This window comes from Zophobas morio, unplaced genomic scaffold, assembly GCF_036711695.1.
Source record: "Zophobas morio isolate AGI-343-1 ecotype UQ-CSIRO unplaced genomic scaffold, CSIRO_AGI_Zmor_V1 ptg000022l, whole genome shotgun sequence".
NCBI classification, from domain to species: Eukaryota; Metazoa; Arthropoda; class Insecta; order Coleoptera; family Tenebrionidae; genus Zophobas; species Zophobas morio.
The window spans coordinates 2,203,942-2,489,666 of record NW_026972127.1 but is presented as its reverse complement, the minus strand read 5'-3'; the positions used below and the strand labels follow the sequence as shown (position 1 = coordinate 2,489,666).

Sequence of the window (285,725 nt, the reverse complement as noted above, 5' to 3'; positions counted from 1 at the left end):
ACTAATTTTTTTTATCTATTTTCCTTTGTTAACCCTGTATATGTACGTTGTTTTAGATTCAAAGTGATAAAAAATATAACGTGACGCAACATGTCAGAACGACTCTTCATGTAGAAAGGAAGAAAATGTTTGAAGTTTCTAAAATTAAACAGCAGACCATACATAAATCTGTTGCATCTACTTCCACAAAAGATGAGCAGTTTCAGTTTAATTTCGATTTATGTAAAATGATGATCCAGTCCAATATACATTTAAAAAAATTGGAGAAAGGCCCTCTTCAAGAATTCCTTGAAAAACACTGCAATCGACATATTCCCGTTGAAAGTACTCTCCGAAAAAATTATGTAGGCCCGGTGTTTCAGCAAGTTTACAACGAAATTAAACATCGCATTGGAGATAATTATTTATGGTTCGCTGTCGATGAAACAACCGATAGTTGTGGAAGATACGTGGCAATTTAAATTGTTGGAATCTTAAATGAAAATTTCCCTGGTCGAGGGTATGTAGTAAGTTTGAAAATATTAGATAAAACAAATGGCAATACGATTACCAGATTTGTAAATGACAGTCTTACGTCACTATTTTTGCCAAATTCCGTACTGGCGAATAAAATTTTATTGATGATCTCGGATGCAGCTCGTTATATGTTGAAAGCAGGGAATAATCTAAAAATATTGTACCCCAATTTAATTCACTCTACTTGCATTGCTCACGGTTTAAACAGAGTGGCTGAAGGAATACGTTTGCAGTTTCCTACTGTTAATAAATTAGTGGCAAATGGTAAAAAGATTTTTGTTAAAGCCCCATTAAGAGTGCAACATTTTAAGGAAAAATTTCCAAACATACCATTGCCCCCAGAGCCGATTATAACGAGGTGGGGAACATGGTTACAAGCCACATTTTATTATGACACATATATCAAAGAATTTGAGGAAGTAGTTACGGAGTTTAGCGAAGATTCTTCTCAATCGATTAAAGATTGCATAAATATATTGGAAAACAAAGATTTGCGACAAGATCTAGCTTTTCTAAGAAGCAATTATCAATTCGTATGCGAGGTAATAGAAAAGTTAGAAAAACCCAACATGTTGTTCGTAGATGCCGTAAACTTAGTGAAAGAATTTAAACAACAAGCAAACGCAGTAAGGGGTGATATTGGTACTAGAGTATCTCAAAAACTTGACGAAGTGTTAAATAAAAATGCAGGTTTCGGTGTTCTTTCCGACGTTACTCGTGTTTTGCAAGGCCAGAAGGTGGAAAATTTGGAGTTAGATTCAACATTAGTTGCAAAATTCAAATTTGCGCCAACAACGAGTGTGGATGTTCAACGCACATTCTCCAATTTTAAACACATTTTAAATGATCGGCGAAAAAATTTTACAGTGGATAACTTGGAACATATTACAATCATAAATTGTTTTAAAGAAAACTGAAATACGTGTGTAAAATATAAAGTCTAGGATTATTGTAATAATATTTTATCCAAAGTTCTAAGAAGTGTTCTTTGATTTGTAATATGATTATGTTTTTAATGCCTTTTTGCTTAAAATAAAACTTTTTTAATGAAAGTGTTATGCTTATTTAATGATTTTTTGCTTAAAATAAAACTTTTTTATTGAAAATGTTGTGCTTATTTAAGCGCTTATTCTTAATTTTTTTGTGCTTATAAATCCGCTCTCTATAGATAAATAATTCAATTTAAGGCCGGAAAAATGTTTCAGAAGAGCTAAACCCATCAAAGCACTAGAGCAAGGTTGTTGTCCTTTACCAACTCTTTTAGTAATCTTAGAAAAGTGAAAAAAGAAGTTGGAAGATATGGAAATAAACTGTTTACAAAGGTCGAAATTTCCATTTCTAAGAAGAGTGGGCGAGCAGAACGAACTGTTGATTGAGAATTAAAGATGAGATGCTAAATGTGGCATGCGACAATAGTCGTATGTAGAACCCCATTCATATAAAAACAATGTTTAAGTGAAATTTTAGTGTTTGTTTCTTACATATGAAACAAACACCTACAAAAAGCCGAATAACTGTTTTCAATATTGTAAAGTTTTATGCTTTCTAAGAAATGGATACCGTTAACTTGGTCATTGGTACTGAAAACTGACAGTATCGGCAACAATGTTTATATTTCTGGCATATTTTTTAACCTTTAATTTAATAAAACATAACCTAACGAAAAAAGTTCAGGGAATTTTTATTCATCTGGATCGAATACCAACAAACTCGCTAGATTTTCATGGCCAACCGTACTATATAAAGATTGTGAACGGATAATACTGACCTGATGGTACGCACACAGGAGGTGACTGGTCCCAGGACCCATTGACACATACGTGAACCAATTCCCTATCCGAACCCACATTTTCGTAAAAGTTAACACACCGAAACCTGGCGACAGTACCTTCCACAGCTCCAGTACAATTTTTTCTTTCTTCGCCTTTATAGCTACATGTGACTTGCATGCTTTCTGTACCCACTATCACTGGACACATTTCTGCAAAATGAAAAAAAAAAGATAGTTTGTTTACTTAAAATGTCAAGAAGTTTGCCACCACAGTCATGATACATACTCAAACAGTTCCCTAAATGGTATGACCCGTTCTTATTGCAGCAAAATATTGTGTTTGGAGTATCCAGTGCAAAATTCTCGTTACACTGTATTGTCAAAACGGTTCCTGCTGCTACTGACATTCCAGGCTGAAAGGCCTTTCCTGGCCCAGAAACACTCCATTTACCAAATTCGGGGTGGTTCGGTAGGGTACAACGCTTGCTTAAATTAAATTGCGATCATTAAAGTATAAAATTCATAAATAAATAAAGTTTAAAGTTTTTACCTACTAGTTAGTAAATCGTTACTGTCACAGTCGGACTCGTTTGTACACCCAAAACGACTAAATTTGAAAATTAAAAACAAGCCAGTTTTATAACTCACGGTCTAAATCGTGCCTCTTTGTCCAGTACGAAGTTCTCCATATAGGCGGAAAATCTCGTATACAGGGTATATTGCTGACTGTCACATCCACCTACAGCATGGTGGGCCTTCGGCGAAATACTTACAATTCCAACGATATAAAAACGCCCTTTGTATTTAGACACGAGACCTCCGCCACTGTCTCCACTGCAAGCAGAAGCACCTAAAATTGACTTTATGGTAAGTCTGACCCCAAAAAGTTGCAAATTTTACTAGAATTTAAAAAACCAGCACACAATTTATCGTCGGTCATGTATTTCACGTCGTCGGGGTCCAAGCTTCCTAAGCACCTTTCGTTAGTGATAATGGGCACTTTTAAATGTTTGAGAACATCAGAAGGATTTTTTTGCTCGGAGGTGTAGCCCCAACCACTAACCTAGAAGCAATCACTCTACTAGAGTTCATTTCTGAATCAAAATGGATTATTACATAGGCACGCTTTGCTATGGTAGGATCTACCAACATTTGGTGGCGTCTTGGGTTCCACATGACACACACAGGTCCCACGCTATCAGACAGATCGAACTTTTTCTCTGTTATTATGACAGCGATGTCTGCGGAATAATGGCGCGCTTGTGCTTTGTACTGATACGGAACGAAGATTTCAAGTATCTAAAACCTAAATAAAAGTGACTGTTTTCTTATGTGGGGACATACAGAAGAAAACTGTGCCGTTTTTGCATCGCCAGAATGGTCGTACTGTCGAAAATATTTTCCAACTGCAACGACATAGTTGTCTTTTGGTTGTACTTGAGCTTCGGAATTTGTTACGCAATGTGCTGCTACAATACAATTAGTGTAATTTTTTCAGTTAGTGGGTAACAAACCTGTGACCACGACTCTTTGATTTAGTAGAGTTCCACCACAAAGTAGACTTTTATCCTGTGCTTTGTACAAAGCGGCTTGCCAAGGGTACTGTCCCCGCTCTGCTTTAGCTCCGCCCACAATTAATGTAGGGTTATTTTCGTGTGAAGATTCGCCGCATACTAAAATGTGGCATGTCAATAAACACAGTGCATAATCGAATTGTACAATAATTTACTTGGAATGCACTTCGGAATACTCCGATTCCAAATCCCGTCAATACACTGGATTGGTCCTCGTCCCGCAGGCTGCTCTTCGTAATAACTAGCACAGCTAACTCGAGCTACGGTTCCGACGAAAGGATTTTCACAAGAGTCCAACTGTTTTCCGTTGCGGCTGCAATTTACATTCATCACTGAAGTGCTGCTGATTTTAGGACACGTCCCTGTGAACCCTTTTGGAGAAAATAGTCACTGGTGGAATGAAATCTTACGTAAACATTCTCCAATTTCGGATTTCCACTTTCCACGAATGCAGGTAACGGTATCGTCGCCCACTATTTTGTAGTTTTTTTGGCAGCTTAGTTCTAAAGTAGTACGGGGCGGTACGTGGCTTCCAGGGGATAGCTGAGCGGTGGCTTCGTAAATGGTCCATCGGCCAAATTGTGGATGTGGTGGCAGAACACAGCTAATTATTTTTTTAAATATTATTTAGTTATGCTAAATCTGTGTAGATTAACCCACTTTTAAAAACGTTACCTATTGTTAGGGGAGAGTCGTGGTGTTCTGGTTTTGCTGTCGGTGCAATGAACTAGTAGGAAGAAAAATGTAGTTAATTTTGTCAACGGAAAACCATGAATTACCCAAAATGCATAAACCAATTATGGCAACCATCACACCGTTATCGATTTGGATACGCATAATGATATACGACAAAATTCGCACTAAATTGATAACTGAAGCAAAAAAGGTCGAGCTCGGTTGTCTGTTTATACTTATTACCAGATATCTAAAACGGGAATTCCGGTGGTTATAAATGACGAGATTAGCGAGTCAAATTTATCACGATTTCGTGGTCAAAACTGTCACTTAAGAGTTCAAATTTCCTTCTGGATCAGTGACGTAACTTGTTGCTAAACATTTTTAAATTATGAAAATTGTGTCCGGATTTTTATTAGACGGATAATCTACAAAACTAGGTCAATCGTTGTCAGATTTTAAATGTATATTAGGATTGTCGTCTAGGTGGTAAAACCCTAACCAAAATTTTGCATATCGTCCCCACCAAAGTCTTAATTGGTTTCTGTCTGCACAGCAGTGGCTACTTTCCAATAGAAAAACTTTCCGATAAACAAAAGTATGTTTAAAATTTGAAAAAAATAACTGCGTATCAAAAAATCCCGTACTAAAACGACATCTGTCATAAAAGCAAGAGAATTATGTTCAACGTGTCACTTTTCATGAAAATATTTCATCAAAGACGTTTCGTAATTAAAGAAAGAAAACATCAGACTAAAACCAACTTTCAGCAGAAACGTGCGTTTATTTCACTGTTAGCTTATTGAAACATACAGACTACGTTTCAGTTGTAGATAATTTTGGTAAAATAAAGGAACTCATATATTTCGAAATATTGGCATATTGTGGAAACGTGTCAAAATGCCCGACTATGGGAATATCCATAATCCCAGCTACGTAGTACTTGTCATTGAATTCGTACACAAGACCACTACCAAGGTAGTTTATCCCCATCTTGTCTATCAAAAAAAATAATAATTACCAACTTTTTAAAAATTTCATCTAAATATACCATCGAATAAGCAGATTGTGTCCCTTGAATGTCCTTCAAAATTTAATGCATTTTTAAAAGACACCTGAATTTTTCGTTCTTTTAAAACATCGTCATAACCCCAACTGCTGATCTGCAACAGATTTGATGTGGTTATATTCCGTCTACAACTGACAAACGGCCGAACTTACATAAAAAAATTGATTTTCTAAAAATTTGTAATTTTGGCCGACGTCTAAACATACCGGCACGACATTCCGAGACAACACAAACGTTTTTTTTGTAATTAAAACAGCAATATTTGCAGTCCCGACTTCATAGTCAAAGGGTATAAAGATTTCGTTCACCTAAAATTGTTTTGTCAACGTGCCAACAAAAACGACAATACAGGTGCTCTCTCTCTCTTTTTTCTGTTTTAGACTTCATTTTTTTAATGCTCCAATTTGGAAAACACCGTGAATATTGATTTTGGTATTTGATTCTTACTTGAGAAAATTGTGCCTCCGTGTCCCTGGCGTCGTCAAATTCACCATAATTCTTTCCTACAGCTACGCTGACATTTTCTTTGGGTATCAAATCGTCTGGATACCTCAGACAATCCACAGCTAAAATTTTTGAAGTCGTATAAATTTTCGACAAAGATTTCGAGTCTTGCCTGTGAGTATCACTCTTTGACTTAAAAGAATTCCATTGCATACAGAATATTGCTGATTGTACAAAGATATAGATACATGCCATGGATAATCTTCAGAGGTAACGTTAGACACACCAATAGTTGAATTTCTGGTTGGCCTTCTCCCACATACTGTAATGAATTTTGTTACGCTTTACTATACTGCACTACAGTGTATGCTAACCTGGTTCACACTGAGGATTTGGTTGATTCCACTCCCCATTGATGCAGAACTGAGGGGGTCTAATTTTCAACTGCACGTCTTCGTAAAAGTTGGCACACTGAAACTTGGCTTGAGTGCCTTCCACGGCTCTAATACAGTTTTTCCTTTCTTTGCCTTTGTAGGTACATGTGACTTGCATACGTGGTGTGCTAACTATTGCTGGACAGACTTCTGCGACTAAATACGGACAATTAATTTTAGCAATTTAGAGAGCATTTCTTATCAACGCTTTTCCCTCCAACAGTTTTGTAACGATACTCCGAAAATGTACAATGATCCTGAACACGGTTTCGACAACTTTTTTTTTTGATTTTGGAGAAATTAATTCATTGCCAAACCGGTTTGTCTCTCAGTGCATGAGACTGACGTTCATTGAGGTGAATATAATTTCTGTGGCTTTTAAAGTTTTTAAATATTCGTTAATTAAGGTCGCGTAACTGCAGAGAAAATTATTATCACTAAATACGAAAATTTGAAAACAATTTTCCTTTCATTATCAGAGGACCCTGTATAATGTAACATATTGGAATGAATTATTCAACTTTTTAAAAATATTAACATTGAAATAAAATAACAAAACAAACTCAAATTTGAACAAAGACATCATTTCATCATGTCTTCACCAAAGATACGGCCAAAATTTTTTAGTCTGGTTCCATAATCGACAAGATGACAATTATTTTGTTGTTCTTAACGTATTGTAGACAATTAATTTTAACTACACTATAATAACACCATAGGAAAAGTACATACCCAGACATCGTCCAACATCCCTCGACCACTTTCCGTCCTTACAAATTACTACCCGTCCACCATCTAATTTAAAATGCTCGTCGCATTGTACGTTTAGTCGGGTTTCTGTTGCTACTGACATTCCAGGTTGAAGTCTTTCTGATCCATTAACGAGCCATTTGCCAAATTCTGGATGATTCGGTAAAATGCAGCCATTACTTAAACAAAATTCCCAGAACTGTAAAATTGAACAGGAAGTATATTTTACCCGTTAGACGAATTTGTAACGATCACTCTTGTTGATGGCGACTCTGTACTCAGTACAATGTTGTTACAGTCAGAAATAACTCGACAATCAAAACGACTGCGTTTGTATTTGGAAAAACGAATTAAAAGCTTGACATTAAATTAAATTTTAGAACTCACGGCCTAAATTTGGCTTCATTCTCCATTACGAAGTCTTCAATGTAGGAGGAAAATTTAGTGTAAAGAGTGTACAGTTGGCTGTTGCAGCCACCATGTTGTGTGGCTCCTCGAGGTGAAATACTCACAATTCCAATGATGTAGTAACGTTTGTCGCGTTTTATTACCAGGCCTCCACCACTGTCGCCTTTACACACGGAAGTACCTAAAATTTTCGTGTCTGTGACGATTCCAGAAGATAAAAAGATTTACTAGAATTTAAAAAGCCAGCACAGAACTTATCGTCAGTCACATATTCAGTATCTTCATCGGGTAGTTCATCCATGCACATTTGATCGCTAATCAGGGGAACTTCCAAGTCGTTAAGAACATCAGGACGATCTGTGAACTCTCGAGTGAAACCCCAACCGCTGACCTACAAGAAATTGTAAGCTCAAAACGGACTTCTGACACAAACCACGTTTACATAAGCACGTTTCGTTCTAGTAGGATCTAATAGCTCTTTATAACGTGTCGTCTGCCATATAATACATATGGGTCTAACGTTGATAGTAAGATTAAAGATTTTACTCGTAACTACAAGGGCAATGTCTCCAGCATAATGTCGAGCGGGTCCTCTATACTGATACGGAATAAACATTTCAAATACCTAAAAATTATAAACAGAAGTGACAGTTTTGGACACATAACAACCTACAGAAGAAAACTGTGTGTGGTTGGCATCGTCGGGATGACTGTAAGATAGAAAATATTTTCCAGCTGCCACTATATATTTTTCTGTTGATTCTAGATGAGCTTCAGCGTTTGTAACGCAATGTGCCGCTGCAAATATTTTATTGAAGAGTTAAATCTATTTTCTTCTTTAGTACAATTTACCTGTTAAGACGACTCTTTGATTTAATAGAGTTCCTCCACAAAGTAAAGTTTTGCTCTGAGCGTCATATAAAGCGACCTGCCATGGGTATTTACCTCTTTCTGCTTTCTTTCCTCCAATAATTAATGTAGGATCTGCTATAGGCGATGATTGGCCGCAAACTAAAAATAAAGCAAACGACGTATCAATCCATTCTTTTGTGTCGAGAAAAGTCTGCTGGAACAAATAACACTAACACATGAAGAGTACCAGGTTACAGACAACTAGTGGAAGATCGAAGAGCAAATGTAGGAAGTGTGATGATCAAAAGTTAAATAACTAAAAAACAGAATCAAAGTTTTAAGTAATCTTCTTGCTAACTACGTAAATTCAACCAAAACAAATTTTGTAGCAACGGTATAACATTTCAAAACTTACTAGGTACGCACATGGGTAAACTCCCAACCCAGTTTCCGTTCGAGCACCATCGCGTCTGTTCTTCGTCCGAAGTCTGGAACTCGAAATAGTCAGCACATTGAAAGTACGCAACTGTGCTATCAAAAACGTTAGCACAAGAGTCTAGTGTTTGGTGGTTACGTCTGCAAGTCACTCTCATTGCCAAGGTGGTATTTATCGTGGGGCAGGTCCCTGCAAAATTTTTCCAACAAAAATTTTCAAATATAGGAAATTGTTACGTAAGCACTGTCCAATTTTGGGTTTCCATGTCCCCCGGATACAAGTGGTGAAGTCTTCACCGTCTATTCTGTAACTCTCCTGACAACTTATTTCTAGGACTGTTTGTTCTGGTACCGACGTACCAGGAGACAACTGCGAAGGGGAGTTGTAGATGGTCCAATTACCGAATTGTGGGTGTTGTGGAAGAGAACAGCTGCTCAAAAAAATGTTGGATTCCTCATGAAGATAATTTTATTATTACCTGATGCTGCGTGGTAGCCTAGTGTAGCTGCTATGATCATACGCGCCACAAGTAGAACTACTTACTAAAAGGTTAAATTTAGCATAAAAAAAAGAAGAAAAGCGAGAACAAACAAATTATAAAATTTCTATACAAATACACATACTTACTTAAAATACTCGTATGTATTGTTATAATTTTCGCTACATACTGTAGAACACTGCAGGTCGTCATTTTGTATGGTACTTCGTCCACCGATTATGAAGCATATTCAACGTATAACGAAAAATAAATATTGATATAAGACAAAAAAGTCTTTAAATCGAACTGATAACTTCTAGAGGAGGTCACGCTATTAGTATGAATATTATTTTTGCTATTAACACAGGCACTTAAAATTTTTTATATCTCTTAAGTACCCTACGACAGGAAGGGAAATTTGTATAAATTGACCATCTTCCGGTAGGATGAAAATCTAAACTAGAAGGGGAAATGTTAATTGAAACAAAAATTAGGTTTGAATGCGCATAGTGTTATATTAAACGAAAAAAATCGCGCTATCAAAATAATATTAAAACGCATTTCAAGATAAATTGATAAAGGAAACATAAGGTCGGATTCAATCATTTATTTATTTATATTTACTACAATATATATAAAGTGGGAATTTCAGTGCTGGTACAGAGTTTATGTAGATTAGCTTCTAAAAACTATCACGATTTCGTCATCGAAACTGTTGCCGATTTTGATTAAGTAGTTAATATTAAGTAAATATATTTATGTAATTAAAAAACATGAATGTTATCGAACCTCTTTGCTCTGTTTATCATCAACTATACATTAAAGAATTACGTGCATGTTGAACTTTTGGATAAAGTAGGAAAATCAAGTCTTATTACTAAGTACAGGACGTCCAAAATGTGGTACATAAAAGTCTTTTACGCACTCTGACAGGACGGACGTATTTATGCATATAATTGTTTCACTTATTAGAGATCCACTACAAATAACTTGATTGTTGCGTTCTTCTTTATTATAGACATATATAAATAAATGCAATGAGTAATATTTACTGCTATCGGAAGACTCTTTAACAACGAAATTTGTATTTGTATTGGGCAATATATGCTAACCTGGTACACACTGAGGATGAGGCTGATTCCACATCCCATCAACCCAGATATGATCGGATCTATGTGTGAACACCCACTATTCGTAAAAGTCGGCACAGTGAAACTTGGCTCTCGTGCCATCCACAGCTTCAGTACAATTTTCTCTTTCTTCGCTTCGCTTGACTTAGCTAACTGGTATGTTAACAATTCGTGGATAAAGTTTTGCGAGTAAATACAGACAATTAATTTTAGCGATTTAAAATGGTATAATAATATTAATAATAATGACATAATATTTGTGCTTTTACATAAAATCAATAAATGCTTCCACACGCCATACTATCGAGAGAACTTCCTATAAGCTAGTTTCCCTCCAAGATTTGCAAAAGTAGGAGAAAATTTTTGGCAAGCACGGACATATTTGACCAATTTTATTTAACTTTTACATTAAGATTATTCAAGCATCTCGATAGTAACATATTTCAAAGATCCTTCTGTAGTACGTGCACAATCCCAAGAAACTCCAGATTGCGTGCTTATCTCTTGGTCTCGGCCAATCGCAAATTGCCCTAATTTTCATTCCGGTAGTCCTGATCTTATTTGCCGAAACAGTATGCCGCAGAAATTCGACTCCTTTTTAGAAGAGGAGGCACTTCTTCAGATTCAACTTCAAATTTGCCTTCTTCATTCGGCTAAATGCTTCTTTAATGTTGGCCAAGTGCTCCTCAAATGTCTTTCCCATTCGGAATTTGTTACGCAATGTACTGCTGCAGTGTAATTAGTGTAATTTTTTCTGTTAGTAGGTAACAAACCTGTGACGACGACTCTTTGATTTAGTAAAGTTCCACCACAAAGTAAACTTTTATCCTGTCCCTGCGCTCCTTTAGCTCCGCGCACAATTAATGTTGGGTTATTTTCGTGTGAAGATTCGCCCCATACTAAAATGTGGCATATCAAGACGCACAGTGCATAATCGACTTGTACATTAAACAATAATTTACTTGGAATGCATTCGGAAGACTCCTATCCCAAATCCCATCAATACACTGGATTGGGCCTCGTCCTTTCCAATAGAAAAACTTTCCGATAAACAAAAGTATGTTTAAAATTTGGAAAATATAACTGTATATCAAAAAATCCCGTACTAAAACGACATCTGACGTAAAAGCCAATGTGCAAACACGTCGAAAGAGAGAATTATGTTCAACGTGTCACTTTTCATGAAAATATTTCATCAAAGACGTTTCGTAATTAAAGAAAGAAAACATCAGATTAAAACCAACTTTCCAGCAGAAATATGTCTTTATTTCACTGCTAGCTTATTGAAAAACACAGACTACATTTCAGCTATAAGTAGATAATTGTGGTAAAATAAGGGAATTCATATATTTCGAAATATTGGTATACTGGAGAAGCAAGCCAGTATGTCCGTGTATGGGAAATCCTATAACCCCAGCCAAGTAGTACTTGTCGTCGTATTCGTACACAAGACCACTACCAAGGTCGTTTATCCACATCATGTCTACAAAAAAAAAATCCTAACTGCGTAAAAATTTTATCTAAACATACCATCGAATAACCAGATTGTGTCCCTTGAACGTCCTTGAGAATTAAATGCATTCTTAAGAGAAACCCGAATTTTTCGTTCTTTTAAAACGTCGTCAGAACCCCATTTGCTGCTCTGCAACAGATTTGATGCGGTTATATTTCGTCTACAACGGACAAGCGGCCGAACTTACGTACACAAATTGATTATCTAAAAGTTTGTAATTTTGAGCAACGTCTAAACATACCGGCAGAACATTCCGTGATAACACAAACGTTTTTTCTGTAATTAAAATAGCAATACCTTCAGTTGCCATTACACTTTTATCCTCAATGGGACCAAATATTTTGTACACCTAAAATTGTTTTGTTAACGTGCCAATAAAAACGACAATACAGGCGCTCTCGAAGTTGAGGTATTCGTTTAATCCGTCATTTTATAAATTTTATAATAGTACATTTTTATAAATATTAGGGCGATTATTGTGGCACGAATAAGTTTTGACCACGACAAATGCAGCAAAGACTAGTGATCACTCACGGTATTTTGTGTTGATCATATTCCAAAATTTTTTAGGATCCTGTTTGACTGAATTTTCCGAATCATTAATAAAGTTTACATATTTTTTGCGAATTTGATACTTAACTCTACTTCTCAACTCCTTATATTTGTCTAAATGGTACAATAATTTTGATTTTTTGTAATGATTCCAATGTTTCCTTTTCATTTTTATAAGATCTATAACGTTTTTAGTAAACCAGTTTGAATAGGTACCTCTTGATACTGTTCTATACAATGGCACATGGTTTAGAAAGTTATCAATTGTCATTGGTAGAAATTATTACACCCGTCATCAATAACCACGTCACAATTTTGAACACATGATCAATCCATCGACGATAATTCATTATCATTATTATAGTGGTTAAGTAAATTCGTCGTAAGTTAATAAGTTAATACTGATATCAAAGCAAGGATGGTGATAATCGTCCAAAATTAGGGGGTCTTCATGTTTTTTTTTTATTTTACTTGCAATTCTGCCTTCTCTGTTTAGTACATTGTTATGCTGATTAAGATTATTAAGAGTCAAAAAAAAGTTAAAGAAGTACGTAAACCGTGCTTCTATTAAGCTGCTAAGTTCTGTTATATTAAAATCACCAGCCACTAGCACAAGGTTGGTAAGATCAAGATTGGTTTCCAGATACTCAAAAAGTTGCAAGTATACTGTACAAGAAGAACTTGGAAGGATATACACAACTACTACAGTCCATTGTATGTCTTCTACATATAAATAATTTGACTCCTATTAACTGTATATCCACAGAGCTGTGTAAGTTAAGATTTTTTTATTTAATTTTGTTATTGACTCCGATCAAGACACCTCCTTCTCTTTAGTTTTTTCTATCGCATCTGTGAACATTGAAATGACTTGGAAAAATTTCATTACAAAACACATCTATATGCATCCAAGTTTCTGTTAGTAAAATAATATTTAAATAAAAATCAAAAATTTTTGTATTTAATCCCCCGGTGTTCTGATATACTAACTATATTAAAGTGATAAAAATTATTGTCTGTTGGGAAACTAATTGTTTTTTACTGCGATAATTTTGGGCATTTCATTGCAGTATTTTGGTTTGAGATTTTTCAAATCTCCATTCAGGTATATACTACTAGTGAACTGATAATTTCGCAGGGGTTGGTAAAATGACTTTGATACAACGATTTTTTTAAGGCAATTGCTTCCCGATACGAAACGCTTACTATTCCAGTAGAAACTCTAGTAATTGTAATGATTTCTTTTACTGTGTTAAGATCATCGACAATTTTTGCTACAACATTTATGGATTGAGACACAGATATGTCGCTAATAACAATATTAGTAACCCGCCTTTCCCTTTCATCAATTTCATCTAATTGTTCGTCCGTTAAACCTGTCTGATTGAACATTCTCCGTTTTTTTTCCATGTTTTCAGTTCCTTCAATCCTTTTTTCAACAATGTTATTTCATTATTCAAATTACCAATTAACTTCATAATGTTACATTTATTACAGAAAAAGTTTAGTTTACATTTAGGATTCTTTAAGCAAATAATTTCTTGTTTGGTTAAATCTCCATGATAAGCAGTTTTACATATACCGCACATAACACGTTCCTCCGTTTTGGTAAGATTATTTTCACAAAGAGCATGTTGTCGTGGCATTGTTGAACCAACAGAACAAAAATTGTCACTGGTATTTACTATTATAACTTTCTCAGTGTATAGAGAAGAGCGTAACACCAACCACATCACATATTTAAGGGGGTGAACAATGGTGGCTATCTTTGTCTGGGAAAATAATGCTCTTCAACACAAATAGTGAAAGACGTATTTCAGATTTTTTCGAGATTCCACCCCTAAGAAGATCAAAGGAGGTGACAACGTTTGTATAAGGAAAAATATTTTTATGGTGACTTTTTCTTGAAATTTCGTTTTAATGCTCTTCAACATATTTTTAACCTGAGACTTGGTAATAACGCTCTTCAATACAACGAATCGTCTGCGTGAGCGAAAAGCTAGTTTACTCCAAAGTGCTCAGTTACAGTGAAATTAATTGAAGAAATTCATCAAATGTAACATTCTTAAGTTCCGCATTTTGGAAAACATTGTTCTTTTTTTGGTTTTTACACTTTATTTCTTAATACCCCAATTTGGAAAGCACCCTGTATATTGATGTTGGTAAATGATTTTTACTTGAGAAAATTGTGCCTCGGTGTCTCTGACATCGTCAAATTTCTTGTAATTCTTTCCAACAGCTACGGTGACATTTTTGTTGGGTATCAAACCTTCGAAATTAGCAATAACATAAAAAGCAGCTAAAATTTTTTAAGTCGGATTAATTTTCGACAAGGATTTCGAGTCTTGCCTGTGAGTATCACTCTTTGACTTAAAAGAATTCCATTGCCTCGAAACTGTTTATGGCCATACCAATATATAGATACATGCCATGGATATCTTCAGAGGTAACGTTAGAGCCGTTAGACACACCAACAGTTGAATTTTTCATTGGACTTCTCCCACATACTGTAATGAATTGTGTTAAGCTTTACTATACTGCACTACAATGTAGGTATGTTAACCTGGTTCGCACTGAGGATTTGGTTGATTCCACTCCCCATTGATACAGAACTGAGGGGGTCTAATTTTGAACTGTACGTCTTCCTAAAAGTTGGCACACTGAAACTTGGCGTGAGTGCCTTCCACAGCTCTAATACAGTTTTTTCTTTCTCTGCCTTTGTAGGTACATGTGACTTGCATACGTGGTGTGCTAACTATTTCTGGACAGACTTCTGCGAGTAAATACGGACAATTAATTTTAGCAATTTAGAGAGCATTTCTTATCAACGCTTTTCCCTCCAACATTTTTGTAACGATACTCCGAAAATGTACAATGATCCTGAAAACATTTTCGACAAGACTTTATTTAAGTTTTTTTTCTTGATGTTGGATAAACTAATTCATTGCCAAACCGGTTTGTCTCTCAGTACATGAGACTGACGTTTATTGAGGTTAATTTACCACGTTTATTGTTATTTACAAATCATATTATCAAGTTGCGACATTACTTCCGTGTGTCATTATAATTTAAAATGCCGAAAATTATTTTGTTAAAAAATTTCAATAAAAAGGTGGTATGTTCAAATAAAAAAAGTCCCAAACTCAATCATGAACAATTAATGACGACAATAGTGAACAGATTTTCTGTGGCTTTTAAAGTTTTTAACTATTTGTTAATTAAAAAATGTTTGTAGAGGTCGGTCGCGTAACTGCCGAGAAAATTATTATCACTAATAAATACGAAAATTTGAAAACTTCATCTTATTTTGGCAGACTGAAAAACATACAGGGTGACTGAGAAATATATGCAATAATTTTAACCACGGCATCCCCCAACCTAGTAGTGTCGAAATATATAAAAAATAAATTAAAAATCGAATGGGGCAAAACCCCCATGAACCACCCTCGATACGAAGGCACTGAGCCACCTTGTAAACAGAGTTGGAAAAACGTTCGAATAAAAAGGACGTAAACACTTTCAGATTCAATTAAAAATAAAACTGACTTTTTGCTGCTTATCATGGATTCATTTATCGGTAAAGGTCAGTGCGAAAGTTTTTTGGTAATGCTTCATGCTGATCGATTTTTGATTCTGACGGATGTTTGGGTCCTTGCCATAACGATTTTACATTCTTTAGTGGAACAAAAATAAGAGCAACTTTAGAACGCTACTACCTTTTTACAAGAAATGTTCAAAAAGGTTGTCCTTGACTAGAGACAAGATGTTTGTTAATAGTTAAAAATCACCGGAGTAGCGGCTGCCAATTTCACTTGTTGTTGAAGCTCTTCAATAATTTCTGGACACTGTAATTTCCATAAACTAACTGCTTCATCCAACCGATACACATTTATCGAAAACCGTCTCTTGAAATCGTACTTATTGACGAGCATATGGAGTTTCATCGGACAAAAAGTGAGTGATTCATCCGTAAACAGAATGGACTTGAAAAAGTCAGGGCGTTCACGACACTGCGGTAACAACCATTTGCAATAAATTACACGTGGACAATCAGCGGCCTTCAAACCTTGCATTTTGTCCTGTGAAACTCCAACTTCATCTTTCTGTCCTGTCACGGCCACGATAGTGAATTTGAGGTTGAAGGTACCATGACTTCGCAGATGCTGTACCACTGATGCAAATGTTCGCGCACACCCATTACCATAACGACACACTGTGCATTGGAAAACTGCACCATACACCGATTTCACTGACTGCTCTATGTTGACTGGCCCTTTTCGTGTTTTTCACGTTGCAATCAAAAAAGTGCCTGATAACGTCACTTTTTTGATTCTTAATCCGAGTCGCTCTGCCCTATTCATTGTAGTCATCATGTAGGCCACGAAACATTACCAGCGGTGCGTATAACAATTTATATTTAATTTCAAATAATTTTTTCTAGACACTACTACCACTTAGGCCCGTAAATTTTACGCAGTGACATAATCGTATTGTGAGCTCTTCCCCATTTTTTTTTGCATGGATTTCGCAGTCACCTTGTATATGGGAAATTTTTCGTATGAAGACATTGTTCCTTTAATTATCAGAGGACTCTGTATAATATAACATCTTAGAATGAATTGTTCAACTTTTTAAAAATATTAACACTGAAATAAAATAACAAAACAAATTCAAATTTGAAGAAAGACCCCAATTACTTAGGTTGACTTGATCAAGGAGACGTAACGTATTGTAAACAAATAATTTTAACTACACTATAATAACACCATAGGAAAAGTACATACTCAGACATTGTCCAACATCCCGCGATCACTTTCCGTCCTTACAAATTATTACCCGTCTACCATCAAATTTAAAATGTTTGTCGCATTGTACGTTTAGACGGGTTTCTGTTGCTACTGACATTCCAGGTTGAAGTCTTTCTGATCCATTAACGAGCAATTTGCCAAATTCTGGAGGATTCGGTAAAATACAGCCACCACTTAAACAAAATTCCTAGAACTGTCAAATTGAACAGGAAGTATATTTTACCCGTAAGACGAATTTGTAACTATCACTCTTGTTGTTGATGGCGACACTGTACTCAGTACAATGTTGTTACAGTCAGAAATAAGTTGACAGTCAAAACGACTACGTTTGTATTTGGAAAAACGAATTAAAAGCTTGAGGGTAACTAAAATTTTAGAACTTACGGCCTAAATTTTACTTCTTTTTCCATTACAAAGTCTTCAATGTACGAGGAAAATTTAGTGTAAAGAGTGTACAGTTGGCTGTTGCAGCCACCATGTTGTGTACCTCCTCGAGGTGAAACACTCACAATTCCGATGATGTAGTAACGTTTGTCTCGTTTTATTACCAGGCCCCCGCCACTGTCACCTTTGCATATAGAAGTACCTGAAATTTGGGTGTTTTGCAAAGATTTTAAAAAATAAAAAAATTACTAGAATTTAAAAAGCCAGCACAGAACTTATCGTCAGTCACATATTCAATATCTTCCTCGGGTAATTGCTCAATGCACATTTGATCGCTAATGAGGGGAACTTCTAAGTTCTTAAGAACAACAGAATTATTTGTGAACTCTCGAATGAAACCCCAACCGCTGACCTACAAGAAATTGAAATACCAAAACAGATTTTTGACTAAATCATGATTACATAAGCACGCGTCGTTTTAGTAGGATCTAATAGCTCTTTATAACGTGTCGTCTGCCATATAACACATATGGGTCTAACGTTGATAGTCAGATTAAAGATTTTACTCGTAACTACAAGAGCAATGTCTCCAGCATAATGTCGAGCGTGTCCTCTGTACTGATACCGAATAAACATTTCAAGTATCTAAAAATTAAAAACAGGAGTCACAGTTTTGGAATCATAGCAACCTACAGAAGAAAACTGTGTGCTGTCGGCATCACCGGAATGATTATACTGGCGAAAATATTTTCCAACTGCTATTATATATTTCTCTTTTGGTTGAAGGTGAGCTCTACCGTCTGTTATGCAATGTGCAGCTGCAAATGTTTTAATGAAGTGTTTAATCTAATTTCTTCTTTAGTACAGTTTACCTGTTAAGACGACCCTTTGATTTAATAGGGTTCCACCACAAAGTAAATTTTTGCTCTTAGCGTCATATAAAGCGACCTGCCATGGGTATTCACCTCTTTCTGCTTTCTCTCCTCCAATAATTGATGTAGGATCTGCTGTAGGCGATGGTTGGCCGCAAACTAAAAATAAAGCAAACAATGTACCAATCCATTCTTTTGTGTTGAAAAGCGTCTGCTGGAACAAATAACAACAACACATAAAGAGTACCAGGTTATAGAGATCTAGTGGAACACCGAAGAGCATAAGTCGGAAATGTGAAGATCAAAAGTTAAATAAAAAGTTCTAAGTAATCTTCTCATCAACTACGTAAATTCAACCAAACCAAAAATTATACCAACGGTATAACATTTCAAAACTTACTGGGTATGCACCTGGGTAAACTCCCAGCCCATTTTCCGTTAGAGCACCAAAGTGTTTGTTCTTCGTCCGAAGTCTGGAACTCGAAATAGTCAGCACATTGAAAGTAGGCAACTGTGCTATCAAAAACGTTAGCACAAGATTCTAGTGTTTGGTTGTTACGGCTGCAAGTCACTTTCATTGCCAAAGTGCTGTTTATCGTGGGGCAAGTCCCTGCAAAATTTTTTCAATAAAAATTTTCAAATGAAGAAAATTGTTACGTAAGCACTGTCCAATTTTGGGTGTCCATGTCCCCCGGATACAAGTAGCGATGCCTTCATTGTCTACCCTGAAATCCTTCTGGCACCTTATTTCTAAGACTGTTTGTATTGGTACCAACGTCCCAGGAGGGAACGGGACACGGGAATTGTAGATGGTCCAATTACCGAATTGTGGGTGTTGTGGAAGAGCGCAGCTGATCAAAAAAATGTTGGATTCCTCATGGAGATAATTTTATAACGTAATATTACCTGATACTGCGTGGTAGTCTAGTGTAGTTACTATGATCATACGCGCCCCAAGAAGAATGACTCACTAAAAGGTCAAATTTGACATGAAATAAAGAAGAAAAGCGAGAACAAACAGATTATAAAATCTCCATACACATTCACATACTTACTTAAAATATGTAATGTTATAAATTTCGCTACAAACTGTAGGAGTCTACAGGTCGTCATTTTATATGGTAGTTCGTCCACCAATTTTGAAGCATATTCAACGTATAAGGAAAAATAAATATTGATATAAGACAATAGAATTTTTAAATCGAACTGATGACTTCTAGAGGAGGTCACGCTCTTAGTATGAATATTATTTTTGCTATCTTCTTGGTCCGAATTTATTTTTAAATCTCCACATTTGAAAGCAAATGCGTAGAATATCAAAATATTTATTACATTGATCTTTCTACGGAGATTAGAAGTAATGCGTTACTATGTAGATATTGTGTGACAAGTTGTGGGGGAGCAAGTGGTGGTGTTCCGGTACGATGAAAATCTTTACTAGAAGGGGAAATGTTTATTGTAACAAAAATTAGGTTTGAATACGCATAAACGAAACAGTTCGCGCTATCAAAATAATAATAAAACGCATTTTATTATAAATTGATAAATGAAATGTAAGCTCATTTATTTATTTTGTTTTTACTACGAGATACCTAAAATGATTAGTTTCTAAAAACTGTCACGATTTCCTCATTTCCGATTTTGATTAACTAGTTATTAGATAAAGTATATATACTTAGAAAACATGAATGTTATCAAACCTCTTTGCTCCGTTTGTCATAAACTATACATTAAAGAATGAAGTGCATGTTGAACTTTTGGACAAAATAGGAAAATAAACCCTTATTACTAAGTACAGGACGTCCCAAATGTGGAATATAAAAGTCTTTCACCCACTCTGACAGGACGTGTTGAGGGCTCCATTTTATAGTTGTTGTTAAAATTTTACACTCAAATTGTATTTTATTAGATTAAGCTAAGAAAGTGTAGTAATCGAGTCCCTATATCAGCTTGCCAGTTTTACGTTGACCCCTAGATTCAGTGGTTGGAAATAATTCAATTACAAGTAATTCATTATCCCCACAAGTTGTCAAGAAGTAATTGTAACAAATTATTATTTTTTTGAGTAATTCAGTCACTTTTACAATGACTGCATGCAATTACTTTTAACCCAAATACTCAAAAATATTGTTTTGTTTTTCTCTACGAATCGAATAATGAATAATTGTTCCAGTCACTACGTAGATTACGAAAAAGTGGTCTCCCGTCGGTTCGTTTGTCTATCTGTTTGTATAATATAAACATAAACACACGAAGTTAAGCATGCGATTATTGCTGAGAGGCCATTTTTTCCAGTTTGTTTGGGGCTGGGGTGGTTGTTATTTTATAGAGGTTATCACAAAATAAACATAGCAAAATTAAATTTTATAATTTTTTAAAGAAACGGAATTTGTTGGATTTGTACTACTTCAGAAGCGAGGGAAGTTCTGTGGAAATAAATCTCAACTTTTTAAATGTTTATAAAAATAACAAAATGATATAAGATACAGGAGTTTTTGATTAATGATTTTGAGTGTTCTTGGAGTACGAAATAGGATTATCTAAGGACGATGAAATCACTTTCTGATAAGGAAATGTATTTATTTCATTGTTAGTTTCCTCCATAGTATGATTTACTTTTGGGAAACTTTGTTAAATTTCTCATATAATTCGAAACATCAAAGTAAAACGTGATAAACTCCGTTCTACACTTGTGTATTCCTGTAAGGTGTTTTCCAGCCAAACTATCAGCAACACCAGAAACATAGTACCTGTTTTTGTACTTGTACGCAAAACTGCTACCAATTTCGTAACGGCACTTGTCACCTGCAAAACAATTTTGTTCCTGCATTGCTAACACCTTAAAAATTCCTTCTTTAATTACCACTGTTTGAACACGACACGCAAGACCTGTGTTTTGTTAAAAACGGATGAAAAAGTATTTTGGTGCAACTTCGGCACGTAGAATGAGAAAGAAAACGGGTTGGTTGTTCGTTCGAAGTATCGATAGAATTGCGATTCTGAAAATTCCAACTGCTGATCTACAAAGTCGTTTAGTTCTTCCATAGCTGACAAATTGAAGTACTTACATAAAGAGTTTGATTCTCTATTGGGTTGTGATCTTGGTACTCGTCGAAACATATCGGCAGAACATTCCGCGACAGCACAAACGGCTTTTCTATTACCAAAAAAGCGGCACCACCAAGTCCAAGGGGACTAAAGTTCCTAAATAGATACATTTTAATCACCTGAAATTAAAAACTACATCCTCAATATTTAATTATAATAAAACCACGATATATTAATCTCAGCAAGGTTAAATTTACTTCAGAAAACTGGGCCTCAGTGTCTCTGACGTCGTTGAACACTTTGTAACTTTTTCCAGCAGCTACGGTGTAATTTTTCTGGAAGTGGAAGTCACTTTTGGGATCACGGAAACAAATTAGAGCTACAATTTTTCAAGTCATGAAAGTTTTCCACCAGGAATTCGAGTCTTGCCTGAAAGTATCATTGTTTCGCTTATTAGAGATCCACTACAAATAAGTTGATTGTTACGTTGTTCTTTGTTATAGGCATAGATAAACACATGCCAGGGGTAATATTTGTTGCTATCGGAAGACTGAGCGAAATTTCTGGTTGGCCATAGCCCGCATGCTGTAACAAATTGTAAGTTCTATGATATTGTACAATATATGCTAACCTGGCACACACTGAGGATGAGGCCGACTCCACGTCCCATCAAAGCAGATGTGATCGGGTTCATTTTCCAACTGCAAGTCTTCGTAAAAGTCGGCACACTGAATCTTGGCGCTGGTGCCATCCACAGCTTCAGTACAATTTTCTCTTTCTTTGCCGTTGTAGGTACATGTGACTCGCATAATTGGTGTGCTAATTATTGGTGGGCAAACTTCTGCGAGTAAATACAGATAGTTAATTTTAGCAATTTAAAATGGTAACATGTCTCAAAGATTTGAAACTTGTATTTATGACATAATATTATTTTAGAACTGACTACTCAACTTTTTAAAAATCTTAACATCGATACAAGCGCAAATGTGAACCAAGACTCCTTTCAAAAATTTTAAATCTGGATCTACAGAGGCTTGTTAAAGTTAAAGTTAGTAAAGTTTCTATCTGTCTGTCTGTCTAGTGTCTGTATCCATTTTTATTAGACAAGTAATCTCCGCACCTACTGGACCGATTGTTGTCATTTTTTGTATGTATATTAGGAATATCATGTAGACGGTTAAACACTAACCAAAATTTGGCTAATGATCCCCACGACCGACAAAATGACGTCATTTCCAAAATTTATAATAATTTTTTTTTTTTATTTTACAAAATAAGATACGCCTGCACTTATGATGTGTGAATCGTTCTCGAATTTTTACCCTAGACATCCAGAATTTTTGTAAAAAATTCAAAACTAAATAACAATATTGTGCAGTATAACTTTGAAACTGTAAAACCGATTGCTCTGAAATCTTGTAAATATCTTAACGTTATCGTAATCATGGTAAATCGTGAAGCAAAATTTATTCGTATACCCCTCCGAACAAATTGATGATCCTATCCAAATTTTTTAAGGAATATTGTGTAGATGGTAAAACTCTAACCAAAATTTGTCTGACAAAAATCGATGTCGTCATCTAAAAATATGCACAATGTTAATTCTAGAAATTACAGAAATTCTAAAATTCTGACCGAATTTGTGGAAAAATTCCAAATGTTGTGAAAGTCCCAAATATTCTAACCCTTTCAAAGGTTTTAAGGCTGTCAAAGATGCCAAAAACTCTAAGAAAGAACCATAAGAATTTCAGGAATTTCAAAAAATTAAAAAACGCTAGAGAAGACGGCAATTTAACAATTCTAAAAGGATTTCAGGGATTTCAAAAATCCCGAAGATTCCACAAATTCCAAATATTTAAAAATTGGAAAGATGATAAAAATACTAAAGATCTAAAAATATTTAAAATTCTAGAAATACTGAAGTATCTAGAAATAATGAAAATCTAAAAACTCTAAAGGTTATAGAAATTCTATTGGTTCTAAATTCTAGAGATTCTAAAAATTCCACAATTTCCAGTGGTTTGAAAGATTCAGAAAGTATAAAAGCTTTCACGGATTACATACCCTAGAAATTGCGAACACTTAAGATTCTAAAGAAACTAAAGTTCTAATGTTCTAAATATAAAAAAGATCCAACAAAATCTTAAAAATGTTTAAAAACTCGGGGGTACTAATGATCCCAGGCAGAAATTTTAGGTTTCATAAAACTCCTAGTAATTCTCAGTGTTCAAAATTTCCATAGATTGGAAAGACTCTAAAGAGTCTAAAAACTAGAAATTTTAAGGGCTCTGGGGGTCTAAAGACTCTAAGGACCCTAAGGAGTCAAAAGCTAAAATTATGTTTCGAATACTTGAAAGATTCTAAAGGTTCTAGAGAAATTCCCAAAGCCAAAGATTCTAAAACTTGTAAAAATCCCATGAACTCTTAAAATGCCAAAGATTTTAAAAATTCCAAAGACTTTAAAGAAAACAAAAATCTGAAGACCTAAAAATCGTAAAGATCAGAAAAATGCTTTCTTTAATTTTTATAAATCCTAAAAGCACTGAAGACCTTGAACACCCTAATTATCATCTCATAAATCTTGGAGAATGTAGAGATTCCAGAGATGCCAAAAATTCCAAAGACTCTTGAGATCTATAATTTTAGAAAATCTTAAAAAGTTTAGAAAGAGTGGGGAAAATGTGGTAGACCTAGAAATCTTGAAAATACTGGAAAAGATTGAATTTTCAAATTCTGGTATAACTGGAACCTGATAATTTTAGAAATTTTGGAAAATGTGGAAATTCATATCATTTTGTGTACTTTGGAAAATGAAAAAAATGTGGAAAGCCTCAACATGCTAGAAATTTTGAAAATTTTGCAAATACGAAGATTCCCAAAAATTAAAAGAAAACAAAAAATATTAAATCTCAAAATTTCAAAAGTTTACAAAATCTTAAAATTATAGGTATTCAAAAAATTCCAAATTTTCCAAATGTTTGAAATATTTGAAAGGTTTCAAACCTTTTAAAATTTCTAAAGACTCGACACATTCTAAAAATCTTGAAGTTTTCATACACTAGAATTTCCGAATTGTAAAGTCAACAAAGATGCTAAATAAACTAAAGTTTTAGGTCCTAAATAGAAGAAACATCCAACAAAATCTTAAAAATCGTAAAGATCTTGGAAGTATTAATGTTCCTAGAAATTATAAAAATTATAAACTTTATAAAATTTCTAGTAATTCTGAAGTATACCGATTTCCAAAAATTGTTAAAACTCTAAGGACTCTGAAAACTCTAAGATTCTAAATACTCTATATAAATTCTGTTACAAATATTTCAAAGATTCTATAATTTGTAAAAAACGCATGAACTTTTAACATGACAAAAATTTTAAAAATTCCAAAGACTCTAAACAAAACAAAAAACCTAAAAATCGTAAAAATCTTCCCTTAATTTTTATAAATCCTACAAGTATTAGGGGTCTTGAACACTCTAATTATTATCTTATACATCTCAGAGATACTAAAGATTCCAGAGATTCCAAACATTTCAAAAATTTAAAGATTCCCGGGGTCTATTGACTTTAGAAAACCTGGAAATATCTAGAAAGTGCGAAAACTGAGGAAAATGTTGAATTGTAAACATTTTATTGAATTTGTGAAAATATTCCAAATACTGTGAAAGATCAAAGTCTTCCCTAAATTTCAAAGATTTCGAGGATTCCACGGGTGTCAAAACTAAAAGGAGTCTATTAATACTAAATTGATATATGTGCCCTAGCTAAGATGTTAATGACGTTTTCAAAAATAAATATATATATGGAAAAACTGACTATAAAGTCAAAAAAATACGATGAAAAAAGAAAAATTTTTCAAAGTTGTATTTGTTCGACTATACTTTAGGCGCTAGGGAAGTTTTGTCGAAATAACTTTCAACCAATTTTTCGGATTTGGATAGATCCTTTTAGCAGTTAAAAAGTCGTAGTAAAAAGTCACTCTTTATATTCAGAATCTTCTGTTATTTTTAAAGATAAAAAAAACAAATTTTCAAAAATTTTCAATATTTCAGTGTTTAATTTATAAAATTCTGGGGATTATGACCTAACTATATATTTTTCATTCGAAAATTCTAATATTTTGAAAATAATGAATGCATTAATAAATAACTTGGCAAGTTTCTTTTTTTTTTGAAGAAACAAAACTCTGAGATTTATAAAGTAAAAAATTTTACAAGAAAAACGAAGCATCAACACGAAGGGAATTTGATCCTCTATTTTTTAAAAAATAAAAAGAAGACAAACTTTTGAATTAGTTGCCACACTATGTAAGTACCTAAGTCACTTGGAACTTTTATAGACACCAGAGGATATATATGCACATATTTTGAAAATATTCTTTTGAGCTTTCAAAAATGAATGATACACTTTTTTGAAGTGTTTTCAACTAATTACTTTTCAAATGACTTAAAAAAAAAATCTCCACAATTCTAACATGGAGTATAAAAGATTAAAACTCTCGTGAAATTAATGACAATATAAATAAATTGAGGAGATCTTTAAAGTCTTAACGGCTTTTTTGTTAATTATTTTTTTCAAAAATAAAATTTCGAGATCTCAAATTACATCCCATCGTATTCCCAAAATAATAAAAAAATATTGAATTTGCGTGAAAATTTTCTAAAAAATACAATACCGAATTTATTGAGTAAATAGTGGCCACACTGTAATCATTTAGAATTTTTTTTATACTCAAATCGTATTAATATCAGGAAAACAAAAAAAATTTAATGAAATAATAATAAAGAAGATGAAAAAATAAATTGAAAATTCTTTGAAATAATATTTAATGTTGTATGAACCGTAAACTGGCCCAAAACACAGTTTTTTTACTGACAGTTTTGTAACAAAAAACAAAAGAGTGAAATTTATAATTGCAAAAATTAAAAAAAAGACGAAATCTAAACACAAAAGGAATTTAATCTCCTCTTATTTTTAAAAATTAATAGAAAAACACAAAATTTTGAACATTTGAATGCTCAATTTATAATATCCTGAGGATTTTAAACTATTTTTTATTTGAAAGTACTACTAAGTATTTTAAAAATATTTTTGGAGTTTTCAAAAATGAATCAAACAAAAAAGTACGTACTCAGGCACCGCCCAGCCTCCTGCGACCATCTTCCGTTTCTGCAGATCATTGTCTGTGGACCTTCTAGTTTGAAATGCTCGTCACATTGTACGTGTATAATAGTTTTTGTTGCTACAAACATTCCAGGTTTAAGTATTTCCGCTCCAACAATTCGCCATTTACCAAATTGTGGAGGAATTGGTAAAATGCAGTTACTACTTAAATTAAAATTGTAAAAACTTTGATACCTCAACTGCAAGTATATTTTACCCGTTTGACAAATTTGTGACTGCTTGTCTTGTTGTAGGCAACGCATCTGTCGTCAGTCCAATGTCGCTACAATCAGAAATAACCCGACAATCAAAATGTCTAGATTTGTTGTTGGAAAAACGAATAAAAAGCTTGACAGTAAATAAAATTCTGAAACTCACGGCCTAAATTTGGCTTCTTTCTCTAGTACAAAGTTAATGTGGGAGGAAAAATTAGTATAAAGAGTGTATAGTTGACTGTTGCAGCCACCAGTTTGTGTGTTTCCTCGCGGTGAAAGACTGACAATTCCAATAATGTAATAGCGTTTGTCACGTTTGGCTACTAGACCTCCACCACTGTCACCTTTACACACAGAAGTACCTAAAATTTCAGCACTAGTTGTGATTATAAGACATTAAAATAAGTACTTGAATTTAAAAAACCAGCACAGAACTTATCGCCAGTCACATATTCGGTATCGTCTTCGGGTAGTCCCTCAATGCATTGCTGATCACTAATGAGAGGAACTTCTAACTCTTTAAGAACATCAGGACGACCTGTGAACTCACGAGTGTAACCCCAACCGCTGACCTACAAGAAATTGAAAGCCCAAAATCAAATTTCTAATACAAACCACGATTACATAAGCACGTGTTGTATTAGTAGGATCTAATAGCTCTATATATCTTGACGTCTCCCATATAACACATATAGGTCGAACGTTGATAGAAAGATCAAAGATTTGTGTCGTGATTATAATCGCAATATCATCAGCATACTGTCGAGCGTGTCCTCTATACTTCACCGGAATAAACATTTCGAGTACCTAAAAATAAAAACAGGGGTCACAGTTTTGCACGCGTAGTAACCTACAGAAGAAAACTGTGTGCTCTTTACATCGTCGGGATGATCGTACCGCAGAAAATATTTTCCAGCTGCCACTATATAATTTTCTTTTGGTGCTAGTTGAGCCTTACCATCTGTTATACAATGTGCCGCTACAACGTTATCACGACATGATAATCGTTCTGCGTCTTTGATGCATAACTTTACCTGTTAAGACGACCCTTTGATTCAATAGGGTTCCACCACAAAGTAAGATTTTGCTCTTAGCGTCATACAAAGCGATCTGCCATGGATATTTGCCTCTTTCGGCTTCAGTTCCTCCAACAATTAATGTAGGATCTACTACAGGAGACGGTTGGCCGCATACTAAAAATGATGCAAAGTCAAGATGCGTAACAATATTTACGTCAAAACTTACTGGGTACGCACGTGGGTAAACTCCCAACCCAGCTCCCGTTGGAGCACAGTCGAGCCGGCTCATCCTCCGGAGTCTGGAACTCGAAATAGCGGGCACAATGAAAGCGAGCCATTGTGTTGTCAAAAACATTGGCACAAGATTTCAGTGTTTGTAAGTTACGGCTGCAAGTTACCGTCATCGCCAAAGTGTTGCTTATCGTGGGGCACGTCTCTGAAAACGTTTTTCAAGAAAAATTTTTTTATATGGGAAAGTGTTACGTAAACACTGTGCAATTTGGTGTGTCCACGTCCCACGTTTACAAGTAGTGGAATCATCACCGTCTGGTATATAATTCTTGTTGCAACGTATTTCTAAGATTGTTCGTTCTGGTACTGACTTTCCAGGAGACAGTTGGGTAGAAGCGCCGTAGATGGTCCATCGACCAAATTGTGGGTGTTGTGGAAGAGTACAGCTGGTCAAAAAAGGGTGGATTCATCACGAAGGTTATCTTATAGTGTAATATTACCTGTTGCTGCGTCGTACTCTAATGTAGTTAGTGTAATCATACGCGCCATAAGTAAAACTATTTACTAAAAGGTTCAATTTGACGTGAGAAACAAGTAGAAAAGCGAAAACAAAATTATAAAATACATATCGAAGACAATAGTGTACTATGTACATACTTACTTAAAATGTATAATGTAACAATATACGCAAGAAACTGTGGGACACTCAACATCGTTATTTTGTATTGTACTTCGTCCACAAATTATGAAACTATTCGGCGTAGAACGAAGAATAGATACTGATATAAGGTAATAACATTTTTAAATCGAACTGATAACTTCTAGAGGAGGTCATGCTATTAGCATAAATATTTCGTTTGCTATCTTGATCCGAATTTATTTTTAAAAGTCCAGTTGCGTGGAATAGCGAGAGAAATAGTTTTGCAATGTACTATGACCACAATAGAGCTTACTCTCCGCCCTATCATACTTTAAAATATTAGACAGATACATAAATATCAAAAATATTTATTAATATTATATTTCTACGGAGATTAGAAATAATGGATTACTATAACTGAATTAACACTTTTACACGTAGAACCAGTTTATCTTTAGTTTTATATAAAAAATTTTGGAAAAAGTTTGATGCAACCAACAGTACTTTTCACAGCTATTATACAATTTGGAGTCATTTGACACATTTTTTTTATGCTTATTTGCTTTTTTTTTCAATTTTATGCATATTAAAACTTATATGCTTACTCAATGCTTTTTTCGACGAATATGAGTTTTAATGCATATTTTGTTCAAATGCCGGCTTTGTCGGGATGACAAATACTTGTTAGTTAGCCGTATCGTATCGTATGCATTTTACCTGGACTTGACCATTGAAGTACACTTACTCAAGACCCTTTCTGTGAATAGGTTCCGGTCGTTTGGGTAATAAAATTTTATTATAGGTTTGGAAAAATACTCCATAGATTTTATGACTTGAAATCCTTACTTCCGTTGATAATGAATTGAAGCTTTTAACCAGATGTTCTTTTTCGGCTTTTTGCGGCAAGACCGTTGAAGATTTTCTAGAAAAAAGGATTATTGTACCCAACTACCTACCTTAAAATTTTTCTAATAGAAACTTTTAAGTAAATGAACCGTTTATTTCACAACCATCAGTCTATCGCATCTGTCGTAGTACAGTGTTATGCGTGGTTTTCCCTTGTTACATGTTGAGTTCTTTTTGGTAATATTACTAATATTTTAAAAGAATGCCGAAAGTAAAATCGACGCCGGATGAGTGGATAAGGGATTTTCCAGAATTAAAATTAGAAAACAACAAAATATTCTGCAGAGCTTGTGTGAAAACCGTAAGCCCACTAATTTTTTTTTATCTATTTTCCTTTGTTAATCCTGTATATGTACGTTGTTTTAGATTCAAAGTGATAAAAAATATAACGTGACGCAACATGACAGAACGACTCTTCATGTAGAAAGGAAGAAAATGTTTGAAGTTTCTAAAATTAAACAGCAGACCATACATGAATGTGTTGCATCTACTTCCACAAAAGATGAGCAGTTTCAGTTTAATTTCGATTTATGTAAAATGATGATCCAGTCCAATATAACTTTAAAAAAATTGGAGAAAGGCCCTCTTCAAGAATTCTTTGAAAAACACTGCAATCGACATATTCCGGTTGAAAGTACTCTCCGAAAAAATTATGTAGACCCAGTGTTTCAGCAAGTTTACAACGAAATTAAACATCGCATTGGAGATGATTATTTATGGTTCGCTGTCGATGAAACAACCGATAGTTGTGGAAGATACGTGGCAAGTTTAATTGTTGGAATCTTAAATGAAAATTTCCCTAGTCGAGGGTATGTAGTAAATTTGAAAATGACAGTCTTACGTCACTATTTTTGCCAAATGCCGTACCGGCGAATAAAATTTATTGATGATCTCGGATGCAGCTCGTTATATGTTGAAAGCAGGGAATAATCTAAAAATATTGTACCCCAATTTAATTCACTCTACTTGCATTGCCCACGGTTTAAACAGAGTGGGCAATTGTAATGATTTTTTTTCTTAGAAACTTAAAACACATTTAAAATGGTAAATTTTTGTAAGGAAATATGGATTTTGCAGTTAAACTCCGCCCTCTTGGCTCACGACAAATAAAAAAATCATCAGAATTGAGATAGGGTGGGTGGGCGGGGCTTATATTTTGTTTTTTGTTTCTTGGCGTACATAGCCATCTTCTCACAACAAGAAACTTAAAAGATGGTTAAAATGGTAAATTCTTGAAGACAAATATGGATCTTGCAATTAAGCCCCGCCCTTCGATCTGACAACGAAAGAAACATTCATCACGGTTAAGAATTGAGATCGGGGCGGGGTCTAATTTTTGGCTTTAATTTTTTCTTATTGTACATAGTATTCTTTGGACAACACGATACTCAAAAACATATTTTTAATTTTTCATAGAGAAGTAAGGATTTTGCAGTTAAGCTCCGCCCTCTTGGCTCACGACGAATAAAAAAATCATCACAATTGAGACAGAGCGGGTGGGCGGGCCTACATTTTACCTTCGTTTCTTAAAATGTGTGCACTTATTTCGACAATAATAAACTTAAAACATGTCCAAAATGGTAATTTTTTGTAGTAATCTACTTAAATCCTCCACTTTTTTTCTACAAGTTCTTCAAATGCGGCCATCTACGTTTGCATTTAGGGATGCTTTCAGTTTTTTCGCTAGAATTTAAAAAACTCGAATTTGACAATTTGTAACTTTTAAACTAGACGAGCTATTTAGATGGGTCTTTTTTTTCTTAATCCTTGGAATGTCTTCTTTCCATCTCTACCGTGTTTGCAAGTAGGAGTGTTCCTAGGTTTTTCGACCGAAATTCTGCTCTTTCGCGTAACAAATAAAGCTTATTTTTTAATTTAAAGACAATGCAAAAAAATGAAATTTCGTAAATGTAAATGTTCAAGACAAAATCGCCAAAAAACGAAATTGTGATTTTGGAAAATCTCTTGCTATTGTGTATCCATTAGTGTTAAAGTGCGGTTTTTATTTTTTTAAATTTCGTTGTTAGTCTATTTTTTTGCCTCTACTTTCATATTTCTAAATTTCCTTTGTCTGATTTTTGTGGCCTGATATTTTAGAATCCACTTCAAATTTTGCCTTAGATTTTTAACGATAATAACATTACTGATTCTAGCAGTGTAACTGTGATTGTATTCGTGTCTTTACATTAATTTGTTTAAAAAATCGTTCGTTACGTACATGGAATGCATTTCGAAATTTTAATTAAACGGGTTTTTTTCATTACTAAAAATTTTGAAATAGTTATGCTGCAAAGTATTAGTTAATACACTAAAATTAAAAAGATCGCTGTCAAATACTTCTTGATTACAAAACTCTGTCGTTGATTGACTTTAAAATCTTCAGTAATAAAACGAAACGTCGCATGTTGTAAATTTCAATACACTTTTTGCGTAAATAGTAAAGACATTTTTTTTTATAGAAATTTAAAAATACTTACTAGTAGGTACAGTAAAAGTTACATTGTTAGAATCAGCATTGTTGGTTATGTAATAGTTAAAAAACTAAGACGAAATTTTGTATATTTTTTTAAATATGATGTGATAAAAAACCAAAAAACGCAATTTTGAAATTATGAATATTCAAGAAATAATTCGATTTACTATGAAATTTTAATACAAAAAAATTAAATTCTAGACAATCTTCTGTGAGTAAATACAAACAATTAGTTTTAGCAGGTTAAAATGGAATAGTCACCTTTGAACTTTTAAAAGCGATTATTTCATAGTTGTTAAGTAAATATAAGAGGGAAAACATTAAACTAAAATAAGCCACTTTGCAGAATAAAAATGTATTTATTTCACTACAAACTTGTTGAAAATAATACTTATTACGTTTCATATATAGATAATTTTGATAAAATAAAAGCACTCATATAATTCGAAATGTCTACGTAAGACATAAGAGCCTTAGAAGAGAAACCGTCACAGATCATGTGTTTAATTGCAACACCAGTTACGTAATATTTGTCGTCGTGCTTGTACACAATGCCCATTCCGGAGTAGCAAAGGGAAACGATTCCTACAAAATAATTTTTACTGTCATGTATTTCCAACATTTTAAAAATTCCATCCCAATATACCATTGTTAAAAATAGTCACACATTGGTGCTGCGGTGTAAAAGAATACTGAAAATCTTTATGCAGACAACTTTGACACTTCGAATGAGAAACATGATGAGCTGATTCTGTTAACAAAGAATTTTGCCAAAAGCAGCTGATCTACAAACAAAGATTACATTAATAATAATAATAATAATAATAATAGGACTTTATTAAATAATAATAGGCGAAGTCTAGCCATAGGCTATTCCACTTAACCTTAGATTTACAAGAAAATAAAACTAACCAAACAGTTTGTACAGAAAAACGGATTAAATATCTAGACAGGAGTCAGCTAGGTAATGATCAAATTAAACAATTTAAACTAATTAAATCTAAATTAAATTAAATTAAATTAAATAATCCATAATTAGAAACTAAATTTATACAAATAATAATAATAATAATAATAACAAAAAGTTAACAACAAGCAAGAGAACCACAATAATAAACTTAAACCTAAGTATTAATCAAGCATTTTTTAATTTTTTTCCTAAAACAATTGATGGAAGAACTTGAATTAAACTCTAATAAAAATTTATTGTAAACTTTGATAATATTGTACGTGAAAGATCTCTGAAAGATAGATGTATAATGCTTTGGCATTGACAGTTCTTTAAGATTCCTTAATGGGAGACTTGAGTTTAACATACTTTTTCTTGTATGAAATTTACAACGCAAGTAGGGCGGAGAGTTAGAGGAAAATAACTTGAAAGCAAAGATAGATAGGTGATACTGAAACAATTTGTCAATTTTCATCCAACCAAGCTCACAGATTTTCTGAGACACATGATCAAATTTCCTCAAACCAAAAATGAAACGACAACAATTATTTTGGATTTTTTGAAGACGGTATTTATCAATACTGTCAAGACATGGGTAATATATTACTAGGCAATAATTTATATATGACAAGACAAGAGACTCACATAATTTCTTCCTCAATTTAAAATTGAGTAAAAGGTAATTTGAATAAAGAAGTTTCAATGCTACATAAGATTTTTTAATAATGTTAGAAATATGGGTCTTAAAACGAAAATCGTCATCAATCACCAATCCCAAATTTCTTACAGTATGTAAAACTGGTAGTTTTATGTTATCAAATTTAACATTAATATTGTCAAAAACAACATTTTTAAATTTTCGGGGAGCGAAGCAAATAACTTTGCATTTATTTATATTCAGTTGGAGGTTAATATCAGATGAAACATTTGCTATATTTTGTAAGTCATTATTTATATGGTTAGATGCTATATCAACTTCGTTAGGTAGGAAATGATGCTGCATTTGGGTGTCATCTGCAAAGGCTCTCTTTTTAGATACTGAAGGTATCTCCAACAATTGGGAAGTATATATAGTAAAAAGAATTGGGCCTAAGACCGAGCCTTGCGGTACGCCTGATGTTATTAAGCCAATTTTAGATTTACCAGACTCGGTTACAACTTGTTGATGTCGATTTTGTAAATATGATTTGAAAAACGAAACAGAAATTTGATCGAACCCATAATATTCCAATTTTGTGCAGAGGAGTTGGTGGTCCAAAGTATCAAAAGCTTTTGAATAATCTAAAAGAGTTACAATACTTGCGTGGTTTTTGTCAAGTTCAATCAGGCAATCATCGATAACAGAAGCTAGAGCTGTTGTTGTGCTATATCCCTTGCGAAAACCAGATTGATCTTCAGATAATATCTCTTCTTTTACTATAAAATTAAAGATTTGATTATAGATACATTTTTCTAAGACTTTAGATAATGTTGGAAGAATACTTATTGGTCTTAGGTGTTGTGGAGAGTTTACCTCGTCGATTTTGGGAATAGGATGAATTAAAGCCACTTTCCATAATTCTGGAAAGTATCCAGTCTCCAGACAGCAATTAATAATGTGAGTAATTGGCTGAACTATATTAGGACAACATAATTTAATCATGTAAGCAGAGATACCATCAATACCCATAGCATTAGATTTCAGGCTATTTATGATTTGAAACACTTCCTCCTCAGTGGCCAATGAAAATTTAAAGTTACTATTTGGTTTATATTTGATACCTTTTATGTTATTAGCAGCTTCAACACAGTTTTGGGGAGGAGTGAATACTGACAAAAAATATTCATTTATTTCATCAGCACTGAATGTAGACAGATCACATCCTTTAACTTTTTTTTGAATATTTAACTTTTTTAGTGCAACCCATAGTCTTTTTTTGTTTGAAGTATTACTTTCATAATCTAAGTACGCTTTTTTTTCCCGTTTCAGTGCAGCAACCGTAGAATTTCTTAGCTGCTTATAAAATAGCCAGTGCTGAGCAGATTTAGTTTGCTTATATAAACTTAATGCTCGATTTCTTTGTTTCATCAATTCTTTAATAGAAGGGGTGAGCCAAGGTGCATAGGGCTTTGAGATGAACGAGGTTTTGAACGGAGCGTGATAGTCAAATAATTCTAACACAGTTGTGTTAAGGTACCTGATTTTATCTTCAATATTGAGGATGTAATAAATGTTATCCAAAGATTTTTTATTTAAGTCTAACATAAATTTATCATGCAAAAAGTCCTGCTAGGGTTGATAAAGGGCCAAAGTTACATCAACAGTTTGGTTTTCTGTAAGCTTGTGATTTTGACTTGTATCTAAGCATACCGGAAGAACACTCTCCGACAATACAAAAGTTTTCTCCGTAACTAAAATAGCGATGTCACCAGCAGTAGTTACAATATTAAATTCTCTAGGTATGAACATTTCGTGCACCTAAAATTAATAACAGCTTTTCTAACAAATTATTAATGAAGACAGTTTATTATTTTTGCTAGGTGGTTAAATTTACCTGAGAAAACTGAACTTTAGTGTCTGCGGAGACGTTGAAGTACTGGTGTTCATTTCCAACAGCTACGATGTAATGTTTTTTAGATTTCAAATTTTGTTTGTCATCAGTAACGCAATGTGCAGCTGAAATTGTTTGCATTGTGAAGATCTCCGACTAGGGTTTCGATCTCACCTGTAAGTATAATTCGTTCACTTAAAAGAGATCCAACGCAAGAGAATATATAATCCTTCATTCCAGTTTCCAAGTCCTCATGGTATATAGATACGTGCCATGGAGCATCTCTATTGTCACTGGAATACCCGTTAATAGTTAAATTTGTGGTTGGCTTTTGCCCGCATACTGTAACAAATTGTGTAAAGTTCTATAATATTGTACAATAACGCTAACCTGGTACACACTGAGGATTTGGTTGATCCCACATCCCATTAGTGCAGACGTGAACGCGTTTGCTTTTCAACTGCACGTCGTAAAAGTTGGCACACTGAAACCTGGCACGAGTGCCTTCCACAGCTTCAGTACAATTTTCTCTTTCTTTGCCTTTGTAGGTACATGTGACTCGCATACGTGGTGTGCTAACTATTGATGGACAAAGTTCTGCGAGTAAATACAGGTAATTAATTTTAGTCATTTAAAACTATATACATTTACTATCAAAGGTACTGCCTTTGTTCCCGTTTTTTCCAAATATTTGCAAATTTTACCAATTTCAAATAACTTTTGCTTTAAGATGATTCAGGCACCTCGATAGTACCACATATAAAAGATTCGAAAACTTGTGTGTATAACATAATTTTTCTGAACTTACTATCCAGATTTTAAAAATCGTAACATCGTTAAAAGTTCACAATACAAGGCAAAAATAATTAAATTTGCACTATAATAACACAATAGAAAAACACATACTCAGACATCGCCCAAGTTTGCGCGACCACTTGTTCTTTCCACAATTAATTACCCGTTGACTATCAAGTTTGAAATGCTCGTGGCATTGTACGTTTAGACGAGTTCCTCTTGCCACTGACATTCCAGGTTGAAGGCTTTTTGATCCAGTAACAAACCATTTGCCAAATTCTGGATGGTTTGGTAAAATGCAGCCACTATTTAAACAAAATTCCTAGAACTGTAAAATCTGTTCCTTGAAAAGGAAGTGTATTTTACCCATCAGACGTATTTGTAACTATCACTCTTGTTGATGGCGACTCTGTACTGAATACAATATTGTTACAGTCAGAAATGGCTCCACAGTCAAAACGTCTACGTTTGTATTAGGAAAAATGAATTAAAATCTTGACAGTCAGTAAAGTTTTAGAACTCACGGCCTAAATTTGGCTTCTTTCTCGAGCACAAAATCGTCAAGGTAGAAAGACAATTTAATGTAAAGAGTATAGAGCTGACTATTGCAACCACCATGTTTTGTGGCTCCCCGAGGTGAAAGACTAACAATTCCAATGATGTAGTAACGTTTATTGCGTTTAATTACCAAACCTCCACCACTGTCGCCTTTGCACACAGAAGTACCTATAATTTTAGGGTTTGTTACGATTCCAAAAAATAAAAACATTTACTAGAATTTAAAAAGCCAGCACAGAATTTATCGTCAGTCACATATTGTATGTCGTCTTCGGGTAGTTCCTCAATGCACTTCTGATCAGTAATGAGAGGAACTTCTAATTCGTTAAGAACATCAGGACGATCTGTGAACTCACGAGTAAAACCCCATCCGGTGACCTACAAGAAATTGAAAGCCCTAAATCAGATTTCTGATACAAACCATGATTACATAAGCACGCATCGTTTTAGTAGGATCTAATAGCTCTTTATAACGTGTCATCTGCCATATAATACATATGGGTCTAACGTTGATAGTAAGATTAAATATTTTACTCGTAACAATAAGGGCAATGTCTCCAGCATAATGTCGAGCGTGTCCTCTGTACTGATACGGAATAAACATTTCAATTACCTAAAAATTAAAAACAGGAGTGACAGTTTTGGACATCTAGCAACCTACAGAGGAAAACTGTGTGCTGTCAGCATCATCAGTATGATTATACTGGCGAAAATATTTTCCAGCTGCTACTATATATTTCTCTTTTGGTTGTAGGTGAGCTTCAACGTTTGTAATGCAGTGTGCCGCTGCAAATGTTTTATTGAAGCGTTTAATATAGTATATTATTAGCCAAGGTTGCAGAGCCAAGCATTCTAGACCGAGCGCAAATTAGAACCCGAGACGCGCAGCGTCGAGGGCTCTAAGTGCGAGGTCTAGAAGTGGCTTTGCAACCGTGGTTAATATACTATTTTTTTCACTAGTAGAAACCATAAGACAATAAACTGAAAAATAAACGTTCAATTTTTTGACGCAACATGATTTTGTTTTGATTTCTAATCAAACTTGATCTAAATCTTCAACACAAAGAAAACCGTTTATACTTGTCGCTGAGTTAATCATTTTATCTTCTACCATCTACCAACTACCATGCGTATACTCAAGTAATGTTTGTAGCACACATTTGTTCATTTTTTAAGAAATAATCACATCAAACATTGCGTACATAACCTCAATTTTTCTTTTTGAACCCGTGGTAGCAAAAGTTGAATTTGCTACCACTAAATGAGTCGACATTTGCATGCGTCCAGGCTGCTAGTGAAAAAAATATATTTTCTTTTTTAGTAAATCACTTTACCTGTTAAGACGACTCTTTGATTTAATAGGGTTCCACCACAAAGCAAAGTTTTGCTCTGAGCGTCATATAAAGCGACATGCCATGGGTATTTACCTCTTTTTGCTTTCTTTCCACCAACAATTAATGTAGGATCTGCTGTAGGCGATGACTGGCCGCAAACTAAAAATAAAGCAAACAACGTATCAATTCATTTCTTTGTGTCGAGAAAAGTCTGCTAGAACAAATAACACCTGAAGTGTACCAAGTTACAGAGAACGAATGGAAGACCGAATGTCTGAAATGTGAAGATCAAAAGTTAACTAACTAAAAAGCAAAGTCAAAGTTAAGTAATCTTCTTATCAACTACGTAAATTCAACCAAACCAAAAATTGTAGCAACGATATAACATTTCAAAACATACTGGGTACGCACGTGGGTAAACTCCCAACCCAGTTTCCGTTCGAGCACCATTGTGTCGCTTCTTGGTCCGGAGTCTGGAACTCGAAATAGTCGGCACAGTGAAAGGACGCAACTGTGCCATCAAAAACGTTAGCACAAGATTCTAGTGTTTGGTTGTTACGGCTGCAAGTCACTCTCATTGCCAAGCTGCTGTTTATGGTGGGGCAGGTCCCTGCAAAATCTTTTCAAGAAAAATTTTCAAATATAGGAAGTGGTTACGCAAGCACTGTCCAATTTTGGGTTTCCATGTCCCCCGGATACAAGCAGTGATGTCTTCACCGTCTAATTTGAAACCCTTCTGGCAACTTGTTTCTAAGACTGTTTGTTCTGGTACCAACGTCCCAGGGAGCAACTGGGAAAGGGAGTTGTAAATGGTCCAATTACCAAATTGTGGGTGTTGTGGAAGAACACAGCTGATCAAAAATTGTTGGATTCCTCATGAAGGCAATTTTATAACGTAATATTACCTGATGCTGCGTGGTAGTCTAGTGTAGCTACTATGACCATACGCGCCACAAGTAGAATTACTTACTAAAAGGTTAAATTTGATATAAAAAACAAGAAGAAAAGCGATAAGAAATAAGTTATAAAATTTCTATACACATACACAGACTTACTTAAAATATGTAATGTTATAATTTTAGCTACAAACTGTAGGAGACTACAGGTCGTCATTTTGTATGGTACTTCGTCCACCAATTATGAAGCATATTCAACGTATAAAGAAAAATAAATATTGATATAATTCAATCAAATTTCTAAATCGAACTGATAACTTCTAAAGAAGGTCACGCTCTTAGTATAAATATTATTTTTGATATCTGCTTTGTATAGATTGACTAACTAAAATCTAGACTAGAAGGGGAAATGTTTATTGGAACAAAAATTAGATTTGAATACGCATAGTGTTATATTAAACGAAAAAATTCACGCCATCAAAATAATATTAAAACACATTTTAATATAAATTGATAATTGAAACATTTGGTCGGATTCAATCACTTATTTCTTTATATTTACTACAAGATATCATAAAGGGGGAATTTTAGTGCTTGTACAGTGTATATGTAGATTAGCTTCTAAAAACTGTCACGATTTCGTGATCGAAACTGTTGCGGGTTTTGATTAAGTAGTTAATAGGTATAAAGTAAATATAAGTATTTAATTAAAAAACATGAATGTTATCAAACCTCTTTGCTTCGTTTATCATCAACTATACATTAAAAAATTAAGTGCATGTTAAACTTTTGGACAAAGTAGGAAAATGAAGTATTTACTAAGTACAGGACATGTTATAATTTCATGTTTTCATGATCCCTAGATTACGAAAAAAGTGGTCTCCCATTTCCGTCTGTCGTTTGGCCGTCTGTCTATCTGTCTGCATAATATAAATATATAAACACTCGAAGTTAGGCATGTTATTATGAGTAGAGAGCGGATTTCTAGGTTTAATGCTTTTTGTGAAAAATGTAAGCACTTCAAAACTTTTTCATATCTGTAACTATGATACAATTTGGAGTCATTTGACACATTTTTTATGCTTATTTGCTTTTTTTTCAATTTCATGCATATTAAAACTTATATGCTTATTTAATGCTTTTTTCGACGAATATAAGTTTTAATGCATATTTTGTTCAAATGCCGGCCTTGTCTGGATGACAAATACTTGTTAGTTAGCCGTATCGTATCGTATGCATTTTACCTGGACTTGACCATTGAAGTACACTTATTCAAGACCCTTTCTGTGAATAGGTTCCGGTCTTTCGGTAATAAAATTTTATTATATGTTTGGAAAAATTAAAGCTTTTAACCAGATGTTCTTTTTCGGTATTTTGCGGCAAGACCGTTGAAGATTTTCTAGAAAAAAGGATTATTGTACCCAACTACCTACCTTAAAATTTTTCTAATGGAAACTTTTAAGTAAATGAACCATTTATTTCACAACCATCAGTCTATCGCATCTGTCGTAGTACAGTCTTATACGTGGTTCTCCCTTGTTACATGTTGAGTTCTTTTTGGTAATATTACTAATATTTTAAAAAAATGCCGAAAGTAAAATCGACGCCGGATGAGTGGATAAGGGATTTTCCGGAATTAAAATTAGAAAACAACAAAATATTCTGCAGAGCTTGTGTGAAAACCGTAAGCCCACTATTTTTTTTTATCTATTTTCCTTTGTTAATCCTGTATATGTACGTTGTTTTAGATTCAAAGTGATAAAAAATATAACGTGACGCAACGTGTCAGAACGACTCTTCATGTAGAAAGGAAGAAAATGTTTGAAGTTTCTAAAATTAAACAGCAGACCATACATGAATCTGTTGCATCTACTTCCACAAAAGATGAGCAGTTTCAGTTTAATTTCGATTTATGTAAAATGATGATCCAGTCCAATATACCTTTAAAAAAATTGGCGAAAGACCCTCTTCAAGAATTCCTTGAAAAACACTGGAATCGACATATTCCGGTTGAAAGTACTCTCCGAAAAAATATGTAGGTCCAGTGTCTCAGCAAGTTTACAACGAAATTAAAAATCGCATTGGAGATGATTATTTATGGTTCGCTGTCGATGAAACAACCGATAGTTGTGGAAGATACGTGACAAGTTTAATGTTTGGAATCTTAAATGAAAATTTCCCTAGTCGAGTGTATGTAATAAGTTTGAAAATGTCAGATAAAACAAATGGCAATACGATTGCCAGATTTGTAAATGACAGTCTTACCTCACCATTTTTGCCAAATGCCGTACCGGCGAATAAAATTTTATTGATGATCTCGGATGCAGCTCGTTATATGTTGAAAGCAGGGAATAATCTAAAAATATTGTACCCCAATTTAATTCACTCTACTTGCATTGCCCACGGTAAACAGAGTGGCTGAAGGAATACGTTTGCAGTTTCCTACTGTTAATAAATTAGTAGCAAATGGTAAAAAGATTTTTGTTAAAGCCCCACTAAGAGTGCAACATTTTAAGGAAAAATTTCCAAACATACCATTACCCCCAGAGCCGATTATAACGAGGTGGGGAACATGGTTACAGGCCACATTTTATTATGACAAATATATCAAAGAATTCGAGGAAGTAGTTACAGAGTTTAGCGAAGATTCTTCTCAATCGATTAAAGATTGCATAAATATTTTGGAAAACAAAGATTTGCGACAAGATCTAGCTTTTCTAAGAAGCAATTATCAATTCGTATGTGAGGTAATAGAAAAGTTAGAAAAACCCAACATGTTGTTGGTAGATGCCATAAACTTAGTGAAAGAATTTAAACAACAAGCAAACGCAGTAAGGGGTGATATTGGTACTAGAGTATCTCAAAAACTTGACGAAGTGTTAAATAAAAATGCAGGTTTGGGTGTTCTTTCCGACGTTGCTCGTGTTTTAAAAGGCAGAAGGTGGAAAATTTGGAGTTAGATTCAACATTAGTTGCAAAATTCAAATTTGCGCCAACAACGAGTGTGGATGTTGAACGCACATTCTCCAATTTTAAACACATTTTAAATGATCGGCGAAAAAATTTTACAGTGGACAACTTGGAACATATTACATCATAAATTGTTTTAAAGAAAACTGAAATACGTGTGTAAAATATAAACTCTAGGCTTATTGTAATAATATTTTATCCAAAGTTCTAAGAAGTGTTCTTTGATTTGTAATATGATTATCTTTTTAATGCTTTTTTGCTTAAAATAAAACTTTTTTAATGAAAGTGTTATGCTTATTTAATGTTTTTTTGCTTCAAATAAAACTTTTTTATTGAAAATGTTGTGCTTATTTAAGCGCTTATTCTTAATTTTTTTGTGCTTATAAATCCGCTCTCTAATTATGAGAGGCCATTTTTTCCGTTTGTTAGGGGCTACGGTGCTGTTATTTATGCCGGTGGTTTTTACTTTATAGAGGTTATCACAAAACAAACATCGTAAAATTAAATTTTACAATTTTTCAAAGAAACGAGATTTGTTGGATTTGCACCTACTTCAGATGCGAAAGAAGTGCTGTGGAAATAAACTTCGATTTTTTTTTATTTTTATAAAAGTAACCAAATGCGTTTTTGATTATTGGTTTTGAGTATTTGAGTATGAGATATTATCTAAAGACAATTAAATAGCTTTCTCATAGAGAACTGTATTTATTTCATTGTTAGTTTTCTCCAGAGTATGATTTACTTTCGGAATACTTTGTTAAATTTCTCATATAATTCATAGCATCAAAGTAAAACGTAATAAACTCATTTTCACACTCGTGTATTCCAGTAAGGTGTTTTCCAGCCAAACTATCAGCAACACCAGACACATAGTATTTGTTTTTGAACTTGTACGCAAAACTGCTGCCAGTCTCGTAACGGCACTTGTCTATAAAATTAAATTTTTTATGTATGGCTAACACCTTAAAAATTCTTTCTTTAATTACCATTGTTTGAACAAGCCACACAAGATCTTTGTTCTGTTAAAAAAGGATGAAAAAGTAATTTGGTGCAACTTCGGCACGTAGAATGGGAAAGAAAACGAGCTGTTTGTTCGTTCAAAATGCACTGAGGATGAGGCTGATCCCACATCCCATTAACGCAGATATGATCGGATCTACGTGTGAACGGCTTGTATTCATAAAAATCGGCACACTGAAACTTGGCGATGGTACCATTCTCAGCTTCAATACAATTTTCTCTTTCTTCGCCTTTGTAAGTACATTTGACTTGCCTAATTGGTGTGCTAACTATTGGTGGACAAGGTTCTGCGAGTAAATACAGGCAATTAATTTTAGCAATTTAAAATGGTATAGAAACACTATCTAGAGGACTTCCTATAAATAAGTTTCCCTCCAAGATTTACAAAGGTATTTGACACCGAGATTGAACAACTTCTTTGGCAGATTGGCACAATTAATTTAAAGTAGCTTGATTTTAACATCAGACAACCGACTTTACAGCATCATATTATCTTGTTGTTTAAATTATAGCCAAGAATGAAATAATTCAGTTCCACATCTAGTAAAAATGCCACCAGTATTACAGACAGAGATATAATTTTTCTGTTCATAGGGCTATAAGTTTATTTAAGAAAATTTTATGCGTCCATTCTAAAGTTACGAAAAAAGTCTGATCGAACAAATAACACTAAAACCTAAGGAGTACCCGTGGAAGAACATTCCTGGGAAAACCCCATGGCAAAGCCTGGAAATGTGGAAGCCACACGGTTAAAAAGCTTCATGCTTGACAATAACGTGAACTAACCACACCACTCGTACGAAACGAAAAATTGTAATAACTTTTGGTTTAAAACTTACTGGGTACGCACGTGGGTAAACTCCCAACCCAATTCCCGTTGGAGCACGTCACTGAAAAATTGTTTGAAATATATATAGCTATTACTAATGCTTACGTAAGTGCTCTTTATTTGCTTTTACTAAGTACCTCCAAACGCTTATTAATAAGAACGTTACTATACGCCTTCTCAAAGTCCATGAAGAGTTACAAAAAAAAAAAATAAAAATGCTTAAAATTTGGTGCAAAGTAACAACGTGGATGATCTAACTAAAATTATACTTATTTTGTTGTACGTCAGGTAGTTTTTCACATACTACCTTGGTAAATTTAGAACGAAAGATGCGTAAAAATATCACCCCCTGACAAGCTACAATTCACTCCATTTCCATGATTTCGCTATGAAAATCTGTGTCATCACCGTCATTTTCAAATTCAGATTCTGAATCAGATTCGCCTAGCGAAATAATCAAAGGAGGTATGGATTCGTACAAAAGATTTCCCATATTTTTTCCCAATCTGCCAAAATCAGTTTTTCACAATGTTTACAAAAATTTTGCCACATGCTTGGAGTATATTTAGAAAACGCCTCAAGCCACAAATTCTCCACCCTATGTTTTAATGAAGGTTGAGAATTTATATGCTTGTTGTAATAGTTATTACAAAATCCCCACGCCATTTCAAGTGGATTATATTGACAATGGTACGGAGGTAATCTAAGAACTTCATGGCCACTTTCTCTTAATGTCTCGTCTACCAAATATCTTTTTTTTTCTATCGTTTCTGAAGGGTTTAATTAAATCCCACAACTGTTTCTTCGAAAATTTTTTGTCAAATTCAACCCTATGTTTAAAGAACCATTCCTGCATTTCACATTTTTTGCTAGAAAAAATGGGTGGTTTATCGAACTGAACCGAATGATGCGGTGCATTGTCTAAAACCACCACACATTTTTAGTTCAACTTTGCCAAAGCAGGAATGAGCTGATTAACCACCCAATTTTGAAAAATTGTCTCGTCCATCGTTTTATGATAGCCTCTATCGTTATTTTTTGGATTTAAAAAATTGTTACAACCGTCCAAGAACCCCGTTGAACAACCCACGTGGAGAATAGTAAACCTTGATCCTTCACTTTTATTTTGGTGGGATTGCTTTTTAGATCAGTCTCGTGCACCCAGCGACGAATGGACGAACCATTTTGACAGATCCATGTTTCATCCAAATACACGAAAGTCAAATTTTCACAAGAATTTAGAAACTGTAAATATGTTCCCAAAAAAGTAACGACATGTTTTTGTTCACAGAATTTTGCGACCATTTACTTCCCTGTGTTTATAACCCATTGACTTAAGAATTGTGTATAATGTGGTTCGACCTTCTTCAAATTCCAACTGTTCCCTAGAATATGCCAAAAGAGTACCTACAGTGAAATATTCGTTTTTTTCATTAAGTTGCCAAATTTGTCGTTGCAGGTCTTTCCGAAACATATAATTTGTAAATAAATCCGTTGGTTTTCGCTTACCAGATAGTGATGCTTTTAAATTTTAGTCCCATAAATGATAAAATTTTCGCCACAGTTGATGTTTCCACCTATGAAAAAAAAAATTAAAAAATATTTTACAGCGTATTTTTTTTTTAAATTAATTAATGTTCGTTATAAAAATATAGGTATATATTTGTTCCACTGCTAACTTAACTAAAGCTACATGTTATGTTTAATGTGTAGACAATTTTGTTAAAATAAAACTATTCATATAACGCGAAATATCTGTGTAAAGCATAAAATCCTCAATATCACACTGGTTTGAATCCAAGTTAACAAATTCGGAATTAACAACACCAGTCACGTAGTACTTGTCGTCGTGCTGGTACACCACAGCACTACCGGGGTTGTAAAAGCACCTGCCTTCTAAAAAATAATTTTTATTGTTATATTTCAACAAGAAAAATGTCATCTTAAAATACCATTGCTTAAACAAGGCACACATAGTTTGTCGGGTGTTAAAAAGAAATGAAAATCTTTATGCATACAATTTCTGCACTCGGAGTGAGAAAGAGAACGACTATTTTCTTCTTTCAGAAAACTGGTAGAATTGAGGTTCCGCCGATCCCAACTACTGATCTACAATGATGTTGTATTTCGACTACAGCTAATAAAGAGCCGAACTTACATAAACTGGTTGATTCTTTGGAGGTTTGTGGTTTTGGCCGACGTCTAAACAAACCGGTAGAACGTTCTTCCTCAATATAAAAGTTTTTTTTGTGACTAAAATAGCGATATCACTGTCTCCACTGTCACGGTTGTATTCACTGGAAATAAAAATGGCGTGCACCTAAAATTAATAATAATTCTTAGATGACAAACTGTTAACTGACAAATTTACTTGAGACGATTGAGCCCCAACATCTCTGTCGTCGTTGAATTGCTTGTAATCTTTCCCAACAGCTACCACGTAATGTTCCTTAGATCCTAAATTTCCTTTTGAATCAGTGACGCAACTTGCGGCTAAAATAATTAAAAGTGTGAACATTTTCGACTACAATTTCAACTCTTGCCTGTAAGAATGACTCTTTCACTTAAAAGAGATCCGCTACAAATTATTCGATTTTCGTTTTGTGTGTTGTATATGGTTACGTGCCAAGGGTAATCTACGCTGCTAGGGGCAGACGCATTAGTAGTTGAATTTGTGGCCAGTTTTTGCCCGCACACTGTAACAAATTGTCTTAAGTTTTATAATAATGTATCACAAAGTAGACTAACCTGGTACACATTGGGGATTTTGCTGACTCCACTCCCCGTTGACGCAGATCTGAGGGGGTCTACTTTTCAGCTGCACGTCTTCGTAAAAGTCAGCACAGCGAAATTTGGCGAGAGTACCTTCCACAGCTCCGGTACAATTTTCTCTTTCTTTGCTTTTGTAAGTGCATTTGACTTGCATAATTGGTGTACTAACTATTGCTGGACAAACTTCTGCGAGTAGATAGAGGTGATTAGGTTTAATAAATTAATGTTATAGAATCACTATCGAGAGTACTTCTTGTTTCTCTCCAGTGTGTAAATATCTTGAGAACAAATTGTACAAATCAAATGAAATTAGGTAATAATAATAGTAATAATTTATTGACGGGAAACCTTTTTTACAAAATATAATTTTGACAGTGTGTTGTGTATTTAACAGTTTAGATATTTTTTATATTATTTTTGCCTCCTTAATTTCATAGTTCAAATCAGTAAAATATTTAGATTACAAAATTAACCTCTGAACTGGTTTCTTAATTCTAGTAGTAGTAGTTCAAGTTGATCATCTTTTTGAACAATGACTGCCGGTACGATATGTTCTTTTGTTGACTTAATTTCTTTCTCTTGAATGAGCCCCTGATTTAATGTGTTTTCCGTTGATTGAATCAGAATGTTGGTGTTTGGAGAATTCTTATAATCAACTTCTGGATCCAAGGTAGTGCCAAAACCTGTTTCAGTGTTGATATGCATTTTCTTCTCCACATTACAGGAACGAAGTTGATTATAATGACGCTTAATTACATAACCATCATCTAGTTCTACTAAATAGTGTAGATTATCAATACATTTTGTAATTATTCCATACTTCCATAATCCATGTCTTGAATAATTTCTGGATTGAACTCTATCGCCCACTTGAAAATGTCAATTCAGTTGGTCTCATAAAATCTAACTTGGTTCGTACATTTCTTCCAAAAAAGAGTTCAGGAGGAACATACAAAGTTTCCCGGAGTGATCAGTTTTCTTAATAATATCTTGATTTTCTAACTCATCTAATTCCTGTTCAACTTTCGCTTGGAAAGCGTAAGGAACTCGGCGAAGCTTTATAAAAATTGGTTGTGCATTAGCTCGAAGAGATAAAGAGCATTGATAGTTTGGAATTTCGTCAACTTTTGGTTGAAAAACATCGCTGAATTGATTGAAAATTTCTGACATTGATGGTTGACAAGTAGAAATAGAATAAAAGTCACGAAGACTTATCTGTAGGTTTCGAATCCATCTTCTTCCCATAATAGCTGTTCCATAATCAGAAACGACAAGTAAATCTCACATGAACTTCTTTTTATATGTAACAGGTATTCGTATGTAACCCAGAAGTTTAAATATTTGTTTTGTACAGGAACGAAATTGAACGTTTGTATAGTGGTTCCGGTGAGAGAATGGGATTTTTTGACAATTGATATGTAAGTTGCCAGCAAACTAACAGTATAAAATACACTGAAATTCCTTGCCAAATAACCTACCCTCTAAGAAAATAAAAGACCAGGCGAGTATTTGCCAAAATAAGACTCATTTTGACAAATGACATACTCTTCTAAGAAAAAATACTAGCTCCGCCCACCCACCCTTTATTTTCTTAGAAGAGTAGGTCATCTGCCAAAATCAGTCTTATCTTGGCAAGTATCAGCCTGATCTTTGCAAATGACATTTCCTCTAAGAAAATAGGGGTGGGTGGGCGGGGCTAGTACTTGTCAAGAAGAGACTGATTTTGGCAAATGACTTGTTCCTCTAAGAAAATAAAGGCTGGGTAGGTGGGGCTAGTACTTGCTAAAAATAAAAAATTAAAAAATTAACAAATGACAAATTGAAAAATCGGATAAATGAGAAATTGTAAAATTGTAAAACTGTATAATCCGAAAATCAAATTCTAATTTTACAATTTTTGGATTTTTCGGTTTTTCAAAATTTTAATTAAAAAATCGAAAAATGACAAATCGTGAAATGGAAAAAGTTTAACTTGAGAACTTGAAAAATTAAAAAAAAAATCCGAAATTGTAAAGTTATAACTTGAAAAATCAAAAGATTGGAATTAAAAACTGCAAAACTGTCAATCAAATGAGATATTCAAAAGTTGAAAAATCTGAAAACTAAAAAAAAATGAAAACTGGAATTTCGAATTCGATTTTATAAGATGTTTTTTTTTCAATTTTTCGATATTTCAGTTTTTGATTTTCCGATTATACAGTTGTATAATTTTTCGATTTTTCAATTTGTCATTTTTTTATTTTTAGCAAGTACTAGCCCCACCCACCCAGCCTTTATTTTCTTAGAAGAATAAGTCATCTGCCAAAATTAGTCTTATCTTGGCAAGTACTAGCTCCCCGCCCACCCTCCCTTATTTTCTTAGAGGATATGTCATTTACCATAATCAGTTTCATCTTGACAAGTACTAGCCCCGCCCACCCACCCTTTATTTTCTTAGAAGAATGGGTTATCTGCCTAAATCAGTATTATCTTGACAAGTACTAACCCCACCCACCCACCCTTATTTTCGTAGAGAATATGTCATTTGCAAAAATCAGTTTCACAGTTGCCAAGATAAGACTGATTTTGGCAGATGGCATATCCTCTAAGAAAATAAGGGTGGGTGGGCGGGGCTAGTACTTGCCAAGATAAGACTGATTTTGGCAGATGACTTATTCTTCTAAGAAAATCAAGGGTGGGTGGACGGGGCTAGATCTCTTATTGGAAGAGTAGGTCATTGGCCAAAATGAGTTTTTTTTGGCAAAAACTAGCCTTTTATTTTCTTAGAGGGTAGGTTATTTGGCAAGTGCTAGCCCCACCCACCCGCCCTTTGTGTTCTTAGAGAATAGATCATTTGCGAAAATCACTCCTTTCGTAGCGAGTACGGCTAGATTTTTCTATATCTCGGCTTTTAAATTTTCAATTTTTTAATCTGTCTTTCGATTTTTGATTTCTCTGGGCAACTCAAAAAAACTTTCGATTTTTTAATTTTACAATTTTTCCAATTATTTGATTTTTAAAAATATCGAGAAAATAGATGTTTATGTTTCTAAATTTTCGATTTTTGAGTCACTTTAAGATTCAATGCATCCAAGATTTTCTTTGAAATACTGCTGACTGGACTGCCGGTATCACACTCAAATTTAACTGGTTTGCCAAAAATTTGTACCGTAATGAACATTCTTGGTTCATAAGCTGACGAAGAGGTATTGAAGATGTCGATAATATTATTTATTTGAAATTCTTCATCAACAGAGGAATTTGAACCGATGTCGATGTTTTTGACAGTTTGTCGATTTTTTTGAAGTACTGTAGAAATAATATCCGTTCGTAAAACTCCCGCACTGTCAGTGTCAGATTTGGAAAAAATGACCTGAGTGTCATGAGTGGTGAGATGCGAAAAACCTGTACAATATGTTGCAAAATTGCAATCTAGTGGCAAATTAGTAACTAAAAATAACTTCTCAAATAAAAATGTCAAAAGCACATTAACTGAAGATTTTTATCAATTCAAATAACGAAAGAGTATGACACACGAACGACAGCGAAGGCTTCTTTTGAATAATATATATTTTTGACCTTACTGTCCATTTCTACCCTTCTGGTGCTACAATTTGTTTGAATTACTGACAAGTCCTTTAAACAGATTCAACACTTCAGCAACTCAAAAATGTAAAATTGTTAATAAACATTTGATTTTTCAAATACTATATAGACATTAATTTTGAAAATTTGAAATTCAAGGCGGTAATCATTTAAACTTAAAAATCTTTTAGGGGATTATTTCTCATACCAACACAATGTCATTTTGACAGTGCGGGAGTTTTGCGAACGAATATTACATACTTTATTATCCACTCACGATCTTTATATGGTAAACTAGGCTTTGATATTTTTTCTTTAAGTTGGATAAACTGATTTCATGATTTAGTTTTTTGTCTGTCAGTAGTCTGATTGACATTTGCTTTAAGCTGGATTGCCACTTTTCCGGTACGAAATGCCTAATGAAGTGAGTTCTAGGGCTCGAAATCTACAAGAAAATGTACTCAGTTAGGTTTCGAAAATGTTAAAATTTCCGCGAAATTTGAAGAACCATTGGAAAATTTTCACTTTTCACACCTCGTCTAAAAATTCTGAAAAAATTCAGGGACGTAGATCTCGACGTGCTGATCCCAAAAAATATGGCCTGTTGATGGTCGCGGAGCGACATTTTCGAAGAAATCGCTACGAAATGCGTAATTTATCGAAATTTCAAAAATTTCGATATTTCAACCGTCGATCCTGGAAAAAGTGTTGCAGCTATTAAAGAATCGAGGCCGGAAGTGAGTTCTAGGGCTCGAAATCTACAAGAACATGTACTCAGTTAGGTTTCGAAAATGTCAAAATTTCCGCGAAATTTGAAGAAGGGGGGACCATTGGAAAATTTTCACTTTTAAACACCTCGTCTAAAAATTCTAAAAAAATTCAGGGACGTAGATCTCGACGTGTTGATCCCAAAAATATGGCCTGTTGATAGTCGCGAAGCGACATTTTCGAAGAAATCGGTACGAAATGCCTAATTTATCGAAATTAAAAAAATTTCGATATTTCAACCGTCGGTTCTGGAAAAACGGTTGCAGCTATCGAAGAACCGAGGCCGAAAGTGAGTTCTGCGGCTCGAAATCTACAAGAAAATGTACTCAGTTAGGTTTCGAAAATGTCAAAATTTCGGCGAAATTTGAAGAAGGGGGGACCATTGGAAAATTTTCAATTTTAAACATCTCGTCTAAAAATTATGAAAAAATTCAGGGACGTAGATCTCGACGTGCTGATCCCAAAAATATGGCCTGTTGATGGTCGCGGAGCGACATTTTCGAAGAAATCGGTACGAAATGCCTAATTTATCGAAATTTCAAAAATTTCGATATTTCAACCTTCGATTCTGGAAAAACGGTTGCAACAATCAAAGAATCGAGGCCGGAAGTGAGTTCTAGGGCTCCAAATGTACAAGAAAATGTACTCAGTTAGGTTTCGAAAATGTCAAAATTTCGGCGAAATTTGAAGAAGGGGGAACCATTGGAAAATTTTCACTTTTAAACATCTCGTCTAAAAATTCTGAAAAAATTCAGGGACGTAGATCTCGACGTGCTGATCCCAAAAATATGGCTTGTTGATGGTCGCGGAGCGACATTTTCGAAGAAATCGGTATGAAATGCCTAATTAATTGAAATTTCAAAAATTTCGATATTTCAACCTTCGATTCTGGAAAAACGGTTGCAGCTATCAAAGAATCGAGGCCGGAAGTGAGTTCTAGGGCTCGAAATCTACAAGAAAATGTACTCAGTTAGGTTTCGAAAATGTCAAAATTTCGGCGAAATTTGAAGAAGGGGGGACCATTGGAAAATTTTCACTTTTAAACATCTCGCCTAAAAATTCTGAAAAAAATCAGGGACGTAGATCTCGACGTGCTGATCCCAAAAACATGGCCTGTTGATGGTCGCGGATCGACATTTTCGAAGAAATCGGCACGAAATGCCTAATTTACCGAAATTTCAAAAATTTCGATATTTCAACCTTCGATTCTGGAAAAACGGTTTCAGCTATCAAAGAATCGAGGCCGGAAGTGAGTTCTAGGACTCGAAATTTACAAGAAAATGTACTCAGTTAGGTTTCGAAAATGTCAAAATTTCGGCGAAATTTGAAGAAGGGGGGACCATTGGAAAATTTTCACTTTTAAACATCTCGTCTAAAAATTCTGAAAAAATTCAGGGACTTCATTTATTAGATCAGAATTATTAGACGCAATTTTTTATTCAAGCAAACAAATATTTTAATTTTGTCAGCATAGATAATTTGTCATTGTGACATTATTTAAAAAGAAAATGTCTAAAATAGTTTTACTGCAACAAAAAATTGCAATAAAAAGATGTTTTTTGCAGTTTCGAAAAGACAGGCCCGATCTTTCTGTCGAAAAAGTAACTATTAGGGTCTCGAACATATTTTCTGTAATGTAAAAATACGCTGTATTTTTTTATTTTTTTCTCATAGGTGGGAACATCACCTGTGGCGAAAATTTTATCAAGAGGGTACCAAAATTTAAAAACATCACTATCTAAGCATTAGTAATGGCTATATAGATAAATCATTCAATTTAAGACCGGAAAAATGTTTCAGAAGAGCTAAACCCATCAAAGCACTAGAGCACTAGTGCTGGTTGTCTTCTACCAACCCTTTTAGTAATCTTAGAAAAGTGAAAAAAGAAGTTGGAAGATATGGAAATAGGCTGTTCACAAAGGTCGAAATTTCGATTTCTAAGAAGTGTGGGCGATTTATAGAAAGTTCAGGGAATTTGTATTCTTCTGCATCGAATACCAACAAACTCACTAGATTTTCATGGCCAACCCTACTATATAAAGATCGTGAACGGATATTAATTTCAGGTGATTTGTACAATTGGTTCTCAAGATATAACCGTTTCCATTCATTCCAGCAACCCTGTATATATCTTTCTAACTTGACACTCTTAAAAACGACATAATACGTCAAGGCATTCTGTAGGGATACTGATTTTTTTTTAAATCTTAATCAAAACAAAACCAATTAATTTCGTCAACACTACAATAACAACATAAGAAAAACACATACTCAGACATTTTGGAACCCGGGACCACTTGCTGTTCCTACAACTTATCACCCGCGGACCTTCACGTTTGAAATGTTTGTCACACTGTACGTTGAGACGAGTTCCTGTTGCTACTAACACTCCAGGTTGAAGTGTCTTTGATCCGGGAACGCTCCATTTGCCAAATTCTGGATGATTCGGTAAAATGCAGCCACTACTCAAATTAAAATCGTTAAAATTATAAATACCATCCCTTGAACCAAAAGTGTCTTTTACCCGTTTGACGAGTTTGTAACTGTTGCAATTGTTGTTGGTGGCGCCTCCGTAGTCAGTGTGATATTGTTACAATCCGAAATAACTGGACAATCGAAACGACTACATTTAAAAACGAGTTAAGAGCTTACTTATTAAGGTTTTAGAACTCACGGTCTAAATTTGGCTTCGTTCTCTAGTACAAAGTCAATGTGGGAGGAAAATTTGGTATAAAGAGTGTATAGTTGGCTGTTGCAGCCACCATGTTGTGAATTTCCTCGAGGTGAAAGACTCACAATTCCAATAATGTAATAGCGTTTGTCACGTTTGGTTACTAGACCTCCACCACTGTCACCTTTACACACAGAAGTACCTAAAATTTCAGCCTTAGTTGTGATTCCAAGACATTAAAATGAGTACTTGAATTTAAAAAACCAGCACAGAACTTATCGCCAGTCACATATTCGGTATCGTCTTCGGGTAGTCCCTCAATGCATTGCTGATCACTAATGAGAGGAACTTCTAACTCTTTGAGAACATCAGGACGACCTGTGAACTCACGAGTGTAACCCCAACCGCTCACCTACAAGAAATTGCAAGCTCAAAATCAAATTTCTAATACAAACCACGATTACATAAGCACGTTTTGTTTTAGTAGAGTCTAATAGCTCTTTATATCGTGACATCTCCCATATGACACATATAGGTCGAACGTTGATAGAAAGATCAAAGATTTGTGTCGTGATTATAATCGCAATATCGTCAGCATACTGTCGAGCGTGTCCTTTATACCTCACCGGAATAAACATTTCGAGTACCTAAGAATAAAAACAAGGGTCACAGTTTTGCACGCATAGTAACCTACAGAAGAAAACTGTGTGTTGTTAGCATCGTCGGGATGATCGTACCGCAGAAAATATTTTCCAGCTGCCACTATATAATTTTCTTTTGGTGCTAGTTGAGCCTTACCATCTGTTATACAATGTGCCGCTACAACATTATCACGAGATGATAATCGTTCTGCGTCTTTGATGCATAACTTTACCTGTTAAGACGACTCTTTGATTCAATAGGGTCCCACCACAAAGTAAGATTTTGCTCTTAGCGTCATACAAAGCGATCTGCCATGGATATTTGCCTCTTTCGGCTTCAGTTCCTCCAACAATTAATGTAGGATCTACTACAGGAGACGGTTGGCCGCATACTAAAAATGATGCAAAGTCAAAATGCGTAACAATATTTACGTCAAAACTTACTGGGTACGCACGTGGGTAAACTCCCAACCCAGTTCCCGTTGGAGCACAGTCGAACCGGGCCTGCCTCCAGAGTCTGGAACTCGAAATAGCGAGCACAATGAAAGCGAGCCATTGTGTTGTCAAAAACATTGGCACAAGATTTCAGTGTTTGGAAGTTACGGCTGCAAGTTACTGTCATCGCCAAAGTGTTGCTTATCGTGGGGCACGTCTCTGAAAACGTTTTTCAAGAAAAATTTTTTAATATGGAGAAGTGTTACGTAAACAGTGTCCAATTTCGGGTTTCCACGTCCCTCGGATACAAGTAGTGAAATCATCACCGTCTAGTCTATATTTCTTGTTGCAACTTATTTCTAAGATTGTTCGTTCTGGTACTGACTTTCCAGGAGACAGTTGGGTAGAAGCGTCGTAGATGGTCCATCGACCAAATTGTGGGTGTTGTGGAAGAGTACAGCTGGGCAAAAAAGGTTGGATTCATCACGAAAGGTTATTTTGTAGCGTAATGTTACCTGTTGCTGCGTGGTACTCTGGTGTGGTTACTATTACAAGTGGAACTACTTACTAAAAGAAAACTATGTAATATAATAACTTTCACTACAACCTGGAGGACACTACACATTGTCACTTTGTTGCAAATTCAACTTAGAATGGAAACACATAAAGGCAATAAAACGAATTGATAACATTTATAGGAGGTCACTCTATTAGTATTTATTATTATAGCATGTTTTATCTTCTTGGTGCGAATTTGTTTTTAAAAATACAGATTTGGAAGTCAATGCGTAAACGTAGATTTATCTTTGACGGTGTATTTATTTTTTAAATGATATCTTCATTTCAATGTTCAACAGTACAGTAATACTAACAATAATATTTATTGATTTCAACAGAAAGAAATACGAACTACAGAAACCAAATAACTCTAGAAAATTGATAAAAAAATTAAGTAACCTTAAACATAATAAGAGTACATATTTTTCACACTTTCTAGGTGTTTCCAGGTTTTCTAAAATTAATATACCCCGAGAGTCTTTAAATCTTTGAAATTTTTGGAATCTTTGGAAACTTTAGTATCTCTGAGATGTATAAGATAATAATTAGGGTGTTCAAGACCCCTAATACGTGTAGGATTTATAAAAATTAAAGGAAGCATACTCCAGATTTTTACGATTTGTAGATTTTTAGAATTTTTGCTTTGTTTAGAGTCTTTGGAATGTTTAAAATTTTTGTCATGTTAAAAGTTCATGCGTTTTTTACAAATTATAGAATCTTTGAGATATTTGGGACAGAATTTTAAAAACCTTTCTAATGTTTGACCCTTAGCGTATTTAGAACCTTAGAGTTTTCAGAAGCCTTAAAGTTTTAAGAATTTTTGGAAAATTGGAGAATTACTAGAAATTTTATAAAGTTTATAATTTTTATAATTTCTAGAAACATCAATACTTCCAAGGTCTTTACAATTTTTAAGATTTTGTTGGATGTTTCTTCTATTTAGGACCTAAAACTTTAGTTATTTAGCATCTTTGGTGTCTTTACAATTCGCAAATTCTAGTGTATGAAAACTTCAAGATTTTTAGAATGTGCCGAGTCTTTAGAAATTGTGAAAGGTTTGAAACCTTTTAAATATTTCAAACATTTGGAAACTTTGTAATTTTTAGAATACCTATAATTTTAAGATTTTCTAAACTTTTGAAATTTTGAGATTTAATATTTTTTTATTTTCTTTTAATTTTTTGGAATCTTCGTATTTGCAAAATTTTCAAAATTCCTACAATGTTCAGGCTTTCCAGATTAGCCCAATTTTTTAAATTTTCGAAAGTACACAAAATGACCTGAATTTCCACATTTTACAAAATTTCCAGTTTTAGAATCTTTGGCTTTGGGAATTTCTCTAGAACCTTTAAAATCTTTAAGGTATTCGAAACATAATTTTAGCTTTTGACTCGTTAGGGTCTTTCCAATCTATGGAAATTTTGAACACTTTGAAAATTACTAGGAGTTTTAATAAGCCTAAAATTTCTGCCTAGGATCATTAGTAACCCCAAATTTTTGAAAATTTTTAAGATTTTGTTGGATTTGTTTTATATTTAGAACATTAGAACTTTAGTTTATTTAGAATCTTAAGTGTCTTTACCATTCGCAATTTCTAGTGTATGTAATCCCTGAAAGCTTTTATACTTTCTGAATCTTTCAAACCACTGGAAATTTTGGAATCTTTAAAATCTCAAGAATTTTGAACCAATAGAATTTCTATAACCTTTAGAGCTTTCAAATTTTCATTATTTCTAGAAACTTCAGTATCTCTAGAATTTTAAATATTTTTAGATGTTTAGGATTTTTATCATCTTTCCAATTTTTAAATATTCGGAATCTGTGGAATCTTCAAGATTTTTAGAATGTGTCGAGTCTTTAGAAATTTCAAAAGGTTTGAAGCCTTTTAAATATTTCAAACATTTGGAAACTTTAGAATTTTTAGAATCCCTATAATTTTAAGATTTTGCGAACTTCTGAAATTTTGAGATTGAATATTTTTTTATTTTCTTTTAATTTTTGGAAATCTTCGTATTTGCAAAATTTTCAAAATTTCTAGAATGTTCGGACTTTCCAGATTAGCCCAATTTTTTAGATTTTCCAAAGTACACAAAATGACCTGAATTTCCTCATTTTCCAAAATTTCTAAAATTATCTGGTTCCAGTTATACCACAATCTTGAAATTCAACCTTTTCCAGTATTTTCAAGATTTCTAGGTCTACCACATTTTTCCCACTCTTTCTAAACTTTTTAAGATTTTCTAAAATTTATAGATCTTAAGAGTCTAAATCTTTGGAATTTTTGGAATCTCTGGAATCTCTACAGTCTCCAAGATTTATGAGATAATAATTGAGGTGTTCAAGGTTTTCAGTGCTTTTGGGATTTATAAAAATTAAAGAAAGCATTTTTCCGATCTTTACGATTTTTAGGTCTTTCAGGTTTTTGTTTTCTTTAAAGTCTTTGGAATTTTTACAAGTTTTAGAATCTTTGGCTTTGGTAACTTCTCTAGAACCTTTAGAATCTTTCAAGTATTCGAAACATAATTTTAGCTTTTGACTCCTTAGGGTACTTAGAGCCTTTAAAATCTTTAGTTTTTAGACTCTTTAGGGTCTTTCCGATCTATGGAAATTTTGAACACTTTGGGAATTACTAGGAGTTTTATAAAGCCTAAAATTTCTGCCTTGGATCATTACTACCCCCAAGTTTTTAAAAAATTTTAAGATTTTGTTAGATCTTTTTTATATTTAGAACATTATAACTTTAGTTTATTTAGAATCTTAAGTGTCTTTACAATTCGCAATTTCTAGTGCATTTAATCCGTGCAAGCTTTTATACTTTCTGAATCTTTCAAACCACTGGAAATTTTGAATCTCTAGAATTTAGAACCAATAAAATTTCGATAACCTTTCGAGCTTTCAGATTTTCATTATTTCTAGATACTTCAGTATCTCTAGAATTTTAAATATTTTTAGATCTTTAGGATTTTTATCATCTTTCCAATTTTTAAATTGCCGTCTTCTCTAGCGTTTTTTAATTTTTTGAAATTCCTGAAATTCTTATAGTTCTTTGGCATCCTTGAAAGCCTTAAAATATTTCCATAAATTCGGTCAGAGGTTTACGATCTACACAATATTCCTAATATACACACAAAAATTGAGCCATTCCAGATTTAATCAATAAAATAAATTGACTCGTTCATTAATTTTTGAGTCACCCTGTCTAAGACATTTAAAAATTTTTCATGCAAAATCATAAGTATAGACTCATTATATTTTGAACATTTTGGATAGGATTTATTCGGCAAAATTTTGAGATGACGTCATCAGTTTGTTGGAAGGGGGTATACAAATAAATTTTATTAGAGGGGAGCAACAACCACTACAGGTCCAAGAAAGCCCATTTAATGATTTTAACAAAAAACCCTAAAATATAAATATGTACATAAAAGCTTGTTAATTGATTGCTAATTTTTGAAATTTTGTTAAAATAAAAGTACTTATATAATCCGAAATATCCGTGTAAAGAATAAGATCAGCGTTACCACACCGGGCTAGCAAATCAGGGCTTGCCACATCAGAAGTAGCAACACCAGTGACGTAGTACTTGTCGTCGTGTTCAACCAAAACGCCACTACCTTTCTCGTAGATGCACTTGGTTGATACGCCAAAATATTTCTTGTTATCTATTTCGTGCTCCCTCAAATTGACATCGTTTGGACAAGGCACACACAGCTGGTCTGATTTTAAAAAGTAACGCAAATATGTAGAGTCACTAGAACGACACTTCGAACGCGAAAAAAACCGAGTCACAAGTTCTTTAGAACCGTTGGTGGAGTTGTGGTCCTGGACATCCCAACTGCTGATCTAGAAAAATATTACAGTTGTGTGTTGAACATCAGCTGGCAAACAACCGAACTTACGTAAAGGGATTGATTCTCTGAAGGTTTGTAACTCTGGCTTAGGTCTAAGCACACCGGCTGGACTATCAGCGACAAAACGAACGCTTTTTTTGCAACTAAAAGAGCAATGTTAGCAAATCCACCGTCACGGTCGTATACTGTAGGTATGAATATTTCATCCACCTAAAATTAATAATGATTTTTCACCAACAACAATAATTGGTGGCTGAATTCACTTGCGACAATTGAGCCTCAGTGTCTCTGAAGTCGTCGAATTCCTTGTAATTTTTTCCAACAGCTACGGTGTAAAATTCCTTAGGTATCAAGTTTCCTGTGAGATCAGTGACGCAATCTCCAACTAAAATTGTGAGGTTGTGAAAATTATAGTCAAGGCGTGAGTCTTACTTGTGAGTATAAGTTTTTGGCTTAGGAGAGATCCACTACAAGCAGGTTCTTTTTGTACGTTATATATAGACACGTGCCATGGGTAAACATTTCTCTTCGTGGAAGAAAAATTAGTTGGCTTTCGACCGCATGCTATAATAAATTGTGCTGAGTTTTGTAATATAGTACAACCAGTGTTGGGGACAGATACTTTTAAAAGTATCTAGATACAGATTGTTTTCGATTTTTTCGAAATGTATCTAGACACGGATACAAGAAAACAGATACTTTTTGAAGCTTTGGCGAATAAAATAACTGAAAACATGTTTATGTAAATATTTTTTTATGTATTCTTTAATGAATTTTTTTAAATTAACAACATTTCGAACGTATTGTCGCCTACATTATTTCTTCTTGGTGTCAGAATTTGGTTTCCACTACTAAACACCCGTTCCACAGGTGCAGAAGAAGGGATTGTGGTATTAAATTTAAAAAATAAACATTTTAATGTAGCATAGTTATCAAGACTGAAAAATCTTTTCTTTTTTCGTGCAAATAGGCCATCGCTTCGCTGTTTGATGTGTCGCAAATTGTGCAATATTTATTACGTACGATTAAAAAGATTTTTTTTTTTTTTGTTTTTATTCCCATACTACAGTGTCCAAATTGTGTTTGAGTATATCTAATAATTATCTCCAGCATTAAAATTAATATTTCAAAAGAATACCGGAAATCATTATTCTGTGCTGAAGGTCTGTTGTCGGCAACCTGTCATAAATTATTATTCTTCAATATCGGCTTGTTTTTATGACCATGTCCGGTAATCGTCTATCCCGGTGCGGGAGGTATATACATTTTAGGAAGAATTGCTGGTTCCGTTTAAGGCTCTACCACACCTCAAGAAAATTTCTATTTTAAAAGATATGCAACTTGTAAAACACCCATGCTACCTCGTTATGACAGCTGCCACTCATCTCTAAGGGTTAAAATCGTTTACTTCGTTTACAATAAGTAACTAGTTTTATTACTGCTATTGTCAGCGGGCGAAGTGTATCCCAACTTGCAGGTAGAGCAGAGTAAGGAACTAAAATATTTATCTACTATGAAAGAAAACAAACAATATTTCTTAGCTTACGTTAGAGAAGTAAAAACGCAAAAACACGTCTACTGATATATAGTGAACCAAGAGGTATAAGGTTATATGGCCATCATAAAATTAGTTGACCGTAAATAAATACCCCCTTTGTGTGATTCGCACTAAGCTTACCGGTTGGCAATAAATCATCTTCTAAACATTTCTTGCTCATATTTAACAGGGCCGGCTTTCAAAGCGAGTGGTTATTTCGGAACCCTTAGCGGCTGCAGGTAGCAAAGAAATAGTAGAGTGGTGGATTTTCATATTTAGTGAAAGCCGCCCCTGAACCAAACCGCAAGAGCCGGTCGAGCTGTAGTGGACTCGTTATTTACGACCCTAAAACCTTTTCTATTGTAAACAACTTAACTTCGACACAATGGGATGATTTTATGATGGCCATATAACCTTATAGCTCTTGGTTCACTATATAAAAATTGCCATTTTGTAATATTAGTTTCAAAAGTTTTGAGCGATATTTGACAGGTGTATGACGTCATCGATAATATTTTAAATGGCACCTCCTACCTTTTTTTAGCATAAAGTCCCTTGAAAGAGAATTTTTGATATGCGGTTTAACCTAATTTACTATCATAAGAAAAGAAAAAAGCCAAATGTGTGTTTTAAAATAAATTAATAAAATCATTGTCAGAGACTGTTGAGATCTTTACTCGCAATACACACAACAAAAAAATGCTTGTTCATATATATAATTCCGACCATAATTCTTCCTCTTATTTTTAAATTCCTGTTTCTATAAAAATTCGTACGTGTTGGGCATATTCTGTAAGTAGGTAGAAAAGTAAAATTAAATTTCCAAGAATATTTTATTGTAGGTACGAAGGTTCGTCATTGTGAGTATTTCTTAGTAATCTTGGAATTTTTCAACCCGAAATCTTAGAAATTTAGGTAGGTACATACCTAGTTACCTCTCGGAATGTATTTTGAATGAAGCAAATTGGTGGAAGAACTTCTCTCGCCTCTGAAATACAATAAAACAAACACAGTTTTTTCGAAAAATTATAAAATTTGATTATGCGAATTTTATTTTTTTTTTATGAGAACCCGGATATGTTAAAATTTTGTCCAAAAATTCTAGATGTCTAGGGTGAAAATTCTACACGGATTTACACACCACAAGTGCAGGAGTATCTAATTTTATCAAATTTAAAAAACTTTGTATTATAAATTTTGGAGATGACGTCATACCATTGGTGGTGGAGATGATTTGCCAAATTTTAGTTAGCGTTTAACCATCTACATGATATTTCTAATATACATATAAAATATGACAATAATCGATCCAGTAGTTTCGGAGAACACTTGTCTAATAAAAAATGGATACAGACACCAGACAGACAGATAGACAGACGGACATACGAAAACGCGAGACCACTTTTTTCGTACTCTAGAGGTCATGACACGTCGAGAAATTAGTACTGGACGTAGAATTGTTGACATAGGCCACTTATTAACAACACTGAAATCAATCAGTACTTTAGATAATATTGAAATAACTCATGAAAATTGTTATCGTTTAAAAATTGTTTTCTACTACAAATTTCATATGTACGGAATATTCGGTAATCTTTGTACTGAACCTGAAAATCATATATACAAAGTCAATTATGCAGCTATTTGTGGAGCTAGATCAATGGGCGTAGGTTATTCTCAAATTTCAGAATTTTGTTCAGCTCTAGATATGCCTCAAATACCCCAGGCGACATATCGTAAAGCCGAGGCTAGAGTTCTAAAGAGCATCGAAGCACTTTTCGAAGAACAAACCTGTTGAACTAGGGCAAATAAAACACTTCGTTGAACTACAAATTATGACTGACTATATTTGAACAATGAAAAAATGAAGGAACATTCTGGAACAGGATTTACTTGTATATATCTACAATGACAGATGGCGCTATTAAAACATACAGAGAGTAAAATCACTAGATGACTTTAACCAGGAGAATTGGTACCAAAATAACACAATTTTAACAAAACCAAAACGCAGGTAAAGAAGAGTACCGATTAGCTGTGAAGGCGAGGGAGGTAGATAATGATTGCGTCCCATATACTACCGTTACAATGCACTGTCTGGGGTAGGAGGTATAATTGGTGCCAGAACTAAAAAAATACTTTATGTAGGAGTCAAAAACAAACCTTGTAGTTTCTGTAAAATCTATATGAAACAGAAAAAAGAAATTCCAACACATACATGTTTTAAAAACTGTGAGCAAACATCTATGTCCATGGAAGTTTCAGAGGGATTTACTTTAGATACTTTATAGGAGAATTATAGGCGACGAGGATAGTAGCGTATTAAAAAAAGTTCGGGCTGCAAAACTAAATGATGCATATTATTTTATAGAAAAAATTGAATGTTGAAATCACATACTTCGTAATTATTGTTCCAAAATTAGAGAAATAGTTAAAACAACGAAAGCAGATATCACTATTAAAAATGTTTTTAAAAATAGTATTCTAAAATTTAGAACAGCTATTATAAATGCTATTAAATTTAGCAAAAATGAGCCTCTTCCTTCTTTTCCAGCGTATATTTGGCAATCACGAACAATGTGCAAGTTATTTTTGTTATAAAAGTGGACAGTCAAATGATATTTTATTTTCTACTTTCGCAAATGGTGTTTTATACGAACCTTACAAACAAGTTTTAAATAGAATTGCAACTTCGTCGTCTAGTTTACTTTTTGATATTGAGAACAATGCTGTGGAATGCTACAATTCTGTCGTTAATAAATTTGTGGGAGGAAAAAGAATAAGTTTTTAAGTTTTTCTGCACGAGGATCGTATCAAGGGTGATGCTTTGCTGCGGCATTAAGTTATAATAATAAGGGTACGTTCCTAATTCCGTTATTAAAAAAAAAAAATTGGGGAGGCCAATGTTAGTATACGAAGGCGTTTGTGGAACAAAAATTGAAAAAAACAAAAACGATAAATAAAACTGAAACCTCCATTAAAAAATTGCGTATCCGAAGTCTGGATTCCGGTAAAAATAATATCGTCAATGATGAACAAACGAAAACTGCAGATATATTACCTGAAGTGTATGAAAGAAAAAAATCGGATTCATTAATAAAGCTGTCACAGAGTAACGTAAACGCTATTGAAAAAGGTATAGTGAACCAAGACCTATAAGGTTATATGGCCATCATAAAAGTAGTTGACCGCAAATAAATACCCCCTTTGTGTGGTTCGCACTAAGCTTACCGGTTGGCAATAAATCATCTTCTAAACATTTCTTGCTCATATTTAACAGGGCCGGCTTTCAAAGCGAGTGGTTATTTCGGAACCCTCAGCGGCTGCAGGTAGTAAAGAAATAGTGGAGTGGTGGATTTTCATATTTAGTGAAAGCCGCCCCTGAACGAAACCACAAGAGCCGGTCGAGCTGCAATGGACACGTTATTTACGACCCTAAAACCTTTTCTATTGTAAACAACTTAACTTCGACACAATGGGATGATTTTATGATGGCCATATAACCTTATAACTCTTGGTTCACTATACTTGTGGTCAGCGAATGTGTAGGGAATGGAGTAAAGAAAGGACAAAATGAGAGACGGAATTAACATCGCAAATACCGTTAAAAGTATTGTGCATTCCGATAAAACTTTATGAAAAAATTGCCCAAGTCTATATAATTTGCTATTGACAATGAAGAAAAGGCCAAAGAAAAATTTGAAGCTCTAACAAATTTGAAAAAAATTTTTAGGAGCTTCTCCAGATGGGTTAATAAATTCTAATTCAATTGCAGAGATTAAATGTTCATATGCGGCTTGTAGTAAAAATATTAAAGAGCTATTAAAAATAAAATCATTAATTTATTGTTCAATAAATGCCGTTATTACAATTACCTAGTTTGAACCCGAACCACAACTATAGGTATGTATCAGGTATAACAGGGTCCAGTGCATATCCTTCTTAATGCTATTGTCAGGTACTTCAAAGGGTGGTCAAATAAGCTTAAGGTATTTAAAAGGTGCTCTATTGTGTGGGCCATAAATTACAGCTTACCGCCTCAGCTAATATTTTGGGTTGCCTAACTTACCAAAATTTGCCCAAAATGCTTTGCAGTTTTTTTACAATAACTAGAAGAAGTAAAACTTTAACAGAAAACGAAGAATGGCGCCTAAAGTAGAAAAAAAATCTCTATCACCTCGATATTTTTTAAAAGCACACCGAGTTATAGTTTTCGCTAAAAATCCGCTGGGGTTTTACGCACTTTATTTTTTATTTTAAAAACTGCTACGTTTTTTAAAAAATACAAGACTCTTCCTTAAAGATTTTTATGTCATGAGCACGCACATGTATCGCCCTGCTCTTCAACTGTTAAAATAAAGGCGCAAAATGGGTTGGCGTTTTGCCTTATTTTGGCATCTTTTAATGACTGTGTGGCGGAGCCTTAAGGCAAAATAAGTGCAATTTCTTAGAAAGGTATTTAAACGCCTTATAGGACCAAAGGCTGCCTGGCAGGCCGGAATCATCAGAGTGCAACTTTAAAATTTCAGATTTTTGTTGAAACTCATTTTTAGAGAGCGTAAAAAGTTTTATTTTAAGCAAAAAAAAAATTAAAAACATAATCATCTTACAAATCAAAGAACGCTTCTTACAACTTTGGATAAAATATTATTACAATAATCCTAGACTTTATATTTTACACACGTATTTCAGTTTTCTTTAAAACAATTTATGATTGTAATATGTTCCAAGTTGTCCACTGTAAAATTTTTTCGCCGATCATTTAAAATGTGTTTAAAATTGGAGAATGTGCGTTCAACATCCACACTCGTTGTTGGCGCAAATTTGAATTTTGCAACTAATGTTGAATCTAACTCCAAATTTTCCACCTTCTGGCCTTGTAAAACACGAGCAACGTCGGAAAGAACACCGAAACCTGCATTTTTATTTAACACTTCGTCAAGTTTTTCAGATACTCTAGTACCAATATCACCCCTTACTGCGTTTGCTTGTTGTTTAAATTCTTTGACTAAGTTTATGGCATCTACCAACAACATGTTGGGTTTTTCTAGCTTTTCTATTACCTCACATACGAATTGATAATTGCTTTTAGAAAAGCTAGATCTTGTCGCAAATCTTTGTTTTCCAAAATATTTATGCAATCTTTAATCGATTGAAAAATCTTCGCTAAACTCTGTAACTACTTCTTCAAATTCTTTGATATATTTGTCATAATAAAATGTGGCCTGTAACCATGTTCCCCACCTCGTTATAATCGGCTCTGGGGGCAATGGTAAGTTTGGAAATTTTTCCTTAAAATGTTGCACTCTTAGTGGGGCTTTAACAAAAATCTTTTTACCATTTGCCACTAATTTATTAACAGTAGGAAACTACAAACGTATTCCTTCAGCCACTCTGTTTAAACCGTGAGCAATGCAAGTAGAGTGAATTAAATTGGGGTACAATATTTTTAGATTATTCCCTGCTTTCAACATATAACGAGCTGCATCCAAGATCATCAATAAAATTTTATTCGCCGGTACGGCATTTGGCAAAAAGAGTGACGTAAAACTGTCATTTACAAATCTGGTAATCGTATTGCCATTTGTTTTATCTAACATTTTCAAACTTACTACATACCCTCGACTAGGGAAATTTTCATTTAAGATTCCAATAATTAAACTTGCCACGTATCTTCCACAACTATCGGTTCTTTCATCGACAGCGAACCATAAATAATTATCTCCAATGCGATGTTTAATTTCGTTGTAAACTTGCTGAAACACTGGACCTACATAATTTTTTCGGAGAGTACTTTCAACCGGAATATGTCGATTCCAGTGTTTTTCAAGGAATTCTTGAAGAGGGTCTTTCTCCAATTTTTTTAAAGGTATATTGGACTGGATCATCATTTTACATAAATCGAAATTAAACTGAAACTGCTCATCTTTTGTGGAAGTAGATGCAACAGATTCATGTATGGTCTGCTGTTTAATTTTAGAAACTTCAAACATTTTCTTCCTTTCTACATGAAGAGTCGTTCTGACACGTTGCGCCACGTTATATTTTTTATCACTTTGAATCTAAAACAACGTACATATACAGGATTAACAAAGGAAAATAGATAAAAAAAAATTAGTGGGCTTACGGTTTTCACCCAAGCTCTGCAGAATATTTTGTTGTTTTCTAATTTTAATTCTGGAAAATCCCTTATCCACTCATCCGGCGTCGATTTTACTTTCGGCATTCTTTTAAAATATTAGTAATATTACCAAAAAGAACTCAACATGTAACAAGGGAGAACCACGTATAACACTGTACGACGACAGATGCGATAGACTGATGGTTGTGAAATAAACGGTTCATTTACTTAAAAGTTTCCATTAGAAAAATTTTAAGGTAGGTAGTTGGGTACAATAATTTTTTTTTCTAGAAAATCTTCAGCGGTCTTGCCGCAAAATGCCGAAAAAGAACATCTGGTTAAGGGGACTCGCTAGACGAGGTATAACATTTTTTTGGTATTTTGTATGAAAAAATGATATTAATATAGATGTATCATACATCAAACTGCAGCTTTTTTCATATTCTAGAGCGCAGTTCAATCAATTAAAAAAATATGGCTGAGAAATATCGTAAAAAAAGCACCATTGTATGTTTTCTTTTCAAGTTTTTTGAGTCATAACCATCATAGAATCGCTTGAAAATTCGCACATGGATAAAACATCACTTTTTACAGGGCGCAGAGTCATTAAATGTTTGTTAGTGGTACAATTTGTTTGAATAATAATGTGTTTATTAAAATCAAAATATACCACAAATTAATGCAAAATACGTCGAATAATTTTAACAGGAATATCAGAGGAAAATTAATGATGTATTGGTTAGCAGAGTTTTTAACAAAAACTAACAATTATTGAAAAAAATGGGTATCAATTCGACAGATTTTGAGCCGTTAGTTCAGTGCTTTGCCGATAGGAGCGTCGCTAAAATTTACGGAAGCGACTTTCCAGGTAAAACCCTTATCGCCTGCTCTACCATAAGCTGATTGTTAACGTTCTCGGCTGATTTTTATAATTTATGGCAAGGAACTCAGTTTTATAACAAGCCGCCAGGACCGGCCGTAGTAATCTATTGTTAAGGAAATTAACTTTTACGCAATGAGTGTACCATCATAAAACCGAATTAAAACTGGGGAACTATAATATTTTTACTCCAATCAGGATCCTGAATTCAAAACACATGATTACTAAAAATTCATTGTAATATTATTGTTAATATATATTTTGCTTTGTTAATTAATAAAACTAATAAGCATATTTTTAATAATAATAAAAAATATATAAAATACAGCTTTTGTTTAACACGTTAAGTGTATCTACTACTTATCCCAGAAAGGAGGTGTTTTAAAAAAGCCCTACACCCAGTAACTTCTCCCTTCATTGTTTACTCGAAAAAAGTGGTCGTAGGTATATGTTTTCATTTGCCGAGAGATCATTTTCAAAATATATTTATAACAAAAATATGCAAGTCTTGGTGATGAAAAATGTACTCCTAATAAATTATTAAAGTACATAAAAGAATAGAAACAAATTTTATTTATTTTAAAAAAATCTCTCGCAAAGGCAGGTTCCTTTTTCTTCTTGAATCAATTATTTCAGGCAATAATGCGCCAAAGTAAAATCTCCCAAGTTTATCTGCCATCTTTTTACATATATTTCTTCATCTTTATAATTTTTTTCTATATTTATTCCTTTGGGTGTCCATACAACAAAATAAACTTGTGAAATACCCGTAACACGCATTTGTCCCTGGACTTGAAAGTAGTAATCATGATTTTTTTTTAGTTTCAATTCTCTGTCTGTCAATGTACAAAATTTGATTATTTTTTTTCTAACCGCCTCTTCGGGAGACAAATTCAGTTTTTATACTTTTATTTATTTCAAAACACTTGACAGCTTTTTCCTCACTTTGTTGTCCATAGTATGTATGATTATTACCTCTAAATGTACTGTACAACAGACACTCCACAGTTTTAGCTGTAACCCTAATTTCTCTTTCTTTTGCCCAAATGAGCCTGTTGCCTAGTGTCTATTTCAATTTGGTCTAAATTCAAAGATAATTTTCTCAAAAAACCTCTTTGGCTGTCACAAATATTTCTACATCCATGTCAGGGTTATCTAAAAAATATTTAAACCATAATCGCAGTCGGGACCAGCATACGTACATTTTTTACGACATATTTTTTTACGAATACTTTGTCTAAGACGAGCTTGTTTCATAGACGAACAATATTTTTTTGTTATTAAACCACGACCGTTTTAATCACAATATATTTACTTACCCCCCTCTAAAAAATTGATGACGTCACCTCAAAATTTTGCTGAATAAATCCTATCTAAAATGTACAAAGTATGATGAGTCTCTTCTTGTAATTTATCATCCCATTCATATTTTTTGGACTCGGATATATAGGGTGACTCAAAAAATTTATTTTATTGATTTAATCGGGAACTACAAAACCGAATGCTTTGAAATCTAATGTGAAAAAAAAACATAATAGGCATGCAGTCGTCACGTTTCCGATAGCAAGGGAAGTACTGTCTAAACTCTTTAGACCAATTTTTTTTATTTTCCCATTTCTCCATTTCTCAATTTTTCAATGTTTCAGTTTGGGATTTTTTCACTGTTTCGATTCTTTAATTTTCCTTCCATTTTAGGCTTTTCAATATTTCAGCTTTGGAATTTTGCAATATTTCGTTTCTTCAATTTTTCAAATTTTTGAAATTGTGTTTTCTCGGTTCTTAATTTTTCGATATTTTAATTTTTCACTTTTTAAAGTTTTAGGTTTTTAGATTTCTCACTATCTCGACTTTTCGATTTTTCAGTTCTATGATTTTTCAATTTGTCGAATTTTTAAATTTTAGATTTTTTGTTTTCTTTGATATTTTGAGTTCTCGATCATTCGATTTTCTGAGTTTTCAGGCTTAGATTTTTGTGTTGTTCAATTCTTGAATTTTTAAAATTTTTGTTTTTTAAATTTTCCTATTTATCAACTTACTGGGATTTCAATGTTTTGATTTTTTGATTGTTCAATTTCTCGATTTTTTTAATGTTTAGTTTTTGATACGATTTTTTTTCAAAAATTTTCAGTTTTTCAATTTATTAACTTTACTATACTTTAGTTTTGCTCGATTTCGATTTCTCAATTTTTCGACATATTACTGTCGGGATTTTTCAATTTATCGATTCTTCGATTTCTCAATTCTTCATATTTTCGGTTTTATCCAATTTCTTCATTTTTCGATTTCTCAATTTTCCGATGTTTCAGTTTTACGATTTTTATTTTTTTTTATTTTTCAGTTTTCAATTTTTGACGTTTCTAAATTTTTCGGTTAACTGATTTTTTGATTTTCCCATTTCTCTATTTCTCGATTTTTCAATTCTTTCTTCAATTGTGATTTTTCAATTTTTCGATTTATTAATTTTTCAATGTTTCAGTTTTGAATTTTTTCACTTTTTCGATTTTTCAATTTCACTTCCATTTTTCAGTTTTTCAGTATTTCAGTTCTGGAATTTTGCAATGTTTCGGTTCTTCAATTTTTCCATTTTTTGATGTTTCGATTTCTTGGGTTTTCAATTTTTCGATAGGTATTTTAATTTTTCAATTTTTAAGTTCTAGATTTTCCGTTGATTTTTTTGTTTTCCTTGATGTTTTGATTTCTCGATTATTCGATTTTTCAAGTTCTCGGTTTAGATTTTTTGGTTTTCCAATTTTTCGATTTTTAAATTGTTTAATTTTTAGATTGTTCAATTTCTCGATTTTTAGATTTTTCAATTTTTCGGTTTACCGATTTTTTTCGTTTAAAACGGTCGATTAGTCGATTACAGAACTAATTTGTGCTAATTGAAAAAATTAATCATTATGTAACACGCAATTATTATTTAATTAATTAATTGATTAATTACTCTTATTTAAGATAACACAAATACAACCAGCGGGCCTACCGGACCCGGGTTGCTCAGGTACACAGATAAAATGCATTGCCCCGATAAGGGTAAAACGCAGTGATTAGTGAATTGTGGTTTATGGTTTTTAAAATACCACCTTACCTAGCTTAGATTTATTACCCCTCAAGATTATATTTAAAGATGTATAAGTACTGAAGGCTACAATGTAGGAAATGATGGTATTTAAAATATGAAAATTTCCGTGGCAGAACACTATTAGTGGACCTCTTATCTCTATTTTTGTTTATGTGACCAAAATCACCAACATGAAGTATCAAAAATTACTACTAGTATAACTCAACTAATAACTACTGAAAAAAAAGTGAAATAAAAAAATGTATCTGTATCCGCGCCATTAATTTTGTATCTAGATACAGATATTTTGTGCTTAAATTCGATTTTATCTAGATACCGATACTAGATACTCAAGTATCTAGATACTGCCCAACACTGAGTACAACATGAAACTATATGTGCTAACCTGGTACACACTGAGGATTTGGCTGACTCCATACCCCACCAGTGCAGATGTTAACGGATCTAGTTTTCAACTGCACGTCTTCGTAAAGGTCGCCACACTGAAACTTGGCAGTGGTGCCTTCCACAGCTCGAGTACAATTTTCGATTTCTTTGCCTTTATAGGAACAGGTGACTTGCATAATTGGTGTGCTAAGTATAGGTGGACATACTTCTACGAGACAATTAATTTTAATCTTTAGTGGAAGAAATACACGTACGTACTTAAACATTGTCCAATCACCGATGTCCATTTGCCCTTTTTGCAATATATTTTTCGTCGTCCAGCGTATTTGAAATGTTTATGGCATTTTACCCTTAGACGAATTCCTCGTTTCACTGACATTCCAGGTTCAAGTCCTTTCGATTCGGTAATGTTCCACTCACCAAATTCTGGATGATTCGGTAAAATGCAGCGTCTACTTAAAGTAAAACCGTTGTACACAAAAAATTTGTAACCTTGGCAGACAGGTTTTACCCTTTGGGCGTTTTTGTAGTCGTTGTTGTAACTACTGGAGATTCTGTGGTCAGTGTAACGTTACTAACGTTGTTACAGTCAGAAATAACTTGACAATCAAAACGACTACAATTGGGAAAATAGATCAAAAGTGTAACAATAAGTGTCAAATTACGGTCTAAATTGGGCTTCTTTTTTCCTGACAAAGTCTTCAACGTACGTGGAAAATTTAGTATAAAGAGTGTATAGTTGGCTGTTACAGCCACCATGTTGTGTCCCCCCTCGAGGTGAAAGACTCACAATTCCAATAATGTAGTACCGTCTGTCGAGTTTCACCACCAAACCTCCACCACTATCGCCTTTACACACCGAAGTGTCTAAAATTTCATCATGGGTCATAGTTCCAAGAAACCGAAAAATTTACTAGAGTTTAAAAAGCCAGCACAAAACTTATCGTCAGTCACATATTCTATATCGTCTTCGGGTAGTTCCTCGATGCACTTTTCGTCGCTGATGAGTGGAAGTTCTAATTCTTTAAGAACATCGGAAGGGTCTGTGAACTCGCGAGTATAACCCCAACCGCTGACCTACAAGAAACTGAAAGCCTGATTTCAAATAGGTACCAGTTATGGTTATATACATAGGCACTTTTTGTTTTCGTGGGGTCTAAAAGCGCTTTACAGCGTGTGGTGTCCCATATCACACATATGGGTCGAACGTTGATGGTCAAGTCGAAGATTTTTGTCGTGACTATAAGAGCAATGTCCCCGGCAAAATTTCGAGCGTGGCCTTTGTAATGAAACGGAATGAACATTTCAAGTATCTAAAAGTTAATTAAAACTAGGAGTTGGTGGATGGGTGAATTAGGTTGGCGCCACGTGAGTTACGGTTTTAATTGAGTGACGACCGAGCGGTTTCGGTACCTATTGGTGTCATCATCAGAGCTGAGAAATGCTGGTGAGAGCAATTTCAAGGTCAAGGTTTTGATTTCCTCCTTGAACTGTTACTTGAATTTTCTTTCCTTGATAATAACATCAGGGATTTTGTTTTCAGCTTCTTCGATAAATGATTTTTGGAAATTTTGAATTAATGTTTCGTGTTTATTGGAACAGATATCGTGACGGCGATAACAGATTTGTAAGTGGTGCAAAATTGTTTACTATTTAACACCAATTCTGGCTCGATTTAACCCATTTTAGCCATTTGTTTGGAAAATTTTTGAATATTTTGTCGGTTTTTCAATAGATGTAGTGAAGGCGATTTCGGATTTGTAAGCGGCGGAAGATTATTTACAATTTGACACCAATTTTTGGTGACTTAAACCAATTTTAAAAAATTTTTGAAAATTTTGACTTTACTTTGGTGTTTATTGGAACAGGTGTCGTGAGGGCGGTTTCAAATACGCAACTGGCTGAAAATTATTTACAATTTGACACCAATTTTCGGTCGATTGAATCAATTTTAGCTATTTTTTTTGGAAAATTTTAGATAATTTTGGAACCAAATATTACTATTATTTCCAAATATGTCGTAAAGGCAATTTCGGATTTGCATCTAGCGGAAGATTATATACAATTTGACACCAATTTTCGGTCGCTTGAACCAATTTTAACATTTTTTTTGGAAAATTATTTGAAAATTTTGAATTCACGTTTCGTGTTTAATGGAACAGTTATCGTGACGACCATTTCAGATTTGTAATTGGCGGAAGATTATCTAAAATTTCAGACCAACCAATTTTAACAATATTTTTTTGGATTTTTTCTAAATTTTGAATTCACTCATCGTAATTATTTACTGAAACAAATATCGTGACCACTGTTTCAGATGTGTAACTGGCAGAGGATTATTTACAATTTGATATCAATTTTCGGTCAATTGCACCAATTTTAACCATTTTTTTTTTTGGAAAATTATTGAAAATTTTTTATTGCAATTTTCGTGTTTGTTGGAACAAAAATTGTAACAGCGATTTCAGATCTGTAAATGCCGAAACATTATCTACAATTTGACCCCAATTTTCGGTCGCTTGAACCAATTTTAACCTTTTTTTTTTTTGGAAAATTCTCGAAAATTTTAATTTCACTTTTCGTGTTTGTTGGAACAAAAATCGTAACGGCAATTTCGGATTTGTAACCGGTGGAAAATTATCTACAATTTGACACCAATTTTCGGTCGATTGAACAAATTTTAACCATATTTTTGGAAATTTTTTGAAAATTTTGAATTCACTTTTCGTGCTTATTGGAACAGATATCGTAACGATGATTTCAGATTTATAACTAGCGAATGATTATGTACAATTTGACACCAATTCTGGGTCGAATGAACCCATTTTAACCATGTTTCTGGCAAATTTTTAAAAATTTTAGAACCAAATATTGCCGGTATTTCAATAGACGTTGTGAAAGCGATTTCGGATTTGTAACAGGCATAAGATTATCTACAATTTAACACCAATTTTCGGTCGATTGAACAACTTTTAACCATATTTTTGGAAATTTTTTGAAAATTTTGAATTCACTTTTCGTGCTTATTGGAACAGATATCGTAACGGCGATTTCAGATTTATAACTAGCGGATGATTATGTACAATTTGACACCAATTCTAAATCGAATGAACCCATTTTAGCCATGTCTCTGGAAAATTTTTGAAAAATTTAAAACCATACATTGCCGGTATTTCATAAGATGTCATGAAGGCGATTTCAGATTTGTAACCGGCGGAAAATTGTCTACAATTTGACACAAATTTCGGTCGATTGAACAAATTTTAACCATATTTTTGGAAATTTTTTGAAAATTTTGAATTCACTTTTCGTGCTTATTGGAACAGATATCGTAATAATTTTTTTGGAAAACTTTGAATTCACTTTACATGTTTATTAGAGCAGATATCGTAACGGTGATTTCAGATTTATAACTAGCGGATGATTAGGTACAATTTGACACCAATTCTGGGTTGAATGAACCCATTTTACCCATTTTGAAAATTATTGAAAACTTTGGAATCATACATTGCCGGTATTTCAATAGATATCGTGAAGACGATTTCGGAGTTGTAACCGGCGTAAGATTATCTACAATTTGACACCAATTTTCGGTCGATTGAACAAATTTTAACCATATTTTTAAAAAATTTCGGTAAATTTTGAACTCAATTTTTGTGTTAATGGAACAGTTTCCGCAAGGACGATTTCAGTTTTGTAACTGGCGGAAAATTATCTACAGCAATTTCCGCTCGATTGAATAAATTTTAACCATTTTTTTTTGAAAAATTTTTCAAAATTTTGAATTCACTTTTCGTGTTTGTTGGAACAGATACCGTAACAGCGATTTCAGGTTTATTACTGGCGGATGATTATCTACAATTTGACACTAATTTTCGGTCGATTCAACTAATTTTAACCATTTTTTTGGAAAGTTACTGAAAATTTTGAATTCACTTTTCGTGTTTATTAAAACAGGTATCGTGACGGCAATTTCAGATTTGTAACTGGAGGAAATTTATCTACAATTTGACACCAATTTTTGATCGATTGAACCAATTTTAACTATTTTTTTGGAAAATTTTAGAAAATTTTGTAACCAAATATTACCATTATGTCCACATAGGTCGTAAAGGCAATTTCGGATTTGTTACTAGCGGTAAATTATATACAATTTGACACCAATTTTCGGTAGATTGGACCCATTTTAGCCATTTTTTTTAATTATTTGAAAATTTTGAATTTACTTTTTATGTTTATCGGAGCAAATATCGTCACCACGACTTCGGATTTGTAATTGGCAGAAGATTATCTAAAATTTCGCACCAATTTTCGGTTGATTGAACCAATTTTAACAATTTTTTTGGAAAATTTTTGAAAATGTTTAATGCATTTAGCGTATTTATTGAAAGAGATATCGTGATGGCGGTATCAGATTTGCAAATGCCAGAGGTTTATCTACAATTTGGCACCAATTTTCGGTCGCCTAAGCAAATTTTAACCATATTTTTGGATGATTTTTGAAAATTTTGACTGTGTTTTGTGTTTATCGAACCAGTTATCGCACAGCGGTTTCAGTTTTGTACAGCAACAGGCGGAAAATTATCCACAATTTGACACCAATTTTCGGTCGATTGAATCAATTTTAACAATTTTTTTTGAAAAATTTTGAAAATTTTGAAACCATAAAGGTATCTTTATTTCAACATGTTTTGAACGCGATTTCGAATTTGTAACTAGTGGAAGATTATGTACAATTCGACACCAATTTTCGGTGTCTTGCACAAATTTTAATCATTTTTTTTTCTTGGAAAATTTTTGACTTTCTTTTTGTGTTTATCGAACCAGTTATCGCAACGGTGATTTTAGTTTTGTAACTGTCGGAAAATTATCAATAATTTAACACCAATTTTCGGTAGATTGGACCCATTTTAAACATTTTTGTTTAAATTATTTGAAAATTTTGAATTCACTTTTCATGTTTATCGGAGCAAATATCGTGACCGCGACTTCGGATGTGTAATTGGCAGAAGATTATCTACAATTTGACACCAATTTTCGGTCGATTGAACAAATTTTAACCATATTTTTAAAAAATTTCGGTAAATTTTGAACTCAATTTTTGTGTTAATGGAACAGTTTCCGCAAGGACGATTTCAGTTTTGTAACTGGCGGAAAATTATCTACAGCAATTTCCGCTCGATTGAATAAATTTTAACCATTTTTTTTTGAAAAATTTTTCAAAATTTTGAATTCACTTTTCGTGTTTGTTGGAACAGATACCGTAACAGCGATTTCAGGTTTATTACTGGCGGATGATTATCTACAATTTGACACTAATTTTCGGTCGATTCAACTAATTTTAACCATTTTTTTGGAAAGTTACTGAAAATTTTGAATTCACTTTTCGTGTTTATTAAAACAGGTATCGTGACGGCAATTTCAGATTTGTAACTGGAGGAAATTTATCTACAATTTGACACCAATTTTTGATCGATTGAACCAATTTTAACTATTTTTTTGGAAAATTTTAGAAAATTTTGTAACCAAATATTACCATTATGTCCACATAGGTCGTAAAGGCAATTTCGGATTTGTTACTAGCGGTAAATTATATACAATTTGACACCAATTTTCGGTAGATTGGACCCATTTTAGCCATTTTTTTTAATTATTTGAAAATTTTGAATTTACTTTTTATGTTTATCGGAGCAAATATCGTCACCACGACTTCGGATTTGTAATTGGCAGAAGATTATCTAAAATTTCGCACCAATTTTCGGTTGATTGAACCAATTTTAACAATTTTTTTGGAAAATTTTTGAAAATGTTTAATGCATTTAGCGTATTTATTGAAAGAGATATCGTGATGGCGGTATCAGATTTGCAAATGCCAGAGGTTTATCTACAATTTGGCACCAATTTTCGGTCGCCTAAGCAAATTTTAACCATATTTTTGGATGATTTTTGAAAATTTTGACTGTGTTTTGTGTTTATCGAACCAGTTATCGCACAGCGGTTTCAGTTTTGTACAGCAACAGGCGGAAAATTATCCACAATTTGACACCAATTTTCGGTCGATTGAATCAATTTTAACAATTTTTTTTGAAAAATTTTGAAAATTTTGAAACCATAAAGGTATCTTTATTTCAACATGTTTTGAACGCGATTTCGAATTTGTAACTAGTGGAAGATTATGTACAATTCGACACCAATTTTCGGTGTCTTGCACAAATTTTAATCATTTTTTTTTCTTGGAAAATTTTTGACTTTCTTTTTGTGTTTATCGAACCAGTTATCGCAACGGTGATTTTAGTTTTGTAACTGTCGGAAAATTATCAATAATTTAACACCAATTTTCGGTAGATTGGACCCATTTTAAACATTTTTGTTTAAATTATTTGAAAATTTTGAATTCACTTTTCATGTTTATCGGAGCAAATATCGTGACCGCGACTTCGGATGTGTAATTGGCAGAAGATTATCTAAAATTTCGCACCAATTTTCGGTTGATTGAACCTATTTTAACCATTTTTTTTGGAAAATTTTTGAAAATGTTTAATTCATTTAGCGTATTTATTGAAAGAGATATCGTGATGATGGTATCAGATTTGTAGATGGCAGAGGTTTATCTACAATTTGACACCTATTTTCAATCCATTGAACCAATTTAAACCATGTTTTTGGAAAATTTTTGAAAATTTTGGCACCATATATGTATGATCTTTATTTCAACATATGTCTTTAAGACAAGTTACAATTGACACCAGTTTTCGGTCGCCTGAACAAATTTTAACCATTTTTTGGATGATTTTTGAAAATTTTTGACTTACTTTTTGTGCTTATGGAACTAGTTATAGCAACAGCGATTTCAGTTTTATAAACTAACAGGCGGAAAATTATCCACAATTTGACAGCAATTTTCGGTCGATTGAACCAATTTTAACAATTTTTTTTGGAAAATTTTTGAAAATTTTGAAACCATATAGGTATTATCTTTGTTTCGACATATGTCTTGAAGGCAATTTCGAATTTGTAACTAGTGGAAGATTATGTACAATTTGACACCAATTTTCGGTCGACTGAACCAATTTTACCTGATTTTTTGGAAAATTTCTGAAAACTTTGAACTCATTTTTCGTGTTTACTCTAACAAATATCCTGACGCCGATATCAGATTTGTTAAAAGTAGAAGATTATCTAAGATTTGACATCAAAATTCGGTCGAAACAACTAATTTTAACCGTTTTTTTTTTTTTGGAAAATTTTGGAAAATTTTTATTTCACTTTTCGGATTTATTGGAACAGATATCGCAACGGCGGTTTCTGATTTGTAACCGGACGGAGGATTATCCACAATTTGACGCCAATTTTCTGCTGATTGAACAGGGAATTTTAACCACTTTTTTGGAAAATTTTTGAAAAATCGCAAAACTAAGAAATTGAAAAATCGAAAAATTGAAAAACCGAGAAGCTAAAACATCGGAAAAATTGAAAATTCGAAAAACTGAAGAAAAGAAAAATAGCCAAATCGAAAAATTGCAAACGGAAGAATTGAAGAAACGAAAAATTGAAACATTGAAAAACTAAAAATCGAGAAACTTAAAAATCAAAAAATTCGAAAGAAGAAAAAATGAATCGAACCGAAAAATTGGAAAATCCAAAAATTGTAAAATCGGAAAATTCTGAAATCGGCAAAGTTGTAAAATCGAAAAACAACATCGAAAAATTGAAAAATTAAATGTTCAGAAATGGAAAAATTATGATTATTATTACATATTTAAAACGAAAACTAGAAAAATTGCAAATTAAAAATTACAGAAATGAATAATTGAAAAATCGAGAAACAGAAATCTAAAATTGAAAAAACGAAAAATTAAAGAATCTAAAAGTTGAAAAACCAAGAAGTTGCAAATCGAAAAACTGAAAAATTTCACACTGAAAAAGAAAAATTGAAAATCAAAACTTTGAAAAACTGGAATTTCGAAAAAACAAAAAAGTAAAAAACTGAATAAAAAAATTGAAATAGAAAAACAATTATAAAATCGCAACATTGGAAAACCCAAAGAATCGAAAAATTGAAAAATTAAAAATTGAAAACTCGAGAAATTTTAAGTTGAAAAATTGAAAAATATAAACCTGAAAGTGCAAAAAATTGCAAATCGAGAAACTGTCTTTTTTCAAGAATGTGAAACCTTCTGAAGGAGCAGTAGCAGTATTGGTTACACTATACTTCAGAAGCGAGGGAAGTTCAGTAGAAATAACTTTCCACCAATTTTTTAATAATAACTAGACATTTTTAAACTGAATATTTGTACGAGTAGAACATTCGATAGATGACATCTGTTACATTTTTTTTATTCTAGAATATTTGATAGATGGCGCCAATAAGTTTTTTAGTTCGGTACATGTCTTTAATTTACTTTTGTATTTTTGTCTTGTTCCTTCATTTCAGAGTTAGACCTTGAGGTTGCTGTCAACAGCATCTCCCAATTTGTTTAAATATGTAATCTCTAAGTTTTGTACTTTGGGTAAGTGCATTACCTTTAATCTTTTTGTAAGTTAATTCCTGTTCATCATTTAGCTCTGATGATGGTACCAGTAGTTCCGAAACATGTCAGCCGTCACTTTAATAAAACGCCAACTGATGTGGAACCGAACTAATTTTCCCTTTGTTATTTTTTTTTTTTTGTCATACGGGAGAAAACTGCGCCACTGCTGCATCGTCAGGATGATCGTACTGTCGAAAGTACTTTCCAGCTGCCACTATATAGTTCTCTTTTGGTTCTAGGTGTCCCCCATTATCTGTTATGCAGTGTGCCGCTGCAACGTTATCATGACATATTTAATCGATTTTTTACGTGACTGTACCTGTTGACACGACTCTTTGATTCAGCAGCGTCCCACCACAAAGCAAAATTTTGCTCTTGGCGTTGTATAAAGCGATCTGCCATGGATATTTACCCCTTTCTGCTCTCGTCCCTCCCGTAATTAGTGTAGGATCTACTACAGGCGACGGTTGGCCGCATACTAAAAATAACCAAAGTACTAACACCACACAGTCAACTTGACAATTTATCCTAAAATTTGCAGAATACGAGCTGGTTCCAGAAAAAAGTTTGAAATAATCTTACTTACTGGGTACGCAGGTAGGTAAACTCCCAACCCAGTTCCCGTTGGAGCACAGTCGAGACGGTACTTCCCCCGGAGTCTGGAACTCGAAATAGCGAGCACAATGAAAGTACGCAGTTGTGCTATCAAAAACATTAGCACAAGATTCCAGTGTTTGGTGGTTATGGGTGCAAGTTACTGTCATTGCCAAAGTGCTGTTTATGGTGGGGCACGTCCCTGAAAACTTTTTTCAAGAAAAATTTTCCAATATGGGAAAGTGTTACGTAAACATTGTCCAATTTGGGGTTTCCACGTCCCTCGGAAACAAGTAGTGGAATCATCACCGTCTAGTCTATAATTCTTGTTGCAACGTATTTCTAAGATTGTTCGTTCCGGTACTGACTTCCCAATCGACAACTCGGAGGAAGCGTCGTAGATTGTCCATCGACCGAATTCTGGGTGTTGTGGAAGACTACAACTGGTCAAAAAATGTCTGCAGTTGTCACAAGAACAATTATATAGTGCAACGTTACCTTGAGTTGCTACAGGTACAACAATTTACTGAAAGAAAATTTTTCAATTAAAAGCGACGGTAGTACCAGTCAGTCTAACACAGGAATATTGTATTAACTTACTCAAAATATGCCAAATTATAACTTTCAGTGTAAAGTGGAGGGTACTCGTCATCGTCGTTTCGTACTTTATTTGATCTATAAGTTTATACATATTTAATTTCAACGCACTATCGAAAAAATTGTTGACATAACACGAGGATATTTTCAAGACTGATAACTTGTACATGAGGTCAAGCTATTAGATGACAATATCATTTTCTCTAACTCATTGTTGATTGAGTTTCTTTTAAACTTTTAGTGTTGGAAGTACCGCTGTACAGGATGAAAGCTCAACGGAAGAGCCAATTATGGTACTTTTCGTACTAGATCGTGAGCGCTCGGTCAACGACAGAGGATCAGGAGGCGACGGGATATCTCGTGATACCATTTAATAACCTAAAAAATTGAATTCTACAACATTTTTGTAGCATCCAAACAGTTATTCGTGATATCAGTATTTTTGATTACAAGGTTCTGAGACCGGTTTTTCCGAATTATGTAATGACAGCAATTTTGGTAATAAGGTCATGGTAGGTCGTACAGTTTTACAACACTTCGCCAAAATTATATAATATACAATTTTATTATTTTTATACAATAGGTTTTAATTTTTTAAACTCAGCTAGATTTGTGAGCAATAATAAATAACTTAACACTTTTTGTTTAAAAAATTTAACATTTTAGACAAAAATTCACTATAAATGTGATATATTTATATTATCAAATGAAAACAAAATCCAACAAAATTTTTTAGTTTTTCAATTTTCTAAGTTTTTAATTTTTCAATTTTTCGATTCTTTAATTTTTCATTTCCTCAAATTTTCAATTTGCAATTTTTCGTTTCGGTTTATTACTTTCTTGATTTTTTCAATTATTTAAATTTTCGTTTTGTTCTTCAGTTTTCGATTTGCAATTTGAAAATTTTTAATTTTTCTTATTTCGTCAATTTTTAGCTTTAGCAATTTTTCGATTTAAAATTTCTGGAGTTTTCAATTTTAATTTTTCAATTTTTAGATTCTTTAATTTTTATTTTTTCAAATTTTTGTTGGAAGTTTAGATTTAGGCTTTTTATTTTCTTTATTTTTACAATTTTTCGTTTTTTTATTGTTCCAGTTTTACAATTTTTTTGTTTTTCAGTTTAAGTTTTTTTTATTTTTCATTGTTTTTAGATTTATACGATCCGCATCGGGTTTTCTCTTCCAAATTTTTCAGTTATGAGATTTTTCAATTATATTTTTCTTCAATTTTTTGTTTTGCAATTTTTCGTTTTGCTTTTTTATTTTTTTTTATTTTTTCAAATTTTCTGTTTCTCAGTGTTCTGATTTTTTTTTCTATTTTCAATGTGAAATTTTTCAGTTTTTGAAAGTTTCAATTTTTCGATTTTTCAACTTTTATTTTTTTTAGTTTTTCGTTTCTTCACTTTTTGATTTGCAATTTTTCTAGTTTTCATCTTAAGTTTGTATTTAATGATAATTCTAATTTTTAAAGTTAGTTTTCAATTTTACGATTTTATAAGATTTTCATTTTTCAATTATTGAATTCTAAAACTTTTTCATTTATTCGATTTTTAATTTTTCAATTTGAAAATAATTTTTAAAATTTTTCACTTTTTTAATTTTAGGATTATAGAATATATACATATACAATAAAATACAAACCCCGCCCACCCGCCCTCATGTCAATTGTGATGAATTTTCTTATTCGTCGTGAGCAGAATTAAAAAAATTTTCTTTGAAAACACGTTTACTTAAGAATATGTTTCAAATTGTAATTTCTCATGGAAAAATAAGGATTTTGCAATTAAGCTCCGCCTCCTTGCACACAACGAATAAAGAAAAATCGTCACAAATGAGAGAGGGCGGAGCTTGTAATTTTACTTGAGTTTGAGAAACTTTTTCAATAATTCCATGTTTCATTTTTTCGATTTTTTACTTTGGAACTTCTCGATACTTATTTTTTCAATTTTTCGGTCTTTCTGTGTCACAGTTTTTCGAATTTACTATTTTGACGATTCCATTATTTTTCAATTCTTACAATTACGTTTTTTCTTCTTTCAAATTTTTCGATTCATATTAATTTTTTTCGATTGTTAAGTTTCTCCGTTTTTAGTTTTTCAATATTTTAATTTTGCGTTTCTTCGGATATTCGATTTGCAATTTTTCGATTTTACAACTTACAATTTATCGTTTTTTTACTTTTCGATTTTTCAATTTTCCCGATTTTTTAGTTTTTCAATTTTTAATTTCTCGGTTTTTCAACTTTTCGAATAAAAAAAATGAAAAAAATTTCAAAATTGTAATTGTTTTGAAAAATCAAAAATAAGAAACCGAAAAAGTATAAATGAAAGAGATTAAAAATTGAGAAACTTAAACATCGAAAAACTATAAAATCAAAAGGCGAAATATTGGAGAACCCAAATACTGAAAAAGATTTTCAATTCTCCAACGTCTGGATTTTCGATTCGTAATTTTTAGTTTTTTGGACTTTTAGGTTATTCAATTTTTCCTTTCGTCAATTTTTGATTTGCAATTTTCTTTAGTTCTCATTTTAAAGGTGTTTCAATTTTAGGATTATAGAATTTTTCCATATACAATGCAATACAAACCCCACCCACCCGCCCTCATTTCAATTATGATGAATTTTCTTATTCGTCGTGAGCCGAGGGGCGGAGCTTAATTTTGGCTTTCTTTTTTACTTAAAACATGTTTTAAATGGTAATTTCTCGTATAAAAATAAGGATTTTGCAATTAAGCTCCGCCCCCTTGCTCATAACGAATAAAGAAAAATAGTCACAAATGAGAGAGGGTGGGTGGGCGGGGCTTACGATTTTACTTAGGTTTGAGAAATTTTTTCATTAATTCGATTTTTCAATTATTCGATTTTTAATTTTTCGATTTTTTATTTTGGAACTTCTCGATATTTAATTTTTCAATTTTTCGATCATTCAGTCTTTGAGTTTTTCGACTTTACAATTTTAACGATTCCATAATTTCTCGATCTGACAATTTTTGGGAATCGATTCGTTTTTTCTTCTTTCCAATTTTTCGAATCATAAATTTTTTTCGATTGTTAAGTTTCTTCCGTTTTTAGTTTTTCAATATTTTAATTTTGCGTTTCTTCGGGTATCCGATTTGCAATTTTTCGATTTTACAATTTACAATTCATCGTTTTTTCAGCTTTCGATTTTTTAGTTTTTTCCGATTTTTTAGTTTTTCGATTTTTAATTTCTCGGTTTTTCAACTTTTCGAATAAAAAAATAGAAAAATTTCAAAATTGTAAAATTGAAATTCAAAAATGAAAAACCGAAAAAGTATAAATGAAAACATTGAAAAATCTAAAAATCGGAAATCAAAAACTTGGACAATTGAAAAAACAAAAAACTGAATAATCGTAAGATAAAAAATTGAGAAACTTAAACATCGAGAATCAAAAGGCGAAATATTGTAGAACCCAAATACTGAAAAAGTTTTTCAATTTTCCAAAGTCTGGATTTTCGACTCGCAATTTTTGATTTTTTAAACTTTTAGATTTTTCAGTTTTTCCTTTCGTCAATTGTGATGAATTTTCTTATTCGTCGTGACCCGAGGGGCGGAGCTTAATTTTAGCTTTCTTTTTTACTTATAACATATTTCAAATGGTAATTTCTCGTATGAAAATAAGGATTTTGCAATTAAGCTCCGCCTCCTTGCTCACAACGAATAAAGAAAAATCGTCACAAATGAGAGAGGGTGGGTGGGCGGGGCTTAGATTTTACGTGGATTTGAGAAACTTTTTCATTAATTCGATTTTTCAATTTTTCGATTTTTAATTTGTCGATTTTTTATTTTGAAACTTCTCGATATTTAATTTTTCAATTTTTCGGTTTTTCAGTGTTACAGTTTTTCGACTTTACAATTTTGACGATTCCATAATTTTTCGAGCTGACAATTTTTGAGATTCGCTTCGTTTTTTCTTCTTTCCAATTTTTCGATTCATTAATTTTTTTCGATTGTTAAGTTTCACAGTTAAATTGTAAAATGTTATATAATTTTGATTTTTTTTTCAAAAATCTGGATGTCAAGGGTAAAAACTGAACACGGATTCATAAACGACATATTGTAGGTTATTTTATTTTATAAAATTGAAATAATATTTGACAATGTAAACTTTGGACATGACGTCATCCTATTGTTGGTGGGAATGTTTATCCGAAATTTGGGTTAGCGATTACAATACTTCCTTAGCATACGTTCAGGAAATAACAATTAAACAAAGAGTAGTTAAATGTAGCAGAAAAATCTAAACTTCAAATTCACTTGATGTTAAGTTATAGAAATTAAAAACAAAGTGTTCAGGACGTGTTGCACGTTTAGTCTGGTTTCTTAAAGTTATATAATTATTTAGGAAGTCAAATAGAAATAATATGTAGACATATTTATTCACTGGGTCATCTAAAGACATTACAAGTCTGTTAGGTCTTGGGTACTTCTCATTTACTTTCAAAAAATATCGATAATGTTCCAAGGAAGTAACAGTGTCATTCTTTGATGAATTCCAACAATGTGGAGTTTCTATGTACCTAATTAAAACTCCATTTTAAATACTTAAGTGTAGCTAGATTTTTAAAATAAAATAAAAATTGAGATAAAATTGGTGATGTACTTCGATACGTCTGTGTAAATAGTGATCTTGTCGTCATTGCATTCATAATCTTTATCGTCAATTTTCATGGGGGACAGTGTGGCGATACCCAAAATGTAGTACCTGCCGTCACGTTTCTGTACTAAACCGCTTCCATAATCTATATTACATTGAGTTCCTGCAAAAAAATATGTTTTTAACTTCTGGTAAAAGTACCACTGGTTGCATACCCGTCTCCACAGTACCACCACACAGTTTGTCTGTAGTTACATACTGTGCAAAACTCGCCAATATTGTATCCCTGCACGTCGACAAATCCATCAAAGAAACCTTCTTTTCCTTCATAACAACCGAACTATTGCGATTCAGCATACCCCAGCTGCTCAGCTATTAACACACAGTTTCAACCAAAACTATCACTACGACCAAATCGTCTTACGTAAGCATACTGGTTAGAAGAGTACTTGTATTTCTGCCCAGCGTCCACACACACAGGTAACACGTTTGCCGAAAGATCGAAACTTTTCTGCATAATCAAAACAGCAATATTCCCAAAAAGACTTTGCGACTGGTTCAAATTTCCCTCGTACCGCTCGTATACAAACATAGCGCTCACCTAAAACAGTACTTCGTTGCTTGTTTCGTCGTTTTGGGCTAAACTCACTCCAGAAAACTGTGCATGAATGTCTCCACTTTCGTTGAACTTCCTGTGCATTTTTCCGACAGCTACAGTGAAATTTTTTTTAGTGTGTAGTTCTCCGGTCATCTTGGTCACACAAAGGGCGGCTGAAACGCAATTTTTTGAAAAGTCAATAAAGATTTTTGAGTACCTGTTAGGACGACTTTCTGGCTTAGGAGCGTGCCGCTGCAGACTAAGGCGTGTCTAGGGCCGTAAAAGCCGTAGTTGTAGATGGATGCGTGCCAGGGGTAATTTGTGCTGCGTTTTTGGGTTCCATTGACTGCTATGGACCTGCTTTTAATCGACCGCTCACCGCACACTGAAAACGCGACTTTATTGAAGTTTATGTTTTTTATGTTGTTACCTGGTTGACATTGTGGCATTTCTTGGTCCCATTCACCGTTCTGGCAAATATGGATAGGTCTTGATTTGAGTCGCTGGTCTTCGTGGAATGGTGCACACTCGAACTTGGCGATGGTACCTTCAGATGGTTCCGTACAATTGTCGAGTACTTTTTTGTTGTGAGTACATGTCACTTGAAGGGTTGGAGTACTAAATCTAGGCGGACAAACCTCTACAAATAGATGAAAGAAATTGGTGGAAGATTATTTCAGGAGAACTTCCCTCGCCCCTGAACTGCAGCCCAATTATTCTCGCTTTTTGAAAAACTATATATTTTTTTCTGATAACCTCTATAAAGTAAAAACCAGTTTTCAATTCTTTAGTTTTTCATTTTTTTGTTCCTTCAGTTTTTCGATTTGCAATTTTTCGAATTTTTAAATTTAAATTTTTCAGTTTTACAATTTTCCAAATTTTTAATTCTTCAATTTTTCGTTTCTTCAATAATTTTTGATTTGCAATTTTTATAGTTTTTATTTTAAACATGTATCTAATAATTAATTACTATAATTTGTAAAATTTTTCACTTTTTTAATTTTACGATTTTAGAATTTTTCCATTTTTCAATTACTGGATTTTAAAACTTTATCATTTACTCGATTTTTCAATCTCGCGATATTTAATGTTTCAATTTCTCAATATTTAATTTTTCAATTTTTCCCTCTTTCAATGTTACAATTTTTCGGCTTTACAATATTGACGATTCTAAAATCTTTCGATGTTACTACATTTAGGTTTTCCAGTTTACCGTTTCACTTCGTTGAGTTTTCTTTCCAATTTTCCGATTCATTAATTTTTATTGATTTTTAAGTTTTCCGATTTTTAGTTTTTCAAATTTTCGATTCTTTAATTTTCCATTTCTTCAAATTTCCGATTTGCAATTTTTGGTTTCGGTTTTTTATTTTCTTTATTTTTTCAGTTATTAAATTTTTCATTGTTTCGATTTTAAATTTTTTTGTTTGTTAAATTTTAAAATTTTCAACTTTTCGATTTGCGATTTATTTTTTATTTTTTGTTTCTTCAGTTTTTATATTTTGCAATATTTCGATTTAAAATTTGTCGACTTTTCAATTTTTAATTTTTCAGTTATTTGAATTGCAGTTTTTCGTTTCGGTTTTCTATTTTTTTAATTTTTTCAATTATTCAATTTTTCAATGTTTGGATTTTATATATTTTTGTCTTATAATTCAATCTTCCGATCTGCAATTTTTCATTTTTCTTGTTTCTTCCATTGTGAGATTTTTTAATTTAAAATTTCTTTTAAATTTTCAATTTTTAGATTCCTTAATTTTTGATTTCTTCAAATTTTGGAATTGGAAGTTTTAGTTTCTTTATTTTTACAATTTTTCGATTTTATTTTTTTTTGATTCTTCAATTTCAGTTTTTTTAATTTTTCGTTTCTTCAATTTTCCGATTTGCAATTTTTTTAAGTTCTCGTTCTTACTGTTTCTTCATTTATACGATCCGCATGTCTTCAAGATTTCATTTTCAAATTTTTTAGTCTTCCGATTTTCCAAATTTTGGACGTTTCAGATTTTAGGTTTTGCAATTTTTCGCTTTAATTTTTTTGGAATTTTACGTTTTAATTTTTCAGTTTTTAGATTTGTCACTCTTTCATTTCTTCAGTTTCACGATTTGCAATTTTTCGAATTTTCAGTTTTTCAATTTTCCAACTTCTGAATTTTTCAATTCTTCGATTTGGGTTTCTCGAGTTTCAATTTTTAATTTTTCAATTTTTCGATTGCAACTTTTCGTGTCGGTTTTTTATTTTCTTTATTTTTTCAATTATTCAATTTTTCCATGTTAGAATTTAATAATTTTTTCTTTTGTTCAGTTTTTTAATTTGCAATTCTTCTACTTTTCATTTTTCTTGTATCTTCAATTTTTAGATTTGGATTTGGAACTTTTGTTTTCGATTTTTTTTTTCATCATTTTTAGATTTTTCCATGTTCCGATTTTACAATTTTTTTGATTTTTCAAGTTCAATTTCTTCGATTTTTCGTTTCTTGAATTTTTCGATTTAGGACTTTTTAATTTTTCATTCTGGTTGTTGTTTCATTTATACAATACGCATCTCTTCGAGTTTTCATTTTCAAATTTTTCAATTTTCCAGCTTTCGAACGTTTCATTTTTTTTAAGTTCCAATTTCAGTTTTCAGTTTTTCAACTTCTAAATTTTTCAATTTTTGGATTTTGCAATTTTTCAATTTGAGTTCCTCGAATTTTCAATTTTTAACTTTTCAGTTCACCGATTTACAATTTTTCGTTTCGGTTTTTTATTTTCTTAATTTTTTCATTTAACCGATTTTTCAATGTTTGGATTTTATAATTTTTTGTTGTTTTTCAGTTTTTCTATTTGTAATTTTTCAATGTTTGGATTCTTTAATTTTGCATTTCTTCAAATTTTGGATTTGGGAGTTTTGCTTTCGGTTTTTTATTTTCTTTGCTTTTACAATTTTTCGATTTTTCAATGTTTCGATTTTATAATTTTTTTATTCTTTCAGTTTCAATTTTTTCAATTTTTCGTTTCTTCAATGTTTCTATCTGCAGTTTTTTTAATTTTCCATTCTTGTTGTTTCTTCATTTATACCATATGACGCATCTCTCCAAATTTTGATTTTCAAAATTTTCAGTTTTCCGATTTTCCAGTTTTTGAAAATTTAAATTTTTAGGTTTTGCCATTTTTCAATTTAGAATTTTCGGGTTTTCAATTTTTAAGTTTTTAGTTTTTAGATTTTTCAATTTTTCGTTTCCTCACTTTTTTGAATTTTCGGTTTTTAGATTTTTCAAACTAGGTTTCGACTAGAAAAATCAAAAGTTGAATTTTACAATGTTTGAATTTTATATTTTTTATTTTTTGTTTTGTTCTTCAGCTTTTCGACATGCAATTTTTCAGTTTTTATTTTTATTTTTTCTTCAATTTTAAGATTTTGCACTTTTTTCATTTAAAATCCATCGAGTTTCCAGTTTTGAATTTTTCAATTCTTAGATTCTTTAATTTTTCATTTCTTGAAATTTTGGATTTAGAAGTTTTGATTTTCTTTATTTTTTCAAATTTTCGGTTTTTCACTGTTCTGATTTTGTAAATTTTCTTTTTAATGTGAAATTTTTCAATTTGTAATTTTTCAGATTTTAGAAATTTTCATTTATCATTTCTTCAATTTTTCAGTGTTTCAATTTTCCAACTTCTGAATTTTTCAGTTTTTAGAGTTACAATTTTTCGAATAAATTTTTCGAGTTTTTCTTTTCATTTTTCAGTTCTTAAATTAGTCAATTTTTCATTTCTTCCTTTTCCCGATTTGCACTTTTTCGAATTTTCCAGTCTAAATTTTTCAGTTTTTCAATTTTTCGAGTTGCAACTTTTCGTATCGGTTTTTTATTTCCTAAAATTTTTCAATTACTCCGTTTTTCAATCTTCGAATTTTATCATTTTTTATTTTGTTCAGTTTTTCGATTTGCAATTCCCCATCTTTTCATTTTTCTAGTTTCTTAAATTTTTGACTCTTTAATTTTTCATTTTTTCAAATTTGGATTTGGAAGTTTTCGTTTCGGTTTTTTTCATTATTTTTATAATTTTTTGATTTTTCAATTGCAATTTTGTCAATTTTTCGTTTCTTTAATTTTTCGATTCGCGATTTTTTAATTTTTCATTCTTGTTGTTTCTACATTTATACAATAAATCTCTTCGAGTTTTCATTTCCGAATTTTTTACTTTTCGATTTTCCAACTTTCGGACGTTTCAATTTCTAAATTTTTAAATTTTTCGATTTAAAATTTTTTTTTAGTTTTTCAATTTTTAGATTTTTCAATTTTTTATTTCTTCAATTTTTCGAATTTTTAAGTTTAAATTTTTCAGTTTTTCTGTTTTCCAAATTCTAAATTTTTCAATTTTTGGATTTTGCAATTTTTCGATTTGAGTTCCTCGAGTTTTCAATTTTTAACTTTTCAGTTTACCGATTTACAATTTTTCGTTTCAGTTTTTTTTTCTTAATTTTTTCATTTAGCCGATTTTTCCATGTTTGGATTTTATAATTTTTTGTTGTTTTTCAGGTTTTCTATTTGTAATTTTTCAATGTTTTGATTCTTTAATTTTGCATTTCATCAAATTTTGGATTTGGGAGTTTTGCTTTCGGTTTTTTATTTTCTTTACTTTTACAATTTTTCGATTTTTCAAAGTTTCGATTTTATGAATTTTTTATTCTTTCAATTTCAATTTTTTCCATTTTTCATTTCTTCAATCTTTCTATCTGCAGTTTTTTAATTTTCCATTCTTGTTGTTTCTTCATTTGTACAATATATGCATCTCTTCAAATTTTCATATTCTAAATTTTCAGTTTTCCGATTTTACAGTTTTGGGAATTTAAATTTTTAGGTTTTGCAATTTTTCGATTTAAAATTTGCGGGTTTTCAATCTTTAAGTTTTTAGTTTTTAGATTTTCCAATTTTTCAATTTTCATTCTTCATTTTTTTGATTTGCATTTTTTCGAATTTTCAATTTTTAATTTTACAATGTAGATTTTTCAGTTTTTAGATTTTTCAAACTTTAGTTTTCGACTGGAAAAGTCAAAAGTTGAATTGTACAATGTTTGGATTTTATATATTTTTGTTTCGTTCTTCAGCTATTCGACTTGTAATTTTTCCGTTTTCTTTTTTCTTCCATTATTAGATTTTGAAATTTTTTGATTTAAAATGTCTCGAGTTTCCAATTTTGAATTTTTCAATTCTTATATTCTTTAATTTTTCATTTCTTGAAATTTTGGATTTAGAAGTCTTGATTTTCTTTGTTTTTTCAAATTTTCGGTTTTTCACTGTTCTGATTTTGAAAATTTTCTTTTTAATGTGAAATTTTTCAATTTGTAATTTTTCAGATTTTAGATATTTTCATTTTTCATTTCTTCAATTTTTCAGTGTTTCAATTTTCCAACTTTCAGTTTTAGAGTTGCAATTTTTCGATTTAAATTTTTCGAGTTTTTCTTTTCATTTTTCAATTTTTAAATTAGACAATTTTTCATTTCTTCCTTTTCCCGATTTGCACTTTTTTTAATTTTCCAGTCTAAATTTTTCAGTTTTTCAATTTTTCGTGTTGCAACTTTTCGTATCGGTTTTTTATTTCTTAAATTTTTTTCAATTATTCCGTTTATCAATGTTCGAATTTTATCATTTTTCGTTTTGTTCAGTTTTTCAATTTGCAATTCCCCATCTTTTCATTTTTCTTGTTAGTTAAATTTTTGACTCTTTAATTTTTCATTTCTTCAAATTTGGGTTTGGAAGTTTTGGTTTCGGTTTTTTTCTTTATTTTTATAATTTTTCGATTTTTCAAAGTTCAGATTTTATATTTTTTTGATTTTTCAATAGCAATTTTTTCAATTTTTCATTCTTGTTGCTTCTTTATTTCCAAATTTTTCAGTTTTCTGATTTTCCAATTTTTGAATGTTTTAATTTTCAGATTTTGCAATTTTTCGATTTTACTTTTTTCGAGTTTTCATTATTTGTTTTTCAGTTTTTAGATTTTTCAATTTTTTATTTTTTCAACTTTATAATTCGCAATTATTCGAATTTTCAAGTTCAATATTTTCAGTTTTTCAATTTTCCAACTTCTGAATTTTCAATTTATGGATTTTACAATTTTTCGATTTGAGTTTCTCGAGTTTTCAATTTTTAATTTTTCTTTTTATCTATTTACAATTTTGCGTTTTCGTTTTTTATTTTCTTAATTTTTTCAATTCGTCGATTTTTGAATGTTTGGATTTTATAATTTTTTTTATTTTGTTCTTCAATTTTTTATTTGTAATTTTTCAATTTTTAGACTCTAATTTTTCGTTTCACAAATTTTAGATTTGGAAATTTTGATTTTGGGTTTTTTACTTTCTTTAGTTTTACAATTTTTCGATTTTTCAGTCTCGATTTTTTTGTTTTTTCAATTGAAATTGATCCAATTTTTCGTTTTTTGAATTTTTCTATCTGTAGTTTTTTAATTTTCCATTCTTATTGTTTCTTCATTTATACAATATGCATCCCTTCGAGGTTTCATTTTCAAATTTGTCAGTTTCACAATTTTCGAGCTTTTGGACGTTTCAAATTTTAGGTTTTTCAATTTTTCGATTTAAAACTTTCGAGTTTTCAATTTTTTATTTGCAATTTTTCGAATTTTCAGTTTTTAATTTTTCAATTATTCTATTTTTTAATGTTTGGATTTTATAATTCTTTGTTTCTTCTTTGTTTTTCAGTTTTTCGACTTGTAATTTTTCAATTTTTCTTGTTTTTTCAATTTTTAGATTTTGCAGTTTTTCAATTTAAAATCTTTCAGCTTTCCAATTTTTAATTTTCCAATTTTTAGATTCTTCATTTTTTCATTGCTTCAAATTTTAGATTGGAAAGTTTTGGTTTCGGTTTCTTATTTTTTTTAATTTTACAATTTTTCGATTTTTCGATGTTTCGCATCTCTTTGAGTTTTCATTTTCCAATTTTTCAGTTTTCTATTTCTACAATTTTTTGATTTGCAATTTTTCGTTTCGGTTTTTTATTATCTTTATTTTTCAAATTTTCTAATTTTTCTTTTTTAATGTAAAATTTTTCAATTTTTAGATTTTTGATTTTGAATTTATATTATTTTAAATATGCATCTAATAGCAATTTAAATTCTTAAAATTTTTGAATATTTTGATTTTAAAATTTTTCCATTTTTTAATTGTTGGATTTTAAAACATTTTCGATATTTAATTTTTCAGTCTCTCAGTGTTAAATTTTTCGACTTTACAATTGTGTCAATTCCATAATTTCTCCATTCGAATTTTTTTTGCAAACTTTCGTTTTTCAAGTTTTTCGATTTTTCGAATTTTTCAGATTTTTTAGTTTTTCGATTTGTAATTTTTCGATTTTACAATGTTTTCAAAAAAAAAATGGAAACATTCCAAAATTATGTAACCAAAAAACCCAAAATGCAAAAACAAAAAAGTAAAAATAAAAACGTTTCACAATCTAAAAATTTAGATTTTTTTGTACGATTTTACAGTTATGACGCTTCTATAATTTTTCGATTTTATATTTTTTGGGTTTTCCTCTTGCATATTTTTCGATTCATTAATTTTTTCAATTTGTAGTTTTTTTAAATTTCGATTTTTCGTTTCTTCAGTTCTTCAATTTTTTCAATTTTTTGCGATTTTTTGGTTTTTCGATTTTTCAATTTTTCGAATAAAAAAACATGGAAAAATTGCGGAACTGTAAAATTGAAAAATTAAAAATGAAAAAACGAACAAGTATAATATGAAACCTTTGAAAAATCCAAAAATTGGAAATCAAAAACTTGGAAAATTGAAGAAACAAAAAATTTAATAATCGAAAAATTAAAAATTGAGAAACTTCAACATCGAAAAACTGAAAAATCAAAAAACGAAATATTGTAAAACCGAAATATTGAAAATTAACGAAATCGAGAAATCGAATAATAATTGAGAAATAATCCAAAAATTGCAAAGTTGATAAATTTAAAAATCAGAAAATCGCGAAATTGAAAAATCGAAAATTGAAAATTTGAAGAAAAACAAACGAAAAATGATAAACTCGAAAGAACCATTGAAAAAATAAAAGAAATGAAGAAACAAAAAATTAAGATATAAAATCAAAAAAATGGGAAAATGAAACATAATTAAGAACTTGAAAATAACAAAATTGAAAAATCGCAAATAGAAAAAATGATGAAAAAAAAAACAAAAAATTAGAAACCAAGAAATTCAAAAACTGAAAAAACCAACATATTTACTGTTGTAAATTCTGGAAACGACGTCATCAAATTGTTAGTGGGGATGATTAAGCAATTTTTGGTTGGCGCTTTACCAACTACATGATATTCTCAATATACACTTAAAATTTGGCAACAGTTGGTCCAGCAGTTTCGAAGATTATCTTTCTAATGGAAATCTAAACAGACAACAGACAGACAGACAGACAGACAGACAGACAGACGGAAACGGGAGACCTATTTCTTCGTATTCTAAGAGTCATGAAAATTCAAGAAAACACAGGACTTGGGAGAGCCGATAGATCCAAATACAATACTTAGTTTACGCTTAGGAAGTAAAATCCTGATTTAAAATAAAACAGTACGTACTCAAGCATCGACCGAGACCAGACGACCATCTGTTAGTTACACAGTGTACTACCATTTGACCAACTGTTTTAAAACCCTCGTTGCATTCCAACTTTAAGTCAGTTCCAGCATCGACTGACATTCCCGGCTGGAGTACCCTAGTAGAACCAGAAACTGTCCATTTGCCAAAGTCTGGATGGTTCGGCAAAATGCACTTCCTGCGTAAATCTAGTGCATTAAAAGCAACATCTCCTTGGATTCTTTTTCTTTACCTGCTATGTGGGTTTAGAGGTACTTGTGTTGTCGTTGGTGGTAATGGTGGGTTGTCCGGAATCTTCCTATTATCGATATCGACATTACTCTCAGAACTAAAATTGCACTGGTACTAACTGGTTCAACACTCTAGTTTCAACTCACGGTCTAAATCGGGCCTCCTTTTCCAGTATAAAGTCTTCAATGTGGTACGAAAAGTTAGTATAAAGAGTGTAATGTTGACTGTTACAGCCACCGCTTTCACCCGCTGGTGACACGCTTACGATTCCGATGATATAAAAGCGTTGGTTGTACTTACAAACTAAACCTCCACCACTGTCACCTTTGCAGGCAGAACGACCTGAAACCAGTAAGTAAGTACCATTTAGAATCAAACAAGGATAGTTACTGGAGTTTGTGAAACCAGCGCAGAATTTATCATCAGTTATGTATTCTTCTTCGTCTTCAGGTATGTTAGTGTGACAAACTTCGTCAGTGACGACAGGTACTTCTAGATATTGAAGTACTTTTGAAGAATTTTTATTCTCGCTGGTATAACCCCAGCCGCTGACCTACGAAACCCAAAATCTTAAATTGAGACAAAGAGGTTTAAAGTTTTAGTTATTTACATAGGACTTTTTTATTTTGGTTGGATTTGTTAGAAACTCGTGATGTTTGGCATCCCATTGAACACATACAGGTTGAACGACTACTGAAAGTTCGAAAGTTTTGGTTGTGACTATGATGCCAATATCGCCCAAATAATTCTGCAAGTAGCCTTTGTATTTTCGAGGAACATACATTTTGTATATCTAAAACAAAAAAAATTGGTAGGTTATTTCGACAGAACTTCCCTTGCCCTGGAAGTAAAGCCCGATAAAAAAATATATATAAAATTTGATTTTGCGATTTTTTTTCTATAAAGTAAAAACCTGTGGCGTAAATTGCAACTCCGAAAAACCGAAAATCGATAAAAAGAAAGTCAAAAAATCGAAAATCGAAAAAACGAAAAACTCAAAAACGGAACTGAAAATTTGAGAAATCGAAAATTCGAAAATCAAAAGTCGAAAAAAGGAAAAGTAGAAAGATTGAAAATACGCGTACCGAAAATCGAAAACTCCAGAAATCAAAAAATCAAAAAGTAAAATATTGAAAAATCGAGAAACTGAAGAATTGAAAAATTTTAAAAATCGAAAAGGAAACATTGAAAATTCGTTTAGCCAAATATTCGAAAAAACGACAATCCAAGAAACTGCAAAAACCGAAAATTTGAAAAACTAAAAATCGAAAATCATAAAACCGAATAATCAAAAAGTCGAAAATCAAGATTTCGAAAAATCGAAAAATTCAAAACCAAAATATAGAAAAAACGAAATACCGAAAGTTGAAAAATAGAAAATTCTAAAATCGAAAAATTGAAAAATCTAAAAATGAAAAAACTGAAAAATCGAAAAACCGAGAAAATTTGACAAACAGAAGAATTTAAAAATTGAAAAATCGGAAAAGCGAAAAGGACACAAAGTGAAAATTCGATTAGTCAAATATTCGAAAAAACGAAAATCCAAGCAAATGGAAAACAAAAAATTTGAAAATCTAAAAATCGAAGACCAAAAAACCGAATAATAAAAAATTCGAAAGCAAAATTTTGAAAAATCGAAAATCCTAGGAACGAAATATAGAAAAAAGGAAATATCAAAAGTTGAAAAATCGAAAATTCTAAAATCGAAAAATGGAAAAACTGAAAAATCGAAAAACCCAGCAAATTTGGAAACAAGGTGAAAATTCGATAAATCAAATATTCTAGAAAACGAAAATCCAAGAAATTGGAAAACAAAATTCGAAAATTTAAATATCGAAAATCAGAAAACCGAATAACCAAAAATTCGAAAGGTAAGATTTCGAAAAATCGAAAAATCCAAGAATCGAAATATAAAGAAAACAAAACATCCCAAGTTGAAAAATATAAAATTCTAAAATGGAGAAATTAAAGTCGAAGAATGGAAAAGCTGAAAAATCGAGAAGTCAGAATTAAAAAATTCGAGTAAATCGGAAATTCGAAAATGGAAAAACTGAAAAATCGAAAAACCGAGAAAATTTGAAAAATAGAAGAATTAAAAAAATTGAAAAATCGAGAACTCGAAAAGGAAACATTGAAAATTCGTTTAGTCAAATATTCGAAAAAACAATCCCAAAAATTGAAAAACCGAAAATTTGAAAAACTAAAAATCGAAAATCAAAAAACCGAATAATCAAAAATTCGAAAATCAAGATTTCGAAAAATTCAAAAACCGAAATATAGAAAAAATGAAATACCGAAAGTTGAAAAATAGAAAATTCTGAAATCGAAAAATTGAAAAATCTAAAAAACGGAAAAACTGAAAAATCGAAAAGCCAAGAAAATTTGACAAACAGAAGAATTTAAAAATTGAAAAATCGTAAAAGCGAAGGACACAAAATGAAAATTTGATTAGTCAAATATTCGAAAAAACGAAAATCCAAGCAATTGGAAAACAAAAAATTCGAAAATCTAAGAATCGAAAACCAAAAAACCAAATGATAAAAAATTCGAAAGTCAAAATTTCGAAAAATCGAAAATCCAAGGAACGAAATATCGAAAGTTGAAAAATCGAAAATTCTAAAATCGAAAAATGGAAAAACTGAAAAATCGAAAAACCCAGCAAGTTTGAAAAATCGAAAAATTGAAAAATCGGGAAATTTGAAAGGAAACAAGGTGAAAATTCGATGAATCAAATATTCTAGAAAACGAAAATCCAAGAAATTGGAAAACAAAATTCGAAAATCTAAAATCGAAAATCAAAAAACCGAATAACCAAAAATTCGAAAGGTAAGATTTCGAAAAATCGAAAATTCCAAGAGTCGAAATATAAAAAAAACGAATCATCGCAAATTGAAAAATCTAAAATTCTAAAATGGAAAAATTAAAGTCGAAAAATGGAAAAGCTGAAAAATCGAGAAATCGGAATTAAAAAATTCGAGTAAGTCTAAAAATCGAAAATTCGAAAAATGGAAAAACTGAAAAATCTAAAAATCCAGAAAATTTGAGAAATAGATGAATTGAAAAATTGAAAAATCGAGAACTCGAAAAGGAAACAGAGTGAAAATTCTATGAATGAAATATTCGAAAAAACGAAAATCCAAGAAATTGGAAAACAGAATATTCGAAAATGTAAAAATCGAAAATCAAAAAACCGTATAATCAAAAATACGAAAATCAAGATTAGAAAAAACAAAATACCGAAAGTCGAAAAATCGCAAATTCTAAAATCGAAAAATGGATAAACTGAAAAATCGAAAAACCGAGCAAATTTGAAAAAATTGAAAAATTGAAAAATTGAAAAATCGAGAAATCGGAAAGGAAACAAGGTGAAAATTGGATCAATCAAATATTCTAGACAACGAAAATCCAAGAAATTGGAAAACAGAAAATTCGAAAATCTAAAAATCGAAGATCAAAAAACCGAATAATCAAAAATTCGATAGGCAAGATTTCGAAAAATCGAAAAATCCAAGAATCAAAATATAGAGAAAACGCAATATGGAAAGTTGAAAAGTCGAAAATTCTAAAATCGAAAAATTGAAAAATTAAAAATGGAAAAACTGAAAAATTGAAAAACCGAGAAAATTTGACAAATAGAAGAATTTAAAAATTGAAAAATCGAAAAAGCGAAAAGGACACATAGTGAAATGTCGATTGGTCAAATACTCGAAAAAACGAAAATCCAAGCAATTGGAAAACAAAAAATTCGAAAATCTAAGAATCGAAAACCAAAAAACCGAATAATAAAAAATTCGAAAGTCAAAATTTCGAAAAATCGAAAATCCAAGGAACGAAATATCGAAAGTTGAAAAATCGAAAATTCTAAAATCGAAAAATGGAAAATCTGAAAAACCGAAAAACCCAGCAAGTTTGAAAAATCGAAAAATTGAAAAATCGAGAAATCGGAAAGGAAACAAGATGAAAATTCGATGAATTAAATATTCTAGGAAACGAAAATCCAAGAAATTGGAAAACAAAATTCGGAAATCTAAAAATCGAAAATCAGAAAACCGAATAACCAAAAATTCGAAAGGTAAGATTTCGAAAAATCGAAAAATCCAAGAGTCGGAATTTAAAGAAAACGAAACATCGAAAGTTGAAAAATCTAAAATTTTAAAATGGTAAAATTAAAGTCGAAAAATGGAAAAGCTGAAAAATCGAGAAATCGGAATTAAAAAATTCGAGTAAGTCTAAAAATCGAAAATTCGAAAAATGTAAAAACTGAAAAATTTAAAAACCGAGAAAATTTGAGAAATGGAAGAATTAAAATATTGAAAAATCGAGAACTCGAAAAGGAAACAGAGTGAAAATTCATTAATGAGATATTCAAAAAAATGAAACTCCAAGAAATTGGAAAATAGAAAATTCGAAAATGTAAAAATCGAAAATCAAAAATCTGAATAAACAAAAATATCGAAAAATTGAAAAATTTAAAAACCGAAATATAGAAAAAACAAAATACCGAAAGCCAAAAAATCAAAAATTGTAAATCGAAAAATGGATAAACTGAAAAATCTAAAAACAGAGCAAATTTGAAAAATTGAAAAATTGAAAAATTGAAAAATCGAGAAATCGGAAAGGCAACAAGGTGAAAATTGGATGAATTAAATATTCTAGAAAACGAAAATCCAAGAAATTAGAAAACAGAAAATTCGAAAATCTAAAAAATCGAATTATAAAAAATTTGAAAGTGAAAATTTCTAAAAATCGAAAATTCTAGGAACGAAATATAGAAAAAACGAAATATCGAAAGTTGAAAAATCGAAAATTCTAAAATCGAAAAATGGAAAAGCTGAAAAATCGAAAAACCCAGCAAATTTGGAAAATCGAAAAATCGGAAAGGCAACAAGGTGAAAATTGGATGAATTAAATATTCTAGAAAACGAAAATCCAAGAAATTAGAAAACAGAAAATTCGAAAATCTAAAAAATCGAATTATAAAAAATTTGAAAGTGAAAATTTCTAAAAATCGAAAATTCTAGGAACGAAATATAGAAAAAACGAAATATCGAAAGTTGAAAAATCGAAAATTCTAAAATCGAAAAATGGAAAAGCTGAAAAATCGAAAAACCCAGCAAATTTGGAAAATCGAAAAATTGAAAAATCTATAAATCTGAAAGGAAACAAAGTGAAAAGTCGATGAATCAAATATTCTAGAAAACGAAAATCCAAGAAATTGGAAAACAAAATTCGAAAATCTAAAAATCGTAAATCAGAAAACCGAATAACCAAAAATTCGAAAGGTAAGATTTCGAAAAATTGAAAAATCCAAGAATCGAAATTTAAAGAAAACGAAACATCGAAAGTTGAAAAATCTAAAATTTTAAAATGGTAAAATTAAAGTCGAAAAATGGAAAAGCTGAAAAATCGAGAAATTGGAATTAAAAAAATCGAGTAAATCTAAAAATCGAAAACTCGAAAAATGGATAAACTGAAAAATCTAAAAACCGAGAAAATTTGAGAAATGGAAGAATTAAAAAATTGAAAAATCGAGAACTCGAAAAGGAAACAGAGTGAAAATTCATCAATGAAATATTCGAAAAAATGAAACTCCAAGAAATTGGAAAATAGAAAATTCGAAAATGTAAAAATCGAAAATCAAAAAACCTAATAAACAAAAATACGAAAATCAAGATTTCGAAAAATTGAAAAATTCAAAAACCGAAATATAGAAAAAACAAAATACCGAAAGCCGAAAAATCAAAAATTCTAAAATCGAAAAATGGATAAACCGAAAAATCTAAAAACCGAGCAAATTTGAAAAATTGAAAAATCGATAAATCGGAAAGGCGGTGAAAAGTCGATGAATCAAATATTCTAGAAAACAAAAATCCAAGAAATTGGAAAACAAAATTCGAAAAGCCAAAAATCGAAAATCAGAAAACCGAATAACCAAAAATCGAAAGGTAAGATTTCGAAAAATCGAAAAATCCAAGAGTCGAAATTTAAAGAAAACGAAACATCGAAAGTTGAAAAATCTAAAATTTTAAAATGGTAAAATTAAAGTCGAAAAATGGAAAAGCTGAAAATCGAGAAATTGGAATTAAAAAAATCGAGTAAATTTAAAAATCGAAAACTCGAAAAATGGAAAACCTGAAAAATCTAAAAACCGAGAAAATTTGAGAAATGGAAGAATTAAAAAATTGAAAAATCTAGAACTCGAAAAGGAAACAGAGTGAAAATTCTATGAATGAAATATTCGAAAAAACGAAAATCCAAGAAATTGAAAAATCGAATATTCGAAAATGTAAAAAACAAAAATCAAAAATACGAAAATCAAGATTTCAAAAACCGAAATATAGGAAAAACAAAATACCGAAAGTTGAAAAATAGAAAATTCTAAAATGGAAAAATGGATAAACTGAAAAATCGAAAAACTGAGCAAATTTGAAAAATAGAAAAATTGAAAAATTGAAAAATCGAGAAATCGGAAAGGAAACCAGGTGAAAATTCGAATAATCAAATATTCTAGAAAACGAAAATCCAAGAAATATGAAAACAGAAAATTCGAAAATCTATAAATCGAAAATCAAAAAACCGAATAATCAAAAATTCCCAAGGCAAGATTTCGAAAAATCCAAAAATCCAAGAATTGAAATATAGAGAAAACGCAATATCGAAAGTTGAAAAGTCGAAAATTCTAAAATAGAAAAAGAATTAAAAAATTAAAAATTTGAGAAATCGAAAAGGAAATAAAGTGAAAATTCGATTAATCAAATATTCGAAAAAGCAAATATCCAAGCATTGTAAAACCGGAAATTAGAAAATCTAAAAATAGAAAATCAAAAACAGAATAATCAAAAATTCGAAAACCAAAATTTCAAAAAGTCGAAAATTCCAAGAATCGAAATATAGAGAAAAAGAAATATAGAAAGTTGAAAAATTGAAAATTTTAAAATCGAAAAATTGAATTCGAAAAATTGAAAAGCTGAAAAATCGAGAAATCGAAACAAAAAAGTTCGAATATCAAAAAATCGAGAATCGAAAAATGAAAAAATCGAAAAATCGAAAAACGGAAAAATCGAGAATTCGAAACATAGAAATATTGAAAAATTGAAACATTGAAAAATCGAAACATCAAAAAATCGAGAAATCGAAAGGTCAAGCAGTTGAGAAATCGACAAACCGAAAAATCTGAAATTAAATATCGAAAAAATGAAAATTGAAAAATGGAAGATTCCCAAAATTGAAGTGTCGGAAAGTTGAAAAATCAAAAACTTGAAAAATCGGGAAATCGAAAAGTTTTAATCGTTGAAAACAGAGAAGTCGAGAAATAGAGAATTCGAGAAACAGAAAGATTGAAATACATACATATTAAAAATTAAAAAATCGTAAAATTGACAAATTGAAAAATTCAGAAAGGTACAATTTTTAAAAACGAAAAACTGAAAAATCGGAAACCTGGAATTTAAAAAAAAAGAAAAATTTGATAAATCGAATAAAGTAAAATTTAGAAGGTTGAAAAACTGAAAATTCAAAAAATTGAAGTATGGAAACACTGAAAAATCCCAAAACTGAAACATTGAAAAACTGAGTTATCGAAAAATTGAAAAATGAAAAATCGAAAAGTCGAAAAACTGATGTATTGAAAATCTAAAAATCGAAAAATTGGGAAATCGAAAAAAAAAAAATGAAGAATGGAAAAACTGAAAAATCCCGAAACTGAAACATCGAAAAACCGAAAAATCGACAAATCGAATAGTCGAAAAATTGAAGAACGGAATATCGACATGTCGACAAATCGAGAAGTCGAGAAGCCGAAACATGGAGAAATCGGGAAATCGAAGGGTCGAAAAATTGAAACACTTAAAATCTGAACATTGAAAAATCGAGAAATCGGAAAACCAAAAGGTCGAAAAATAAAAATACGAGAACTCGAAAAATCGAAAATTAAAAAAAAATAAAATATCAAAAAATTGAAGACTCGAAAAATCCCTAAAGTCAAACGTAAGATGTATAGAAATATTGAAAAATCGAAGAAAAATTGAAGAATCGAAAAACTGAAAAATCTCAAAACTGGAACATCGAACAACCTATTATCGAAAAAGTGGAAAATCGAAAAGTCGGAAAATTGAAAAATTGAAAATCTGAAAATCGAAAACTCCAGAAATCAAGAAACCGATATACATTGAAAAACCGAGATATCGAAAAGTCGAAAAATTGAAGATTTAAAGTCTGAAAATCAAAAATACAGAAAACGAGAGACCGGAACATCAAAAAATAAGAAGACGAGAAATCGAGAAATCGGAAAATCTAAAATTTAAGGAATCAAAAAATTAAATTATCAAACAATTGAAGAATCGAAAAATTTAAAAATCCCAAAACTCGAAAATCCCAAAAATCTATCAGTCGATAAATAGAAAAATTGAAAAATCGAAAAATTAAAAGATGGAAGAAAAATTGAAGAATGGAAAAACTGAAAAAACCCGAAACCGAATCATCGAAAAACCGAAAAATCGACAAATCGAATAGTCGCAAAATTGAAGAACTGAAAATCGACAAGTCGACAAATCGAGAAGTCGAGAAGCCGAAACATGGAGAAATCGGGAAATCGAAGGGTCGAAAAATTGAAAAATTGAAAATCTGAAGATTGAAAAATCGAGAAATCGGAAAACCGAAAGGTCAAAAATTAAAATACGAGAAATCGAGAAATCGAAAAATCGAAAATTAAAAAAAAATAAAATATAAAAAAATTGATGACTCGAAAAATCCCAAAAGTCAAACGTAGATGAAAATCGAAGAAAAATTGAATAATCGAAAAACTGGAACATCGAACAACCTATTATCGAAAAATCGAAAAGTTGGAAAATTGAAGAATTGAAAATCTGAAAACGAAAAATCGAGAAATCAAGAAACCGATAGGTATACATTGAAAAATCGAGAAATCGAAAAGTCGAAAAATTGAAAATTTAAAGTCTGAAAATCAAAAATTGAGGAAACGAAAGACCGGAACATAAAAAAATGAAAAAACGAGAAATCGAGAAATCGAAAAATCTAAAATTTAAGGAATCAAAAATTAAATTATCAGGAAAAACTGATTAGTCAATAAATAGAAAAATTCAAAAACCTAAAAACTGAAAAATCTAAAAACTAAAAAATCGACAAATCGAAAAGTCGAAAAAGTGAAGAATTGAAAATCTGAAAATCGAAAAATAGAAAATTCGAGAATCTGGAACATCAAAAAATAGAAAGACGAGAAATCCGAAATCTAAAATCTAAAATTTAAGAAATCAAAAAATTAAAATATCAAAAATTGAATAATCGAAAAATTGATAAATCCCAAAACTCAAACAATGAAAAATTGAAAAATCGAAGAAAAATTCAATAATGGAAAAACTGAAGCATCCCAAAACGGATACATCGAAAAATCGAGTTATCAAAAAACTGAGAAATCGAAAAATCCAACAATTGAAGAATTGAAAATTTGAAAATCGAAAAATCGAGAAACCAACAAACCGAAACATCGAAAAATCGAGAAATCGAGAAATGGAAAAAACAAAATATCGAAAAATCGAGTCAAAAAGTAGAAAAATCGAAAAGTCTAAAAATCAAAATTTTAGAAACTCCAAAAATTGGAACATTAAAGAATCAAAAAATTTAAAAATTGCAAAATAAAAAAATCGAAAAAATGAAAAATCCTAAAATAAAATGTCAAAAAATCGAAAAATTGAGAAATCAAAACTTAAAAAACACAGAAATCGAAACATCGGAAAGTCGAAATATTCAAAATTCGGAAAATTGAGTAAAGGAAACATTGTACAAATTTAACAATCGACAATCTTTGCGGCGGGAAGGCGTCATGGACAAATAAATTTTGATTGACGGTTTATCATCCTTACGATAACCTTAAAACGTTCACGAGTTTTCAGAGCATTCGTTCTTGCAATTTCAAAATTAAATTGAAAAATGTTATTATACAATTTTGTTTCTATTTTCTTTCCAAAAATCTAGATGTCTAGGGTAGAAACTCAACACGAATTCATAAACCACCAGTGCAGGAGCATGATATTTTATAAAATTTAAATAACATTTACTAATTTTGGAGATGATGTCATCCTTTTGTTGGTGACATAAGATTTGACAATAATAATCGATCCAGTAGTTTCAGAGCTTTTCTGTCTAACAAAAATGCAGACAGATGACAGACAGACAAACAGACAGACAGAAACTCAATAAAACATAAAAGTGTCGAGACATACCGAAGAAAATTGTGCCGTCTCTTCATGATGATCAAATTGTCGATAGTACTTGCCAACAGCCACAATGAAATCTTCTTTTGGTTGAAGTTTACCAGTAGTACCCGTTATACAATGCGCCGCTGCAATTTTATAAACATGTATTAATTTTTTTTTCTCTCTAAATAACATTACCAGTTGAAATAACCCTTTGGTTAAGCAAAGTACCTCCACAAATTAACTCTTTATTTCTTTTCATGTAGATTGCTACCTGCCACGGATACTGTCCCCTTTCGACGACAGTACCCCCAATGATCAAGGTAGCAAGTCTAGCAGACGCTGGTTTACCACAACCTGAAAACAACATAAACACCATTCTATGGATCGTTCTTGTGGTACTCACGTGGAACACATTTCGGCAGATTGCTTCCCCATGCTCCCTTAGCACAGATTCGTAATGGTTGAGACTCCAAACCTTGGTCTTCGTAAAAATCGGCGCATCGAAATCGGGCAATCGTACCTTCAAGAGCGCCAGTACAAGGTGTTAGTTCTTTGTCGTTGTAGGTACAAGTTACTGTCATTGCTAAGGTGCTGTTGATTGGAGGACATGTTCCTAGAAAGTCTTTGAGTTCAAGCCACTTAAACAAGTGTTATAATATTTACGTAAGCAGCGTCCAATTGAGGGCTTCCATTTTCCACGAAGACAAACTGAGGTGTCTTCACCGTCGAGATTGTAGTTTTCGTCACAGTTTATTTCTAGGACGGTTCTAGATGATACTAGTTGTCCGGGTGATAAGTCAGAAGAGTCGTCGAAAATGGTCCATTTACCGAAAGCTGGGTGTGGTGGTAGAGTACATCTACGAGTACATACGTGATTGAGTTAATGACGAAAATGATTTTATTGAAGAGTGGTACCTGGTGTCTAAACCTTGGTAAAACGCTCTGGCGTAGCGGCTGTTAATATGCTGAGTACCACTGGTAGTACCAACTATTTAAAACAAGATAAAAAAAATTAGATTTACTTAGCAAAATTTTGAGTTGATGATCATATTTTTGGTGAAATGTTTTACCTTTCAAGCCTAATATTTACCAAGATAGAAAATAATTTGTTTACTTCCTACGCTATATGATATATGTAGGAATAGCTTAATATTAATAATACAAATTCGGTTTTTCGCTTACCTACAACACACAGAATGATAACTTGTATAACAAATTGCTTAACTCTCCACATTTTGAAATGCTACGAACTTCCTCACGTTTCTACGCAGTTTGTGCGAAATTATAAAAATCAACACAATAAAAAGATTAGAACATATTTATATAGTAAAAATGATAACCTGTAAAAGGTCGAGTTATCATTAACTGAAATTTGGACATCCCCATTTGATTGAATTTACCAAAACATTTTCAAGGACAACTTATACTTGGCTCTTTAATTTTTTATACAATTATGTTTATAGCAATTGTTGACATTTTTTCTATTTTAATTTTAAATTTTCCGATTTTTCAATTTTTCGATTTCAAATGTTCAATTTGAAAATATTCAATGTTTAGGTTGTTCATTTTTAAATTTTTCAGTTTTTAAATTTTTTAACTTTGGAATTTTTCAATTTTTCGAACTGTTTTGATTTGCAATTTTTCATCTCTTCAGTGTTTCTCCATTTGCAATTTCTGGATTCTATATTTTAATTTTTTCGTTTTTCAGTCTCCATTTTTCAATTTCCTGTTTTTTCAGTTTTTCGAATTTTCACTTTCGCGGTACAAGTGTTCAATCTCAATACTTTCAACTATTCGATTTCACCTTTTGAATTTTTTAGTTTTCCGATTTTTCAGTTTATTTCTTCAGTTTTTCGATTTTTCAATTCCTCGATTTGCAATTTTTCGTGTTCAGTCCTAAATGATAAATTTAAGACTAAACACGAATTGATAAAATTTGTCGAGTTTTCAATTTTTCGTTTTTCGGCTTCTCAATTTTTCATTTTTCGAGATTAGTTTATACAATATTTTCTACCGAGATTAAGTTAATCACGCATTTAGCAAGGCGTTTAGCAATGTCTGATTGGCGTAGAGTCGGTCACGTGGTGCTTAATCGCAAGCAAATAATTGAATCTGTAAACCAGGTCACGATATGTCCAATTTTCGGTTATCGAGTGTTGAATTTTGAAATTTTTAATTTTCTGTTTTCAACTCTTGATTTTTTAATTTTTCGATTATTCAGCTCTTCACTTCTTCAATTTTTCAATTTGAACTTTTTCAAGCTTTAAGTTTTAAATTTTTCAATTTTGGAATTCTTCAGTTTTCTTCAATATTTCGATGAGATTTTTTTCATTTTTCTATATTCAATCTTTCGTTTTTTTAATTCGACTTCAAAATTTTTTGAAGATTTGAAAAATTTGTTGATTTGGAATTTTTCGATTTTACAGTTTTTCAATTTTTCAAATTCTAGATATTTTAATTTTTCAATTTTTTCAGTTTCTAGTTTTCAATTTTCGAATTACCGATTTTTAAATTTTTCTTATTTCTACTTTTGAATTTTTTTCAATTTTTTGCTTTTCAATTTTTAGTTTCCCGATTTTGCAATATTGTAGTTTTAAGTTTTCCAATTTTATGATTTTTCGGTTTTTCATTGCAATGTTTCGATGTCCAGTTTTTCTACTTTTCAGTTTCCCAGTTTTGATTTCACTTTTTTTTTCAATTTATTATTTTTTCTCTTTTTCAATGTTTCGGTTACTGAAATTTTAATACTTCAATTTTTCGGTTTTTCAGTTTTCAATTCTTCGATTTTTCGACCTGAAATTTTCCGATTTTACAGTTTTTCGATTGTTCACTTTCGCGATTTATAATTTTTTGTTTTTTCAGTTTCTCGTTCTGAACTTTTCCAATGTTCAAATACCAATTTTTAAATTTTTCGTCTTTCAACTTTCGAATTTTGTTCAATTTTAATTTTTTTTCTTTGCTTTTTCAATTTTTCGGTTTTCGATTTTGCCATATTGCGTTTTAAGTTTTTCAATCTTATAATTTTTCGATTTTTCATTTCAATGTTTCGATTTCGAATTTGACGACTTTTCAGTCGATTTGAAATTTTTCGTTTATTTCAGTTTTTCGATTTTTCAATTCCTCGTTTGTAATTTTTCGAATTTTCAATTAGGTATTTGATTTGCAATTCTTCAAATGTTTAATTACGAATTTTTCAATTTTCCAGTATTTTAACTTTTGAATTTTTCAGTTTTTCGGCTTACCAATTTTTCAATTTTTTCAAATTTCCAATTTTTCAGTTTGCAATATTGCAATATTTCGATTTTTGAATTTTAAGTTTTTCAATATTTTAATTTTCGATATTTCATTTCAATTTTTCGAGTTGCAATGTTTAGACTTTTCAATTTTCGTTTTTGTAAATGTCCAGATTTTCAATTTTCAGTTTCTCGATTTTTAATTTTTCGTTATTTCAATTTCGTTAATTTTCTTGATTTTCTAATATTAGTATTTTAATTATCAGATTTTGAAATATTTTATTTGTAGTATTTTTTGATTCTACAGTTTTTCAAATTTTCATTTCTTGATATTTTAATTTTCGAACATTTCGATTTTTCAATTTCTCTATTTAAAAAGTTTTGATTTTTTAATGTTTTGTTTTTATTCTTTGGATTTTCCACTCTCACAATTATTACATTTTCTAATTTTTGTATATTATTGTCTAGATTTTCGACTTCCTCAATTTTTAATTTTTAATTTTTTCAATTTTTCGATTGTTCAAATTTTCCAGTTTTCCACGAATTTTCAGTTTCGGAATTTTTAATTGTTTTATTTTCCATTTTTCGATATTTAAACATCTCAATTTTTCAATTTCTTTAATTTTTTGATTTTTCAATTTTCACATTTTTCAATATTTCGATTTTTCATTTTTTCGTCTTTTCAGTTTTTCAGTTTGCAGTTTTAAATTTTTCAATTTTTTATGATTTTTCGAATTTTCATTTCAGTGTTTCGATTTCCAGTTTTACGACTTTTCAGTTTTTCTATTTTGATTTCATTCGTTTTTTGTTAATTGTTCAGACTTTAAATTTATTAACTTTTCATTTTATTGGTGTTTCAGTTTATCCATTTTTAATTTTTCGTTTTTTTAACTTTTCTCGATTGTCCACGATTTTTCAGTTTCTGATTTTTTAATATTTCAAGTTTTCAATTTTTGGATTGTTCAATTTTTCAATTTCTAGATTTTTAATTTTTCGAATTTTCAATTAATCGATTTGCAATTCTTCACATGTCCAATTGCGCATTTTTCAATTTTTCAGTATTTAAAGTTTTGAATTTTTCATTTTTTCGGTTTACCAATTTTCCGATTTTTCATTTTTTCGTATTTCCAATTTTTCAGGTTGGAATTTTGCAATATTTCGATTGTTCAATTTTAGTTTTTAAATATTTTGATTTTTCGATTTTTTTCAATTTATAATTTTTAGACTTTTCAGTTTTTTTTTAATTTCGCTTTCTTGTAATTGTTGAAATTTTCAACTTTTCAGTTTCTCGATTTTTAATTTTTCTATTTTCAATTTTCCAATTATTCATTCCAGATATTTTAAGTTTTAGATTTTTCAGTTTCGTCAATTTTCTTGAATGTATAATATTGCAATTTTTGGATTTCAATTATGAGATTTTTCAACTTCTTATTTCTACAATTTTTCGATTTTATGTTTTTTCAATTTTTCAATTTCTTGATATTTTAATTTTTCGATTTCCCAACTTTTCGATTTTTCAAGTTGTCTATATAAAATGTTTTGATTTTTTAATTTTTTGTTTTTCTCTTTGGATTTTCCACTTTCTCAATTATTAATTTTCTGATTATTTAATTTCTCGAGTTTCCAGGATTTTTCAGTTTCTAAATTTTTAATATTTCAATTTTTTAATTTTTTGAGTTTTTCAGTTTTTCGGTTTACCAATTTTCCGATTTTTCATTTTTTCGCATTTCCAATTTTTCAGTTGCAATATTTCGATTGTGTAATTTTAGTTTTTAAATATTTTGATTATTCGATTTTTTTCAATTTTCCACTTTCTGGATTTTTAATTTTTCGAATTTTCAATTAATCAATTTGCATTTCTTCAAATGTTCAATTACGAATTTTTCAATTTTTCACTATTTAAAGTTTTGAGTTTTTTATTTTTTCGGTTTACCAATTTTCCGGTTTTTCATTTTTTCGCATTTCCAATTTTTCAGGTTGGAATGTTGCAGTATTTCGATTGTTCAATTTTGATTTTTCGGTTTTTCATTTCAATCCTTCAACTATCTAATTTTTCAGTTTCTCGATTTTTAATTTTTCGTTATTTTAATTTCGTGAATTTTCTTGATTTTACGATATTGCAATTTTTGGATTTCAAGTATCAGATTTTTCACATTTTTATTTCTACTGTTTCTCGATTCTACATTTATTAAATTTCTTGATAGATTAATTTTTTGTTTTTACTAATTTTTTCGATTTTTTAAGTTTTCTATTTATAAAATGTTTTGAGTTTTTAATTTTTTATTTTTTTTTTCTCTGAATTTTCCACTTTCTCAATTTTTAATTATTTAATTTTTCCATTTTTCGATATTAAAACATCTCAATTTTTCAATATCTTCAATTTTTCGATTTTCATTTTTTCGACTTTTCAGTTTTTCATTTTCCAGATTTTGCAATATTGCAGTTTTAAATTTTCGAATTTTTTATGATTTTTCGAATTTTCATTTCAGTGTTTCGATTTCCAGTTTTACGACTTTTCAGTTTTTCAATTTTGATTTCATTTTTTTTTTTTGTTAAGTGTTCAAACTTTCAATTTATTAATTTTTCATTTTATTGGTGTTTCAGTTTCTCCATTTTTAATTTTTCGTTTTTTTAACTGCCTGATTTTTCAGTTTCTCGATTTTCCACGATTTTTCAGTTTCGGGTTTTTTAATATTTCAATTTTTAAATTTTTGGATTTTTCAATTTTTCAGTTCTTCAATTTTCGATTTTACAGCTTTTCAATTTCTAGATATTTTAATTTTTCGATTTAATCAATTTTTCAGTTTCTGGATTTTTCATTTTTCGAATTTTCAATTAATCGATTTGCAATTCTTCAAATGTCCAATTACGAATTTTTCAATTTTTCGGTATTTAAAGTTTTGAATTTATCATTTTTTCGGTTTACCAATTTTCCGATTTTTCATTTTTTCGTATTTCCAATTTTTCAGGTTTCAAGTTCAATTTTAGTTTTTAAAATATTTTGATTTTTCGATTTTTTTTAATTTATAATTTTTAGACTTTACAGTTTTTTTTTTAATTTCGCTTCTTGTACTTGTTGAAATTTTCAACTTTTCAGTTTCTCGATTTTTATTTTTTCTATTTTCAATTTTCCAATTTTCCATTCCAGATATTTTAAGTTTTAGATTTTTCAGTTTCGTCAATTTTCTTGATTGTACAATATTGCAATTTTTGGATTTTAGCTATGAGATTTTTCAACTTCTTATTTCTACTATTTTCCGATTTTACATTTTTTCAATTTTTCAATTTCTTGATATTTTAATTTTTCGATTTCCCAATTTTTCGATTTTTCATATTGTCTATATAAAATGTTTTGATTTTTTAATTTTTTGTCTTTATTCTTTGGATTTTCCACTTTCTTAATTATGAAGTTTCTGATTTTTCAATTTCTCGAGTTTCCAGGATTTTTCAGTTTTTAAATTTTTAGTATTTCAATTTTTTTAATTTTTTCAGTTTTTTATTTTTTCGGTTTACCAATTTTCCGATTTTTCATTTTTTCGCATTTCCAATTTTTCAGGTTGGAATATTGCAATATTCGATTTTTCAGTTTAAGATTTTTAAATATTTTGATTTATTGCTTTTTTTTTCAATTTACAATTTTTATACTTTTCGGTTTTCAATTTTTAATTTTTCTTGTAATTGATCAAATTTTCAACTTTTCAGTTTCTCGTTTTTTATAAGATGTGTCAACTTACCTACTATTTTTCGATTTTTCATTTTTTCAATTTTTCAATTTCTTGATATTTTAATTTCTCGATTTTCCTACTTTTCGTCTTTCAAGTTGTCTATTTAAAATGTTTTGATTTTTTTCAGTTTGCCGGTCTTCCATTTTTCGATTTTCAGACATCTGAATTTTTCCATTTTTTTCGGTTTTTCGATTTTTCAATCTTTACATTTTTCAAATTTTCGACTTTTTAATTTTTCTTTGCAGATAGTTCAATTTTAGATTTTTCAATGTCGTCAATTTTCTTGATTGTACAATATTGCAGTTTTTGAACTTCAATTATGAGTTTTCGACTTTTTATTTCTACTAGTTTTCTATTTTACCATATTTTTTCAATTTTCCAATTTCTTGATGTATTAATTTTTTGATTTTCCAACATTTCAATTTTTCAAGTTCTCTATTTAAAATGTTTTGATTTTTTAATTTTTTGTTTTTATTCTTTGGATTTTCCACTTTCAGAATTATTAATTTTCTGATTTTTCAATTTCTCGAGTTTCCAGGATTTTTCAGTTTTTAAATTTTTAGTATTTCAATTTTTTAATTTTTTGAGTTTTTTATTTTTTCGGTTTACCAATTTTCCGATTTTTAATTTTTTCGCATTTCCAATTTTTCAGGTTGGAATATTATAAGATTCGATTGTTCAGTTTTAGATTTTTAAATATTTTGATTTGTTTTTTTTTTCTCAATTTACAATTTTTATACTTTTTGGTTTTTCATTTTTTAATTTTTCTTGTAATTCTTCAAATTTTCAACTTTTCAGTTTCTCGTTTCTTATAAGATGTGCCTACTATTTTTCGATTTTTCATTTTTTCAATTTTTCAATTTCTTGATATTTTAATTTTTTGATTTTCCTACTTTTCGTATTTCAAGTTGTCTATTTAAAATCTTTTCATTTTTTCAGTTTGCCGGTTTTCCATTTTTCGATTTTCAGACAACCGAATTTTTCCATTTTTTTCAATCTTTACATTTTTCAATTTTTCGACTTTTTAATTTTTCTTTCCAGATAGTTTAATTTTTAGATTTTTCAGTCTCATCAAGTTTCCTGATTGTACAATATTGGAATTTTTGGATTTCAATTATGAGATTTTTCAACTTCTTATTTCTACTATTTTCCGATTTTTCATTTTTTCAATTTTTCAATTTCTTGATATTTTTATTTTTCTATTTTCCTACTTTTCGTTTTTCAAGTTGTCTATTTGAAATGTTTTGATTTTTTCAGTTGCGGTTTTCCATTTTTCGATTTTCAGACATCTGAATTTTTTCATTTTTTTTCAATTTTCGGTTTTTCAATTTTTCGACTTTTTAATTTTAAATATTTTCATTATTCATTTCCCCGATTTTTTGATTTTTAATTTTTAGATTTACGATTTTTTTAGTTTTCGATTTTAATTTTTCAGTTTATCGATATTTAAACTTTCTAATTTTTCAATTTTTCGATTTTTCGGTTTTTGGGTTTTTATTATTATTAATTAAATTAATCTTTCGTTTCCATAATTGTTCGATTTGCAGTTTTTAGAGTCGTTGATTTAAAATATCTCATCTTTTTTTTAATCGTTAAAATTTTCAATTTATTAATTTTTTATTTTTTCAATGTTTCAATCACTGATTCTTTAATAAATTTCAATTTTATAATTATTCAATTTTTTAGTTTTCAAATCTTCAAATTTTCGATTTAAAATTTTACGGTTTTGCAGTTTTTCAATTATTCAATTCAGCGATTTTTAATTTTTCGTTTTTTCAGTTTCTCAATTTTGCTTTCATTTTTTTTTTTTCGTTAATGGTTCAATTTTTTTAAATTTCATGTTTTCAATGTTTCAGTTTCTCGATTTTTAATTTTTCGTTTTTTCAATTGTTTGATATTTCGATTTTCTAAAATTTTTCAGTCTCTGAATTTTTAATTTTTCGGTTTTTTGATTTTTGAATTTTTTAGTTCTTCAATTTTTCGATTTGGAATTTTTCGGTTTTACAGTTTTCCAATTTTTCAATTTTTTCAATTTTTCAGTTTCTCAAGCTTATATTTTTCGTTTTTACAGTTTTTCAATTTTTCAATTTCTCGTTTGTTGTTTTTCGAATTTTCAATTATTCGATTTGCAAATTCTTGGAATATTCAATTACAAATTTTTCAGTTTTTCAGTGTTTCAACTTTTGAATTTTTCAGTGTCTCGATTTTTTATTTTTCATTATTTAAATTTCGTCAATTTTCTTGATTTTACGATATTGCAATTTTAGAATTTTAAATATCAGATTTTTCAATTTATATTTCTACTATTTTTCGATTCTACATTTTCTCAAATTTTCAATTTCTTGATTCTTCAATTTTCCAGCACTTCGAATTTTCATTTTTTCTGTTTAAAATGTTTTGATTCTTTAATTTTGTGTTTATTATTCTCTGGATTTTCCTCTTTCTCAATTTTATAACTTTTAATTTTTAATTTTTAAATTTTACGATTGTTCAAGTTTCCCGGTTTTCCACGAATTTTCAGTTTCTGAATTTTTAATTATTTTATTTTTCCATTTTTCGATCTTTAAACATCTCAATTTTTCAATTTCTTTAATTTTTCGATTTTTCATTTTTTCGTCTTTTCAGTTTTTCAGTTTCCCGATTTTGCAATATTGCAGTTTTAAATTTCCAATTTTTTATGATTTTTCGAATTTTCATTTCAGTGTTTCGATTTCCAGTTTTACAATTTTTCAGTTTTTCAATTTTGATTGCATTTTTTTTTTCGTTAATTGTTCAAACTTTAAATTTATTAATTTTTCATTTTATTGGTGTTTCAGTTTCTCCATTTTTAATTTTTCGTTTTTTTAACTGTCTGATTTTTCAGTTTCTCGATTTTCCACAATTTTTCAGTTTCTGATTTTTTAATATTTCAATTTTTAATTTCTAGATATTTTAATTTTTCGATTTTATCAATTTTTCAGTTTATGGATTTTTAATTTTTCGAATTTTCAATTAATCGATTTGCAATTCTTCAAATGTCCAATTACGAATTTTTCAATTTTTCGGTCTTTAAAGTTTTGAATTTTTCATTTTTTCAGTTTACCAATTTTCCGATTTTTCCTTTTTTCGTATTTCCAATTTTTCAGGTTGAAATATTGCAATATTTCGATTGTTTAATTTTAGTTTTTAAATATTTTGATTTTTCGATTTTTTTTATTTATAATTTTTACACTTTTCATTTTTTTAATTTTTAATTTTGCTTTCTTGTAATTGTTCAAATTTTCAACTTTTCAGTTTCTCGATTTTTAATTTTTCGATTTTCAATTTTTCAGTTTTTCATTCCAGATATTTTAATTTTTAGATTTTTCGGTTTCGTCAATTTTATTGCTTGTACAATATTGCAGTTTTTGGATTTTAATTATGAGATTTTTCAACTTTTTATTTCTACCATTTTTCGATTTTTTTTAATTTTTCAGTTTCTGGATTTTTAATTTTTCGAATTTTCAATTAATCAATTTGCATTTCTTCAAATGTTCAATTACGAATTTTTCAATGTGTCACTATTTAAAGTTTTGAATTTTTTATTTTTTCGGTTTACCAATTTTCCGATTTTTCATTTTTTCGCATTTCCAATTTTTCAGGTTGGAATGTTGCAGTGTTTCGATTGTTCAATTTTGATTTTTTTGTTTTTCATTTCAATCCTTCAACTTTTTAATTTTTCAGTTTCTCGATTTTTAATTTTTCGTTATTTCAATTTCGTCAATTTTCTTGATTTTACGATATTGCAATTTTTGGATTTCAATTATCAGATTTTTCACATTTTTATTTCTACTGTTTCTCGATTCTACATTTTGTCAATTTCTTGATAGATTAATTTTTTGTTTTTTCCAATTTTCGATTTTTTAAGTTCTCTATTTATAAAATGTTTGGAATTTTTAATTTTTTATTTTTTATTCTCTGAATTTTCCACTTTCTCAATTTTTTATTTCCACGAATTTTCAGTTTCTGAATTTTTAATTATTTTGTTTTTCCATTTTTCGATTTTTAAACATCTTTCATTAGTTTTTAATTTTTCGATTTTTCAGTCTTCACATTTTTCAAATTTTCGATTTTTCATTACTCGTTTCCCTGATTTTTTGATTTTAATTTTTAAATGAACTTTTTTTAAGTTTTCGTTTTCAAATTTGCAGTTTTCGAATTTTTAAATTCTTCGATTTTTCAGTTTTTATAATTATTATTTTAATCTTTCTGTTCCATAATAATTGTGCAATATTTCGAGTCGTCAGTTTAAAATATCATTTAACAATTTTTTGAAATGAGGTCATCTATTTTCTACCAGGGATGAGTAAATAAACCCTCGCACTATTATAAACACAATTCTCTCAAACAAAATAAACAAACACAAAATTTGCAATAACCTGTCAAACAACAAAAAAACAAACTATAAAAAAATTTGTGCAAGTACCCAGAAATGTCACCGACCATAAACGCAAAACAAATAATTAAAACACACAACACCCTCGTATCAGAATCAAAATTAGGAACTTTTCGAGCAAAATTACGCAAAACTTGTGTACATACACAAACACGTAACAATGCAGTGTGTGCAAATAGAAAGCTTTCTTTTCATTACCGGCAAGCAAACCAGGTTTATACTTTATTGTTTAAATAATCAGATGATGATTACAGCCACTCTAATTTTGCATAAACAATTTTCCTGAAAAAAAATTTCAAAAGTGTTTATCTAACATTGAACAAGTCTGACATTTAATTTGTTATTCACCAAAATAAAAACACAAATTTATAAGACTTGTTTTCCGTCGATTTACCCAGTTTTTCTAGTTAAAACTCAAATTAGACTCTGGTACTTAATTTCCACCGTCATTAAAAATGTGTGACACCTCAACAAAAACTAATCTATCGCATGTTCAGCTTCAATAACGTGACTCAGTGCTTTTTCTTGAGATCCGCCACAAAAAAAAAAAACAAAAATTCCAAATGTCACGACACCTTCTCCACGTTCTAGGTTTAAGGACGCAAAGTCAAAACTCCAACACACCTCAATTGTTCAAACACTCCAACCAGACCCCAATTTTGACCAAATTACTCCAAATTTGTAAAGCAATCGACTGCGATTCCGCAAGCTTCAACAGCGTAACTAGATTTTGACCAAAGGTCAACACATCTTCAGAACACAACATTCTGTTTCTTTATTTACAACGGTAATTGTGAAACTACACTTAAGCAACAACTTTATTAATTTTAGCTAATTGCTAATTTGCTGCAAAGTTCGCCACTAAAGAACAAGAAACCTGTACTCATCGACACCTCCACAGGCAAAAAGCAACCTTCACCTAGAAATCTCCGAACGTAAACAAAGCGAAAACCGAGAAAATTAAACCAAATTCTGGGTGATGGTTAACTAATTCCTGGCGCAATTAATTTCGTGGTGCAACGATGTTCCATAACAGTTATTGTCACAAAATTTGTGGATGAATTAGGGGGGCGATGTGGGGATGGCGTAGGTATATATAGAACGTTATACGTTGGATCTAATGCATATTCTCTCATCACCATCTCATCATCATAATGAAGACGGTGAGTACGGTTTTGTTCGTTCGGAGTGTGGGTGGGTGGTCTTATTGTTCGGGATTTAATAATAATTGTTATTAGTTCACAAATCTGTTGGGTAAATTTGTTACATAATGGTCGCATCTGAATGAAGTAATGTTTATATAATGAGTTTCGATTTCGTTCCAGACGCTTATCGCTTTGGCCATCTTTGGCTTTGTGGCTGGAAGGCCCCAAAATCCTCAAGATGCCTACATCGTCCGGTACGACAACGACAATGGAGGGTTCGGAGGGTACTCGTTCAAGTAAGTCGGAGTTAGACTTTTTCTAGTTGTGTGGTGCTATGTTCACTTGTCAACCACTTGTATTTTATTTTTAATTTGCATTAAGAAAAATGCAACTCTTGTTATAATTTCCTAACAGAAGTATTACTTAAATCTTGAGTGCAAATGTGCAACATGACATTAACAGATGAAGTAATTTCATAAGTGGAAGCCAATAAAAATCAAACTATAACCATAAAATTTTTAAGATTACAAATTGGTATCGATTTCCAAATAAATTTTACTCCATCTTCACTACCACAAGCCAAATCGTAGAAGCAAGTTTTTCATACTAAAAAAATTCTAGTTCTAGTGTACATACTCAAATCAAATTTCCAGTTTTTCCCGAACTTAGCACACTTTCTTTGCCCCGAATCACGCCATTGACCTTTCACTTTCAGCGTGGAGACCAGCGACGGCTTCAGGCACGAACAGACCGGGGAACTGAGAAGCGTGGACCAGGAAGGCGAAACCATCGTGATGAAGGGGTCCTACTCCTACGTGGGTCCTGACGGGGTGACCTACACTGTGGTGTACATCGCCGACGAGAACGGCTTCCAGCCGGAGGGCGAGCACATCCCGGCGTCCGCGGGAGTGAAGAAACTGGGGATCCCGTCGGCGGCGCAGGCGTCGCTCATCGGGGGCGGCTTGGGTTAACCCCGCCTTTTTTTGCCATCTGAGACTGTGTAAATAATAAAGACTTTTGTAATAGTTTGGGTTTTACTGAATTCCGCATGGTCATATTCTTTTATCAGTTTATCACCTTCCAATCATCGTAATGCACACGGTGGTAATTTTTTCGATGGGTGTTATTAGTTCAAAAATCTGTTGAGTAAATTTTCTTACGTAATGGTCTCATCCGAATAAAGCGGTGTTTGCATAATGAGTTTCATCACAAGGTTGGAATTCGTTACAGAGGTTCGTCGTTTTGGCTATCTTTGGCTTGGAGTTGGAAGGTCTCGGAGTCCACAAGATGTCTACGTCGTACGGTATGATAACGACAATGCGGCTTGGAGAGTACTCATTCAAGTAAGTACGTTCGACTTTTCATGACCCCTAGAGTACGAAGAAATAAGTCTTCCGTTTCCGCCTGTCTGTCCGTCTGTCTGTCTGCCGTCACGATTTTTATTAGACAGATAATCTTCGAAAGTACTGGGCCGATAGTTGTCAAATTTTGTATTTGTATTAGAAATATCATGTAGATGGTAAAACGCTAACCAAAATTTGCCTAGTCATCGCCACCAATAATGTGATGACATCACTTCAAAATTGTACTTAAATGGGTTTTAAATTGTATGAAATAACATAGTCCTATATATGTAGTTTATGATTCCGTATTGAGTTTTTACCTGTCCAGATAAATGTTTAATCAAAATATATTTACTTATCCGATTATCCGATTTTGCCGATAAATTGTACCCAGAATGTGCAAAGTATGATGAGTTTTTACTTGTGATTTATCGTTGTATTCATATTTTTTAGATTTGATTTCTCATTACAAAATTGTGTAAAGAAAAATTCAACTCGAAAATGCTGGATATGTTTCATTGTACTTCAGGAGCGCGGGAAGTTCGGTCTAGACAACTTTCGACCAATTTTTTTGATTTCTCAGTTTTTGGATGGTTTAGTTTCGGGATTTTTTAGATTTTCTTCCATTTTTGAATTTTTCGAAATTTTAGTTTTGGGATTGTTCTAATTATTTTTATTAGTCAATTTTCCGATTTTGCAGTTTCTCCATCTTTCAATTTCTGGATTTTCAATTTTTCGATTTTTCAGTTGATTTTTCAATTTTCGAAATTTCAATTTTGGGATTTTTCAGATTATTTATTATTCAATTTTTCGATTTTACAATTGCTCAATTTTCAATTTCTTGAATTTCAATTTTTGGATTTCTCAATTGGCCGATGTTTCAGTTTTAGGTTTTTTCAATTTTTCTCTTGAATTTTACCATTTTTAAATATTTAGATTTTTCAGTTTTTAACTTTTGACTTAACTAAATTTTCAATTTTTCCATTTTTCAATGAACTGATTTTCCTATTTCTTGACTATCGACTGTTTTGACTTCTCCAATTCTTCAATTTTTCGATTTTTCAGGTTTTTCATTTTTTAGTTTTTCGATTTCTCAATTTTTCAATTTTTTAAATTCTCAGGTTTTGGACATTTCAGTTTTGGGACTTTTCAGTTTTTCCATTTTTGAGTTTTCCTTTCACTTTTTAGTTTTGAGATTTTTCAATATTTCGATTCCTTGACTTTTCAATTTTTGACTTGTGGGTTTATCGATGTGTCGATTTTTTACCTTTCGATTTTTCTATTTTTCGATTTTAAATTTTAGATTTTTCGATTTCTCGATTTTTCATTTCAGATCTTAGTTATTTCAGTTTTTCAAGCTTTCGAATTTTTCAAATTTTTCGATTTCTTACATTTTCGATTTTTTAATTTTCATTTTTTAAATTTTTCGATTTTTCAATGTTTTTATTTAGTATTTCAGTTTATAACTTTTAGATTTTTTATTTTGGCCTCTTTCGGTTTCTCTAGTTTTCGAATTCATGACTTTTCGATTTTTCGATCTTCTGATTTTTTGATTTCTCGGTTTTTACGATATTTTAATTTTTCATTGTTTTAGATTTTAGATTTTTCGACTTTTCCATTTTTCAGTTTTTTTAATTTTTTAAATTTTGACGTTTTTGAATTTTCGGTTTTCCGATTTCACAATTAATCCATTTTTTGATTTTCCCATTTCTCGACTTTGCAAAGTTTCGATCTTTCAGTTCTTCAGTTCAAGTTTCCGATATTTCAGGTTTTTGATTTTCCAATTTTTCTATTTTTTAAGTCTGCGATTTTTCGACTTTGCTTTTTTGACTTTCCGATTCTTCAATTTTTCTTTTTTTTTTCAAGTTTTTATTATTTGAGTTTTGAGATTTTTTAGTATTTCGACTTTTCGATTTTTGGAGTTCTGGATTTTTCGATTTCTCGACTTTCCACTTTTTGAATTTTCAATTTTTCGTTTTTTAAACTAACCATCTTTCAATTTTTCGACTGTTTTATACTTCGATTTTTCAATTTTTCAACTTTTCGATATTTTATTTTTTCAATTTTTAAAATTCTAGGGTTTTCGATTTCTCGCGTTTTCTCTATTCAATTTTCCGAAATTTTTATTTTTCGATTTTCCAATTTTTCTTTTTTCAAATTTTCGGTGTTTCGATTGTTCAATTTGTCGATTCATCAATTTTTCAATTTTTAATTTTTCTTCTCGGCTTTCGACTCCTCGATTTCTCGATTCTCTGATTTCTCGATTTCTCGATGTCTCAGTTTTTGAATTTTTCGATGTTTCGATTTTTTGATGTCCCGATTTTTCGATTTTTGACTTCTGGGCTTTTCAATTTTTCGATGTTTCGATTTTTGAGTTATTTAATTTTTCAATTTTTTAAATTCTCGAGTTTCGATTTCTGGATTTGTCGATTTTTCAGTTTTTCGATTTTTAAATTTTAGATTTTCGAAGTTATATTTTTGGATTTTTTAATGTTCGGATTTCTGGATTTTCCAGTTTTACAATTTTTTAATTGTTAAATGTTTTAAATTTTAAAGTTTTCGATTTCTCGAATTTTTATTTTTCAGTTCTTCAGTATTTCTATTTTTTCAAATTCTGACGTTGCTAAATTTTCAGTTTTCCGATTTTTCAGTGAATCTATTTTTGAGTTTCCCATTTCTCGACTTCTCCTAGTTTCGATTTTTCAGTCCTTCGATTTTTCGACTTTGCTTTTTCGGTTTTTCGATTTCCCAATTTTCCTATTTTTAAATTTCTCAATTTTTGGATATTTTTCAGCTTTGGCATTTCTCAAGATTTCGTTTCGACTTTCCAATCTTTCGACTTCTGGATTTTCTGATTTTTCGATGTTTCTTCTGTTTTAAATTTCCTCTTCTCAATTTTTCAACTTTTCGATATTTTAATCCTTGCAACTTTTAAAATTCTAGATTTTTCGACTCCTCGATTTCTCGTTTTTTTTAATTTTTTAACTTCTCCATGTCTCAGTTTTTGAATTTTTCGATGTTTCGATTTTTCTGTTTGTCGGTTTATCGATTTTTTACTTTTCGGCTTTTCGATTTGTCGATGTTTCGATTTTTGAATTATCTGATTTTTCCATTTTCCAATTTTCTGATTGTCGAGTTTCCATTTCTCGATTTGTTCATTTTGCAGTTTTTCGATTTATAAATTTTAGATCTTCGAATTTTAATTTTTTTTATTTTTTGGTTTGGATTTCTCCATTTTCCAGTTTTACGATATTTAAATTTTTCCATGTTTTAAATTTTCAGTGTTCCGATTTGTCAATTAATCAATTTTTTAATTTTTCCCACTTCTCGACTTTCCAAAGTTTCGATCTTTCAGTTTTTGAGTTCTTCAAATTTTCGATATTTTAGGTTTTTGATTTTTCAATGTTTCGCTTTCTTAAGTTTGCGATTTTTCGACTTTGCTTTTTTGACTTTTCGATTTCTCAATTTTTCAGTTTTTTAATTGCCCAATTTTTGGATATTTCGTTCAATTTTGTGATTTTCCAGTTTTTCGATTTCTCAATTTTTCTTGTATTTTTCAACTTTTCGATATTTGGGCTTTGGGATCTTTTAGTATTTCGACTTTTCGATTTTTCGAGGTCTGGATTTTTTGATTTCTCGACTTCTTACTTTTTAAATTTTCAATTTTCCATTTTTTTTTTCGAATCTCCATTTATCGATTTTTCAATCATCGGATTGTTCAATTTCCCGATTTTTAAATTCCAGATTTTCAAAGTTTTACTATTTAATTTTTTCATGGTTGATTTTCTCGATTTTACAGGTTTTCGATATTTGATCTTCGAATTTTAATTTTTTTTATTTTTTGGTTTAGATTTCTCCATTTTTCAGTTTTACGATATTTTAATTTTTTAATTTTTCAAATTTTGACGTTTCGTTCAATTTTGTGATTTTTCAGTTTTTCGAATCTTCAATTTTTCTTGTATTTTTCAAGTTTTTGATATTTAAATTTTGGAATTTTTTAATATTTCGACTTTTCGATTTTTCGTGGTTTGAATTTTTCGATTTATCGACTTATTACTTTTTGGATTTTCAATTTTTTCAACTTTTCGATATTCTAACTTTTCAGTTTTTAAAACTGTAAGTTTTTCTGTTCCTTGGGTTTTCAACGCTTCTACGGTTCAATTTTTCCATTTTCAAATTTTGGCGTTTCAGAATTTTCAGTTTTCCGATTTCTTAATTAATCTATTTTTTATTTTCCCATTTCTCGATTGTCCAAACTTTCGATCTTTTAGTTCTTGAGTTCTTAAAATTTTCAATATTTTAGGTTTTTGATTTTTCAATTTTTCGATTTCTCAATTTTTCAATTTTTTAATAGCTCAATTTTTGGATATTTCGTTCAATTTTGTAATTTTTCAGTTTTTCGATTCTTCAGTTTTTCTTGTATTTTTCAAGTTTTCGATGTTTGAGTTTTGAGATTCTTTAGTATTTCGACTTTTAAATTTTTCGAGGTCTGGATTTTTCGATTTCTCGACTTCCTACTTTTTGGATTCTCAATTTTTCGACTGTTTTATACTTCGATTTCTCAATTTTTCAACTTTTCGATATTCTAGCTTTTCAGTTTTTAAAATTTTAGGCTTTTCGATTTCTCGAGTTTTCAGTTCTTGATTCTTCAGTTCTATTTCAATTTTTCTATTTTCAGAATTTTTAAATTTTCGATTTTCCAATTTTTTTTTTCGAATCTCCAATTTTTCGATATATCGATTTTTCAAACGGATTGTTCAATTGTCCGATTTTTAAATTTTGGATTTTCAAAGTTTTATTTTTTTAATTTTTTCGTGTTTGGATTTCTCGATTTTACAGTCTTTCGATATATTCTTCGGATTTAATTTTTTTGATTTTTTGGTTTAGATCTCTCCATTTTCCAATGTTTGATATTTTAATTTTTCCATGGTTTAAATTTTAGACTTTTCGACTTTTCGATTTTTCAGTTCTCCAATATTTTTTAAATTTTCAGTTTTCCGATTTCTCAATTAATCTGTTTTTTAATTTTCCCATTTCTCGACTTTCTAAAGTTTCGATCTTTCAGTTCTTGAGAGTTCTTCAAATTTTCAATATTTTAGGTTTTTGATTTTTCAGTTTTTCGATTTCTTAAGTTTGCGATTTTTCGTTCAATTTTGTGATTTTTCAGTTTTTCGATTCTTCAATTTTTCGACTTTTCGATATTCTAACTTTTCAGCTTTTAAAATTGTAGGTTTTTCGATTTCTCGAGTTTTCAATGCTTCTATATTTCAATTTTTCCATTTTCAGAGTTTTTTTCGATTTTCTATTCTTTTTTTATTTTTCGATTCTCCAATTTTTCGATGTATCGAATCATCCGATTGTTCAATTTCCCGATTTTTAAATTTTAGATATTAAAAGTTTTCTTTTTTAATTTTTTCATGTTTGGATTTCTCGATTTTACAGTTTTCTGATATTTGAATTTTTCAGTGTTTTCAATTTTAGATTTTTCGATTTCTCCAATATTTCTATTTTTCAATTTTGTTTAATTTTGCCATCTTGATTTTTCTAATTTTAAAATTTTTCGATTTTTCAACATAATCAGTTTTGGAAACTTTTCAATCTGTTTTTTTTTTTAATTTTTCAATACATATTTTAATTTTTCGATCATTGAGAGCTTTTTAACTATGTCGCGTTACTGCTAAAACTAAAAAATAACTGCCAAAATTGTGACTAAAAATATGTAAATATTAATACAAAATAGAACACAATGCTTCTTAAACATAAAAATAATTGCACTTTCTATAGCATCTAAACAATAACTATTTCCCGCAGAAAGTCTGAACGCTTAGAGTCGACAATGGCCTGAGCGCGTTCCGGTCTGTCGATCAAACAAGTTCTCAACTGACGAATTAAGTTTACGTTTAAGTCTAAGAAATTTTTTTTTTCAACTACGAAGATAAAACTCAATTCCTCTCCTCGCCACTTAGAAACTGATTGAAAACGTTAGCATGCACCAATACGATGGAACCCTCCAAAATGTGATCAGCCACATTTTTAATAAAAATAAATTCGGAAAAACTTTCACTGTCTTCAAAAGTAACAACAACATTACTGGTTTTACATTCGTTAAAATCAAACGCCTTCACGTCGTCTTTCAGAATGGCGATGGGTTTTTCAGGACCAAGCGAAAAATTCTCAATCGAGTTGACCGCTTTCTCTTTCAACATTTCAACCAACTCATCTCTGTCAGTCTCCTCTTTAATTTCCACGTCTTCGTCGTCGTCGTCGTCTTTACTCAATCTGTTCGAAACCACTTTGCAATTTTTGATGTTGGTCAAATCGACAGTCTCGAGATTCTTCCCCTTTTTCCCTCTGCCCCCTTTTTTAGCAGGCGTCTTGGTTTCTTCGCTCTTCGGTTTTCTCCCATTTTAGCCGGCGTCTTCTTCACTTCAAAACTCTCCTCCTCCCTCATTTCTTCGTCGCTTTGTATCTCCTCCTTGGATTCAATCAACTCGTGCACCTCTTCTTCGATCTCATCCTTCACCTGAGTGTCTTCGAAAGTCTTTCGTTTCTTCCCTCTGGCTTTCTTTGTTTTCTTCACCGCACCTGGATCATCCTCCTCTTCACTCTCCCCCATGTCAAAGTCTTCCTCATCGAACTCACTGTCCTCATCGCTGGAGTCAGTTTCTTCTTCAGACTCTGAATCTTTGTTTTTTCTGCGCTTTCTCCCACCTGCTCCGTTCGAAATGGGGCCCTTTCTCTTGATGAACTTCTTGTTACCTTCAGGGTGATTAGCAATGATCGTGCTCAACTGAGATATACTTAGAAGGTCCTGACGCTTGGACCCGTCATCCTTCCCATCCTTCGAGTTCTTCTTTGTGTTGAAAATGTTTCTCAGAGTCATGTACTGCTGCAAGTGCCAATCCAGCTGGGTCTCAAAATCTTTGATGATGAGTTTCGTGTTCTCCAGACACTTGCGAGTGTTGTCCATCTCCACTTGGGTGAAATAGGAGATGTCCTCGCAGTCGCTATCCTCGTGGGACCCGTTACTCACGGTGAACTCCTTCGGGATGATCGGCGGTTCGATGGAGTCCAGCGGGTCTGTGGACTCTTTCTTCATGTCAAAGTCTTCCTCATCGAACTCACTATGCTCATCACTGAAGTCAGTTTCTTCTTCTGACTCTGAATCCTTATTTTTTCTGATAAATAAAAAATGACATTGACTGTAACGAATATCATTGTTCCTTTTTTTATTATAATCAAAAATATATCTAGGTTTAATATAATTCTTCGACAAAATTGAATTTTCCCAACTTAGCACACTTTCTTTGCCCCTAATCACCCACCTTTCATTTTCAGCGTGGAAACCAGTGACGGCTTCAGGCACGAACAAAGCGGACAACTGCGAAACGCGGGCACCCAAACCGAACCTTCGTAACAAAGGGCTCTTACTCCTACCCCAGCCCTGACGGAGCGACTTACTCCGACGTCTACATCCCCCCGCGTCCAGGGGACAAAAAACTAATATCCCTCCTCGGGTGAAGCTGTTAATCACTACCAGAGAGCGCTACCGTACAGACATTCAATAAAGACCTTTATTAATATTCCGAGTTTTATTGCCTGCCGCATTCTCTCGTCATTACCGACGTTTATTGACTCGAAGATTTTTATTGTTTGAGCAGGATGTGGGTTATGTAAGTTTGACGTTTGACCCTACTTTCGATGGTCTCTGTGGTCTCATTTACTCCCGTGCACGTCAGGATGGTTTTCCGTGGAGCAATTGATGGTCGGTTATCTAACCAGCGTTTGGTATTTGAGTTGTGCAATGAGTAATGATGGTAGAGAAAAAATTCTTAATGGAGGTGTTCGTGGAGGAACGAGGAGGAAAAATCGTGACCTTTGCCTAATTTAACTTCGGCGTGTTGGGTTTGTTCAAGGACGCTAACAATGCGACGAGTTTCACAGGAGATTTTATCTACACATTTTCTCACCTGTTGGTGGTTTACTAAACAAAAAATTAGACAAGTTGTAATGTCATAAGCGTGTTCTGGGTCATCCTAAAATAGCACGTTTCGTGCCGTGGTTTTTCCAGAGTCGATATTAATAATAATATAATAAAAATTAAGTGTCTAATTTTGTAAGAAATCGTAAAAGACTGTAGGATGATATTTCATTCATTGTTCAAATTAATGAAACTGATTGTGTAAGCTCGCACTTCGAAGAATCATACAAATGTCACATAGTTACAAAAACGTGTTACTATCTCCGGATAGTATATGAAGAACATCGGTTATTAATAGATGAAGAAATTCGCAGAATATATCACAAACGGAATATTGCTCAATAAAAATTTCGAATGACTATCTACATAATCATTTCCAATTTTCTGTAATTTGACTGGAGTGATGAAGTCTGTGAAATATTTTTAATGAGTAAATGCCAGCGGGCTAAATTACACCTGTAATTAGAATGCGATTACGTTTCCTAACTGCAATTTTTTTAGAAACTTTTAATTTTCTGCAAGTAGTAGATAAATATATATCGTTAGCGTAACAAGCCAACAAACGTAAAAAAGGATAAACACTAAACAAATTGTTGGAGTTTCCAGAAACACCAGAAAATGCTGTATCAAAGTGTACAAAAATTGTTACTTATGTAATAAACTTAACATAATAAATTTTACATTAATTACATATCATAATTCATTCAAATATATTTAAATGAATGCAAAGTGTGTACGGAATGTACGATGGTCCTAAAATGAGTTTAGACAAAACAAAATTTATTCCGGTAAAAGATCATACCTTGAGCATCAATCACAATGCACAATAGCGGTATTTCCTGGTAAAAGTCCTCAATCTTGAAACGTCACTACCCATCGGTGTATTTTTAAGTGTGTGAAAACGCCAAACAAAGATTAGGTAATACGACATTACTGTAGAGAAGTGAGAAAACAATAAAAAAATGCTCCCAACTTGTCTATTTTAATAATATTTTGTAACTAATCTAGATTCTGCAAGAAAGTGATGCAAGTGCAACTATTAAGCCTCTGAATGAATCTCGAAATCTCATATTTCAAAATCAGGACGATGGGGGATGCTTTGCTAAAACGTATAAATGTATTCTTCTAATTAATCAATTTAGTAGACAACAATCAACCATCATGAAGGTAGCAACATCCAGTATAGTGATTGTGTTTATTGTAATTGTTGTGTTTTAGTTTCTTTTGATCGTATCTGGGATTTTTGGTGTAGTGATGTCGCAGAATCCGTACCATCAGGCTTACACCGTCAGGTACGACAATGATAATGACGGGTTGGGACAGTACCGGTTTGGGTAAGTACTATTAAAGTAAAATAAAGTGGGTTTATTGAGTTAATTTTTTGTAGTTTTGAAACTAGTGATGGCTTTAGACATGACCAAAGTGGCCAATTACAAAACGTAGGTACCGAGAACGAAGGGATAGTTATGAAAGGGTCTTATTCCTACATAGGCCCTGATGGGGTTACCTACACTGTGTATTACACGGCCGACGAAAATGGGTTCCACCCAGAGGGAGCACACATACCACAATCCGCAGGAGTTGGTAAAGCTGGTAACCTTCTCTAGTTTGTTTTACGAAGAGAGATAATGAATTACTAGTCACAACAATTTATGCCAAAACGTGACACTACATCAACGAGCGAAAGCATGAAGTAGTATTATTTTTATACTTTTTTACTTATGTTAATTTAGTCAAAATTTTGTACTTAATTTTATTAATAAAGACGGACGTTTTTGCTATTTTTTCTTTTATTGTAAAATTTGGGGTAAATAGGGGGTGAGTAAAAGCCATTGAAGTTTAATACTGATTTATTTAATAATGTCGAACCTATTTATACAACTACAATTTACAGTGTATTCATTTCAACGAGGTCATCTGAAAATAAAAAAAGAATGAGACGTGAGACTGCAATGACTGCATTCTCATTCATTCACTCTGTATATTAATTTGGGTCCTAGGCAACCAGTAATACTCACGCAGTCTTGCGGAATTCCGCTACCTGCAAAAAATTTGGAAACGTAGAGGACTTTTTCTGAGACCTGAAAATTAGAAAACGTTGCCGTTGACGTTCCAATCAAATTGCGGTAGTGTGCAGTGCTGCCAACCTGAAGGAAAATCCCCGAAAGTCGAGGAGACATCGGGAAACTACTATCGATTTTGCAATTACGCTCCGGTCCTCGATCTGACAACGAATGAAAAAAATCTTCAGAATTGAGAGAGGGTGGGCGGTATGTTTATGCAGAGTATATTTTTCTGTTAAAAATTATATTTTATTTTTTTTACTGAAGTTTTAATGTATGTAAAGTACTTTTATTGTGATGTCATTTTATAAAATGTTATTATTTTGTAGGTATATAAACATTATGGTTATGTAGAGTGTTTCGTTTTTTATATTTTCAATAAAAATTACTTCTTTTACAGCATAAATGTGTTTTATTTTATTTTGGTGTGTGAACTCGGAAAATCGATCAGAATTTATTGGTCACTTAAAACGATCGATAAATTTAGATCAATTTTTCCAAAATAAAATGATTAATAAAAACATCAAAAAATAATATTGGTTCCTTAAACATTTAAAAAGCCCGCGCATAGTGGGAAATTTTCTGTCAATTCTCATTTTAAAAAACCCACTTAAGTTTTAGTTTGCCGACCTATCGCAAATGGCGCTGATTTGTTGCTAGTCGTTAACAAGGGAATTTGCATTTCTTGTATTGAGTGTTCTGTGATTGCGGTAGTGTGCAGTGCTGCCAATCTGAAGGAAAATCCCTGACAGTACGAAAGCCATCGGGAAAGTATCGATTACGCTCCCCTCCTCGATCTGACAACGAATGAAAAAAAAATCATCAGAATTGAGATAGGGTGGGTGGGCGGGGCTTATATATATTTTTTTATTTTAATATGTGTAGACTTCTTTTCACGACATGAAACTTAAAACATGTTTAAAATGGAAAATGTGTTTAAGGAAATATCGAAATATTTCCTTGCAAAAATGTACTATTTTAACCATGTTTTAAGTTTCTTGTTGTGAAAAGATGGCTATATATATTTAGAAAAAAAAAAGCAAAATATAAGCCCCGCCCACCCACCCTATCTCGATTCTGATGATTTTTTTCATTCATTGTCAGATCGAGGAGCGGAACATAATTGCAAAATCAATGTTTCCTTAAACAAATTTTCCATTTTAAACATGTTTTAAGTTTCATGTCGGGAAAAAAGTCTACACAATCATGTTAAAACAAAAAGGCAAAATGTAAGCCCGCCCACCCGCCCTATCTCGATTGTGATGATTTTTTTTATTCGCCGTGAACCAAGGGGGCGGAGCTTAGCTGCAAAATACTTATTTCTTTACACGAAAATAAAAATAAGTTTTTGAGTATCGTGTTGGTCAAAGAACCCTTTGTATATTAAGAAGAAAAGGCAAAATATAAAACCCGCCCACCCACCCCATCTCAATTGTGATGATTTTTTTATTATTTGAATCTTTAAACATGTTTAAAATGGTAAATTTTTGAAAGGAAATACGGATTTCTTACATGGTAGATTCTTGTAGAGAAATAATAAGAATTTTGCAATTAAATTTCGCTCTTTGATTCTCGCCGATTAAAAAAAATCATTACAACTGAGATAGGGCGGGTGGGCGGTACTTATATTTTGCCTTTTTTTTTTAATATACGTAGTCGTCTTTTCAGAACAAGAAACTTACAACATGTTTAAAATGGTAAATTCTTGTAGACAAATATTGAGATCGGGGCGGGTATGGGTGAGGCCTAATGTTTGGCTTTATTTTTTTCTAAATATACATGGTATTCTTTGAACAACACGATACGCAAAAACATGTTTTGTATTTCTTGTAGAGAAATAAGGATTTTGCAATTAAGTTCCGCCCCCTTGGCTCACGACGAATAAAAAAAAATCACAATTGAGATAGGGTGGGTGGGGGGGGCTTATATTTTTTTTCTGTTTTCTTAATATACATAGTTGTTTTTTCAGAACAAGAAACATAAAACATGTTTAAACTGGCAAATTTGAATACGGAAATACCGATTTTGTTATTACGCTCCGCCCCTCGGTCTGACAACGAATGAAAAATTCATCACGATTGAGATCGAGACGGATGGGTGGAGCTTCTGTTTTGGTTTTCTTTTTTAATTAATACATTTATGTAGTTTTCTCTGTAAAACACGATTATTTAAGAACATATTGCACATGGTAGTTTCTCGTAAAAAATATAAGGATTTTACAATTGAGCTCCACCCCTCGGCTTGCGACAAATAAAAAAATCATCAGAATTGAGACAGGGTGGGTGGGCGGGGCTTATAATCTGCCTATTCTTTTCTTAATATACCATTTGACAAAGCGCAAAAAACCTGGAAATGTAGCGGAATTTTTCTGAGACCTGAGAATTGGAAAATTCGAGGATTTTTTGTACATTTTGCCACTTTACTTTATATTCTATTTATTTATACCTAAATGTTATTTTAAATGGCGGGTGTGAAGGTCGTTTTATAAACTTGCCGCTGACGTCGCTGTTCGCCGTTACGTTGCAGTTGTCGTTCCAATCAAATTGCGGTACTGTGCAGTGCTGTCAACCTGAAGGAAAATCTCCAAAACTAGGGGAGACATCGGGAAAGTATCGATTTTGCAGTTATGCTCCGCTCCCCGATCTGATAACGAATGAAAAAAATCATCAGAATTGAGATAGGGTGGGTGGGCGGGGCTTATATTTCGCCTTTTTTTTTAATATGTGTGGACTTCTTTTCACGACATGAAACTTAAAACATGTTTAAAATGGAGAATGTGTTTAAGGAAATATCGAAATATTTCCTTGCAAAAATGTACTATTTTAACCATGTTTTAAGTTTGTTGTTGTGAAAAGATGGCTATATATATTTAGAAAAAAAAAAGGCAAAATATAAGCCCCGCCCACCCACCCTATCTCGATTCTGATGATTTTTTTCATTCGTTGTCAGACCGAGGAGCGAAACGTAATTGCAAAATCAATATTTCCTTAAACAAATTTTCCATTTTAAACATGTTTTAAGTTTCATGTCGTGAAAAAGTCTACACAATCATATTAAAACAAAAAGGCAAAATGTAAGCCCGCCCACCCGCCCTATATCGATCGTGATGATTTTTTTTATTCGCCGTGAACCAAGAGGGCGGAGCTTAGCTGCAAAGTACCTATTTCTTTACAAGAAATTAAAAATATGTTTTTGAGTATCGTGTTGTTGAAAGAACCCTAAGTATATTAAGAACAAAAGGCAAAATATGAACCCCGCCCACCCACTCTGTCTCAATTGTGATTTTTTTTTCTTTGAATCTTAAAACATTTTAACTGGTAAATTTGTATACGGAAATATCGATTTTGTCATTACGCTCCGCCCCTCGGTCTGACAACGAATGAAAAATTCATCACGATTGAGATTGAGACGGATGGGTGGAGCTTCTGTTTTGGTTTTCTTTTTAATTAATACATTTAGTTTTCTTTGTAAAACACAATTATTTAAGAACATATTTCACATGGTAATTTCTCGTAAAAATATAAGGATTTTACAATTAAGCTCCACCCCTCGGCTTCCGAAGAATAAAAAAATCATCAGAATTGATACAGGGTGGGTGGGCGGGGCTTATAATTTGCCTTTTCTTTTCTTAATATGCCATTTGGCCACAACGCAAAAAACCTGGAAATGTAGCGGAATTTTTCTGAGACGTGAGAATTGGAAAATTCTAGGATTTTTTTGTGCATTTTGACACTTTACTTTATATTGTATTTAAAAAATAATATAAATAACATTTATATACACTATTTATAAATGTTATTTTAAATGGCGTTGCAGTTGACGTTCCAATCAAATTGCGGTAGTGTGCAGTGCTGCCAACGTGAAGGAAAATCCCCAAAACTAGGAGAGACATCGGGAAAGTATCGATTTTGCAGTTATGCTCCGCTCGTCGATCTGACAATGAATGAAAAAAATCATCAGAATTGAGATAGGGTGGGTGGGCGGGGCTTATATTATCCGTTTTTTTTCTAAATAGATATAGCCATCTATTCACAACAAGAAACTTAAAATATGGTTAAAATAGTACATTTTGCAAGGAAATATGGATTTTTCAATTATGGGGCGGAGCCTAATTGTAAAATCGATATTTCCTTAAACACATTTTCCATTTTAAACATGTTTTAAGTTTCATGTCGTGAAAAAAGTCTACACAATCATGTTAAAACAAAAAGGCAAAATGTAAGCCCGCCCACCCTCCCTATCTCAAGTGTGATGACTTTTTTTATTCGCCGTGAATCAAGGGGCGGAGCTTAGCTGCAAAGTACTTATTTCTTTACAAGAAATTAAAAATATGTTTTTGAGTATCGTGTTATTCAAAGAACCCTATGTATACTAAGAAGAAAATTCAAAATATAAAACCCGCCCACCCACCCCATTCCAATTGTGACGATTTTTTTTATTCTTTGAAACTTAAAACATGTTTAAAATGGTAAATTTTTGTAAGGAATTATACAAATTTTCCATTTTAAACGTGTTTTAAATTTCATGTTGTGAAAAGAAGTCTGCACATCTTAAAACAAAACAGCAAAATATAAGCCCGCCCACCCGCCCTATCTCAATTGTGATGATTTTTCTTTTTTCGCCGTTAACCAAGGGGGCACAGCTTAACTGCAAATACTTATTTCTTTACAAGAAATTAAAAACATGTGTTTGAGTATCATGTTGTTCAAAAAATACTATGTATATTAGGAAAAAAATGTGAAATATAAACCCCGCCCGCCCACCCCTTCTCAATTGTGATGATTTTTTTTATTTTTAGAAATTTAAAACACGTTTAAAGTGGTAGTTTTTTTGTAGGGAAATATGGATTTTGCAATTAGGCTCCTCCCCTAGATCTGGCAACGAATGAAAACTTCATTACTAGAGATCGTCTGGCCAAAGAATGACATGTTGAGTCATCATAAGTTCCGCACGAGAGAAGGTGGGAGAAAAAAAGGCAACGTTAGAGTATGTATATTATGTTGCATAATTTTGTCCACCCCCTTAAAAATGAACTATAACAGAAATAAGATTTATCTTTTTCGCCGGATTTTCTAATTTAGTACTTCTAAATTTAGATGGAAAAAATAATTAAAAGAAATGTATTCATGAAATATGTACATAAAAAGTTAAAAATTATTAATTAAACTGAGTTCCAGTCTATCGGGTTGCATCCTAGTTTATCAGAATTTTCCTCATCTTCTGATGACGTATATTCCTGATCTTCAAAGTCAGAATCTCTAGTAATTACCATGATTGTTTGAACGACATAATGTACTCTAACACACTTAAAAAAATTAACTAACTATAACGCCACTGAGGGACTCCTTTTTGAAAGTGGACTCGTCCTGTCTCAATTTCCTTCTTTGCGCACTCTTATTGGTGTGCTATACTTACACCGGCCAGACTTTACATATTTATATCAGGGAGGTATGGGTGAGGCTTAATCTTTGACTTTAATTTATTCTTAATACCTATACATAGTATTTTTGAACAACACGACACTCAAAAACATGTTTTTAATTTCTCGTGGAGAAATAAGGATTTTGCAGTTAAGCTCCGCCCTCGTGGCTCACAACGAATAAAAAAATCATCACAATTTTTGGGGCTACATTTTACCTTTTTTTCTTAATATGTGCAGACTTATTTCGACAACAAACTTAAAACATGTCTAAAATTACTATTAACGGCAACTTGGCTACTTTTTCAAAATTGTAGGACCGTGTGACGCAACAAAAAAAACGTCTCTAAAGTGACTGAATTTTAGTTAAACCGGCCCTGTCCCTTTATGATAAATGACAGGCGTCGACCGCATGACGTAACCCTAACCTCACTTTTTCAAATATTTGATCCACAAAATGTTTTTTTCACGTTTTTCCAATAAACTTCTGCAGCCTCTTGTTGCATTTAATGAATTTTACCCACTCATTCGTCGAGTAAAACTATTTCAAACATTTCCGTACGTGTATAAGCAGAGTTTCATTGTAGATCCACCAAAAAAGTGGCACGTTTCCACGGAGAATTTTTTCCGGTATTCAGCCCACCGGTCAAGTCCATTTGGGTAACTACTTCGGGGCGGTTTCCCAGTGGGTGAAACTTCAAGACAATCACGAGGACATGATTTTAAGCGTGGTGGATTTGCACTCGATTACGTTACCCCAGGACCCCAGCACCTTGAGTGATAACATAATGGAAATGACGGCGACTCTACTGGCGTGTGGGGTTGACCCTTCCAAGGTGATTTTGTTTCAGCAGAGTATGGTCCCCGCCCACACTCACTTGACGTGGTGTTTGGGCTGCATATGTACTATGGCTAGGTATGATGGTGAGGAGGCCCCACCGAGTCTCACTCGTTTTTTTAAGATTAGCGCACCTACCGACGTATAAGGAAAAATCGGCGAATTTGAAAGACGTCCCGTTGGGGTTGTATGTGTATCCTGTGTTACAAGCTGCAGATATTTTGGCTTATAAGTGAGTTGATTGGGGGGTGAGGGTCACGTCCGAGTTGTTAGGGCTACGCATGTTCCAGTGGGTGAAGACCAAACGCAAAATATCGAGCTTACGCAGGACTTAGCCAGGATGGTTAATAAGCGTTTTGGGGACACTTTCCCCATACCTCAGGCCATTTACACTAGTAGTGAGTATGCAAGACTTAAAAGTTTGAGAGATCCTACTAAGAAAATGTCCAAGTCGGATTCTGATCCAAAAAGTAGAATCCATTTGGTTGATTCACCTGATGAAATTTTGAAAAAAATTAAAAAGTCTGTGACTGACTTTACAGCTGAGGTGATTTATCAAAGATTTATTAAAACTACTTTTTTTTAATTATTTTAATGTAGGTTGGTTATGACCCTGAATCAAGACCAGGTGTTTCAAATCTTATCAGCATTCACTCTTTTATGACTGGTAAAAGTGTAGATGAAATTTGTGAAGAAGCAAGGACCATGAATACTGGACAGTATGGAAACAAGTTTTATAGAAATTTGAACTAAGATTTATTTTCAGGTATAAACTTCAAGTAGCTGAGGCTGTAATAGCTCATGTACAACCCATACAAAGGAAGATAAATGATTATCTGGACAACCCAGAGTATTTATTAAATGTTCTAAAAACAGGTGCACACAAAGCTACAGAGATTGCAGAAAACACTATTGAAGAAGTGAAAGTGAAAATGGGTCTACAATTTAGAAAAAAGTATGCACAAACGCAACAAAGAACAAATAAGTAATAAATTTGGTGGTTACATGGTTTATTAATTAAAAAAAAAAAATAATGAAAACATGTGAATAAAAAAACTCAATTAGGCCTACAAGTCTAAGGAATTTGGAAAACCGTTGCATAATGAACATTGAACCAACATTACATGTATATATATAGAAATTATACTTTGATTCTCTACCATATTTTCACACTAATTACTGTAGACTCTATAGAATACTCAACTATGAAGATAAAACTCAATTCTTCTCCTCGCCACTTAGATGCTGATCGAAAACGTTAGCATGCACCAATATGATGGAACCCTCCAGAATGTGATCAGCGACATTTTTAATAAAAATAAATTCGGGGAAACTTTCACTGTCTTCAAAAGTAACAACAACATTACTGGTTTTACATTCGTTAAAATCGAACGCCTTCACGTTATCGTCTTTCAGAATGGCGATGGGTTTTTCAGGATCAAGCGAAAAATTCTCAATCGAGTTGACGGCTTTCTCTTTCAACATTTCAACCAACTCATCTCTGTCAATCTCCTCTTTAATTTCCACGTCTTCGTCGTCGTCGTCGTCTTTACCCAATCTGTTCAAAACCACTTTGCAATTTTTGATGTTGGTCAAATCGACAGTCTCGAGATTCTTCCCCTTTTTCCCTCTTCCCCCTTTTTTAGCAGGCGTCTTGGTTTCTTCGCCCTTCGGTTTTCTCCCCCTTTTAGCCGGCGTCTTCTTCACTTCAAAACTCTCCTCCTCCATCATTTCTTCGTCGCTTTGTATCTCCTCCTTGGGCTCAATCAACTCATGCACCTCTTCTTCGATCTCATCCTTCACCTGAGTGTCATCAAAAGCCTTTCCTTTCTTCCCTCTGGCTTTCTTTGTTTTCTTCACCGCCCCCGGATCATCCTCCTCTTCACTCTCCCCCATGTCAAAGTCTTCCTCATCGAACTCACTGTCCTCATCGCTGAAGTCAGTTTCTTCTTCAGACTCTGAATCTTTATTTTTTCTGCGCTTTCTCCCACCTGCTCCGTTCGAAATGGGGCCCTTTCTCTTGATGAACTTCTTGTTGCCTTCAGGGTGATTAGCAATGATCGCGCTCAACTGAGATATACTTAGAAGGTCCTGACGCTTGGACCCGTCGTCCTTCCCATCCTTCGAGTTCTTCTTTGTGTTGAAAATGTTTCTCAGAGTCATGTACTGCTGCAAGTGCCAATCCAGCTGGGTCTCAAAATCTTTGATGATGAGTTTCGTGTTCTCCAGACACTTGCGAGTGTTGTCCACCTCCACTTGGGTGAAATAGGAGATGTCCTCGCAGTCGCTATCCTCGTGGAACCCGTTACTCACGGTGAACTCCTTCGGGATGATGGGCGGTTCGATGGAGTCCAGCGGGTCTGTGGGCTCGGTTTTCACGGCGACTTCGTCCAGACCGTTCACAACTGGCTGCTCTTCAGCCATCTCTGCGGTTTGTGTACGATACGTGAACTCTTATGCAAAAACCTGAGAAGGAAACTGCGTTGTAGTAAAAACTACGCTGAAAAACGAAAGGAACAGCCCTTGAACCATGGGTGCATTATGGCGGTTCCTTCCGTGTTTTCGTTCGATTGTTTACGTTTGCGAATTTACCTTGGCGGCGTGGAAATCGACGAAGGTTGTGCGTGGCGGTACTGCGGCGGGGATTTGTTGGATTTTCGCTCTTGGAACGGCTTCTGTGCGAGTAAATCGAGAAAAATTGGAAAACATCAACGGATCAACGACGCCATTTACCGCAACAAACTTGATTTGACGCTTTGACAAATGACAGCGAGGAGTTGGGGAGAAGGTGCTGCCAACAGAACAACAAAATCGCCAAGGCGGCGAATTTCAATCAAGGTTTTTTGCTAAAGAAAAAAAATTACGATTACAGCAAAATAACTAAACACTCAGTACTCTAATTAAAACACAGGAATGCTTAATCATGTAGGTATTATTTTCTAGGAAGGTTTTATTTTGCAAAGTAGGATAACAAATGATTTTTGGAATTGTTGAAATTCTTGATATTGTTGAGTATCTTGGATTTTTGAAATTCTTGGATTGCTTGCATTTCTTGGATTTCTCGAATTTTTTGTGAATTTTTTGGATTTCTTGGATATAGTTGGATACTTTGATTCTTGGAATTCCTGCCATTCTTGGATTTCTTGGAATTCCTGACATTTTTGGGATTCTTGGAATTTTTGGGATGCTTAGGATTCCTGGAATTCTTGAGGTTTTTGGGTTTTTCGGATTTCTTAGAATTTTTAGGATATTTGGAATTCTTGAGGTTCTTGGATTGCTTGCATTTATTTGGGTTGCTTGGATTTTTTGAGATTCTGGATTTCTTTGACTTTTTGAATTTCTTGGATTTTTTAGATTCCTTTGAATGAACTCTTGGAATTCTTCGATTTTCTTTATTTCTTGGATTTCTTTGAATTCTTGCACTTCTTGGAATTTTTGATATTTTTCGGATTTTTTGGTTTCTTGGGATTCTTGAATTTCTTCTGAATCTTGAGATTCTTAGGTTCTTGAAACTTCTGAGATTCTTGGAATTGTTGAAATTGTTGATATTCTTGGGTCTCTTGGACTTTTAGGAATTCTTAGGATCCTTGAAAATCTTGGGTTTCTTGGATTTTTTGGAATTCATAGATTCCTTGGGTTTCTTGAATTTCTTGGAATTTTTAAAAATCCTGAATTTTTTGGATTCCTTGGATATATGTATTTGGATTCTAGGGATTCTTGAAATTCCTGGCAGTCCTGGATTTCTTGTGATTCTTGAGATTTTTGTGATTTTTGGGATTCCTGGAATTCTTGAAGTTCTTTGGTTTCTCGGATTTCCTAGAATTTTTAGGATATTTGGAATTATTGAGATTCTTGGATTCTTGCATTTCGTGGATTTTTTAGATTTCTTGGGTTGCTTGAATTTCTTGGAATTTTTGGAATTCTTGAATTAGGATTTCTTGGATTTCTTTGAATTCTTGGAATTCTGGAAATTTTTGATATTTTTCGGATTGTTGGATTCTTGGAATTCGTGACATTCTTGGGATTATTGGAATTCTTGGATTTTTGGAATTCTTAAATTTCTTGGGTTTCTTGAAGTTCTAGGAATTTTTAAAATTTCTGAATTTTTGGATTTCTTGGGATTCTTGGAATTCCTGACATTTTTGGATTTCTTGTGATTCTTGAAATTTTTGGGGTTCTTGGAATTTTTGGGAATTTTGGGATTCCTGGAATTCTTGAGTTTCTTGGATTTCTCGAATTTCTTATAATTTTTGGAATGCTTGCCTTTCTTGTATTTCTTGGAATTCTTAAATTTCTTGGGTTGCTTTGATTTCTTAAGATTCTGAGTTTCTTTGAATTTTTCAATTTCTTGGATTTTTTAGATTTTTTTGAATTCTTAGATATCTTGAGTTTTGGATTTCTTGGGTTTCTTGAATTTCTTGGAATTTTTAAAATTCCCGATTTTTGGATTTTTTGGGATTTCTGGAACTATAGAGGTTCTTGGGTTTCTTAGAATTTTTAGGTTATTTGGAATTCTTGACATTCTTGGCTTTCTTGCCTTTCTTGCATTTCTTGGAGTTCTTAGATTTCTTGGAATTTTGGAATTCTTGAATTTTTAAATTTCTTGAATTTCCTTGAATCTTTGGGATTCTTGGATTTTTTCTAAGATTCTTGGGACTTTCAAAATTCCTGCCATTCTTGGATTTCTTGTGATTTTGGTATTTTTCGAGTTCTTGATTTTTTTTTATTTTTTGGATGTCTTCGAATTCTCGGAATTCTTGGAATTTCTGATATTTTTCGGATTGTTTTTTCTTGGAATCCGTGACATTCTTGGATTTCTTCGAATTCTTGATATTCTTGAATTTTTGGGAATTCTTAGGATTCGTTCTAGAATTTCTTGGAATTTTTAAATTCCTGAATTTTTTTGGATTTCTTGGACATAGTTGGATACTTTGATTCTTGGAATTCCTGCCATTCTTGGATTTCTTGGAATTCTTGGAATTTTTGTAATGTTTAGGATTTCTGGAATTATTGAGATTTTTGGGTTTTTCGGATTTCTTAAAATTTTTAGGATATTTGGAATTCTTGAGGTTCTTGTATTGCTTGGCTTTCTTGCATTTCTTGGAATTCTTAGATTTCTTGGGTTGCTTAGATTTCTTGTGATTTTAGATTTCTTTGACTTTTTGAATTTCTTGTTTTTTTAAATTCTTGATATTCTTAGGTCCCTTGGATTTTTCGGAATTCTTACTATTTGGAATTATTAGATTCCTTGGGTTTCTTGAATTTATTGGAATTTTGAAAATTCCTGAATTTTTTGGATTTCTTGGATATATGCATTTGTATTCTAGGGATTCTTGGAATTCCTGGCATTCCTGGATTTCTTGTGATTCTTGAGATTTTTGGGATTCTTGGGATTCCTGGAATTCTTGAAGTTCTTCGGTTTCTCGGATTTCTTAGAATTCATAGGATATTTGGTATGCTTGAGATTCTTGCATTTTTTGGAAGTTTTAAGTTTCTTGGGTTGCTTGAATTTCTTGCAATTTTTGAAATTCTTGAATTTGGATTTCTTGGATTTCTTTGAATTCTTGGAATTCTGCGAATTTTTGATATTTTTGGGATTGTTGGATTCTTGGAAATCTTGGAATTGGTGACATTCTTGGATTTCTTCTGATTCTTGAGATTCTTGATTGTTAGAATTTTTGAGATTCCTGGAATTGCTGAAATTCGTGATGTTCCTAGGTCTCTTGGATTTTTTGAATTCTTAGAATCCTTGGGCTTTTTAAATTCCTTGGATTTCTTGAATTTCTAGGAATTTTTTGAATGTCTTGGGATTTTTGGAATCCTGATATTCTTGGAGTTCTTGTGATTCTTGAGATATTTGGGATTCTTGGAATTTTTGGGAATTTTGGGATTCCTAGAATCTTTGAGTTTCTTGGGTTTCTCGGATTTCTTAGAATTTTTAGGATATTTTGAATTCTTGAGATTCTTAGAATGCTTGCCTTTCTTGCATTTCTTGGAATTCTTGGATTTTCTAGATTTCTTGGAATTCTTGGAATTTTTGATATTTTTTAGATTGTTGAATTCTCGGGATTCTTGGTGTTCGTAACATTCTTGGATTTCTTCTGATTCTTGGAATTCTTAGATTATTGGGTCTCTTGGATTTTTTGGAATTCTTAGATTCCTTGGGTTTCTTGAATTTCTTGGAATTTTTAAAATTCCTGATTTTTTGGATTTCTTGGGATTTCTGGAACTCTAGAAGTTCTTGGGTTTCTTAGAATTTTTAGGCTATTTGGAATTCTTGGATTTCTTGCTTTTCTTGCATTTCTTAGATTTCTTGCAATTTTTGAATTCTTGAATTTTTAAATTTCTTGGATTTTCTTGAATCCTTGGGATTCTTGGTTTTTTTTTAGATTCTTGGAATTCTTAGAATTCCTGCCATTCTTGGATTTCTTGTGATTGTTGAGATTTTTGGGATTCTTAGGATTCCTAGAATTCTTGAAGTTCTTCGGTTTCTCGGGTTTCCTAGAATTCTTTTTGGTATTCTTGAGATTCTTGCATTTCTTGGAATTTTTAGATTTCTTGGGTTGTTTGGATTTCGTGGAATTTTTGGAATTCTTGAATTTGGAATCTTGGAATTCGTGACATTCTTGGATTTCTTCTGATTCTTGAAATTCTTGATTGTTAGAATTTTTGAGATTCCTGGAATTGCTGAAACTCTTGATATTCTTAGGTCTCTTGGATTTTTTGGAATTCTTAGGATCCTTGGGATTCTTGGATTGCTTATATTTCCTGTAGGTAATTCTTGGATTTTCTGGGATTCTTAAATTCCTTGGGTTTCTTGAATTTCTAGGAATTTTTAAAATTTCGGAATTTTTTTGGATTTCTTGGGATTCTTGGAATTCCTGACATTATTGGAGTTCTTGTGATTCTTGAGATTTTTAGGATTCATGGAATTTTTGAGAATTTTGGGATTCTTGGAATTCTTGAGTTTCTTGGGTTTCTCGGATTTCTTATAGAATTTTTAGTATATTTGAAATTCTTGAGATTCTTGGATTGCTTGCATTTCTTGGAATTCTTAGATTTCTTGGGTTGCTTGGATTTCTTGGAATTTTGAAATTCTTGATTTTTGGATTTCTTGGATTTCTTTGAATTCTTAGGCTTCTTGGATTTTTTTAGATTCTTCGGATTCTTAGAATTCCTGCCATTCTTGGATTTCTTCTGATTCTTGAGTTTTTTGTGATTTTGGTATTTTTGGAATTTTTTATTTTTTCGATTTCTTTGAATTCTTCGAATTTTTGATATTTTTCGGACTGTTGAATTCTTGGAATTCGTGACATTCTTGGGTTCCTTCTGATTCTTGAGATTGGATTCTTGGAATTTTTGAAATTCTTGATATTCTTGGGTCTCTAGCATTTTTTGGCGTTTTTAGAATTCTGGAACTCTTGGATGCTTGCATTACTTGGATTTCTTGGATTTTTTGGAATTCTTAGATTCCTTAGGTTTCTTGAATTTCTTGGAATTTTTTAAAAAATTGAAATTTTTGTATTTCTTGGATATACATATTTGGATTCTTGGGATTCTTGGAATTCCTGACATTCTTGTCGGAGGGTTGAAATTCTTAGAATTTTGGAATTCTTAATTTTTTAATTTCTTGGATTTCTCTAAATCGTTAGGATTCTCGGAATTTTTTAGATTCTTGAGATTTTTGTGTTTTTGTTATTTTTGGAATTTTTGAATTTCTTTAAATTCTCGAAATTCTTGTAATTATTGGGATCCTTGACATTCTTGATCGAGTATTAAGCGGTACATTTAGCTCCTCCTGTCACGATAGCGCTTAGAGTACTATATAAAGTACTAGGGCTAACATGTGGATGTACACTTAATTTGTCATTACATTGAAGTGTCAAAATACAATGACACATGACAGATTGAAGTTATAACATAACCTAAAGTTTAGTTCACTTGACATATAAGTGACACTCGGGGAGGGACGAATATGTTGATAAAAACTTAAAAGAGACTTTAATCATTATAGCCATAAAGATCTGTGTAGCGGTTGATGACATTAAAAACGTTTATTAAAAACTTATCAGAGTCACCAGGGACGCATTGATTGGCAACCCACAATACACCAGAGATTAGAAATAAATGCAGCATATCCTGTTCCATTTCAAAAAACCACCAGAGTTTACTAAAAAACGAAATTATATGGCATTTAAAAAACAGTTAAGTTTAGTATTAAAGAGCAAAATAACTGTTCACCGTGCGATCCACAATCGAGACATTTTACACAATTACTTCGCCCCCGACTGTTTAATTCCATAAGGGCATTGTCTAACTTCGCTGAGAAATGTTTCCCCATTCCGTTGCGTGGGAATCCCGCATGGTCCTTAGACCATTCTTTGGTGTTTGCGGTCCTCTTTGTAGCGTTATAGGTGTATTTAGACGCGTGCTACCCTCATGAAATAACACAAACTCACCCCACAGGTCCGGTGACTGTTGGGTCTAATCTCATCATAACTTACTGACATATGGTGGCTATGGTGGTAGTATCCTTATTATGTCGACAGTCGGCACACTATCTCAATCCACAATCGAGACTTTTAAGTGTTATAATACCCAAAATTTGCATAATTAGGGAAAAACGCGCTCGAGAGGGATGGACGCGGGCCAGATCGATGGACGAGATTTCGTTTTTAGGTTGATTTTTTATTATGATGGTAATGTGGCGGAAAAACCCATGGGAATGAAACGAGACGGTTTATTTGGTATTTTTGTAATGATTTATTTCTGGCGGACCACTGCGTCGCGACTCGGCAACGTCCTGTTACATTTTTGCACCCGTTATTTTAATAAGGAAATAGGTTATTACAATTTAATTGACGTGGTAAATGGTGAGGACGCAAAGATGTGGACGCGGTAAAAATAGATGGATTTTTTGTGTGAATGCGTATTGTGGCGGAATAATGAAGGTTATTATTTTAAATAATAAACGCTAGAACGGAGTGTGAATATGTAAAGTCAGGTTTCTTGGCGTTTCACAGTTTGTAGAGCACGAAAGTGCAAGTTTCTCGTCTTTTTTTTAATTACCTAATTGTGTGTAACGTATCCGTGACATATTTATTGATGTTGTTAACGGTAATGTGCTAAATTATGAGGGAATGGAGTCATCAATGTCAGAATTGTCGTCGACGAATACCTACGCATAAATTTTATTTATAACTAACTACATAGTACAACCTGTTTGTTCATGACACGACAAATACTTAGATATGTTTTATCATGAATGAAGACGTTACTCATGGTTACTTGTAGAATTAATTTGTATCTAGTTACAATCATTCTTCATAGTTCTTTTCGTACGGAAATGAATCACTAGACAAATATTTTCACTGGTGAAGCCCTGGTGTAAACACAGCTATACATATTAACATTGTACCTACCTGTTGCTATTGTTGTTTATAATTTGAAGAAACTCGTCACACTTAAAAAAAAATAGTAGATAATAAATTTAATTTAAGGCTTAAAAAAAAAACCGTTTAAAAAATTAAAATTATTTTATTTTTCGTTTATATTTGCTCTAATGTTATAAATAGCTTAAAAGTGTAAAAAAGTATACACAAAGTTATTACCTATATTTTTAGCCATTTATCGCTTGTATCGCTTGCTTTGTTTTACAAAAAAAGGTGTAATTTAACAATTCTGCCCTTACATAAACCTGATTTTTTTTTTTTTCATAATAAATTTAAATATTTTCTATCATCCGAGTACTGGGACATCTCCTATAAGTAACCCATTAATTTTCCCACATGAATGCGAATAATCGTTTAGTGACTTTATTAAAATTTATAGCTTTCGGTAAAGCGGTTCCGCGAAATTGTGGTTACGTAATCCCATTAAAAAAATCTCGTGAAAACTGTGCCAAAATATTTTAAATAAAATTTGTCATAACTTTAAAAATGACAAACAAAAGCTTTGAAAATTCTTTTTCAAAACACAATATTTGGAAAAAACTTTAATGATTCCAAATTCACACATCTGTTATCGAGGACTCGATTTTATATTGACTAAAAAACCCTAAACGCTAATTTTTTTAATGCAAAAAAATGTTCTTCAAGTTTATTGAAGAAAAAATGAAATTTTCTTAATACAAAAAACTACAGTCTTCAGGAAAAGCACTCACAGTGTAAAGGATGAAAATTGTATATGTGGGAGATCGAATCCTGGACTCTTCAGGCGCCAAGCTAACGTGCTTAATAAAAATTATAACAAGTAATAACAAACAAAATCAAGGCAAATTCATAAACCACGAGTACATGAGTATGTTATTTTGTAAAATTTACATGGCATCTATTAAGCAAAATTTTGAAATGACCTTATCAATTTGTTGGTGGGGATGATGAATGAATGCGTTTTTAAATAATCTTTTCTTTTTTTAGGGTCATAATTTTCTCATAAATATTTTACTAAAAGCGCCAAATGCACACAGTCTTGGATGTGTTAGCTTTATAAATTGTTAGTCAAAATATGACGTCATCATAAAATTGTGTAAAGAAAAAACTCAACTCGAAAATGCTAGATATGTTTCAGTGTACTTTAGGTGCGAGGGAAGTTCTGTCGACACAACTTTGGACCTTTTTTGACTTCTTCAGTGGTTTCTCAATAAATAGCATCAAGGTTACCCGTGATTTTTAATCACCTCAAAAAACATACTTTGTTCTAAACAAAAAAGTTAATGACATTTCTGAAAAACAAGTAGGAACGGATGTTCGAAAAAAAAAACACATCAAGATGGCGTTGTCTTTTTTATTAAAAAATTTTGTAATCCATGTTTTGTGTAATTGACATTTTTTTTACAAAAATTCAAAGCTAACTCGATGACTTCTTTTTTAATATTTGTAACATTTTACTTAACCGAAATATCGGTGAGCTTACACCAGTTGTATAATTATTCAAAATTTCACAGTTTTTAACATAACGTTCAACGGTTTGTCGCTTTCACTTTCGCCGGAAATGCAACTTCTTTTTAATTAACAGTCTACATGTTTTATGTATTTTGGTGTAAAGAATAAAATCTACGATACATTTTCGGCAGTAAAAATGAAATCTACTTATTTTAGTTTTGTAGGAAATTCACACCGGGATTCTCACACGGGTCTGATGCCATAGTTAAAATAAATTTACCTGAAGAAGAACAAAACCTATATTCGAAACGTGGTAAAATAAATATACGCATTCGTAACTGGTTTAATGAGAATGTTCTACAATAATAAAATAAGTTACATAAAAAGTTGTAGATATTTTAATTGTTTTATAGTGCCATAATCGAGTACAGTGTGTAAACTACGTAACCTTTTTGGGCTATGACGTCATATGTATTTTTTAAAATAGAATGCCATATTTTTACAATATTTTTGTAGATAGTAGAGATGTCTTCAAGGAATTATTACAGTTTAAATCAAATGGTTCACTTAATTTCAAAAAACTTAAGTACATTTCAGAAATTTCTGATCATATTTTAATTCATTCGTCTAGTTTTCAGTTTTATTATTATTTAAGAAATTTTTATAGTTTATGTAGACGCAATAAATTTTGATTAGATAAAATGTATAGAATGTTAAACACCAAAGTTGTACGTTTCTTGTGGACTATACTCGAAAATTATTTTTAACTTTACAGACTGTTCTGTTTTTAAAGCGTAACACATATTTTTTTAACGAAACACTCTATATTTAACAAATATAAATGTAGCCCCGCCCACCCGCCCTATCTCAATTGTGAAGATTTTAACTGCAAAATCCTTATTTCTCAATTAGAAATTAAAAACATGTTTTTGATATCGCCCTGATCTCAATTCTCAATTGTAATAAAGTTTTCATTCGTTGTCAGATCGAGAGGCGGGGCTCAATTTCAAGATCCATATTTGGCTACAAGGATTTACCATTTTAAACATGTTTTAAGTTTCTTGTTCTGAAAAGACGGCTACGTATATTAAGGAAAAGGGAAGATTTAAGCCCCGCCCACCCGCCCTATCTTAATTTTGATGATTTTTTTTATCGTCGAAAGCCGAGGGAGCGAAATTTAACTGCAAAATCCTTATTATTATGCTAAACATGTTTTTGAGTAACGTGTTATTCACATATAAAGCCAAAGATTAAGCCCCACCCATACCTACCCTGATCTAAACAGTAATGAAGTTTTCATTTGTTGGCAGACTTAGGGGTGGAGCCTAATTGCAAAATACATATTTCCCTATAAAAATTTACCATTTTAAACGTGTTTCTAAGAATAAAAAATCGCCACAATTGAGGTGGGGTGGGTGGGCGGGGTTTATATTTTGCCTTTTTTCTTAATATACCTAGTATTCTTTGAACAAGACGATACTCAAGAACATGTTTTTAATTACTTGTAAAGAAATAAGTATTTTTGCAGTTAAGCTCCGCCCCCTTGATTCACAGCGAATAAAAAAAATCATCACGATTGAGATAGGGCGGGTGGGTGGGCTTACTTTTTACCTTTTTGTCTGAATATGTATAGATTTTTTTTCACAACATGAAACTTAAGGCATTTTTAAAATGGAAAATTTGTGTACCAGATAATTGCAAAAATGTACCCTTTTAACCATGTTCTCAAATTGTTGTTGTGAAAAGATGGCGATATATTCAGAAAAAAAAAACGCAAAAATATAAGATAACATATTCCAATTTCCCTCTTTCCGGGCTTTATAGCTACAGTTTATTTTTGAAATCCCGATGTGACGTTGCCAATTTTTTTGGAAATGAAAGTTTTCGCAAAAAATTAAAAAATAAAAATTAAATCTCTGTTACAATATTTTGAGGAGGCTAAATATAAGTACCCGCTTTCTTGTGATATCAATTAAATCAAATTTTAATATACAGAGTGTTTATAAAAAAAATCTAAAACTTCACAGTTTTTAAATTTCAAATGGAATTCTGAAAAAAGAAACAAAATGTAAGATAATATATTCCAATTAGTCTCTTCCTAGGCTTTATAACTACAATTTATTTTTGAAATTCCGATGTGACGTTGCCACATTGTTCAATGTTTTTTGGAAACGAAAGTTTTCACAAAAAATAAAAAAATAAAAATTAAATTTATGTTGCAATATTTTGAGATAGATAAATATAAGTACCCGCTCTCTTGTAAAATCAATTAAATCAACTTTTAATATACAGAGTGTTTATAAAAAATTCTAAAAGTTCACAGTTTTTAAATTTCAAATGGAATTCAGAAAAAAAAACAAAATGTAAGATAATATATTCCAATTAGTCTCTTCCTAGGCTTTATAACTACAATTTATTTTTGAAATTCCGATATGACATTGCCACATTGTTCCAATTTTTTTGGAAATGAAAGCTTTCAGAAAAAATTCAAAAAATGAAAATTAAATCTATGTTGCAATATTTTGAGGAAAATAAATATAGGTACGCGCTTTCTCGTGGTATCAATTAAATCAAATTTTAATATACAGAGTGTTTATAAAAAATTCTAAAACTTTACAGTTTTTGAATTTCAAATGAAATTCAGAAAAAAAAGCAAAATATAAGATACTATATTCCAATTAGCCTCTTATCCGGCTTAATAGCTACAATTTATTTTTAAAATTCCGATGTAACGTTGCCAGATTGTTCCAATTTTTTGGAAATGAAAGCTTTCAGAAAAAATAAAAACGTAAAAATTAAATCTATGTTACAATATTTTGAGGAAGATAAATATAGGTACGCGCTTTCTTGTGAAATCAATTAAATCAAATTTTAATACACAGAGTGTTAATAAAAAATTTTAGAACTTCACAGTTTTTAGTTTCAAATGGAATTCAGAAAAAAAAACAAAATATAAGATAACATATTCCAATTTGCCTCTTCCCGGGCTTTATAACTACAGTTAATTTTTGAAATTCCGATGTGACGTTGCCACATTGATCCAATTTTTTTGGAAATGAAAATGTTCAGAAGAAATAAAAACGTAAAAATTAAATCTATTTTACAATATTTTGAGAAAGATAAATATAAGTACTCGCTTTCTTGTGATATCAATTAAATCAAATTTTAATATACAGAGTGTTTATAAAAATTTCTAAAACTTCACAGTTTTTAAATTTCAAATGGAATTAAAAAAAAACCAAAATATAAGATAATATATTCCAATTAGTCACTTCCTAGGCTTTATAACTACAATTTATTTTTGAAATTCCGACGTGACGTTGCCACATTGTTCCAATTTTTTTGAAAATGAAAGTTTTCACAAAAAATAAAAAAATAAAAATTAAATCTATGTTACAATATTTTGAGGAAGATAAATATAGGTACGCACTTTCTTGTGGTATCAATTAAATTAAATTTTAATATACATAGTGTTTATTAAAAAATTCTAAAACTTCACAGTGTTTAAATTTCAAATGGAATTAAAAAAACAAAGAAAATATAAAATAATATATTCCAATTAGCCTCTTCCCGGTCTTTATAACTACAGTTTATTTTTGAAATTCCGATGTGACGTTGCCATATTGTTCCAAGATTTTTGGAAATGAAAGTTTTCGCAAAAAAAAATAAAAATTAAATCTATGTTACAATATCTTGAGGAACATAAATATAGGTACGCGCTTTCTTGTGGTATCAATTAAATCAAATTTTAATATACAGAGTGTTTATAACAAATTCTAAAACTTCACAGTTTTTAAATTTCAAATGGAATTCAGAAAAAAAAACAAAATATAAGATAATATATTCCAATTAGCCTCTTCCTAAGCTTTATAACTACAGTTTATTTTTGAAATTCCGATGTGACGTTGCCACATTGTTCCAATTTTTTGGGAAACGAAAGTTTTCGCAAAAAATAAAAAAAAATTAAATCTATGTTACAATATTTTGAGAAAGATGAATATAAGTACCCGCTTTCTTGTGATATCAATTAAATCAAATTTTAATATACAGAGTGTTTATAAAAAATTCTAAACCTTCACAGTTTTTAAATTTCAAATGGAATTCAGAAAAAAAAACAAAATATAAGATAATATATTCCAATTAGTCTCTTCCCGGGCTTTATATAATTACAATTTATTTTTGAAATTCCGATGTGACGTTGCCGCATTGTTCCAATTTTTTTGGAAATGAAAGCTTCCAGAAAAAGTAAAAAAATAAAAATTAAATCTGTGTTACAATATTTTGAGGAAGATACGCGTTTTCTTGTGGTATCAATTAAATCAAATTTTAATATACAGAGTGTTTATAAAAATTCTAAAACTAGACAGTTTTTAAATTTCAAATGGAATTCAGAAAAAGAAACAAAATATGAGATAATATATTCGAATTAGCCTCTTCCCGGGCTTTATAACTACAGTTTATTTTTGAAATTCCGATGTGACGTTGCCACATTGTTCCAATTTTTTCGGAAATGAAAGCTTTCAGAAAAAATACAAAAATAAAAATTAAATCTGTTACAATATTTTGAGGAAGATAAATATAGGTACGCACTTTCTTGTGGTATCAATTAAATTAAATTTTAATATACACAGTGTTTATTAAAAAATTCTAAAACTTCACAATGTTTAAATTTCAAATGGAATTAAAAAAACAAAGAAAATATAAAATAATATATTCCAATTAGCCTCTTCCCGGTCTTTATAACTACAGTTTATTTTTGAAATTCCGATGTGACGTTGCCACATTGTTCCAATTTTTTTGGAAATGAAAGTTTTCCCAAAAAATAAAAAAACAAAAATTAAACCTATATTACAATCTTTTGAGGAAGATAAATATAGGTACGCACTTTCTTGTGGTATCAATTATATCAAATTTTAATATACAGAGTGTTAATAAAAAATTCTTAAACTTCACAGTTTTTAACTTTGTATTTTATTACTGTATCCTAATATATTTTTTGTTGTCATTCCTCTAATATATTGAAATACATATCTCTTAAAAAAGTAAATGTAGAATATACTTAACAAAAAAGAAACAGAACAAAAAATAGAATAAGACGTAGTAATAAAATATAGTGTTCTATATGAAAAATTTGAAAATTTCATTTCATTTGTATCACAACAAAGCGCCTCCCTTTATTTACCTGTCCACAAAATATTGTAACAGATTTTAAAAATAACTTTAGGTGCGGTTTTTTGGACATTTTATTAAAAAAAAAAACAAACACAATATTTCCAACAAATAATGAAGTCATAAGTTAAAATTAAGACCTACGAAAAATCATTTTTGTAAAAAAAAAATAAGCGAATATAGTAAATTGCTTAAAATAAACATAGCTCTGTTCATGTTCCAAAAATAACAAATAAAATCTTGCAAAAACGCAACTTTTCTTGGTTTAATTTTCGCGTGTTCTTTTCCTTTTTTAGAAGAATTTTTGAAAATTTAAGCATCCATAACTAAATTTTGTCTAATTCGTCTATTTTCAAAAATTTTAAAGTCATTGTAAAAGTACTTAGTTGTGGGATCGTAAAAAAAATTAAGTTTAGTTCCACTGAAAACTGGTGGACTCCTGAAGATCTAACAGTGAGACAGACCTGCATTTTGACGTTTTAAAAAATTTCCGACACTTAATTTCCGGAAATACTTTTTTTGAGTTGTTCTTAAGGAAGCTTATCTGTAGAACTCTCTTTCAATGATCTTAATCATACTTTTTCCCTGTACGCTGTGATTTTCTCCTTATAGCTTTTCCAAGAACCGCAATTCTCGTCCTAAAAACCCGTTAAAAAATTTTTAAGTTGACTGTACCAATTGCTTGAAGAGTGGGCCGTTACAGTCACATTATGTAGTAGGATTTTTTGTTTGTAGAGCATCCCATACTATAGAATGGTTGCGTGTCCCGCATGGATGACAGTGTCGGTACATGTGACCCCTACGCCATCATCAATTGAGCGAGTTAAAGTAAATTAAATCTAATGGATCCTTAATTGAGCACAATTGAGGAGATGATACAGCCTCGCAACAAGTGTCTGCAACGCAAGATTCCATCGGCGATTACGAAAATATCACCGCACACACTTTTCGTTAATCATTTGCACTAAATTTAATTTGAACTAAACAATCAAGCGGTCGATCCAGAAGACACCAAGGAGCGACCACCGCTGCCTCACTCACGCTTTGGTCTTCCGGGTTCCGGGCGGGCGAAGATTCGTCCGATTTTCGGTGGTGGTTTCGCACTTTTAAAGCATTTGTCAAATTTAATTGATGTTGATAACTGCACCAGAAGCACACTGCCAAGGTTATATCAATCACGATATCCGAAAGATCACAAGTTTGTTTAAGCCGAGGCACGAAGTGATTGCGCACTTTTCGCAGAACGGTCGCTCGACGAGGAAAAGTCGGCTCACCCTGCTGACACAACCCTCCCCAATAAAAGTCTCCATTTGACTGGTGAACATTTACTGTGTGAAATGTTTTAATAGCAACAATTGGACAATATTGAGTTGGATTGCATTAAGGAATCTGGGCTGTTAAACTAATATACTAATAGCTGCACTAATAGCTATTGTCGCTAATAGGCAAAAATTGGGTAAATTGATAAATTCACTTACTGGTGATTGAGGCAACTGCGTGCGCTTAACGCTTTAGCCTCGTTAGCCTCATCACTTCAAGCTCCTATCCTAATTGACGATTAAATTTGTTAATTCTTCATTCGGCCAGCGGCTCCGGAGGCGATCGGTCGCTCCAACCCTCCCTTACCAGAAGTGAAAATCCGGGATGGCATCGATCCCGCAGAACCCTCGCGCCCTCACGTGACCATCCGCTCCTGTCTTCCGCATCGCCCAGCTTCCCGCATTGGTCCCAGGCCCCTCCTTTCCGACCAATGGCGGCGCGCCGAACCCCTGCGCGATCCTCTTGGATTGGCCGCCAAAAACGTCCTTAATTCAGCTCGTTAAATATAAATTGGATAAAGTAATAATGTCAGAAGTCAGTATAGCTGTAACAGTGCCTCTAAATTGTGTAGACAATTTGTCTCATTAACGGCGTCCGAGCTGATTGCCAATCAAACGAATTGAGGAGATTAGATTGTTTTGATTTTCGCTCGTTAATTGTGAAAATGGAAGGTGCCCCTTTCGACGACCAGGCCTTCAGCGACTACTCGAACCAGCCGCTCCCGAGCCTGAATTCCACGCTGCTCCAGACCAAGAACCAGGATAACCTGAACGTGCACTCGATACAGGTCATGCTGGGGCTGCAGCAGCAGCACGACATGTTCTCGAACATGGGCTCGCCGATGGAGTACAAGGGCTCGCCGCAGAAGATGGACAACTCGCCGATGCACCAGGACCTGGGGATGTTCCAGCAGGGGATGGAGAGCGTGAACAGCAGCGCGAACGGAGTCAAGAGGAAGAACGAGGAGGTGCTGCTGCAGTCGCAGAGTCTGAGCTCGACGGAGATCGGCAACACGGGCACGACGCAGAAGAAGAACGAGAAGAAGAAGAACGACAACAACGGGGTTAAGAAGAAAAAGACAAGGTGAGTTTCAATTTCGACCAAAAAGAATCAAAATTGATTTATTTTGGGTTCAGTTTTCAAAATCAAACACCACAAGCGGACATTTTCAAATAAAATTTCTGATGGTTCCGCTCTGGAATGATTTATTGATATGCGATTAATTTAATATCTGTGGTGCAATGTCACTAAAAAATGTCAATAATTTAGCAAAAAACCCTAGAAGTCGCTTGTCAAAATGCCATTTTGGATTATCATGAGAATTTAATTTTTTTTTATTTCTTTAAGGGCGCTTTTTTACACAATGAAATTTTGTCTACTTTTTGTCATTTTACAGCACATGGAATACGAAAATACAAGTTTCCCATGTCCGTCTGTATGTTGTAAATATAATTTCTAAACTTTTAATTGATTCAGTTCAAATTTAGGTTGTATGATGTAATAGCACTTGAAATATCCCAGTACACATGGTTATTATTATTATTGGGAAACAAATACAAAATACAAATTCGGATAATTTACTTTTTCAAAAAATCAAAAGTTGTACGGTTCTCTAAGGACGACACTCTAAAATTATTTTTAAGCGTATAGTTTTTTAATTTGAAACACCCTATATATTTTTACATATTTTGATTGACCTCTTTTTAGACTTTACAACCACAATTTACTGTTGAATTTCCGATGCAACGCTGCCACGTTATTCTAGTTTTCTGGCAATGGAAGGGTTCACAAAAAAATCGCAACAGGGTTATTTTTAAAGTCTGCCTTACAACATTTTATTGAGAAATAAATAAAAGTGTACGTTTTGTTGCAGTATCAACTAAATCAAATTTTCATATACCGGGTGTCGGGGAAAAGTAGTACAAAAATTCCTTCTTACATTTTCGTGGAATTATAAACAACACATTTATTATCACAATAACTAGTGATAAAAATCGATCTTATTTTAGCAGGTACTAGCCCCGCCCACCCGCCCTCTCTTTTCTTGTAGGGTATCTCATTTGCCAAAATCACTCTTATCTTAGCAGGTAGCAGCCCCGCCCACCCACCCTTTCTTGTCTTGGAAGGTATGTCATTTGCCAAAATCAATCTTATCTTAGCAGGAACTAGCCCCGCCTTCTCTTTTCTTAGAGAGTATGTCATTTGCCAAAATCAGCCTTATCTTAGCATGTACTAGCCCCGCTCACCCACCCTTTATTTTCTTAAAAGACCAGGTCATCTGCCAAAATCAGTCTTATCTTGGCAACAACTGATGACCAACTTTTAGAAAAAATGATCAAAATTTTGAAACATTACGAATACAAGGCTGGAATTTTGAACATCTTCTCTAGTGTTTAGTTGGTTAAGCTTTAATGGATTTTTCTGTTGTTGGTTTTCTTTTTGTTTATGTCATTTGCCAAAATCAGCCTTATCTTAGCATGTACTAGCCCCGCCCACCCACCCTTTATTTTTTTAAAAGACCAGGTCATCTGCCAAAATCAGTCTTATCTTGGCAAGTACTGATGACCAACTTTTAGAAAAAATGATCAAAATTTTGAAACATTACAAACAGAAGGCTGGAATTTTGAACATCTTCTCTAGTGTTTAGTTGGTTAAGTTTTAATGGATTTTTCTGTTGTTGGTTTTCTTTTGTTTATGTCATTTGCCAAAATCAGCCTTATCTTAGCATGTACTGGCCCCGCCCACCCACCCTTTATTTTTTTAAAAGACCAGGTCATCTGCCAAAATCAGTCTTATCTTGGCAAGTACTGATGACCAACTTTTAGAAAAAGTGATCAAAATTTTGAAACATTACGAACACAAGGCTGGAATTTTGAACATCCTCTCTAGTGTTTAGTTGGTTAAGCTTTAATGGATTTTTCTGTTGTTGGTTTTCTTTTTGTTTATGTCATTTGCCAAAATCAGCCTTATCTTAGCATGTACTAGCCCCGCCCACCCACCCTTTATTTTTTTAAAAGACCAGGTCATCTGCCAAAATCAGTCTTATCTTGGCAAGTACTGATGACCAACTTTTAGAAAAAATGATCAAAATTTTGAAACATTACGAATACAAGGCTGGAATTTTGAACATCTTCTCTAGTGTTTAGTTGGTTAAGCTTTAATGGATTTTTCTGTTGTTAATTTTCTTTTTGTTTATGTCATTTGCCAAAATCAGTCTTATCTTAGCATGTACTAGCCCCGCCCACCCACCCTTTATTTTTTTAAAAGACCAGGTCATCTGCCAAAATCAGTCTTATCTTGGCAAGTACTGATGGCCAACTTTTAGAAAAAGTGATCAAAATTTTGAAACATTACGAACACAAGGCTGGAATTTTGAACATCTTCTCTAGTGTTTAGTTGATTAAGCTTTAATGGATTTTTCTGTTGTTGGTTTTCTTTTGTTTATGTCATTTGCCAAAATCAGCCTTATCTTAGCATGTAGTAGCCCCGCCCACCCACCCTTCATTTTCTTAAAAGACCAGGTCATCTGCCAAAATCAGTCTTATCTTGGCAAGTACTGATGACCAACTTTTAGAAAAAATGATTCTGTTTTTGGTTTTCTTTTTGTTTATAATTTATAAATGTCTTATTAAATGTTTTTTTGGTTTATTTATTAATGAAAAGTAACAGCTTGTGTTATTAAAACAATTTTAAAAGGTGTATTTCAGTCACCATTGTTACTAAAAAATCAAAAAATAAGCCGGAGGTATTCAGGCATTAGGTGCGTGCAGTGTTGCCAATTTTACTTTTATAAAATTACGTTTTTTTCGTAATCTACATCATAAGGAATTGTTTTTTTTTTGGGACTCCCGAAACCCCCGTACATAACGTACTGAAGAGTTAATCTGCCATTTTCCGGAGACCCCGTATAGAGTATCGATTAAAAAATTCTAAAACTTTGTAACTTGCAAATACTGGTATTTCAGTTTTTTTTTTTTTTTCAAATGAAACACCCTATACTTTATTACTATCTTACTCAGCAAAAAAAGCGAATAAAAATAGATTTAGATACAATAATAAAATATAGGTGTTCTAAAGTTTCAGATTCTTTTATGAACACTCTGTATAAGAAAATGTAATCTCATTTATACCACAGTACAGCGCGTACTACTTTTCTTTATCACTCCACAAAATGTTGTAAGACAGTTTTTAAAAATAATCCTACTGTGATTTTTTTTTAAGAACCCTTCCACTGTTAAAAAAATTGAAGAAAATTGGAATAACCTGGCAACGTCGCACCGTTATTTCAAAAATAATCTCTGGTTGTAAAGCCTAAGAAGAGGTTAATTAAAATATGTAAAGATAGATTTTAGCAGGTACTAGCCCAGCCCACCCGCCCTCTCTTTTCTTACAGGGTATCTCATTTGCGAAAATCACTCTTATCTTAGCAGGTAGCAGCCCCGCCCACCCCCCCTTTCTTGTCTTGGAAGGTTTGTCATGTGCCAAAATCAATCTTATCTTAGCAGGAACTAGCCCCGCGCTCTCTTTTCTTAGAGACTAGGTCATTTGCCAAAATCAGCCTTATCTTAGCAGGTACTAGCCCCGCCCACCCACCCTCTGTTTTCTCACAGGGTATCTCATTTGCAAAATCACTTTTATCTTAGCAGGTAGCAGCCCCGCCCACCCACCCTTTCTTGTCTTGGAAGGTATGTCATTTGCCAAAATCAGTCTTATCTTAGCACTGCGCCTGTAGTGACTCACCCTGTATATCAACAAAATTGACTACGGATTACTTAAATAAATTTTAATATTGACTTATATTATAAGTATCGGTTATTTGAAAATGTCTGTTTTCATTTTCCTAAATTTCTAGAAACAGAATACAGTAATGATCCCCACTTAAAAATTGATGACGTAATTTCGAAAATATTTAAAAAACTTTTATTGAAAAATCCTCCTTGACAAGCTTAAGGTGTTTGTTACAATTACGAACTTATTTGTAGTAATCTCTTCTCTAAATTGTCGTATGGAACTTAATAGCGAGTGGTTTACGTTTTTTTTTTATCCGGTTGGCAACATATTTAAAATCTTAGTACCATAGCATTTTCAGAAACTTTAAGAATAGATTTCACCATTGACCCAATTTTCTTAGGCTTTTTCAGTGTTTTATAGGTAGGCAACCAATAATTCAGATTGCATGCTAGACTGCTACCTGGATCACAAAAGCGGCAAATTCTTGAAAAATGTACTGACCGATTTACCAAAACCAACTTGACGCACGATATTTTATAATCACCCGGTATAAACTCTGTGTACTTTGAGGAAAAGACGTTCAGTTTTTCATATACAGGGTGAGTCACTAAGCGCGCGCTGCTCAATATGTCATTGATCATTGTTTGAGGACCTTACACTAAAATTATTTTCAACTATACAGAGTGTTCTCGATTTTTTAGGCGCAACACACAACTTGTTTTTTTCAAATGGAATACTATATACCGGTTTTGAAAAAGAAGGCTTTGAAAAACTCGAAAAAAATGATTAAAAAATCCCTGCACCAAACTTTTGAAAATTTTGAACGTCAAAATTTCAGATCAATTCAAGTTCAATTAAATTCACTTTAAAATCTGTCAGAATATTCTGAAATTTTGGTTCAGAGATTTTTTTAACCATTTTTTTCGAGATTCACAGAGCCTTCTTGACAACGTACCATCAAATACGTCATTTTTCATCACTTTGTATATTTTTAAAATTCCGATGGGACGGTGCCTTGTTGCTCAAATTTTTTTGAATTTTTTTAACAACGGAAACGTTAAAAAAATCGTAATAGGGTTATTTTTAAAATCTATGTTACAATATTTTGTGAAGACAAAAATAAAAGTACACGCTTTGTTGTGGTCTAAATAAAACTGAGTTTTAATATACAGAGAGTTTATAATTTTTTTAAAATCAATAGCACCTTCTATATTTTATTACTGTGTCTTATTATATTTTTTGTTCTTTTTTTTCTGTTAAGAACCAAGTGACTCTTAATGTTTGTGATTTTTTTGTCAGGTTGGCAACAATTTAAAAATTTTATGTTGGCATACCTGAGGTAAAATTGAAATTTTGAGAGGGGGTGTTTTCTATATTTAAAGTTGATATATACAGCGATTTTTTACTTTTTTAGGAAACACACTGACATTTTGAAAGAAAGGGAACACAAAATGAAAAAAAAATGCAGTAATAAAATGTGTTGCTATTTTTACAGAAACTGAAATATCGGTATTTAAAAATCGTACAGTTTTAGAATTTTTATCTCTTTACTCTGTTTATCTACCCATAAAATATTGTAGACAGATCTTAATTTCATTGTAAATTTTTGTATTGCTAAAAAAATTCAAGGAAATTGGAATAATGTGGCAACATCGCATCGGAATTTCAAGACTTTGTAAAAATATACCGGGTGTCCAAAATACATTGACATTTTTAGGAAATCCTGTTGAGCAACCACATGTTTTAGATGACTCGAGTCTTAAATCTGTGATAAACTGATAAAATTTTATCTAAACCTTGCTAGTCACTGAAACGCACTAACTGGTTGGTGTATTAAATAATGTAATAAAAGCCAAGTTTGACGACAAATTGTCAATCGCACCTTGAGTTTGTACGCAATATATTACACCGAAAGAATAAACTTAATCTTTACGCAAGACATAGACGTATTGCAACAGGACAATTTTGAAGAAACTCTAATCTCATGGCGATTGGAATTTCAGGGTTCATCAAATATAAAAATTCGGGATTCCCGGTTCTACGATTACAAATAGATTGGATGAACCAATTACTCTGAATTTTAACTGACTTGAAGGTTATCGTCAAACGCTAATTAAAATTAGCATATTCATTCTGTCCAAAAATTTTATGACATCAGCAAAAAATGTTGTCAACCAAAACGTGCAGCACGACATGATCCAGGAAAAACCATTGATAAAACAAATATGTATTTAATGAATATTTTAACTTTAGACGTGAGTACCTATCTTGTTTGTTACACGATTGAAAATATCGTATTTATGTTTTGTCACGATTCTTGAGGTTTTTCCATTTCCATTTACTCAGTAGTTTTTACTTTCCAAGGGAAATGCGAGCGTTATAAGAATTTCATATTTCATGTTTTTGACGTTCCAAACGTCCAGAATACGAAAGTGCAGCTTTCTACTGCGAAAGTGTAGGTCGTGAATCATCCTCTCCACGAAACTGATGACGTCACCTAAAAATAATTATTTCTTTTTAAACATTAAAGTAAAGTTCGCACTTTACGAGCAGTTTATTGTATCTTAGATAGTAAACACCGGACGTCTGCCAAATTTTTGTAGTTCATTTTTAAATAAAATATCGCTTTATCGACCTTGTGAACTTGATCGCATAAATTTCTCTCTATTTTTTTTACGTTTGGTGAGTACAACCTGTTGATCTCGACGCTGCCAAAACGCTTGGCAATTGCTAAAAAACAAAATATCTCCGAATAACATCGAGAATTGCGTAACACTTCGCTGCGCTAATTTTTAATCGTTTCATTTGATGCAGCACTTTAACCCTCGTTATTACTGCACGGAATTCCGACACGTTCCACCTTCCTCCCCCACATTCCGAAAGTCATCCGCGTCAATTGCTAAATTAGTTTCGGGGAATCCATGAATAATAAAAATTACACGCATGTCTGTACCATCATTTCACACATCTGCCAACGCTACGCACCAACAGATGACGCCCACTATGCAGCAAATGCCACTGACTCGATTACGTAAGTCGTCATTAAGCTGGGACGTCCACTAAAAATTGGCCAGACGCGAGTTTCCTTATGTGGGTGCGGGATTTTTGCGAATGTGGAATAAAGGGGATGGGAGGGGGTGAATAAAACAATATTGGCATTCTAGATTTTCATTTTCTACTTGAAAAATATTGCAATACTGTTTTTGTTTAAGCAGAAAATGAATATTTAGAAAAAAAAAACTATTTTGACTTAGCGTTCTGTATATTGGAGATTCTAAGATTCTTTCAAAAATAAAACACCAAGCATTTCCAATTTCCATGACTCTTCCAAAATTATTTCGGAAATAAAGCAGCAAGGATTATTATTCTTTCGTGTTCTTTCAAAAACGAAATCCTTTCAAATTTTGTATGTGAAGAGAGTAGGGATACGAAAATTCTTGAAAACTTTTTAAATAAATAACTAGGGAACCAAAGGTTCTTTCAAATTTTCTTGATAAAAAACCCCAACATTCTTTCACAATCTTTCAAAAGCAAAGACACGAGGAACCCCAGAAATTAATTTGAAAATAGAACACCAAAAAATCCAGATTGCTTGAATGACATTTGAGATCCCAAGATTCAGATTGTTTATATAAAGACACTAGGAACCAAAAAATTATTGTAAATTCTTTTAAAAATAAAACACCAAGATAAGATAAGATTACTTCAACCTCTTTTAAAAAAATTAGGTACTAAAGTTTCCTTAGATTCCTTCAAATTCTTAAAAAAAAAACACTAAAAGACCGAACATTTTCTCAAATAACTTTTATAAAGACACTAGAGACCCCAAGATTTTTTCAAATTCTTTCAAAAGCAAAGATACTAGGAACCAAAAGATTCTTTCAATTTTTTTGAACCAAGACTATGAATCCGAATATTCTTAAAAATAAAGCACCAAGTTTCCTAAGATTACTTCGAATTCTTTCGGGAGTAAAATACCGAGATTTGCCACGATTCTTTGAAATTCCTTCAAAAACAAAGATACTAATAGCCCCAAAAATGTTTCAAATATTTTTTTTAAAGACACTGAAATCCAAAGCTTCTTTTAGATTCTTTCAATAAAAAGAGATTGAGCTCTCAAGATTCTTTAAAATTTTTTCAAAAACAAAAACACTAGAGACGCAAAGATTCTTTCAAATTTTTCCGATAAAAAAATTTGGAACCTCCAATATTGCCAAGATCCTTTCGAATTTTTTCAAAAACAAAAGCACTAGATACCCCAGGATTTTTTCAAATTCTTTCAAAAGCAAATATACTAAGCACGCCAGAATTCTTTCAAAAAGAACAGTAGGAACCAAAGAATTCTTTCAATTTCTTTGAAGAAAAACACGATAGATCCAAGTATTATTTCAAATTGTTTTAAAAATAAAGCACTAAGACCCGATTTATAGAAAGCGAAGTTAAAGTTAATTCGCGATTAACTTTTAACTGAGGTCCGTTGCGAGGCAACACGCATATTTTAACTAATCACGAGCTCATATTCCACATCTTAATTCTCTGTTAAACTAATCGAGGATTAAATATTTAACTCGCTGTTCTATAAACGGGCCCTAAGTGTTCCTAAGGTTACTTCAAATTCTTACGAAAAAATAGAACACCAAGGTTTTCTAAGATTCTTTCAAATTCTTTCAAAAACAATGACAATGGAGATCCCAAGATTCTTTCAAATTCTTTAGATAAAAAAAGATGGAGCTCCCAAGATTCACAAGATTTCCTAAAATTCTTTCTAAAGCAAATATATGTACCAGGAAACCCCGAATTCTTTCAAATTCTTTCAAGAACAAGAACAGTAGGAACCCAACATTTTTTCACATTCTCTATTTGAAGACACTATGAACCAAAGAATTCTTTCAATTTCTTTGAAGAAAAACACGATAGATCCAAGTATTCTTTCAAATTCTTTTAAAAATAAAGCACCAAGGGTTCCTAAGGTTACTTCAGATTCTTACGAAAAAATAGAACACCAAGGTTTTCTAAGATTCTTTCAAATTCTTTAGATAAAAAAAATGGAGCTCCCAAGATTCACAAGATTTTCTAAAATTCTTTCAAAAGCAAATATATATACTAGGAAACCCAGAATTCTTTCAAATTCTTTCAAGAACAAGAACAGTAGGAACCCAAAATTCTTTCATATTCTCTATTTAAAGACACTAGGAACCAAAAGATTCTTTCAGTTTCTTTGTATAAAGACACGATGAATTCGAGTATTCTTTCAAATTCTTTTAAAAATAAAACACCAAGCGTTGCTAAGATTATTTCAAATTCTTACGAAACAATAGAACACCAAGATTCTCTAAGATTCTTTCAAATTCTTTCAAAAACAATGACGATGGAGATCCCAAGATTCTTTCAAATTCTTTAGATAAAAAAAATGGAGCTCCCAAGATTCACAAGATTTTCTAAAATTCTTTCAAAAGCAAATATATATACTAGGAAACCCACAATTCTTTCAAATTCTTTCAAGAACAAGAACAGTAGGAACCCAAAATTCTTTCACATTCTCTATTTAAAGACACTAGGAACCAAAAGATTCTTTCAATTTCTTTGTATAAAGACACGATGAATTCAAGTATTCGTTCAAATTCTTTTAAAAATAAAACACCAAGCGTTGCTAAGTTTATTTCAAATTCTTACGAAACAATAGAACACCAAAGTTCTCTAAGATTCTTTCAAATTCTTTCAAAAACAATGACGATGGAGATCCCAAGATTCTTTCAAATTCTTTAGATAAAAAAAATGGAGCTCCCAAGATTCACAAGATTTTCTAAAATTCTTTCAAAAGCAAATATATCTACCAGGAAACCCAGAATTCTTTCAAATTCTTTCAAGAACAAGAACAGTAGGAACCCAAAATTCTTTCACATTCTGGATTTAAAGACACTAGGAACCAAAAGATTCTTTCAGTTTCTTTGTATAAAGACACGATGAATTCGAGTATTCTTTGAAATTTTTTTAAAAATAAAACACCAAGCGTTGCTAAGATTATTTCAAATTCTTACGAAACAATAGAACACCAAAGTTTTCTAAGATTCTTTCAAATTCTTTCAAAAACAATGACAATGGAGATCCCAAGATTCTTTCAAATTCTTTAGATAAAAAAAATGGAGCTCCTAAGATTCACAAGATTTTCTAAAATTCTTTCAAAAGCAAATATATCTACTAGGAAACCTAGAATTCTTTCAAATTCTTTCAAGAACAAGAACAGTAGGAAACCAAAATTCTTTCACATTCTCTATTTGAAGACACTAGGAACCAAAAGATTCTTTCAATTTCTTTGTATAAAGACACGATGAATTCAAGTATTCTTTCAAATTCTTTTAAAAATAAAACACCAACCGTTGCTAAGATTATTTAAAATTCTTACGAAACAATAGAACACCAAAGTTTTCTAAGATTCTTTCAAATTCTTTCAAAAACAACGACGATGTACATCCCAAGATTCCCAAGATTTTTTAAAATTCTTTCAAAAATAAAAACACTAGAGACGCAAAGATTCTTCCAAATTTTTCCGTAAAAAAATTTGGGGCATCCAAGGTTCCCAATATCTTTTTAAATTCTTTCAAAAACAAAAACCACTGGGAACCCCAGGATTTTTTCAAACTCTTTCAAAATCAAAGACCCTAGGAATCCCAAGATTCTTCCAAATTCTTTCATAAACAAAAAAGTAGGAATTCAAAATTCTTTCAGATTGTTTATTCAAAGATACTAGCTACCAAAAGATTCTTTCATATTTTTTAAATAAAGATACAATGGATCCGAATATTCTTTCAATTTCTTTTAAAAATGAATAATAATAATAATAATATTTATTAAACGGAGCGATTGTTCTCCTTTATCATGTAAATACAGAAAAATAAATACAATTACTTATAACTGACATCGACTTCATCACTAAGAGTTCCCAAAATCACTTCAAATTCTTTCGGGAATAAAATCCCAATTCTTTCAAATTCTTTCAAAAACAAAAGATAATGGAGATCCCAAGATTCTTCCAAATTCTTTCAAAAACAGAAACACTAGAGACCCCAGGATTTTTCCAAATGGTTTCAAAATCAAAGACCCTGGGAATTCCAAGATTCTTTCAAATTCTTTCATAAACAAAAACAGTAGGAATCCAAAATTCAGATTGTTTATTCAAAGACACTAGCAACCAAAAGATTCTTTCACATTCTTTAAATAAAGACACTATGGATACGAATATTCTTTCAATTTCTTTTAAAAATAAAGCACCAAGAGTTCCCAAAATAACTTTAAATTCTTTCGAGAATAAAATACCAAGGTTTCCCACGATTCTTTCAAATTCTTCCAAAAACAAAGACAATGGAGTTCCTAAGATTCTTCCAAATTCTTTCAAAAACAAAGACCTTAGGAATCCCAGGATTCTTTTAAATTCTTTCCTAAAGGAAAACAGTAAGACTCCAACATTCTTTCAAATTGTTTATTCAAAAACCAAAAGATTCTTTCACATTCTTTTAAAAATAAAACACAAAGGATTCCTAAGATTAGTTTAAATTCTTTCGAAACTAAAATACCAAGGTATTCCACCATTCTTTAAAATTCTTCCAAAAACAAAATCAATACAGGTTCTAGAATCCTTTCAAATTCTTTCAAAAGCAAAGAGACTAGAAATCCCAGGATTCTTTGAAATTCTTTAAATAAAGACACTATGAATCCAAATATTCTTTGAAATTAAACAAAAATGACACTGGAGATCCCAAGATTCTTTCAAATTCTTTCGATTAAAAGAATTGAAACTCCCAGGATTCTCAAGATTCTTTTAAAAATAAAAACACTAGCATTCTTTGAAATTCTTTCAAAAGCAAAGACACTAGGAACCTAAACATTATTTTAAATAGATTTTATAAAGACACTAGAGACCCACAGATTCTTTCAAATTCTTTCAAAAACAAAATCAATACAGGTCCTAGAATCCTTTCAAATTCTTTCAAAAGCAAAGAGACTAGAAATCTCACGATTCTTTCAAATTCTGTAAATAAAGACACTATGAATCCAAATATGCCTTCAAATTAAAAAAAAAAACGACACGGAGATCCCAAGATTCTTTCAAATTCTTTCGATTAAAAGAGTTGGAACTCCCAGGATTCTCAAAATTCTTTCAAAAACAAAAATACTAGAAACCCCAAAACTCTTTCAAATTCTCTACACATATGAAGACACTATGGATACGAAGAGTCTTCTTTTTTACTTTCGATAAAAAGAGTTTGAAATCAAAGGATTTTCAAGATTCTTTCAAAAATAAAAACACTAGCATTCTTTCAAATTCTTTCAAAACAAAGACACTAGGAACCTAAACATTATTTGAAATAGATTTTATAAAGACACTAGGGACCTACAGATTCTTTCAAATTCTTTCAATAAAAAAATCTGGAGCTCCCAGGATTCCCAATATTCTTTCAAATGCTTTCAAAAACAAAAACAGTAGAAACCCCAAAAGTCTTTCAAATTCTCTATATGAAGGCAGTATGGACATGAAGAGTCTTTCAAATTCTATCCCAAGATCTCCAAGATTCTTCAAATTTTTCAAAAACAAAAACAATAGAAACCCGAGAATCGTTTCAAATTCTTTCAAAAGCAAAGACACTAGAAATCCCAGGATTCTTTTAAATTCTTTAAATAATAACAGTATGAATCCAAATATTCTTTTAAATTAAAAAAAAATGACACTAGAGACCCACAGATTCTTTCAAATTCTTTCGATATAAGAATTTGGAGGTCCCAATATTCCCAAAATTCTTTCAAATTCTTTCAAAAACAAAAACACTAAAAACCCCGAAACTCTTTCAAATTCTCTATATGAAGGTAGTATGGATATGAAGAATCTTTCAAATTCTTTCCCAAGATCCCCAAGATTCTTCAAATTCTTTCAAATACAAGAACTTTAAATAAAGACACTATGGATCCGAATATTTTTTCAATTTCTTTTAAAAATAAAACACAAAGGGTTCCTAAGATTAGTGCAAATTCTTTCAAAAACAAAATCAAAAGAGACTCTAGAATCCTTTCACATTCTTTCAAAAACAAAGACACTAGAAATCTGAAGATTCTTTCAAGTACTTTTTAAATAAAGACACTAGAAATGCAAATATTCTTTCAAATTCTTTAAAAAATGAAACACAATGGGTTCCTAAGATTACTTCAAATTTTAAAAAATAGCAACGTTTCCCTTGATTCTTTCAAATTTTTAATAAAAAAAAACACTGTAGATCTCAAGATTCTTTCAAATTCTTTCGATAAAAAGAGTTGGAAATCCCAGGATTTTCAAGATTCTTTCAAAAATTAAAACACTAGCATTCTTTCAAATTCTTTCAAAAACAAAAACGCTAGAAATTCTTTCAGATTCTTCATATAAAGACGCTAGGAATTAAAATTTTCTTTCAAATTCTTTAAATAAACAGAACCTGGAACAGAATATTCTTTCAAATGCTATCAAAACTAAAACACCAAGGCTCCAATTCTGTAAAAATGGTATGAATTTTCGAAAAAATGAGCTTTTGGAAAAGTTGGTTAAAAATTCACGGAAAAATCTAGATATAGAACAGAGATGTTCCAGGATAGTACCTTGTGGTACCTTGGTTAATGTTATTCAAATAAGATCTAATATTGATGTGAACGAAATCATAATAAAAATCGTATTTCTCTTCCAGAACGACCTTCACCGCCTTCCAGCTCGAAGAGCTCGAGCGCGCCTTCGAGCGCGCCCCCTACCCCGACGTCTTCGCCCGCGAGGAGCTCGCCCTCAAGCTCAACCTCAGCGAGTCCCGCGTCCAGGTCTGGTTCCAGAACCGGCGGGCCAAGTGGCGGAAACGGGAGCCCCCACGCAAGACCGGCTACATCAGCTCCAGCTCCCCCAGCTCCAGCATCTCCACCAACTTCAACAACACCCTGAGCCCCTTCACTCAGGCCAACACCTTAAACACGTCCACCCCCGTGGACACCTGGAGCTACCAGTCCACCTACGACCTGGGCCCGCACTTGAACCTCCTCAACTCCTCGTCGACGCCCTACCCCAGCTTCGGCTCGCCCCAGAACGGGTACTCGTACATGCTGAACTCGCACGACAACCAGCTGTTCGGCGCGCCCATGCGCGCGCACGAGTACACCCCGCCCCTGGCCAACCAGAGCCCGCCGCTGGGGCGGGAGTACTCCATGCTTCAAACTCATTCGCCCACGGCCGACGAGAACTCCATTGGGGCCAAAATCGAGTACGTCAACCACACGCTGAACGCGTCGCCGGAGCGGTACGCGAACATGTCGCCGAAGTACGAGGCGAGTTACCACGAAGACGGGAGGATGAAGGAGCAGATTAAGAGTGAGCATGGGAGTAATCAGACTTACGTGACTTTACCCCCTTTTCTGAATTAGCCAAAATTGTGAAAAGACGATATTTTTGTTAGGGTTTAGGTTTGCGTTTGGCGGATGGGCGTTTTTGTTCCTTTTGGGGAAATTTGCTCTAAATTTTGGCTAATGGAAGGGCGCGTAATCATTGCAATTTTAGTTAAGTACCTCACTGTTTGTGCCATTTTTAGTATCTTGTGCCTTTGGGTGCTGTTTATTTTTACATGTACCTACTTAGAGTAACGACGATATTGTAACAAGTGCTTTGATTATTTTTATATTTACAATAAAAGTGACAAACATACTGGATGGTTTTGCTTGCTTGGGTACCTTGGAACTGTTTGGCTTAGGCTGACGCAAACACACTCACATTTTGTTTGCTATATTTTATGACTTACTTGTTTATTTGTATTGACGATTGTTTTCTTTGAAATTACTATTGTGATGATTTTTTTTTTTTCAAAGAAAATAATGGAAACCACAAGTCGTGACAAATTGTTGACGCTGAAAAATGTGCAATCGAAATAGGTTGACATAAGAAAATTCCACTCAGTCGAAGTAGGTATTTTGTTTAAAAGTTAAAATTTTTTATAAAACTGAGGTCATAAGTTATCATCGTGGTGCGCGTCATGTTATCAGACTCGGTTAACGCCTCGTCGGATCATAATAATTGGCACTACGATTTTTATAGCGTAAGTGCTAATTAAAATACCAGAGATTTTCCGTGCTGGTTTTCTCAGAAGTTTTTTTTTTGCTTTTTACGGCAAAAATTGTTTCTCAAAAATCAAAGCGCAGTATGTGACGTAGTTCTGAGATTATTTCTGAAAACTTATCTCCGTTAGTAGCATTAATTAACGTCATAAATGGAAAATCCGAACAGATAATACTAAGCAAAAATTCTTCGAAAAAATAGCAGTAATCGTGTTTTTTTGCTTTATTTTCTGTTAAACTTGTGATTTTTTTTACCTTCACACTCCTCTATTCCAGTATTAATAAATGAATAATGATTCATATTCAAGCAATTTTAATATCTGCAAGGTAAAAAATTGGAACTTTTGACAAATTTCTGAATGGTTTCGAAAATAACTTTGTTTGCATAAAATGATAAATTATTTAAAAGTGCGTAAGTGATCTAGTGTTTAATAAACTACTCCATATTCATTAGAATTTCCTATAACAAAAAGACAATAATTATATGTTTCATTTATTTGCATTGTAAAACCGGTTAAAAGTGGTGATCAACATATCTGTGTATAATTATAATGAAAATAATTAAGTATAGAAAGGAAGTTGATTTTAATTTTCACTTGTCGAATGATAGCTGAGAAAAAATGTAATTGGGTCATTTTCAAGAATATTTAATTTGAATAATTTCAATAGCTTGGAAAATTAAGTATATGCTAGAAGAACCACCTCAGGATTATTTTTTTCTTTTGAAATAAAAAAAAAAATAGGAAAAAAAGGTTTCTGAAATATTAATTACATAAATGCCATAAATACGTTAATTATCTCTGTGATTATTCTTAAATTAAGATAATTATGTAAATCCGCGCAGTTTGGTAGTGTCCGATTTAGGGGCTACAGAGTCGTAATTTTTTTTTTCGGGCTTTCCAAACAGGTTCACAAAAATGAAACGTACAAAAACACACAAAAAAAGGCTATAATGAAGGGATACAAAGAAACACCACAAAAAAACGACTAAAAAAAGAGAGTAAAAAAACCATTAAAAAAAAAGGCGACAAAGGACCAAAACTACGACAAAAAATCACATTAAAAAATACGACTCCAAAAAGCGCCAAAAAGGTTGTAAAAAATGCGAAAGCAGAATATAAAAAAACATGAAAATGGGGAAATAAAGTGGCCAAAAGAGGGATCAACAGAAAAAAATTCAAAAAAAGTTAGAAAAAAGATCTCAAAAAAGAAATAAAATCCAAGAAGGATTGAAAAATTCAACAAAAACCGCTATTACAACCAGTGACAAAAAAGACTATAATAAAAAGGACAAAAAACGCAGCAAAAAGTCCACAAAAATGGAAACTAAAAAAAAAGACCAAAAATAAATATCAAAAGGAGTCAAAAAGTTACAAAAAAGGCCACAAAAAAACAATAAAAACGCTTTAAAAAACACACAAAAATATGACCAAAAAAAGGGCGAACAAATGAATTAAAAACATGTTAAAAAAATACACGAAAAAGTGATTACAAAAAGTGACAGAAAACAAAAGTACGCCAAAAAAGGCTAGAAAAAACGTGATTAACAGAAGAGAGTCAAAAAAGATGACAAAAAAAATCACAAATATCACAAACATGTATAGAAAAATCGATAAAAATGATAAAAAGGTTGTAGTAGCCGAAAGAGAAAGCCAAAAAAGATGAGAAAAAAATGCGACAAAAAAAGAGGGACAAAAATTCCACAAAAAGCAACAAAAATAGCGACACAAAAAACGAACAAAAAGGTGGCTAAAAAATGACACAAATGACCAAAGGTTATAAACAAGGTGCCAAAAAAAGGGAAATCAAAAAAGGCCACAAGAAAGGTCACAAAAAAAGGTACAAAAAAGCGACAAAAAAATTGTAAAAATGTAACAACGAGGTAACAAAAAAGGCGATTAAAATGACCAAAAACCACGATAAAAAGAACAAAAAAGTACGACTCCAAAAGACTCATAAAAAACAACGGCGATTACAGTGACAAAAAAGACGATTAAAATGACCAAAAACCACGATAAAAAGAACAAAAAAGTACGACTCCAAAACACTCATAAAAAACAACGGCGATTACAGTGACAAAAAAGACGATAATAAAAAGGACAAAAAAACAACAAAAAGTCCACAAAAATAAAAACTATGAAAAGAGTTCAAAAAAAGCATAATAAAAGGACACAAAGAAACGCCACAAAAATGCGACAAAAAAAAAAGAAGAGTCAAAAAAGTCACAAAAAAACAATATAAACGCTCCAAAAAAAACACAAAAATGCGTCAAAAATGTGACCAAAAAAAAAGATAAAATTATCTAAAAAGCCATTAAAAATATACAAAAATTCACCATGAAAAGGCTACAAAAACAAAAATGCGCCAAAAAGCCCATAGAAAGGCGACTAACAGAAAATAGTCAAAAAAAGTCACAAAAAGTGCAAAAACATAATAGAAAAATCAATAAAAATGAGAAAAAAATGCGACGGAAAAAAGCACTACAAAAAAGGGACCCAGATTCCACAAAAGGTAACAAAAACAGTGACACAAAAAATAAGCAAAAAGGTGACTACAAAAAGAGACCAACAAAAAGATAATAAAAAGAGTCAAAAAAGTCACAAAAAAGGCCACAAGAAACCCATAAAAACGCTTAAAAAACACACAAAACTATGAAAGAGAAAGCTAAAAAATGCAACAAAAAAGGCTATAAAGGTTTAAAACAAATTGAAAAAAAACGCTACAAAAAAAAGGACAAAAATTCTACAAAAGGCAACAAAAAAATGACACAAATGACGATAAAAAAAGGACAAAGACTCAAAAAAAAGTCCAAAACCAAAGGTGTAAAAAAAAGGGAATCAAAAAAGGCCACAAGAAAGGTCCCAAAAAAAGGTATAAAAAAGCGACCCAAAAGTTGTAAAAATTAAACAAGGTAACAAAAAAGGCTTTTATCGCGACCAAAAATCACAATAAAAAAACAAAAAAATACAACTCCAAAAGAGTCATAAAAAACAAAAAGCACCAAGAAAGGTTTCAAACAATTAGAAAACAGAGTACACATAAAAAGAACATGAAAATGAGGAAAAATTGCCACAAAAGGGACCAAGAAACGCGAAAAAATGCGACGAATAGAAGAAAGTCAAAAAAGCTATAAAAAATGTTCTCAAAAAAAAAGGAAAGAAAAAATGTTACAAAAAAAACGATAAAATTTCCAAGAAGGATCGAAAAATTCAACAAAAACGGCGACTACAAACAGTGACAAAAGAAAACGATAACAGAAAGGACAAAAAAACGCACCTAAAAGACCATTAAAATTAAAACTATAAAAAGAGACCAAAAAAGGCATAATAAAGGGACACAAAGAAACAGCAAAGAAACAATATAAACGCTCCAAAAAAAACACAGAAATGCGTCAAGAATGTGATCAAAAAAAGGCGATAAAAGTTACCTAAAAAGACATAAAAAATGCACAAAAATTGACCACAAAAAGGTCACAAAAGCAAAAATTCGCCAAAAAAAACCATAGAAACGCGACTAACAGAAAAGAGTCAAAACAGGTCACAAAAAATGCAAAAACATAATAGAAAAATCAATAAAAATGAGAAAAAACGCGACAAAAAGAAAGGAGACAAAAAAGGCTACAAAGCTCTCAAAAAAAGAAGATAAGAAAAAAGCACTACAAAAAAGGGACACAAATTCCACAAAAGGCAACAAAAACAGTGACACAAAAAATAACCAATAAGGTGACTACAAAAAGAGACCAAAAAAAGATAATAAAAGGAGTCAAAAAAGTCAGAAAAAAAGCCACAAAAAAACAATAAAAACGCTTAAAAAAACACAGAAAACTATGACCAAAAAAAGGGTGATAAAAAATGAACTAAAAACATGTTAAAAAAATACACGAAAAAGTGAGTACAAAAAGTGACAGAAAACAAAAATATGCCAAAAAAGGCTATAGAAAAGGTGATTAACAGAAGAAGAGTTAAAAAAGATGACAAAAAAAACAAAAACACAGAAAATCGATAAAAATGAGAAAAAGCCTGTAGCGGCCGAAAGAGAAAGCCAAAAAAGATGAGACAAAATGCGACAAAGAAGGCTATAAAGGTCTCAAAAAAATAGAAAAAAAACACTACAAAAAAGCGACAAAAATTCCCGAAAAGGCAACAAAAAATTACACAAATGACGATAAAAAAAGGACAAAGACTCAAAAAAAAGATCCAAAACCAAAGGTGACAAAAAAGGAGAATTAAAAAAGGCCACAAGAAAGGTCACAAAAAAAGGTACAAAGAAGCGACAAAAAAATTGTAAAAATGTAACAAAGAGATAACAAAAAAGGTGATAAAAACGATCAAAAACCACGATAAAAAGAACAAAAAAATGGCCACAAAAGATAATAAAAACGCTTCAAAAAAACACAAAAATATGACCAAAAAAAAAGGCGGAAAAAAATTAACCAAAAACGCTATTAAAAAATACATGATAAGTGATTACAAAAAAGTGACAGAAAATAAAAATGCGCCAAAAAAGGCTACAGAAAAGTGATTAACAGAAGAGAGTGAAAAAAGGTGACAGAAAAATTAAAAATATATATTGTAATGCCGAAAGAGGAAGCCAAAACAGATGTGAAAAAAATGCGACGAAAAGAAGAGAGACAAAAAAGACGACAAAAAAAAATGTGATCAAAAAGTACACATAAAAGATGACTCCAAAAGAGTCATAAAAAGCAAAAAAGTGCCAGAAAAGTCTCCAAAAATGAGAAAAGAGAGTATAAAAAAATCACGAAAGGCACTACAAGAGGAATCAAAAAAGGGGAAAAAATTCGAAATAAAGAAGAAAGTCAAAAATGTTATACAAAAAAGATCTCCAAAAAAAGAAAAGAAAAAACCTTCCAAAAAAAGCGACGAAAATTTCACAAAAAAGGAGGACTGAAAAATTCAACAAAAGCGGCTATTACAAACAGTGACAAAAAAGACGATAATACAAAGGACAAAAAAAACGCAACAAAAAGTCCACAAAAATAAAAATCATAAAAAGAGCCCAAAAAAATCAAAACAAAGGGACACAAAGAAACACCACAAAAATGCGTCAAAAATGTGACCAAAAAAACGCAACAAAAAGTCCACAAAAATAAAAATCATAAAAAGAGCCCAAAAAAAATCAAAACAAAGGGACACAAAGAAACACCACAAAAATGCGTCAAAAATGTGACCAAAAAAACGCAACAAAAAGTCCACAAAAATAAAAATCATAAAAAGAGCCCAAAAAAATTAAAACAAAGGGACACAAAGAAACATCACAAAAATGCGTCAAAAATGTGACCAAAAAAACGCAACAAAAAGTCCACAAAAATAAAAATCATAAAAAGAGCCCAAAAAAATCAAAACAAAGGGACACAAAGAAACACCACAAAAATGCGTCAAAAATGTGACCAAAAAAAGGCGACAAAATTACCTAAATAGGCATTAAAATACACAAAAATTTACCACAAAAAGGTCAAAAGAACAAAAATGCATCAAAAAAGCCCACAGAAACACGACTAACAGAAAAGAATCAAAAAAGATCACAAAAAATGCAAGAACAATAGAAAAATCAATAAAAATTAGAAAAAAATACAACAAAAGAAAAGAGACAAAAAAGGCTACAAAGCTCTCAAAAAAAGAAGATATTAAAACAGCACTACAAAAAAGGGACACAGATTCCACAAAAGGCAACAAAAACAGTGACACAACAAGTAAGCGAAAAGGTAACTACAAAAAGAGGCCAAAAAAAAAAGATAATAAAAGGAGTCAAAAAAGTCACAAAAAAGACCACAAAAAACAATAAAAACGCTTAAAAAACCATACAAAACTATGAAAGAGAAAGCTAAAAAAGATGCTATAAAGGTCTTAAAAAAATAGAAAAAAAACGCTACAAAAAAGGAACAAAAATTCCACAAAAGGCAACAAAAATTACACAAATTTTACCAAAAAAAAGGACAAAGAGTCAAAAAAAGTCCACAACCAAAGGTGACAAAAAGAGTGAATCAAAAAAGGCCACAAGAAAGGTCACAAAAAAAGCGACAAAAAAATTGTAAAAACGTAACAAAGACGTAACAAAAAAGACGATAAAAACGACCAAAAACCACGATAAAAAGAACAAAAAAATACGACTCCAAAAGAGTCATAAAAAAAGGTTTCAAACAACTAGAAAACAAAGTACAGATAAAAAAAAACAAGAAAATGAAGAAAAATGGCCACAAAAGGGCTCAAGAAACGCGAAAAAATGCGACAAATAGAAGAGAGTCAAAAAAGCTGTAAAAAATGTTCTCAAAAAAAAAGAAAAGAAAAAACGTTACAAAAAATGCGATAAAAATTCCAAGAAGGATCAAAAAATTCAACAAAAACGGCGATTACAAACAGTGAAAATGCAAGAAAAGATCCACAAAAATAAAAACTGCAAAAAGAAACCAAAATGACGATAATAAAAGAATACAAAGAAAAACCACAAAAAAATACGAAAAAAAAGGAATCAAAAACAGACACAACAGCTAATAAAAACGCTTCAAAAAAACACAAAAATGAGACAAAAATGTGACCAAAAAAAGGTGAAAAAAATTAAACAAAAACGCATATAAAAAATACATGAAAAAGTGATTACAAAAAAGTGACAGAAAATAAAAATGCGCCAAAAACGGCTACAAAAACGTGACAGAAAAATTAAAAATATAGAAAAATCGATAAAAATGAGATGAAACTTGTAAGGCCGAAAGAGGAAGCCTAAAAAGATGTGGAAAAAATGTGACGAAAAGAAGGGAGACAAAAAAGCTATAGAGGTCTCAAAAAAAAAGAAAAAGAGGGAGTCAGAAAAGGCCACAAGAAAAGTCACAAAAAATGTACATATAAAAGCTTCAAAAAAGGCGACAAAAAAAATATTTTATGTGATAAAAAAAGTACACATAAAAGACGACTCCAAAAGAGTCATAAAAAACAAAAAAGTGCCAGAAAAAGTCTACAAAAATTCGAAAATAGAGTATTAAAATATCATGAAAGGCACTACAAGAGGGATCAAAAAACGGGAAAAAAATCGAAATAAAGAAGAAAGCAAAAAATTCTATACAAAAAAGATCTCCAAAAAAGAAAAGAAAAAAACCTTACAAAAAAGCGACAAAAATTTCACAAAAAAGGAGGATCGAAAAATTCAACAAAAGCGGCGACACAAAAATACGATAATACAAAGGACAAAAAAACGCAACAAAAACTTTACAAAAATAAAGACTATAAAAAGAGCCCAAAAAACGCATAATAAAGGGACACAAAGAAACACCAAAAAACAATATAAACGCATTAAAAATACACAAAAATCGACCACAAAAAGGTCACAAAAACAAAAATGCGCCAAAAAAGCTCACAGAAACGCGACTAACAGAAAAATGGGCGATAAAAGGGACCAAAGAAACGCGTTACAAAAGTCCACAAAAAAAGGACGATTACAAAAAACTGACGAAATTTTGATTAGCATTCTACCACCTACACGATATTCCCTAAAATACATAGATATTAAACTTGAAGTTAGTTTCAGAGATCTATCTAACAAAAATCGACAAAGACAGGCGGAAACAGGAAACCTAGATTTTCATGCTCCAGCTTACCCCCGGTATTGACAAAATTAAAAACAATAATGAAAAAAATAAATCAAAGAAAAATGTCAGAACTTCCTAATAATTACAAACTAGATAACATTATAATGTAGCTACTAAATTTGTAAACCATCATTAAGATCAACATTTTTTTGGGGGTTGTACATCCAAACAAAGTAAATTCAGAGGTAGGTATCTATTTTTTTTCCATAACTAAACATGTGTAAGCAAATTATCACCTTATTTCATGATTTATTTTAGAACCTGATTAATCGCATTTTATGCTAATTAAATCCATTTTTGACACACGAGTACTAAGAATTGCAAAAATTTTGTTTACATTAACTCCAGGCTAATTAGCAAAGCAACACGTTAACTGATACTCCATTCATGCAGTAGTAAACCCTCGCAGTTTCGGCTTTAATCACACTACAGATGACCCTACAAACAACTAAAATATTTGTATTCCTACTATGTTGCGTGATTCATCCTCACTGTCAATATAAACCTGTTCAGGTGTACTCGCAGTCAGTCTAGAAGTACTCTTTGACGTGAGAGTGTACGCAAATGTTATAAGTTTAAGTGCAACAGCCACAAGTATTTACCCACATAACCCACTTGTAAGTAAGTACAGCAATCAGAAAAACATTCCTAAAGCTTACACTGTTTGTGACAACCGGAAAAAAATTACCAAATTGGCTATATTTGCAACATTACGTGTACCCAAGAAAAATGCACACTCAACTGAATAAACAATCTTATTTACTAACAAAATTACACTCATTATCAACAAATCGTTAACACAAAAATATTGATTTAATTTTGGTATAATAGACAATTTAAGTGGTTGCAGTTCCGGTTATTATTTCCGGTTAAATTCCAGTGAATCCCTATGACGTCTGCGCTGTGGTGTAATTAGAACTTCCGAAGATCTAAATTGTAAATTAGAACGAAAATCATTTTTCGAAATTTTTGAACCACTTTGACTACATTGTTGCATGTATAACATTAACAATATCAAAAAGAATTTGTTTACCCTTGACACAAAATACGCGAAATGTTGCGACTCGCATTTTCAACTCTTATCCAAACGTGACAGTATTTTAAAAAATCCAAAACCCAATACCAATCGATCGTCAAATTTCAACACATCCGTTTAGCACCACATCCGTTTAAATTTCGCATCACCAAAGCAATTATTCAAATGTCAGTAAAACAATAAAACCGGTATTTAACGCATTTAGACAACACAAAGAAGTTATCTGGAGCATGACATAATTACCCGATCATCCCATCGATAAAATTTTGAAAATTTAACTGAAAACTTTCACAAGCTCGCACCTACATCCAGAACTATTTAAATAAAGAAAGTTAATCTCTAAAACAAAAAAAGACAGTGTAAGGTCATCCGACCCAGACGCAATTACCTGTTGTGAATACCCATTACATAAGATCCGCGATGCTCACTATAATCGAACATCACTAAAATTAATTCATAACAAAGGTCAAGGGTAATAGCACTGACCCGATCTAGTCGGAAAGAGGGCATGTTTTGGCCTTTAATCAACGCAGTGGTCTTTCAGTGGCGCACGACTCACGCTCCTGCGTACACTTACTTAAGTTAAGTGGGTTTCGAAAACGTCGCTTCCTCTTCACAAAAGGTAAAAAACTATCTCGGTTTGTTTATGCAATTACTTTCCTTCGTGTTAATTAGCGGAATTTCCCGTTTAAATACCAACACAAAGCGTCATAAACTGAAACGACCATGTAGGTGCTGGTTTTTCCATCTCACAATTGGTAGCATTGTGCATGGGTAGGTGACAATGACTTAAGTACACTTCGAGAACGTTATCGTTTCATGGTAGACTACGTCACTGGTAATTCAGAGATGCTTTGAGAAAGTGTTTTTATTGTAGGTCATGCACGAACTTTCTCTGTTGTCCATCAGTAGTGTGTGGAACTCGGTCGTGGTCGGGCGTTTCTAGTCTTAAAATAATCTTGTTACAGAAACATGAAGATAACCTTTGGGTTTTTGTTCCTTGTGGCGGCTTTAAAAACCTCGAACCAGCAGTGTTTATCGGAGAATGATAACAAACGTATTAATCCGGGTGGAAGGCATGGACTCTACACGGGACAACAGAGTTTTTCCTTGGCGCTGCTTCAATCCATCAACCAGTTGATGCCCAACGAGAATCTGTTTTTTTCGCCTTATTCCACGTACCACGCCCTTTTGATAGCGTATTTCCTAGCTGGGGGACAAACCGAGAGTTACCTCAAGAGAATACTCAGGCTTGATACCTCTCAGGTAAGAAAAAGGTGCACAAAAACTTGTGTTTGTAATGGAAAAGTTGCAGACCAAACCCGATTTCTACCAAGCGTATAAACTAGATAAGTTACAAACCAGGATTGACAAAATCAACAGCTCTTACGAGTTTACTAACGCGAATAAGATCTACGTCGCAGAGGACGTCGTCGTGAGGGACTGCATCCCGTCACTCTTCGGAGAAGAGTTATCAAAAGCCCCGTTTAAGAGTGACCCTCAGAATGCCAGACTCACCATCAACAAGTGGGTCGAAGATCAAACCCATAACATGATCCAGAATTTATTACCACCGGGAAGTATAGACCAGTCGAGCACCTTGGTGTTGGTAAACGCGGCCTATTTCAAAGGCAAGTGGGAGAATAAGTTCAACCCAGATGAGACCAAACCGGAGATCTTCTACGTCAGCTCGTCTAAACAAATCATGGTGGATATGATGCACGTGGAGGGTACTTTCAACCATGGTCAGTAGGGTCACCCTCTGTGTGTTTTTATCAAACTTATTGTCCCCAGATGTGTCCGAAAGCCTTGAGGCCCACATTCTCGAAATGCCCTACAAGGGTGACCAAATCAGCATGTACGTGTTCCTGCCGCCCTTCACCAAAGAAGGCGCTATTGACAACACCCTGAAGAAGCTCACCGTCGATAAATTCCAAAACATCGTCAACAGCAACCGCTTGACGGCGAAAACCGTCCAGGTCTCCTTCCCCAAGTTCGCCCTCGAGCACACCATCGAACTCGTCCCGGTAAGCCCCCCCAAGTCCCCCCGTAAGTAGTGCTTCCACTAACCACTTGATGTTAGATCCTTGAAACGTTGGGTGTCGGGAATCTCTTCAAAGATGACGCGGATTTCTCAAAACTGTCTAACAACAAAGACGTTTCTGTCGGTGAGGGCATCCACAAAGCCAAAATTGTAATTAACGAGGAAGGGGCCACGGCTGCTGCGGCCACCTCTATATTCAGCTGGCGCATGATGGGCGACGAGGACGACGACACCCCCGTCACCTTCGAATGCAACCGACCTTTTGCCTTTACTATCTTTAACAAAAACACACGCACAATTCTGTTTATGGGAGTTTTCAGAAAACCGGCTTGAACGCACTGCGCACCACGTGTCGAATGTATCTTGCCTGGGTCTTTGTGTTTGTGTAAATAGTGAATAACTTAGAAATAAAGATATGAGAACGCTGTGGGTCTCTCCGTTAACGCTCCTCTTTTTAGATTTTAGAAAATATGGGGATTGGAGATCTGTTCCAAGAGACGTCCAATCTGACGACGCTCACCGAAGATAAGGTTAGTTTAGGGAACGCGCTGCATAAGGCGAGGATCGAGGTCAACGAGGAGGGGACGAGGGCCGCCGCCTCCACGGTTTTGTTTAGTTTTAGGTCGAGTCGGCCGATTGAACCGGCTCAGTTCCATTGCGATCATCCGTTCATCTATGTCATCTATGATAAGGCTGAGCAGGCCGTGTTGTTCACTGGAGTGTTCAGGAGGCCACACTAAGAGACTTTGTTTTTTTTTATTATTATTATTTTGTTTGTGATTGTTATTATTTATTGACCAAGCACTGCTATCAAGTATTCTTTTAAGTTCACGTATTTTACTACTACTTATGTCGATAATAAAGTATTTTATTGCCATTTATAAGCTTCGACACTATATTGTTTTTAAACTCTTTTCTATTTACGAAACGTAAAAGTGTGGTGCTTAGGTTAGAACTGAGGTTATCGCCTGGTAAGTATAGTGGTGGTTTCAGCACTAAAAATCATCTGATAAGCTCCTGTTATAATTGGATAATCATTGCAAAAACTAAATAATCCTGGAAACCACTTTTTTTCGTATTTAAAAGACCTTGACTTAAGTATATTTTTAAAAACATGTATAAAATGAAGAACACGACTGGGATGACTATCGGTTCATGACTACAAAGGTCATGAAATTCCTGCCTCATAAGATAAGCTTTTATTATTGGAAAAACCTGAATAACAATAATAATAGTATGGTCTGCTGCTATCTCGAATCTCCAATAAATTGGAATAACATATAAAATTTAACTATAATTAACATAAGTGTTACGATTATACGAAAAATGTGGCAAAAATTAAGTTAGGGTTTTATTATGAAGTGAAGGCTAACATGTTGCGGTACCTACTGAGAGCTAAATAACATAATTAGACCAGATTAAACCAGAAACTAGAACTAGAAATAAAAAGATAGTTTGAGTCATCTGTCAAGTGTTCTTGCAATAAAAAGGTAATTGGCGCCATCTATCGAGTATTGTACAAATACACAGTAAAACAAGGTTATTAAAAAAATCTTTAAATTAAAATTCCCGCGGTCTAGATGTGATTCTTTTATTCGTCCAAACACAAATTTAGGTTGGCGGCAATGGATATTTTATTAAATCAATAATTTATTTATTAGAGCAGCACTGAATGTTAAATGTTAACTGTATCACATTTTAAATTTAGCGCCCGGAAATCCACCAATCGAATGTGGTGGTTGATGTAAAAGATTCATTGTTGCCAACCTAAAAACAAACGGATTGGTACTACTGCATCGGCGGCCATCTTAGTCGTGCAAAAGGTCTATTGAGAGGCTATCTATCTATAGTGTGGTATGGCTTTATTTCGCCTAATTTTCCATTTTTAACATGTTTTAAGTTTCCTGTCGTGAAAAGAAGTCTACACGTATTAAAACAAAAAGACAAAATGTAAGCCCGCCCACCCGCCCTATCTCAGATGTGATGATCTTTTTTATTCGTCGCAAACCAAGGGGGCGGAGCTTAACTGCAAAATACTTTTTGTTTACAAAAAATTTAAAACATGTTTTTGAGTAGCGTGTTGTTCCAAGAACATTATGTATATTAAGAAGAAAAGGCAAAATATAAAGCCCGCCCACCCACCCAGTCTCAATTGTAATGATTTTTTTTATTCTTCGAAACTTAAAACTTTAAAACACGTTTAAAATGGTAAATTTTTGTTTAAAGCAACAAAACATGGAAGATTGAAAGAGTGCAAATCGAAAAATTGACGAATTGAAAAATCGTAAAAATTAAGAAAATAAAAGTCGAAACCCAAAAAATTGCTATCTACAATTTGACACCGATTTTAACCACTTTTTTGCAAAATTTTTGGAAATTTTGAATTCACTTTTCGTCTTTATTGGAGCAGATATCGTGACGGCGATTTCAGAATCGGAATAGCACAAGATTATCTACTATTTGAGACCAATTTTCGGTCAATTGAACCAATTTTAACCACTTTTTTGGAAAATTTTTGGAAAATTTGAATTCACTTTACGTCTTTATTGGAGCAGATATCGTGACGGCGATTTCAGAATCGTAACTAGCGGAAGATTATCTACAATTTGACACCAATTTTTGGTCGATTGAACCAATTTTAACCACTTTTTTGAAAAAATTTTAGAAATTTTGAATTCACTTTTCGTCTTTATTGGACGAGATATCGTGACGGCGATTTCAGAATCGTAACTAGCGGAAGATTATCTACAATTTGATACCAATTTTCGGTCGATGGTACCAACTTTAATCACTTTTTTGAAAATTTTGAATTCAGTTTTCGTGTTTATCGAAGCGGATATCGTAACGGCGATTTCAGGATCGTAACTAGCGGAAGATTATCTACAATTTGACAGTCCAACATTTCAAGAAATGAAAAATGAAAGAATCGAAAAATTGAAAAGTGAAATTTGAACTCGAAAAATTTTAAATAAAAAATTGCAAAATCTAAACATTGAAGAAACGAAAAAAAAATGAAAAGTTGAAAAATCGCAAATCGAAAAATTGGAGAAACGAAGAATTGATAAAATTGTTTTTGCAAAAACAAAAATTATAAACTCGGAACATTGCAAATTAAAAAAATTGTAAAATTTGAAAAAATGAAAAATTAAAGAACCGAAAAATTGCTATAATCAAAATATCAAAAAAATTGCAGTTGAATAAATGAAAAATCATAAAATCGGAGCATTAAAAAACTGACAAATTATAAAAATTAAGAAAATTAAAACCGAAACCAAAATTTGAAGAATTAACGAATCGAAAAAATGAAAATTCGCGAAAGTTCAAATTGAGAAATTAAAAAATCTAAAAAATGAAGAAACAAACAAAATGAAAAGTTGAAAAATCCAGTTTTGATTTTCATTTTTTCAATTTTTGAGGTTTCTAAAGTTTTGATTTTTTGGGATTTGGAGATTTTGACGTTTTAGGAATTTAGAAATTTTATTGGTTTCAGGTTTTGAGTATTTTGGTGTTTTGATGATTTGAGGGTTTTGATGTTATGAGGATTTGAGGGTTATGTTGTTTTGAGGATTTAGGAATTTGGTGTTTTGAAGATTTGGGAATTTTGGTGTTTTGAGGATTTGAGCATTTTGGTGTTTTCAGAATTTGAGAATTTTGGTGATTTGAGGATTTGTGGATTTTGTTGTTTTAAGAATTTCGGGAATATGGTATTTTGAGAATTTTAGGAATTTGCTATTTTGTAGATTTGGGAATTTTGGTTGTTTTAGGGATATGAGCATTTTGGTGTTTTATGGATCTGAAAATTTTGGAAATATGGATTTTGCAATTACGCTCTGCCCCTTGGTCTGACAACGAATGAAAAATTCATCATGATTGAAATCGAGACGGATGGGTGGGGCTTCTCTTTTGGTTTTCCTTTTTATAATTAATAGATTTAGTTTTCTTTGTATAACATGATTATTTAAGAACATATTTCACATGGTAATTACTCGTAGAAAAGTAAGGATTTTACAATTAAGCTCCACTCCTCGGCTTACGACGAATAAAAAAAATCATCAGAATTGAGATAGGGTGGGTGGGCGGGGCTTATATGTTGCCTTTTTTGTCTTAATATACATAGCCATCTTTTCACAACAAAAAACTTAAAATATGGTTAAAATAGTACATTTTTGGAAATATGGAGGATTTTGCAATTATAGGGCGGAGAAGTCCACACAACATATTGAAACAAAAAGACAAAATGTAAACCCGCCCACCCGCCCTCTCTCAATTGTGACGATTTTTTTTATTCGCCGTGAACCAAGGGGGATGAGCTTAACTGCAAAATACTCATTTCTTTACAAGAAATTAAAAACATGTTTTTGAGTATCGTGTTGTTTACAGAATACTGTGTACATAAGAAAAAAAGGCAAAACATAAAGCCCGCCCACCCACCCACCCAATCTCAATTGTGATGATTATTTTTATTCTTACAAACTTAAAACACGTTTAAAATTTTTGTAAGGAAGTATGGATTTTGGAATATAGTATTTTTTGAATAACACGATACGCAAAAACAATTCTTATATGGTAATTTCTGGTCGAGAAATAATAAAGATTTTACAATTAAATTCTTCTCCTTTGGCTCTCCACGATTAAACAAATCATCACAATTGAGATAGGGTGGGTGGGCGAGCCTTATATTTTGGTCCTTTTTTTAAAATACGTAGTCGTCTTTTCAGAACAAGAAATTTAAAACATGTTTAATATGGTAAATTTTTGTAGACAAATATGGATTTTTGAATGAAAAATTCATCACAATTGGGAATTGAGATTGGAGCGGGTATTGGTGGCGCCTAATTTTTGGCTTAATTTTTTTCTTAATGTACATAGTATTCTTTGAACAACACGATACTCAAAAACATGTTTTTAATTTCTCGTAGAGAAATAAGGATTTTGCAGTTAAGCTCCGCCCTCTTGGCTCACGACGAATAAAAAAATCATTACAATAGAGATAGGGTGGGCGGGCGGGGCTACATTTTGCCCCTTTTTTTGATATACAAAATATGGATTTTGCTATTATAGGGCGGAGTAGTCTACATATATTGAAACAAAAAAACAAAGTGTAAGCCCCGCTCACCCGCCCTGTCTCAATTGTGATGACTTGTTTTATTCGCCGTGAACCAAGAGGGCGGAGCATAACTGCAAAATACTTATTTCTTTACAACAAATAAAAAACATGTGCTGAACACTATGTATATTAAGAAAAAAAAAGGCAAAGTATAAACCACCCCATCTCAATTGTGATGGTTTTTGTTATTCTTAGAAACTTAAAACACATTTAAAATGGTGAATTCTTATAGGGAAATATGGATTTTGCAATTAGGCTCCGCCCCTTGGGTTTGGCAACGAATGCAAACTTCATTACTACAATATCTGGTTGACCGAGCTTCACTCGGCTCGTTTGGTAGTATTAGATCAGATTAGGACAGATAAATATGCGTATAGTATGCATTTTGAAGTAGACGCGCTAATTAAAAATACACATTAAAAAAGAAATTCCATAAGCAGTCTTTGTTTTAAACAGTGATAAGTGACATGTAGAGATTAAAGAACAGAAAACTGGAATTATTGTTTGACATTTATTTTATTACAATCGCATTTGTTACCCAAGTTTTCTCTCTGTCGTTCTTTTTTTTTCCTAGTTCTCTCTCTCGACTCTAGAAAAAGGTCACAACTACATTCTTACTGCCAGAAGAGTTTCGCCTCTGGTGTGGTTATCATACTGAGTTACCGTGCTCTTTTGCGTTATTCCTAATTTCTCAATCTCAACCCTGCTCCTGAAGATGCCACTTACGAAAGTGTGCGAAACGTTGAGCCCAAAAACTCAAATAACACGGTCCCATCCCGGAAAACGATCACACATTGACTCCGACCGCGAAACCTCTGAAATGAATGCTTGACAAAATAATCTCAATTCAACGCACTTTCGTGTGCCTTTTATACGCTCACTCTTTAGTTTTCGGTAAATTTTCTCACCTCAGAAGGTGAATTTTAACGTCCTCTATACAGTGGAGTATGTTTCGGTACGTACAATTGAAGATAAAAAGATACGTCAAACGTACTGTCAGACTGTCACCCAAACTTCTCTTATAAAACAATCTCGTGTTCGTGTAGTGTCATCTGAAGTTGCCTAGCAACAAATATAATTCACTGCCTGAAAATTGCTGAAAATGCATGAAGCTGTAATTTTCAGAAGTTAAAACTATGATCAATCGATTTTTTGACCCAAAAAACCCCTAACCTGTAAATTTCATCGAAATCGTTAGAGCCGTTTTCGAGAAACCCATTATATATATATATATATAAATATATATATACAAACTTTGCTCGTTTAATAGTATTAGATATTTAGGTCAGGGCAGGTATGGGTGGGCCTTAATCTTTGGCTTTAATTTTTTCTTAATATACATAGTATTCTTTGAACAGCACGATACTCAAAAACATGTTTTTAGTTTCTCGTAAAGAAATAAATAAAGATTTTGCAGTTAAGCTCCGCCTTCTTGGCTCACGACGAATAAAAAAATCATTACAATAGAGATAGGGTGGGTGGGCGGGGCTACACTTTGCCTTTTTTCTTAATATTTCTTATTACTTATTTCGACAGCAAGAAACTTAAAACATGTCTAAACTGGTAATTTTTTGTAGTAATCAACTTAAATCCTCTACAACAAAGTTTATAAATGACAATTTTCAGCTTTAAAAGCAACGTCAGCGGGAACTTCAACGTCAACAGCAAGTTTATAAATCCCACTTAAACTACGAACTTCAAATCCAACATATAAACCATTTTAAATTTCGCGGTCTGTCAAATGGTGTCCGTTTTTTTTTTTTCTTTTGTTAAGTTTACGTCTGGTTTCTCCACGGTGACGATACTATGTGTATTCCATGATACAAAAATTGACACAGACGTCGGACAGACAGACAGACAGACAGATAGACGGAAACGGGAGACCTATTTTTCGTAGTTTAGAAATCATGACACATCGAGAAAAGATGAAACTAGCCCCTGAATTTAATTTTCTCTGTAAATTTGGGATTTGAGGAGATTTTTGTTTGTATATTGTTCATGAAAATTTCTGCTTAACATGGATATAAAGAAGACCCCATTCCCAAATCAGTATGTTGTTCATAAAAAGTATTGTTAAAGCTAAAGAAATTAAATTGTGTTTCAAAACTAACTCACATAATGTGATCAGGTTAAGGATATGAGTAAGAGGTAAGTACGATTCGAATGGTGATTAATTTATTCTTCCATGTCAAGTCGTTTTTATTTTAGTATTTATCTTCGCGTTTACGTCAAACGTACGTCCAGAGACTTTAATACATAGACTGGCTGTGTCAGGAAAAACGTGAAGTTTGTCGACCACCATATTGCTTACAACCGTAAGTGCGCGAAATTTGAATTTTCCGGTCACAAAATGCAATTTAAAATGTTAAATAAAAAAGACAACAAATTGTAATTATTTATTTAGATAAAAATATCTATATGTATATGTAAATTTCTTTAAAAATATTAATATCCTTGAAACAAAATTAATTTCGTGAATTTTTGTCTTAAAGAGATAGTTTTTTCACGCTCAGTACTTAAGCGGCACTCATAACCTATTCCGAGAGTCAAATAATTTCTCAAAATTAATTTAAGCAATAATTTAAAATAAGAATTATTTAAGTCCAACTAATCCATACTAAACAAATGTTCATTATGTAGAAAAAAAATGTATGGTCCTACTTTGCAAAGTTAAGGCAAACATTTTAGTTACCAAATCATTTTTAATGGCCATATTTACAAACAATCTCGTAAGTCCCGACACACAACCACTTTTATTTCGAGGTCTAGAGACGTTCTGTGCTAGAAACTACTGCTGCTAACCACCACAACCTCACTTAATTTGACATAAAAGTTATAGCAATGGCGTCCATACTACCATGCGCCGTGGCTTCACCAAAATGCATTAGAAATGTTACTAACAGCCAGTCTATGTATTTAAAGTCTCTGCGTACGTCAAACTGGGCAGTAGTACCACCCAAAGGTTGACAGGCAGTGCCAACTCGAGTTCAGTTTATTTTGATTTGCATAAAAATTTTATCTGCAAGCATACAGAATAAAAAATACAGAAATCTTGTCTGTAGAACACCGTTTATTTTGAAATAAAAATGTAACTGTCATTTTTTCAAACCCTAGAAATCCCTGTACTACTTTTTAGTGAAGTTTTCTATTAACTACTAGAGGGCAGCAGTATCGTTCTAAAATGGTATATTTATCCCAATCCCACACACAATTAGCCAATAACACGTGACGTCACGCTGTGGCGGGAACTCAGCGTTTGACAAGCGCCGTGAAACTCCATAAGTGGCAATGTTAACATTTTCGCATTGCATTTAAAAGTGTAGGTATTTATCTAGAAAATAAACACGTGAATAGCTTCTTTCATATCTTTTCTGTGTATCAGGGTGCTTTTTTTGGCGATTTGAGTTTAAAAATACATAATAAAAATATAAATACAGAACGCTGTTTTGGTCTGAATTCCTCGTCACCCAAAATACATCTATGTGTTTTAAGCGGTAAATCGGAAATTAATATTTTCGTTTGAGGTTAATGTGACGGGTTTAAGTGAAGGTGTGTGATTTTTTTTCAAAGTATGGATAATTTAAGTGATTATGCACGATGTCTTTCTGTCAAAGAGAAAAACAGATATGTACAAAATTTAAACAATTTAAACGGCGGAGATCCTTATACAATGAGTGCAAGTGATTTTAATTTGTGTTTAGACCATGTCCCTACCATAACAATGAATACCATTCTAAACTTCTTTATTTTTGGAATAAGTAAAATAACCCACAATGAAATTCGTGCATTCAAAAGTCTAGAGGCATTTATTCAGTTTTCTCTTTTTTAAACAACTGTGTCTTTCAACATTACAAGTATTATAAATAGATTTATTTTGATATCCTAAATTTTGTGATGGAACATAATCAGGATCGTCCACATCCGACAAATCTGCAGGTTTACCTAAAAGAGCACCAATGTAGTAATTTGTTAGAAACTGTAAATCTAATAGGTAGTTACTGTATCTAAAATAAAATGATCCGAACAAACATAGGAATACTTTACTTTGGCTTCGTTAAATCCACTCGTTTCAAGGCTTTTAACCAAAGCTTCCGCTTTTTTTCCCATCCTGTATATATTTACCTTTATTGTTGCTAATTGCTGGGAAAGGAAAATAAAATTTGTTCGCATTTCTGGTGCTTCGATTCGCGCAACCCCCAACAGCACAAAATTTAGGCATTTTCTCCTAAAATACAAAATATAATAATATTAAGATGCTAGTGTATTTAAAAAACATTGATGTACATTAACAAAGAATTAATTTGCAAAACAAATGATATAAGATGCAGCGAAGTTAACCTGTACATCACATTGGAAAACATTATTTTTTAAGCCTATTCAAACGTTATGGTGCGTTTTACAGATATCTACACAGTGTAGAAACTGTAACAAACTTACCAAACTATAAAAACACAGTTGACACACTCTCAAATTTAAATGAATTCCGAAAATATTAGCATTGACTCTTATGAGAAAATCGGCTGGTTGTCAAACGCTGCCATCTTGGTGACCTCGGATGACGTCAGTGTATTTGGCTAATTTTAAATCGCCTGAGGACACTGTGGTTTGTCCCAACTTCCTCAATTCTGCTCAGTTCTGAGGTTATAGTTTACAATATGAACGTATTTAATGTTTCATTTATTTTTAAACAATTTATCAAGTTAAACTCTAAAGTTTAGAATAATGTTCACAATATAATAGTGCGTGCGAGTGTGTATTTAAATTAATTTCATAGCAAAAATGACGACAAATTTTGCATTTTTACTTGTATTGTTATATTTAAACTCTTCTAATCAGCAGTGTTTAACAGAAAATGATAATCAACCCCCCAGTGCCACCACTAGTCTGTATAGCGGGCAGCATATATTTTCCTTCACACTTTTAAATGCCATCAACCACCACTTTCCAACAGAGAATATATTCTTCTCACCGTACACCACATATCGGGGCCTTTTATTGGCCTATTTCTTATCCAATGGACAAACCGAGTTTGAATTGAAGAACATTTTAGCGCTAAAATCTACACAAGTAAGGTAAAGAGGCTTCAAAAATTCAATAATAGCTAGAGGTTTCAGTCGAAAATAGATTTTTTCCATGCATACCAACTGGACAAGCTCCTGACTCGTCTGCATAAATCAAATAGTAGCTATGAACTTGCTGATGTTAACAAAATTTACGTTAGTGATGACATTGCTATAAGAGAGTGTGTGGGTACTCTTTTTTTAGACGAATTACAACAAATTTCGTTTAAACCTGATCCCGAAAATGCTACAGTTGCTATTAATGAATGGGTGAAGGGACAGTCACACAATTTAATAAAAAATATACTGCCACAAAAAAGCTTTAATGTAAATACAACCTTAGCTTTAGTAAATGCTGCCTATTTTGAAGGAACATGGGATAGGCAGTTCAACCGTGTTGAAACGTTCTACATAAGTCCTTCATCAGCTAAATTAGTTCCTATGATGTACACCGAAGATTATTTCAACCACGGTTTGTTTGTAAAATATTTCATACCCTATTTAAAGCTGCGTTTTTTTTAACCCTTAGAAGTGTCCGTCGATTTACAAGCCCACATTTTGGAAATGCCGTACGAAGGAACAGAAATCAGCATGTATATCATTTTACCCCCCTTCACCAACTACGAAGACACTCTGAAGCGATTAAATGTCGAAAATTTTAAAAAGATGGTCGCCAGCGACCGCCTTCTTTCAAAGAAAGTTCGCGTATCGCTTCCTAAGTTTTCTATGGAGGAGACTATTGATTTGAGACCGGTGGGTTTAATAATTGGGGGAGATTTTTTAACTTAATTTAACTGATGGTTTCAGGTTTTTGAGTCCTTGGGGGCGTCAAAATTGTTCAAAAGTGGTGCCGATTTCTCAGTACTGTCTAAAGAAGAGAATGTTTACTTCTCCAACGGATTTCACAAAGCGAAGATTTTGGTTAGTGAGCAAGGGGCGGCTCAAAGTGGGCGTCAGAATTTAGTATGGAGGATTGGAAATGATGGGGATCAAGTTCCAGCGCAGTTTAAGTGCAACAGACCCTTCATTTTTGTTATTTATAAGAAAAGTACGCATACGATTTTGTTCATTGGAATGTATCGAAAATAGACGTTGTTATTTTTTCATTTTTACACTGTTGGTAAAGATACGTTGATAAAACATATTAGAAAAATTGGTGTAGTTATTTATACATACTTGACCAAAATGTCCATTGGACCTTAAATTTTCTGGTCACTTTAACCAAAGAACAAAGAGTTAATACATTTTTTGACATGACGTTAGAAATATTTAGTCTGAAGCCTTTTTGACTTCTTCACTCATTAAAAATTCTGCTACGTCCAAACTACGACAGACAGAAAACCTGGGCACCTGAGGTCTATTTTTTTGAAAAAAATTCAAAGAATCTTGGGGGTTTCTGACGGATTTTTTTTTTGAAAAATTTTAAAGAATCTCGGGGCCTCAGGTAGTTCTTTTTTCAAAATTTAAAAAAATATTGAGAGCTTCTAATATATATTTTTTTTAGAAGAATTTGAACGAATTTTGTGAGAAAAATTGAAATAATCTTACAAGGATTTTGCGCTTTTAAATTTTAAGAATTCTTAATTTTTTTAAATAAAAAAAATCTTGCCCCCGTTGTTGTTTTTTCATTTAAAAGAATCTTGGGTTTCTAATACTTTTTTTTGAAAAATTTGATAGAATCTTGTGCGCCTTTTTTGAGGCTCCTGATTTTTTTTTTTTTTTTTTTTTGAAAATCAGGAACAATCTTAGGAGCTGCTATCTTTTTTTTTTGAAAGAATTTTGAGGATAAAAAATTCTAAAGAATCTTAGGCGCTTCGTCGTTTTTTTTTTTGAAAAATTTTAAAAAATCTTAGTGACTTGATTATTTTTATTTAAAATTATGGGGGCCTCCTATTTTTTTTTTATTAAGAATTTAGAACAATTTTGGGGCCCCTGATGGTTTTCTTTTTGGAGGATTTTGAAAAAATTTTGAGGAATCCTAACGGAAAAAAATCTAAAAAAAACTTACTTTTTTTTGAAGAATTTGAATGATTTTTGGGCCTCCCTGATGATTTTTTTACATTTAAAAGAATCTTGGCTGTTTTTAACATATTTTTTTGTTTTGAAAATTTTGAAAGAGTTCGCTTTGGAAAATTTAAAACCACCTTTGGGGTTCCAGATTTTTTTTTTTGAAAATCAAAAACAATCTTGATGGCTTCTAACGGTTTCTTTTTTGAAGAATTTGAATGATTTTGGGGCCCTTGATGGTTTTCTTTTTGGAAGATTTTGAAAGAATCTTGAAGGAAAAAATGTAAATATTGAGGTCCTCCTGTGTTTTTTTTTGAAAATTTGAAAAAGTCTTTGGGACTTGATAATTTTTATTTAAAATTATTTGGGGCCTCTTAATTTTTTTTCTTAAGAATTTGAAAAAATTTTGGGAACCTGGGACGTTTTTTTAAATATTTAAATGAATCTTGGAGACTTTTTTTTTTGAAGAATTTGAACGAATCTTGAGGGATCCTATCGGAAAAAATCTACAAAAATCTTGGGTGTTGCTGTCTTTTTTCTTTTTGGTTTTGTTTTTTTTTTTTTTGAAGAATTTGAATGAATTTTGGGCCTCCCTGATGGTTGTTTTACATTTAAGAATCTTGGGGGTTTTTAACACATATTTTATTTTTTGGAAAATTTGAAAAAATCTTGTGGGTCTCTGAGCTTCCTTTCGAAAATTTAAGACCACCTTATGGGTTCCAGATTTTTTTTTGAAAAATAAAATCAATCTTGGTGGCTGCTAACATTGATTTTTTTTTGGAGGCCTCTGATGTTTTTATTTTTGAAGATTTTGAAAGAATCTTTAGGGCGTCGTGTGTTTTTTTTTTTAATTTTAAAAATCTTGGGAACCACATTATTTTTAGTTAAAATTCTCTGGGGGGCTCCTTTTTTTTAGTTTTTGAAAGAATTTTTGGGGAGCTCTGACGTTTTTTTTTAACATTTAAATGAATCTTGGACTTTTTTTGAAGAATTTGATCGAATGTTGAGGCCTCTGATGATTTTCTTTTTGCAAGATTTTGAAAAAATCTTGAGGATTCCAAACGGAAAAAATCTAAAAAAACTTACTTTTTTTTGAAGAATTTGAATGATTTTTGGGCCTCCCTGATGATTTTTTTACATTTAAAAGAATCTTGGCTGTTTTTAACAGATTTTTTTTGTTTTGAAAATTTTGAAAGAGTTCGCTTTGGAAAATTTAAAACCACCTTTGGGGTTCCAGATTTTTTTTTTGAAAATCAAAAACAATCTTGATGGCTTCTAACGGTTTCTTTTTTGAAGAATTTGAATGATTTTGGGGCCCTTGATGGTTTTCTTTTTGGAAGATTTTGAAAGAATCTTGAAGGAAAAAATGTAGAGAATATTGAGGTACTCCTGTGTTTTTTTTTGAAAATTTGAAAAAGTCTTTGGGACTTGATAATTTTTATTTAAAATTATTTGGGGCCTCTTAATTTTTTTTCTTAAGAATTTGAAAAAATTTTGGGAACCTGGGACGTTTTTTTTAAATATTTAAATGAATCTTGGAGACTTTTTTTTTGAAGAATTTGAACGAATCTTGAGGGATCCTATCGGAAAAAATCTACAAAAATCTTGGGTGTTGCTGACTTTTTTCTTTTTGGTTTTGTTTTTTTTTTTTTTGAAGAATTTGAATGAATTTTGGGCCTCCCTGATGGTTGTTTTACATTTAAGAATCTTGGGGGTTTTTAACACATATTTTATTTTTTGGAAAATTTGAAAAAATCTTGTGGGTCTCTGAGCTTCCTTTCGAAAATTTAAGACCACCTTATGGGTTCCAGATTTTTTTTTGAAAAATAAAATCAATCTTGGTGGCTGCTAACATTGTTTTTTTTTTTGGGAGGCCTCTGATGTTTTTTTTTTTGAAGATTTTGAAAGAATCTTGAGGGCGTCGTGTGTTTTTTTTTAATTTTAAAAATCTTAGGGACTACATTTTTTTTAGTTAAAATTCTCTGGGGGGCTCCTTTTTTTAAGAATTTGAAAAAATTTTTGGAGAGCTCTGACGTTTTTTTTAACATTTAAATGAATCTTGAAGACTTTTTTTGAAGAATTTGATCGAATGTTGAGGCCTCTGATGATTTTCTTTTTGCAAGATTTTGAAAAAATCTTGAGGATTCCAAACGGAAAAAAATCTAAAAAAATCTTGGGGTTGCTGACTTTCTTGTTTTTGTTTTTTTTTTTGGAAGAATTTGAATGAATTTTGGGGCCCCCTGATGGTTTTCTTTTTTGAAGATTTTGAAAGAATCATGAGGGTAACAAATTTTAAAGAATTTTGAGAGTTCCTGCGCTTTTTTTTTAATTTGAAAAAAACTTGTAAACTTGATTTTTTTTAATTAAAAGAATCTTGGGTTTCTAACGGATGTTTTTTGGAAATCTTTTAAAGAATCTTGTGTTTTTTTGGTGCTGAGGTATTTCTTGAGGGGGGGGGGGAGATTTATACAAATTTTGAGGCCCTGGTTCTCTTTTGGAATACATACAAAATCTTGAGAGCAATTTGAATGGATTTTGGGGCCCCTGATGCTTTTCTTTTTGGAAAATTTTGAAACAATCGTGAGGGTTCCTAACGGAAAAACATCTAAAAAATCTTGGGGTTGCTGACTTTGTTGTTTTTTGTTTTTTTTTTGGAAGAATTTCAATGAATTTTGGGCACCCGTGATGGTTTTTTACATTTAAAAGAATCTTGGGGGTTTTTAACAGATTTTTTTTTGAAAAATTTGAAAGAATCTTGTGGGCCTCTGAGCTTACTTTTGAAAATTTGAAACCACCTTGAGGGATCCAGATTTTTTTTGTTTTTGGAAAAATCAAAAACAAATCTTGGGGGCTGCTAAAGCTGTTTTTTTTTTTGATGAATTTAAATGATTTTGGAGCCTCTGATGGTTTTTTTTTTGGAAGGTTTTGAAAGAATCTTGAAGATAAAAGATTCTAAAGAATGTTGGGGGACTTGTGCGTTTTTTTTTTCTAAATTTTCAAAAATCTTGGGGACTTGATTATTTTAATCTAAAGTTATGTGGGGGCTCTTCAGTCTAAAAAAAATTTGGGAGTTGCAGATTTTTTTTTTAAGAATTTGAATGAATTTTGGGCCTCCTTGATGGTTTTTTACATTTTAAAAGAATCTTGGCAGTTCTTAAAGCTCTCTTTGTTTTAAAAAATTTGAAAAAAATTTGTGGGCCTTTGAGCTTGTTTTTGTAGATTTAAGACCACCTTGGGGGGTTCCAGTTTTTTTTTTTTTTTGAAGAATTTGAGTGATTTTGAGGCCCTCGTGGTTTTCGTTTTGGAAGATTTTGAAAGAATCTTGAAGATAAAAGATTCTAAAGAATGTTGGGGGCCTTGTGCGTTTTTTTTTTCTAAATTTTCAAAAATCTTGGGGACTTGATTATTTTAATCTAAAGTTATGTGGGGGCTCTTCAGTCTAAAAAAAATTTGGGAGTTGCAGATTTTTTTTTAAGAATTTGAATGAATTTTGGGCCTCCTTGATGGTTTTTTACATTTTAAAAGAATCTTGGCAGTTTTTAAAGCTCTCTTTGTTTTAAAAAATTTGAAAAAAATTTGTGGGCCTTTGAGCTTGTTTTTGTAGATTTAAGAACCACCTTGGGGGTTCCAGTTTTTTTTTTGAAGAATTTGAGTGATTTTGGGGCCCTCGTGGTTTTCGTTTTGGAAGATTTTGAACGAATCTCGAGGGAAAAAAATTCTAAAGAATCTTGAGGGCCTCGTTCGTTTTTTTTTTAATTTGAAAAAGTTTTGGGGACTTGATTATTTTTATTTAAAATTATTTGGAGGCCTCCTAATTTTTTTCTTAAGAATATGAAAGAATTTTGGGAACCTCTGACGTTTTTGTAAATATTTAAATGAATCCTGTTTTTTTTTAAGAATTTGAACAAATTTTGGGGCCACTGATGGTTTTGTTTTTGGAAAATTTTGAAAAAATCTTGGGGGTTCCTAATCGAAAAACATCTAAAAAATTTTGGGGCTTGCTGACTTTTTTGTTTTTTGTTTTTTTTTTTTGGAAGAATTTGATTGAATTTTGGGCCCCCGTGATGGTTTTTTAAATTTAACAGAATCTTGGGGGTTTTTAACAGATTTTTTTTTTGAAAAATTTGAAAGAACCTTGTGGGTCTCTGAGCTTGCTTTCGAAAATTTGAGACCTCCTTAAGGGTTCCAGATTTTTTTCTTTGAAAAATCAAAAACAATCTTGCTAACATTGGTGTTTTTCTTTTTTTTGAAGAATTTGAATGATTTTGGGGCTTCTGATGGTTTTTTTTTTTTGGAAGATTGTGAAAGAATCTTGAGAGCGTAGTGTTTTTTTTTTAATTTAAAAAAATCTTGAGGGCTACATTGATTTAGTTAATTAAATTATCTGAGGGCCTCATTTTTTTCTTAAAAATTTGAAAAAACTTTTGGGGCCTCTGACGTTTTTTTTTAACATTTAAATGAATCTTGGAGATTTTTTTTGAAGAATTTGAACGAATGTTGAGGTCTCTGATGATTTTCGTTTTGGAAAGTTTTGAAAAAATCTTGAGGGTTTCTAAGGGAAAAAAATCTAAAAAAATCTTGGGGGTTACTGACATTTTTTTTTTTTTGACGAATTTGAATGAGTTTTGGGTTTTTTTTTTGAAGATTTTGAAAGAATCATGAGGGTAACAAATTTTAAACAATCTTCGGAATTCCTGTGTTTGTTCTTAGTTTGAACAAAACTTGGAAAGTTGATCTTTTTAATTAAAAGAATCTTGGGTTTCTAACGGATTTTTTCTTGAAAACTTTTAAAAAATCTTGTGTTTTTTTTTGGTGCTGAGGTGTTTCATAGGGGATTTAAACAAATTTTGAGACCCTCATGGTTTTCTTTTTTAGAATACATATTTGAAAGAATCTTGAGAGCAATTTGAACGAATTTTGGGTCCCCTGATGGTTTTCTTTTTGGAAGATTTTGAAACATTCTTGAGAATTTCAAAAGGAAAAAAATCTAAAAAAATCTTGGGGTTTGCTTACTTTTTTGTTAATTTTTTTTTGGAAGAATTTGAATGAAATTTGGACCCCCCGATGGTTTTTTACATCTAAAAGAATCTTGGGAGTTTTTAACAAATCTTTTTTTTTTTGAAAATTTGAAAGAATCTTGTGGGCCTCTGAGCTTGCTTTTGAAAATTTAAGACCACCTTGCAGAGTTCCAGATTTTTTTTTTGAAAAATGAAAAACAATCTTGAAAGCTGCTAAGGTTGTTTTTTTTTTTTTGAAGTATATGAATGACTTTGGGGCCTCTGATGGTTTTCTTTTTGGAACATTTTGAACGAATTTTGAGGGAAAAAATTCTGGAGAATCTTGACAGTCTCGTCTGTTTTTTTTTTAAATTTTAAAAAATCTCGGGGACTTGATTATTTTTATTTACAATTGGGTCCCCGATGGTTATCTTTTTTGAAGATTTGAAAAGAATCTTGAGGGCGTCGTGGGTTTGTTTTTTGAAAATTTGAATCTTGGCGACTTTAGTCAACATTATCTGAGGGGGGGGGGGGGGCTCTCTTTTTGTCTTAAGAATTTGAAAGAATTTTTGGGGACTTCTGACGTTTTTTTTTAACATTTAAATGAATCTTGGAGACTTTTTTTTTGAAGGATTTGAACGAATTTTGAGGCCCCTGATGATTTTATTTTTGAAAGATTTTGAAAAAATCTTGAGGGATTCTAACGGTAAAAAATCTAAAAAAAACTTGAGGGTTGCTGACAATTTTGGGGCCCTTGATGGTTTTCTTTTTTGAAAATTTTGAAAAAATCATATTTCATAAAGGGAGTTCCTGCGTTTTTTTTTAATTTGAAAAAAACTTGGAAACTTGTTTTAATTAAAAAAATCTTAGGTGTCTAACGGATTTTTTTTTTGGAAAAATTTTAAAGAATCTTCTGTTTTATTTGTTGATGAAAAACTGAAAAAATCTTGCGTGCGACTGACAGTTCTTTTTTTGAAAATTTAAATGAATCGCGAGAGTTTTTGATTTTTTTAATATGGAAAGATCTTGGGGGTTCTTGACGTTTTTTTTTTAAGATTTTTAACGAATTTTGGAGTCCCTGATGGTTTTCTTTTTGAAATATTTTGAAAGAACCTTTGTACTTTTTTTTTTAATTTTAAAAAATCTTGATAGTTCCTGACTTTTTTTGGAGAATTTGAATGCATTTTGGGATTTTCTTGTTGGAACATTTTGAGAGAATCTTGAGGATTTCTAACCGAAAAAATATGAACCAATCTTGAACGTTTTGCTTTTTTAAATTCGAAAAAATCTTGGGGACTTCTGCTTTTTTTTTGTTTAATAATAATAATAATAATAATAAACTTTACATGGACAGGCCATTTACATAAAAATATTATACAAACAGAAAAAAAAGACGAAACTGTATACATATAAAGTACATACAAGTCTAGATAATCTAGTACTACCAGAATTTTAAGGTAATAAAATTTAAAGAATCTGGAGGCCTCTTAATATTTTTTTGTTAAGAATTTGATGGAATCTTCAGGACCCTGACGATTTTTTTTTTAACATTTAAAATAATCTTGTGGGTTGTCGACGGACTTTTTAGAAAAAATATTGTGTGCCACTGACAGTTCCTTTTTTTGAAAATTTTAAGAAATCGTGGGTTCTTGATTTTTTTTTAATTTGAAAAATCTTGGGGGCTTGACTTTTTTTTTGAAAAATTTGAACGAATTTTAGTGCCTCTGATGGTTTTCTTTTTGGAAGATTTTGGAAAAATCTTGAGAGTAAAAGTTTTTGGGGATTTCTGATTTTTTTTTTTAATTTAAAAAATTGGGGGTGGCATCTTCAAGTTTTTTTTAAATCTTAAGGGTTTCGGACGGATTTTTTTTTTAATTCAAAAGAATCTTTGGCGGTTTTTATGTAAAATTTTGAAAAAACGGAGACGGTGATGATTTTTTTTTTATTTTAAAAATATTTTGAGTTTCTGACGTTTTGTTATTTAAATGACTCTTGGGCAATTGACGATTTTTTTTTAAGCATTTGAAAGAATCCTGGAATGTGTTAAAATAACATATGAATCATTCAATGACCAAAGTAGTCTAGAAGCCGATTATAAAAATATAAACGACCTTTGTTCGGGAAGTCCGATTTTATAAAATGACTAACAGTTCATTTCTACAATTCATCTATACTGATTACAACATATTAGGATTCATTTCTAACTATAACACAGTAAAATTTCCATAAAAAAAAAAACATTGGAACTCAGCCATTTTGCCACAAATGTTCTTTAACTGACACTTTAGTACTCAAGTATTGTTATATTTTTTGTCGACAAAGAATAAAATGGTAACAAATTTGTATGTACATTCCGTAAAATTGATTGATGACCTTGGAATTACCACTGAATTGACACTATAATACACCATGCACGATATTAGTTCTATTCGACCCAATTAATTCTTAAAATACGAGTAATAATGCAGATAAGATAACTAAATAAATCATAGTCAAATGCAATCGCTGCTTTCTTACAACACTTCCCACAGATAAGCCTTTTTTCGCAACGAAAAACGCGGAAAATCTTTTTCAGATTTTCAGCAATGGCGGCAGCCCGCGCGCACCGACGCACAGTTGGTTGCCTAACTCCGCATTGTTTACAATTATTTTACGGTCTTTACACACCGTAAACGAAAAAAATGCGTGACGCAACGCTTTTAATTAAGCTGTCGCCACACTGCGACAGTCTCAACAACAATACAATGCATATTTTCCACTGAATGCCCGTTCCCACCGGATCGAATACCGAACCGGATCATACGATTCTACGTCACGTCACGTGACCCGTGGCGCGTCAGAATTTGAAAAATCAATAAAAATAGATAAATCAAAAGGCGCAAATCGGCGAAATGGAGTGAAACGCGAACACTTTTTCTAAAAAAAAAAAAATCGTCCGATTTTATTTATACCGAGACACGTGGTCGACGTGTTATCAGTCGCCGCTTAGTGAGGTGTTGGAATCTCGAACCGCTCGCACTTAAATAAGTAGACTCAGCCGAGGAGTTGTCTTCATTCGGTGTCGGTGCTGGCGGAAGACGTGTGAAAGCAAACCGATAAACGTGCGAAACAGACAGACAGAGGAAAGTACCGTTGTGTCTGCATCTAGTGACCTGGAAGTGATGCTGTTTTGCCACTAATTTTGACGTTTGCCAAATTTCGCTACGTGTCAAGCGATTTACGCCGATTTTCACCACTTTTCTTCTTATTTTTAAGTTGTGCACAGTCCGATGTTGGGTAAGGTTTAGTCAGTGTCCTTGAGCCCCCTGCTTGCTGGCACGCGAGTGTCCCGCTAATTACTCATTTTCCTGTCATTAGTCGCGTTGAATAGGCGGGGCTGCGAAATATAGGTTATGTCTTGCAGATTTACATGAGTCTGTCGCCCCCAGTCTGGCCATCATGTCGAGGAAGAGGACCAGAAGCCGGTCGGAGGACAACGTCACGTCCACGAACCATGTGCAAAATTTGACGAACGTAAGTGCATTTTTCGTTTTTAAGGTTAGGTCTCAGGGGTCCCTGAGCCACTTTTATCCACACTATAAATACTTGCCGGGAGTTGCATTGCTACGTTGGCTTTAGAGAAGCGTGTGTTTGATTTTAGATTAAGTCATATGTAATCTACGGAGTGATAAAGTCTAATCAAATAAGTAGAGAGGCTCGTGCAATTGTGTTTTGTTCATTGCTTGTTTTGAGCGGAGGAGTGGCTTATCTTTGCGATATTGGATAGGTAGATTCGATTCCGACCTTGATATATCGAATAATTACGTCAAATTGCAGTATTAGGGGAAAGTAGTGTCCAGAAAATTCTACACGCTTTTATGACATAACCAGCCCGACTAACAAATATTCTAATTCAGGAAGTAGGCTTGAATTGTGTGGTGAATGCGCATATTTGAGATACAATCATAATAACACCATTATGTAAGTATTTAGGTAATCACGGATTTTTTAAGAGGTTTTAAATCTTTTTATATCTCGCTGTAACCTTGTGGAGCTTAATTTAGGTCTAATTTTTTAAAACGGTACATCTGGAGAGAAAGGATCATTCCAGATGCGTGTGCGAGTTGGACAAATTTCATGTACGCCCATGACCTATCCAAATTCAAATTGAATTAACTCGTAACAATCGCCGATTTAATTTCCAGTCGGTGAACACTGCAGACCTACACACAGATATGGTGGTGAATTTTATGTGGCGGTATTCGGAACGTGTTGTTGTGTTCTGCACTTGCACAATTTTTTTTTTAGAACTGGCATTACTTTGATTTTTTGGATATTACATTTTCTTAAAAAAAAATGGAAAATTTTGGTCACGAAGATGACGATTTTGTGCGTCTGTACTTTTTTTGGTTTAGTACGCTGCAGTTTTATGCTAAGATCCCAAAATAGTGTAGTACTTGGCAGGTGTTCAAAGCATGACCAACATAAAACCTCATTTGTGGGTTCAGTTAAACGAGTTGACTGCAAAAAGTGTTGGAATAATTTGATTTATGACCAGCTACCATAAATGAAGTCAGGGGCGGATTCGGTCATCTGGAAATTTGAAATTTTCCACGTGTGGTACACCAGAGCGCTGGTGTTCGAATCTAAATTTTAAAAATTTTTAAAATTCGGCATTTCGAAAACTTAAAACTCATTTCAAAAACTTGACAGATGCAGTCTTTATTTTTTATTATCTCAAAAACAAGACAAGGGCTCTCCGAGATTCTGTCAAACTACTTTAAAAACACAACAAAAATTGTCCCCGAGATTCTTTCAAATTACTTCAAAAACCAGATACAAGGGGTCTTCGAGATTCTTTCCAACTACTTCAAAAACCCAGCACAAAAGGTCCCCGAGATTTTTTTGAAATTATGAACTTCAAAAACTAAGCACAAAAGATCCCCGAGATTTTTAAAACTACTTCAAAAACCAAATACAAGAGGTCCTTGAGATTCTTTCAACATACTTCAAAAACAAAACAAAAGAGGTCCCCGAGATTCTTAAAACTACTTCAAAAACCAAGCACAAAAGGTCCCGAGATTCTTTCAAACCACTTCAAAAACAAAACAAAAGGAGTCCCCGAGATTCTTAAAACTACTTCAAAAACCAAGCACAAAAGGTCCCCGAGATTCTTTCAAACTACTTCAAAAACAAAACAAAAACGGTCCCCGAGATTCTTTCAAACCACTTCAAAAACAAAACAAAAGGGGTCCCCGAGATTCTTAAAACTACTTCAAAAACCAAGCACAAAAGGTCCCGGAGATTCTTTCAAACCACTTCAAAAACAAAAGAAAAGGAGTCCCAGAGACTCTTAAAACTACTTCAAAAACCAAGCACAAAAGGTCCCCGAGATTCTTTAAAAAAAAAAAAAACACTTCAAAGACAAAAGGGTTCTCCGAGATTCTTTGAAACTAATTCAAAGACAAAACAAAAGCGCCCCCCGAGATTCTTTCAAGCTACTTCAAAAATACAACAAAAGGGGTCGGCGAGATTCGTAAAATTACTTGAAAAACCAAACACAAAAGGTCCCCCAGATTCTTTCAAACCACTTCAAAAACAAAACAAAAGGGGTCCCCGAGATTTTTTCAACCCACTTTATAAACAAAACAAAAGGGGTTCCCGAGATTCTTTCAAACTACTTCAAAAACAAAACAAAAACGGTCCCCGAGATTCTTTCAAACCACTTCAAAAACAAAACAAATGGGGTCCCCGAGATTCTTAAAACTACTTCAAAAACCAAGCACAAAAGTTCCTCGAGATTCTTTCAAACCACTTCAAAAACAAAAGGGATCCCCGAGATTCTTTCCAACTACTTAAAAAAAACATAAACGGCCCCCGAGATTCTTTCAAACTACTTCAAAAACCAAACACAAGAGGTTCCCGAGATTTTTTCAAACTACTTCAAAAACCAAACACAAGAAGTTCCCGAGATTTTTTCAAACCACTTCAAAAACAAAACAAAAGGGGTCCCCGAGATTCTAAAAACTACTTCAAAAACTAAACACAAAATGTCTCCGAAATTCTTTAAAACTACTTCAAAAACAAAACAAAAAGAATCTCCGAGATTCTTTAAAACTACTTCAGAAACCAGACACAAGAGGTATTCGAGATTTTTTCGAACCACTTCAAAAACAAAACAAAAATGGTCCCTGGGATTCTCTCAAACTACTTCAAAAATAAAACAAAAAGGGGTCCCCGAGATTCTTTAAAACTACTTCATAAACCAATCGTAAAAAAACCTCGAGATTCTATCAAACAAGTTCAAAAATAAAACAAAGGTGGTTCCCAATATTCTTTAAAACTACTTCAAAAACCAAACAAACGGAGTCCCCAAGATTCTTTCAAACTACTTTAAAAACAAAGCAAAAGGGGTCCCCGAGATTTTTAAAACCACTTAAAAAATCAAGCACAAAAGTTCCCCGAGATTCTTTCAAAGCACTTCAGAAACAAAACAAAAGCGGTCCCCGAAATCCTTTCGAACCACTTCAAAAACAAAACAAAAATGGTCCCCGAGATTCTTTCAAACAACTTCAAAAATAAAGCTAAAAGGGGTCCCCGAGGTTCTTTAAAAATACTTCACAAACCAATCATAAAAAGTCCCCGAAATTCTTTCAAACAATTTCAAAAACAAAATAAAGGGGGTCCCCAAGATTCTTTCAAACACAAGAGGTCCCTAAGATTTTTTCAAACTACTTCAAAAACCAAACACAAGAAGTTCCCTAGATTTTTTTCAAATTACTTCAAAAACAAAACAATAGGGGTCCCCGAGATTCTAAAAACTACTTCAAAAACCAAGCACAAAAGGTCCCCGAGATTGTTGCAATCTACTTCAAAAACAAGCCACAAGGGGTTCTCGAGACTTTCAAATTACTTCAAAAACATCACGGGCAGAAGCGGACTGGGCTATCTGGAAATCAGGAATTTTAATTTTCCAGAGTTTTCTTTCTTCAAAACATTGTAATTCAAAATTAGCTTTTTTTAACTTCTTTCTTTTAAACTTTTAAATTTTCTACAGAACTACTTTAAGAAAACCAGCGATATTAAGTATACTTAAAAAAAATCAAGTGTAACTATCCTTTTTAGAAACAGAGGTTAAATCATAAGAAACAAACACACAACATCGTACTATTTAAGTCAATGCAAACAATAAATGACTTTGAAATCCCAATTAGAAGCTTTATTTTCTAGTAGTAGTTAGTTAGTTAAAACGTTTACATTTGAGGCAACGCAACGATATCTCATCAGTAGCATTGTTTTTTTAAATAACATATTCGTGACTTTACACTGTACTAATAATACCGTATGATTTTTGTGAAAAAACTCTTGAAGCAAAATTTTAAAAGAATTTCACAACATTTGGCACCCAAAAAATGTTGCTTTTTCTGTGTCTGTTTTTAATTTTTATCAGTTAAGACCGAAAATTTGTAGAATTAGATATTTTTGAGACCTCATCGAAAATTATGTAAAGATATTTTCTTGTTAATTTCGATTTGTAAGTTATTTTTGGGTTCATTTTTTCAAAAATTCCAACAATTTTCTCAGAAAGTGTAAATAAAAATGGTAATTTTTGAGATTAAAAAAGACATTTTCAAACCTTTTTTTTTTTTCAAATCTTCAAAAATTCCAACCATTTTTCTAGAATTGATAAAATAAAAAATGCCAATTTTTTGGTACACTAAAAAACGAATTTTCAAAAATCTCAGTTAATAACAAAAATTTGTAGAAATTATGCATTGTTTTTCTTTCTGGACTTTTTCAGTTATCATAGATTTTAAAATCGTTTAAGACAACCGTCAAGTTTTTTTTTACTTTTGAAAATTCGGTCCAGATTAGATTTTTTCTTAAACTTAACGAAATTTTGAACTTTCAGTTTTCGAAATTTTTAATAATAATAGACTCTTTGTAAGATGTACAGAATTCAGAACTTTTCAAAACGAGTTTTTGAAAAAAATAGACATTTTTTAGTTCGTTTGAAATACCATCAACACGTGTTTTCCGAATCAGTTTGTGGAAATGTATTTCCCAAAACAAAGTATTTTTAGACAAGTTTAAAAATTGATCGATTTTTCTGTATCTTTCCGTATGATTTTTTTTTTACATTTTTTTGAGCTCTCATTGAAAATTAGATAAAGATATTTTCGTGTTAATTTCGATTTGTAACTTATTTTCGGGTTCATTTTTTCAAAAATTCCTACAATTTTCTCGGAAAGTATAAATAAAAAATGATAATTTTTGAGATTAAAAAAACTTTTTCAAACCAATTTTTTTTAAATCTTGATCAGGGTCCATCCACACGTTATGCTTTTCGAATTGGCTTGTGGAAATGTATTTCCCAGAATTTTTCAGGATTTGTAGACAACTTTTCTAAATAATCAGTTTTACTATATCGTCCTATATGAATTTTTTGACGTTTTTGAGAAGTTTTCGAATGTCATCTAAAGACATTTTCTTGTTAATTTTAACGAAACTGTCAAAAATTACTGTATTTCAATTAGCGATTTTGGAAAAACGGTAGGAATTTCCGAAAAAAGAAAGCCCAAAATGCTTTCTAGATATCGAAATCTACCAGAAAATGTCAAAAGTGCTAAAAACAGTCTTATCTTATCAAATACTAGCCCCGCCCACCCACCCTCTATTTTCTTAGAAGGTATGTCATTTGCCAAATCAGTCTTATCGTAGCAAGTACTTCTAAAGTTATTTTTGGGGTGCATTATTTCAAAACTTCCAACAATTTTTCTAGAATTGATAAAATAAAAAATGCAAATTTTAGATACATTAAAAAAACCGAATTTTTCAAAAATCTCAGTTAATTACAAAAATTTGTTGAAATTATGCAGTTTTTTCTTTCTTGACTTTTTCAGGTTACCATAGATTTTAAAATAGTTCAAGTACAATCGTCAAGTTTTTTTACTTTTGAAAATTAGGTCCAGATTAGATTTTTTCTTAAATTTAAAAGCTCAGGCAACGAAATTTTCAACTTTCAGTTTTCGAAAACGGTTAGGGTCCATCGGGTGCCTGGCTACTTTCATGTTTTTTTGACACTTCACTGGTTTCCCGTTTCGTCGTCATTTCATAGCAAATAGGATTTAAATTTTACCAAATAACGTACTACTTGTGGTTTATGAATCCGCCTTGAAATTTTTCCCGAAAAAATCGAAATTTTGTAGCTACCTTCAATATGTCAATATTTCTTTATTGATCAAATCAAGACCGGTACACGACATTGTTTTATTATTAGCATTATACTGCACGTGTCGAAATTCACATACGTGTCCTTGCTGAATTGTTGATCAACTCACATTTTTAGAACAATTGTTAATCCGTTTCCTTCCATGCATGGAAAAGTGCATTCCAGACCAAAAATAACCAAATTAAGAGAGTGTGTTTTTGCAACATAATCGTTCGAATCAAAAGCAGTGGCAGGTGTGGGTAATTATTAATGAAAGTCCAAAGTGTGGCATTATCGCTTCTTAAAATCTTATCTCAAAAACGACAAGTGCATAATAATAATTGTGGGTATTTTCATTGTTACCATAATGATATGTGTCAACAGTGTGACATTGACGTTCAAAATATATTTCATGCAAATAAAACGCGATTTTCGTGTGTTTTGTATTATAATGTAGTCCAGGCTTTTACAATAACAATAAGCGATAACAAACTCTGGCACGAACAAGTTACCTACTGGCGAAATGTTTAAAATTCTGGTGTTTTGTACCGATAATAAAAAGTTATGTGACTGTTTACCATTACTTAAAAATAGTATATGGGGTCCGATAGAAAATAAGCTCTAGTTTTCAACAAAATAAATGGATGAGCTGCATTGATCACCTTCACACTCCTGATCCTATTTTTGTGTACTACGTAACATTAAAAAGTCGTACAATGTGCAATTTTTTATACTGAGTAGGAGTTGAGCGATATTGCGATATTCTCTTTTCGTGTGACAAACATGAGACATTAAAAAATTCTGGACTTTTGAAACAAAAATTATTGTTGTAAATTTAAGTACGTAAAAGTACTTTTCAAAACCAACTTTCATGATTTAATCTTTAGCACATGCTGTGAAGGTTAAAAAATTCTTATTTATTGTGTTTCGACCTTCACATCATCAGAATTATGGTGCCACAATTTACTGTAAATTTTAAGACATGTTGAGTGATTTTAAAACAATGCATTAATTACTATTTTTGCGTAATTAACATTCATAGTTCTTTCACCTCCACTTTTCGCATATTTTGCATTTTATTAAGGAAATCGCTTTTTATTCCACAATTTTAAAACTGACTCAAATATCCTTCGTGGTTGTGACTCAGGCGTGCATCAACATTATTATCTGGCTCGCGTGATGAGGGTACTGATCATTCTTTAAAAATAATAATTTTGTGTGATGTTTGTGTTTACTTGAAATATCGTCTTCTAGGAAGACGGTTTATGGGTCACTGGTGCTCGAACACCGTCTCTTCATTTATTGATTCATAATTACAAAGTAAATGTTTTTGTGTGATGCATCATGCATCGTTGAGATGAAGTGTGTTGCAGATAAAAAACAACAACAAAATGTTACGTAAATGTTAAGTAACGAACGCGTCTTAGGACGGAAAGCCCGAAAAGAGGTGATCGTATTCTTGAATTCGCGTCGCTAAAAATAGAATTGGATTGTGTTCCATCGACGTAAGAGAATTTTGTTTTGTTAAAAATAATTATCAACAAGTCGGTAACTCCAGCATAAACCAGATTAATTTTCGAATTCATTGAACAAGCTCCTTATCGACCAATTTAGCTAAATTAAACAGACGTTAACACAAGTCTGTGTACAAAGCGCCTCGTCGGCGTTAAAATACTTGACACGATTGCATTTACATTATTAGTTTAATATGTTGACATCCGGTTGTTGTTCTTTGCTACAATTAGTACGTTTGTGACGTCAGACGAATCACTAACCTATTAACGGAAAGTAATAGACACTTGGATTAAGCGATCAACCGATATTTGCAAGGTTGCTTTTTATGATCCCTCCTAATTAATGTTTACATGTTTTTCCCATAAAAACGATGAAAGAATTGTTATTATTACTATCGGATGTAGTGACCGCCAGTTCGCTCGCTAATAACCTTTTCAAAATTTTATGCGGTATTTCCTGTTTCAAAGTGCAACAGAAATTGTTGCCAAAACAGGTCCTGGCATTGCAGAGGTGAGAAAGGAGGTCACGGGGAACTTCAAACACCATTGGTAGAAATCGCCGCGATTAAAAAATTGGTTGGTTTTTTTATTTAAGGTAATCAGTTTTTTGGTTGCACTGCGACTTATTTTATAAAAAAGGTGGCAAAGTTTTCCACGCGAAAGCAGGTTCTGTCACTCTTGAACTTGGCCTCAACGGGAAAAAGTAGCTTTTTTGTATTCAAATTGGGGAATTTTTCCACTCGAAGTTGGAACTTTTGTGTTGTGTAATGTCAATTTGTTTTTCTTTACACTGTGACTACACCTACATAATTCACCCACATCGTCGTGTAAATATTCATTTAGTTGATTAAGATGAGGGGGTGTGATAACAGAAATTTTATTTGGGTTTTATTTAGATTGTAGTTATGTGACGAGGCAGTTTTTGAAAATTTATGATATACTTAGGTATGGTGAAACTATTGACATTTCGAGGTTTGGTGTTAACAGTTGAACTTGATAATAATTTTCTTGTTTTGTGTGCTTATTTTAGAACTTTTTAAATTGTTTCAAGTTAATTTTGTTATCAGATTTTTGGAAAAAGTCGAAATTTTTACGAAATTATTAGCTTTTTACTTTAAGTTACAGGCATCGACACTACTTTTATAAACACTCTTAAAGTTTTAATTAATTGAAAATTGAAAAAGAAAAACGAATTTAACAAAGGTGAATAAAAATTAATTTAAAAACAGGCTCCTATAAGTTTATTTTATACTTTATTTTTTCAAAATTCGTCAAAATCCACTACAACGCCAATTTAAAATACTGTGGTGTTCAAAAACTCTTAGCAATCAATGGATCTAACAATTTCATTGCGCAAAAGTGCATCATGTTTTCGTTAATTTTCTATTTTATTTTCCAAAATTCGGTAAAACTCGATTCTGGTCTGTTGTCGCTACCGAAAACCATCACCAATCGATTAGTAGGATAATTTCAGTATATTAAAACAAATCGGACTTCCAAATTTAGACGATTTATTTTTTCAAAATTCGTCACAATTCGACAGAATTTGAATTTGGAATTTTTACGATCAGAAAACATTATTAATCGACTAGTTTGACATTTGTGGGAAATTGCGTTGAATTTAAGCCGATTGAACATTTTGCGTTTCCAAAATTCGTCAAAATTGGAATCTTTTTTGTTTCGCCAACTACAGTTTTTTGTGTTTTGGGTGTTTTGGAGAATGAACGTCAAAATTGAATTAAACTTGATCCTAAATCGTTGTCATGACCTGACGTCATCACCAATTGGTTAGTGTGATAATTTTAGTACGGCTAAATAGGCCATATTACCACATTTGAACCACTTATTTTTCAAAAATTCGTCAAAATGTAGAAAATTTTTATTTGGCGTGTTATCGCCACCAAAAACCGTCATTAATCAGGTAGAGCTATAACTTAGGTATAAAGAAGTGCACCGTATTTGCGTAGTTTGGATGTCTTATTTTCCCAGAATTCGTCAAAATTCGATAAACTCGATTCTAGTCTGTTGTCGCTACCGAAAACCATCACCAATCGATTAGTTGGATAATTTGAGTATGTTAAAACAAATCGGACTTCCAAAATTTAGACGATTTATTTTTTCAAAATTCGTCACAATTCGACAAAATTTGAATTGGGAATTTTCACGATCAGAAAACATTTTAATCAGCTAGTTTGACATTTGTGGGAAAATACATTGAATTTAAGCGGATTGAACATTTTGCTTTTCCAAAATTCGTCAAAATTGAAATTTTTTTTGTTTCGCCAACCACAGTTTTTTTGTGTTTTGGGGGTTTGGAGAATAAACGTCAAACTTGGATTAAACTTAACCATGAATCCTTGACCTGACCTGAAACTTTCACTAACTGATTAGTGTGATAATTTCAGTAGGGGAAAATATGCCATGTTGTCACATTTCGATTGTTTATTTTTCAAAAATTCGTCAAATTGTACTAAAACTCGAATCTGGAGTGTTGTCGCGACCGAAAAGTATTACCAATAGATTAGTGGGATAATTTCAGTCTATTAAGATAAATCCACAATTTAGATAGTTGATTTTTTCAAAATTCGGCACATTTCGACAAAACTTGAAGCCGGAATTTTTACGACCAGAAACCGTCATTAATTGACTAGTTTGACAATTGTGGAAAAATGCATTGAATTTGGGCGAATTCGACATTTTGCTATTCCAAAGTTCGTCAAAATTGGAATTTTTGTTGTTTCGCCAACCACAGTTTTTTTGTGTTTTGGAAGTTTGAAGAATATACGTCAGAATTGGATTAAAGTTAACCGCGAATCGTTGACTTGACCCAAAACCTTCACTAACTGATTAGTGTGATAATTTCAGTAGGGCAAAATATGCCATGTTGTCACATTTGGACTGTTTATTTTTCAAAAATTCGTCAAATTTTACTAAAACTCGAATCTGGAGTGTTGTCGCGACCGAAAAGTATTACCAACAGATTAGTGGGATAATTTCAGTCTATAAGATAAATCCACAATTTAGATAGTTGATTTTTTCAAAATTCGGCACATTTCGACAAAACTTGAAGCCGGAATTTTTACGACCAGAAACCGTCATTAATTGACTAGTTTGACAATTGTGGAAAAATGCATTGAATTTGGGCGAATTCGACATTTTGCTTTTCCAAAATTTGTCAAAATTGGAATTTTTTTTGTTTCGCCAACCACAGTTTTTTTGTGTTTTGGAAGTTTGAAAAATAAACGTCAGAATTGGATTAAACTTAACCGCGAATCGTTGACTTGACCCGAAACCTTCACTAACTGATTAGTGTGATAATTTCAGTAGGAGAAAATAGGCCATATTATCACATTTCGACTGTTTATTTTTCAAAAATTCGTCAAATTTTACTAAAACTCGAATCTGGAGTGTTGTCACGACCGAAAAGTATTACCAATAGATTAGTGGGATAATTTCAGTTTATAAAGATAAATCGGACGTCCACAATTTAGATAGTTGATTTTTTCAAAATTCGTCACATTTCGACAAAAACTTGAAGCCGAAATGTTTACGAGCAGAAACCGTCATTAATTGACTAGTTTGACAATTGTGGAAAAAATGCATTGGATTTTGATCGAATTCGACATTTTGCTTTTCCAAAGTTCGTCAAAATTGGAATTTTTTTGTTTCGTCAACCATTTTTTTTGTGTTTTGGGGGTTTGGAGAATAAACGTCAGAATTGGATTAAACTTAACCGTGAATCGGTGACCTGACCCGAAACCTTCATTAACTGATTAGTGTGATAATTTCAGTAGGGGAAAATATGCCATGTTGTCACATTTGGACTGTTTATTTTTCAAAAATTCGTCAATTTTACTAAAACTCGAATCTGGAGTGTTGTCGCGACCGAAAAGTATTACCAATAGATTAGTGGGATAATTTCAGTTTATAAAGATAAATCGGACGTCCACAATTTAGATAGTTGATTTTTTCAAAATTCGTCACATTTCGACAAAACTTGAAGCCGGAATTTTTACGACCAGAAACCGTCATTAATTGACTAGTTTGACAATTGTGGAAAAAATGCATTGAATTTGGGCGAATTCGACATTTTGCTTTTGGAAAGTTCGTCAAAATTGGAATTTTTTTTGTTTCGCCAACCACAGTTTTTTTTGTGTTTTGGGGATTTGCAGAATAAATGTCAAAATTGAAATTAAAATTGACCCTGAATCGTTGTCGGGACCTGAAACCTTCACTAACTGTTTAGTGTGATAATTTCAGTAGGGAAAATATGCCATATTGTCACATTTGGACTGTTTATTTTTCAAAAATTCGCAAATTTTACTAAAACTCGAATCTGGAGTATTGTCGCGACCGAAAAGTATCACCAATAGATTAGTGGGATAATTTCAGTCTATAAAGATAAATCGGACGTCCACAATTTAGATAGTTGATTTTTTCAAAATTCGTCACATTTCGACAAAACTTGAAGCCGGAATTTTTACGACTAGAAACCGTCATTAATTGACTAGTTTGACAACTGTGGAAACAATGCATTGAATTTGGGCGAATTCGACATTTTGCTTTTCCAAAGTTCGTCAAACTTGGATTTTTTTTTGTTTCGCCGATCACAGTTTTTTTGTGTTTTGGGGGTTTGGAGAATAAACGTCAGAATTGGATTAAATTTAACCGTGAATCGTTGACCTGACCTGAAACCTTCACTAACTGATTAGTGTGATAATTTCAGTAGGGGAAAATATGCCATGTTGTCACATTTGGGCTGTTTATTTTTCAAAAATTCGTCAAATTTTACTAAAACTCGAATCTGGAGTGTTATCGCGACCGAAAAATATTACCAATAGATTAGTGGAATGATTTCAATCCATAAGGATAAATCGGACTTCCACAATTTATGCACTTGATTTTTTTCAAAATTCGTCACAATTCGACATTTTTTTTTACGACCTAAAATGGTTATCAATCGACTACTTCAACACTTGTGTTAATTTTAATTTTCTCTAGATAATGCTAACATGATTAGCGAAACGCGTTGACAGTTCTTTTTGGTTTCGGTGTTTTAGAGAATAAACATTAAAATTGGATTAAACTTGACTCTGAATCGTTGTCGTGACCTGAAACCATCACCAGCTCATTAGTGGTATAATTTTAGTAGGGGAAAATAAATCACATTTTCACATTTGGGTTGTTTATTTTTCAAAAATTCGTCAAAATTTACTAAAACTCGAATCTGGAACGTTGTCGCCACGAAAAACCGTGATCACTCGACTTCAGGAATAACTTACGTATAAAAAAGTGCATTGTACTTGCGTAGTTTCAATGTCTTATTTTGCCAAAATTCGGTAAAACTCGATTCTGGTCTATTGTCGCGACCGAAAACTATTACCAGTAATGTAGTGGGATGATTTCAATCTGTGAAGATAAATCGGACTTCCATAATTAGACACTTGATTTTTTCAAAATTCGTCATAATTCGACAAAAAATATTTGAATCGGGAGTTTTTACGCCAGAAATCGTCATTAATTCACCAGTTTGACAATTGTGGAAAAAATACATTGAATTTGTGCGAATTGGACGTTTTGCTTTTCCAAAATTCGTCAAAATTGGAATCTTTTTTGTTTCGCCAACCACAGTTTTTGTGTTTGGAGTGTTTTGGAGAATGAACGTCAAAATTGGATTAAAATTGGCCCTGAATCGTTGTCATGACCTGACACCATCATCAACTTATTAGTGTGATAATTTTAGTACGGGAAAATAGGCCGTATTCCCACATTTGGACTATTTATTTTTCAAAAATTTGTCAAAATTGAAAAAATTTGAATCTGGAGCCGGGAGTTTTTACGACCAGAAACCGTCATTAATTGACTAGTTTGACAATTATGAAACAAGTGCATTGAATTTTAGCGAATTGGACATTATGCTCTTTCAAAATTCGTCAAAATTGGAATCTTTTTTGTTTCGCTAACCACAGTTTTTTTTGTGTTTTGGAGAATAAACGTTGAACTTGACCCTAAATCGTTGTCGTGACCTGAAACTTTCCCCAACTGAATAGTGTGACAATTTCACTACGGGAAAATAGGCGATATTATCACATTTGGAATGTTTGTTTTTCAAAAATTCGTCAAAATTTATTAAAACTCGAATCTGGAGTGTTGTCGCCACCAAAAACCATGACCACTCGACTTCAGGAATAACTTAGGTCGAAAAAAGTGCGTTGTACTTGCGTAGTTTCAATGTCTTATTTTGCCAAATTTGGTCAAAATTCGGTAAAACTCGATTCTGGTCTGTTGTCGCGACCGAAAACTATTACCAATAAGTTTAGTGGGATGATTTCAATCTATGAAGATAAATCGGACTTCCACAATTAGACACTTGATTTTTTCAAAATTCGTCATAATTCGACAAAAAAAAAATTGAATCGGGAGTTTTTACGCCAGGAATAGTCATTAATTCACCAAATTGACAATTGTGGAAAAAATGCATTGAATTTGTGCGAATTGGACATTTTGCTTTTCCAAAATTCGTCAAAATTGGAATCTTTTTTGTTTCGTCAACCACAGTTTTTTTGTTTTTTGGGGTTTTTGGAGAATAAAGGTCAGAATTGGATTAAACTTAACCCTGAATCGTTGTCCTGACCTGATACCATCACCAACTTATTAGTGTGATAATTTTAGTACGGGAAAATTACCACATTTGGACTATTTATTTTTCAAAAATTCGTCAAAATTTAGAAAATTTGAATCTGGAGCCGGGAGTTTTTACGACCAGAAACCGTCATTAATTGACTAGTTTGGCAATTATGAAATAAGTGCATTGAATTGTAGCGAATTGGACATGATGCTTTTTCCAAATTCGTCAAAATTCGAATCATTTTTGTTTCACTAACCACAGTTTTTTTGTGTTTTGGGGGTTTTGGAGAATTAGAATTGGATTAAACTTGACCCTAAATCGTTGTCATGACCTGACACCATCACCAACTTATTGGTGTGATAATTTTAGTACGGGAAAATAGGTCGTATTTCCACATTTGGACTATTTATTTTTCAAAACTTCGACAAAATTTAGAAAATGGGAATCTAGAGCCGGGAGTTTTTACGACCAGAAATCGTCATTAATTGACTAGTTTGACAATTATGAAATAAGTGCATTGAATTTTGGCGAATTGGACATTATGCTTTTTCAAAATTCGTCAAAATTGGAATCTTTTTTGTTTCGCTAACCACAGTTTTTTTTTTTGTTTTGGGGGTTTTGGAGAATGAACGTCAAAATTGAATTAAATTTGACCCTGCATCGTCGGCATGGTCTGATGCCATCACCAACTGATTAGTGTGATAATTTCACTACGGGAAAATAGGCCATATTATCACATTTGGACTGTCTATTTTTCAAAAATTCGTCAAAATTTACTAAAACTCGAATCTGGAGTGTTGTCGCCACCAAAAACCGTGACCACTCGACTTCCGCAATAACTTAGCTGTAAAAAAATTGGTCTAAAGAGTTTAGACAGTACTTCCCTCGCTGTCGGAAACTTGACGACTGCATGCCTATTGTGTTTTTTTTGTCATTACATTTTTGTAGTGGGAATTTAAAAAAAAATTGCGATGACGTCATCAACATTTTTGCAAGGACACGTATATCAGTTGGGATAGATGTAGTGTAATACTAAGAATAAAATTATTATATTCTCAAATTTTCGGGAAAATGAATTGGGTCGTTTGAATATTGATTTGTAATAATCAATAAAATAACGAAACAATTTACTCACGTATACCTACGTATCAGAGGCAACTGAAAATCGTGTATGTATAAACATTGTTAATTTAAGATGACAGGCGTAACAGCATACGTGAGAGCCAAACACAGAAACTGTAAACAAAACGACCGTCGGTTTTATTGCTTCGACTTCCGCTTATTATATAAAACATTGGGTTTTATTTTAATTCTTGACGGTGAAATTCACAATTGGTTGATTATAAACATGTCTATTTCACATTCGCGGAATCAAGTGAACGCATAAAACAAATGCAGGTCTGTAATGTTAAAGTCGATGTAAATAAGCGTGCTACCCTTATGTTTCAACCGAGTTTTTCATTTAACAAATTTTGTGTCTACCAAATTGGGTTGGTTGGGGTGTAATACTAATAATAAGTGTTGCCTTTAATTTAATCAATAAAATAAATTGACTTCATTAATTTTTTTGAACCACCTCTTAAGAAAATCTAAAAAATATGAATGGAATGATAAATCACAAGTACAAACTCATCATATTTTTTGCATTTTAGATAGGATTTATTCAGCAAAATTTAAGGGTGACGTCATCAATTTTTTTAGGAGGGATGAACAAATACATTTTGAACAAAAGTTTACCATGCTTATAATAACTTTAAAATATTCCCAAGATTTCAAAGCATTCGGTTTTGTAATTCCTGATTAAATCGATAAAATAAATTCACGCCTTCATTAATTTTTTTGAGTCACCCTGCATATGCAAATCCAAAAATATGAATGGAATGATAAATCACAAGTACAGACTCATCATATTTTGTACATTTTAGATACGATTTATTCGGAAAACTTTTGAGCTGACGTCATCAGTTTTTTGTAGAAGATAACCAAATATATTTTGACTAAAAATTTATTATGCTCTTTATAACCTTAAAACATCTGCAAGATTTCAAAGCATTCGGTTTTGTAGTTCCTGATTAAATCAATAAAATAAATTTACGCATTCATTAATTTTTTTGAGTCACTCTGTATATGCAAATCCAAAAAATATGAATGGAGTGATAAATGACAAGTACAGGCTCATCATTTTTTGTACATTTTAGATATGATTTATTCGGCAAACTTTCGAGCTGACGTCATCAAGTTTTTGGAGGGGATAAGCAAATATATTTTGACTAAACATTTATTATGCTCTTTATGACCTTAAAACATCTGCAAGATTCCAGAGCATTCGGTTTTGTAGTTCCTGATTAAATCAATAAAATATATTTACGCATTCATTAATTTTTTTGAGTCACCCTGTATATGCAAATCCAAAAAATATTAATGGAGTGATAGTTCACAAGTACAGACTCATCATATTTTGTACATTTTAGATATGATTTATTCCACAAACTTTTGAGCTGACGTCATCAAGTTTTTGGAGGGGATAAGCAAATATTTTTTGACTAAAGATTTATGATGCTCTTTATAGCCTTAAAACATCTGCAACATTTCAAAGCATTCTGGTTAGCAGATTAAAAATTAAATTTCAAAATGTTGTTTTATAATTTTGATTTTTTTTCCAAAAATCTGGACGTTTCGGGTGAAAAGTCGATTCAGAGTTGTAAACTACATGTGTAGGACTATGTTATTTTATACAATTGAAAACCCATTTACTATGTACAATTTTGAAGTGACGTCATCGCTTTAGTGGTGGGGATGATTCGACAAATTTTGGTTAGCGTTTTACCATCTACATGATATTCTTAATATAAGTACAAAATTTCACAACAATCGGTCGAGTACTTTCGGAGATTATCTGTCTAATAAAAATCCGTGACAACAGACGGACAGACGGACAGACGGACGGACAGACGGACAGACGGACAGACGGACAGACAGACGGAAATGGGAGACCTATTTCTTCGTCTTCTAGGGGTCATGAAAGATCGAGAAAACGTAAAAGTAGAGAGTCGGCCGACGGACTCGATTACAATACTTCCTTTGCTTACGCTCGGGAAGTAAAAATGCGTAGTTTGGATGTCTTATTTTTTCAAAATTCTATAAAACTCGATACTGGTTTGTTGTCGCGACCGAAAACCATTACCAATCGATTAGTGGCATAACTTCAGTCTATAAAGATAAATCGGACTTCCACAATTTAGACACTTGATGTTTTGAAAATTCGTCACAATTCGATCATTTCTTTTACGAACAAAAATAATCATTAATCAACTAGTTCGACTACTGTGGCAGAAAATACATTGAATTTGATATTTTGTTTTTCCAAAATTCGTCAAAATTGAAAGCTTTTTTGTTTCCTGAACCACGTTGTCATTATCAAAACTGATAGTTAGTTTTCTCTAGATAATGTCAACATGAGTGGCGAAACGCGTCGACAGTTTTTTTTGTGTTTTCCGTGTTTTGGAGAATAAACGTCACAATTGGATTAAACTTGACTCTGAAGCGTTGTCGTGACCTGAAACCATCACCAGCTGATAATTTTAGTACGGGAAAATAAATCACATTTTCTCATTTGGGTTGCTTATTTTTCAAAAATTCGTCAAAATTTACTAAAACTCGAATCTGGAGTGTTGTCGCGACCAAAAACGGCGATTAATCGACTAGAGAAATAACTTAGGTGTAAACAAGTGCACTGTACTTGCGTAGTTTGGTTGTCTTATTTTTCCAAAATTCGTCAAAATTCCATAAAACTCGATTCTGGTCTATTGTCTATTGTCGCGAAATAATTTCAGTCTATAAAGTCAATTTAGTCACAATTTAGACACTTGATTATTATCAAAATTTATCACAATTCGACAAATTTTTTTACGATCAAAACCCGTCATTAATCAATTAATTCGACAATTTTGGAAAAAATGCATTGAATTGGACATTTTGTTTTTACAAAATTCATCAAAATTTGAATCTTTTTTGTTTCGCCAACCACAGTTTTTTGTGTTTTGGGGGTTTTGGAGAATTGGATTAAACTTGACTCTGAATCAATTGTTAGTGTGATAATTTTAGTACGGGAAAATAGGCCGTATTACCACATTTGGACTGTTTATTTTTAAAAAATTTGTCAAAATTTAAAAAATTTGAACCTGGAGCCGGGAGTTTTTACGACCAGAAACCGTCATTAATTGACTAGTTTGACAATTATGAATACGTGCATTGAATTTTGGGGAATTGGACATTTTGCTTTTTCAAAATTCGTCAAAATTGGAATCTTTTTGTTTCGGTAACCACAATTTTTGTGTTTTGGGGGTTTTGGAGAATTAGAATTGGATTAAACTTGACCCTAAATCGTTGTCACGACCTGAGACCGTCACCAACTTCGTGTGATAATTTTAGTAAGGGAAAATAGGCCGTATTCCCACATTTGGACTATTTATTTTTCAAAACTTCGTCAAAATTTAGAAAATTTGAATCTGGAGCCGGGAGTTTTTACGACCAGAAATCGTCATTAATTGACTAGTTTGACAATTATCAAATAAGTGCAATGAATTTTGGCGAATTTGACATTATGCTTTTTCAAAATTCGTCAATATTGGAATCTTTTTTGTTTCGCTAAGCACAGTTTTTTTTTTTGTGTTTTGGAGATTTTGGAGAATGAACGTCAAAATTGAATTAAAGTTGACCCTGCATCGTTGTCATGGTCTGATGCCATCACCAACTGGTTGTGTGATAATTTCATTAGAGGAAAATAGGCCATATTATCACATTTGGACCGTCTATTTTTCAAAAATTCGTCAAAATTTACTAAAACTAGAATCTGGAGTGTTGTCGCCACCAAAAACCGTGACCACTCGACTTCCGGAATAACTTAGATACAAAAAAGTACACTGTACTTGCGTAGTTTGGATGTTTTATTTTTCCAAAATTCGATAAAACGCGATTTTGGTCTATTGTCGCGACCGAAAACTATTACCAATAAGATTATTGGGATCATTTCAGTCTATAAAGATAAATCGCACTTCCACAATTCGGACACTTGATTTTTTTTAAATTTGTCATAATTCTACAAACTTTGAACCGGGAGTTTTTATGTCAGAAATAGTCATTAATTCACCATTTTAACAATTTTGAAAAAAATGCACTGAATTTGAGCGAATTGGACATTTTGCTTTTCCAAACTTCGTCAGAATTGGATTTTTTTTTGTTTCGCCAACCACAGTTTTTTTGTGTTTTGGTGATTTTGGAGAAAAACTTCAGAATTGGATTAAACTTAACCGTGAATCGTTGTCCTGACCTAAAACCTTCACTAACTGATTAGTGTGATAATTTCAGTAGGGGAAATATGCCATATTGTCACATTTGGACTGTTTATTTTTCAAAAATTCGTCAAATTTTACTAAAACTCGAATCTGGAGTGTTGTCGCGACCAAAAACCGCGATTAATCGACAAGAGCAATAACTTAGGCGTAAAAAAGCGCACTGTACTTGCGTAGTTTGGTTGGATTATTTTTCCAAAATTCGTCAAAATTCCATAAAACTCGATTCTGGTCTGTTGTCGCGACCGAAAACCATTACCAATCGATTAGTGGGATAATTTCAGTTTATAAAGTCAAATGGGACTTCCACAATTTAGACACTTGATTATTTTTAAAATTCATCACAATTCGACAAAATTTTTTACGATCAAAAACCGTCATTAATCAATTAGTTCGACATTGAATTGGACATTTTGTTTTTCCAAAATCCATCACAATTGGAACCCTTTTTGAACACTCGATAATGCTATAACGTGTATTCCCCTGAAAACACCAAAAAATTGTCGACGCGTTTCACCGACCGCATTAGGATTATCTAGACTGACAGTGTACTTTTGACCACATAGTGCCAATGTGGTTGGCGAAACGCGTGAACAATTTTTATGTATTTTCGGTATTTTGGCGAATAAACGTCAAAATTGGACAAAAAAATTACTTGAATCGTTATCCTGACTGGAAACCACTAGTTAATATAGTGATAATTTTATTATGGGAAAATAAATCGCATTTCCTACACATTGGAGTATTTATTTTTCAAAAATTCGCCAAAATTCACTAAAGTAGGATATGAAAAAAAAAATAATAATAAAAAGAAAGAACAGAACATTTTCTAATATCTTTTTTATTTAAAAACTTCAATCTTAACTAAAATAATATTAAAAATCAACGCACAATTCTGGAATTTTTGGACTAGAAATTCTATAACTGCAAATATTTTTCACAATTTTATGTAAGTAGGTCGCAGACAAGACTTCATTGTAGCTTAGTAGGGCAAAAAATTATAGAATCATTTAGCAGTCTAACAATGGATATTGTTTTATGTCAAACATAATACATAGATCTACGATTTTTAGAATAATTCAAGTGGATTTCGCGTGAAGTGTGAAACCGACGTTTGCTGACAACGAAGACCACAAAAATTATATGAACGTGATTTGCTTTCGATTTTTTCGTATTTTTCCACGTTGTAGTTTATCTCGAAAAATCACCAATCAGCAAACACACGTAACCGGAAACAGAACTAATTAACGTTAGTTGCACAACGAGACCCCTGTTTCTATTGTTCGAATTTTTCCATTCGAGGAAAGCGTTGCCCCATTTTGCCAGTGACATTTGAAAAGTTCAAAGCAACAACTGCGAAATCTTCGATTCGATCAACGTCCCCTGGAGAGTCCTTTGTGTTGCCTGCGACCATCGAACGGTAAAATCGATTAGCGAAGCCCAATATCATTCACCGTAATTGCGAATTTTAGAAAGTAGCGGCAATTACCGGGTTTTAGATTATACGAATCGCTTCTAAAAGAAGATTACGCATCCAGGAAACACCCCCACAGCGTAATTAAACTATTTCTGAACCTCCTGCAATCACACGGAACGAACAATTCCACAATCCTAAAACCAGAGAGCATAAAACGTAGTTTCTAAAATAATTCCGAAGAAAGCGCCAGTTTTAATTAAGACATACAGACCTGATTTTGTGCAGGTGTACCGCTAGTAACACAGTTCACGTAACAATAGGATTTCTAAAAATATAAAATAATTATCGAATCAGCTGATGCCCTCGTACGATCGTAGTAAGATCATGCCACTTTATCAACTCACGTAGTAAAAAATAAGGTGATAAAAGTTATCTGAATAGCTGACCCGGGTCGTATGGTAATGGCCGAATTGGCGGCACTTCTATAACACTTTTTTTCCTAGGTCCGAGCTGCGTCCAGTGTTATTAAAAATTCAAATTTGGGGAAAGTTGAGTTTGTTCTCCTTAAATAAAACAGTGTTTTGATAATAACCACCGACGTAAGTATATCGTAGACACTCGCTTCACTTCCTTCTAGTTAGCACAAGACCTTCCTCCCCTAGTTCTAGTAGTGTGTCTGACCCCTGTTTGCTCAAGTACCATCACTGCACCGTCTTATTTATAATTGTAGGGGTTCTGCAGCGCCGCCCCTTTTAGCGAGGACCCCGGGCCGACAAAAATTCGCGAAGAATGCGATTACACTGTAAAAATAACCCTAGAAATGGCAAGGAGCGGCAACGCCCCACGTCCCGTAAGAGTGTACGCCGACGGCGCGTTCGATTTGTTCCATCAGGGTCATGCCAAAGTCCTCATGCAAGCAAAGCAGGCCTTTCCCAATGTCTACTTGATTGTGGGAGGTATATGTTTTTTATTGTTTTTGTTCAGGTTGAGATGCGTGCGAGATGAGGGGCGTTCATTTCGCTGTCGTACGGTGACCCGGGGTGATTTGAATTGAATCGGTGGGACGGTTTGTGTGTCACGGAGGCCATTGTCTTGTTAGAATTATGACTGGGTTTTTGAAATTTATGTTGGATGCGTGCGATTATACGGGGTTACGTAAGCAAGGGGCTGTTGTTTGCGGATAAATTGACCGCAGAAACCACAGAAGGTGGCTTTTTAGAAGGTCGTTTTCATTAGAGTCGAATCAAAGCGATAAGTGACTAAATATGGAGATTTGTGTGTACGTGGCAAGATGCACCTTGGCAAAAATTGGAATCTAAAATATTTTTGATGTTTGAAATTTTGGTGGTAATATTCCACTTGCAGTTAAAATATGACGCCTAAAGAGGTCAAAATCATTTGTATGTAGTTATTATGCTGTGACTAATGAAGTGTCACCTTGAGTGTTAAAAACGTAATTATGTAGGGTACTGTGATAACATTCTGTGCCTGAAGAACTAAAATCGGAATAATACAATTTTTCGATAAGACGATGCTCCACTTCATTAGTGTAAAATTGGTCTTAAAACAAAAATAGTGCGTTGTAATATTAGAAAATGCCACATTATACTTCATTATTTTAAATTTTGTTCACGCTGACTATTTTACGAATTTTTTTTTCGACAAGACAGTGCCCCGCTTCATAATGGAGTTGATTTAGAAAATGTTCTCAGGTCACCTGATTCCGAGATATATATATTTTTTATAAATTAGGTTTTTTATCGGAGTCATGAAATTTTATGTTTTTATAATCTAGTGTTTCCTTCCTATTAAAATATGCAATAAAAATTTACGGCTTCCATTCAAATCAAGGACACCATAAATCTGACGCCAAAAAGAAAGCATTTTAAAGTTACTTTTAGAAAAATGAAAGGAAGTTTTCGGGTTTCTTTTTTTCAAATTTTATTCCTAAATTTTTTACAGAAATTTGAAGAATTAAAAAAAAATGGTTTAAAAGAGCCCCGAACCAAATTTTTGAGAATATTAAACGTCAAAGTTGACTTCAATTTCGTAATTCTGATTTGTTTTGATGAACTGCATGTCTAATAATGGACAATTAAATAATTCGTTAGCAATAATTTAATAATAAAATAATTTGCTAGAATACGATCTGTCAGTTAAATTTTCAAAAATTTGCTTCAGGAATTTTTTCAACAATTTTTTTCTAGTTCTTGAGTGCCTTCTTAACGTACCGTCGAGCTTGTCCGTAATTTTTTTGATCACCCTGTATTTTTTATAAAAATAGTTGTTTTTTTCCGGTTCGGTCTTTTTTTTTCAAATTTCATTCCTGATTTTTTTACAGATATCATTTCTGTATATTTTACGGACACACTGTATAAAAAACAGGCATTTGAACATCTCCTTTTAAGAATCTTTCAAAATGTATACTTCAATTTTTTAAAATAGCTGGTACGTTTATGAACACTCTGTATTAAAAAAACATTCAGTTCATTTAACTAGTTTTGGTGTTGCCTAAAATCAAGAAAATGTTAATTTTAGTTTTTCAAATTTCGAAGAGAAATGTTTTTAAGATTTTTTTATCATTTCGGAATTTTCAATTTTACTGAATTTTAATCCTTCATAAATTTATAACTTTCAGAATTTGAATGCGTTATTATTTGAGATTTAATGCGATTATGCGACTGATTTTAATGTTTCCCTATACAGGGTGATCAAAAAATGACGGATAACCTCGATGGTTATTAAGAAGGCTTTGAAGAACTCGAAAAAATTGTTAAAAAGATCTCTGAAACAAATTTTTGAGGATATTTAAACGTCAAAGTTGGAAAATTAACTTCGTAATTCTGATTTGTTTTGATCGAACCCAATAGACAATTAAATAATTAGTAATTAAAAATGTAACAATAATTTGCTAGAATTTGTCATTTTTAACTGTTGACAGATGTCATTTTTGACAATTTTTACAGTGTCAATTAAGTTCAAATTCTTCGACTTTGAAGTTTAACAATTTTTTTCGAGTTCTTGAGAACCTTCTTAACGTACCGTCGAGCTTGTCCGTAATTTTTTTTATCACCCTGTATATATATTTTTTATAAAAATAGTTTTTTTTTTGTTTTTTTCGGTTCGGTTTTTTTTTCAAATTTCATTCCTGATTTTTTTTTTACAAGTCATTTCAGTATATTTTACGGACACACTATGTAAAAAAATAGGCATTTGAACATCTGCTTTTAAGAATCTTTCAAAATGTATATTTCAATTTTTTTAAATTTTTGGTACTTTTATGAACACCTGTATAAAAAAAACATTCAGTTCATTTAATTAGTTTTGGTGTTGCCTAAAATCAAGAAAATGTAAATTTTAATTTTGCAAATTTCGGAGAGAAATGCTATTAAGAATTTTTTATCGTTTCGAAATTTTCAATTTTACTGAATTTTAATCCTTCATAAATTTATAACTTTCAGAATTTTAATGCGTTATTATTTCAGATTTAATGCGATTATGCGATTGATTTTAATGTTTCCATATATAGGGTGATCAAAAAATGACGGATAAACTCGTTGGTTATTAAGAAGGCTTTGAAGAACTCGAAAAAATTGTTAAAACGATTTTTGGACCAAATTTTTGAAAATATTGAAAAATCAAAGTTGAAAAATTAACTTCGTAATTCTGGTTTGTTTTGATCGCACCCAATAGACAATTAAATAATTAGTAATAAAAAATGTAATAATAATTTGCTAGAATATGTCATTTTTTACTGTGGACAGATGTCATTTTTGACCATTTTTAGAGTGTCAGTTAAAATTCTTCGGCTTTGAAGTTTAACAATTTTTTTCGAGTTCTTGAGAGCCTTCTTAACAACGTACCGTGGAGCTTATCTGTCTTTTTTTCTCATCCTGTATATATATATATTTTTTATAAAATAGTTTTTTTTTCATTTTTTTAAATCATTTCAAAGTCCCTTTTCAAAAAACGAAATGAAACTGTGGTGTTTTTTTTTTCAAATTTCATTCCTGATTTTTAAACAATTGTCAATTTTCACGATACAGGGTGATCAAAAAATGACGGATAACCTCGATGGTACGTTGTTAAGACGGCTTTGAAAAACTCGAAAAAATGGTTAAAAACATCTCTGAACCAAATTTTTGACAATATTAAACCTCAAAGTTGAAGAATTTTGATGGACTGCGTGCCCACTACACAATTGAATAATGTAATGTAAAAAATGTTTTCAACAAGACAGTGCTTTGCTTCATTATGCCCTTGATTTTGGGGTTCCCCTATATAGGGTGATCAAAAAATGACGAATGACCTCGATGGTACGTTGTTAAGAAGGCTTTGGAGAACTCGAAAAAATGGTTAAAAAGATTTCAGAACCAAATTTTTGAGAATATGGAACGTCAAAGTTGAAAAATTAATTTCGTAACTCTGATTTGTTTTGATGGACTGCATGCCCAATAAACAATTTAATAATTAGTTATTAAAAATTTAATAATAATTTGCTAGAATATGGTCCATAACGTCATTTTTTACTGTTGACTGATGTCATGTTTTTATAAAATCGTTATTTTTTTTGCATTTCAAAATTGCTTTTCAAAAAATTGAAATGAAACTTTCGGGTTTTTTCAAATTTCATTTCTGATTTACTTAACCAATTCATTTCAGTCTATTTTTACGGACACACTGTATAAAAAGACCGCGCACTTCTATTGATCGATTTGAATGTTACGCAAAAATAAAAAAATAGGCATTTAAAGATCTGCTTTTAAGAAGCTTTCAAAATGTATATTCCATTTTTTTTAATTTCTGGTAGGTCTATGAACAGCCTGTATAAAAAGAAAACATTCAGTCCTTTTAGTTAGTTTTGGTGTTTTTTTAATCATTATTTTCGAGTTCTTGAGAGCCTTCGTAACAACGTACCGTCGAGCTTATCCGTCATTTTTTAATCACCAGGTATATATATTTTTTACAAAATAATTGTTATTGTTTTTTTTTTCGGAGCATTGAAATTTTATATCTTTATAATCTAGGATTTTCGTGTTGTTAAAATATGTAATAATAACATAGAGTTCCTATTAAAATCAATGACAATTTTTTTAAATTTCTGGTAGCTTTATAAACACCCTGTATAAGAAAACCCATTCAGTTGTTTTAATTAGTTTTGGTGTTTTTTTAATCATTATTTTCGAGTTCTTCAGAGCCTTCTTAACTACATACCGTCGAGCTTATCCGTCATTTTTTGATCACCATGTATATATATTTTTTACTAAATAGTTGTTATTTTTTTTTTCGGGGCATTGAAATTTTATATCTTTATAATTTAGTATTTTCGTGTTATTAAAATATGTAATAATAACCTAGGGTTCCCATTAAAATCAATGACTCTACAAAGAAGGCATTTCAAAGTTGATTTTCAAAAAATGAAAGAAACTTTCGGACTTTTTTTCTGAATTTTATTCCTGATTTTTTTTATATACAAATTAATCCTGTTTGTTTTTGCGGCCACACTGTATATTCAGTTCTATTAATGGATTTGTGTGTTGATGAAAAATAAAAAAATGGACATTTAATTATCCATTTAAAAAAAACTTTCAAAATGTATTTCAATTTTTTTTTTAATTTCTGGCAGGTTTGTGAACACCCTGTATAAAAGAAACATTCATTCAGAAGAAAATAAATATAATTTTCGGGGAGATTTGTTAATAAGAAATTTTTATCATTTCGAAAATGAAAAACAAAAAAATTTATAAAATCGAAACAGTGAAAAATCGAAAAATTGTAAAATACAGAAAATAAAAAACCAAAACTTCCAAATCCAAAATTTCAAGAAATAAAAAATTAAAGATCTAAAAATTGAAAATTGAAAACTCGAGAAATTTTAAATCGGAAAACTGAAGAACAAAACAAAAAACAAAAAATTATGATATCCAAACATTGAAAAATCGAGTAAGTAAAAAAACTAAGAAAATTGAAAACTGTAGAAACTCAAATCTAAAAAATGCAAAATCCAAAAATTGATAAAATTCAGAAGTAAGAAAATAGGAAAAATTGCAAATAAAAAATCTGATGTTATGAAAAATTGAAAAATCTGAAAAATTTGAAAATGAAGATGTATATCGTATAAATGAAAAAACGAATGAAAAATTAAAAAAAGTACAGATCGAAAAATTGAAGAAACGAAAAATTCAGAAAATTGAAATTGAAAGAACAAAAAAATTATAAAATCGAAACAATGAAAAATCGAAAAATTGGAAAATACAGAAAATAAAAAACCAAAACTTCCAAATCCAAAATTTCAAGAAATGAAAAATTAAGGAATCTAAAAATTGAAAATTGAAAACTCGAGGAATTTTAAATCGAAAAACTGAAGAACGAAACAAAACAAAAAATTATGATATCCAAACATTGAAAAATCGAGGAAGTAAAAAAAACTAAGAAAATTGAAAACTCTAGAAACTCAAATCTAAAAAATGCAAAATCCAAAAATTGATAAAATTCAGAAGTAAGAAAATTGGAAAAATTGCCAATAAAAAAACTGAAGTAATGAAAAATTGAAAAATCTAAAAACTGAAAAACTTGAAAATGAAAACTCGAAGAGATGTATATCGTATAAATGAAGAAACAACAAGAATGAAAAATTAACAAAAATATAAATCGAAAAATTGAAAAAAGTGAAATTGAGAGAACAAAAAATTTATAAAATCGAAACAATGAAAAAACGAAAAATTGTAAAATACAGAAAATAAAAAACCAAAACTTCCAAATCCAAAATTTCAAGAAATGAAAAATTAAAGAATCTAAAAGTTGAAAATTGAAAACTCGAGATATTTTAAATCGAAAAACTGAAGAACAAAACAAAAAACAAAAAATTATGATATCCAAACATTGAAAACTCGAGTAAGTAAAAAGACTAAGAAAATTAAAACTCTAGAAACTCAAATCTAAAAAATGTAAAATAAAAAAATGGAAAAATTCAGAAGTAAGAAAATTGAAAAAATAGCAAATAAAAAAATTGAAGTAACGAAAAATTGAAAAATCTAAAAACTGAAAAATTTGAAAATGAAAACTGGAAGAGATGTATATCGTATAAATGAAGAAACAACAAGAATGAAAAATTAAGAAAAATACAGATCGAAAAATTGAAAAAACTGAAATTCAAAGAACAAAAAATTATAAAATCGAAACAATAAAAAATCGAAAAATTGTAAAATACAGAAAATAAAAAACCAAAACATCCAAAATTTCAAGAAATGAAAAATTAAAGAATGTAAAAATTGAAAATTGAAAACTCCAGGAATTTTAAATCGAAAAACTGTAGAACAAAACAAAGAACAAAAAATTATGATATCCAAACATTGAAAAATCGAGTAAGTAAAAAAACTAAGAAAATTAAAACTCGAGAAACCCAACTCTAAAAAATGCAAAATCCAAATTTGAAAAATTGCAAATAAAAAAACTGAAAAATCTAAAAACTGAAAAATTTGAAAATGAAAAGTCGAAGAGATATATATCGTATAAATGAAGAAACAAGAATGAAAAATTAAGAAAAATACAGATCGAAAAATTGGCGAAACGAAAAATTGAAACTGAAGGAACAAAAAAATTATAAAATCGAAACAATGAACAATTGTAAAAATAAACAAGTCTTGCCTGAATGCCGGTCATTTCCGGGTCAGTGGTGGGTCTTAAAAATCTAACAATAAAAGTATATTATATGTATAAAAGAAACATTCAGTTTTTTTAATCAGTCAAAAGAAAATAAATAAGAAAATTTTTATAATTTCGAAATTTTCAAGGGAATAATTTTTAGAATTTTAATGCGTTATTATTTCAAATTAATGTAAAAATGTTTTTAACAAGACAGTGCCCCGCTTCATTATGCGATTGAAAATAGGAGAAAACATTGATTTTTTTTAATTCCTAAATTTGGAAGAAATTTTTGTTCCAAATAGCTTTTTTTTAAATTATTCGAAATTTCGCAAAATTTTGATTCGGAAGTTCTACCAAATATTTTCTGAATGTTCGATCAGAATAAAAAAAATACAAAAAAATCCACGAAATAAACTGTAAACACTTAAAACCATATTTAGCTTTTTTATCAAATAATAACAACAAACAAAACGAAAATAATTTTTTCACTTGAATTCACTCACAAAATAATCTGTATAATGTGTACGATATCATTTAATGTATTTGTTTAATTTAAACCGCAACGAAAAAAAATAATCACAGAATTAAGTGTTTTAAATGACAATTAACGATAATTCCTACGCAATTAAATTTATAAGAAGCCTAATCAAAATTCACAAATGGATGTTACCTAACACGTGATTTTTTTAATTTTATAAATGAGGGAGTGACACATGACGTCAACGTTACGTAACGGTCGAAACAAAAAAATGACGATTCAAATCACGCAATATTAAAGAAAAATATATCAGTGTCAGTTGTAAAAAAAGTTAGGATTTTTCGAAGGTGAGCCGAAAATAGTTGTTATCAAATGATAACGAGATTAGTTTTAAAAATGTTACATAATAAATGTAATATACTGATAAAGTCGGTAATGGGTCACAATTTTTTTGAAAGAAAAAATCTCGTATACATCTCAAACTTGATTGTACAGGATGCTATCTAACACAACCCCCCATCTTCGAAATGAGTTTCACAGACTACTTTACTCATTTTTAATTAACACTGTCCAGAGAGTTGTAAATTATTCTCACAAGTCGACAAACGTTCAATAAAAACAAGATACTTTCCCAGACGACGTGAATATTATTATAATATATTATAACAATTCGAAGAACCCATCGACTACAATGGGTCACGTGTCAAACGTGAGCAGCTGCTTCGACTTTCTTCTCTTCCTCTTGACGAAGTAAAAGCATTTGCTCGATTATGTTTTTAAAACTTGTGGGCACAATTTACACCCGCTAGCACCCACTCTAACACAATTCTCCCCAGTATCCAACGACGAAATGCTGCACGAGCTCAAAGGCCGCACCGTCATGACCGAGGAGGAGCGCTACAACGCAGTGCGCCACTGCAGGTACGTGGACGAAGTCCTGCGTGACGGCCCGTGGGAGTACTCGGACGAGTTCCTCGAGAAGAACAAAATCGACTTCGTGGCCCACGACGACATCCCTTACGAGGCCGAAAACACCGAGGACACCTACGGGGAGCTGAAAAAGCGAGGGATGTTTTTGGCCACTCAGAGGACCGAAGGGGTTTCCACGTCGGATATAGTGGCCAGGATAGTCCGGGATTATGATATCTACGTTCGGAGGAACTTGGCTAGGGGGTACTCAGCGAAGGAGCTCAATGTGTCGTATATCAAAGAAAAGACGCTAAAATTCCAGAACAAGATGGACGAGTTGAAGGATAAGGGGAAGAATTTTATTGATACTATAGGGGAGCGGACCGACGATATTATAATGAAGTGGAAGGACGAATCGCGCGAGTTCGTCGATAGTTTCTTGGAGTACTTTTTCAAGAAACCCATGAGGATCTGGAAGGAGTCGAAGGAGAAGTTGTTCAAGGCGCTGACTCCTCCCGGGACGCCGCATTCCGGGACGGACGACGAGGACGACAGTCCTCCAAGAAAAGTCCGACGCGTGTGCTAGTTTTATTGTTTTTATATTTTTGATATTTATTAAGCTGTACTTAATAGCGTTGACTGTAGTAATTATTTTAATAAATGTTAACGAAAAGAGTTCGTTTTGATTGAATCCGGCGGCCATTTGTCAAAATTTAGTGGCATGATCGCGATTCCAATTACTTAATTCAATGGAGGCTATAAATGCCGCTACCGTTAAGTACTGTCAAGTTCTGTTAGTGAGTGCATCGGTACCACAATGCCAAGGAAACTCCTCCAAACGAAAAAGGTTAAAAGAACACACATTCTATTCTTAGATGTTTACCGAGCGCAATCACCTTCTTGTGAACCGTGCTATCCAGGCCGATAACTGAAAACTGTTTGTGGCGATCAGCGTGGAAGATTTAGAAGTTGCTAATTTTTCGATAAGTGGACGATGAGGCAATTTTCTAACGTTTTGTTTTCTTTTTTCCAGTCGATCTGTAGTCCGGCACCATTCAGCGATGAACCGGAAGCCGTTCGGATTAGAGAAATGTGCGATTACTCTCAGCGGATAACCTATGAAATGGCCTACAGCGGTAAAGCGCCGCGTCCGGTCAGGGTATATGCCGATGGAATTTACGATCTGTTTCACCAAGGACACGCCAGGCAACTCTTGCAGGCCAAAAACGTTTTTCCTAATGTCTACCTCATTGTCGGAGGTAATTGGTTCGTTATCTTTGTGTGTTTTAGGGTATTTACTAGTGCTGATAATGACGCTTTGCGATAGGTTATCATGGGTGCTAAAGTTTCATACTGCGGAAAGAAGCTAAAACCAGTTAGTTTTGACAATAAACATTATCACTTAACGAATAAGTGGCCTACATGGTACTTAAAATGCAGCTACGTGGATAAGAGCTAACACAAAACACGTTGTTATCCCCGCAACATAATTTAGAAAATTCTTAGGCAAACATGTTTATAGTCCTGAAGTAACGTGGTATCACTCAGAATTGTCACACAACCGTTGAGCAGAAATAACTCTTCACGTAGTCCAAACAATCCGATGATAAATGGAATTTCAATCGCCAAATTTTTAAATTCTCACTCACCCTGTATTTTTATTAGTACCGTATCTTACTCCGTTTTTGTTCGTGTTCTTCTAATGTGTCTTTTAAAAAAGTAACTTATAATTAACTTTAAATTTCGAAAATAGAAAAATTCAAATATAGAAGAACTGAAAACTCGAGAAGTCGAAAAACTTACAATTTTAAAAATCGAAAACTTAAAATATCGAAAAGTTGAAAGATTGTGAAAACCGAAAGTTCAAAAAACGAAAAATTGAAAATCCAAAAAGTCAAAAAGCCGAGAAATCGAAAAATCCAGAACGTGAAAAATCCAAAAGTCGAAATACTAAAAAATCCCAAAATTGAAAAATCGAAGAATCGAAAAACTGAGAAAACTCAAATTGAACGAAATATCCAAAAATTTGTACAAGGAAATATCGATTTTGCAGTCAGACTCCGCCCCATAATTGCAAAATCCATATTTCCTTGCAAATATGTACCATTTTGACCATGTTTTCAGTTTCTTGTTGCGAAAAAATGCCTATGTATGTTAAGAAAAAAAAACAAAAAATATAGGCCCCGCCCACCCACCCTACCTCAATTGTGATTATTTTTTTATTCGTCGTGAGCCAAGAGGGCGGAGCTTAATTGCAAAATCCTTATTTCTCTACAAGAAATGAAACACTTGTGTACGTCTTCCACGTACACCAAGCAAAAATCAAGATACCCACGTACAATAAAAACAACTTATTAAGCTCAATCCATTCCTAAAGTCAATATAATGTCTAATAGTAGTCGCGAAAAGTAAAAAAAAAATTAGAACCTCTGGAATATTGAGAGTCAAAATATCGGGAATTTTTTGGATTTTTGTAATCTTTGGAATCTCTGGAGTCTCGGAATGTCCAGAATTTTCTGGAACCTATTTATAATCTTTAGAATCTTGACAATCTTCAGATTCTTCAGAAGTTTTGATATTTTCCCTTACATCTTTAGAATTTTTAGGACCTTCAGTTTTCGAAACATTGGAAAAATTCAAAATCTGTAGAATCCCTAAAATCTAAAATTTCTCTAAAATCTAAAATCGCTCTATAGTCCATAGAATCTGTAGATTACTTACCTAGAATCTAGATTCGTTAGAATCTCCAAAATTTGTAGAATCTATATAATCTTCAGAATATTTAGAGTTTCTGGGATTTATTGTATAGAAATTTCCGGAATTTTTGGAATTTGTGGAATCTCTAGAATCTTTGAAATCTTTAGAATATCCGGGAATCTTCAAAATCTCCATATTATTCTTTGGAATATGCAGAATCTTTGTAATTACTGGAATTTCTGACACTTCTGGAATCTTTTAAAATCTTTGGAATCTTCAAAATGTTTGAAGTCTTCTCTGGAATCTTTAGTCTCGGAATTTCCGTAATTTTTTAATTTTATGGAATCTCGGGAAGCTTCAGAATTTTAGTGATCTTCAGTTTTGGAATTATTCAAAATCTTCATATTCTTTAGAATCTCTAAAATTTCACCGGTTTCAGAATATCTAAATTTTTGAGATTACTAGAATTTCTGAAACATTCGGAATTTTTTGAAATCATTAGAATGTTTATTTCTTCAAAATCTTCGACTCCTCGAAGTCTTAAAAATTTTTGGAATATTTAGTCTTCGAAATCTTCAGAATTTCTAGAATCGCTGGAAACTTTGAAACCTTTGGAATATTTATAATTCTGAGAATCTTCAGTCTTCAGAATTTTTGTGATCTTCAGCCTTTGAAATATTCAAAATTATAAAATAGAAATACTGAAGAACTGGAAAACCAAAAAATCCAGAAATCGAAAAATCTAAAATTTAAAACATTGAACAATTGAAATATCGCAAAATTGAAAAATGGAGAAATCCAAACATCAAAGAATAAAAAAAAAAATCGAAAATCTAAAACTTAAAAATAGAAAAACTGAAAAATCGACAAATCGAAACTCCAGAATTTAAAAAAATTGAAAAATCGGATAACTGAAAAATCGAAACATCGAAAAATTGAAAAATCGGAAAACCGAGAAATCCAAAAATCGAAACATCGAGAAATTGAGAAATTGAGCAATCAAAATATCCAAACATCTGAATTCGATAAATCGACGAATTGGAATCGATTGGCCTGAAAATTTGAAAAATTGAATAAACGAAAAATTGGAAAATCGAAAGAAACAACAACAATTACGGAAATGAAGAAACAAAAAATTGTGATGTAAAATCGAGAAAATGAAAAATGAAAAGCCAGGAAAATGCTAATTCAAAATCGGGGAGTTGGAAAATTGAGGGGACGGAAAATTGAAAAAGGGCACAATTAACAATCGAGAATGTGAAAAATGGAAAAATGAGAAATTGTAATATTGAAAAATTCGAAAATTTGGAAGTCGACAAATTGTAAAATTGAAAAATCAAAAATAAAAAAACGAAAAAGTGTATAATTAAAACCTAAAAAATGTACAAAGTGAAAATCAAACTTGAAAATTTGAAGAAAAATTGCTAAAAACCTGAAAATTTGAAAAATTTAATAAAGGAAAAATTGTAAGATCGAAAGAAACAACAAAAAATAAAGGAAATCAAAAAACAACAAAAAATTGGAAAAGGGAAAAATGAAAAATTGAGAAACTGAAAAATCGAAAAACGAAAATCTGTAACATTGAAAAATTGCCAAATTGAAAAACTGATGGAAACCGAAAAATTGAAAATTTTGGAAGTCGAGGAATTGTAAAATTGAAAATTCAAAAGTAAAAAATGAAAAATTACAAAATGAAAACTTGAAAAATCTTAAGAGTCGAAAAAGTGAAAAATCAAAAAAAAAATATGTATTATGAAATAGAAATATTTAAAATTAAAGAAATTGGAAAATCGGAAGACTGGAAATCCAAAAACTGCAAAGTAAAAATTGAAAAATGGACGAACTGAAAATTCAAAGCCTGAAAATTTGAAAAATTGAAGAATCGAAAAACAGAAAACTCACAAAATTGAACGAATATCCAAAAATTGGGAAATCAAAAAATTGAAAAATTGGGAAATCGAAAAGCCGAAAAATTGCAAACCTAAAGAATCGAAAAATTGAAAAATCTGGAGCCTGAAAAATCGAAAACTTGAGGAACTGAAAAACTGAAAAATCGAAACCTCCGCAAGTCGAAAATGGGAAAACTAAAAAATAGATCAATTCAGAGATCGGAAAACTGAAAATTCAGAAACGTCAAAACTTGAAAATTAAAAAAATTGGAAAATTGAAAAACCGAAAAGTAAAAAAACGAAAAACTGATAAATCGAAACATCGAAAAATTCACAAATCGAAATGTATATAAAACAGTCGAAAATTGAAAAATCTAAAGTTTAAAAAACGAAAAACTGAAGAATTGAAGAAGTGAAAAATCGAAACTGCGAATTCGAGAAACGGTAAAATAAAAAAAAATATATATTAATCGAAAAATCGGAAAACTGAAAATTTAGCAACGTCAAAATTTTAAAAACTGTAGAATAGAAATACTGGAGAATTGAAAAATCAAAAAATTCAGAAATCGAAAAATTTAAAATTACATTTTGTCTTTTTGTAATAATATGTGTAGACTTTTCACAACATAAAACTTAAAACATGTTTAAAACGGAAAATTTGTACAAGGAAATATCGATTTTGCAGTCAGACTCCGCCCCATAATTGCAAAATCCATATTTCTTTGCAAAAATGTACCATTTTGCCCATGTTTTCAGTTTCTTGTTGCGAAAAAATGCCTATGTATATTAAGAAAAAAAAAAAAAACAAAAAATATAGGCCCCTCCCACCTACCCTATTTCAATTGTGATGATTTTTTTACTCGTCGTGAGCCAAAATCCTTATTTCTCTACAAGAAATGAAACACTTGTGTACGTCTTCCACGTACACCAAGTAAAAATCAAGATAGCCACGTACAATAAAAACAACTTCCACTCTGACAAAAAGTCCATTTTTAAAATAAGCTCAATCCATTCCTAAAGTCAATATAATGTCTAATAGTAGTCGCGAGAAGTAAAAAAAAATTTAGAACCTCTCGAATATTGAGAGTCAGAATATCCGAAATTTTTTGGATTTTTGTAATCTTTGGAATCTTGACAATCTTCAAATTCTTCAGAAGTTTTGATATTTTTCCTTATAATCTTTAGAGTTTTTAGGACCTTCAGTTTTCGAAACATTGGAAAAATTCAAAATCTGTAGAATCCCTAAAATCTAAAATTGCTCTATAGTCCATAGAATCTGTAGATTACTTACCTAGAATCTAGATTCGTTAGAATCTCCAAGATCGGTAGAATCTATATAGTCTTCAGAATATTTAGAGTTTCTGGGATTTATTGCATAGAAATTTCCGGAATTTTTGGAATTTGTGGAATCTCTAGAATCTTTGAAATCTTTAGAGTATCCGGGAATCTTCAAAATCTCCGTATTATTCTTTGGAATATGCAGAATCTTTGGAATCACTGGAATTTCTGACACTTTTGGAATCTTTTAAAATCTTTGGAATCTTCAAAACGTTTGAAGTCTTCTCTGGAACTTTAGTCTCGGAATTTCCGTATTTTTTTAATTTTATGGAATCTCGGGAAGCTTCAGAATTTTAGTGATCTTCAGTTTTGGAATTATTCAAAATCTTCATATTCTTTAGAATCTCTGAAATTTCACCGGTTTCAGAATATCTAAATCTATGAGATTACTAGAATTTCTGAAATATTCGGAATTTTTTGAATCTTTAGAATGTTTATTTCTTCAAAATCTTCGACTCCTCGAAGTCTTAAAAATTGTTGGAATATTTAGTCTTCGAAATCTTCAGAATTTTTAGAATCGCTGGAAACTTTGGAATATTTATAATTCTGAGAATCTTCAAAGTCTTCAGAATTTTTGTGATCTTCAGCCTTTGAAATATTAAAAATTATAACCAGAAATAAAAAAAATTGAAAAATTTTAAAAAAGAAAAATGAAAACATCGAAAAATTGAAAAAAAATTAAGAAATCGAAGTATAAAACTGTCGAAAATTTGAAAATCCAAAAAGTAAAAAAGGGGTGGAAACCCAAAAACTGCAAAGTGAAAAATTTAAAAATTAGAAAATCGACGAATTGGAATCGATTGGCCTGAAAATTTGAAAAATTGAATAAACGAAAAATTGGAAAATCGAAAGAAACAACAACAATTAAGGAAATGAAAAAACAAAAAATTGTGATATAAAATCGAGAAAATGAAAAATAAAAAATCAGGAAAATGCAAATTAAAAATCGGGGAGTTGAAAAATTGAGGGGACGGAAAATTGAAAAAGGGCACAATTAGAAGTCGAGAATGTGAAAAATGGAAAAATGAGAAATTGTAATAATTGAAAAATTGGAAAATTTGGAAGTCGACAAATTGTAAAATTGAAAAACCAAAAATAAAAAAACGGAAAAGTATATAATTAAAACCTAAAAAATGTACAAAGTGAAAATCAAACTTGAAAATTTGAAGAAAAATTGCTAAAAACCTGAAAATTTGAAAAATTTAATAAAGAAAAAATTGTAAAATAAAAATCGGGAACATGAAAAATTGTGGAAACGAAAAATCGAGAAACTGAAAATTCGAAAAATTGAAGAAACGAAAAATTGAAAAATCGAAAGAAACAACAAAAAATAAAGGAATTGAAAAAATGAAAATTTGTGACATAAAATCGAGAAAATGAAAATGAAAAATTGAAAATGACAATAATTAAAAACTGAGAATGTGAAAAATCGAAAAATGAGAAACTCAATTTAAGTAGTTTAAATTTCAACTACAACATGTTTATTGGAAGAAACTTGAAACAGTTATCAAAGTACACGTAGCCAGAGAAATAATTAACATAAGAACACAATAATACGACTGTTTACGTTATTAGAATTATTCCATTCAAGGAAAGGTTTGTCCTATTTTACCAACGACGCTTGGAAAGTTTACAAACCATAGCAACAACCGAGACATCTACATCTGATAAAGCGCTCTTTGTACAGTAATTTATAATTCCGAATTTTAGAAAGTACCAGCAAAATTAATTCACGACTTTTTTCGCTGAAGAACTTTTGTACTCTGATACCATTTGAGAGAAATGTCGAAAAAAAATAGAAACCGACCGTCGCTTTTTTTGTTTCCGTTCTACTACATAGTTGCACTGGCCTAATTTAATTTTCAGTTTAGTATCGTGTAAAACTGGCGACCACACAGGTGTTAGCTTGGACATTTAACAATTGTAATCCTGAGATAAGAGTGAACTTTAGCTGCAACATGCCACGATTTGTTGCTATTTTTGTTGCGTGAAGTGGGTGAATAACAACACTGTCGCAGTTTTGATGATAAAATTGTAATTGTCAAAGGGATTTCCATAAAGTGGAAAAATAAAAGTTGATTGTATTCGTCTTGCAAAGTTTTCTTAAAAACTATTTAAATAACTTGATGAAAAAAAAAACACCTAAGAGCGATCATCTGTTCGATGGTAGATTATCAGGTGGGATCATTTTACAATACAGATTTGACGTTTTTGTTGTTGATATTTGACCGAAACAATTGTCCCTCAGATTAAAACAAGCGATAATTATTGAAATTAGTATTTTGTGAGTCCACAGTCGGAGCTTTGGAACACCTGGCAACTCATCAATTTAGATATAAAACAACGTGAAATAAATACAATTCTTAAGTTTTTTATCAACAGAGCTTTAATTAATGTTTGATATCTAGGAGGCCATGAATTTTGTTTGTAAGTTGGTGCTACTACCCGATCGTCAAGTTCATTTTGAAATTTTTCCTTTGACATTTGACGTATTAGAATTTTAGTTAGTTTGAAATTCCACACAAGTTCTAAAACTACTAAACAAAAAATTGAGCGACCAGTTTCATTAATTCTTCGACATTTGTCTGTCAGATTATGTTTATCAATGAATAAGTGGCCAACGCCTGTGGGTTGGTGTCGGTAGTGACATCTGACATTTGACCTGTTTGGGGGTCATACGCTGTATCATACTGTCGTTAAGTAACTGAGGCTATTTTCAGCTGCCACGATTGAAAATAAGTGACATTTGCCTTAAAATAACACAACTAATAAAATAATAAATAAGGTTCTTATTGTTTTCATTGTTAGAACCGTCTATATGTATTAAATTCGGAGTGTATTTTAGGACACTTGGATTAGGTGTAGCTCATTTAACTTAATCTTAAAAGAAGCTTTTATTGACCGCTTGATAAGTATCGACCTTTTTGACATTCAGTACCAACCCAACAAAAATGTATTTTTTTACTATTGAATTTAAATAAAAAGGGCTCAAACAAACCCCCCACAGCATGAAAATAAATAAGTGTTAGAGAATATTAAAGAGTGACAGCTTCAATGTTGGAACGAGTTTTGAACGATTATGACCCTTATCAGGGACTACATACATATAAATTAAAAAAGTACTGTTAAAAGTCACTACTTGTACTTGATAAAAAAGTAATATCTAATAACCTGCTATTTCTAAACCTGGTTCGTTATAATAGATAATACATTTTGACATAAGTAAATTAAATATCACTGTCAATCGTGTCAGTTTTAACAACAAGAAGTAGGAGGGGCTAAATATACTACCTAGTCCCGACGTTGCCAAATTGTGCCTATACTGAACAGAAATAAAATTAGTCCTTCGAATGACAAGAGCGTGGGTGGGTGGGCGGGGTTTAGTATTTACTAAGATAAGACTGATTTTGGCAAATGGGATAGCCTCGAAGACAATTAATGGGGGTGGGTGGGTGGGGCTAATACTTGCTACTATAAGACTGATTTTGGCAAATGATATTTAATAAAATCTGTAAACAAAAAATTAAAGTTGGTTGAAATAAAGCACTTGCACTTTATTTTATAACCAACAAGATCTGTTTCAAAAGTAATTATTTTAGTATATGTGCGACCTCTCGTAAAATAGTGGTAGTTCTTTATTTCACTCAACTTTAATTTTTTTTATATTTATTAATTTTACTTTTTCACCAATTGAAAATGAAATAAATATCTAATGTGTCAAGTTTCCCCTTTCAAGCTAAAATCAGTGGCGTTTACAGACACCTGTATATTGAAGACGTCAACATTTTATTTATTTTTTGTTCAAAGCACAAAAAATACGAGTTTTAACTGTGAAGTGTTTTTTATTCTGACGGTAGTTCAAACAAGAAAATTGCATTCAAAGTAGCATTGATTGTACCGTGTAATTTTTTAAAATTTGACATAAAGGGAGGCCATGAAAACAAGAGATTTGATGGACGTAAGGCGGAGTTTAATTACTTGTTTTTTATATAAATGTCACCGTCATCGACACTAATTATTTATATCAATGTGACAGTCATTGTCACAAATTGAGGTTAAACTAATTAAACTACGCCTTACGTCTTTCACATCTTGTGTTTCCAGAGCCTTCTCTTATATCCAATTTAAAAAAAAAACATACGGTATGTGCTTTCAAATTTACTAAAGAATTGTTGGTTGCATATGCTTTTTATTTTAAACTGACAACTTTACAACAACTTGGTCCCTCGGTACGAGGTTTGACTCCTCAAGAAGTAAGGTGGAGTGACAGGTCTACCAAATATTAAAACGTGTATTTTATGCTATTTTTTCTACTTCGCACCTTTTCTCCGTTTCAAAACAAAAGTTGGATTTTTTTTTAATTTTGGGGAATTTTGTCGTGGTTGGTACAACAAATGTCAGATTGTAACATTTGAAGTTTAAATTTTCACAATATTTAATTATTATTAACAATGTGTGAAGCTGAAGACGATTTTACGCCACCGAAACAGGGGAAATTACCCAAAGTAGCACCAGTAAATGTTTGGACCAAGCTAGATGAATCACATGGCAGTAAAAACGATTACTCGTGAGTCATTTTTACCATAATAGTATGACAATCACCTTACCCTGGCATTAATCCAACTGCCCAAGATGCATCTAACGTTACGATTAAAGGTCGATTTATAAACTTGCTGTTGACGTTACTGTTCGTCGTTGACGTTGACGTTGACGTTGCCGTTGAAAGTTGGCACACCGTTGGGGTGACGTTCGAGATGACCAACAATCAAATTGCGATCACAGAACACTCAATACATTTGCGATAGTGTACAGTCCTACCAACTTGAAGGAAAATCCCCTAAAGTAGGCGGGACATTCTTCTGGTTGACAGCACTAATTTCACGAAAATCAAATTTTGACAGAGGTAATGAGGTCCACTAATATTAATTCATTTAATCACTTGTTCACTTAATATGTATAGTCTTTTTTTTCGCATTAAGAAAGATAAAACAGGTTCAAAATGGTAAATTTTTGTAGGAAAGTATCGATTTTGGAATTATAGGCTCCGCCCCTCGCTCTGACAACTAATGAAAAATTCATAAAATTTATCACAATTGAGCTTGGGATGGATATGGATGGGGCTTAATTTTTGGCTTATTTTTTCTTAATATACATCAGTCTTATCTGAGCAAGAACTAGCCCCGCCCACCCGCCCGTCTTTTCTGAGAGGATAAGTGATAAGACTTATCTTAGCAAGTAGCTAAGTAGGGCGGGTGGGCGGGGCTAGAACTTGCTAACATGAGTCTTATTTTGGCCAGTGACATCCTCTGAAAAAATAGGGGGCAGGTGGGTGGGGCTAGTACTTGGTTAGATAAGACTGATTTTGGCAAATGACATGTCCTCTGAGAAAATAGGGGGCGGGTGGGCGAGCGAGTGATTTTGCCCCTATTAATCTTGTAAAAACTTTTGTGAAATTTAAAGGTGTTAAATTTCTAAATCTACCCGAAATGTGCAAAATATAATGAGTTTTAACTTGTGATTTATTCTTGAATTCCAAACATTCGCCAAGTCGTGAAAAGTCGTGGAAAATCTGGGAAGTTGGAAAGGCTGGAAGCTCGAGAGTGCGGAAACTTTGAAAATTTTGTATTCTGGAAATAGAAAACTCTCTTAAATTGAGTAAGAGTAGCTTGTGTAGAAACTTTGAAAATAATAAAAATTCAAAATTTTCAAAAATTACATATTTTGAAAAGTCTGCAAACCTCTGAATATTGTATCGGAAACTGGTAAATCTGCAATGCGTCAGTTTTGCAAACTTTCAAAAGTTTGAAAATCTGGAGAGTCTGGAAAGTATGCATAACTTCGAAATTTCGAAATATAGAAGCTCCAGAAATTCTGCGAAATTTGAAAACTCTTCTAACTTTGAAAACTTCTGTATTTTCCAAACAAAAAAAAAAAAGGGTGAGAAAGAGTAGCAGGTCTGGAACTGTGAAAACTTTATTAAAACTCTATGACTCTCGGAGGGTATTTGTCAAAATCAGTCTTATCTTAGCAAGTACTAGCCCCGCCCACCCGCCCTCTGTTTTCTTGGAAGGTATGTCATTTGCCAAAATCAGTCTTATCTTAGCAAATACTTTTCTTTCTAACGACTAGTTTTATTTCCATTCAGTATAAGCTCATTAATTTCACTCAGATTGAATAAAATCAGTCACTGAAAAAGAGACGGGGTGGGTGGGCGGGGCTACTTATGTTCTTCTGTCTAGTGCAAGTGGAAGCCTTGTGTCTAGTGGAAGTGGAAACGAATAGAAGAATCTAAGATGTGAAAAAAGTAAAAAAACGCTATATTTTTAGATATCGAATTTACAAGAAAATATCTTCAACTAATTTTAGGATATAGTATTTTGCAAACAAAAAAGTAAGGTCGAGAAAGAGTAGCAAATCTGGAATTTTGAAAACTTTATAAAAACGCTACGAGTCTCAGAGGGTATGGAATTTGCCAAAATCAGTCTTATCTTAGCAAGTACTAGCCCCGCCCACCCGCCCTCTGTTTTCCTGGAAGGTATGTCATTTGCCAAAATCAGTCTTATCTTAGCAAGTACTAGCCCCGCCCACCCGCCCTCTGTTTTCTTGGAAGGTATGTCATTTGCCAAAATCAGTCTTACCTTAGCAAGTACTAGCCCCGCCCACCCCCTTCTTCTCTTTCTAACGACTAGTTTTTATTTCCATTCAGTATAAGATTATTAATTTCATTCAGATTGAATAAAATCGGTCACTGAAAAAGTGATAGGGTGGGTGGGCGGGGCTACTTATGTTCTTCTGTCTATTGGAAGTGGAAGCCTTGTGTCTAGTGGAAGTGGAACAGAATAGTAGAATCTAATATGTGAAAAAAGTAAAAAAAGCGCTATATTTTTAGATATCCAATTTACAAGAAAATATCTTCAACTAATTTTAGGATATAGTATTTAGCAAACAAAAAAAATAAGGTCGAGAAAGAGTAGCAGATCTGGATCTTTGAAAACTTTATTAAAACTCTACGACTCTCAGAGGGTATGGCATTTGCCAAAATCAATGTTATCTTAGCGAGTACTAGCCCCGCCCACCCGCCCTCTGTTTTCCTGGAAGGCATGTGATTTGCCAAAATCAGTGTTATCTTAGCAAGTACTAGCCCCGCCCACCCGCCCTCTGTTTTCTTTCTAACGACTAGTTTTATTTCCATTCAGTATAAGATCATTAATTTCATTCAGATTGAATAAAATCAGTCACTGAAAAAGAGACAGGGTGGGTGGGCGGGGCTACTTATTTCTTGTGTCTAGTGGAAATGGAAACCTTGTGTCCAGTGGAAGTGGAAACGAATAGTAGAATCTAAGAAGTGAAAAAAGTAAAAAAGCGCTATATTTTTAGATATCGAATTTACAAGAAAATATCTTCAACTAATTTTAGGATATAGGTAGTATTTTTCAAACAAAAAAAAATAAAGTCGGGAAAGAGTAGCAGATCTGGAACTTTGAAAACTTTATTAAAACTCTACGACTCTCAAAGTGTATGGCATTTGCCAAGATCAGTCTTATCTTAGCAAGTACTAGCCCCGCCCACCCCCTCTCTTTCTAACGACTAGTTTTATTTTCATTCAGTATAAGATCATTAATTTCATTCAGATTGAATAAAATCAGTCACTGAAAAAGAGACGGGGTGGGTGGGCGGGGCGGGGCTACTTATGTTCTTCTGTCTAATGGAAGTGGAAACCTTGTGTCTAGTGAAAGTGTAAGCGAATAGTAGAATCTAAGGTGTCAAAGAAATAAAAAAAAAGCGCTATATTTTTAGATATCGAATTTACAAGAAAATATCTTGAACTAATTTTAGGATATAGGTAGTATTTTGCAAACAAAAAAATAAAGTCGGGAAAAAGTAGCAGATCTGGAACTTTGAAAACTTTATTAAAACTCTACGACTCTCAAAGGGTATGGCATTTGCCAAAATCAGTCTTATCTTAGCAAGTACTAGCCCCGCCCACCCGCCCTCTATTTTCTCAGAGTTTATGTAATTTGCCAAATTAATCAGTGCGATCTCAAAAACATGTTTTACATGATAATTTGTTGTAGAGAAACAATAAGGATTTTACAGTTAAATTCCACTCCTTTGGATCTCGACGATTAAAAAAAATCATCACAATTGAGATAGGGCGGGTGGGCGGGGCTTATATTTTCCTTTTTTCTGAAATTACGTAGTCGTCTTTTCAGAACAAAAACCTTAAAACATGTTTAAAATGGTAAATTCTTATAGATAGATATGGATCTTGCAATTAACCCCCGCCTTTTTTTCCTTAATATGGGTAGACTTATTTTGACAACAAGATACTTAAAACATGTCTAAAATGGTAAATTTTTGTAGTAATCAATTAAAATCCTGCACTTTTCTTCTACAGCCCCTTTAAATACGGGAAAAGTTGAAGATCAAACTTACTATCAACGGAGTTTGTAAGTGACAATTTTCAGCTCTAAAAGTAACGTCAACGTCAACAGCTAGTTTATAAATCCCACTTAATTGTAATAATTGCACATTTCATGACCGGAATATTCATTGTAAAATCAAAATATGTATTGAAAATTAAAGAAATCGGGGAAAAACGAATAACTGAAACATTGAAAAACTAAAAATTGAGAAATTTAAAACTTGCAAAATTAGTGAATCGAAAAATTGGAAAGGAGAAAAAAATTATCGAATCGATACAAAGAATTGGAAAACCAAAAATTGTGGAATCGAAAAATTCTAGAATCGTCAAAATTGTAAAACCGAAAAACTGTAACACTGAAAGATCGAAAAATTAAAAAATTAAATATCGAGAAATTCAAAATTCAAAAACCGGAAAATTGAAAATGTGAAATTTTTAAACAATTGTGATTATTATTATTACATATTTAAAATGAAAACTAGAAAAATTGTAAATCAAAAACTGAGAAACGAAAAATAAAAAAATCTAAAAGTTGAAAAACCAAAAAATTAAAAACCGAAAATTGGAAATCGATAAATTGTAAAATCTACAAACTGATGCATCAAAAAAAAATAAAAACAAATGAAAATTCGAATAGTTACATGTCATACAATTGAAGAAACAAAAAAAAATGGAAATTTAAAAAATTGCAAACCGAAAAATGGAAAAATCGAAAGATTAAAGCTGAGAAAGTTACAAATCGAAAAATTCAGAAAAATCGAAAAAATGCAAAATTGAAAAAAACGGAGTATATATATTGTAAAATAGAAATATGTATTAAAATGAAAGAAATTGGAAGAAAACGAGTAATTGGAAATCCAAAAATTTCTCAATTATCGGGCCTTCCGATTTCTTTAATTTCTAATACATGTGTCGATTCTACAATATTTCGTTTTTTAGATTTTGCACTTTTTCGATTTTTCAGTTTCTTAATTTTTATTCTCTTGATTTTTCTATTTTTCTTTGTTTCAACTTTTTAATTTTTTAATTTTCAATATTTGTTTTCATTTTATACTTTTTCGTTTTTTATTTTTCAAATTTACAATTAAAAAAACCTAGAAACTGTAAATTCGAAAAATTGCAAATCGAAAATCCGAAGAAACGACGAATTGAAACATTGAAAAACTAAAAATTGAGAAATTTAAAACTTGCAAAATTAGTGAATCGAAAAATTGGAAAGGAGAAAAAAATTATCGAATCGATACAAAGAATTGGAAAACCAAAAATTGTGGAATCGAAAAATTCTGGAATCGTCAAAATTGTAAAATCGAAAAACTAACACTGAAAGATCGGAAAATTAAAAAATTAAATATCGAGAAATTCAAAAATTAAACATCGGAAAATTGAAAAAGTGATTTTTTTTAAATTGAGATTATTATTACATATTTAAAATGAAAACCAGAAAAATTAGAAATCCAACATTGAAGGAAACGAAAAATAAAAAAATCTGAAAGTTGAAAAACCAAAAAATTAAAAACCGAAAAGTGGAAATCGATAAATTGTAAAATCTACAAAGTGATACATCAAAAAAAAATAAATAAAAACAAATGAAAATTCGAATAGTTACATGTCATACAATTGAAGAAACAAAAAAAAAATGGAAATTTAAAAAATTGCAAACCGAAAAATTGAAAAATCGAAAGATTAAAGCTGAGAAAGTTACAAATCGAAAATTTCAGGAAAATCGAAAAAATGCAAAATTGAAAAAAAAGGAGTATATATTGTAAAATAGAAATATGTATTCAAATGAAAGAAATTGGAAGAAAACGAGTAATTGGAAATCCAAAAATTTCTCAATTATCGGGCTTTCCGATTTCTTTAATTTCTAATACAAATGTCGATTCTACAATATTTCGTTTTTTAGATTTTGCACTTTTTCGATTTTTCAGTTTCTTAATTTTTAATCTCTTGATTTTTCTATTTTTCTTTGTTTCAACTTTTTAATTTTTTGAGTTTCAATATTTGTTTTCATTTTATACTTTTTCGTTTTTTATTTTTCAAATTTACAATTAAAAAACCTAGAAACTGTAAAATCGAAAAATTGCAAATCGAAAATCTGAAGAAACGACGAATTGAAACATTGAAAAACTAAAAATTGAGAAATTTAAAACTTGCAAAATTAGTGAATCGAAAAATTGGAAAGGAGAAAAATATTATCGAATCGATACAAAGAATTGAAAAACCAAAAATTGTGGAATCGAAAAATTCTAGAATCGTCAAAATTGTAAAATCGAAAAACTGTAACACTGAAAGATCGAAAAATTAAAAAATTAAATATCGAGAAATTCAAAAATTAAACATCGGAAAATTGAAAAAGTGTTTTTTTTTAAATTGTGACTATTATTACATATTTAAAATGAAAACCAGAAAAATTAGAAATCCAACATTGAAGGAAACGAAAAATAAAAAAATCTAAAAGTTGAAAAACCAAAAAATTAAAAACCGAAAATTGGAAATCGATAAATTGTAAAATCTACAAACTGATACATCAAAAAAAATAAAAACAAATGAAAATTCGAATAGTTACATGTCATACAATTGAAGAAACAAAAAAAAAATGGAAATTTAAAAAATTGCAAACCGAAAAATTGAAAAATCGAAAGATTAAAGCTGAGAAAGTTACAAATCGAAAAATTCAGGAAAATCGAAAAAATGCAAAATTGAAAAAAAAGGAGTATATATTGTAAAATAGAAATATGTATTAAAATGAAAGAAATTGGAAGAAAACGAATAATTGGAAATCCAAAAATTTCTCAATTGTCGGGCCTTCCGATTTCTTTAATTTCTAATACATATGTCGATTCTACAATATTTGGTGTTTTAGATTTTGCACTTTTTCGATTTTTCAGTTTCTTAATTTTTAATCTCTTGATTTTTCTATTTTTCTTTGTTTCAACTTTTTAATTTTTTAATTTTCAATATTTCTTTTCATTTTATACTTTTTCGTTTCTTATTTTTCAAATTTACAATTAAAAAAACCTAGAAACTGTAAAATCGAAAAAGTGGAAAATCGAAAATCTGAAGAAACGACGAATTGAAACATTGAAAAACTAAAAATTGAGAAATTTAAAACTTGCAAAATTAGTGAATCGAAAAATTGGAAAGGAGAAAAAAATTATCGAATCGATACAAAGAATTGGAAAACCAAAAATTGTGGAATCGAAAAATTCTAGAATCGTCAAAATTGTAAAATCGAAAAACTGTAATACTGAAAGGTCGAAAAATTAAAAAATTAAATATCGAGAAATTCAAAAATTAAACATCGGAAAATTTAAAAAGTGATTTTTTTTAAATTGTGATTATTATTACATATTTAAAATGAAAACCAGAAAAATTTGAAATCCAACATTGAAGGAAACGAAAAATAAAAAAATCTAAAAGTTGAAAAACCAAAAAATTAAAAACCGAAAATTGGAAATCGATAAATTGTAAAATCTACAAACTGATACATCAAAATAAAAACAAGTGAAAATTTGAATAGTTACGTGTCATACAAATGAAGAAACAAAAAAAAAAGGAAATTTAAAGAATTCCAAACCGAAAAATTGAAAAATCGAAAGATTAAAGCTGAGAAAGTTACAAATCGAAAAATTCAGAAAAATCGAAAAATGCAAAATTGAAAAATAGAAATATGTATTAAAATGAAAGAAATTGAAAGAAAACGAGTAATTGGAAATCCAAAAATTTCTCAATTATCGGGCTTTCCGATTTCTTTAATTTCTAATACATATGTCGATTCTACAATATTTCGCTTTTTAGATTTTGCACTTTTTCGATTTTTCAGTTTCTTAATTTTTAATCTCTTGATTTTTCTATTTTTCTTTGTTTCAACTTTTTAATTTTTTGAGTTTCAATATTTGTTTTCATTTTATACTTTTTCGTTTTTTATTTTTCAAATTTACAATTAAAAAAACCTAGAAATTGTAAAATCGAAAAATTGCAAATCGAAAATCTGAAGAAACGACGAATTGAAACATTGAAAAACTAAAAATTGAAAAATTTTAAACTTGCAAAATTAATGAATCGAAAAATTGGAAAGGAGACAAAAATTATCCAATCGATACAAAGAATTGGAAAACCGAAAATTGTGGAATCGAAAAATCCTAGAATCGTCAAAATTGTAAAATCGAAAAACTGTAACACTGAAAGATCGAAAAATTAAAAAATTAAATATCGAGAAATTCAAAATTTAAAAACCGAAAAATTGAAAATGTGAAATTTTTAAACAATTATGATTATTATTATTACATATTTAAAAGAAAACTTGAAAAATTGTAAATCAAAAACTGAGAAACGAAAAATAAAAAAATCTAAAAGTTGAAAAACCAAAAAATTAAAAACCGAAAATTGGAAATCGATAAATTGTAAAATCTACAAACTGATACATCAAAAAAAAATAAAAACAAATGAAAATTCGAATAGTTACATGTCATACAATTGAAGAAACAAAAAAAAAATGGAAATTTAAAAAATTGCAAACCGAAAAATTCAGAAAAATCGACAAAATGCAAAATTGAAAAAAACGGAGTATATATTGTAAAATAGAAATATGTATTAAAATGAAAGAAATTGGAAGAAAACGAGTAATTGGAAATCCAAAAATGTCTCAATTATCGGGCTTTCCGATTTCTTTAATTTCTAATACATATGTCGATTCTACAATATTTCGCTTTTTAGATTTTGCACTTTTTCGATTTTTCAGTTTCTTAATTTTTAATCTCTTGATTTTTCTATTTTTCTTTGTTTCAACTTTTTAATTTTTTGAGTTTCAATATTTGTTTTCATTTTATACTTTTTCGTTTTTTATTTTTCAAATTTACAATTAAAAAACCTAGAAACTGTAAAATCGAAAAATTGCAAATCGAAAATCTGAAGAAACGACGAATTGAAACATTGAAAAACTAAAAATTGAGAAATTTAAAACTTGCAAAATTAGTGAATCAAAAAATTGGAAAGGAGAAAAAAATTATCCAATCGATACAAAGAATTGGAAAACCAAAAATTGTGGAATCGAAAAACTGTGTCACTGAAAGATCGAAAAATTAAAAAATTAAATATCGAGAAATTTAAAATTTAAAAACCGGAAAATTTAAAATGTGAAATTTTTAAACAATTATGATTATTATTATTACATATTTAAAGTGAAAATTAGAAAAATTGTAAATCAAAAACTGAGAAACGAAAAATTAAAAAATCTGACAGTTGAAAAACCGAAAATTGCAAATCGAAAGTTTGATTCTATTTAACGTTTTTACGTTTACTTTTTATTTGCTATTTGATGACATTTGTAAAAACTACCAATCTTGAAATTATAGATTGTACCAATTGTCTGAGTCAAGTAACGGATAAAATAAACGTCAAAATTGTTTTTCATACGTAGAACGTGATTTATTCAACAATACCCATATTTCGGGGGGGCGTCAAGTTGTCTTCAGCTTCACAAATAGTTCATACACTTATTATCACTGTCAAAATTTAAACTTCAAATGTTGGAATCTGACATTTGTCGTACCAACCTCGATAAAATTCCCCCAAATTCAAAAAATTTTTTTTTATAAATTGCAGTTTGCAACGACAAGCTCACCCACAGCTACAAGGGTAGAACCGTGATGAACGAAGCCGAGCGCTACGAGGCCGTCAAGCACTGCCGCTACGTGGACGAGATCGTCCCCGACGCGCCCTGGGAGGTAGACGAAGCCTACATGCTAAAACACAAAATCGACTTCATAGCGCACGACGACCTGCCGTACGGAACCGACGACAGCAACGACATCTACGCGCCGTGGAAGGCGAAAGGCATGTTCGTGGCCACCGAGCGCACAGAGGGCGTCTCCACCTCCGACATCGTCGCGCGGATCGTCCGCGACTACGACATCTACGTCCGACGGAACCTGGCCCGGGGCTACTCGGCCAAAGACCTCAACATCTCCTACCTGAGCGAGAAGAAGATCCGCCTCCAGAACAAGATGCATGAACTCAAGGACAAGGGGCGGCGGGTGATAGACACCATCGGCGAGCGCAAGGACGACATGATAGCGAAATGGGAGGAGAAGTCGCGGGAGTTCATCGAGAACTTCCTCCTCCTGTTCGGGCGGGAGCGGCTCACCAACATCTGGAACGAGTCCAAGGGGAAGATCATGAACGCGCTGAGCCCGCCGAGCTCGCCGCTGCCGCCGGCGTCGCCGACGTCCAGCAACGGCGACTGCGACTTCGCCGAGGACGGGATTCCCCCGAGGAAGAACGCGCGGTACGAGTCGCCGTCGCCGTCGTCGTCGCGGACTAAGTACTTCGGGGAGGACTACAGCGACGAGGAGGATTGTTTGTTGCAGAACGGGCTTAAGCAGTAATGCGGTTGTTTTAACGTGAAATTTTGTGTATATTTGTCACGAATTAAATTATTTTAATATTTATTGAGAGGCGAGACGGTTATTTATTGCTTGTTGGCGGGCCGCGGTTTGCCGCCGCGGTACCTCGAGCCGTCCAGCGGGACGTTGGCGGGAAATCGCGGCCCGCGTTTGGTTACACTAGTTCACTGTTCTCTTTCGTTCATATGAAACATACTTATGAAGCATTGCCAAAATTATGTGCGCGTTTCAAAAACAAGGTCGTTTTGTTTTTGCGAGTCCGAGTTCCTCTTTATTTCGTACGTAAACTTTTTCTGTGTTATTTCCGAGCGGGGTTAGCTAGGAGCGAGTCATTAGTTTCATGATATTAGATCAAGTATTAACTTAAAGTGATAAAGTACGTTTATATTCTCCACGAGCGTGGTTACAATACTGCAGAACTGATAACAGCTTTATTATTTGTTGTACGTCATTATTAAACCTGGATGTGATCTACAAATATGATCCTATTTTTGTAGACTATTTACAAGCACTTTGTTTTGTAGTATAGGATTATAGCAATTAAATGAAAATATACTGAACCTATGCCAAAGGCGCGTTAGAAAGATTCCACTTTTTCAATAATCAAAACTCGATACAATTCCAAGAGATTTTTAACGGCGCTTTGGCATAACTTGTTTAGCACGTTTGCAAATATTGCGATTGTTTGCGGTTTTAGCAATACACACCAAATTGAATTGCAATTGACACCTTTTATCGTGCGAATCCCGTGGGACGTGGATGGCGGGTACGTGGATTTGCATAGAGGAACTGTATTGCCGAGTCTGTATGTATATTTTAACAATAAAGTCTTTTATTTAATGACTAGTTTTAATAATAAACCTATATCTGGATCGAACGAGTGTTTACACACTACTTGTTCGCAGCAGGGTAACAAGTCTTTTTTTAAGTTATAGTACATATTTCATGCATTATTTATAAATTTTGATGAGCTGACGTTGCGATTCTCCGTGCCAATTTTAAAATTTGTCTTACACGTGTTATAAACACAATGTGGAGTACTAAATAAGTCGAAGGAATTTATAGTTCACAGTAAATCAACAAATTAATAACTTTTTGACAAATCCATTTGCTGCAAATTTGAATCTAACTATTTTCCCGCGTCTCCCGATATTTAATTCTAATTGGCTAAAATTAAAAAAGGAATAAAACACCCTACATTTAAGCACGTATTACAATGTACTCCATTTTTTAAATAACCGGACGGAATAATATATATGTGTATTATGGGTTACATAATTTCGTCCGTTCCTTCAAGAAATAAAGCATGTTTAATTTATAGATACGTATATAATGTTATTCACTTTTTAAGCAAAAACAAGTACTTTACATTAACAAACAGCTTAAATGCAAATGCAAAACAGTTTTCTTCAACGTTAAAAACCTAGTTTGTTGACACTTGAATTGTTTATGTTACTGTTCTTGTTTTTAAAAGCACAACAGAAAGACTAAACAGCTATGTTAAATTCTGCACTCAGAAATATTATTATTATAATTTGAACTGAAAAAGTTTCAATTTTAAAAAAGTTGTCTAAAAATTATGAAAAAATTCATGGACGTAGATCTCGACACGCTGATTCCAAAAATATAGCATGTTGATGGTCACGAAGCAACATTTTCGAAAAAATCGCTGCGAAATACCAATTTTTGAAAATTTCAAAAATTTCGAAACTTCAACGGTCGATTCTGGAAAAACGGTTACAGGTATCAAAAAACCGAAGCCGGATTTGAGTTCTAGAGCTCGAAATCTACAAGAAAATGTATTTAGTTGAGTTTCGAAAATGTCAAAATTTTTGCGAAATTTGAAAAAGGGGGGACCACTGAAAAATTTCAATTTTAAAAAAGTTGTCTAAAAATTATGAAACAATTCAGGGACGTAGATCTCGACACGTTGATTCCAAAAATATAGCATGTTGATGCTCACGAAGCAACATTTTCGAAAAAATCGCTGCAAAATGCGAATTTTTGAAAATTTCAAAAATTTCGAAATTTCAAGTGTCGATTTTGGAAAAACGGTTGCTGGTATCAAAAAATCGAAGCTGAATTTGAGTTCTAAAACTCTAAATCTATAAGAAAATATATTTAGTTGAGTTTCGAAAATGTCAAAATTTTTGCGAAATTTGAAGAAGGGGGGACCATTAAAAAATTTCAATTTTAAAAAAGTTGTCTAAACATTATGAAAAAATTCAGAGACGTAGATCTCGACACGCTGATTCCAAAAATATAGCATGTTGATGGTCACGAAGCAACATTTTCGAAAAAATCGCTGCGAAATGCGAATTTTTGAAAATTTCAAAAATTCCGAAATTTCAACGGTCGATTCTGGAAAAACGGTTACGGGTATCAAAAAACCGAAGCCGGATTTGAGTTCTAGAGCTCGAAATCTACAAAAAAATGTATTTACTTGAGTTTCGAAAATGTCAAAATTATTGCGAAATTTGAAGAAGGGGGGACCGTTGAAAAATTTCAATTTTAAAAAAGTTGTCTAAAAATTATGGAAAAATTCAGGGACGTAGATCTCGACACGCTGATTCCAGAAATATAGCATGTTGATGGTCACGAAGCAACATTTTCGAAAAAATCGCTGCGAAATGCGAATTTTTAAAATTTTCAAAAATTTCGAAATTTCAACGGTCGATTCTGGAAAAACGGTTCCAGGTATCAAAAAACCGAAGCCGGATTTGAGTTCTAGAGCTCGAAATCTACAAGAAAATGTATTTAGTTGAGTTTCGAAAATGTCAAAATTTTTGCGAAATTTGAAGAAGGGGGGATTATTAAAAAATTTCAAAAATTTCGAAATTTCAACGATCGATTCTGGAAAAACGGTTACAGGTATCAAAAAACCGAAGGCGGATTTGAGTTCTAGAGCTCGAAATCTACAAGAAAATGTATTTAGTTGAGTTTCGAAAATGTCAAAATTTTTGCGAAATTTGAAGAAGGGGGGACAATTGAAAAATTTCAATTTTAAAAAAGTTGTCTAAAAATTATGAAAAAATTCAGGGACGTAGATCTCGACACGCTGATTCCAAAAATATAGCATGTTGATGGTCAGGAAGCAACATTTTCGAAAAAATCGCTGCGAAATGCGAATTTTTGAAAATTTCAAAAATTTCGAAATTTCAACGGTCGATTCTGGAAAAACGGTTACAGGTATCAAAAAACCGAAGCCGGATTTGAGTACTAGAGCTTGATATCTACAAAAAAATGTGTTTAGTTGAGTTTCGAAAATGTCAAAATTTTTGCGAAATTTGAAGAAGGGGGGACAATTGAAAAATTTCAATTTTAAAAAAGTTGTCTAAAAATTATGGAAAAATTCAGGGACGTAGATCTCGACACGCTGATTCCAGAAATATAGCATGTTGATGGTCACGAAGCAACATTTTCGAAAAAATCGCTGCGAAATGCGAATTTTTGAAACTTTCAAAAATTTCGAAATTTCAACGGTCGATTCTGGAAAAACGGTTCCAGGTATCAAAAAACCGAAGCCGGATTTGAGTTCTAGAGCTCGAAATCTACAAGAAAATGTATTTAGTTGAGTTTCGAAAATGTCAAAATTTTTGCGAAATTTGAAGAAGGGGGGATTATTAAAAAATTTCAAAAATTTCGAAATTTCAACGATCGATTCTGGAAAAACGGTTACAGGTATCAAAAAACCGAAGCCGGATTTGAGTTCTAGAGCTCGAAATCTACAAGAAAATGTATTTAGTTGAGTTTCGAAAATGTCAAAATTTTTGCGAAATTTGAAGAAGGGGGGACAATTGAAAAATTTCAATTTTAAAAAAGTTGTCTAAAAATTATGAAAAAATTCAGGGACGTAGATCTCGACACGCTGATTCCAAAAATATAGCATGTTGATGGTCAGGAAGCAACATTTTCGAAAAAATCGCTGCGAAATGCGAATTTTTGAAAATTTCAAAAATTTCGAAATTTCAACGGTCGATTCTGGAAAAACGGTTACAGGTATCAAAAAACCGAAGCCGGATTTGAGTTCTAGAGTTCGAAATCAACAAGAAAATGTATTTAGTCGAGTTTCTAAAATGTCAAAATTTTTGCAAAATTTGTAGAAGGGGGGACCATTAAAAAAATTTAATTTTAAAAAAGTTGTGTAATGTCAAACTTGTAGCATCGCCTTCATCTTTGAATCACTTTAACGAAACGCTATCTTGTAAGCTACAACGTTTGAAAACCTCAAGTTTCTCTTATCAGTACGAAATTTTTATTTTGAGGGTGAACCGACCTTATCACAGTTTTTCTTAAACAGAAATTGCGATTCAAATCAAGGCCACTGAATTGCAATAATTGTCCAAATCTCACTAATAGTTGTCTTATCTTGTTTCTAGTTGCTTGTAGAAGCATAACGTCAACATGAGTGCGCGAATTTTGCAGGGGCCTAAACAAAAGAACCTCATTGAGGAAAAAACACTAGGTCGTTTTATTTTCAACCGCTGTACAAAATATTACAATAATCTTTGCCAGGTAAGAACAAGCGTCATTTTGTTACAATCTGAAAAAAACAGAAAAAAACTAGATTGACGGTACCACCGACAAATGCGAAACGTACGGTAGTCTGAAACTACGAGGTACTCGATTAGCCATCGAACTCCAGAAAAGAGGAGTGACATCCAAAGATGTAATTGTAGTGTGTTCCGAGAATACACTTGACGCGGTTATTCCAATCGTAGCAGGTACTTTCATTGGTGCTAAAGTCTCAAACTTGGATCCGTCACTTTCCACAAGGCATATTAAACATTTGTTAAGTTTGGTGGAACCAAGAGTGATTTTCGTCCAAGAATCGTCCATCAAATTAATCGAGGAGTGTATTTTGAATAACGACTTTCAAACAGAAATCATCGTTTTTGGTACTTCGCAAAGGTACTCCCTCTTTTCAGACTTGATTAAAAAACAAGAAAACGAAGACGAATTTGAGCCAGTCGATGTTGACCCCGAAGATATAGCCTTGATGTTTTTCAGCAGCGGTACTACAGGGCTGCCAAAAGCAATTTGTCACTCGAGCAGAGGGTATATGGAGATGGTGACACAAACATGGTGACGACACTTTTTTCTCTGATTGATTGTTATAAGTATTTGTGTATGTTGTAGTCAAATTGGTTGGATTGATAAAGTTTTACACTTTACCACATTCTACTGGATGACAGCGATGATGATCTTCCTTGGATGTTGCAATTTTGGTAATTACAGGGTGTTTTGTCGGAATGCAAGTGGCGAAGACATTTTCAAAATTATTCAGAAATATAAAGTAAGTTGAACGGCTAGATGTTAATTTTCTATTAAACAAAGTGTTGTTAATAGATGTACATTGTGATTCTTCATTTCAGGTCAAGAGTATGTTTATGGCTCCTACTTTAACCTACAAACTCACTCGCGTCGAAAACCCACGAAAATATGACACTTCTTCTCTTAAAACAATCACTGTTGGTGGTACCCCTATATCAGCAGTTCAGATTGAGAAACTGAGTCAAATGTTTCCGACTGCAATAACCTATCAGTTGTACGGTATGACCGAAATAGGACTGATCTCAGGGTTTGGACCAGACGTCGACCAAGAAACGCTTAACAGAAAAATTACATCCTGCGGAAAACTCAGCTCAAACACCAAACTAAAGGTACGACTTTATCAAACTTGAATGTAAACACATCCACCCATATTTCCGCTTTTCTAGGTGGTTGATTTCGCCACTGGAGAAATGCTCCCTCCGAACAAAAAAGGAGAAATATGCGTCTTTTCCCGTTCTCTCATGAAAGGGTACCACAAAAAAGACTCCTCTCAAACCTTCGAGAAAGACGGTTTCCTGAAAACCGGCGACGAAGGGTACTACGACGAAGAAGAATACATCTACATAGTTGAAAGAATTAAAGAAATGTTTAAGTACCAATCGTGGCATATAATTCCGTCTTCGATCGAAACAGTACTGCTGGAACATCCAGCCGTTAAAGAGGCTGTGGTTTTCGGGCTTCCGCACGACGAAGATGGAGATGTTCCAGCTGCTTGTTTGGTGTTGAAACAGGGTGGTAACATTGGAGAACAAGAGATTGACAAGTTTTTGACAGAAAGAGTGGCCGATCGGGAGAGGTTGAGGGGAGGAGTTACTTTTGTGGAAACACTGCCCCAAACCCCCACCGGGAAAATCGACCGGCGACAAGTTCGAGATTTTGTTGTAAACATGAAAAATTAAAAGCGACAAAAAGTTGAACTAAAGCACATATGTTTTTGAAAAAAAGGTGAATTTTATAATAGATTTTTTCTCCTGTTTCTGTATCTCAATTTTTCCTAATATATAATCCGAATTTGAAAAAAAAATCAATAAAAAAAATTATCGTTAAATATAGGCAACCATGTGCACGTTAGCGCTTGGAGGTAGCTGGTAGCTCGCTGGGGGATTTTAGTTAGAAGGTTGGCATGGCGGCATGGTGAAAAGACGCTATAAGTTAGCTAGGTTAAATTAGTTGGCTTGGTAATTAACAAAATGGGGGAAGACTTTGTTTAACGAAAATTAATCGAGGCGACGACGATGCCACAGTTTTCCTCAACACGGGCAGCTAATTCTTGCGGCTTTCAAAATGAATTTTTGAACGACGCTAACACGTGTAAATTTGGTTCATTGTTTGTAAATTCACAGATCAGGTTAGGATTTTAATCGTTAACTGGTTCTAATACAATTTAACAGACATTAGATTTGTTTAGATCAAGTACTTTTATGCTCTGCAGTTTCTAACCTCACGTAATATTTTCATCTGCACAAGTTTTATTTCACACCAGATCTTTGTTTTATAAATCTTTGCTAGTTTTTTTTTGTATTGTAAATATGTTTGTAGGGTTCCATTTTGTTAGACGATCACAGTCAAGGCCAAATTTTGAATTTTTGAATTTTCGCGGGCCTTTCAAACTTTTTCAAGTGTCAATTTAAGGCCGGATGTTTGGGTTATCACACGATTAAATATGAAATCGAATAATTGAAAAAAACGAAAAATTGTAAAATTGGATCTAAAAAATTGATCCATGGACGCCTTCCATCGGGAAAGATGGGTCTAATGTTATTTAGAGCTTCCCTCGCTCCTGAAGTACACACAGTCAAACAACTACTTGGGAAAAAGGAATTTGATTCTTTGCCATGCGTTTAACAATTCATGGAAAATTTAGCAAAATATTGTGCGATAAATTAAGCAGAAATGCAAATCAGTGTGTAAACTTTAAAACAACGACTCTGCAAATATTTCCATAAGGAAATTCAAAATTATGATGATTCCAGATGGATCCTGAATCCGTTTTTGGAAAATTGTTTCCAAATATAAAGCTCAAACTTGAAAACCTTGTTTTTAAAAAACAACCACACATCGCATTAATATTCATTTTTACTTTTTACAATTTTTTTTTACCTAACCGGTTTCGACCATAATTTCTTGCTGTTGCAACTTTCGAATTCTCAATTTTTCGAAATTTTAGTTTGGGGACTTTTCAGTTTACTCCTATTTATTATTCAATTTTTGGATTTTACAATTTCTCAATTTTTCAATTTCTCGGTTTTCAGTGGTTCTCTTCAATTTTACGATTTTTAAATATTTCGATTTTTCAATTAATTGATTTTTCAGGTTTTTTAATTTTTCTATTTTTTCGGTTTTCGATTTTTCAACTTCTCTTTTTTGATTTTTCGATTTCTCAATTTTTCAATTTTTTAATTTCTCAGTTTTTGGACATATCAGTTTTGGGATTTTTCAGTTTACTTATTTATTATTCAATTTTTCGATCTTACGATTTCGCAGGTTTTTGAGTTTTTAATTTTTAGATTTTTTTAAGGTTTCGATATTTCCACTTCACTTTTTTGATTTTTCGATTCTTTAGATTCTCAGTTTTTGGATATTTCAGTTTTGGGATTTTTCAGTTTTTCGATTCGTCAGTTTTTCTTTCATTTTTCAGTTTTTCGATATTTCAGTTTTGGGATTTTTCAATATTTGTGTTCTTTGACTTTTCCCTTTTTGACTTCTAAATTTTTCGATGTGTCGACTTTTTACTTTTTCGATTTTTTATATTTTAGATTTCTCAATTTTTTGGTATTTTAATTTTTCAATATTTAAAATTTTAGATTTTTCGATTTCTCGATTTTTCATTTCAACTCTTCCATATTTCAATTTTTCAAATGTTTCAATTTCTTAATCTTTCGATTTTTCAACTTCCCGGTTTTGGATTTTCTGTTTTTCAATTGCAGTTTTTTCAAATTTTCGATTTTCCAATTAATCGATGTTTTGATTTTCCCATTTCTTGACTTTCGAGGGTTTCAATATTCCTGTTCTTCAATTCTTTAATTTTTCGATTTTTCATTTTTTAGTTTTTTTAAGGTTTCGATTTTTCGACTTCACTTTTTGGATTTTTCGATTGCTCAATTTTTCGACTTTTTACGTTTTTAGATATTTCAGTTTTCGGATTTTTCAGGTTTTCCATTTTTCAGTTTTTCTTTCATTTTTCAGTTTTTCGATATCTCAGTTTTGGGATTTTTCAATATTTCGATTCTTCGACTTTTTGATTTTTGACTCCTGGATTTTTCGATGTGTCGATTATTTTACGTTTTCGATTTTTCAATTTTAGATTATTTAGATTTTAGATTTTTCGATTTCTCGATTTTTCAGTTCATTTCTTCGATATTTGAATTGTTCAAGTTTTCGAATTTTTCAAATGTTTCGATTTCTTAATCTTTTGATTTTTCGACTTTTTCATTTTCTGTTTTTCAATTGTCATTTTGTCAAATTTTCGATTTTTTAATTTTTCAAATTTGACTTTCATAAACTCTCAATTTTTCAATTAATCGATGTTTTGATTTTCCCAATTCTTGACCTTCGAGTGTTTCGATTGTCCTGTTCTTCAATTCTTTAATTTTTTGTTTTTTCAGGTTTTTGATTTTTCAATTTTTCGATTTTTTTAGGGTTTCTATTTTTCGACTTCACTTTTTTGATTTTTGAATTTCTCAATTTTTCGATTCTTTAGATTCTCAGTTTTTGGATATTTCAGTTTTGGGATTTTTCAGTTTTTCGATTTTTCAGTATTTCTGTTCTTCGACTTTTCCATCTTTAACTTCTGGATTTTTCTGTGTCGACTTTTTACTTTTTCGATTTAGAAAATTTTTGATTTCTCGATTTTTCATTTCAACTCTTCCATATTTTAATTTTACAAACGTTTCGATTTTTTTATCTTTCGATTTTTCAACTTCCCGGTTTTGGATTTTCTCTTTTTCAATTGTCGTTTTTTCAATTTTTCGATTTTTTTAGGTTTTTGATATTTTAATTTTTCAATATTTAAAATTTTAGATTTTTCAATTTCTCGATTTTTCATTTTAGTTCTTCGATATTTCCGTTTTTCATGTTTTCGAATTTTTCAAATGTTTTGATTTCTTAATCTATCGATTTTTCGACTTCCCGGTTTTGGATTTTCTCTTTTTCAATTTTTCAAATTTGACTTTCGTAAACTCTCAATTTTTCGATTTTTCAGTTAATCGACGTTTTGATTTTCCCATTTCTTGACCTTCGAATTTTTTTTATTTTTCAGGTTTTTGATTTTTGAAGGTTTCTATTTTTCGACTTCACTTTTTTGGTTTTTCGATTTTTCAGTCTCTATATATTTCAGTTTTAGGATTTTTCAGTATTTCAATTCTTCGGCTTTTCTATTTTTGACTTCTGGATTTTTCGATGGGTCTACCGTTTTACTTTTTCGATTTTTCAATTTTTGGATTTTTAAATTTTAGATTTTCCAATTTTTCAATATTTCTTAATCTTTCGATTTTTCGACTTCCTGGTTTTAGATGTTCTGTTTTTCAATTTTTCGATTTGTTAATTTTTCATTCCCGATTTATCGAGATTTGATTGTTCAGCTTTCCGATTTATCAGTTTTTCAATTTTTTATTTTGGCCTATTTCGGTTTTTGTTTTCTGATAACATCTCTAAAGTAAAAACCAGGAAAATCGATAAATTCAAGAATCGAAACATCGAGATAATGAGAAATCAAAACATTAAAAAATTTAAAAATCTGGAAATTAAAACATAAAAAAATCGAATAATTGAAAAATTGAAAAATCGAGATATCAAAAAATCGAAAGATTTAGAAATCCAAACATCAAATAATCGGTAGATCTCAAATTAAAAAATTCGAAAAAAAGTGAAATCTTAAAAAATCAAAATATCGAGAAATCGAAACATCAAAAATTGAAAAACTGAAAAATCAAAAATAAAAACGAAAAATCGAGAAATTTTTTGGTATTTTTATTTTTCAATATGTATTTAAAATTTTAGATTCCTCGATTTCTCGATTTTTCATTTCAGCTCTTTCATATTTCAATTTTTCAAATGTTTCTATTTCTTAATCTATCGATTTTTCGACTTCCCGGTTTTAGATTTTCTGTTTTTCGATTTTTAAATTTTAGATTTTTGAATTTTTAAAATTTTAGATTTTTCGATTTCTCGATTTTTCAGTTCAGTTCTTCGATATTTGAATTTTTCAAGTTTTCGAATTTTTTAAGGTTTCGATTTTTTTATCTTTTGATTTTTCGACTTTCCGGTTTTAGATTTTCTGTTTTTCAATTGTCATTTTGTCAAATTTTCGATTTTTTAATTTTTCAAATTTGACTTTCATAAACTCTCAATTTTTCGATTTTTCAATTAATCGATGTTCTGATTTTCCTATTTCTTGACCTTCGAGTGTTTCGATTTTCCTGTTCTTCAATTCTTAATTTTTTTTATTTTTCAAGGTTTCTATTTTTCAACTTCACTTTTTTGATTTTTCGATTTTTCAGTCTTTAGATATTTCAGTTTTAGGATTTTTCAGTATTTCAATTCTTCGGCTTTTCTATTTTTGACTTCTGGATTTTTCGATGGGTCTACCGTTTTACTTTTTCGATTTTTCAATTTTTGGATTTTAAAATTTTAGATTTTCCAATTTTTCAATATTTCTTAATCTTTCGATTTTTCGACTTCCTGGTTTTACATGTTCTGTTTTTCAATTTTTCGATTTGTTAATTTTTCATTCCCGATTTATGAAGATTTGATTGTTCAGGTTTTCGATTTATCAGTTTTTCAATTTTTTATTTTGGCCTACTTCGGTTTTTGTTTTTTTTTATAACATCTCTAAAGTAAAAACCAGGAAAATCGATAAACTCAAGAATCGAAATACCGAGATATTGAGAAATCAAAAAATTTTAAAATCTAAACATTGAAAAATCGAAAAATTGGGAAATTAAAACATCAAAAAATCGAATAATTGAAAAATTGAAAAATCGAGAAATCGAAAAATCGAAAAATCGAGAAATCTAAACCCCAAAAAATTGAAAAACTGAAAAATCAAAAAAAAACGAGAAATCGAGAAATTTTTTGGTATTTTAATTTTTCAATATGTATTTAAAATTTTAGATTCCCCGATTTCTCAATTTTTCATTTCAGCTCTTTCATATTTCAATTTTTCAAATGTTTCGATTTTTCGACTTCCCGCTTTTGGATTTTCTGTTTTTCGATTTTTAAATTTTAGATTTTTTAATTTTTAAAATTTTAGATTTTTCGATTTCTCGATTTTTCAGTTCAGTTCTTCGATATTTAAATTTTTCAAGTTTTCGAATTTTTCAAAGGTTTCGATTTCTTAATCTTTTGGTTTTTCAACTTCCCGGTTTTAGATTTTCTGTTTTTCAATTGTCTTTATGTCAAATTTTCGATTTTTTGATTTTTCAAATTTGACTTTCATAAACTCTCAATTTTTTGATTTTTCAATAAATCGATGTTTTGATTTTCCCATTTCTTGACTTTCGAGTGGTTCGGTTTTCCTGTTCCTCAATTCTTTAATTTTTTGATTTTTAAAGTTTTATTTTTCAATTTTTCGATTTTTTAAGGTTTCTATTTTTGACTTCTGAATTTTTCGATGTGTCTACCTTTTTATCAGTTTTTCAATTTTTTATTTTGGCCTATGTCGGTTTTTCAGTTTTTCCAGTTTTTCATTTTTTCGTTTTTGATTTTTCTGCTTTTCCAATTTTTCAACTTTTAACTTTTCGTTTGTCGATTTCCCTATTTTTCGATTTTTCGACTTCATCACTTTGCGATTTCTCGTTCTTTTGATCTTTCAATCTCTCCATTTTTCAATTTTTCCAATTTTTAAGTTTTTTGATTTCTCGATTTATCGAAATTTGGATTTTTCGATATTTTGATTGTCAATTTCTCAATTTATAAATTGTTCAATTTTTAACTTTTCGATTTCGGTTTCTCAATTGTTCGACTTTTCGACTCCACGATTTCTTGATCTTTTGATTTTTCGATTTCTCGATTTTTCGTTATTCGGTTTTTAAATTTTACATTTTTTCGATTTTCTGATGTTTCATTTTTCGATTTTCAGTTTTTCAGTGTTTCCAAAACATTTTCCCGAAAAAAAAATCCGTTGGGTTATTACGATTTCAACAGTATTCTTAGTTTAAGACGTTTTGCTAATATAAAACACAAATAAAGAATTAATTCTTAGTTAAACAAAGAATGTACCAAAAATATGCACTTATATAAGTCGTTATAAAACCCGACCAAACAACTATTTCCCGCAGAAGTTATAGTCCAAACCAACCAAATCGCTTCTGAACGCTTAGAGTCGACATTGGCCTGAGCGCGCTCTGGTCTGTAGATCAAACAAGTTCTCAGGCGACGAGTTGTAGTGAAACAAGTTTTTTTATTGGCATCGACTATTTAAATTTGGCGGTTGTCTCCAATGTCAATAAGGGTGGTTTTGCAAAATCGGCCTGTATGTCGCATCTATATTAATCTATGGTTTGTACTTAATAAAAGTGTTGATGTTTTCGTTTATATTCCACAAGTTGGAAAACTATAGTCGTAGTCATGTGATAGATATGCAGCAAAGTTGTCAAGTCAGTAAGTCAGCGTTTCTCAACCTGTGGGGCGGACCCCTTTAGCCACTACACTTATAAAGTGTCAAAACAGAATACCACAAGTGACAGACATAACGTAGATTTGAACCGTCGTCTTCGTTGATTCACTATTAAAGTCTCTCCAATCCCTTAAATGTGACATGTAGGGGCGCATACGTCGGGAGGTAAAGGAATCTGTAATGTCGGCTAAATGTCTATCGTGGTCTGACTTTTTGACACAATTTGATATATTGGATAACCTCCAATAATTAATATAATGATGTGATTTATAATGATTTAGCAATATCAATCATATAAAAGTAATACATATAGTGTTGTAATAGTTGACTCTTAACGATCTTCAGTGGTCTTCAGCGGCGCTAACCCCTGCTTTAACGTGATCTGCAGATGTTGACATGATACTTACCAACAGTTTGGTTTTGCTTGCCATTTACTAGTAAAGGAGAGTAGATAAGTAAATAGTGAAGCAAGGGTTCGTTTATATAGGAGCAGTAAGCAACGAGTCAAGCAAACGGACGATGAAAAACTTTCCAAAAAAATGTTATTCGATTAGTTACGACTTCTACAACATCAACACTACAGTTTAGTAAAATTGGATAAAAAATCGGCAAGGAAATGAAAAAATAGTGGAGTTCTTCAAATTTGACGTATACTTTGATAAACTGAAGAGTTCCAATTTAGATGTTGTGCTCGCTCCCCCATGTGCCGCAGAAGAAGCAAGAAATTAGTTTTTTAGGAATATCTCACTTTTGCTGTGAAGTAACAGAAACGTAATTGTTAGCAAAATAATAGAACATTCAATTCCATATATTTTTTGTATAAAACATTTTTCTCTCAGATGAACAGTTTTAGAGATAGAAGAGGATAAAATAGAATTTTAACATTCATTAAAGAAAAAGGACATTGACAATCCCTCACAAGTCTTACAATTTTAAAATTTTTCTACTTAAGGGTTTGGAATATAAATTTTGTCGAATGGTTAGATCTGTTCGCGTTTTGCAAAAACTACTAACAAGAGGCGGAATTAATTTGGTCAAAATAGTGTCAACAATTAATATCTGATGTTGCTGAACGTAACGACAAGATATAAATTTTGATTTAAGCAAAGCATCAGTTAGTAAATGGTTGATTATTCTCAAGGCGTTACCTAAAGGTGGCAAGTACGGTATGATCTCTGTCACAACAGTAGAAATTTGATGGATGAGCGAAACAAAATTTCTGCTTGGGTATTTTAAAGATCCCCTATCTTGAAGATGGATTAACCCCAAAAGTGGTGTACACATGTTGGTAGAAGTAAAGTTGCTAATACAGCCGCAGTCAACTTTTTCTTGTAGAGTCCGAATAATATAACCAGCCAACATTGCAGTTGATGCAGATATTATGCCAAATCCTACTTCACCAATAGTTTTACCAATATTGCAAATGGATTCTTGGATGGAAGCTGGTAAAGTGAGCTGCAAAGTCTCTTCATGGGTCTCTTCAGAGGAAACTGCTACCCCACTGATGAACGCTGTATCATTGGCGGAAATATTTGCAGAAGGTGCTGCCGAAATTATGCCTGTTTTTAATATTTGCTGGATAGCGTAATGGGCTGTTTTGGCATCTGTCGCATCGTGCGAGCCGCCCTTCATTCTGACACTACTAAACATAGACTCCACAGCGTCTGAACTGAAACGACGAGTGAGAACGTAGAAAAACTTGCCTTCGTCAAGTAAATATTTTATACATTCACTTGTGCTCTGAGCAGTGAAAACAAGAGCATGTGCTGTTTCCTTGGTCAAACCTTTTACCTTTTTAAATTTAGAATTGTCTTGCACATTTTTAATATAGTTGGGAAATGTTGTGGAGAGCCAGAATAACCGTTCGTCGGTAATTTTGGTATAAGGAGCGCAGTTACCATCCAGTTGTTTGATATATTGAGTTTGGCTACTCACGTCGTGCAGTTTAAAAAAGTGATTGATGTGTTCCAAATATTCAATCGTAGCATGTGCATCTCTAAAATCCATTGCAGCATTATTATATTTGGCTAGATACTTCAGCGCTGCTATAACTGGAGCTGAAAATATCTGAACAGCCCTTAGCACATTCATTTTTTCCAGATTGTTCGGGTAAATATGCTTTTTTGTCAAAAAGGGAATGGGTTTTATGATGCATGTTTTCTGGATATCGTAAAGTTGTTTCAAGTATTTAGATGTAATGATCCCAATATTCGATGCCATGTCATGCTCTAGAAAAATATTCCGTGCATTCTTCACAGCATGACAATAGTCAAAACTACAAAATAGGGGCAGGTCACTATTAATAGGGTGGTTAATTCGTATTTTTAGTTCTCCATCCCCCAAAGCCTTAAAGAGAGCCACATTAGACTTATGGTTGTCAGTAGTAATTCTCAAAATAGTGAAGCCACAGTCGTGTACAATTTTTAAAATATTTAACGTGATTTCATGAAAAGATGCTGTTGAAAGTATTTTGTGAAAAAAGTATCCCACTGGTATTGTATACTTTGTTGAGAGACCGTGTATCACATAACATAATAATTTATTTGCTAAAACAGGTCGCTTTCCTAAAGGCCCAGTAGTTACAGTGGACATACCATAAAAAGTATCTTCAGCACGACTGTATTGTAATTTCTCTCTAATGGCCATATCATCAACAACCAGTGAACATACTCTCTCAGCTGAATTTAAATTTTGTGCTTCAGCCGTTAATCTGCTTGTTATTAGGTTGGCTAAATTTGTGCCGGCTCCATGTACTTTACCCATATATCTGTTTAAAGTAGTTTTTGATGGCGCTTTGAGAAGATTATTTCTTCTAGCATACTCATAGCCTTTAGGGGATACAAATCTCCACGCAATGCATTGTTTAATTGTTGTCTCGGACCAGCGTGGTGTACTTTTAGAGTAATTGTAAATCTGGTCCAAAATAAAAACTGCAAGCGGATTAGAATTTGCAGCCTCAGATTCTATTTTGCTAACACACTTCTGTGCCTTGTTTTGATTGTTCGAAATACCCTGCATCTGCTTGATAGTGTTTTGATATTTTTCGTGTAGTCGGGAATATTTTTCATTTACCCTTTTGAGCTGCATTTCTAAATTTTGAATTTGGGCTAACAGGACAACCTTGTCGTTACAAAAATGAGTTTCGTCATCATGTATTTCGGTTTTTACTTGAAAAATAGGCAAAATTTCGGTACCGGTGCCAAAGTCACAACGCCATGGGCGTGGATGGTCTTCAAAGGGATATGCAGTAGGAAAGTTTTTCTTTGAGGTGTTTACATTGTTATCAAAATGTGTCTCAGGAATTATGAAGCTGCATTCTGGATCACGTTTAGTACTTGCTGGGGAGCTTGAAGAAGTAGGAACAGGTAACGGTGACTTGGAACCATGAAGAAACAAAGTAGGAACAGAGCCGGGTTTAAGTCTTTTATTAGTGTAGTAACAACTCTTCTCAAAGTGTTTACCACAAATGTATAAATTATTTGCAATATCATCACCTGAAATGGTTTTAATGGCTATACATTCCCTTAGGTCAAAGATTTATGTGGGGGTACCTACTTGTAGCATTAAAAACCTTTTTGCACCACAACCTTTTGTTTAAAGTGTTTGAAGGGAATCTGTGCATTATTTTGTGGTCTCTAGGATCCTTGATTACCCCACAAGCAGGCACAGAGCAATATTTTCTGGACATTTTGATACTACCAATTCAACCACAAACTGTTTTGGCGCGTGACAAAACGGATTAATTACAGGTTCCTGTAACTCCCGAAGAGAGTGACATCTTGTGATATTTTCCCTTTTGACAAGTCGGACGATTGTAACCAATTGGAGAGACTTTAATAGTGAATCAACGAAGACGACGATTTGAACATACACTTGACGTATAAATGACACTATGGCGTTATTGACTTGTGGCTAAACCCACACGTCATTCTTTCATTTCGAAAATCCTCATCCATGTTTTGGGAACCGCTGACTTTGTACTCACCATTCTATTATTAAAAGAGTGCCTCCTCCACACCATAAAAAATTATCAACAGCAGCGATAACACGTAACATTCCTGCTAAACACAAGAACAACACAAATATTTGCAACTTGATTATTGGCAAACCCTGATAACAATTGTAATGGTATAGATAAACTCCTCCACCAAGTGCGTCACTGGTCATTATCGCAAAAAAGAAAACCAGTTATCATGGTTCAGTCCTAATACTCGTACCATAATTACACAATAATTACCCCCATTCATGCCTCAGCCACGCCACTGACTCATGCCACCAGCGTGCTCCGGCGTCACTCATCGCTGCATTTCGGCTGCTTCTGTCAATCAAACCTAACCTAAAAATACATTTCACGCTTCGCCCGTTTCTCGAATACAAAAAGACATAAATCAATGGTTGCTGGGGGTGATGGTACAGGGAAGAGAGACTGGCGACCCTTCGTGTACGGTGGCCTTGCTTCTTGCGTCGCAGAGTTCGGTACGTCCCCGCCCTAACCTAAAAAAAAAAATCAAACTCGAAATTTCAGGCACCTTCCCCATCGACACGACCAAGACTCGCTTGCAGATCCAGGGGCAGAAGCTCGACAAGAACCATGCCACGTTGAAGTACAGGGGCATGGTTGACTGTCTCCTTAAAATAGGCAGAACCGAGGGAGTCGCCGCTTTGTACTCAGGGTAAGGGTTCCGGCGCCACTTTTCGCAACTCACGTTTTTACTAAAGTTCTAGAGTAGCCCCCATTTCTCCGCGTGTTTGCCTGTAATATATGTGCGCCTTTGTTTCTCAGTATATGGCCAGCGGTGTTGCGCCAAGCCACATACGGTACAATTAAGTTCGGTACGTACTACTCGCTTAAGCGGATTATTGTAGAGCACAATAATGGGAAAGAGAGTGTCACCGTCAATTTGTGCTGTGCTGTGATAGCGGGGGCGGTTTCCAGCGCGATCGCTAACCCCACCGATGTGCTTAAAGTGCGGATGCAAGTGCAGGGGAGCCACGGCAACGTCGGCTTGATCGACTGCTTCAAAGACGTCTACGCGCATGAAGGAATCTCGGGGCTGTGGAGAGTACAAAGTTTACACATAATTTGGAATGAGTAATCAATGTTTGTCCGTAGGGAGTCAGCCCCACTGCCCAAAGGGCTGCTGTGATTGCCGCTGTGGAACTACCAGTATATGACTTCTGCAAAAGTCACTTAATTAAAACGTTCGGTGATAATATTGCAAATCATTTTGTGTAAGTCTTAAGTCGTGTTTGTTACCCCCATATCACCCTTTGTTTCTAGCTCTAGTCTTTTCGCCAGTTTGGGGAGCGCAATAGCATCAACCCCCATTGATGTTGTTAGGGTAAGTTTCCGCAACCATGAGCGACAAGCCGTTACTAAATTAATTACAGACCCGTTTAATGAACCAAAGAAAATTGAAGAAGAGCGGCGGTCCCTTCCCTGCTCACATTTACACGAGCACCTCCGACTGCTTCATTCAAACTTTCAAAAACGAGGGTTTCTGGGCATTTTACAAAGGATTCATTCCAACTTTATTCCGTATGGGTCCTTGGAACATAATTTTCTTCATCACTTACGAGCAACTAAAGAAACTGTATTAAGCACTTAAGTATTAAGACTAAAGGCATTATTTATTTTCAATCTGTACCATGCACTTAACAATAGTATTCCAAATAAATACTTGCAATCACTCGTCGTCGTCTTTGTAACTAGAATACGACGGGTTGAGAAATCTACCGCGGTGACTGAATGTATAGAACGAAGGGACGTTTTTGAAGGTCTCCCAAAACCGATTTTCCAACTCGGCAGAGGCTTTGATTTCTTTAAAGTCGCCTGCGACGTTCATGACCCCATACATTATGACAAATAAACTGATGAAGGCTTGAATTATAACCTGAAATTTGTGTTATTAAATGGGGGAGACGGGCGGTGGTGACTTACATCGAGTGGCAAGTGGGTGAAATCCAACTCGTTTAATCGCAAATACGAACGATCTGGAAGCGAAATTTGAGGTTAGGGTGACAACACAAAATTCACTTACGTTGGGCTGCTGAATACGCAACGTGAAACAGAGACAAAAACCCAATAGTTAAAACGAATCGGTGAAAAAGCGTGGCTGGCATTTTAAATAGAGTCGAAAAGTATTAAATTAATAAATTGCGAGAAAATTACTCCATTAGTGATTTTTGTACACAATGACAAAATTAACGTTGGTAGTACTGGTACAGAGCGCGATTTTACCGACCGATCGACATTTTAGTCAACGATTTTACTTCTTTATTAGTTTATATGTATTTTCCAACGAAATGACGTTGTTATATTAGTTAAATTACCGTGTGGTACACAATTCACTCAAACGTGTCCCATTTAACCCATGATGGTGCACCTACCCCACTACGTTTGAATCCCGCGCCGTGCTTACTCATTGGCCCGTCCCAAAACAGCTGTCACTGTTGGTGTTCTTTAATGTCAACAAAGGGCCTTCACGAACGACGTAGAAAATCGCCCGTTTTTCGATAAAGTGTTTAATTCCAGTGGTGCGAGATGGGAGCAGTCCTGGGCCTGTGTTCGGCCCTCCCGGTATGACTCACCCTTTCCGAAATTCTCGTTACTATTTTTATCGATTTGCAGCTAGCATGTTGCTGCGGAAGCACCGCTTGCTCTTTGTGCTGTTCAGCATGCCCTTCGTGTCGCAATTCGACGTCATCCAGGGTCATGTACGCCCTTATGCTGTTGGTAGGGACGATAGCGGCATGCATTATGTTGTCTCCGGGGCTGCAGGATGTGCTCCGGAAGGTGCCGTTTTGCACCAACAGCAGCAGCAATTATTTGCCGCAATCGGTCTCGATTAATTGCGACCACGCCGTGGGTTATTTGGCCGTTTATAGGATATGTTTTATTTTGACTTGTTTCTTTGTTCTGATGGCGCTGATGATGATTGGGGTGAAGACGTCGCGGGATCCCAGAGCTGGGATTCAGAATGGGTTTGTAGAGAGAGGTGTGAGAGTTTAGTGAGGGAAACGTGGTTAATTTCAGTTTTTGGGGACTTAAGTATCTTCTGGTGATTGGTGGCATTATTGGGGCGTTTTTCATTCCTGAGGGGTCATTTGGGGAGACTTGGATGTACTTTGGGATGATTGGAGGCTTTCTGTTTATATTAATCCAGCTGATTTTGATTGTTGATTTTGCCCATTCATGGGCGGAGGCTTGGGTGGGTAATTTTGAGGAAACGGAATCCAAAGGATGGTATTTTGCGTTACTGGCAGCCACGTTCCTCAATTTTGCACTAACCATCACCGGCATAGTCTTACTTTTTGTATTTTTCACAAAGGTAAGTTGATTACGAAAGTTTGGCGAAAATAAAAATAAACAAATTTTAGTCCAGCGGTTGCGATTTACACAAATTCTTCATCTCGTTTAATTTAATCTTGGCCGTTATTATTAGTGCGGTGTCGATTTTACCAGCTGTACAAGAAAAATTACCAAGGTCGGGACTTCTGCAGTCGTCCGTTGTGTCCTTGTACGTTACTTACTTGACATGGTCTGCAGTTTCTAATTCCCCAGGTAAAAAGTTGGGTTAGAACTACTAGCGTTTTGATTGGTTGCCCACGCTCCGCCCGTTTTTAAAGGCGGAGCTTAATTACAAGTTAGTTCGTCCGGAATGCGACTTACCGCGTGTTTGTAGATTCGGAATGCAACCCAGGCCTTCTGGGTATCGTGGGTGCCGGCAGCACCACCAAAAACCACCAGATGGGTTTCGATTCTGAGGGAATAGTGGGACTTATTGTTTGGATGTGCTGCGTCTTGTACTCATCCCTGCGGTCCGCTAGTCAGTCGTCGAAAATCACCATGTCAGAAAACATGCTAGTCAAGGATAACGGGGCCGGTGAGTAAACTTACTAACCCCTCTATGTCGTCCCATAGCATTATGTAGTGCTTCGTTTTGCTTAAGTTAAATAGATGTCTCCACTTAACTAACTCTATTTTTGTGTGCAGTAAGGAGCGGCGGATCGGATCACCTTGTTGAAAACGAAGGTACGCACTTAGTTTGACTTTAGTAACAAAACATAATGCTGTGGAAAGTTTGGCTTCTAACTTTAGTTGCTCGTAGCTGCTTTTCTTTTATTTTACTGTTTCCCCTTTTCTGTATTGAAGGCTATATCCCTATCACAGGTAAAGATGACGGCGACACTGCCGAACGGGGCGAGAAGAAGGTCTGGGATAACGAGGAAGACACAGTTGCGTATTCGTGGAGTTTCTTCCACTTGATGTTTGCCTTAGCCACGTTGTACGTGATGATGACGCTGACCAACTGGTACAAGTACGTAGTGAAGGGTCAGTTTCAGTTTGTACACCCGTCCCTACTGATAATTTTTTTAGGCCGGACTCGAGCTTGAACAATAAGGCGAATTCGGCGTCGATGTGGATCAAAGTCATCTCGAGCTGGCTCTGCTTGGCGTTGTATGGGTGGACGCTGGTCGCACCGATTGTGTTGCCGGATCGCGAGTTTAATTAATTTATCCGTTTCAGTCTGAGATGATTAGATGTGTGATATTTTGTTGTTGCTATAAATTCGTCTATCTTTTATTGTGTGTCGTTTCTTGTTTGATTTTAGGAAGCACTGTGAATTTCGGCTTGGAGGTTATGAGCTGCGAATTTTACTATCGTGTATTCTTCCCTTATTCTAATGTTGTGATCAAGTTAGATACAATTTTGTATTACATGCAAATAAGTAGATGTAGGTGTTACAGTTCTTTGTATATTATTTTTAAAAATGACTAGATTTTTACGGAGGTACATTACATATTCATATAATTATTGGTAACTAATAAAGTTTCGAAACACGTAGGGAGTTGTTTTATTTGGACGGATTTGCATACAGGAAGCTTTTATGGGAAGTGTGACTGAAGTGGGTTTTTTGTGACGTGTGATGCGTAAAAGGTTTTAGCATCCACCAATTTCCGGTCTCCATCTTTAAATATGGCGGAGTTGATCATTTTTTGTAGGTATTATTAAAAATAGAAATCGAAAATTAGTTAACATAGTAAGCTGTGACGACTAAATGTCAAAAGCTTTATTGCATTAAAACTGGCTTAAACATTTTTCGCTTCCAGTTACTATCAAAAATCAAAAGAACAAACATTTTCCAAGGAAAACACTAAGTGAAAACTGCTCAGTTCTGGAAAAAGAAAAACTGGATGCATGCCGGAAAATTTCAGGTAAGTATGTGAAAATCGCGTTAACCTAGAGTGTCGTGACGATTGTTACAAATTTGGTTTTATTCATGAAAAAATTTCAATTGGCGCTTATTTTTTGTCAAAAAGGGCACATTTTCAGATGAAAAACGTCCGGAAAATCACGTAAAAGTGCGAAATTAAAAAAATCGGTTTTAACGCGGTGTGCTGTGACGATTATGTCAATGAATTTTTCTTTTTAAAATGGTGGAAAGCATCAACCAGAACCCAAAACTATCCACATTTCCACGAAAATACGACAAAATAAAAACCCCAACCATGAAATGAAAAGCAATTTTCGATTTCATTAATTACTTGGATCAAAGAATGGTGTGAAATATTGAACGTATGTCTTCTCGTTTTCGGATATATGTATTTTTTAAATAATGCAATGAAACACACATCTGTAATGTTGGTTGCATGTTGACACAAATCTTTAAGATGAGAAGCTGTGTCAAGATGGCTTTTTTAAAATCCAAGAAATCGCCAGATCTAGGCCGTGCTTTGTTATAATTACAAAATATTTTTGTTCACTTAACTGAAAATTTTCTTTGTACGGTGTAGAAAGTACCAAATGAATTAATAATTTAAAAACCAGTATCTCTGTATTTGTTCTGCGTCATTCTAGGACCTCGTTTTTGACTGTTTTTATTTTTTTGAAACCAAAACAACTACACATTTGGAAATTTTATTGTCGCTAAAAGACATATTTTTTTATTCATATTGATGTAGTTTACAAACTAGACATAGACAGAAAGGAGACTGTCGATAGGAAAAACCGGAAATTATAATAACTGGTTTTAATTAAGTAAGTTACTGTTACTATTTTTTACAATTTAAAAAACGATAATTGCAGTATTTACACTATAAGAAGGACAAAACAATTGTAAGCAATATTTTAGTGTAACATATCTTAAAAAATATACGCTGAGTTGTAAATTTTCACAGTTAAGGGGGGCGTCTGCGCCAATTTTAACACTTTCGGAAAAAAATCGGAATTTAGATTTTTCTACTACATGTTGGACTTTTTTAAATCTTTTTCAACATACATACCGGGTGTCTGAAAAATGGGGACTTCTCATATTTATTTTAAAATTGGTAATTTTGCTACGTTTAACAACTAAACAACACTACTTAACTAATATTAAAACTTTTAGTTAATATTTCTGTTTTATTTTCGGATAAATTTAAAGAAATCTGGTGTTTTATTTTTTACGAATTTGAAAAAGCCTCGAGAGCCGCAATGTTTTTTTTTTTTTCTAATTCGGGAGGCTCTTGATCATGTTCTTCTGTCGAGTGGGAATGAAAACTAATAATAGAATCTAGAATAGTCTAGTGAAAAAAGTAAAAAACAAAAACGCTAATCGTATTTTTTTTTTGTTATAGTATTTGCTATAAAATTTATTTGTTATTTCATGCATCTGACCTGACTTGACCTACCGTGACCTGACCTCTTCTAGTTAGAAAAATAATCGAAAATGTCAAAAGTGTCAAAATCAGTTTTATCTCGTCAAATATTAGCCCCGCCCACCCACCCTCTGTTTTTTTGGAAGGTATTTGATTTACCAAAATCAGCCTTATCTTAGTAAGTACTAGCCTCCCCCGCCCTCTTCTATTTCTAAGGACTAATTTTACTTCTGTTAAGTATAAAGTCATTTATTTGATTCAGATCGGATAAAATCAATCACTGGGTGGGCGGGGCTAGTTATGTTCTTCTGTCGAGTGAGACTGGAAACTAATAATAGAATCTAGAATTGTCTAGTGAAAAAAGTAAAAAACAAAAACGCTAATCGTATTTTTTTTTTGTTATAGTATTTGCTATAAAATTTATTTGTTATTTCATGCATCTGACCTGACTTGACCTACCGTGACCTGACCTCTTCTAGTTAGAAAAATAATCGAAAATGTCAAAAGTGTCAAAATCAGTTTTATCTCATCAAATATTAGCCCCGCCCACCCACCCTCTGTTTTTTTGGAAGGTATTTGATATGCCAAAATCAGCCTTTTCTTAGTAAGTACTAGCCTCCCCCCCCTCTTCTATTTCTAAGGACTAATTTTACTTCTGTTAAGTATAAGGTCATTTATTTGATTCAGATCGGATAAAATCAATTACTGAAAAAGAGGCAGGGTGGGTGGGCGGGGCTAGTCATGTTCTTCTGTCGAGTGGGAATGGAAACTAATCATCGTGTATTATTTTGGAAGTTTATGGAGATTTTTTTTGCAAATTATATTATTTAAAACAATTTTAGGGGACTTCGGTGTTCTATTTTTGGAAAATTCTGACCTGACATGCTTTTGAGTTCATTTTAGGACTGCGTTTTTTTTTTAACAATGTTGAGGTTCTAGGTATTCCTGTTTGGAAAGAATTTGAAAGTGCTTTGGAGCCTCTAGTGTCTTTTCTCTTTTCTTATAATCATTTAATTAAATTTCTTAGGGGATACGTCATTTGCGAAAATCAGTCTTAACCGGTACTAGCCCCACCCATCCGCCCTCCCGTTTCTTAGAGGGTATGTCATTTGCCAAAATCAGCCTTATTTTAGAAGGTACTAGCCCCGCCCACCCACCCTCTCTTTCCTTAGAGGTTAACTCATATGCCAAAATCAGTTTTATCTTATAAGGTACTAGCCCCACCCACCCGCCCTTTCTTTTCTTACAGTGTATTTCATTTGCCAAAATCATTCTTATCTTAGCAGGTACTAGCCCCGCCCACCCACACTCTCTTTTCTTACAGGATGTCATTTGCCAAAATCAGCCTTATCTTAGCAGGTGCTAGCCCCGCCAACCCACCCTCTCTTTTCTTAGAGGATATGTGATTTACCAAAATCGATCTTATTTTGGCAAGTACTAACCCCACCCACCCGCCCGCCATTTTCTTAGATCTCATTTGCCAAAATCAGTCTTACCTAGTGATGTGACTGTAAAAAAAAAACGTTTGTTTTATTGGTTTTAAAACACTTTTTTTTTTTAATATAGAATAGGTTTTTTTGTTTTTTTTTAACAAATTAGGCATTATTGGAGCGTTTTTCATTCCTGAGGGGTCATTTGGGGAGACTTGGATGTACTTTGGGATGATTGGAGGGTTTCTGTTTATATTAATCCAGCTGATTTTGCCCATTCATGGGCGGAGGCTTGGGTGGGTAATTTTGAGGAAACGGAATCCAAAGGATGGTATTTTGCGTTACTAGCAGCCACGTTCCTCAATTTTGCACTAACCATCACCGGTATAGTTTTACTTTACGTATTTTTCACAAAGGTAAGTTGATACAAAAGTTTGGCGAAAATAAAAAAAAACAAATTTTAGTCCAGCGGTTGCGATTTACACAAATTCTTCGTCTCGTTTAATTTAATTTTGGCCGTTATTATTAGTGCGGTGTCGATTTTACCAGCTGTACAAGAAAAATTACCAAGGTCGGGACTTCTGCAGTCGTCCGTTGTGTCCTTGTACGTTACTTACTTGACATGATGGTCTGCAGTTTCTAATTCCCCAGGTAAAAAGTTGGGTTAGAACTACTAGCGTTTTGATTGGTTGACCCACGCTCCGCCCGTTTTTAAAGGCGGAGCTTAATTACAAGTTATTTCGTCCGGAATGCGACTTACCGCGTGTTTGTAGATTCGGAATGCAACCCAGGCCTTCTGGGTATCGTGGGTGCCGGCAGCACCACCAAAAACCACCAGATGGGTTTCGATTCTGAGGGAATAGTGGGACTTATTGTTTGGATGTGCTGCGTCTTGTACTCATCCCTGCGTTCCGCTAGCCAGTCGTCGAAAATCACCATGTCCGAAAATATGCTAGTCAAGGATAACGGGGCCGGTGAGTAAACTTACTAACCCCTCTATGTCGTCCCATAGCATTATGTAGTGCTTCGTTTTGGTTAAGTTAAATAGATGTCTCCACTTAACTAACTCTATTTTTGTGTGCAGTAAGGAGCGGCGGATCGGATCACCTTGTTGAAAACGAAGGTACGCACTTAGTTTGACTTTAGTAACCAAAACATAATTCTGTGGAAAGTTTGGCTTCTAACTTTAGTTGCTCGTAGCTGCTTTTCTTTTATTTTACTGTTTCCCCTTTTCTGTATTGAAGGCTATATCCCTATCACAGGTAAAGATGACGGCGACACTGCCGAACGGGGCGAGAAGAAGGTCTGGGATAACGAGGAAGACACGGTTGCGTATTCGTGGAGTTTCTTCCACTTGATGTTTGCCTTAGCCACGTTGTACGTGATGATGACGCTGACCAACTGGTACAAGTACGTAGTGAAGGGTCAGTTTCAGTTTGTACACCCGTCCCTACTGATGATTTTTTTTAGGCCGGACTCGAGCTTGAACAATAAGGCCAATTCGGCGTCGATGTGGATCAAAGTCATCTCGAGCTGGCTCTGCTTGGCGTTGTATGGGTGGACGCTGGTCGCACCGATTGTGTTGCCGGATCGCGAGTTCAATTAATTTATCCGTTTCAGTCTGAGATGATTAGATGTGTGATATTTTGTTGTTGCTATAAATTCGTCTATCTTTTATTGTGTGTCGTTTCTTGTTTGATTTTAGGAAGCACCTGTGAGTTTCGGCTTGGAGATTATGAGCTGCGAATTTTACTATCGTGTATTCTTCCCTTATTCTAATGTTGTGATCAAGTTAGATACAATTTTGTATTACATGCAAATAAGTAGATGTAGGTGTTACAGTTCTTTGTATATTGTTTTTAAAAATGACTAGATTTTTACGGAGGTACATTGCATATTCATATAATTATTGGTAATTAATAAAGTTTCGAAACACGTAGGGCATTGTTTTATTTGGACGGAATTTGCATACAGGAAGGTTTTATGGGAAGTGTGACTGTAGTGGATTTTTGGTGACGTGTGATGCGTAAGGTTTTGGCATTCACCTATTTCCGGTCTCCATCTTTAAATATGGTGGAGTTGATAATTTCTTGTACGTATTATTTATTAAGAAGTAATTAATAAAAAAAATTAATATGAGAAAACATTTAACGTTTTTTCTGCTCCATTTCAAACAACTATTAAATGTTTAAAAATACTTCTGAAAAAAAATTACATTATGAAAAATTTCCATTGGAATCGAAAATTAGTTTAACATACTTAGTTGGCTGTGACGACTAAACGTCAAAAGCTTTATTGCATTAAAACTGGCTTAAACATTTTTCGCTTCCAGGTACTATCAAAAATTAAAAGAACAAACATTTTCCAAGGAAAACCGTAAGTGAAAACTGCTCAGTTCTGGAAAAATAAAAACTGGATGCACGCCGGAAAATTCCAGGTAAGTATGTGAAAATCGCATTAACCTAGACTGTTGTGACGATTGTTACAAATTTGGTTTCATTCAGGAAAAAACCTCAATCCGGGCTGATTTTTTGTCGAAAAGGGAACATTTTCAGATGAAAAACGTCCGGAAAATCACGTAAAAGTGCGAAATTAAAAAAAAAAAAAATCGATTTAAACGCGGTGTGCTGTGACGATTATGTCAGTGAATTTTTCTTTGGAAAGCGTCAACCAGAACCCAAAACTATCCACATTTCCACGAAAATACCACGAAAGAACAACACCCAATCATGAAATAAAAAACAATTTTCGATTTACAACACTACTTAACTAGTATTAAAACTTTTAGTTAATATTTCTGTTTTATTTTCGGATAAATTTAAAGGAATCTGAGGATTTTTTACGAATTTGAAAAAGTTTTGAGAGCCGCAATTTTCTAATTCGGGAGGCTCTTCTTGATCATGTTCTTCTGTCGAGTGGAAATGGTATCTAATAATAGAATCTAGAATAAAAAAAAACGCTAATCGTATTTTTTTTAATACTATTTGCTATAAAATTTATTTGTTATTTCATGCATCTGACCTGCCTTGACCTACCGTGACCTGACCTCTTCTAGTTAGAAAAATAGTCGAAAATGTCAAAAGTGTCAAAATCAGTTTTATCTCATCAAATATTAGCCCCGCCCACCCACCCTCTGTTTTTTTGGAAGATACTTGATTTGCCAAAATCAGCCTCATCTTAGTAAGTACTAGCCTCCCCCCCTCTTCTATTTCTAAGGACTAATTTTACTTCTGTTAAGTATAAGGTCATTTATTTGATTCAGATCGGATAAAATCAATCACTGAAAAAGAGTCAGGGTGGGTGGGCGGGGCTAGTTATGTTCTTCTGTCGAGTGGGACTGGAAACTAATAATAGAATCTAGAATAGTCTAATGAAAAAATTAAAAAAAAAAAACGCTAATCGTATTTTTTTGCTATAGTATTTGCTATAATTTTTATTTGTTATTTCATGCATCTGACCTGACTTGACCTACCCTGACCTGACCTCTTCTAGTTAGAAAAATAGTCAAAAGTGTCAAAATCAGTTTTATCTCATCAAATATTAGCCCCGCCCACCCACCCTCTGTTTTTTTGGGAGATACTTGATTTGCCAAAATCAGCCTCATTTTAGTAAGTACTAGCCTCCCCCCCTCTTCTATTTCTAAGGACTAATTTTACTTCTGTTAAGTATAAGGTCATTTATTTGATTCAGATCGGATAAAATCAATCACTGAAAAAGAGGCAGGGTGGGTGGGCGGGGCTAGTTATGTTCTTCTGTCGAGTGGGACTGGAAACTAATAATAGAATCTAGAATAGTCTAATGAAAAAAGTAAAAAAAAAACGCTAATCGTATTTTTTTTGTTATAGTATTTGTTATAAAATTTATTTGTTATATCATGCATCTGATCTGACTTGACCTACCATGACCTGACCTCTTCTAGTTAGAAAAATAGTCGAAAATGTCAAAAGTGTCAAAATCAGTTTTATCTCATCAAATATTAGCCCCGCCCACCCACCCTCTGTTTTTTTGGAAGGTATTTGATTTGCCAAAATCAGTCTTATCTTAGTAAGTCCTAGCCTCCCCCCCTCTTCTATTTCTAAGGACTAATTTTACTTCTGTTAAGTGTAAGGTCATTTATTTGATTCAGATCAGATAAAATAAATCACTGAAAAAGAGGCAGGGTGGGTGGGCGGGGCTAGTCATGTTCTTCTGTCGAGTGGGAATGGAAACTAATCATCGTGTATTATTTTGGAAGTTTATGGAGATTTTTTTTGCAAATTATATTATTTAAAACAATTTTAGGGGACTTCGGTGTTCTATTTTTGGAAAATTCTGACCTGACATGCTTTTGAGTTCATTTTAGGACTGCGTTTTTTTTTTTGAAAACAATCTTGAGGTTCTAGGTATTCCTGTTTAGAAAGAATTTGAAAGTGCTTTGGAGCCTCTAGTGTCTTTTCTCTTTTCTTATAATCATTTAATTAAATTTCTTAGGGGATACGTCATTTGCGAAAATCAGTCTTAACCGGTACTAGTCCCACCCATCCGCCCTCCCGTTTCTTAGAGGGTATGTCATTTGCCAAAATCAGCCTTATTTTAGAAGGTACTAGCCCCGCCCACCCACCCTCTCTTTCCTTAGAGGTTAACTCATATGCCAAAATCAGTTTTATCTTATAAGGTACTAGCCCCACCCACCCGCCCTTTCTTTTCTTACAGGGTATTTCATTTGCCAAAATCATTCTTATCTTAGCAGGTACTAGCCCCGCCCACCCACACTCTCTTTTCTTACAGGATGTCATTTGCCAAAATCAGCCTTATCTTAGCAGGTACTAGCCCCGCCCACCCACCCTCTCTTTTCTTAGAGGATATGTGATTTACCAAAATCGATCTTATTTTGGCAGGTACTAACCCCACCCACCCGCCCGCCATTTTCTTAGATGGATCTCATTTGCCAAAATCAGTCTTATTTAGTGATGTGACTGTAAAAAAAACCGTTTGTTTTATTGGTTTTAAAACACTTTTTTTTGTTTTTAAATATAGAATAGGTTTTTTTTGTTTTTTTTTTAACAAATTAGGCATTATTGGGGCGTTTTTCATTCCTGAGGGGTCATTTGGGGAGACTTGGATGTACTTTGGGATGATTGGAGGCTTTCTGTTTATATTCATCCAGCTGATTTTGATTGTTGATTTTGCCCATTCGTGGGCGGAGGCTTGGGTGGGTAATTTTGAGGAAACGGAATCCAAAGGATGGTATTTTGCGTTACTGGCAGCCACGTTCCTCAATTTTGCACTAACCATCACCGGTATAGTCTTACATTTTGTATTTTTCACAAAGGTAAGTTGATTACGAAAGTTTGGCGAAAATAAAAATAAACAAATTTTAGTCCAGCGGTTGCGATTTACACAAATTCTTCATCTCGTTTAATTTAATCTTGGCCGTTATTATCAGTGCGGTGTCGATTTTACCGGCTGTACAGGAAAAATTACCAAGGTCGGGACTTCTGCAGTCGTCCGTTGTGTCCTTGTACGTTACTTACTTGACATGGTCTGCAGTTTCTAATTCCCCAGGTAAAAAGTTGGGTTAGAACTACTAGCGTTTTGATTGGTTGACCCACGCTCCGCCCGTTTTTAAAGGCGGAGCTTAATTACAAGTTATTTCGTCCGGAATGCGACTTACCGCGTGTTTGTAGATTCGGAATGCAACCCAGGCCTTCTGGGTATCGTGGGTGCCGGCAGCACCACCAAAAACCACCAGATGGGTTTCGATTCTGAGGGAATAGTAGGACTTATCGTTTGGATGTGCTGCGTCTTGTACTCATCCCTGCGTTCCGCTAGTCAGTCGTCGAAAATCACCATGTCCGAAAACATGCTAGTCAAGGATAACGGGGCCGGTGAGTAAACTTACTAACCCCTCTATGTCGTCCCATAGCATTATGTAGTGCTTCGTTTTGGTTAAGTTAAATAGATGTCTCCACTTAACTAACTCTATTTTTGTGTGCAGTAAGGAGCGGCGGATCGGATCACCTTGTTGAAAACGAAGGTACGCACTTAGTTTGACTTTAGTAACCAAAACATAATGCTGTGGAAAGTTTGGCTTCTAACTTTAGTTGCTCGTAGCTGCTTTTCTTTTATTTTACTGTTTCCCCTTTTCTGTATTGAAGGCTATATCCCTATCACAGGTAAAGATGACGGCGACACTGCCGAACGGGGCGAGAAGAAGGTCTGGGATAACGAGGAAGACACGGTTGCGTATTCGTGGAGTTTCTTCCACTTGATGTTTGCCTTAGCCACGTTGTACGTGATGATGACGCTGACCAACTGGTACAAGTACGTAGTGAAGGGTCAGTTTCAGTTTGCACACCCGTCCCTACTGATAATTTTTTAAGCCGGACTCGAGCTTGAACAATAAGGCCAATTCGGCGTCGATGTGGATCAAAGTCATCTCGAGCTGGCTCTGCTTGGCGTTGTATGGGTGGACGCTGGTCGCACCGATTGTGTTGCCGGATCGCGAGTTCAATTAATTTATCCGTTTCAGTCTGAGATGATTAGATGTGTGATATTTTGTTGTTGCTATAAATTCGTCTATCTTTTATTGTGTGTCGTTTCTTGTTTGATTTTAGGAAGCACCGTGAATTTCGGCTTGGAGGTTATGAGCTGCGAATTTTACTATCGTGTATTCTTCCCTTATTCTAATGTTGTGATCAAGTTAGATACAATTTTGTATTACATGCAAATAAGTAGATGTAGGTGTTACAGTTCTTTGTATATTATTTTTAAAAATGACTAGATTTTTACGGAGGTACATTGCATATTCATATAATTATTGGTAACTAATAAAGTTTCGAAACACGTAGGGCATTGTTTTATTTCGACGGATTTGCATACAGGAAGGTTTTAGGGGAAGTGTGACTGAAGTGGGTTTTTTGTGACGTGCGATGCGTAAGGTTTTGGCATCCACCTATTTCCGGTCACCATGTTTAAATATGGCGGAGTTGATCATTTTTTGTAGGTATTATTAAAAGTAGAAATCGAAAATTAGTTAACATAGTAAGCTGTGACGACTAAATGTCAAAAGCTTTATTGCTGTGTGCTTTATTGCATTAAAACTGGCTTAAACATTTTTCGCTTCCAGTTACTACCAAAAATCAAAAAAACAAACATTTTCCAACGAAAACACTGAGTGAAAACTGCCCACTTCTGGAAAAAGAAAAACTGGATGCACGCCGGAAAATTCCAGGTAAGTATGTAAAAATCGCATTAACATAGTGTCGTGACGATTGTTACAAATTTGGTTTTATTCATGAAAAAACTTCAATTGGCGCTTATTTTTTGTCAAAAAGGGCACATCTTCAGATGAAAAACGTTCGGAAAATCACGTCAAAGTGCGAAATTAAAAAAAATCGATTTAAACACGGTGTGCTGTGACGATTATGTCAGTGAATTTTTCTTTTTAAAATGGTGGAAAGCGTCAACCAGAACCCAAAACTATCCACATTGTGAGATTTTGAACGTACTGTCTTCTCGTTTTCGGATATATTTTTTAAATAATGCAATGAAACACACATCTGTAATGTTGGTTGCATGTTGACACAAATCTTTAAGATGAGAAGCTGTGTCAAGATGGCTTTTTTAAAATCCAAGAAATCGCCAGATCTAGGCCGTGCTTTGTTATAATTACAAAATATTTTTGTTCACTTAACTGAAAATTTTCTTTGTACGGTGTAGAAAGTACCAAATGAATTAATAATTTAAAAACCAGTATCTCTGTATTTGTTCTGCGTCATTCTAGGACCTCGTTTTTGACTGTTTTTATTTTTTTGAAACCAAAACAACTACACATTTGGAAATTTTATTGTCGCTAAAAGACATATTTTTTTATTCATATTGATGTAGTTTACAAACTAGACATAGACAGAAAGGAGACTGTCGATAGGAAAAACCGGAAATTATAATAACTGGTTTTAATTAAGTAAGTTACTGTTACTATTTTTTACAATTTAAAAAACGATAATTGCAGTATTTACACTATAAGAAGGACAAAACAATTGTAAGCAATATTTTAGTGTAACATATCTTAAAAAATATACGCTGAGTTGTAAATTTTCACAGTTAAGGGGGGCGTCTGCGCCAATTTTAACACTTTCGGAAAAAAATCGGAATTTAGATTTTTCTACTACATGTTGGACTTTTTTAAATCTTTTTCAACATACATACCGGGTGTCTGAAAAATGGGGACTTCTCACATTTATTTTAAAATTGGTAATTTTGCTACGTTTAACAACTAAACAACACTACTTAACTAATATTAAAACTTTTAGTTAATATTTCTGTTTTATTTTCGGATAAATTTAAAGAAATCTGGTGTTTTATTTTTTACGAATCTGAAAAAGTCTCGAGAACCGCAATGTTTTTTTTTTTTTTCTAATTCGGGAGGCTCTTGATCATGTTCTTCTGTCGAGTGGGAATGAAAACTAATAATAGAATCTAGAATCGTCTAATGAAAAAAGTAAAAAAAACGCTAATCGTATTTTGTTTTTGTAATACTATTTGCTATAAAATTTATTTGTTATTTCATGCATCTGACCTGACTTGACTTACCGTGACCTGACCTCTTCTAGTTAGAAAAATAGTCGAAAATGTCAAAAGTGTCAAAATCAGTTTCATCTCATCAAATATTAGCCCCGCCCACCCACCCTCTGTTTTTTTGGAAGGTATTTGATTTGCCAAAATCAGCCTTATCTTAGTAAGTACCAGCCTCCCCCCCTCTTCTATTTCTAAGGACTAATTTTACTTCTGTTAAGTATAAGGTCATTTATTTGATTCAGATCGGATAAAATCAATCACTGAAAAAGAGGCAGGGTGGGTGGGCGTGGCTAGTTATGTTCTTCTGTCGAGTGGGACTGGAAACTAATAATAGAATCTAGAATAGTCTAATGAAAAAATTAAAAAAAAAAACGCTAATCGTATTTTTTTTGTAATACTATTTGCTATAAAATTTATTTGTTATTTCATGCATCTGACCTGACTTGACCTACCGTGACCTGACCTCTTCTAGTTAGAAAAATAGTCGAAAATGTCAAAAGTGTCAAAATCAGTTTTATCTCATCAAATATTAGCCCCGCCCACCCACCCTCTGTTTTTTTGGAAGATATTTGATTTGCCAAAATCAGCCTTATCTTAGTAAGTACTAGCTTCCCCCCTCTTCTATTTCTAAGGACTGATTTTACTTCTGTTAAATATAAGGTCATTTATTTGATTCAGATCGGATAAAATCAATTACTGAAAAAGAGGCAGGGTGGGTGGGCGGGGCTAGTCATGTTCTACTGTCGAGTGGGAATGGAAACTAATCATCGTGTATTATTTTGGAAGTTTATGGAGATTTTTTTTGCAAATTATATTATTTAAAACAATTTTAGGGGACTTTGGTGTTCTATTTTTGGAAAATTCTGACCTGACATGCTTTTGAGTTCATTTTAGGACTGCGTTTTTTTTTTTAAACAATGTTGAGGTTCGAGGTATTCCTGTTTGGAAAGAATTTGAAAGTGCTTTGGAGCCTCTAGTGTCTTTTCTCTTTTCTTATAATCATTTAATTAAATTTCTTAGGGGATACGTCATTTGCGAAAATCAGTCTTAACCGGTACTAGCCCCACCCATCCGCCCTCCCGTTTCTTAGAGGGTATGTCATTTGCCAAAATCAGCCTTATTTTAGAAGGTACTAGCCCCGCCCACCCACCCTCTCTTTCCTTAGAGGTTAACTCATATGCCAAAATCAGTTTTATCTTATAAGGTACTAGCCCCACCCACCCGCCCTTTCTTTTCTTACAGGGTATTTCATTTGCCAAAATCATTCTTATCTTAGCAGGTACTAGCCCCGCTCACCCACACTCTCTTTTTTTACAGGATGTCATTTGCCAAAATCAGCCTTATCTTAGCAGGTACTAGCCCCGCCCACCCACCCTCTCTTTTCTTAGAGGATATGTGATTTACCAAAATCGATCTTATTTTGGCAAGTACTAACCCCATCCACCCGCCCGCCATTTTCTTAGATGGATCTCATTTGCCAAAATCAGTCTTATCTAGTGATGTGACTGTAAAAAAAAACTTTGTTTTATTGGTTTTAAAACACTTTTTTTTTGTTTTTA

The 285,725-nt window shown here is 32.4% G+C and overlaps 20 protein-coding genes and 1 long non-coding RNA gene across 31 annotated transcripts in view; 13 read left to right on the top strand and 8 right to left on the bottom strand.

Moving 5' to 3' along the window:
- LOC135133832 (uncharacterized) overlaps positions 1-9,895 on the bottom strand; it is a 16,191-nt gene extending 6,296 nt beyond the window's left edge. Inside the window, exons 1-29 of the mRNA XM_064062351.1 lie at positions 9,557-9,895; positions 9,408-9,471; positions 9,166-9,359; positions 8,909-9,118; positions 8,494-8,652; positions 8,315-8,439; positions 8,084-8,266; positions 7,870-8,032; positions 7,621-7,822; positions 7,463-7,558; positions 7,216-7,412; positions 6,424-6,639; positions 6,222-6,371; positions 6,053-6,171; positions 5,758-5,913; positions 5,588-5,699; positions 5,354-5,534; positions 4,641-4,822; positions 4,537-4,588; positions 4,272-4,465; positions 4,017-4,223; positions 3,802-3,960; positions 3,632-3,756; positions 3,404-3,586; positions 3,188-3,350; positions 2,936-3,137; positions 2,838-2,894; positions 2,574-2,773; positions 2,285-2,497 (exon numbers count right to left, since the gene is read on the bottom strand). Of these exons, the coding sequence (XP_063918421.1) occupies positions 2,285-2,497; positions 2,574-2,773; positions 2,838-2,894; positions 2,936-3,137; positions 3,188-3,350; positions 3,404-3,586; positions 3,632-3,756; positions 3,802-3,960; positions 4,017-4,223; positions 4,272-4,465; positions 4,537-4,588; positions 4,641-4,822; positions 5,354-5,534; positions 5,588-5,699; positions 5,758-5,913; positions 6,053-6,171; positions 6,222-6,371; positions 6,424-6,639; positions 7,216-7,412; positions 7,463-7,558; positions 7,621-7,822; positions 7,870-8,032; positions 8,084-8,266; positions 8,315-8,439; positions 8,494-8,652; positions 8,909-9,118; positions 9,166-9,359; positions 9,408-9,471; positions 9,557-9,620 (4,528 nt within the window). The 5' untranslated portion in view covers positions 9,621-9,895. The remainder of the gene's footprint in view (positions 1-2,284; positions 2,498-2,573; positions 2,774-2,837; positions 2,895-2,935; positions 3,138-3,187; positions 3,351-3,403; positions 3,587-3,631; positions 3,757-3,801; positions 3,961-4,016; positions 4,224-4,271; positions 4,466-4,536; positions 4,589-4,640; positions 4,823-5,353; positions 5,535-5,587; positions 5,700-5,757; positions 5,914-6,052; positions 6,172-6,221; positions 6,372-6,423; positions 6,640-7,215; positions 7,413-7,462; positions 7,559-7,620; positions 7,823-7,869; positions 8,033-8,083; positions 8,267-8,314; positions 8,440-8,493; positions 8,653-8,908; positions 9,119-9,165; positions 9,360-9,407; positions 9,472-9,556) is intronic.
- An 11,263-nt stretch (positions 9,896-21,158) lies between these two features.
- Positions 21,159-36,955, bottom strand: LOC135133831 (uncharacterized; the record flags this gene model as incomplete). The annotated part of the gene is made up of 23 exons (XM_064062350.1): positions 21,159-21,471; positions 21,530-21,686; positions 21,735-21,893; positions 21,972-22,093; positions 22,144-22,299; positions 22,346-22,555; positions 26,846-27,042; positions 27,095-27,160; positions 27,256-27,454; positions 27,502-27,664; positions 27,717-27,899; positions 27,947-28,071; positions 28,127-28,285; positions 28,338-28,547; positions 28,595-28,788; positions 28,843-28,998; positions 32,760-32,946; positions 33,008-33,146; positions 35,607-35,768; positions 35,845-35,966; positions 36,016-36,183; positions 36,232-36,438; positions 36,748-36,955. Coding segments are annotated over 23 exons (3,864 nt in total), but the record flags the coding sequence as incomplete, so codon positions are not given.
- On the bottom strand, positions 36,884-39,675 carry LOC135133702 (clotting factor C-like). Of its 2 annotated transcripts, none has more exons than XM_064062182.1 (10): positions 39,584-39,675; positions 39,434-39,497; positions 39,186-39,379; positions 38,929-39,138; positions 38,529-38,687; positions 37,856-37,980; positions 37,625-37,807; positions 37,410-37,572; positions 37,161-37,362; positions 36,884-37,098 (listed from the first exon to the last, which is right to left on the bottom strand). In XM_064062182.1, the coding sequence occupies exons 1-10, from the start codon at positions 39,639-39,641 to the stop codon at positions 36,999-37,001; spliced, it is 1,458 nt and encodes a 485-aa protein (XP_063918252.1). In that variant the 5' UTR covers positions 39,642-39,675; the 3' UTR covers positions 36,884-36,998. The 2 variants fall into 2 exon arrangements, with proteins under 2 accessions (XP_063918252.1, XP_063918253.1); XM_064062183.1 differs by having other exon boundaries at positions 37,015-37,088; positions 37,148-37,362.
- Positions 39,676-45,880: 6,205 nt separating this feature from the next.
- On the bottom strand, positions 45,881-55,723 carry LOC135133701 (modular serine protease-like). 2 transcript variants are annotated; one of them, XM_064062180.1, is made up of 16 exons: positions 55,610-55,723; positions 55,361-55,554; positions 55,104-55,313; positions 54,893-55,051; positions 54,713-54,837; positions 54,483-54,665; positions 54,268-54,430; positions 54,022-54,220; positions 53,872-53,970; positions 53,619-53,809; positions 46,992-47,201; positions 46,787-46,939; positions 46,615-46,736; positions 46,402-46,563; positions 46,196-46,352; positions 45,881-46,139 (listed from the first exon to the last, which is right to left on the bottom strand). In XM_064062180.1, the coding sequence occupies exons 1-16, from the start codon at positions 55,717-55,719 to the stop codon at positions 45,946-45,948; spliced, it is 2,631 nt and encodes an 876-aa protein (XP_063918250.1). In that variant the 5' UTR covers positions 55,720-55,723; the 3' UTR covers positions 45,881-45,945. The 2 variants fall into 2 exon arrangements, with proteins under 2 accessions (XP_063918250.1, XP_063918251.1); XM_064062181.1 differs by lacking the exons at positions 45,881-46,139; positions 46,196-46,352 and having other exon boundaries at positions 46,408-46,540; positions 46,596-46,736.
- Positions 55,724-59,024: 3,301 nt separating this feature from the next.
- LOC135133723 (uncharacterized) lies at positions 59,025-81,383 on the bottom strand. Its single transcript, XM_064062211.1, has 16 exons — positions 81,236-81,383; positions 81,134-81,161; positions 80,885-81,078; positions 80,628-80,837; positions 80,361-80,519; positions 80,188-80,312; positions 72,641-72,823; positions 72,425-72,587; positions 72,176-72,377; positions 72,022-72,126; positions 71,769-71,962; positions 71,509-71,718; positions 59,936-60,067; positions 59,767-59,888; positions 59,552-59,713; positions 59,025-59,495 (listed from the first exon to the last, which is right to left on the bottom strand). The coding sequence occupies exons 1-16, from the start codon at positions 81,324-81,326 to the stop codon at positions 59,085-59,087; spliced, it is 2,691 nt and encodes an 896-aa protein (XP_063918281.1). The 5' UTR covers positions 81,327-81,383; the 3' UTR covers positions 59,025-59,084.
- Positions 81,384-85,298: 3,915 nt separating this feature from the next.
- LOC135133639 (uncharacterized) lies at positions 85,299-118,804 on the bottom strand. Of its 2 annotated transcripts, none has more exons than XM_064062093.1 (17): positions 118,636-118,804; positions 106,398-106,470; positions 106,146-106,339; positions 105,886-106,095; positions 105,678-105,836; positions 105,507-105,625; positions 95,879-96,061; positions 95,659-95,821; positions 95,415-95,610; positions 95,270-95,365; positions 95,019-95,215; positions 86,878-87,087; positions 86,665-86,832; positions 86,499-86,620; positions 86,274-86,450; positions 86,065-86,221; positions 85,299-86,012 (listed from the first exon to the last, which is right to left on the bottom strand). In XM_064062093.1, the coding sequence occupies exons 1-17, from the start codon at positions 118,787-118,789 to the stop codon at positions 85,816-85,818; spliced, it is 2,775 nt and encodes a 924-aa protein (XP_063918163.1). In that variant the 5' UTR covers positions 118,790-118,804; the 3' UTR covers positions 85,299-85,815. The 2 variants fall into 2 exon arrangements, with proteins under 2 accessions (XP_063918163.1, XP_063918164.1); XM_064062094.1 differs by lacking the exon at positions 118,636-118,804 and adding an exon at positions 106,665-106,752.
- A 9,339-nt stretch (positions 118,805-128,143) lies between these two features.
- LOC135133704 (flexible cuticle protein 12-like) lies at positions 128,144-129,079 on the top strand. Of its 2 annotated transcripts, XM_064062184.1 has the most exons (4): positions 128,144-128,242; positions 128,332-128,490; positions 128,542-128,657; positions 128,711-129,079. In XM_064062184.1, exons 2-4 carry the CDS (start codon positions 128,485-128,487, stop codon positions 128,928-128,930), a joined length of 342 nt encoding a protein of 113 aa, XP_063918254.1. In that variant the 5' UTR covers positions 128,144-128,242; positions 128,332-128,484; the 3' UTR covers positions 128,931-129,079. The 2 variants fall into 2 exon arrangements, with proteins under 2 accessions (XP_063918254.1, XP_063918255.1); XM_064062185.1 differs by lacking the exon at positions 128,144-128,242 and having other exon boundaries at positions 128,268-128,490.
- A 6,118-nt stretch (positions 129,080-135,197) lies between these two features.
- LOC135133468 (tryptophan--tRNA ligase, mitochondrial-like) lies at positions 135,198-136,632 on the top strand. Its single transcript, XM_064061881.1, has 6 exons — positions 135,198-135,340; positions 135,393-135,721; positions 135,768-135,875; positions 135,917-136,190; positions 136,244-136,362; positions 136,410-136,632. The coding sequence occupies exons 1-6, from the start codon at positions 135,263-135,265 to the stop codon at positions 136,630-136,632; spliced, it is 1,131 nt and encodes a 376-aa protein (XP_063917951.1). The 5' UTR covers positions 135,198-135,262.
- Positions 136,376-138,408, bottom strand: LOC135133467 (uncharacterized). The gene is made up of 2 exons (XM_064061880.1): positions 138,236-138,408; positions 136,376-138,109 (listed from the first exon to the last, which is right to left on the bottom strand). The coding sequence occupies exon 2, from the start codon at positions 138,065-138,067 to the stop codon at positions 136,862-136,864; it is 1,206 nt and encodes a 401-aa protein (XP_063917950.1). The 5' UTR covers positions 138,068-138,109; positions 138,236-138,408; the 3' UTR covers positions 136,376-136,861.
- A 14,880-nt stretch (positions 138,409-153,288) lies between these two features.
- On the top strand, positions 153,289-169,570 carry LOC135133688 (retinal homeobox protein Rax). Its single transcript, XM_064062161.1, has 2 exons — positions 153,289-154,098; positions 167,451-169,570. Exons 1-2 carry the CDS (start codon positions 153,680-153,682, stop codon positions 168,166-168,168), a joined length of 1,137 nt encoding a protein of 378 aa, XP_063918231.1. The 5' UTR covers positions 153,289-153,679; the 3' UTR covers positions 168,169-169,570.
- A 7,410-nt stretch (positions 169,571-176,980) lies between these two features.
- LOC135133520 (serine protease inhibitor 88Ea-like) lies at positions 176,981-180,413 on the top strand. 4 transcript variants are annotated; one of them, XM_064061964.1, is made up of 5 exons: positions 176,981-177,070; positions 178,454-178,751; positions 178,801-179,230; positions 179,280-179,512; positions 179,988-180,413. In XM_064061964.1, exons 2-5 carry the CDS (start codon positions 178,458-178,460, stop codon positions 180,267-180,269), a joined length of 1,239 nt encoding a protein of 412 aa, XP_063918034.1. In that variant the 5' UTR covers positions 176,981-177,070; positions 178,454-178,457; the 3' UTR covers positions 180,270-180,413. The 4 variants fall into 4 exon arrangements, with proteins under 4 accessions (XP_063918034.1, XP_063918030.1, XP_063918033.1 ...); XM_064061960.1 differs by lacking the exon at positions 179,988-180,413 and adding an exon at positions 179,569-179,954; XM_064061963.1 differs by lacking the exon at positions 179,988-180,413 and adding an exon at positions 179,569-179,954 and having other exon boundaries at positions 176,986-177,066.
- An 8,836-nt stretch (positions 180,414-189,249) lies between these two features.
- On the top strand, positions 189,250-191,061 carry LOC135133521 (serine protease inhibitor 88Ea-like). The gene is made up of 4 exons (XM_064061965.1): positions 189,250-189,703; positions 189,751-190,168; positions 190,226-190,449; positions 190,504-191,061. Exons 1-4 carry the CDS (start codon positions 189,416-189,418, stop codon positions 190,783-190,785), a joined length of 1,212 nt encoding a protein of 403 aa, XP_063918035.1. The 5' UTR covers positions 189,250-189,415; the 3' UTR covers positions 190,786-191,061.
- An 8,540-nt stretch (positions 191,062-199,601) lies between these two features.
- LOC135133745 (choline-phosphate cytidylyltransferase B-like) lies at positions 199,602-230,507 on the top strand. Its single transcript, XM_064062237.1, has 4 exons — positions 199,602-199,976; positions 200,104-200,213; positions 221,531-221,756; positions 229,762-230,507. The coding sequence occupies exons 1-4, from the start codon at positions 199,970-199,972 to the stop codon at positions 230,418-230,420; spliced, it is 1,002 nt and encodes a 333-aa protein (XP_063918307.1). The 5' UTR covers positions 199,602-199,969; the 3' UTR covers positions 230,421-230,507.
- On the top strand, positions 200,227-221,524 carry LOC135133746 (uncharacterized). Its single transcript, XR_010281204.1, has 3 exons — positions 200,227-200,466; positions 200,517-200,660; positions 221,304-221,524. It is a non-coding gene; the product is annotated as an uncharacterized LOC135133746 (long non-coding RNA).
- Positions 230,508-230,584: 77 nt separating the features above from the next.
- LOC135133744 (choline-phosphate cytidylyltransferase B-like) lies at positions 230,585-251,427 on the top strand. The gene is made up of 3 exons (XM_064062236.1): positions 230,585-230,681; positions 230,868-231,093; positions 249,788-251,427. Exons 1-3 carry the CDS (start codon positions 230,652-230,654, stop codon positions 250,567-250,569), a joined length of 1,038 nt encoding a protein of 345 aa, XP_063918306.1. The 5' UTR covers positions 230,585-230,651; the 3' UTR covers positions 250,570-251,427.
- A 3,530-nt stretch (positions 251,428-254,957) lies between these two features.
- Positions 254,958-256,848, top strand: LOC135133699 (uncharacterized). The gene is made up of 5 exons (XM_064062178.1): positions 254,958-255,102; positions 255,155-255,672; positions 255,727-255,883; positions 255,963-256,250; positions 256,308-256,848. The coding sequence occupies exons 1-5, from the start codon at positions 254,992-254,994 to the stop codon at positions 256,818-256,820; spliced, it is 1,587 nt and encodes a 528-aa protein (XP_063918248.1). The 5' UTR covers positions 254,958-254,991; the 3' UTR covers positions 256,821-256,848.
- Positions 256,849-267,565: 10,717 nt separating this feature from the next.
- On the top strand, positions 267,566-269,226 carry LOC135133414 (mitochondrial uncoupling protein Bmcp). Its single transcript, XM_064061797.1, has 6 exons — positions 267,566-268,012; positions 268,062-268,209; positions 268,320-268,599; positions 268,650-268,768; positions 268,818-268,878; positions 268,928-269,226. Exons 1-6 carry the CDS (start codon positions 267,928-267,930, stop codon positions 269,135-269,137), a joined length of 903 nt encoding a protein of 300 aa, XP_063917867.1. The 5' UTR covers positions 267,566-267,927; the 3' UTR covers positions 269,138-269,226.
- LOC135133415 (ER membrane protein complex subunit 5) lies at positions 269,149-269,750 on the bottom strand. The gene is made up of 3 exons (XM_064061798.1): positions 269,578-269,750; positions 269,478-269,530; positions 269,149-269,430 (listed from the first exon to the last, which is right to left on the bottom strand). The coding sequence occupies exons 1-3, from the start codon at positions 269,657-269,659 to the stop codon at positions 269,224-269,226; spliced, it is 342 nt and encodes a 113-aa protein (XP_063917868.1). The 5' UTR covers positions 269,660-269,750; the 3' UTR covers positions 269,149-269,223.
- A 57-nt stretch (positions 269,751-269,807) lies between these two features.
- LOC135133412 (probable serine incorporator) lies at positions 269,808-272,384 on the top strand. 4 transcript variants are annotated; one of them, XM_064061794.1, is made up of 8 exons: positions 269,808-270,116; positions 270,168-270,520; positions 270,573-270,867; positions 270,917-271,100; positions 271,222-271,422; positions 271,533-271,571; positions 271,710-271,857; positions 271,917-272,384. In XM_064061794.1, exons 1-8 carry the CDS (start codon positions 270,081-270,083, stop codon positions 272,050-272,052), a joined length of 1,392 nt encoding a protein of 463 aa, XP_063917864.1. In that variant the 5' UTR covers positions 269,808-270,080; the 3' UTR covers positions 272,053-272,384. The 4 variants fall into 4 exon arrangements, with proteins under 4 accessions (XP_063917864.1, XP_063917863.1, XP_063917866.1 ...); XM_064061793.1 differs by having other exon boundaries at positions 271,692-271,857; XM_064061796.1 differs by lacking the exon at positions 271,533-271,571.
- Positions 272,385-272,515: 131 nt separating this feature from the next.
- Positions 272,516-277,481, top strand: LOC135133522 (serine incorporator 1-like). The gene is made up of 6 exons (XM_064061966.1): positions 272,516-272,538; positions 272,651-272,755; positions 276,381-276,581; positions 276,692-276,730; positions 276,870-277,017; positions 277,078-277,481. The coding sequence occupies exons 1-6, from the start codon at positions 272,517-272,519 to the stop codon at positions 277,211-277,213; spliced, it is 651 nt and encodes a 216-aa protein (XP_063918036.1). The 5' UTR covers position 272,516; the 3' UTR covers positions 277,214-277,481.
- A 3,167-nt stretch (positions 277,482-280,648) lies between these two features.
- On the top strand, positions 280,649-282,436 carry LOC135133513 (serine incorporator 1-like). The gene is made up of 6 exons (XM_064061953.1): positions 280,649-280,918; positions 280,968-281,151; positions 281,274-281,474; positions 281,585-281,623; positions 281,763-281,911; positions 281,970-282,436. The coding sequence occupies exons 1-6, from the start codon at positions 280,709-280,711 to the stop codon at positions 282,102-282,104; spliced, it is 918 nt and encodes a 305-aa protein (XP_063918023.1). The 5' UTR covers positions 280,649-280,708; the 3' UTR covers positions 282,105-282,436.
- The last annotated feature ends 3,289 nt before the right edge of the window (positions 282,437-285,725 follow it).

Excerpts from the sequence above, each read along its gene's own strand:
- LOC135133468 (XM_064061881.1), top strand. The coding sequence starts at position 135,263 with ATGTTTTTTTCACGTTTTTCCAATAAACTTCTGCAGCCTCTTGTTGCA. Across the intron at positions 135,876-135,916 it reads GCAGATATTTTGGCTTATAA|GGCTACGCATGTTCCAGTGG; the intron begins GTGAGTTGATTG and ends CCGAGTTGTTAG. Across the intron at positions 136,191-136,243 it reads TGACTGACTTTACAGCTGAG|GTTGGTTATGACCCTGAATC; the intron begins GTGATTTATCAA and ends ATTTTAATGTAG.
- LOC135133520 (XM_064061960.1), top strand. The coding sequence starts at position 178,458 with ATGAAGATAACCTTTGGGTTTTTGTTCCTTGTGGCGGCTTTAAAAACC. Across the intron at positions 178,752-178,800 it reads TCAGGCTTGATACCTCTCAG|ACCAAACCCGATTTCTACCA; the intron begins GTAAGAAAAAGG and ends GAAAAGTTGCAG. Across the intron at positions 179,231-179,279 it reads GGAGGGTACTTTCAACCATG|ATGTGTCCGAAAGCCTTGAG; the intron begins GTCAGTAGGGTC and ends TATTGTCCCCAG.
- LOC135133414 (XM_064061797.1), top strand. The coding sequence starts at position 267,928 with ATGGTTGCTGGGGGTGATGGTACAGGGAAGAGAGACTGGCGACCCTTC. Across the intron at positions 268,013-268,061 it reads TTCTTGCGTCGCAGAGTTCG|GCACCTTCCCCATCGACACG; the intron begins GTACGTCCCCGC and ends TCGAAATTTCAG. Across the intron at positions 268,210-268,319 it reads GTCGCCGCTTTGTACTCAGG|TATATGGCCAGCGGTGTTGC; the intron begins GTAAGGGTTCCG and ends TTTGTTTCTCAG.
- LOC135133745 (XM_064062237.1), top strand. Across the intron at positions 200,214-221,530 it reads ATGTGCAAAATTTGACGAAC|GGGTTCTGCAGCGCCGCCCC; the intron begins GTAAGTGCATTT and ends TTATAATTGTAG. Across the intron at positions 221,757-229,761 it reads TGTCTACTTGATTGTGGGAG|TATCCAACGACGAAATGCTG; the intron begins GTATATGTTTTT and ends AATTCTCCCCAG.
- LOC135133699 (XM_064062178.1), top strand. The coding sequence starts at position 254,992 with ATGAGTGCGCGAATTTTGCAGGGGCCTAAACAAAAGAACCTCATTGAG. Across the intron at positions 255,673-255,726 it reads GAGATGGTGACACAAACATG|TCAAATTGGTTGGATTGATA; the intron begins GTGACGACACTT and ends TGTATGTTGTAG. Across the intron at positions 255,884-255,962 it reads AAATTATTCAGAAATATAAA|GTCAAGAGTATGTTTATGGC; the intron begins GTAAGTTGAACG and ends TCTTCATTTCAG.
- LOC135133744 (XM_064062236.1), top strand. The coding sequence starts at position 230,652 with ATGCCAAGGAAACTCCTCCAAACGAAAAAG. Across the intron at positions 230,682-230,867 it reads AACTCCTCCAAACGAAAAAG|TCGATCTGTAGTCCGGCACC; the intron begins GTTAAAAGAACA and ends TCTTTTTTCCAG. Across the intron at positions 231,094-249,787 it reads TGTCTACCTCATTGTCGGAG|TTTGCAACGACAAGCTCACC; the intron begins GTAATTGGTTCG and ends TATAAATTGCAG.
- LOC135133415 (XM_064061798.1), bottom strand. The coding sequence starts at position 269,659 with ATGCCAGCCACGCTTTTTCACCGATTCGTTTTAACTATTGGGTTTTTG. Across the intron at positions 269,531-269,577 it reads TGCGTATTCAGCAGCCCAAC|ATCGTTCGTATTTGCGATTA; the intron begins GTAAGTGAATTT and ends TTTCGCTTCCAG. Across the intron at positions 269,431-269,477 it reads TCACCCACTTGCCACTCGAT|GTTATAATTCAAGCCTTCAT; the intron begins GTAAGTCACCAC and ends CACAAATTTCAG.
- LOC135133688 (XM_064062161.1), top strand. The coding sequence starts at position 153,680 with ATGGAAGGTGCCCCTTTCGACGACCAGGCCTTCAGCGACTACTCGAAC. Across the intron at positions 154,099-167,450 it reads GTTAAGAAGAAAAAGACAAG|AACGACCTTCACCGCCTTCC; the intron begins GTGAGTTTCAAT and ends TTTCTCTTCCAG.
- LOC135133521 (XM_064061965.1), top strand. The coding sequence starts at position 189,416 with ATGACGACAAATTTTGCATTTTTACTTGTATTGTTATATTTAAACTCT. Across the intron at positions 189,704-189,750 it reads TAGCGCTAAAATCTACACAA|TCGAAAATAGATTTTTTCCA; the intron begins GTAAGGTAAAGA and ends TAGAGGTTTCAG. Across the intron at positions 190,169-190,225 it reads CGAAGATTATTTCAACCACG|AAGTGTCCGTCGATTTACAA; the intron begins GTTTGTTTGTAA and ends TTTAACCCTTAG.
- LOC135133723 (XM_064062211.1), bottom strand. The coding sequence starts at position 81,326 with ATGTATAAACTTATAGATCAAATAAAGTACGAAACGACGATGACGAGT. Across the intron at positions 81,162-81,235 it reads TATAATTTGGCATATTTTGA|TAAATTGTTGTACCTGTAGC; the intron begins GTAAGTTAATAC and ends ATTTTCTTTCAG. Across the intron at positions 71,719-71,768 it reads GGTGATTGGACAATGTTTAA|AAGTATGTCCACCTATACTT; the intron begins GTACGTACGTGT and ends ATTGTCTCGTAG.
- LOC135133704 (XM_064062184.1), top strand. Across the intron at positions 128,658-128,710 it reads TTGGGACAGTACCGGTTTGG|TTTTGAAACTAGTGATGGCT; the intron begins GTAAGTACTATT and ends AATTTTTTGTAG.
- LOC135133522 (XM_064061966.1), top strand. The coding sequence starts at position 272,517 with ATGGCGGAGTTGATCATTTTTT. Across the intron at positions 272,756-276,380 it reads TGCATGCCGGAAAATTTCAG|ATTCGGAATGCAACCCAGGC; the intron begins GTAAGTATGTGA and ends GCGTGTTTGTAG. Across the intron at positions 277,018-277,077 it reads ACGCTGACCAACTGGTACAA|GCCGGACTCGAGCTTGAACA; the intron begins GTACGTAGTGAA and ends GATTTTTTTTAG.
- LOC135133701 (XM_064062180.1), bottom strand. The coding sequence starts at position 55,719 with ATGTGTAGTGTCCTCCAGGTTGTAGTGAAAGTTATTATATTACATAGT. Across the intron at positions 54,221-54,267 it reads TGCTGGTTTTTTAAATTCAA|GTACTTCTGTGTGTAAAGGT; the intron begins GTACTCATTTTA and ends CTGAAATTTTAG. Across the intron at positions 46,140-46,195 it reads TGTGCCTTGTTTAAGCAATG|AAGGCAGGTGCTTTTACAAC; the intron begins GTATTTTAAGAT and ends ATTATTTTTTAG.
- LOC135133702 (XM_064062182.1), bottom strand. The coding sequence starts at position 39,641 with ATGACGACCTGTAGTCTCCTACAGTTTGTAGCTAAAATTATAACATTA. Across the intron at positions 39,380-39,433 it reads AGACTACCACGCAGCATCAG|CTGTGTTCTTCCACAACACC; the intron begins GTAATATTACGT and ends ATTTTTGATCAG. Across the intron at positions 39,139-39,185 it reads CAAAATTGGACAGTGCTTGC|GGACCTGCCCCACCATAAAC; the intron begins GTAACCACTTCC and ends AAGATTTTGCAG.
- LOC135133639 (XM_064062093.1), bottom strand. The coding sequence starts at position 118,789 with ATGGTTTCGCCTTCCTGGTCCACGCTTCTCAGTTCCCCGGTCTGTTCG. Across the intron at positions 106,096-106,145 it reads CTCAATTGGACGCTGCTTAC|GAACATGTCCTCCAATCAAC; the intron begins GTAAATATTATA and ends AAGACTTTCTAG. Across the intron at positions 95,611-95,658 it reads CGCTGGTTTCACAAACTCCA|GTCGTTCTGCCTGCAAAGGT; the intron begins GTAACTATCCTT and ends TACTGGTTTCAG.
- LOC135133513 (XM_064061953.1), top strand. The coding sequence starts at position 280,709 with ATGTACTTTGGGATGATTGGAGGCTTTCTGTTTATATTCATCCAGCTG. Across the intron at positions 281,475-281,584 it reads AGTCAAGGATAACGGGGCCG|TAAGGAGCGGCGGATCGGAT; the intron begins GTGAGTAAACTT and ends TTTTGTGTGCAG. Across the intron at positions 281,912-281,969 it reads CGCTGACCAACTGGTACAAG|CCGGACTCGAGCTTGAACAA; the intron begins TACGTAGTGAAG and ends TAATTTTTTAAG.
- LOC135133467 (XM_064061880.1), bottom strand. The coding sequence starts at position 138,067 with ATGGCTGAAGAGCAGCCAGTTGTGAACGGTCTGGACGAAGTCGCCGTG.
- LOC135133412 (XM_064061793.1), top strand. The coding sequence starts at position 270,081 with ATGGGAGCAGTCCTGGGCCTGTGTTCGGCCCTCCCG. Across the intron at positions 270,868-270,916 it reads TTTTTGTATTTTTCACAAAG|TCCAGCGGTTGCGATTTACA; the intron begins GTAAGTTGATTA and ends AACAAATTTTAG. Across the intron at positions 271,101-271,221 it reads TGCAGTTTCTAATTCCCCAG|ATTCGGAATGCAACCCAGGC; the intron begins GTAAAAAGTTGG and ends GCGTGTTTGTAG.